At 41.8% G+C, this 231,810-nt stretch overlaps 1 protein-coding gene across 9 annotated transcripts; it reads right to left on the bottom strand.

Annotated features, from left to right (window-relative positions):
• Nucleotides 1-3,509: 3,509 nt before the first annotated feature.
• TNS3 (tensin 3) lies at nt 3,510-205,009 on the bottom strand. Of its 9 annotated transcripts, none has more exons than XM_065665617.1 (33): nt 204,863-205,009; nt 155,183-155,227; nt 142,044-142,155; nt 127,178-127,215; nt 112,881-112,919; nt 105,559-105,600; nt 97,204-97,256; nt 96,213-96,384; nt 93,395-93,445; nt 92,078-92,200; nt 90,502-90,566; nt 86,893-86,976; nt 85,594-85,706; nt 84,144-84,204; nt 83,932-84,007; nt 81,836-81,965; nt 80,806-80,871; nt 77,870-77,974; nt 58,254-59,513; nt 48,809-48,981; nt 48,328-48,445; nt 48,143-48,232; nt 26,353-26,524; nt 24,089-24,732; nt 23,374-23,460; nt 20,247-20,378; nt 18,066-18,161; nt 14,700-14,777; nt 12,633-12,710; nt 8,972-9,140; nt 7,943-8,011; nt 7,790-7,816; nt 3,510-6,822 (listed from the first exon to the last, which is right to left on the bottom strand). In XM_065665617.1, the coding sequence occupies exons 1-33, from the start codon at nt 204,962-204,964 to the stop codon at nt 6,678-6,680; spliced, it is 4,815 nt and encodes a 1,604-aa protein (XP_065521689.1). In that variant the 5' UTR covers nt 204,965-205,009; the 3' UTR covers nt 3,510-6,677. The 9 variants fall into 9 exon arrangements, with proteins under 9 accessions (XP_065521689.1, XP_065521690.1, XP_065521697.1 ...); XM_065665618.1 differs by having other exon boundaries at nt 83,932-84,004; XM_065665625.1 differs by lacking the exon at nt 204,863-205,009 and adding an exon at nt 173,206-173,469.
• Nucleotides 205,010-231,810: the final 26,801 nt, after the last annotated feature.

Genomic DNA, 231,810 nt, shown 5'->3' with positions numbered 1-231,810 from the left:
GCTACACCCCCCCCCCCCCCCCTTCACCCCTGTCTGCCCAGCCTGTCTTTCCTAAAACCCCTATAACCTTTCATTCTAACACTCCAGTCACAGGAACCATCCCATCATGTCTCCACAATGCCAATGGAATCATATCCCAGCAGACATGCACACATCTCTAACTGCTCTTACTTATTCCCCACACTACATGCATTTGTGTATAGGCAACACCACCCCTTTACCTATCTGTTAACATGCCAGACTGAACCAGACATTTAGCTGGCCTCTCCTTTGACCTGGAGGATCCATGAAAAACTATCTGAGCCCCAGAGCCCCTAACTGCCTTTCCCAGGGCGCTGCAGCATTTCTTAATGCTCTCCAGACTGCTGCTGGCGGTATCACCGGCACCCACATGGGTGGGTAACAGGCAGCGGGACTTACGAGACTTGGAAGCACCTCAGCAACATCTCAGATCCAAGCCCCCGCAGGCAACACACCTCCCTCAGGAGCAGGTTGGGCCACCAGACGGGGGTCCCTTTGTACCTTTCAGAGTCACCAACTGCTCTCACCCACCACCACTTCTTGGAAGCACTGCTCGCTATCACTGGTCGCCATTTTCTTTACTGGCGGGGCAACTGGCTGTTCTGTTGTGGTGGGCATCGCCTCCCTAGCCCCCTGCAGAAGCGGTTCTGGGTGGGGATGTCAGGCTTTGGAGGAAGCCCCTGGAATTTATTTGTCCTCTTCCTCCCACTTTTGTTGGGCTTTTTCAGTTACAAGATCTCAACCCCCTGGACAAACGCCGTCTCTCCTTTCCATGTGTTCCAGGGGGACATTTGTGTCCTCTGCACCGTGGCCTGCAGGTCCCCCACTGCCTGGGCTTGGAGCGAGCAACCCCACTCCCTCTCAGCCTCCCTGATGTCCCTCAGGCCTTTAACCACCTCCCGCACCTCAGCCCTCAGCAGCAGCAGATCCTCCCTGGGGCGCACCGCCGGTCCTCAGCTCGTCCCCTTCTCCTCGAGGGCGATATGAGGGCACTTTGTACCCGCTGAGGCCGTTCCACAACCCCTAACCCCCGCCTCAGCCGCGGCCTCGCGCTGAGGTAAACCCCCACCGGCCGCCATTCCTCCTGCCCTGGCCTCTGTTGCTGTGGTAACGCGCAGATCTCGCCAGCTATTCTCGCGAGAGCTGCCGGGGCGTGGCGTGTCCCCCGCCGAAATGGCGGGCCCGTGGTGTGGGTGATGCTGTCCGCGCGGTGAGGAGGGGCCGGCTTTGCTGCCGCTTCCCTCATGTGCTGCATCACTGCTTGCCGTGAAACTCCAGGGCAGGACGGAAAGGCCTTTTGTGCTGTTGCTGCCGGCAGCTGCTGAGCCTCCTGTCCACCAGCACCCCTGGGTCCCTCGCTGCAGGGCTGCTCTACAGTCACTCCTCTCCCCATTCAGACTTGTGCCCGGTGCTGCTCATCCAAGCGCAGAATCCAGCATCTGGATTTGTTTCCAAGACCTCACTGTCACACCAGTGTGATATTCCCAGCTGATGCCTGGAAAGTTGGAATCTCCCATAAAAAAACAGACGTTTATCTAGAAATTTTTGCTAATAACCGATAGGATTACCTGTCAGTGCTTTCATCTTTCCTGGGCGATTGCTAGGAGACACTCACTGCAGCATTTCCTTAAGAATATGGTGCCACGCTCTTTCCAGTGATAGGACCAGAGGCAATGGGCACAACTGAAACACGGGAGGTTCCCTCTGAGCATAAGGAAACCCTTTTTTACTGTGAGGGTGACCGAGCACTGGCACAGGTTGCCCGGGGAGGCTGTGGAGTCTGCATCCTTGGAGATCCTCAAAAGCTGTCTGGACATGGTCCTAGGTAACTGGCTCTAGGTGGCCCTGTTTGAAGAGGGGAGTTGGACCCTGTGACCTCCAGAGGTTCTTTCCAGCCTGAAGCACTGTGATTCTGCAAATACCCAAACACTGGAAGTGGTACAAACATCTGTGCTTTATGCAAGACAGTAAATGTCTTCAAAGGAAGGGAACAGGCCCTGTTTGGTACCCCTTGCACTGACATGCAATGCAGATCCCTTCTCAGTTATTCAGCAAGATCCTCTGAATTCTCTAATAGCTCCCCTTTGCCCTCTTGGTTGTCTGCCAGACTTGCTAAGTCTCCTGCAAGCTTCCTGTTTCTTTCTTTGGCTTCTGAGCACTTCTTCAGCTATTTGCTCTCCTAACTTCCTTTGTAGACACAGTGCCGGATGTAGTTTACACTGTTGTAACCCTTGTGCTAGGTGTCAACAGCAAAAGCAAAGGAGGGGTTCGCTCAGCCTGTGCGGTGGGCCAGGTTTTCTTCTTCCAAGAGTTTTCTATGGATGCATTTTAGAAATCCCAAGGCAGCAGCTCGTGCCCCTTCTGAAGAGTCTGGCTCTTCACTTCATGGTCCCTCCAGAGAAATGATTTCATTGACAAAAAGTTAAAAAACCCAGGCCTATGCACCCTTTCAAAGACAAAAATGTAAGGGCTGAGTGCTGACTTGTTCAGCCTTGCCAATGGAAGGCTGGCGGACACAAGGGGGGGTCGCATAGAATCATAGAATAGTTAGGGTTGAAAACGACCTTAGGATCATCTAGTTCCAACCCTCTTGCTATAAATACCTCAGGGAGAAAACAGTTATTCATGCTAAGAGACAATGGTGGCATAAGCACAACTGCATATAAACCAGCTGTGAGTACATTCAGAATGAATGCTGAAAGCAGATTTTCATCTACTGGAGCAAAGAGCCCCCAGAGCAGCCTTCATAGAGGAGCAATAGCAGCACACGTGCGCGCAGTGGCATCCGAGTTCAAGGAGAAGAGTTTAACAGGAGACTGGACTGTGGCACAGAAAATCCAGTTGTCATCTGTTCCACATTATAATTCATTCCAATAAAGGATGAATACTTGTCATGAATAACTGTCCTGTGTTACGCCCATGCATGAACCTCCCGCTGGCCTGTAGTGATGAATGGCAGTCAAGACACTGAATGAATTCCTGCAGCCTACTCCTCATAGAAGAGGCATCAGCATGACATACTAGAGTTTATCAGTCTCAGAAGTAATCCCAGTAAAGCATGCACATAACTCAACCTTCAATGTGTGGCTGATGCGCAGATTCTGTACTCGGAGAGCTATTTCAGCTACGGATTAGGTTTCTCCCTCTCCCCTCATGCTCCTCTGGGAGTTTTTCCAATGTAGTCACTGTGGAGGCACAGTTAAATGGGTACAGACATCCCAGAGGATGACATCATATATTCTCCCTTCTTACACTGAAATAAGCAATGCAGGCAAAAGGCACTTTCATGTCATTCTAACAGCAAATGAACTAGGAAAATCACAGACTTGAACCACAAACACATACTCATGTGACATCAAGTCCTTGAAAGAAGAAGGAACTAAACTAAACTGCTGTTCCAGCACACAAACTATTTTTATCTCACCAAGGTTTTGGTTATTAGCATTGCCAGAAGGTAACGTTCTTTCCAAGCAGACTGGCCTGTAACATTTGTGTTGTGAAATTTCACATTCATCATTTTATTATAATCTGAACAGAGGCGATATCTGAAGAGCAGAGAAAATGACTATACAAAGAATTTATAGAACATTCATTTACATACTGGAGACCTTCTGATGCTTCTTTACAGTTTCAAGAAAAAGACAAAAATTTGCACTAGTAGGTAAAACCAAGAAGGAAACATGAGATTATTTTTTTTAATGATACTGTTGGATACATGGAAATCATTCAATTAAAAACATGGCTTTCAGCATTTTTGTAGTTTTAACACTGTACGATTATAGTAGTACATTTACTAAGAAGGTTAATAGGAGTCTGGCTAAATACGTATGTCACTTGCTGCCATTAGTTATGAAACTGCATATACACATCTACCAAAAACCTTGAAAGAAAGTGCTGTATTAACTATTTAGTCTTGTATTTGCCATGAACAAGTGTTTCATGAGTATCTTTCTACATACACTACATAATGGTACATACAGAATTATTTTGCTTTGTGCATTTTTTAATTCATTAAAAGCAAAAGCAGGTGGCAATATAACATCCAAAGGAACGCATTATAAAACACCTTCCTTAGAAACAGGGCAACTTCTTTTCTCCCCACTTACCAAGTAGAGCTAAACTCCCAGGAAACACCACCAGGAATGTCAGCGTTCAATTCCTTATGCTCTTGAATCCAGCAGCTTGAGAAAGTACAGGGACTAAAAAAATAAGGCCCTGAATGGAAATGATAAAATTGGGGAAAAAAAGGACACTTTATTTTCAGCCCAAAGGCCAACACATGGTGTCTAACAAGACACGCTGAATTGTGTCATCTACAGAAGCAAAAAAAATGTAGTAAAAATTCCTTCTCATTTCAATGCTCACAACACATTGGATTAAATCTAATTCAGACTTACATGTAATTGAGATGTCAGCGGGAAAAATTCACTGGCCTTCAACTGGCTGAATATTAAAGGGAAACTTGTCCTCACATGTTTCAAAAGGATCAAAACTCCTCAAGAGCTGCATTCCCTTTTGCATGGTACATGAACACTGTTTAAGTAGGATACCTCTGTGTGAGAAGAACAGAAGTATTTGGTACAGATCAGAAGCACTTGCCTTTGTTGCTTCAACGGTAGCTACTATGCTTTGGATTGCTTCACCCTTTTACAGACATCCAGTGCCCACTGCTACTGATTCTCCACTTCCCAGTCCAAATACATTTAACTTCAAGTATTTTTTCTCTCTCCCTCTGTTCCTCACCCTCTGCCTTTTAAAAAGTATCAAGTTATTTATACAGAATTCATAGTTACATCAGTAACTTTGGCTATGGTCAATGAGTAACGTTTCCATGATCCTAATACTTTAGGAAATAGGGAGAGAGCTGTTAATAAAAGACAGATCATAATTTATACAGGACAGACCAAATTGGTGGAAACTTCTTACCATACAGCCCAACCAGAGTTCCCCATTCCATTTAACTATTATTTAGTAAAAGTGAACAAAATGATTAAATCCTCCAAGTAGGTACAGTTACTAGTTGATCCAGTGCCTCATGCATTGGCATGCCAAATTCAGCATGTCATTTTATTTCTCAGTTTGTTGCTATAATGTTGACAGCCACACATCAAATAGAGGCAATAAAGCTTTTCAGCACTGTCACAGGTGAAGCTGTTTTATTACCATCAGTTGTGATACAGGGGTCTAGTACTGCTCTTTTTGAAGTGAATGGTAGTTCCAGAGTAGACTTCAGTGGCTTGCTCTTCTCGTGAAGTTTTCCACTGTAATCTACCTTATCAGCTTTCTGTAAAGGTAACCAGCACTCTGTTATGCATTTAAAATACCAATGTACACATACAGAGATCTGTGCAAGTGTGACAGTTGTAGAAATCATTACATAAATGCTCTCAAGAAGTCAGACAGAGTAACAAAATATATTCCATTCCCTTTAGATTTCCAAACTCAAGGAATTCTTAAAAAAAAGATATTATAAACCAAAAATAGTTCCTAAAGATCAAAGGGGGAAAAAAGCAAAAAAATCCATAAAACTCCAATAAAAATGGGGCTGGAAGAATCCACAAATAGAATTATGTATTAGGTAGGGGAACAAATATTACTACCAAAACAGTACTGCAGAGACAGGAAATGGGAAGTAGCTTATCACTGTTAGACAAAAGTCAAACTATGCGACTCTATTTAGCAAGGCACAGGCTATAAACACTTCTACTTATGCAAAATAGAGCTAAAGAGGCAAAGCCCAACAATGGCTTAGTTTAAGAGTATCTCTATGACATACCAAGATCTGAGATCTACTATAAATAATCTGGCAAAGGTTAAAAAAAGTATAAATTATAAAATTTTCTTCTTTTTTCCCTCATTTTTATCCTGTAATTATTATAATACAGAATCTTCCCTGCTTAGTTCTCTGTATAAAAAAATAATACAAAAACCCCAATTATAGATTTCCACACAACTGTTTTCTGCCACCTCTCCCCTATTTAGAATTTTTCCAACTAAACCAACCCAGCCCTCTTAACACAGAGCAACCTCCCTGAATGCTCCACATTTCCGCTCCTGATCAGAAATCAACTTGCACAAACCTTCTCTTCACGTACATCTTCCCCTTTCTCCATTCAGTTCCCATCACTGATCACATAAGGATGAAGGGAAGAGCAAATAGTCTTCCTCAGACCATCATTCCCTAAAGAGCATGTTTGCAAGGCCTACAGCTACCATTGATGCAACTCTGGCAAGTGTCTTTGGAGGTTATACAAAACATTTTCTGCACAAAAGAAGTAGCACAGCCTAGTGAGTATTTCTGCTCCAACAGATGGTGAGAAACAGCATGTGAAAATATATCAGAAACCCTTCAGGAGAAAAGTTTTCATTTATGCTTCACTCGGGTTTGGGCCTCACGGGTTTGGGCGGCACCCACTTTCTTTTGTTTTGTCTTTTGTTATAAAAACAAAGAATTAATGCTTTGTTAAGTTAGAGGCATCTTCAAAGAAAAGGCAAACACAAGGCTCTTGTGACAGAATGCAGCTAGACCGTCCTCTGCTTTCCTTCTTAGGAATGACAAGGGTCAGGCATTGCTGCTGAATACGCTTTCTCCCTCTCTCACAGTGCTTTCCTTCAGTGGAATCAGTGAAGAGCTCTGAGTCAAGGATGTGAAGGCATCAGATCTTCTTCTGGGATCCGATCATGACCTTTGATACAAAGTTCACAATGGCGCTGGCAGGTTGCTCTGGATCATGCTCTGCAAATAGGTGGCATATGTTGTCCGTGGCACTGCCTTGCTTCCGGGCAACGAACCCAAATACTCTGCAAGGGCAACAGACAGGCATTGCCTCATTTCATAAAGCAGAAACAATACTGCACAAGCCAAAAGCACAAATAAGACTTCATCTCTTCTGATCGACAAGGTCCTGGGAGACTGCTGAACACAGTGGTTGTTCAGGTGCATCAGCCAACTCAAGAGCTCCTAAGTGGCTCAGGACAGACACAATCAGCTAAAGAGACTGTCCCCTTCCTTCTGCTCTGTATTGGATCCCGCACAGTCTGCTGTCAGAGACATGCTGCTGACCTTGGGGAATATACTGGATCTCATTCAGTACTGCTGTTCTTTTACCTGCCTTGGCGGGTATTTGGTGTGATGTGTCAGGAATGGCCTAAAAAGTGGGTTTGAAGGCCATGGATCTCAGCAGACAGAGTACTGGAAATAGGACTAAAGCAATCTATTTCTGTTCCTTTCCAGAAGCCAGTGCTTAAGCTCTCCCTGTTTAGGAGTTTTCTTTTGATAAGGGGGGAACAATGATGCTTGCCTTCAACAGAAAGCGCTTTGCAGTCCACTGGTAAGTATATATTTATGCCACACACTAGTACTGCTGGGAGTGTTTTTATCTATCTGCTGAGTGGGGGGTTTTCTTTTTTAGAGCTATCAGTCTGAGTGGGACAAGTAAGCTTGTGTTAGCGTTGCTGGACAAATGGAACACAAGACTAAGTAGCAAATGGCTGGTTTTATTTCTGAAACTTTACTCAAGTCATAGACCTGCAGCCTTAGTAAACCACACTAACTCGGGCTCCAGACATCCCACTATCACATAATTAGGCCCTGACTTGCAGAGGTGCAGATGAAGTAACTAAAGTCTAATTACAGTGGGCAGAGAGATTTTTGTCTCAGAACAGCTGCTTTCCCTTCTACATCTCTGACAAGGATAATATAGAACACTAAGAAACTGATATTCCTAAAACATTCAGTTAAAAGAGGCTCAGACAGGTGCCCACTTACTTTGCAGAAAGGCCATCTTTCATCCATCTGGTTGTCCATGTAGGAAACAGTAAAGAAAACAAAAAAAGAAATAAAAATGAAATCTATGTTAGTTTTTTTCTTTTAGATCAACAATATAAACAGTACATTAGAAACACTGCTTGTCTTCCTTACTTTCTGTCCTGTGGATCCAAAGCACAGAAAATAACAGTGTTGACTGGATAATGTCGCCGAAAAAAGAGTCTGGGTAGAAAGAAAGAGAGCAAGTTTTAGGACTAGTTAAGATGCTTAAAATATTAAATAATAAACAGATCTGAAAAATAAACTACATTTCATCACAATTTAACCATGACAATATACTCTTTTTGCTATCTACGAATGACTTTGAAAGCCACCTGAACTGCTCCAACCAAATAAGTCCATATTTAGAATAGTAACATCAAGTTTTTGAACCAAAGCAAAACTGACCCTCAAGCTAAGAAAAAGAACTAGAAGTACGAAACGGGGGGGGGTTTACAAAAAAATGGCCATTTAGATACTGTGTCTGTGGGAATACAACTTCTTGGAACTTGTGAATATATTAAGTTTCAAAATACAAGCACTCGTAGGCATTATCATGTAAGGTTTTGTCCCTGATCTGCTGTAAGCACTTGCAGACCCCATGCAATTAAGAAGTCTGGCACTTCTTTTTATTTTAACCTAGAACAAATTCCTGTTGTCCCTCCTTTGTAATTGTCAGTTATCAAAGCTAAAGGCTTTGTGGTAGCCTTAACAGCATTCAGTACAAAGTAAACATAAATTACCTTTGTATCATAGTATTTTATAGGCTATCCGAAGCCCTATTTCAATTACACAGTGATGCTCATTGTCTGCTTAGGCCAACTCTGTTGATACTGGTGAAAGATAGCATGACGATAAATTATGTCAGTGAATAGGCTGAATATCAAATGCTGGCAAAGCCATTACTTTTTCTTTCATTAGAAAAAAAAATGCCATGGCAAAGTGACCTTCCAGATGTAAAAGCTGACATGTGGAACGTAACGTCCACAGCTTCAAACATTCTCCAGTCCTTTGGACAGCTGGCTCTTTCACTGTCATTCCTTAATATATCCTATTATCCTCTGAGACAGAGAGTGCAAAATGTAACTAGGAAAATCAACAGCAGCCAACACACGTAGGGGACAAGCCTGGATATTCTCTTACTTTCTTTGATTATCTGTCAACGTGATTCCCTGCGCAGACACTTTGAAATGGACAATGGTTGAGACAGGAGAAGGGTCTTGCATCAGTGTCAGGCTCAAGGCTTTCTGTACTGCCTGGTAGCCTGTGAGGGACTCCATCTCCACTGAGTTCAGGTACCAGACGTTACATGCTGTAATGAAAGAGGGGAAAGACTTCAAGAGGTCATTACCGAGCAGCAATCAAACAGGTGTCTTTTGAACAAAACCAAACAACATGTAAACTTTCCACCTTTGTAAAGCAAACAGGGAAGACCAGCAGCAAACATTCTGTGTGTGCCTCACCATGTTCCACTGTTGCTTCATAGAATCATAGAATCACAAACTTTTTGGGTTGGAAAGGACCCTGCAATTATCCAGTTCCAATCCCCTGCTATGGGCAGGGACACCTTCCACTAGACCAGGTTGCTCCAAGCCCCATCCAACCTGGCCTTGAACGCTGCTAGGAATGGGGCAGCCGCAGCTTCTCTGGGCACCCTGTGTCAGCGCCTCAGCACCCTCAGGGGGAAGAGTATTTTTCTTCATAGTTCAAGACTAAATTCTGGAGATCACAGGCCTGTCTCAGATTAAATCTGCAGCAAACACTAGGAAAGTAAGTATTCATATTATATAGCGTTATATACTAAATTATAATACTGTATAATACTAGACAGTACTATATGGTAACTACCATATAACAGCATACAGTGTTAATTACTATTATATAGAATTATTCACATGCTTAAATACTTTGGGACTTAAATACTTTGTTATAAAGTAAAATTTGCAAGCAGGTTAAGAGCATTTTTGCTCTTGGAAAGTCCTCTGTCTTACTCTGCAGCACAAGCAAGCAGGATTAAACACATCCATAGTGAAACACAGGTGCTGACAGACTTTGTGTTTTGATAAAATATTTGCGTAGGTATCCAGGACGGAGGTTACAACTCTGGCAGCTGATGCATGCAAATTACCATCTAACATTTCATCTGTTTAGCAGTTTAGTTTGACTTGCCAACCTTAATTAATATGAAAGCAAAGACTAAATTAAATCTAATAGCTTCTCTTCTCATATGGCTATTCTGTAATCTGACTAAAGCTTTCTCCTATGACTAGCTACATAAAATACACAGCTAGGCATTGGCACTTTCAAAACAACTTAGCAGTTGCACAGTTAATGACTGATAAGCATGAGTTAGATCCCAGCATGATGATCAGCCCAATAACTTCAAGCTCTGGTGCCTGTCAGTTGAAGAAGGGATCCAGAGATTTGTTTTATTTGAAAGCATCAAATTTCCCAAATGTACTTGCACATTGGTGTGACTGTTTCAACAACCTTTGTTTGAATCAATTACTATTCAATTACAATTCATGCAGAGAGGCATTTAAGGTGATGAATGGCAAGTTCAATGAGGCCTTCCTCACTGAACAGCTTTCTGTCATGTCTATCCAAAATGGTAAATAACATTCCAAACCATAAGCTCTCCTCACGTCATTACGGTGTATGTTTGGTATAGTTTTAAAGCGCTTCATTATCCTTTCAGCCCTTCCCACCACAGGAAGCTTGCCTTGTTTCACAGTCACACTCCACTTTGGAGACCCAGAGGAAGTGCTTCGCTTCCTCTTCTGTCACACACTGCACTGGTGTCAACAGAATGTGTTCAAAGTTGTGTTTCTAAATGAATCAACCAAGCATTTTGCCTAAATTGCCCTCAGTGTGACAGTTCAAAACACATCACCAAATACTGTGTCTGGCTTTACTTCTGTAGCACAAAAACCAGTAAGTGGAACCTGTTTCAGAAGTATTGGAAAGTGTCAGCTTAAGGAGGAGATTACAGGAAAGGACAGGTAATGAGAAAGGCTGGAGGATACCTTAATTAAGACGGGTAATGTTAGATGGGGAATCTAATGACAGCAATCCCACAGAAATGATACTCAAGGCTAAAGCAAAAGGAATACATGTGTCTTTCGTGCAGTGCAGCTTCCCTGCAGTGTTGCTGCTCTCATTTTCCACAGGATTTCCAAAGGATTTCCAGTCAGCTTCTGCATTCAGATAATGACTGGAAATGCTCATTAGGTTTTCTCAGACAGATATAAAAAAATGATCCTTCAGGAAAATACATCTTAATTTGTTTGCTTGTAAAGCAGGGCAGGGCAAAAGTGAATCTGCTTTGCCTAAACTGCAGGTGCCCACACAGCTCAGAGAGTTGGAAAAGAAACAATTTATGTTTTGGGTCTGCATTTCAGTACTGAATTCCACAACTAGAACGTCTCTATGACTGGAGAAGGACCTCTGAAACATGGAAAATCAGTGGGAAATGATATATCTAGGCAAAAAACCCTCTGAGCATCTCCCCTAGCTAATTCGTCTATTCAGGTCCCAAACCCCTGTCTAAAAACAAAACCACCAGCAACTAAAACCTAAATGTACTGTTTCCCAAATGACTCATGATGTGATAACTGCCATAAGGAGTTACCTGTCTACTGCCCCAGATGAAGCAAGGATTATTTCTTTTTGCTTGAAAAGCACTGCCTGGTCAAGCAAAACCCAACATTTCTCAAAAGACAACACATGCCTCTTTTGCTGGGCTTTCACAGAATTGCCAGGGCTGGAAGAGACCTCTGGATATCACCTGCTCCAACCCCCTGCCAAGGCAGGGCCACCTAGAGCAGGTCACACAGGAATGCGTCCAGGCAGGTTTGGAAGAGGGAAAGTTCTACAAAAATGAGTCCTAGTTTCTCTTCCCCTGTTGGCCACAATAAACCTGTCAGCACCAGCAGACAGAAAGGCCAAGGCCAATGTGTGCTCACTCCTGGCACAGCCTCACAAAGGCTTGCCATTGCCTCAGCCACACATGCCTGCTTGATTACAGCACTTGAAGGGGTACTCAGATCAAAGCAGACTGCTGCACAAGCAAGGAGCAACACTCTCCAGAGCAGCTCAGCTTGGCAAGTGCCCCCTTCAGAAATGCCCTGAACTGGGTGGGGGCAAAGAGGCAGCATTCTCACAAAGGCATGGAGTATGTCAAATGCAGTGTATTCTCCTGCTCTAATGGGACTAATCTGGTGGACAGACAGATCCCGGGGAGAATTCATAGCAGACTGAAAACGAGGGAGCATGGGAGGGCATGGGCAGTATCCCCTGGACACGATATAGGGGAGTAACACAGTGGCTGCATTTCTACTAAGGAAAGCCATAAGATTATAAGGGGGTACTCAGAGCACCATGTCCAACAACAGTGTGTTATGACTGCTACTGAACACACTCTTTAGTTGCCCTTTGCAGACCTCAGACATAGTTCATGAACCTCTGCAACCACAGGTTGAAAATACCTTCTCTAAGTTCATCAGTTATGAAAACAATGTGGCTGCTTAAAAATTGCTGTGCTTGAGCCAACCTATGTGTACTTCAGATTCCCATAGGAGACGTGACTGGAAAGCAAACACAGGGTTGTAGTTTAGGACCTGGTTGGAGAAACCAAAAAGAATTTGGTATATATCCTCACAATGCCCTTTACGCTTCTACACAGCAGTCTAAATTTAACTGCTCCCTTTAAACATCCTCCAGTCTAGTCTAAGCTTCAGCTTCTCCCAGGCTGTAAGACACAAAATTTGGTGCCAGTCAAATGCAAAGTAAAGGTTTAACAGACCTGCACCCTGTTTAAGAAGCTCCGCTGCTGAGTTTGCAGCAGTCTGTGGAGAAGTTTCTGCTGTCTCCTCCAAGGGATCTGCAAACAGAAAACACAGCCCATGTCTTGTTTGGACTTGAATCGACAGATCAACACACTCAGACAAGTATGAATTCAGCTTTTAGAATTGTCATCTCGCCCACTGGCCAAGTGTTGGCCAGAACTCTGAAATAATCTTGTAACTGCAACTACAGTCATTCATGTGGCTTTTGTGCTGCATCACTTCTTTTTGCCTCCAGCATTGCAGGAGGGATGCTCAACCTTTACTTCCTGACAGTAAGACATAACTACATAGCATAAGGGACACACACACCACCACATTAAAACAATATTAATAACTCTATTCCCTTATTATAACCCTCATTTTAAATAGTGCAGTTTTCATTATCTCATTCATTCTGTATTATTTACACTAATTTCATAGAATCATAGAATAGTTAGGGTTGGAAAGGACCTCAAGATCATCTAGTTCCAACCCCCTGCCATAGGCAGGGACACCTCACACTAAACCATCCCACCCAAGGCTTCATCCAACCTGGCCTTGAACACTGCCAGGGATGGAGCATTCACAACCTCCCTAGGCAACCCATTCCAGTGCCTCACCACCCTAACAGGAAAGAACTTCCTCCTTATGTCCAATCTAAACTTCCCCTGTTTAAGTTTTAACCCGTTACCCCTTGTCCTGTCACTATAGTCCCTGACGAATAGTCCCTCCCCAGCATCCCTATAGGAAATTGTGTTTCTACAATGAAATCAATTAATAGTATTTTGATTCAGAACATGACAACATAATCCTCTTTTCTTCATACTCATGTAGAAAACAAACATCTGAACCATTAAGACAGCAGTGGAATATTTGCCTCCCAGTTAAAATCAGTGAGAAAACTGTTCATCAGTATGCTCTTTCAGTTACATATATGCATGTAAACAGATCTCACTGCTTTATTTAACATGATGCATGCTGTCTTTGAATTCATTCAAATGAGGAAGAAAGCAGTAATAAGGTATGTGACAATATTAACATGTTCAGAGTTAGCCATATGCTTTAAATACTCCACACACCATGTCCAGAATCATTAACCACAGAAGATCATCTTGAAGTGTGTGATCAAATTGGATTAAAAAATAAATCCACAATAAAAATTCACTCTGATAATGTTTATCAGGACAAGGCAAATGTTTCGGTCCTGCACTTCTGCTAGAGTGAAGGAGCTTTCCATTTTAGGTGAGCAGGGTAAGAACAAGCCCACCTACCATGCTGCTTTGCCATATAAAGAGATCTCTGGTCACATCTACCATATCATGGTTTTGTGCTAAAATGGTTTCATTAATGTATTTGCATAATTCCAATGCTATGTTTGAACACTGACACATGGCCTTTAACAAACGCTTACAGAGTTCAGTAGAAAACCACAAGAATGTTTAATATTTCAATAATACATGTGGTGTTAACTTCGTGTGGGAGAGTAACAGACAACTGAATTAGGGGAAAGCCAGAACTACATTTTGCTGTTGTCTTAAGAGTGGTTTACGAAATCACCACAACCAGAATTAGAATTACATTCCATGATTTAACACAGGCTTTTTGATCACTTATTTAAACAATATTCAGACCTATGTAAGCTGCTGCTGCCTCCCTGCCAGTGTCATACTCAGGACACTTTGTTTTCTTTACCTACTTGCCTTCCCTTTTGCTACCCAGACCTGAATGAGTGGCTACATCTAACTTTACACAGGTGTAATTTCATGTCTAAGAAGTACATCTGTCTTCCTACATGGCAGATTTACTGTGTGGACTTCCATGACACGTGTGTTTGTAACTGGAGTATCACAGTACTGGTCTGCCCACAGATACACCTTGGGTAAGAGCCATCAGCAGTACTGAAGAACCACTTTCAAAATGCAGCTTCCTTCCCTCTGCATTCTTGCTTAGATCTCAGCTTGTGACATCTTCACCTGCCTTCAGACACTGGCACTTTGAAGCAGAGCTTGGCTGGGTATATCTCTTCTGTACTTTAACAAGCTTACCTCTGTCTGGGATGAGGAGCTTGCAGGGCAATGCCAGTGGGGTGATGGAATGCTGATACACCAGAGCTGTCAAACTCCCTGTGGTCAGAAGAGTAACAAGACATGCACAGTTAACTTGGCAGACAACAAGAATGCTGAACAGTTATGTTGGCTCTCAAGTATTTTATAGATCAAGGGGCCTTCCCCCCTGCCCTTTAAAAAAATATTCTCTTGGCACCTAAGCTGAGACCTTCTTCGGTCAACTTTAATGTATTCATGCTTCCCAGCGCTTTCCCACTTGGATGTACTTGAACTCATAATCACAATCATATGCCCCCTTTTCCCTGCTTAAATCCTAACCTTTGCTTTAACTGGAGAAAGCACAAAAATGACAAAAAAAAAAAAAAGTAACATGAAAGTAAATTCCTTTCAACGCTCTTAACTTCAGCTACCTTAAATGTAGTAGAATTTTATGAAGATGGTAAGAGCACAAGGGTCAAAGCTATGAGGAGTTCTGCCTCTGAGCCACCTAGTCTCCACTGCATAGTGCTTTGTCTACACACACCTATTTTGTGCTTCTGAAAGCATCAAAGATGGTCTAGAGAAATTATTCTTCTTTTCAAAGTCCCTTCTGTCATTTGGACTTGACTTAAAATAATTACACATTAGTTAGCTTTGACATTAGCATGTCTTTAAGAAGTCTGTAAGACTATGAGAAGTCAGATGAAGGAATGATATTCACAGAATCACAGAATCACACAGAATCCCAAGGGTTGGAAGGGACCTAAAAAGATCATCTAGTCCAACCCCCCTGCAAGAGCAGGGTAACCTACAGTACATCACACAGGAACTTGTCCAGGCGGGCCTTGAATATCTCCAGTGTAGGAGACTCCACAACCCCCCTGGGCAACCTGTTCCAGTGCTCTGTCACTCTTACAGTAAAGAAGTTCTTCCTGATGTTAACGTGGAACTTCCTATGCTCCAGTTTACACCCATTGCCCCTTGTCCTATCACTGGATATCACTGAAAAAAGCCTAGCTCCATCATCCTGACACCTACCCTTTACATATTTGTAAACATTGATGAGGTCACCCCTCAGTCTCCTCTTCTCCAAGCTAAAGAGACCCAGCTCCCTCAGCCTCTCCTCATAAGGGAGATGTTCCACTCCCTTAATCATCTTTGTGGCTCTGCGCTGGACTCCTTCAAGCAATTCCCTGTCCTTCTTGAATTGAGGGGCCCAGAACTGGACACAATATTCCAGATGCGGCCTCACCAAGGCTGAGTAGAGGGGGAGGAGAACCTCTCTTGACCTACTAACCACTCCCTTTCTAATGCACCCTAAGATGCCATTTGCCTTCTTGGCCACAAGAGCACATTGCTGGCTCATGGTCATCCTCCTATCCACCAGGACCCCCAGGTCCCTTTCCCCTTCACTACTTTCCAGCAGGTCAACCCCCAACCTGTACTGGTACATGGGGTTGTTCTTCCCCAGATGCAAGACTCTACACTTGCCCTTGTTAAATTTCATCAAGTTTCTCCCCGCCCAACTCTCCAGCCTGTCCAGGTCTCGCTGAATGGCAGCACAGTCCTCTGGTGTGTCAGCCACTCCTCCCAGTTTTGTGTCATCAGCAAACTTGCTGAGGGTGCACTCAGTTCCCTCATCCAGGTCATTGATGAAAATATTAAACAGCACCGGTCCCAGCACCGACCCCTGAGGAACTCCACTAGTCACAGACCTCCAGCTAGATTCTGCGCCATTGACCACAACTCTCTGCCTTCTTCCTTTCAACCAGTTCTCGATCCACCTCACTACTTGATCGTCAAGCCCACACTTCCTTAGCTTATCTATGAGGATGCTGTGGGAGACAGTATCAAATGCCTTACTGAAATCAAGAAAAACTACATCTACCGCTCTACCATCATCCCTCCACCTAGTCACTTCCTCATAGAAGGCTATAAGGTTGGTCATACATGACTTCCCCCTCATAAAACCATGTTGGCTGTTCTTAATGACCCCCTCATCCTTGATATGCCTAGTGATGGAGTCAAGAATAAGTTGTTCCATCACCTTTCCAGGGATGGAGGTAAGGCTGACCGGTCTATAATTACCCGGGTCCTCCTTCTTGCCCTTCTTATAGATTGGTGTGACCTTTGCCATCCGCCAATCCTCAGGCACCTCGCCCGTTTCCCACGACTTACCAAAGATGATGGAAAGTGGCCTAGCAATGACCTCCGCCAGCTCCCTCAGCACCCGTGGGTGCATTCCATCCGGACCCATCGATTTACAGATGTCCAGATTGCATAGCTGATCCCTAACCCAATCCTCATCTACCAAAGCAAACTCCTCCTTTGTCCTGACTCCTTCTGGGGCTATAGAAATCCGGGGCCCTCGGGGAGAGTCTGCAGGAGTAAAGACAGAGGCAAAGAAGGCATTCAGCACCTCTGCCTTCTTTATATCCTCTGTCTCCAGGGTACCCACTTCGTTCATCAGCCTACTTGTACAAAAAGCCATCCTTAGATCCTGTTTACCAACAAACATTGAACATTATAAGCATGCACTTGAGGAAAATTCAATTTTAGGTTCAACCTAAACCAGCCTCATTTTTAGAACCCCCAAAATAAAGGTTCTAAAACCCAACACCTCAACAAGGAAAAAGTGGGAGGACAGGGAGCAGCAGAGAGGAACTGTTCTGTAATGACCATACACCCCTCATCCCCTCCTGCACTGCCTGCAGTGGGCGTAAGGAGTCTGTGGGGAAGAGTGAAGTTGAGCTTGGGAAAAGGGGAAGTGTTACTTCAATGTTTTTTTCTCACTACCTGAATATAGATTTTAACTGGTAAAAAAATAAATTAATTTCCCCCAACTTCAGTCTCTCCCATAGCAGTAACTGGTTAGAAACCTCCTTGTCTTTATCTCAACCCATGACCTTTCTCTATTTTCCCCTCCTGCCCCACTGAGGAGGGCAAGTGAGTGAGCAGCTAGGTAGATGTTTGGCTGTTTGCCACAACAGGTAGTGTGCTTTCATCATGCTACATTAGGTAGGCTGACACAGCATCATGTACTTTGTCGCACTCTGATGCCATTTTAGCCAGCTAATACACAGCATACATACAGCACAGGTCAAATTAAGGTGAAGGTCCTAAATCAGCGAGACCCATAACAGTCATCTAGCTCAGCTGTCTGCAGCTGCATTGGTTTTAGTAGACAAGCTTGCACATATACTTAAGGTAAACATGTACAAGGCTCCTCTAACCTCAGAATGCATTCCTACAGAAACCATCAGGGCTGATGAGAAATGAGTTTGCACTCAACCCAAGTCTATAAAACAGCTCTGGCAAATGCAGACTATTTCCATTTTCTGCGTCCCTGTGATGTACTGTACTTACCAAAATATGGTTCATTTGGGCATCCTTTCAAGCGCACCCCCTTGTGAGTGCATTCAATCAGAAAATGCCTTACAAGTTCATTTGACAAATCTCCAACTGTGTGGAAAAAAGCAAAGAAGGCTCATTAAGAGAAGCAATGAAGAGACAACAGTCACAAATTAGCAGGTCTTTGTGAAGCAGTTTTCCACGTTACCACCAAGCGTTCTATATACAACATGCAAAGAATACACTAGACCTGCCCACTGCAAGGTTACAAGCTGTAGTAAAAAGGCCATTTTGCAAAAAACAAACAAGCAAATAGCTCACTTTAGACAACCAGAGGAAAAGGTTTTGTAACCCTGAGTGACAGCCAAATACACACTGGTTTCCAAGCAGGCTCCCAACTCCAGACAGGAACAGGAATTTGGAAATCTACTGGTTAGAAATTTGCATCAGAATTCTGTGCAGAATTTCTAACCACTGGAAGAACTCGTATCCAATGTGACACGTGAAAGTGTGACAAAACACTCAGATTTCTAGTGATGGATTTGCTCACACAACTTTTCCAGATGAAAGCAATAGACAATTGAGCTACATCAATGTAATGCCAAGTCTCTCAGTGAAGTTTTAAAGTGTTTGCAGTTTTACACTAAGTCTTTGCTCCTGAAAACAATTACATGAAATCCCCAGGTTTCATCAGGTTTTTGAAGTTTTTCTCTCTGGTTTATTGTCCTAGACAAATCAAAAAGGTTTAAGTTGGATGTAATGAGGAGGTTCAAAGTCCAAGAGATACAGAAAAAATTCCCTTGAGCTTTAGTATTCTTTTAAACATACATACGCACACATATAAATAAGAAAACTTCCCTACTTCTTGAAAGGCTGGTTCACAGTATTTCACACCCGACTAGAAACTGATTCTCTCTTCTAGCAATTTAAGGGTTATTTCATAGCGATGGGACAAAGTTATCCAACCATTCAAACCTTAACAAAAGAGCAGCAACACACAAAAGCTCCTTTTAACTCTGATATATCAGCCACAGTCCAGGAAACACAGGACTTCAAGGGCTGACTTTCAAGCTAATACAAATTAACACATTAATCTGGAGAGCAGAAACTTCCATGCAAGCAAATATTGCAAAGACCACCTTTTCAAACAGCTTACTGTTTGCTGTTATGGTCCTAGAATATTAAAACTGAATGACTACACGGGTATGTGAGAAGGGGAAGCCTGGAACAAGAAAATCTGCAGGAAACTGAACAGATTTGTGTCTTCTAGGATGAAAGAGTGGGAATCAAAAGAGTTAAATATCACACAGTGAGAAGTGGAAGAATGCTACAGTCTCAGCTAAGTTTTCTCTTATTACTACTTGTCTGTGGCACAACTAACACAAACTGGCTCTTCAACACGAGTAGAGTTTAAACTTTCATGTGTTGTGGAGTTCATGGGTCTGATGATGGAAAAAATTACTACTAAAATCACCTACAGCCATTCTCCATTTACATCCTTGTTGCCATCACTGCCCCTATGCACTCCTGTCATGGTTTAAGCCACAACACTTATTAAGTAAGACACTGCAGTGGTTCTGCTGATGCTTTTTGGCAATAAAATGAAGGATTACATGGCAAATTTGTGTTAGAAATTGTCTCAAGATACCAGATTAAGTGTACAGAACTTGAAATAACTTGCTTTCTGTACGTTTTCCTCATTTTACCTTTCACAGCTATCAGGCACAAGTTATACATGCAGGCACTGTAGCTGGCAGAGTAGGTGTATTTAATCACTCCTTTTAAACAACTATCATCTTTCCTTAGGGAACCTCCTCAGATTTGTATCTAATGTAGAACTGTCTCAAAACAAAACCTTAGGGCCAAAAATATTCAACCTTCCAAGCTAAAGCTTTACAGAGTGGTATGTGGATCAAAGGCAGATTTCTGATTGCCTGGGAGCACCCACGGTTTTCTAGTAGGTTGCTAAGGTACAACACATGCACAGCTATAGTGAACATACATTTACAAGCCATGGTGAAACTATAAAGTACAACAGACAGTTTATCCAATCTCATTTAACAAGGTACCAAAGGAAGCCTGTAATTCAAGTTGCATTTACTAGAAGAGGGGAGATTCCTCTAGATTGTTACCCTGTAGTAAGAACTTCCAAGTATGTATGGCTTGTTAAATAATAGATAGAAGGGCATGAAGTACCTTTCTTGTTTAACTGCAGCACAGAAGGAGGTGGTGTAGCAACTTTCATTGCTAGTCCATAGGCTCCCCGGAAGGAATGACTGTCTCGAACAATGAATGAGCCAGGTTCCTTGTCCTTGAGAACAGCAATGGCTGCAGGGATTCCAGGAAAGAGAGAGAAAACCAGTTCCAGAACAATGCACATACCCAACAAGTACAGAAGTAAAAATCTGTAATTAATAGGAGACTAAGGGAAGTAAGATCCTTTTCTCTGCCCCCACTGCTGCAGAAGATAATACAGTGAAGCACATTTGGGGGATATGAGTGGAAACATCTTGTGCAAATCTCATAGATACTTATTTCGAGATACGTCTGAAGTATAGATCCTGACTCATTTTTTAAACTGAGGACATGCAGGTCCCACCAGGAGTCTTACAACCAGTCCAAGAGCAAGCTGATTCCTGCTTACATTTAGTCAACTTGTTAGAAGCATGACAGAGAGCACACTCTCATTCCCAGGCTGACTACACAGCACTGTTTTGATTTCCCTATGAAGCTTCACCATACGGAGCAGATCTGTTTTCATCCACTACTCAGTTTCTGTTCCTACTAAGCAGTCTCACTCCATTAATACTTTTGAAACAAGGGAAACGTAAGAGTATTTACTCTTTGACTGTCCAAGCATTGAAATATTTGACATCTGTATTCTGTGAGCCCTGCTGGAAGTGGAAAATGAAGTTCTCCCCAAGAGGAACCATCTGCAGGGAAAATGCTCCTGCTTTGCATGAGTCTGCTGCAGACTTTTAAAATCAAGCAGCCCAAAACCTTAAACTCAACAGGTTCATCTAATGATTGACCTTAATTTGGTCTAAATAAAACATCAGTACTTTGCCTTAGTTTCTTCCCCTTTAAACCTTTTGGAAATACTCGCTTGTTTCCAGAGTTTCTAATGATCAGGAAGCCTTCACAGATACCTTCGAAAAAGCCCAGATTTGACCCTAGAGTCTTTTAGTTGTATACAGAGAACATGGAAATTCTGCACGTGGGGCATGAAGCCATGTTTTGCAAGGCCTGAGCAATGATTATATGATAAACACACACACAGTTTTCTTCAATGAAAAAGAGTAGGAACAGAAAATCAGGAAAATGCAGACATAACTATTTCTCCTGTTGAAGAGATTTATATTCTCTTCTATTAGCTGTCAGATGGTGAAGAAAACAACCATTTTCACAATCACAGAATTCCAGACTGGTTTGGGCTGGAAAGGACCTTAAAGCTCATCCAGTTCCAGCCTCCTGCCATGGGCAGGGACACCTTCCACTAGAGCAGGTTGCTCCAAGCCCCGTCCAGCCTGGCCTTGAACACTGCCAGGAATGGAGCATTCACCACTTCTTTGGGCGCCCTGTGCCAGCACCTTACCACCCTCACAGAGAAGAACTTCTTCCTTATATCTAACCTGAACTGCCTCCTGTTTCAGTTTGAACCCATCACCCCTTGTCCTATTGCCACAGTCCCTGATGAAGATGCCTTCACCAGCATCCTTGTAGGATAATAACCTGTCATGTGTTGAGAGAAGGAAGATGAGTAGGGAAAACCCCACAATTCAGAAGCACTCATGTAACACTTCTAAATCTACAGGGGACAGTAATCATTTGGCACATGAGCAGTCCATTTAGGATGGAAAAAAAGGACAAGTGCTTCCTCTCCTCACCAACAGGATCTTCAAACACTTTTTAAAAGGATTTTTACTTGGTAGGGTGAAAAGATGCATACTGAAAGGTTGGGAAGATTCTCTTATTATGTGTTCAAGCAGCTAGGTTTAAAATTCCTTTACGATCTGCTCCCCTCTTTGGACTCACATCAAGTCACGACATTTTCTTTACATGTTTAAAGTTGTCATTGCGGGCGGAGGAGCAGACACAGGGAACAGGACTAGAGTTAAAGGACCAAAACCCATCATCTAACAACAAATTAATGATCTGTTTTCTATGATCTTTATTACCCTCAACTCAGATTTACCACTATGCTGTAAGGGGCATCCTCACCGTTTGAGAAACTATGAACTAGACAGAGCAATTCATTATTTGCCAGTAGCTGAAGCTCGCACTATTTTGGTTTAGCATGGACTCCCTTCCCAATGTTATTGTTGTAATCCCAATGTTATTTTTAACTTTCTGACAACTACATTTTAAGAATCCCAGTTGAAATCCTGCTATAACTCATTAAATAGAATTCAGTATAGCTGAGTATTACAATACAGACATAAGGACCATTAAACCAATTGCATTTGCAAAGCACCCAGCATGCTTTACTTACACACTGTTGCATGGATGAGGTGTAAGTTTGTATGCATATATTTTCACATATATAGTTACAGCTTTATCTGATTCAGTAATACATCTACATATAGATGTACTATATCTCTATTGCTGTTGCATGGGGGTGTTATTTTGTGACTTTCTAGAAATAATGTTTGTCACCTGCAGCTGGCAGTGAAATTCAGGCTACAGAATGACTGGTAGATGAGGATACCTTTATGGTGACTTCTGGCTAATTAATTCTTCTCTGATGTTTAGCATCTCTCAACCTATTATCTGTGCAGAGAAACACACATGGCTGAGTGTCCTGGGTTTATCAAGAGCAACAATTAAAAACAATCGGTGTTATCAGCTCTCTGCCCAGGCTGGAAGTCAAAACACAGAGCTTGCACCAGTTACTAAGAAGGAGCAAAACGGCTCCTGATAAACCCAGGACACTGAGATCATGCCAGAGCAACACACATGTATTCAAAACATTTCTGAGAGCAGTTCCCTCACACATAATCTGCCATTCCAAAACTTGGAGCTTTCCAGTGAAGCGCATCTGTAGCAGCTACCACCAAAAATTTACATTACTTTGGAGCTCATTCCATTAGGCTAAGAATTTGTCTGGTCAACTGAATGTTTAGAGACTCCTTGACTGCCCTCCACTCTTAAATTCAGCCTTGGATAAAAGAAATTAAGTGAGTTTGTCTGTGGCCCTTCTGGGCTTTGTATTTCTTCCTGTATTTTTTTCACACATCAGGTATCCATCAAAACTCAAGGAGAATTAATTCTCTGACCAGCCTTTCTGTGAATGGATGTGCCAGAATGTGCACAGTTGATATACCTTGTTCTCTTGAAATATCTGGCTTATACCAGAATTTGGATGTGTCCTGGACAAATTTTACAGTCACGTGTTTATCAGTTGTATTTTCTGTAAAATAGAAGGAAAAAGAATGGTCAAGATATTGCTTAAACACAAAAGCATTTTTTTCTGTTCTTATAAATTCCAATCACCTTCATTATTCAAACCACTTGTGATTAGAAGGACAATTCAGAACTCTGGACTGGTTTAGAACCAACAAGTATCACAGTGTCACTGTACACTAAGGTTCTGAAAGCACTCTTGGAAGTTTCATTTTGTAAACCCCATAAAATATTAAAAACTCTTCCGTTTGTAAAGCCATATTAAATGCAAACTTCTCAATGTGAATACACATCCACATTTTTAACTATTCTGACACAGGTCTAGAAGGGTGCAGAAAAGCCAGCCCTTATGGAAAGAAGTTGGACTCCACACTGCTTGCTTGCAGTTCGGCAGTTCAAAAGGCAGGCTGCCCTTGGCTGACATCTAGCGAAGTGCAGAAAGAATTCTGCAGCCTTGCTCTTTGAGAAATACATCCAAACCCACTGAGCTGGTGCCACTTACTACAAACACTCAAGTCCTCTGTGCCATTTTCATTTCATTGCTCCCCTTCCCCACTTCTAAAATCCTCAAACTGCTTTTTTTAGACTCATTTAAAACCTAATGCAGTCTGCATTTCTACAATGCACAAACCTACCTGGCACTGGGGAAGTGCTTAACATTTTTGAGAAATCAGGGAGGACATTTGGGAAGGGGATGCTGATTGTACTCCCACTGTGGGGGCTAGAGAAGCCACTTGAAGAAGGGGACACAGAGGCAAAGGAACGGTCTCCTTCGGAGGACCTCTTTTTCTCTGGAAGAGGTGGTTGAGCATGGAGATTCCCTGCATGGTGCTGCTGGACTGCGCTGTTCTGGCTATTCAGTCCAGAGGCCACTGCAATAAAGTTTTGTGTCAAAACACCATTGTCCTCAGCACTTGCCACTGATGAGCTCACACTTTTAGGAGACATGCTAGTATTGGCTATGAAAGCAGCTTGTTTCTCCTCTTGTGGAGAGCTACTGCCCCTGCTGCCCCCGCTGTAGCTCAGGTAGGCCCGGGCACTGCTGCTGACTGCAGGTTCTTCCTGTGGCTCTGCTGGTGAATTCTCCAGGCTGGTCAGGGTGACAACTTGCAGTCCTGGACTTTGGAAATGAGACAAGAGGGAGACATCTTGCACGGCGTTGGAAAATTCTGAGGGCACACGGTAACCTCCTGGTGGCCTGCTGTTTCCCATTGACAGCTGGAGTGACGGGGAAGCTTTAGGGCTGCTTTCAAGCCAAGGACGTTCTGTTGCAGAAGAGCTATGGAAAAAAAAAAGCCAGAACTTGAACACAAAAGAAGAAACCAACAGCTAAATCACCTCGTTGAAGTGTCACTGTACAATCCATACTGCAGCAGCAATCACTGAAACAAGGAATCGCCTCACCCAGGGCAATACCTGAGGGTGCTCTTTGACACATGCTGGACCTAGTGATGCAGCTGGATCAAGGGATTCCAGCCCCACCCTGATCACTCATTTCTTCAAGTGTAGGTCTTTACCTTCTGCCTCATGTCACCCTCCACCTAGCTATGCTGACGGGGGGCAGGAGGAATGGGGAGAAGGTGTGGGGAAGAAGAATGGAAAAGAGGTGACATGAGATATAAAAAAGAAAGGATTTTTCATTAAAAGGGAATTGTGGAAATGGATACCAGTAGATTTGAACAGATCAAAGCAGAAGGAAAACAGAAGAAATCATTGCAAGGAAAAAAACCCAGAGCTGCAGCTATCTGCTAGATGAAATGAAAAATAGCAGAAAGAGAATGCTTAGAAAGGAACATTTTCTAGATAAAGCTTGAAGGAGGAATGTAAACTTGATAATGACTCCATTGCCCAATAAGCTTTTAATTCATATCTACTTATAATGAACGTTACATTGCCTCCTCTGTCTCCGAAAACACTAACATACTTTGTTCAGTCTTATGATTCAAATTCATAATTACAAAAACATTCCTGCACAGTCCAAGTACTGCCTGAAATGAATTAGACGCGATAAATAAAAGATAAATAGGTATCAGCATACTTGGACTCCTCACTGAGAGTCTGACACACCAACCAACAACATTCCAAATACTTACTGTGAAAAAGGAGCCAATGATCCAAGAACCAGAATAGGATAATTAGCCACAAAGGAATGTTGTTGCAGAGTGATAGAGAAGGAAGGCTAAACAGCTGTAACATAACACCTCATCTAGTAAGTAAATATAGGGTGTAGCTAATGACTGACTATCCATTGTCATGTTCTTCTGAGCCCTCCAACAGTAACCTGGGACTCCTTGTTTGCTTGCTGTGATTCCTGCTGTTTGTCATCTTATGCTGTAAGCTCCTTGGGACAAGAACTGTGTTCTAAATGTATACTATTCAAGCTCTGGTCCAGAGCCTACACGTTTACCATAATACAAATATGAAATAATAAAACCTCGCAGCCTGCTGGGCAGTTGGGAGGGAGTCAGCTCTTCACTACCAAAACCAAATCCTCTGACATTCACTGACTAGAAACACAGGTACTGCAGTGAGGAGAGTGCTCCCTCTCTCTCATCTGCAACTTATTCCAGTGTGAAATTTCATTAACTGCTTTTCAGTAAAGCATTAGAGGAGCTGGTTAAGCACACACGAAAATATGTATGAGCTTGTACTAGCACACAGTGAAGTAACTGAGCTATAAATTCCTATTTATTTTTGTATTCCTATTTATCTTCAAAGCTAACTGTATCCCTGCTATACAAATAACATCTGTGTATGTGGTGAGCTCCTGCTGGTGGACATCATCACTAAACATAACAACCAAACTCAAAGCCTTCGCACAAATGCTCTGCAAGCATAACATCTTGGCTGGAAAGTAGTTATAAGAATTAAACAGTAAGGTAGGAGAATCTTTCCCTACCTTTCTGCCCCTGTGATAGGACTGTTACTTGAAACAGTACACGAAGCTGCAAAACAGTGCTGAAACGAGGGATCCGTCTGCATGTTGGCCCTCAGCAAGGCCGGGTTAGTGCCCACAGTGCTGTCAGACATCACCAGAGAGTGGTTAATGGCTTCTGCGTAACTTCGAGATTCTGCAGCAAAGGAAACAAAGTGCAAGGCAAGTGAAAAAACAACTCACATTTTGATGGTCCTTGTACTGACAGAAGTACTGTTCTTGAATAGACTATAAAGAAGAGTTATTATTTGTTTGAGCAGTAACATTTTATTTCACAACATGATGCTGATTGCTGAAAGTACCTAGCAAGACAAATAGCAGAGGGAGCAATGATTCCAGAATTGCACCACTCAAACTGTCTGGTCAGTTCCCCAGGGTACATTCTCTAGCCCCGAATGAAAACAGTCCTGTCTGTTCCAAGCTGGTTTGCATTCCACAAGCCACAGTGTTGATCAGGTATGTCTAGTCAAGTGTCCTATGTAACTACACACACCATCAGGGTGACTTAAGCACCAAAGTGGCAGAAAACTAGTGTATTAATTCAGCCCACTACTGAATGGGGCAGGGGACCTGAAGGAAAATGACACACTGAGGTATTCAAAACCTTCTTCACCTCAGTCTTTGCCAGTAAGACAGGCCTTTGGGAATCTCAAACCCCTGAGCCCACAGGAAAAATGTGGATCAAGGAAGACTTACCCTCAGTGGAGGAGGACCAAGCAAAAGAGCACCTAAACAAACTGGACGTACCTAGGTCACAGAATCACAGAACAGTTTGGGTTGGAAGGGGCCAGACCTTCCAAGCTCATAGAGATCAAAATCCTGGAATGAGCAAGGACATCTTCAACTAGATCAGGTTGCCCAGAACCACATCCAGCCTGGCCCGAATGTCTCCAGTCATGGTGCATCCACCACCTCTCTGGGCAACCTGTGCCATGTAAAAAATTTCTTCCTCACATCCAGCCTGAATCTCCCTCTTTTAGTTTAGAATCTCCTCACCCTGTCACAACAGACCACACTAAAAAGTCTCTCCCCATCTTTCTTATAGGCCCCTTTTAAGAAGTGAAAGGCCTCAATATGTCCTTTGGGGCCTGACAGACTGCACATGCAGTAACTGAGGGAGGTGGCTGATACCACTGCAAGGTCTCTCCTGATAACCAGGCTTTATACAGGAACAGTTTAATCCCTTCTTTATGGGTGCATTTTCATAACCAGTCAAGCTCTAGTGAGGGTTGTATTTCATTATTGTGTCTAAAGCAATCCAACACCTATTCATAGAAGCCCAGCTTCAACAGCACTGTTTTCTACAATTCCAGTCCTACAAAGAGTTAAGATTGTGCCAGTGTGTCTTTCCCATAAGGAAACCTTTCTAATATAAAGAGGAGGAAGGTTCTCACTGTTTCTGTGAGCAACACTGAAACAAGTCTAAATAAATCTTCTTTTTCCTTCAATTCAGAGTAGAGCCTGGCTCTACTATTATTTGAATGGGGGTGCAAGGTACTTAAAAGAAATGCCTGAGATAAGAAAATCTGCAAATCAGTGTCCTGACTGCAAACCATTTGAATTCCTCACATAGCATACATACTGTACAAAGCAAACATTTAACTGGGTGAAGGAAACAGAAAACTGCAACACTTTTATCTATACCCATTACTTTAACTACAGCCACGCCAGCCGTAAAAGTGAACTTTAAGGAAATAGTGCAGAAATGTGTGTGGTGTGAAAGAGCTAGAGAAATCTCTGTCTTAATAGATCAGATATATTACAGTCATTCTCATATTGGTGCAAACACAGTCAGAAAAAGCTGGCTGCACGAACCCATGATTTAGGCCATATTCCTGCTGAAATCAGTGGTGTTTGTTTTTACAAGTATTACACAGATTGAGTGTTTACCCAAGTATTACAAAGATCGATGCTAAGCCTTGAGCTATGATTTTAATACATAATAAAGTAATATTACTTTATCTAAACTACTATCTGAGAAATAAAAAGATTCACTGAAGATGGACTAGTCAAACTGATGTTGTACATCTGAAAACTACTAGAACCGCCTCAGACACTAGGCTAAAAGCAGATGAACTTACTGATAGTAGCATCTGTAAGAGAAACTATCGTAAATGCAGCAGACTTCCCATCTCCCCTCTGCACATGAACCTGCAGATGCTTCCCAATTACACTGCAGTTTGTGACTCTGCTACTGCACAGAAGAGGTTAATGCCTAACTGTTCCATGATGCTATGATTCCCTAGAGCCACTGGGAATTGTGCTCACAGGCTGAACTCCATATGCTTGCTTGGTTTTGTGCCCCTGATGCTAGGCCATACTGGTGAGTCACTATACTCCAGTAACTAAAAACCTGGGGAAAGGAAGGGCAGTGACACTCCTTCTGAAATAGCTTAAAATCTCCCAGTCTAATGTGATCTCGGCTATGTGCTTAAGAGCTAATCTGAAGCATTCACACAGCAAAGTCCACTCCTTCTCCCAGCAATAACTGCACTTGCTTGAAGAAATGGACCAAGACTTAACTTCTGTTTCAGGCCTTGGACTGTTGCTGTTATCTTCACAGCACCGATTCTTGCGTGCTGTCACACTCAAAGATGCAGCATTTCTTTTCATACCCCTTTTTCACAGGTGTAAAATACTAAACTAAGAGTGAAACGCTACTGGCAGCCAGGCATGTAATGTGCGGAAAGAATGCAAACTCCATACAGCTCTTCCCAGGCTGTACAAGTCTATCTGAAAGGCACTTTCCCACGAAAGCAGCTTTGTTTATATTTCATTTGAAAACAAGCTTGCTCAATATTTCAGCTATGTCTCTATTGTCTGATGCAGAGTCCACACTCACCAGTCAGCTCTTAACCCTTTATGTCATTATCGTTAACTCAATGCAATCCCCATAGCTTCAGCAGTGTTTCTGTATGCATGGTACAGACTCCCCTGGCATGTTTGGTACAAAGCATCAGTGCTTCTTGCTGTAGGTCCTTACTAAATCTATGTCATTATCTCTGTGAGAATGCTGACAGTGTAAAGGTGCAGCTCCCTACTTAAAATTAGTGACATAACAAAACCAGGATCATTCATGTTCATGTGTCTTCATGCACTCAGGTCAGACCTATGTATCTATACTGACCATCCATTTTACAGGCAGAAGCTAATAGATGAACTGGACTCTTTGCATTATACACTACAGTAAAGTGACTTTCTGGAAGAAAACAAATACTATTGTGCCCACATGCAAGGCAGAAAAATATCCAGCTTGCTCTTCTGCTGTTCCACTTGGCAGTAAAAGGCAAATACTTGTGAAAGTTGCAAGCTTCTTTCAGTTGTAAGCACAAACTCCTGTATGTGTCTAGGACACAGCTATATAATGTAAGAAGTTACAGATTAACCTACACTTCACTAAATCTGTTAAAACAAAAAATCCACCAAACACACACCCCACACCCCCCCTCTTTCCCTCCTGAGTGGCTTAACCCATGCCATGGACCAGATAAAAGATGTAAAAACCTTCCTTTTCCTCTTTCTTGTAGGAGCTGAAGGGCAAAATCACCTTACAGCTTTGGAGACAATGGTCCAACAATGGCAGGGAAAGGAAAGAAGTAGCCATTCCACCTTGTATGCTAAAGCAGTTTCTAACACATTCCCATCTTTGCAGCTGTTTTTCTGAGAAGCTGGTACCTAACCTGCATTGGATGAGGTTGGAAACTCCAGTCCTCAGCTGCATTTTTGGGGAAAGAGAACTCTAGAGTCATTGTTCCACCCCCAAACCCCTGAGCTGACCACCCCCGACTTGTCTCAGGCCAGTCTAAAAGCTGAATGGACACAGAAACGCATATTGCTCTAAAGCAAGCCAAAGTAACCGATCCACTGCCAGCCCTGAAGAACAGCAGAAGGGTAAGATGCTTTGTGCAATTTCAGAGTCTATTTTGTGACCCATCCTTTGATGGCTACAGCCTAACAAAAGCCACTTCAGATATGGCTATGAAACATTCCATGTATCAACACTCTGACTCACAGGTCCCTCGGCTTCCACAGAGGCACGCAGTACTCCCAGCATTCCCAAAAACTCCATGGCACTTCACGGCTTGGCATTCAGCTGGCTCCAAATACCTTTTAAAGTTTACATCACTGCCAGTGTAAACTCCACACAGTGCTGAGCTGTTCATCTCTCCTCCCCAGCCAGGGAACTGTAAGAGTTCCTATGACAATAGTCTCTGCTGATACAGCTTTACCTTATCCAGGAGATAAAAGATGGCCACTTCCCTTTTCCAATATTTAAATCTTATTGCTCATCAAGCAAGTTACTCTGCCATTCACATGAATGTCTTGCAAAAGATTAAGATTCAACTCAGCTCTGAGATGTCGCACATGCAAGGAAAGGTAGAGCAAGGATCAGAGACAACCTTAGCCTTTAGTAGGAGGAACAACCTATCTAGAGACACAGTGGATTGCTCCATGGCTTGAAGTGTGTAAGACAAAAAGTACTGGATGAAGATCTTTAAGCACATTTTATGGAAGAGGTTTGTTTAGGTGTGTTTCTTTCCAAACCGTGAAATCTACAAAAGGAAAAAAGTGGAGAAAGCTTTATCAGAGAAACAATCAATGAAAGCAAAAGCACCATGGAAGTATGGAGCAGGCATAATTTTAGTTCTTCTAAGTCATTTTGCCAATATTTCAGTAAAGGAAATGTGGATGGAAAGATAAGCTAGAAAGTCACAGCTTCAAAGCAAACCAAATACTGGAGCAAGGAAGAGAGCTTCAGTGGAAGAGAGGTACTGACATGCAACATCCAGTGACAGCTAATTGTACTGGATGAAGTGAAAAGGAGCACACAATTCCAACTGCACAGTGTGAGCATGGAGAAGCAGAGGCTTGTGCTACTCCAGAGAGCCAAAAACCCTGGAAAAAGTGAATTCATGACAAAAGGATTTGGCTCCCTTGAAAAAGAGTCCCTCTGGCAGCTGACAGAGTGCTAACAACGTAATTGGCACCGGTGAAGCTCCTTCACAAACTCTCTATAGCTCACAGGAAAGGCCAGAGTTAACAATCCCTGCATATGGAGAAAGGAGACAGCAAGTCTCCTGAACCAGTTCACAAAGTGACACCTTTTCAAGTCTTTGGCACTGAAAAGTTCTTATGGGGCAGCCATCTTCACTTTCTCCTCTCTTCCAAACACTCGGGTGCCAAAATTAGTGAGACTGAAATAATGTTGAAACTCTTTTGCTTTCAACTCTGTAACTGTGATCTTTTATACTTGCTATATTCTGCTTTCAATTTCACAAAAATACAGTGATCAGAATTACTCCCTTCTGTAAAACCCACAAACTTTGGCCCCATTGTTCCTTCCTTTCCATAGAATATGTGGAAATCAACAAACAATCCTCAAGCTCTTGTCTTTTATTATTTCACCTGCCAAGGGAATGACTTTGTTACCTCTTTTTGCACAGTACATGCTACCCTTTCCAACACAAGTTGTTCCATCTCTCACTCAGAGCTAACTCTCCCAAGCTGTTGCTGCTAGCCAGCTTCCACCATTACTTCTTAAGTGTTTCAAAAATAAGAGCTCTGAGAACATGTTATTTACTCTATTAGTGTTTCTTTTGGTGGAGAAGAGTTAAAACACAACTATGCTAACCTAAGCCATATGCACTGAAAGAAAACTCCAAGCTACCCCAGGCAGCAACAGAACACCTTCCTGTTCACTGTCCCCGAAAAAGGAGTTCTTCATCAAGGACTGCAGTGATAGGACAAGGGGTGATGGGTTCAAACTGAAACAGGGGAAGTTCAGGTTAGATCTAAGGCAGAAGTTCTTGCCTGTGAGGGTGCTGAGGCGCTGGCACAGGGTGCCCATGGAAGCTGTGGCTGCCCCATCCCTGGGAATGTTCAGGGCCAGGTTGGACGAGGCTTGGAGCAACCTGGTCTAGTGTGAGGTGTCCCTGCCCATGGCAGGGGGTTGGAACTGGATGATCTTAAGGTCCCTTCCAACTCAAACCAGTCTGAGATTCTATGCTCCTCAGATTTCTGATAGGACAGATTTGGAGAGCTTATCGTTTAGAAAACAGGTAATCCGTTGAGAAACGTTCCAAATAATAACTTGTAGCCTGACACAATCACTGTTATTGTTGCCTTATGTTCCAGCAATCTCTCCCCAAAACCTGCAGCAACCAAATGCTGAATCAGCACATTTTGCCCACTCTAGTCACCATGCTATACAAAGTTTCCACTGCCACAGAGGAGCTCTGAGGGCGCCTGAGAAACTGCAACATTTTCTACAAGTACATTTTATAAACAAACTGGATTTTACACTGAAGGTTAGTCAGGTATTTTACTGCCCATAGCCACAGAAATCCTGCCTTCAACAGTATTTCTTCAAAACTCTTATTTATTTAGAAAAAATTAATAATCCTAAAAGACTAACACAGTTTATATCTTGATGTTTTTTGCTTTTCAGTTCACCTAAAGATAGCTAAACCAACCACCGAACAACTGGAGTATGCAGACTCCGTTTTGCTCTGATGAATCCCCTCTCCCACAACTGAACATTACCAAATCACAAGAAAATTTGAAATCCACCTTTTTAATTTGCTTTAGAAAAGCTGAGAACTCTCTTCCAGCCCCAATACCCAGTGCAGCTCCTGACCCTTTTCAGCAGGGCACACACCCTGCTTTGGAGACCACTGACAGGAAAAAAAAGGGCAGTTTAGGGATAAAGAGAGGAGGTTTTAGTTTTTGGGGGGTGGTGTGTTGTTTTTTCTGTTGTTTCTATTTTTATTTATCTATTTTTAATGGATGGAACAGGAGCGGTTTCTCTGCTGGACTGGAATCTGCTGGGGTTTATGCACACCTGTAACATCTTCTTCACAACTGCCTGTGTTATTCCAGAAGGAGACATGTCATGAGCCAAAATCATGCGCTATCGCGGAGGCACCCACAGTTCCCCTTCTTTGCCAAATCCCGCCAACAGCAAACAGATATAACACGGTCTTTTTGAAGCTTGTCAAGGAGAAGACAAAGTAACTAATGCTTGCAGATTCTGCCCAATGCCTGTTTGGGTCAACACTCTGCGAGTAACCAGATCAGCCAGGTTGAACCTGGAGAAGCTATGAAGATGGTGGCTCCATCATCCACATACTAACCCCTCTGCGCCTCAAAGGTCAGCTTCAATTGCTTCATTAAACAGCACTGGGAAGGATCTCAGTGGAATATGTACTATGTGCTTGGCTCTTACAGAAAACACAACAGAGTGGTGGCTGACAACCTGAGAAATAAAACAGCAAATTTGGAGAGGTGGTCAAGTATTTCTCAGTGACATTTATTTGGTGGCAGAAATAACACATTCAACAGAACGCAAACTGTCGGTAATTAAAGCTAAGCAATGCTGCAGGACTGAAGGCTTCTAACTTCATGCTATTATTTACTGTGTACATTTAGAAAGCGTTCACTGTGCTTTGGGAACCTTTCAGATGCATTTATTTAGAATAATAAAAAAGCCCATTCTTGCCTTTTGCCTGAGGAGAGCTGTAAATCAGCCCCATTGCCCCCCAAGGAACTACCCTTGGCACAGCAGCCATCCCCAGCAAGCCCTGGGTGAGCCAGGCTGGAGCTCTGCCACCTCCGAGACTGTGGCCTGCTGGCAAGATGCATGGCAATGGCTGGGTGCACACTGGGACATTCCTGTGTTCCAGCGACTTCCAGCTCCCATAACAGCCCACAGAGGCTTCTGTCAGTAACAAACAAATGTAGGCTCTGAAGCTATGCCAGGGGTCAGCTTATCTCCAGGCAACCCTAGAATAAGGGAATTAATTGCACTTACCCTCTGCCCCTGTCTGCACAGGGATAAGTATCAAAAGGATGATTTACCAGACCCCACTTTCCCCCACCCATAGTCGCTGTCCTCAAGATCTCACTCTCCAGCTTCTTTTCTACTGAGGAAATAGCCTTTCCCTTGACAGAGCCTTCCACCAATTTTCAGATGCTTGGTGTCATACATCCGTTCAAAAATACCAAAATACAAATAACTCGTATTTGCCAAATACAAGTTGCAATTCAGCATCTTGAAAGCAGTAAAATTCTTATCACACCTTTCTGAAGTCCCTTTTTATACTAATTTATTATCTTCCCAAAGAGCAGTAGGGGAAAAAAGAAAAGCAGCTTCCCCAGGGACTACAGCAATCAGTTGCACATGTCCTCTCATGTATTTTAAAAGGTCTTGCAGATGCTCTGCTATTGACTTTAAGCATAGTTTTGCTGCCTTAGGAATGCAAATCAGCTGCGGAGGCATCTCCTCAAGCCATCCGGGTCACATGCAAACAAAAAATGTGACATTTATCAAACCCCTCTTAAAGAGAGCACCACACTCAGCCCGTAACACAGAAACACGAGCACTGCATTCTGCCTTGAAGTGCAGCAGATCATGGTACATGAACAGATCATGACACAGTGATGAACCAAACCAGATCCAACAAAACCACCAGAATCTAATTATTACCATGCCCGCAACTAAGTTTTCACAGCAAATTAGTTTAATTCAGTGGCTTTAGACACAGCCAATACCATTCTTATTGTGGTTTATCTCCTGATGGAATTTCAGATATTCACATTGTGAATATGACAATTTTCATCAAACTGCAAAATTAAATTGCAATAGCTTTAGAAGAGAAAAAACACACTAGGAATCAGAAGTGTGCAAACTGGTACCTTCAGGATAAACAGCAATACTTTCTCAGGCAGAATGCCCTGAAAGACCTTTCAAGAAAGGAGAGTAAAATACCTGCCCTGTCCTCCCAAGTTCATTACCTACTGAAATTGCTTGAGATGTGGGAGATGCAGGTCCAGGTTGTCCGTACTGTTAACTGAAAAACGCAACTCCTGTCTATTGAGAGACCCAGGGCAAAGGGGACAAGGGGAAAGGTAGAGGGGGCAAACTGGAGCAAATACTGAGTGAATGATGAAGGGACTGAGCTTGGGGTTGACTTTCTGGAATTCCTGGAAAGCAAGCACCAAATGACATTTCCAATTGGTGGCATCTAAGGTGAAAAAGAGGGGAAGAGATAGTTTGAATTCTCCTTTTCCTGTCTCAGTCCAGTTCCCTGGTGCTAGCAGGCACCAGATAGGTCCAGGTATGCGGCTTTTGACATCTGAGGCATACTTATTATCACAAAGAGTGGAAGCAATCAAACTGATGTCTGGACGTTCTACCACAAGTCGCACTTTAGTCCTGCTCTTCTACTGCCTTAATGTGCCCCTCTTCAGCCTGTTCATTTTTCTGGAGTCACAAATGGCTAGGCTCAGTTCACTGCAGCCTGAATACCAAAAGTCAGGGCCTTCTTTTCAGTTCTGAAATGGCACACCTAAACAAATTTTCATTTTAGAACCAGAAAAGGAACTGGTTTTTCAGAAGCTGCTTTTAATAATCTGGAACTGAAACAGGTAAAACCAAGCTTAGTTCAGTGTACCTCCAGTATCATGTAAAAGGATGAGAAGTGAAGCTACCAAATGATTACCTGGTCTGCCTCTTCAGGATTATGATTCAGTGGCTCTTTAGAGTTGCAGTTCACACAAGCATCTGCTGCTACTGACTTGCATTAAGGCCAGAAGAATTAGGCTCTTTAAAGCATTCTGGTGCATCCTGCCCATGATACCATGCCATAGTTGGCTGCTTTAGGACTATATTATATTTTGATGGGAAATTTAGATCTGGAGTAAGAAAGTGAGAATATGTTACATGTACTGCCTGAATCAGAAGAATTACTCTGCCAATGCTCGTGGCACAATAAACTGTTTTTCTCATTAAGCAAGAAAGCAGGAAATCTATGTGATATTCCTCGTTAAGGAGAGACTTATGTTTACAAAGTCAGTTCATTTTTCATGCTTTTGAAAGGAAACTTAATGCTGCAGCAACATTACCAGCAATTCCTTGGGGGCGGGAAAAGAATCAGCCTGGACAAACTTATTGTACATAGTCAGCAATTACATATGTTCCAGGCAGGCTCCATTTCTTGTACTTTGAAAAAGAAACAAAACAAAAAGCCACCACCACACAAAGCAGCATAAGTCTTCCTCAGCAAAAAAAATCACTTCCCAAAGCTCATGAACCCTGCCCCATGCCCTCTGTCACTCCATTAGCGACCGCAGGAAAAAACCTCATACTGACAAATCTTGTCTGCAAAGCTTTTCGCTTTCTCTGTGGCCTCCAAACGTTACTACATACCCACACAAGGATAATTCTTACCCCTACTTCTTTCCTCCAGCGTTTGCAGATCACATTTCACGGCCGCCGCGCGGTGCTCGGAACGCGGCCAGCGGAACGCAAGACCCACAGAACGAGTTTTCAGGCCGAGGGAAAGGCACGGCAAAGAGGCAGAGAAAGAAATCAAGAACCTACCTATGGAGGCCATCATGACAGAAGGTCTTTCACGGAGCATGGGATGGGCAAGATCTCTGTTCCCTCCCGCCGAGCCGGTCGCGCCGCTCAAGGAGCGGAGCAGCCGGAGGCTTGGGAAAAGCCATTTCCCGCATTTGATACCATCCGCTTTCCCCCGCGGGTTCAAACTTCTCTGCAAAGAGGACTTCAGTGTCTGCGGCGAAAGAAAGCCAGGCTCCTGCTCTCAATGCAGCCACTCAGCTGAAAACAGCCCGAGTTCGCTCCATCCAGGCGGAAAGTAACTCCGCGGTTGTTGCTGGGCCAGCCCCGCGCTGGGGCGCACACAGCCTGCCCATTCAGTGCATCCCGCCCCGCTGGCTCCACCTCGCTTGCTCTGACTTTGTTCTCCCCCAGCTCTCGCAGTGGCTCACGCCGCCTCCCGCACGCCCAGCGCCGCTCCCTGCGCATCCTCCTCAGCCGGTGCCGGGGGAGGCAGGGGCACGGCGAGGGCGCAGGGCTCAGACTCTCGCTGCTGCACGCACTCCGCAGCGTTTGGTTCGGTTTGGTTGTTTTAAGTAGATGCCCAGTTCCCCCAGCACTTCGTTGGACCTCACAGATTTCTTTCTTTCAGAGAGATGCAGGACATGTAACCAATACCAGTCAGATCATAGAATCACAGACTGCTTTGTGTTAGAAAGGAACTTAAGCTCATCCAGTTCTAACCCCCTGCCATGGGCAAGGACACCTCACACCAAACCAGGTTGCTCCAAGCCCCATCCAGCCTGGCCTTGAACACTGCCAGGGATGGGGCAGCCACAGCTTCTCTGGGCACCCTGTGCCAGCGCCTCAGCACCCTCACAGGGAAGAGCTTCTGCCCAAGAGTTCATCTCAATCTCCCCTCTGTCAGTTCAAAGCCATTCCCCTTGGCCTGTCCCTACAGGCCCTTGTCCAAAGCCCCTCTCCAGGTTTCTTGTAGCCCCTTTAGGCACTGGAGCTGCTCTAAGGTCTCCCCTTCAGGAGCCTTCTCTTCTCCGGGCTGACCCAGCCCAGCTCTCTCAGCCTGGCTCCAGAGCAGAGCTGCTCCAGCCCTCACAGCATCTCCCTGGCCTCCTCTGGCCTCGCTCCAACAGCTCCACATCCCTCTTGTGCTGTTGCCCCAGAGCTGGATCAGGACTGCAGGGGATTTTCCTCAGAGTACAGCAGAGGGGGAGAATCCCCTCCCTTGATCAGTGCTGCTCACGCTCTGGGGGTGCAGCCCAGCACACAAGGGGGTTCTGGGCTCAAGCACACACTGTGGCTGGGTCATCAGGAGCCTCTCCTCACCCAGCACACCCCAAGTCTCTCTCCTCAGGGCTGCTCCATCCAGTCTCCACCCAGCCTGTGTTTGTGCCTGGGATTACCTCAACCCAGTGCCCCAACTTGCACTTGGCACTGTTGAACTTCATGAGGTTCGTACGGTTCCACCTTTCCATCCTGTCAAGGTCCCTCTGGATGGTATTCCTTCCCCCCAGCGTGTCAACCACACCACACAGCTTGGTGTCAGCAGCAGCTTGCTCAGGGTGCATTCAATCCCACTGTCCTTGACAAAGATGTTAATGTGGATCAAAGCCCAGTTGCTCTATGATGCCAAACTAGCTCAATACTCCCCAATAAATTTAGTATCTAGAGCTCTGAATAAAGTTTGACTCACTTCCCAGGATTTCTTTCACAAAACACCACGTGCAACCCTACAGTGTTGCATTCAACGCCACCCCATTATTGTTCAGAGCAGGTTTTATTTACGGGTCAGGAAGATGAGTGGAAGCCCTGCAGTGCTGCAATGGGCAGCACGTTTCCTCCCCAGATTGTTCTTCAGTGGCCCAGGGCACCGGATTTTCTGAAAGGATGACTATAGGAAATTACTTGATATGGACAGAAACAAATATGTCCATTTAAAGCTTTCCTGTACTCAGCTGCTTTCAAACAGCAACATATTCTGAATGTGTGTACTAAACACTTTTGATAGCTTTAAAATACACCTAATCTGGTTGATTATACAGATGAGTACTGGTAAACTAATTAAAATGTTCTCTTCTTCAACAGACCAAAAGGTAAACTAAATGACCCTATATAAGAATACTCACTCCTGCCACTGATTTTCTTCAAAGCAGCTGCTTATATTAAATACTTTCATAATGGTTGCATCCAGGAGATCCAAGTAGCAAGGATGAGTTGTGATATACACCATATTCCCGGTCAAATCATGAGGAACAATCCTTGCCACAGCAGCAGAACAGGTTATTAATGCTGCAGTCCACAACTGCCATCAGTTACTTTGATTAATTTAATAGACAATTACACTCTGTCTTGGATGCTTCCTGGCAGAAGTAAATGCAGTCAAACAGAGGCTTTAAGCTCCTATGAACAATAATTATTAGACAAAATTGCTCTCCATAGAAAGCATTCCTGGCTCTGCATAAAAAAAGCACTGTAATCACAGGAAACCTTTGGATGTCCCATTTCCTTCCCAGTTTTCAAGTCTTGGAATCTTTGCTCAGCTGTTTACACTTGCTGAATTAGAAGAGAACGGAGATAGTAACATTGAACCAAGAAGATAACAGTGGTCCAAGACAGAACTTTGGAAGGCTGGGTGTTCATTTCCAAAGTAAGCTATGAATGTAATCTAAACAGAAACCAGGCAGTTAAAAATCATTCATGTATTTGAGTTTTCTCCACATTGTATCAAATTCACCCTTTGTTAAGATTTTTTTTGCATGGGGCTTTCTAACAGAATCAGACTTTCTTATCCTTAGGGGTCTGTTCATCAGTGACATGAAAACTTAACGATAAATATAAGGTGCTTGACAGGAAAGTTCACCCTTTGTTTGCCCTTCTGTCACAAGTTCAAAGTTTCAACCAGCTGAGGTGAGTTCCAGGGAAGAAAACAACCAGTCTGAAACTATAAAGCCAGGAAACGTAAAGGGCCAAACTGGAATTTTATTGGATAGAAAAGCATAGAAGTAAGAGTTAGGGAGGGGGCTGTTGGATGTTTCCAGTGAGGAACTGGTTAGATTTAGGTGAGTGCAGTTTGTAAAGTAATGCCATCCCAAAAGGAAGACTTACTTGGCAAGGAGAATTGGTTTCCTGACTGTGCCAGACATAGCACAGAGACAAGAATCAGCTCCTCCATCCTCTGCTGGGTGGTAGTATTTACTCACACAGCAAGGCCTGTGTACTTCTCCCAGGTAAAGTGCACAAGATTCTCAGTTTCATCAAAACCATCACACTACAAGATCTATATAAAGTAGCTTTAAATGCAGGGTTTGAATTATAACATACACCTATCTCAACAGGAAACCCTGCAGGAAGGTGGCTAAGCTGTGGCCTTTGACACAAACACAGCAAACCCCATGATTTGTGAAGGAATGGCATGTGTTTCCCTGCTGCTCCTACAGCTGACAGAAATGTGGGAGTCAGTCTCAAGTGACACTGCACTCAGAGTTTGTCTGCTATGTGTCTAAATATGAGCAGCTTTGTAAATTAACATGCCTATCTCAGGCACAGAAAAACACCGACTGATTTCAGTATCTCCTCTTCTGCGAGAGGGAATGAATACGAAGAGAAGTAGCTTAGGGGAGAACAGCATCTTAAAAAACACAGCAGTATGGCCTTTGGACTGTAAACACTGAAGTGGGACTGAACGTGTATTTCCTCACTCAACACTGGCAGGTCTGTGATTCTGAAATTACAGACCACCTTTGACTTGTGACTGCACCAGATCAGACCAGACCTTCCCAGGCACCCAAACAAAGCATCCTCTTTAAGACTTGAGTAGTTTTTAAAAGGTGTGCTCACAGCTGCACTTCAGTTCTTAGAGCTTTCTTGTCTTCTGGCCTTCCTTTAAACTACATGGATGACTCCAGCACATCAGTCATCAAATGCCACGTCATGTAGTACAAGACCTCACCCTGGAAAATCTGTAAAACCTTGTTCCATGTATGGGCTGGTTTCAGCTGGGTTAGAGTTAATTTTCTTTCCAGCAGCTGGTGCAGTGCTGTGTTTTGGCTTGAGTGTGAGAACAGTGCTAATAACACACTGATGGTTTAGTTGTTGCTCAGTAGCACTTACCCTGATCAAGGACTTTTCAGTCTCATGCTCTGCCAGTGAGGAGGGGCACAAGAAGCTGGGAGGGAGCAGAGACAGGACCCCTGACCTACACTAGCCAAAGGGGTATTCCATAACACAGCACATCATGCCCAGTATAGAAACTGGGGGGAGTTACCTGTCCAGACCCAAGTGATCACATATTATGCCAAGGCACTGAAGTCACAATATTTCCTTTGCTTGTTGCAATGCTGATGTCCGCTGAACTCAGTGCCCTCAGCACTGGGCAGTGGGAGCAAGAGGATTCCCCAGACTGTAACGTGCCAGAGCTGCGACCATCAGTGCTAACATGCCCTTGCATTCTCTTCTGATGACCCATGGGCACTTACTTTCTGTCCTGCGTTTTCCTCTTAGAGTAACTTGGCCTGAAGTTTCCAAAATACATCAATTTTCTGAATGCCATATGAAACCAGTTCTTTGACAGAAAGGTACTTACAAGTCTCTTAGGGCATCTACTTGATAAATTCACTCTGATGCTGAGCAATGATCTAAACAGACTGATTGTATCTTATGTTCCCTGAAGAGCAAATATAAACTGGAATGAAATTTCTAGAACAAGTATTGCTTACAAAGGACATATTATGAATGTATTAAGTATTCTCTATTTTCTAATGATTTCTTAAACTTCATCTTCTTTTTCAAACACCCTTTATAATAAATTCATTGCCAAAATGCTTTGGTGATTTAACACAGGTAGGCAGAGGTTTCAAGCTGCTAGGCTGCCACTCAGACACAGAAGTAAATGGTAAGGTAAAAGAAATAAGTTTAAGCACAGCAGAAACCTTTTCATTAACATTGTAGTTCGCTGTTTCATACAGTGTTTGAGCTTGATCTTATAATCCCAAGGTAAGCACATCCTGAGGTCCCTTCTAATTGCACAGGTCTCAGCTTTCATTAAAATGCACAGATTATGCCTGCCTTAGCATGAGGCAGTTTTATCAATTCTGTGTCATCTCCCCACTGGGTATCAAATCCCTTTGCAGATAACTACAACCAACAGACACCTTCCAAAAGCACTGAAAAGTATTAATAACACACTCTTTTGACCAGATATGAAAGCATCAAAACAACATCAATGAAACAAGAAAACCACAACCAATGTGTAATCTCAAGCTGTTTTTAAAACACTCCCACTGTTTTCAAGAACAAAAAATATTTTGCTAATCTTTGGGTAACATTTCATTGTGACCAAGTATGGAATGGATTTAGAATCTAATGCAATCCATTTCAGGAAACTAGGAGCTGCATCTATTCTCCACCATCAGTACAGAGATGGGTTCTTACAATCAATTTTCTTACAAAACTTCAGTAACAAGAATGGCATCTTTTGACAGCTTTAACATATTGGCCATAGAATAACACGTATATTGTTGCCTTGCTTCTTCATCACAACCTATCTTCCATGGACTTGGTACTTCCTAGCTTTTTATATTCAGGTACATATATTTGTATCCCTTACTCCTCTGAATCAATGGTATGTCAGAATTTTTGATGAATGGCTAATATATGTGCAGACTTGGTAAAGTTCTATGTGAAAATATGTAACATGGCTATAAACAAAACCAGTCCATATTTAGCTAGCTAAACGGATTAACCTCTAAAACATTTCATTCTTATCTCTAAGCCAGAGATTAAAGCTCTCCTAAATTATTCAGTTCACTGGGAGAGTACCTCTCATGGAAATCTTAGTCAAATGAGTGGGGAAAAAACCCTCAATTAAATCTGCTTATCAAACAGCTCAGTTGTGAACACTTAAGCTTTAAGTATTTTGGTTAATGTAACTCACTAAAAGCAGGCACAGACTACAAATATTTTGAGTTATTTTCAGTTTCAATTTGGTGGTTTCTTTTACAACACGTTTTCCTCCATTCAGGCTGATGTGACTTAAATGAAACCATTAAACTATTCATCATGTGAGATGGAACATTATTACTTGCTGTGAATTTGAACTGAAACCGCTGCTAATAAGCAGTGCTTCTTACTCTGCAGGCCAGACAAGATGCAGAGTTTCCATGTTTGTATCTGAAGGATATGTTAAGAACTGTATTATAATGAGTAGTGGAAAAGGAAGGAAGCCTGGGACAACAAACAGTTGAAAATACATCAAATCATCTCTAGACTTTGTGCAATAAAAGGTCTGCATAATGACTAAGCTTCTTCAGCTGAATATGCCAACGAAAGTAATCCAGGGAGGAAAAAGTGTGACCCAGATCATAAAGAATTACATTGACTTCAGTGTTTACAACGGCCATAGAGTGCTCTCTGAACATCTATGACCACTTTACAGCATTCCACATGCTTCTTCTGAAAGACCTGATTAAGTTCATGCTGGTAGAATCCAAATAGGAGAACTGATTCCTCTCCTGCTTGCTCCTGAAGCCTATGGAGGCTTCATATGCACTACTAAATGGTATATTCAATCATAACTAAGAAAGATCAGCTGTTTCATTATACATATATTGTGGAGGTGGGCATTCTACTTAATCACAAGATAAACATGTCAAGGCCAACTGCAGGACAACAAAAAACATCACACAGACCTTGCTACCTGCCTTGTAGTAAAAATCATACATTTCTTGCCTCTGCTTGTACTTCTTATTGCTCCTTGATAGCCTCAATGTTTAAAACCAAACAACAAAAAACAGAAAACAGAACTACCCCACAAAAACCCAACCCCAAAATCACAACAGCAAAACCCAAAGTGTACCTTTTGGAGGACAGAGCCTATGGTAACCATGCACTGAAGTGGATGCACTGCTGTTCTGAGCAAATAAACACAGATGTCTGGAAAAAATTCCATATGTTTCTCTAGCTTTGAATTCACATAGCTTATACGAACAGTTAAGGGGAGAGAAGAAGGTAGGTATAAATAAATACTATAGGCAACATTTATGTATTGTGGAGAAAGTTTTTGCACATCATAAACTGGGATTTTTTCCCCTCTCACAAATTAGTATCACTTTTCTTCCCTATGCTACTAACCCTCCCAGGAAATGGAAATGTTTTCAGTTCAGAACCTTGGCTCTTTTATCAACCAACCGAGCAGTGCGTTTCATTTCCCTCGCAACTCAGTGACTCGAAGAAATTGCACTTGTAGGGTAACAGTCTGAAATTCCAACAGTCTAGAATTATAATCAGTAATAGATTTATGCACTAATGAGGGTATCTGCTAGGTTGCAGCTCTGCCTTCAGAGAAGTTTAGGAAATACTCATAATTCTATAGGGTGATGGAACAGACTAAGCCTCGGTTAGTCAATGGGGGGAATTTAGGATTACAATGTCTGTGTTCAGATAAAAACAGAGTCTATATGAGAAAAATTGTGGAATTCCACCAGACTTGAGGAGTTCCGCGAGAGCCTGAGGAAAAAAGCTGATTTTTGGACAATTTTTAGAAAAGATGCAGCTCATACATGTATCAGAAGCTCTGAGTACAGCACCTGGGCTAACTCCATGGTGGGTATGAAAAGGCACATGCTTGAAAGCTCTGAGATTCCTCATACCAGCAGCAGTGTTATCATTCTACCAGATGCACTGCTTGAACTATGCAAGTTTATTTAGGTTGTTCAGAAAAGACGGAAAACAAGACATCATGTCTTTCCGTCAGTACATGGATAAAGGATTAGAGACAATCTGCCCTTGTTCCGCAGACCCCTGCCTTCTGCTGCAACACAGAGCCTGTTTGTGAGGGCACATTTTCTGCAAAGCTCTATCTATGCTTTGGCCAGGGCTGAGGAAGGGGCAGCTCCTCATGTCCAGCCTGAGGGGTGGAGTGGCAGGGGTGGTGAGCCAGAGTTCAGTCCTCTGGCAAAGAGCTTGTTATGGTTTTGTTACTTCTGCATACAAAGGGACTTCAATTAGCTGCATGCTGTCTAAGATAAGAGCGCCTTTATAAGCTTCCAAATGGCCTACGAATAGTGCTTCTGTTCCTCCACTGATGTGTGGGACTCTCCCGCAGGATATACAATAGCTATTGTGTTACTCAGAAAGTTCTATCTGGAGCCTGCTTTTTCATGGGGTATTTATAAATCTAGCCAATTTACAGACTGCTCAAGTTTGCCTTTAGAAACAAGGTGTCTCACAAAAGGTGATTCAGAATGAACTGCATGGGTGCTGCATTACTTGCAAGCTATGTAACGTGAGGAAAAGGGCAGTGAAACCATGGCAGGAAGCAGTCACTAGAGCAGCAGCACTGACACAGAAGGACAGCATGCCTGGACAAAGACTAAAGGAGCTTAAACTTGCTCTCATCTGAGAAAGAACAAGGCTCTGGAAAGGAATCCTGCTCTTTCTAGGGGGCACAGGCAGGATGGCTTAAAAAAACATATGGGGAGTAAGAAGAGGTAGAGCATAGATAATGAAAGGGAGACAGATCAATCATAGAATGGTTTGGGTTGGAAGGGACCATAAAGGCCAACTAGTTCCAACCCCCAGCCACTAGACCAGGTTGCTCCAAACCCTGTCCAACCTGGCCTTGAAACGTAACACTCATACATAACAGCACTGGACTGACTTTTCCTAACAAACTGCTTTCCCCTGGAAAGAAAACTAAGATTTCTAGGGCTAACAGAGCACAATTTTATACAGGGTTTTGTCAGGCTTCAGTGAAGATAGTGCCCTTCACTTCAATAAATAATTTAAGAATTAGAATTAGATGAATTCAAGATACAAAGTACACAGTTTATAACAAGAATTATTTACAAAAGAACAGATAATTTTATCACTTTTGTATACAAAGAACTGGATGTAATTGTAATTCTTAACTACAGAATACACAAAAGCATGTACTATTCTTTTAAAAAATATACTCTTATACTCTTATAAAACCACAGTAGTTCTCCCTTGATATGATATGTGCTAACAACAATGAAATCTATTCTCTCCAAGGAAGTGGGGAGGAAGTAAGATAGTAATATATATAGAAAGTGGGTAGCCAGATGTTACAGCATCCTTGGAACTAACTTAGAATGCAGGCAAGCAGCAAAGCTGAGATGCAGAACAAAACAATTCTGAATTCAAGGGTGAGCTGAACTGAGACAAAAGAGTATCTTAAAGGCAGAAATAAAGAGTCCATGACTCCAAAGTCCTCAATCTGTTGAAAATCTCTGGAGAAGTCAGTATGTTTCCCAACTTCTGCCAAAAGAAAACCCATGAAAGCATTTAAAAGAAAAGTAAAGCTCAAAAGAAAGTACTGAAAATTGGGGCTGTAAGAATTCTTCCAAAGTCTGTTAGAGACACCTTTGTCACATGGCATTAGAGCAGCCTCAACCACAGGAACAGCTGCTTCTGTTCCCTTCAGATTCTTGGCCTCATTCAACACACAAAACACAATGCTCTTGCTCTAGCCATGAATTAGGGATTGATAGCAAAAGCAATGAGAAGACGTCTTCTTCGCTTCTTGCTGAAGTCAGAAGACACAGAAGCAAGTAAATACAGTAAATAGATACTGTAGATGCAGACAATAAATAAAAATAGAATAGTGAAGGGAAAAATAAAAAAAGAAACCCAAATACATAAAGTAGGATTCTAATACTGCCTCTAGCAACAGAAGTTTCTGTGCTCTGGCGGGAAAGTCACCCAACTAACATTTCTTAGAGGTGCTTATTGCATGTTTTCTACTGACCCACCTCATACCCCTTTGACCTTAGTCTCAAAGGACATTGTGTTTGTGCCTAAAAGCAAAGCCATGGACAGCTGAGCACTTAACCTGTAGCATGCAGTACATCTTGAGCATCATTTTTAAAGGGATATTCAAAGAGAGAATAACCTGCTTTGTTCTAAGCTAAAGTAATTATTTTCAGTGTCCCATTAATAGAGTATCTACACCCAGCATTTGAGAGATGACAGCATTTGGAATTTAGCAGAAGAATCAACAAAATAGAGAAATACACTCAAAGCCACACAGTTTTTTCCAGGGCTAATTCTTAGCAACAGCAATGGAAACCATTTAACAACCAAGTGTTCAGTAGATGAACTCAGTGTAAGCAACCTGTAATTGATTTGCTGAAGCAGCCTTCAGAAACAACTCTACTACTAATTATTTAAGAGCTGAGAGAGCAAAGGGCAAAGCCACAGCAAATGAGCCATAAAGACATGTCTTGAACTAGGTAGAAGACTGCTTTATTATTTTATGTTGTGTTGATGTTATTTGCTTTTGACAACTATTAAATGAGGCAAATTAAACAAGAAGTGCTGTATTCCGTAGTTAAAACTACAACAATCACTATTATTGCATCAAAATCCACCATCACATTTACTGGAAACTCTACTGTCAAGATCCTGCCTGGAAAGGCTAAAACTATACTATATAAACTATATAGTACTATAACTGTAAAACTGTAACTACAGAACTACATATATGCATTAACTGTCATCTGAACATCTTCTAAGGCATACCACTTAACTGAATGCCGGTGATTTGTATTCAGGTTTTAAATAAATTATTTTAGCTTCCTTCAATATCCAGCACTTTCTGATACAGGCACCTGAAATACCATTATTATAAGTTGCTGCTTTAGAACAGCATTGCACAGAAAATATGGTGGCTAACAATAGCTTTGCTGCTGTTTTTAGCAGCAAAGAGTTAAGGCCTGAAAGAAAAATCCTTTAATAATAAAACTCATAGCTAAATCCCATTAAATCTCGAACCACATAATCATCTATTGCCAATTACTTTTCCATGCTTGCTCATTTATAAATTTTATTGTAACAAAAACCCCTGCATAACATTCATTCCTTTGATTAATGACTTCCTTGCACAGCTACTACCAAGCACTACTGTCAGCTTTGCTTGCCTGGAAGGACAGCAACATGGGTATCACCCCTCTTCCCTCACATGGAGACAAAGCCTAGTAACAACCATAAAGAACTCAAGTCTCTTGACAGCACCACTTTGATATATCAAACATCAGCAGAGACATTATGGAACACTGACACCATGCAAACACATGCAGACAACAGGAGCAGGATAGCATCAAACACTGAGTAGCATTTCCTCTTATTGCCATGACACAACTGCCTGATTGCTCCATGCCAATTTGTGACACTGAATGTGGGACTCCCTTGGATAATTCTTCATTGTTTACTTCTTTTTTGATGTGATTAAAATAGCACAGCTAAATTCCATTTCTCCAACTTGCACATGTCTAAATTCATCAGGTCTATGTTCTACTTATAATGGAATAACCACAACTGTGTTAGATGCCTTCGTGCACAGTTCAGTTTCAAACTACTTAAGATGTAGGAGTATCTTACCAGGGTTGGTACCGGTTCTGTACACCTCAGAGGGGCTGCTGACCTTATGGCTGGAGAGAATATGCTGGTGGTACAGTGGAGGTGTTTTCACTAGGAGAGAAGGAAAAGCACAATTCCTCCTCAGTAACAGCTAAAATGTTAATAGTGCTATCAGAATAAACAAAAAGAGACAGACATTTCCTTACCATATGGTGTCTCTGGTGACAGGGGAAAAGCTGGTGTGGATGGGACAAGTTCATTTCCATTTTTTGTTGGGGAGAAAATTCCCCCATCTATTTCATCTTGGTAACAAGCAACAGCCATCTAGAAAGGGCACAAAAAAGGCAAAACTACAGTGTGAAAATTCCCACTGAAGCCTACAACACAGTGGGGCATTTTTCATGAGATTACAGGAGGTTTCCTATAATCCGATCTACTGCTCCAGAAGACAGATCTTGGAAAACTGAAAACCATGCATAAAAACTGAAAACAGAGAGGACAAAAGCAGGACATCCTCAAACACTGCAACTGCATTTCTGAGGTAGCTACAGTCATTTGTTCTTATTGCCACAGCACAACTGCCAAATAGTTTCACACAGAATCTGGACATTGAGCATGAACATGGGATTCCCCACTGGACATTTGGTTCAATAATAAGTATTCCTTGAAAAATTCTTCATGGTTTACCTCACTGGTCTCCCCTAAAGGAATCGGTGACCCTGGGTTTACAGCCTGGTCTGTAGCAGGAGACTTCATCCATCCACATCTGGTATACGATGGCTGCCCAGGGACATCATTGTCATACTGCCCAACACTTAACTTTCTCATCCTTCTCCCTGTTGCATCGCCATCTTGTGTCCCTGGTGTTGAAAACAAACAGGTAAACTGATTAATAACCTTTATTTTAATTAGAGCTGTTAAAACAAACTTCAGTGGTTCTGTTCAAGGATGCTCATAAAATAACTGGTTTCATAACTGCTTTACAAAACCACACAGGTGGGGAAACAAAACAATCAGTCGTAGTCAGTCTTGCTGGCACAAGTTAGAACACATTTGCAGTACACCTGGTTCCAGACGAGTAAAGCAGCATGCTGCTTCATTTTTGGAAGAGGTTAATCTCGGTGCCCCCTTTAGGGCCTGCCAGCAGGCGCCGCTATGGGCAGCCAAATGGGAAACCTCATCCCTAACACCAGACAGCAAAACGATTGCTGCTTTCCAGGACTGCATTTCTCCTGGAAAAAACAGCTTCTTTTTAGCTAACACACACTCCGGCCCTTCCTTATAAACACAGCTCACTGTATACCTTGTGTGTCACACATGGCAATCACACTTAATCACAAAGTTAGGTACCAGACACACACAGGAGCTGTACTGTAACCTGCTGGAGCCTGAGGAATGAGCACAGGAGTAAGCTGAGCCAGCAAAACAGTTGAAGATATTCAGGGGCATAAAGCAGTATTTGTTTCCAAAGTCACTAGATTGCCATTAGATGTAGCTTTATGATTAGGAAGACTTTATACAACATCACCCACTCCCACCAACAGACACTCTGAGAATATCACTGCAGCAACTGCCTTTTCCATGCTTCTCAGTAAGTGAACAAAGAAGCATCCAACAGTAGTCTTTCCTGCGTCACAGGACAGTACAAACACAACTGTGTGCCTAGCAACTTCTCAGATACTCATTCCACCTGAAAGGTTCTAGCCAGAGGAAAAGAGACTAAATAATGTTTAAAACACAGAGGCTTAAAAAGTATTTTCATTCTCCAAGTTGTACCATAAAAAAACATCTCAGCTGTGTCTTTTACAGGATGTGCTAGGTATATTTATATTGACTCCATAAAGGAAATAACTGGCTACATTTGGACCCTGAAATTTAACCCTATTGGTGGGATTTTCCAGAGTGACTAGTAGGATTTTATTTAGTTCTTGGCTTTAGTAGTGGTTACTGCCATACTGGCTTTAATGATAGCAGAGATGGATTTCTGAAAGTGTCTAATCCTATAGTTTTGCAAGAGATTTATTAATATTTTTAGGATAAGCCACTACTTACCATCAAGTTACTCAGGTTGATATAGGCCAATGCAGAATCACTGAAGTACCATGGACTTTAGTCTGCAAACCTTGTATTTTAATCTTAAATCTGTTTTCCTATATAGAAACCTATTTGAGCATTGATACCTTATAACTGTGTTATATAACCAAGGTGAAATGTCTGTAATACCTGCACTTATGTTGCATGCCAGGTTTTACACCTTGGCTTCTGTCAGTACTTCAGGATAGGAAATGGGCATGTGTGGAAGATGTCCATATCATCTTTCTCTACCAAAGTAGCTGGTTCAGCCCTCCTGCTGAGTTAGATGAATGGCACACTCTGGACTCCTGCTCCATGATGGGGATGTGTAGATGTGCTTAATCAACACATACTTACAGTTGGAAATGATTTTAAGAGTTTAAATGACACCAAGCAATGAAAGTAAGTTCTTTCAGAAATCCTCTTTTAAGAGAAATAGCTAGTTCTCAAAGATCTTTTTGCATGTATAGACAACAAAAACTCTCAGAGACTTTTACTTAGTTTATTAGTTTTGCTAATGTACTTCAGAGCTGTCTCACTTAATGTTAACAGATGTTTAGAATTACTAATTTAAAAGCTATCTTTTACAGTGTAAAGCATCAGGAACCAAGACTTCCTAGAAGTCACATAATTTGGGTTTGTTCTTCTAGTTTAGCTTTAAGTTTTGGCACAGCTTCATAAATATCCCAGGAGCACATATTTATTTCTCTGAAAGCATTTTGTAAACTCTCATTTCTCTCTTCTTCCCTTGTGAACTACAACAATGGATCTGTTTCCCCTGCAGAACAAATAACAACATTCAAACAGACTGGTACTGGAACAGCATCAGGCCTTTATCTTGTCAGATGGTTATCACCATGCCATTGCTACAGCTAACAGAAGCACAGCCAGTGGTTAAAGGTTAATCTTTGTTTGGTTTCTTTAGCTGCTCAGCTTTCCTGGAGTACTATTGAGAAGTATCTGTAACTACTAGAAAGAAAACACCACTAAGCTCAAAATCTTGTCTGCAGTGGCATGTCAACAGTGCTCCATCTCATGTATTAACTGTTGTCCTGGTTAAACTTCAAAAACTATTCTGTTAAATCCTGATGTATTCTACATGTTTCTACATACTGAGTGCATGAGGCACACCATTAAAAGGTCCATGTCTATTTTCAGTTACCACAACAACTAGTAAGATGAGGCTTACATGTTCCCACTTGATGCACAGGGCTTGTGGGCTAGCCTCAAACTCAGCTTTATGTGAGAGTGGGGCAAGCACAGTCTATGCGGTAGGGCTCTACGGGAAGAGCTTTTCTTGTGGAGGTGGAAACCAAGCTGGACTGATATCCCTTCTTCCCATTATGGAAGTCAACTATCAGTCTTCCCCAAACCCAGCAGAGTCCACTGAACACCTTTCCGTAACTTCTACCTAGTTTATATTGTAGCCAACTGAGCAAATTACAGTCAAACTGGAACCCCCTTACAACAGGTAATTATAAACCAAAGTTAGGCAGAAATATGACAGCTTCAGCATCTTTTTGTTTGCGTATATATAAAGAGGCTCTAAATGAATTTGTGCATTTTTGTGCATGAAGAGGTGCAGTCAACTTTAAAGATCTGGGTATTACTCAGGCCACTCGACTGCCCTTCTATTCCCCTGCATGGTTTTTCTTGATAGAGCCTTTTTATTTTTTTTTCTAAGCAAAACCAGTGTATTAGCTATAAAAAAAGACTTACATAAACGTGTGGAGCCGGGACCAAAGCTGAACACAGTATTCCACGTGTGGCCTGACGAGCACAGAATAGAGTGGGACAATGCATATCTTCATTACATATACTGAAGTGCGTGCAAAGTGATTAAACAAAATAATGGCAGAGTACAACAAGCGATGTGAAGAGTTCTGCCCTTCAGTGTCCTGCTTTACTAAAAATCCCTACTAAGCTGCAGCCAGATTTCAGTGTGAACTCTGCCTCTTTTTAGTTACAGTAGCATAAGAATACTATGCTAAAAAAAAAAACCAAACCAAACCAAAACATCCAAAATATTTAAAAGTCCCATGAAGATGTAAGGTTTGCACATTCTGTTCCATAACCCAGTTGAATCAATCACAATGTGTCTCTGTAGAAACTCCAGCAACTTGGTCACCAAGTAACATTTATCTGTGGCTACATATATTGATACAGCAAACGTGAAATAGTCACAGCTTAGAGTTGTAAAATCAAGATATGGACTAGTTTTCAGATGCTGGCCTCACAACATCTGTACTGGCTATAAAGCTACAGTGAACCCATGTTTTTCTAACTGCTGGCTTTGGTTTAAAAGAGTTTACAAAAAATCCATATCGCTTACAAATGACTAAACATATCCTTGTACAGCCAAAGAAGTTGTAAGGCCTCTTACAATGAATCAAACCAACTTATCTTGCAGTACGGGTGGAAGAAATTCCTACCTGTAGCTACCAAGTGAACTCAGGATTTATAAACCAGCTAACATTACTGTATAGATTTGCACAGTGAGGGGGAATGAAAACTGGCTGAATAGCTTGACCCAGAGATGCCAGGTCTAGCGGGAGGCCAGTAAGCAGTGATGTGCCCTACATGTCCATACTGCAGCCAGTCAGCACAAAGTTGAACATGAGCCAGCAACTATGTGTTTGTGGCAAAGTTTAAAAACTGGAATTTAGTTGAAACTCCAGTTTTGACTTAACAGCTCAAGTTTCAATTCTAGTTTAGCTAAAACCTCTATTTAAACTTCCTGTTAACCCCTGTAAAATTAACTCCAAGTCAGGTACCAACATTTTCCTGTGTGGTGGAAACTACAACAGGTTTTGTAGTGTTGTCAGCACATGCAAATAAGGCATATGAGGATCCGGACAAGCCTCGTTCTCCTGTTAGCTTACAGCTTATTTCAGATGGCCTGCGTTTGCTCTCCCACAGAATATCAGAGAGTGAATGGGAACATCTGTAAAAGCTCAATACTTTTAAAAACTCTTATTTAATAAAGTATGCAAAAAGGGTTACTTCCCCTCTCTTTTGTCTGCAGATACAGTGCAGCATGAGTTATGATACCGTAATCTGGACCATCTTCAAAGATTTCTTTTCGACAGAGAAAAGATCTCTGAAGATGTTCCAGACACTTGCAGTCAGATCACCTCATTTGTATTCATTTTGCATGTTATGATTTTTTTTGAGGGAGGGAAAATGCCTTTGTTTAATGCTCAATTCTTTACTGACCTGATCAACTATATATAAACCCCACGCAAAGTCTAAAGCTGTATGAATTGTATACCTGCATTGTCCCCACCACATTAGGTGACCTAAGGATGTTTTAAGATGTTTTTTTCAAACACTCAATGCATGAAGAGGAATTAGAATTAGCTGAGAGCAACAACATCATTTCAATCTTCTGGAAATTACAGTCCCTCTGTTCCTCATGCTGCCTGATTCAGACAGACATGCATCTCTGTGACAGCAATGGAGACAGGCTGCCTCCAAGCGTTGAATGCAAGTGCCCATGTGCTCTGCCTTAGTTTGATCACATAATCCTTTCACCTGCTTCTAATGTGTTTTTTTTTTTTTAAGATGAAAGTTGTAACATTTTAAGAGTGAAAAGGTAGAGGCAGGGATTAGCCATGGGTGACAGCCTGCAGCCCAGAAAGCCAACCGTATCCTGGGCTGCATCAAAAGGAGCGTGGCCAGCAGGGCGAAGGAGGTGATCCTGCCCCTCGACTCTGCTCTTGTGAGACCTCACCTGGAGCATTGTGTGCAGTTCTGGTGTCCTCAACATAAAAAGGACATGGAGCTGTTGGAACAAGTCCAGAGAAGGGCCATGAGGATGATCAGGGGACTGGAGCAGCTCCCCTATGAAGATAGGCTGAGGAAGTTGGGGCTGTTCATCCTGGAGAAGAGAAGGCTGCGTGGAGACCTCAGAGCAGCCTTCCAGTATCTGAAGGGGGCCTATAGGGATGCTGGGGAGGGACTCTTCATCAGGGACTGTAGTGATAGGACAAGGGGTAATGGGTTAAAACTTAAACAGGGGAAGTTTAGATTGGATATAAGGAAGAAATTCTTTCCTGTTAGGGTGGTGAGGCACTGGAATGGGTTGCCCAGGGAGGTTGTGAGTGCTCCATCCCTGGCAGTGTTCAAGGCCAGGTTGGACGAAGCCTTGTGTTGGATGGTTTAGTGTGAGGTGTCCCTGCCCATGGCAGGGGGGTTGGAACTAGATGATTTTGAGGTCCTTTCCAACCCTAACTGTTCTCTGATTCTATGATTCTATGACAGTAATGGTAAGTTAGCTTTCTAGGTAGAAGCAAAACATAGTTTTGGCTTTCCTTCTCTACCCAGTAAGCATAAGCTTTGTGATAGAAGATGGATGGTCCCAGGAAATAAGTTTTACAAAGGATCTTTAACAGTAAAGTAAGGTCATATGCTATTAGGTATGAAAGAACATATGTAAAGTAAAGGGGGACCATATGGCTGCAGACAAACTGTTACAAACACAAACATTTCCTCAGGCTACAAACTTTGGTGTTATTTAAAATTCAGAACTACTGCAGCACTCTCTTACTAGTAAATGGCACCATCATTTACTACCAGAAACTCATCTCCATGTAACTCAGCTCATGTAAAAGCAAGAAATTGGAAAATCTTAATATACAGTGCACTGTTTGACCTCTAAATAGCAACACACAAAGCACTGAAGGAGAATAGAGACACTGTTCTACATGGTGCATAAAGACACATCCTAGAAAAAGAAATTCAAGGATCACTGCTCCTTCCTGTCCTCAAAAACTCTGAGCACTTAACCCAAGATGGCATTTTGACAGAACCCAGAACTTGGCTACATGGGCAGTCTGTAGTTTGTGACACATTAACATATGTTAAGGGCACATGCATAAAAACCTCTGGGAAGAAGCACAACAGGAGATGTAGCTGCTTATCTGTCAATCAGCGCAGAAACATGCCAGCAAAGAGAGGTAAGAATGCACCACACACATTCCACTCCTAAGCTTATTCTTCCTGGTTTGCAGAGCACTGGAAACATGCACATACTTTCTTAAGGCATACATTTTCTGCACACTCATGCAGGAAACCAGATAACTTGACCATCCTCTTGTAATTCAACCCTCTGGTTAGACACACACACAATGCATCATGTCAGTCCCATTCATCTCCAGTCCTGTTTGCTCCCGCTCATTCACAACACCTCATTCACTCATTCAGCCTCACTCAGAGCCATTCAGCCCTCATCTGCCGACTCCCTCTAGCACAGGCCAATTCATGCTTTTTATATACTTTGTTAGGTCAAGGACTGTTTGAGTCCTGGGGTACAGGGCTCCCCCTAAAACCTGTGTAAGTCCAACTATTACTCATCAGTGAACAACTGCTGGTTTGGTTATGCTTTACTCATACCTATCTCCTCATCCCCATGGCAGCCAGCATTTCCTTGTACTAGTAACTACACCTCCTGTGCTGCAGCAGTTTCAACAGCTAATTAAGTGTCCTGGACAATCTCCTGCTTATCCCGATCCTGTGAGTCTACTCCAAGGTAAGTTAACCATATCCAGCAAGACCTGTGCTCTGCTATCACCAACTGGCAATAAACAATGTATCATTGTTATTTTAAGGAATAATTTAGCTTGTATTATATATTTTTCTTTCTAGTGTAGCATATTTACAGCCTTTCACTGCAAATATGCTGAGTACTTCAGCTTCACTGCATATGTGTGAACGTACAAGAACGGAGCTGGACTTAACTGATGCTTCAGCTGCACACTGTGGAAGGAAAGCAACGTTAAAGTCTGAACAGGAAGTTTTCATGACATTATTCGTTAGTTTATTCATTAGTTTGTTCTCATACATGCAGAAATAGACTTTTGACTTTCACCAAGCACAATGAGTTTTTATCTGTTTGGGTTTTTTTGTTGTTTTAAGTTGTTCAACACACAGGTTGCCCACAGAGGTGGTTGTAGATAGGAAACAATCAAAAGGCATCTGGACATGGTCCTGGGCAGCTGGGTCTAAGTGGCCCTGCCTGAGGAGGGGATCTGATCCACATGATATTCAAAGGTCCTTTCCAAACTCAAACACATCTCAGTTCTGTGACTTCAGTATGAATGTGGGTGTTGCTCTGGAGATAAAGGGTATGGAGTAAAAATTCAGTGTCAAACAGAGCTGCCCTTGATAACAAATAGCTCTTACATACCACGTCCAGTGTACAAATCATACAAACCATCTCACTTTCAGAGACATATATTCTGTGTCTAATGAAATCCTTCAAAGAGGTCTTCTATTGACTTAAACCGGAAGTAGCTTAGGAATCAGTATGTGTAAGGTTATATTTGAAGCTCAGTATGATGCAAATACCCTGTAAGGATGTTCAATATTTCTAAGACACAGGTTTAAAAAACAAATGGAAAAACATTAACCCTCCTTTTCCCTTGCTCAGGCTGATGAAGGAGAGAAAAATGCCTTGACCAAAGGCAAGGACGTAACAAAAAGTAAAGGATCTTCCTGACTCCTACATTCTTTCCTCCTTCCCACTGTGCCCTGTTGCCCCACCAAAATCACCCACAATTCTAAACACTCTCTATATTTTTATATTTAATTCCAAATTCGTCACTATCTTTAAAACAGTCTTCCACAACATGCCCCAAGGACTCGGATTCTCCTCAGTCTTTATTAGGGCAAGAAGTTCATCTGCTTTACCTGACTTTACAAATGGAAGGTAACTGACAGTGACTCCTGTTTCCTTTGGGAAAGGACCAGAATCAGTGAGACAAATCCAAACATTTCAGATTCATACCTTTAAACACAGAATGTAAAAGGTGGCTCATTCCAATGACCCTTTTACCACCTTCCCTAGCTTCACTGTGTACCAACGAGAAGAGTTCTCTCCTGCTAGAAAAATCTCATTTCCAATTTTTCCATCAGCTGATCATTTGGAAAGATTTAAGAAAATTACGAACTGATGAATTCGATCTTTCAAGAGCCACAAAACTCATACTGTGTATTAAAAACAACCATACAGTGAAGCACTTCACATATGTGCATCATGGATTTTGGGCTTCTTTAGTCCTCAATTACCCTTCTAAACACAAAATTGGGTCCTTCCATCACAAGGAAGGATCCATCCTTGGTGATCCATCATATCTGTGATGGTGATCCATCATAATCATGCACATTAATGGAAACCACACACTAGTTAGGCACAGTCATCATCGAATGGTTTGGCATACCCAAGTGGGCTTGAGCTGAAACAGCTCATTTGTGTCCAGTGTGGCCACAGACACACGTTCTGGCATGTTGGCTGATGCTGAATCAAATCCTGGAGACACAAGCAAGTCTTTTATTGCACCAAGACTGGAGGTAGGAAGAGGGAGAAGAGGAAGAGGGAAGGAGAGAAGGGTATATGTTCTGTCAGAGGCATCAGACCACAAAGAACATTCAGACACGACAGTGAGACCAGAAACAGCTTGTTTGCCACAAATTTTAGCTACAGCATCAAAGAAAGGTTTCAGTGGACTGAAGCAGGGACAGACTAGTCATCCTTCTGCAGAGCCGATAGCTCTAGAAACATTACTTAGGCAATACAGTCAGCAAGTGCTGCACATTTAATTCCACCAGATGATTTCTGGAGTCATAGCAGCTACACTAAATTTGAAGGTAAAATAGTTTGAGCTTTTTCTCCTACTTTAAGTGGAAATAATTGAAAAACATCATAATAAAAAGCATATAATCACAAACCATTTCAGTACAGATGCCTTCTAAAAATGTCTCAAAATAGGAACTGTAGAAATTCTGCTCCCTTACTAAAGTTACAGCAGAAAAAATTCCCAACTGATGATCTGTAACAGACAAGAATTTGCTAAACAGTATTTTTTTCAAGCGAAAACTAAGCACCTGCAAAACTCACTTATCTTACATCAGTTTGATTCTTGGATGGTTATGTGAAGAGGGTATCAGGAATCATCCCTTGCTAATCATCATGAAAGTTGTAAGTCACGACCTGAGGTCCTGCTGTATCACATCAAGAACACCCAAGTGCTAGGAAATGCAGTATATTCAGAAAGCTTACCATGCTGGGAGGGATTCCGGTTTGTGACATCTAATTTGTCATGGAAGCCAGGACTCCTGCCAAGCCCTTCCACATCTACATCAAGGCTGGTGAAGCCATTTACTTGATTCCTGTCCCTGGTGACAGTGTTAATGCGGGTTGGGATAGGTTCAAATGTAGGGTCTAACTCCAAGATCAACCTGTTCAGTTGTTCGATGGACTGATCAATATCCAAAGTTGGAGAAGCTGGCAAGTCCCTCGCATTCTGTCCTAGATCCAGGCTATTTGTGTCCCTCTGAGGCACTGGCATTGACTTGAAGCTCTCAGCACTGACATGTTCTGCAGCTTCAGCAGTACCTGGCATGCTTCCTAGCCCCCTCTGTACAGCAGCTCTGCTGCTGGAATTACGTGTTGGGGTGTCCGGGGCTCGGGACTGGCTCTGGACACTGCCTGCATTCTCCACTGTGTTATGAATGCCAACACTAATCTCATTCTCTGGGGCAAAACCATATTGGTGAGCAGTGACCATCTGCTGCTGGCGTACCCAGGTCTGAGTAGAATAGTTACTTGGGCCATAGGCTTGAGGCTGGGGTGAAACAGAAGGATTCCGTTGTAACTGCTGAGTTGACTTTGGCTCAGTGTTTCCAAATGTCCTCTCATAGAGGGGATCAACACCAATTCCCAGGTCTGGAGCAAAAACATTGTGGTGCTCTTCCCCAGCGTTACTTCCAAAGCCATCTGAAAGAAGTGAGTTCTGACTGCTCTTGTGGCAACTGAAGTTCCCTAAGTGGGTGGAGTGCTGCCCTTCTGAGGAAGACAAAGTCCCAATGCTGTCCACACTGTGAAGGTCATGATTAGGCATTTCATCATCCAGAATATCAGTCTCCCTGTCCTTCAGTTTGGTGTCTCCATTCATATGAACTTGAGCTGGCACTATGTGGTGAGTCCCACTGTACTTGCTTCGAACATCAGTCATATCCTTGGTGGTGTTGACAGAATCCTCCAGACCAAAGCCACTGAGTAACTGGTCCAGTTCTGCCTTCTCCTGTGGGCTCAGACCCCGTTTACCTCCAGGCACAAGGCGCTCTTCAGTCTTGTCTGTCCTGGTGGAAGCTGTTGAGTGTCCTGAATCACTGCTGACAGACAGTGTATGATCACTGTGATCAGGACTGCCAGTCACGGGAACACCTTGAGCAACACCACGGATGCTGCTGTCAGAAGAGCTCTTCTTTCTCACTTTGGCATACAGACTGCCATCAATGGGACCCTGGGTATGTAGCACTGTGGAGAGAGAAGTATGAGGCATTATACAAGGGCTTTCACTGGTGTCATACCACAAAACAGAAGTACCAGAACTAACGGTATTGCTTCTGCAAAACTAAATTAGCCTTACAAATACAGCATCGAACAGTGGCATTATCTTCTTTCATTTTGTATTTCAACTTATAACAGTTTTCTTGCTAGAAATAAAACATGCCATTCATAGTTCAAGTACAGTTTTCTTTTTATGCTGTTTTGAATGTATGTTTAAAACTCCACAAACTCTTCACACCCATTTGAAGAATTACCCTGTTACAGTGCTAGAATTTGAGAGGCAGCTTACCATACATTTCATCCAAAGCAAGAATGGTTCAATACTTGCCTTGAATGTATTACGCAATTACCAGTTCATCCATTTCTACCTGATGGTCTAACTACACTACAAAGAATCATTTACTCATTTTCTTGGTGGTGCAAGGAGAAAAACAGGCTTTCAATCAGAGCTTCTGTCCTTGGAATGTATGTTAAGGCCCCTTCACAAAGGCATGTATGAGGAAATGTTAGACAATGAACTGTGCATTTCACAGTTCAACAAGGGCCACGATCCCTTAAAAATGAGAATATAACTCCTTCCTCATCAATGATGGGAAGAACTTAACTTTATTTCTGATCTCTGAGGGACTCCCTCAACTGAAGTTTATTAATAACCATTCATAATAACTTTCTTTTCTGTTTAGAACATGTTTAGAAAATACAACACTTTGCAGGAAAATGCATCTAGTTTACTAAAGCTATGTGTTGAGAACAGAGAAATTCCTGCTTCCAGATGCATGAGCACCACTTAGTACGCTTCTCTGGCACCAGCTATGCACAGAACTAGGTAAGCCAAGTTTTACCTTACAGGTAATTCAAGTGGAGAGCTTCACTGAAATGACTATACTGCTTGTGATCCCTGACCTGTTCCTGGCACCCATGAACCTTGCTGCTTCTTTCTATCTTGAGACATACAGCCTGTATGTTTTTAATCTATTTTCTGTCCTGATGCAGCCACCAGCCCATCTTATGGTTATGATTTCTCTTTAGTCGTCAACAAAAAACCGAACTGAAAACATACAACAGAAGTCAAGAGAATCACAAGTTAGAGATTAGTATCTCAGCCTTAGAATTGCATCCTGTGTACACACCTCTACACGTTATCACATATGTAGTATTTTAGATGTGCTTTACCGCTAACAGGAATCACATAAAATATATAGTCAACAATAACAAATATGAAATACATACAAAATGAGTAAAGTTGTTGAAAACAAAATCTCTTTTTGCTTCCCAGGGGGAAGGGAAATAAAATCAAACCCACAAACTTAGACAGATTTTTAGATAAAATCAGGAAATAAGAAAAAAAAAATAAAAATCCATTTGAGTTCAAAATACTACTGTGAGAATAATCTCTGCTGTGGTATCCCAGTACTACCAACACTGGACATGGTTAAAACCACAGAACACCGAATACAGCAATTAACCTCTGGAACACTTCAAAAGCTCAAGAGTTTATTTGAACCCAGCTTATTTTAGGCAAGCCACTTTTTCTTGCCTCTGCCTATTACGGCTTTTGAAAGCTGTCCTTGACGTGATAGCCCAAGAAGAAGAAATGAAGACAGCGTATAGGAGGCATATTCTTACGATCCTTTACCGAACTTGTTTGTCCAGCTCCCACACACATCACACAGGTCAGAACAACCTGAGGTAGAGTTTGGCTACTGGGGTCTTACCAGGGCTGAAAATGAACACAATTCATTCTGGTTCTTATGAAAAGCTTTAGGAGTAAATATTCCTACTGTTTGCCAAGCCAAGAAAGTGAAGTGAGTGCTTCTATTTTCCAAGGATTTAATGCTCGTTTACCAAAACATTCCTATTAAGCAGAAGTTACTGAATAATTATTCCTACCCATAGTTTGAGAATTGTTTGATGATAAAAATAAATTTGATCATTAGAATCAAGGAACAGGCAGATTTTTGTCAAAGGTAACCACCAGCTTAGTCTCCATCTGTGAGCTCCACAATCAGAAGAGTCCTGGAGAGCCCAGTGCATTTCAACATCAACTCTACCACACATTTTTGAAATACACTTAAAATGGCATTGTGATCATGAAGCTTCCAAACTAGGAAGCTTTTCCAAGCAATCCCATCTTAGAAAAAGGATTCTTCACAAACTGAACCCATGATGGCAATGAATTCATCAGTTTACAATGGCAAGAAAAGTGGTCTGGTTGGAAAAAGCCATCGTTATGGGACACACTGCCAAGTTTCCATCAGTTCAAATACCCACATACTGGAAGTTATGTGATAGGTTTAATAGATTTTAGCTAATAATTAAGGGACAACTTCTTACTTTTTAAGGATTAGGTCCTGTTACTTGTCTGATGTTGATTTTAAAAACAGCACATGCAGAAGACCAAAATGCTCCTTTTCAGAACAAGCCATCAGGCTAGGCAGAAAAGAAAGCAATTCCTCTTGCCATGGAATTTCTCTGTGGGCAAGCTGTTCCAAGTTCACTGAGGTTTATGATGTGTAAATCCCATGGTGAAAAGAGCTGCTGTGCATGAGGCTGAATGTCTCTGCACAGATATTTAAAAGCAGTATTTATGAAAAAATACCATATCTAAGGAAAACACGGCCAGTTGACAGGTTCTCAGCCTCTTTCATGCTGTGATTTCTCATAAGCTCTCACTACTGCTAGGGCAATGAACCATACTTGGTATTTTATGTGGAATTACTTCATACAGTTACCATAAGACATTGCAAGAATAAATTAAAACCAAACAAACAACCAAACCCTCCCCCTAAAACACAGTAACTCTTAAGTGATTTTTTTCTTTTCTGTGTGCTTAGCTTTGAGTTTAAAAACTAGAAAAGAAAACAATACCAAACTGCTTTGTTTTGTATAGTTTAATATCCTGAAACAAAACAGACTTGAAGTTACAGGTCTGAACTGGAATGCAGTTCAGTAAATACAGGACTAGTACACTTGAACCATTAAGAAGTCTTTCTGTTTGACTTTTCTGTTACCCAGCACTAGGCACAGTGCAGTAAATCCTTCAAACCTGCTGGTCTGCTGCAAACACTTCCCACCAGATGAAACATTCCAGCATGCAGGTTTGGTTCACCATACAGAAATTTTAAAGTACAAGATCTCTTCTCCCAAAGAAGAAGGGACAGGACAAGAGTAAACAGCCTCAAGCTGCACCAGGGGATGTTCAGACTGGAGCTGAGGAACAATTCCTGCCCCAGAGGGTGCTCAGGCATTGGAACAGGCTGCCCAGGGCAGGGCTGCAGGCACCATCCCTGCAAGTGTTCACACACCGTATGGATGCGGCCCTCAGTGCCATGGGTTAGTGGTGGCCTTGGCAGTGCTGGGGAATGGTTAGACTGGATGAGCTTAAACATCTTTTCCAGCCCAGATGATTCTATGACCTGTCAAATTCTCAGATACAGCTACGGAAGCAATGTAAAACACTGGTGCATCTCTCTCTGTCAGCCCTCCCTGTACCATCACACAGTGCCATCTAAGCACAGCAACAGTGGTACAGACAAACAACAGAAAACAGAAAATGAAACAGAAACAACAAACCTACAGTCACATAAATTATAAACCTCCATAACTGTTCATCTCTTCTATGTTTCCATTTTAAACATCTGTACAGTATCTCTACACAGAAATTGGGAAATACGTGAAAAATAATTCCTCAGTGTATTTTAATGCTGTTAGAAAGCTTCAGCAGTAGTAACCTTTTTGCTACAGCCTGGTCCCTGTTCAAATTAAAATCTCTGAAATTTGAGATGCTCCTAAGATAACCAGAGGAAGCCATGAGGATCCACAGGGGCTGGAGCACCTCCCATACAAAGACAGGCTGAGAACATCGGGGCTGTTCAGCCTGGAGAAGAGAAGCTGCAAGGAGACCTCAGAGCAGCTTTCAGTGTCTGAAGGGGGCTACAAGGATGCTGAAGAGGGACTCTTCATCAGGGACTGTAGTGATAGGACAAGGGGTGATGGGTTCAAACTGAAACAGGGCAAGTTCAGGTTAGATATAAGGAAGAAGTTCTTTACTATGAGGGTGGTGAGGCACTGGCACAGGGTGCTGTCCTAGGTTCAGCAGTAGCAGTCATGTTTCTCCTTCTTAGTAGCTGGTGCAGTGCTGTGCTTTTTAAGTGAGAAATGGTAAATGCTTCCTGAGAAGTGGTAAATGCTCCATCCCTGGCAGTGCTCAAGGCCAGCTTGGACACAGCCTTGGGTGACATGGTCTAGCGTGATGTGCCCCTCCCCATGGCAGGGGGTTGGAACTGGATGATCTTAAGGTCCTTTCCAATCCAAACCAGTCTATGATTCTATGACTAGAACCACTTTGTACAGCAACCACTGACTGTGAGTTGTCTGGGGTTCCCCATTACTACATATGCTAATGAATCACACAGCCCTGTCCACACTGAACCCACAGCAGAAGGGGTGATATCTGCATACTAGCATCCCTGTGAAATATTCTGACACCATAAAACTGGCATCTACGTTTTGTGGCATTCAGTGTCTCACACCGTTACCTCAATTGCTACTATCTAGAATGCCAGTGGATTAAAAAGCCTGTACAGCTGTGGACTTGAGTAGTATCTTATTCAGCATCAGCCTGTATTCATAATCAAGACAACAAGCCTAGGTAAACCACTTAGTAAGAACTTCACAATGAAAGAAACCAGCAGCTTGAAATATTTTATACACCCTGCATTATTATCTGATAAATTCAGATTATCTAAAATGGAAAGAAATGCAAATACATGAGAGGACAACCAAGAACTCAACTGGACTAAATAAGCAAACAATTTATCAGGATTCCCAGTACTGCACAATCCATTTAAAGTGAGCTCCCAGCTATATAAATAAGTAAGTTTAGATGCATGATCACAGAACCATAGAATGGTTCAGGTTGGAAGGGACCTTAAAGCTCATCCAGTTCCAACCCCCTGCCATGGGCAGGGATACCTTCCACGAGACCAGGTTGCTCAAATGGGAATGTAATCAGTAAAACATCGGATATAGATGCAGATGTCCTACTCAGGTATCCGTATCTGAAAGTCTGGTCCACTCACAAATCCCTAAGGCAATTTCTCAAAGCAGTGGCTCCCCAGTCAGAGGCTGCACCAGTCACAAGAAGGATGGTGAGCCTAAGACCCTACTTCTGATAAATATACTAGAGCTTGAGGAGCTGTGTCTGTGTACAAGTGAAGCAAGAAACAGAAACGTTTGGGACCTGATGACTTTTGGTTGTGAATTTAAAGATGACAATATTGTCAGACTTCATAAGGAAACACCTGCAATTGAGGGATAAAACTATTTATTTGCAACTAGACCATTTGGCTCTAGCGGGCAGCTGTATTTTTAGGAACCTCAAGTAGTCACCAAAATGTTACCAGTTTCCATTATTAGCACATGACAATGAATGAGACTCACAGCTCAACAAAAACTCAGCTGCTTCCAAGGAGTCTGGATAGTTGAACTTGCAGCTCCTGATTATGAAAACACAATGGGTATTGCACATGACAAACAGAAATGATTTTCCAATCATTTGCAGTGTTTTAATCATCTGCGGTGTTGTAAGAAAGCATTCTTAGATTCATTTTGCCTTTTTAAAAACGGAATTATGACAAGCACTTACATGCAATTACCCAGTAATGAATGAAAAATCTGCTGGGTGATGCTGAACAGCATTAGGAATTTAGTTTTACTAACACAGACTCGTGTAACATTTGTCACTACAAGTCCAGTGGAAAGAACACATCTTAGCTGAGGTTAAAAATCAACTCTACCTAGACTTTTTTCTCTCCTAACTCAGTTTAAAAGGAATATGAAATATGAACATGAGGCAAAAATAATAATTTCATATTAAAATATACGCATTTCTGCCAGAGGGGAATTAAATGTACACACTCTGTTGACAGAGTAAGCATTTAGAAAGCACATGCATACACCAGTGGTTTTACCAAATGTTATACTGGGCAGCCTGAGATATGTTTCTAAACCAGAGTAACCCAGAGAATACTTGGATATGACTTACTTTACATTGAAACAACTATCACAAATCTATTTCCAAAGTCTCAATCTCATAGCAGAGAGCATGCAAATAGTCAAAATAAATACTAGACTTTGATTTTTGTTCACGCATTTTATATAAAATGTATATATACAATATTTTTATGTAAGTTCTCTCTATAAACTATATATATATAAATACATGGTTTATATAACTATGTATGTCACTTATTTGTTCATAAACCCAGAACAAATGAACTCCTCAAACACTATAAACCTTTAAATTACAAGGGTTTGAAGGCGTTCTCATAACACCTTCATTTCATATTCTACTTTTTTTCTAAATCATGATTTTGAAATACCTCTGCACTAAGACTTTTGGACTTCTTTTTACTCTGGTATTAATCCATGTGTTCCCCAAAAAAGTGATAACCAACTTAACTGCGTAAATGAAGCTATGCATGTAGACAGGGAAAAAGAAAATGAGAAAATCTTGCAGCAAAGCAAGATTTCGTTCTATCCACCTTGCTAAGCAATGGAACTGCAGAGGCCTCATGCATTCGATACCTCAGCTCAATGCACATCTGTATCCCTGCTCTCAGTTTTTCCAAGGAAGCAACACTCTGTAAAATGTGGGAGTAACACAGCTGTCAAAAACCAAGAGAAGTTCACAACAGAGGAGACCTAAGTACTGCTGGAATTTAGCTAACCAAAATGAAGGGGCCCACTTTCTTTCAGCCTGACCTCTCTTCCAAGGAGCTGTTCCAACTCCCTGAACTGCTCAGGCTGAAGCCTGACAAAATTCCCACACTGACTCTGAATTACACACACACACACCAGTATCGGTGTCTCTCCTATGAATGCAAGCCTCAGAGAAAGGGTATGTGTGTATTTTCACTCTCATACCTAATACACAAAGAGCAACTTATATAAAAATTAGGAGCTGAAATACCAGCACATACCACATTCAGCAGCTTTCTTCCAAGCCTGTGTTTCCTGGCACTTCCCTCCTTGAAATCCAAATATCCAAAGGCAGGCTTGTGAGTTAAAAAGAGGTTTCAGTCTTTCAGCCTTTTGACTTGTCCATTCACCACTTGTGAAAACACATACAAATGCAAGCCAGCTAGGTAAACACACATACCACAAATCCAGCAAGAGCCATTCTGACCCCAACAAAAAGAAGGTTGCAAACACACAAACCTTTGCATGCTGTACCCTCGTTCATGTTGCAGCAGGAAACATTACAGGAGAGCTGGATTATTTTTTTCAACCTCAGAAATAAATAAATCTACCTTCAGGCAAACCTGGACAAGTCCAGAGCTGCATTCCTTCAAAGTTGAATCTTTTTAAGTGTGCTTGTCTTTTCCTTTCTCCCTCCCTAAGAAACACAGGCCGTCATTCCTTCCAAACTCTTCCCATATAACTCCTATAAAATCCATACAGAAATACACGTGGTTTGTATTTCCAGCTCTTGAACCACAACAAAGCTTACCTCTTTACTAGGCACGACCAGGAACTTTCTGCAATAGTCAATCACTGGCTCATTAACATTCTCTAAGCGAAACCCTGCACACAGGAAAGCCAGAGTTAGGGCAAACACCCCAGTTTAAAAAGGCAAGAAATGTCTCTACTCCTGCTGCTTGAGCTGCAGCCGCTGTTCCTGCTCCTGGAGGTAAATGGTCTTGCTAAAGAAGCATGAGACTTGTAGCAGCCAGAAAAAGCAAGTGAAAATGTAAACACAAGGGTGGAGCCTGAGGGGACAATCAGGTTCAATGAAATCTGAACTCCTGGAGCCAAGGAGGAATGGAAACGTGTTGGCTGAAAAGGTAATTCAGTCTAGAAGTTATTTCCTTACAGTGGTTCTTTTCTCTGGCTGTTTCAGTATCCAAATGAAGCCAAGTGAGTTTCAGCTCACAGATCATTTAGCCACAAGCTTATGTTTGCTTGCTTTTGATATCTTTTTTCCTAAACCAAACAGCAGCTCTGCATAAATTAACTCACCCTATGGATAGTTTACCAGCAACAGATTCATTAAGACACATCACCATGCTGCACCACCTTAGTAGTGCTTCACACAATTACTGCAAGAATGCTTTGGGAACTCAAGTGAGCCCTATATAACTACTGCTTAAACCTATCCATGGATGTGTTTACTAAGATGTCGGTGCTCAAGGCCAGGCTGGACAGAGCCTTGGATAGCATGGTTTAGTGGGAGGTGTCCATGCCCATGGCAGGGGGGTTGGAACTAGATGATCTTGAGGACCTTTCCAACACTAACTATTCTATGATTCTATGTTCTCAAACTGCATCACTCAACTGTTTTTGCTGATGCTTCCTCTGTTACCAGCCACAGGCTTTCTGGTACACATCAGCCTTTGCAGTGCTGGGTACTTCCGGTTGTGTGCATGTTCCCACATCTAAGGATACTGGATTACTGGGTGTGCCAGCCTGGTCCAGTTCACATGTAGAACATTTAAATCCTGAAGGCCAGGCTATACCACTCCAGAGTTTTTATGCTGACTGTTGTGAGTACAGATGATACCTGGTCTGGCACAAAGTGGCAAAGAGTCATGCAAATGAACTGGTCACAATGAACTCATCAGAACTTTTCAGGAAAAAGCTATGATCAGCACTATGAATATGTATCATCTCAGACCCCTGCATTGCCCAGTTATGCTTTCTACAGTTTGGAGACCTAAAACTGCATTCAGTGCAACTCTCAAATTGGTATATATAAAGTAGGTCATGATTTAGTAAATTGGTGCAAGGTTGCAAGATCAGTTCCTGGTTCATAAACAGTCATCTGGCAATCCTGTAATACATTTTTAGAGAGTTTTTAGAGAATTATAGTTTGAGAATAATGAAATGGACTGGAAAGGAAGGAAAAACGTATAATGTCATCTTCTACCACTGTTTTTCCCTCCCCTGACTATCCAAGACATGCAAGCAAATGCTGATGTTCATATACACAGTCCATTTTAAAGAACTGGTTTTCCAATATGAAATAGCAGTAGCTAAGTAGTGAGGAATCTGTCTGCTTTGCCGTGCCTCACAAGTCCCTGACTCCAATAAAAAAAAAACAAAGGAGGCTAAAGAAAACAAGGGTTGTATCACAAAAAAAAAGTGACCAAACACTCTGAAAGGAAACAAACTGAAGAGGCTGCTGTTAGCAAAAACAAGCAGGATCCTCAGACTCACATAAGGTTGAATCTTTTGAGAAGCAAAGAAGAGGGCATCCAAGACCCTACAGAATCTTTATGCTATGCAAATGCTAATATATATTTCTCAGCCATTCCAAAGCATCACATTTGTATTTTAATGCTTTTACAAGTACTGTGGAGTAAGAAAAAACTGCTTCACAAAGCACAGCTCGCAGAGCAGGGGGTGGCTGCTGTCCAGCCAGCATGAGGCACAGGCAGAGCCCGCCAGTAGAGACTCACCCTTAGAATACTACTGCAAATACACTGTCCAACTTTTGCCCACCTGGGATCAAAAGAAAATAGTACTTGTACCATGATACAAAGTACAAAGAAGACCAATTTTTACTGCACTCTCATATACAGAAAGCAGTAGCCATTGTGTCATCTTGATTCTCCTTCTGCAAACTTTTCCAGTCATCCATGCAGACTTTAACTTGAAGCAGCTTGTGCTTGGATAACTAGCCAAGGAATAACAAAACATCATGGTACAGTAAGATTGCTATGAGTACAAAACACTAAGTAAGTGAAGTTTAAGGGTATTACAGAGTCACTGAACTATGTGAAACGATTTCCTTGTGTGCATTCCAAAAACAAAGCCCATCTTCAGGAATACTCCATGAATTTACACGTACTCCAAATGTTACGGTTCAGAATTCATGATTATTCTTCCTTACAGCTGGAACAGCACACTCGCCTTGAGTCATGGCTTTTTTCTTACTATATGGTTAGGCTTCCAGCAAAAATCAGTTATAGTCATTACAAGTGAAACAGCAGAAAACCACAGATGACTCTACAGGGTTGCTGAAGGCTGTACAGGACCACAGTAAAAACCAAAGGGCTTAAAAGAGCTGCCTAAAAGGTCAACATAATGAACTTTCTGTTGAGTATGCAACATGTAATTTAACAGTATTATCATTATTAATAAAATTGCTCCACCACTCTATGGTGCTTTCAATAAACTCATCTTTGGGTGTTTCTAAGCAGGTCCACAAACTGTGAAGGGAAGCTAAAGCACAGTTATATTTATCAGAGCTCTTTGATTGCCTAACTTACTAATTAAACTTACAGGGACTCAAGAGACTTCTGGCTTATTTTTAGGTATTGGAGAAACAGTAGAAGTAATATATAGTAACCTTATATGGTAATAATTATAGTATCTGCCTTTCTTGAAACGGGTATTTGAAGATGATCTACATTTGCTCAATACAAGCATATACTAATATAATAAAATATCTAGTTTTGGTGGCAAATTTCTCATGTGTCTCCATGACTGAGAAGCAAAAAGTTCTTCCTACAAAGAATATTTTATGCACATTTACCAAAAGGAGCACAAGGAAGAGCCTGACACCAGGAACGTAAGATGAGCTTTGGGAGTCTAGGAAGTCTCTTAAAACGGGTAATAGATTAGGAGACATTCTTCAACATCCAGAATAAGACTGAGAAACAATACAGAACATGAGGAACCTGGAGACATAGTCTAGCCTGTACTACTTGTGAGACAACAGCTCAGTGAGCAGGGCCACCTTAGAAACTACACAGATGAAGGCATATACCACAGTGCTTCCAACTGTGTTTACTAAGAAAAAAGACCTGCCCTTTCAGCAGGCAACATATTTACAGACTTCAGGAATAGAAAGGTCAAGATAAAAGAGCTTGAGGAATGCAACTTTTGCTTTCACAGTTGAAGATGTCCACGGTAAGAAGTAGACTTGGGTTCTGACAAAAGAGCTTCCCTCTGCGTACTGGAAGTTGCCTCCTTCTGTTCTGACTGGAAGGAATTTGAACTAGCTGCTATTCCTCAGCATCCAGATACTGTCCATGCTTGAAAGCAGAATCTAAGTAGGTATCAATATGCAGGCAGACCTGAAGTTGGCCCCATCTCTCAATTTGCCCTTATTCCTTAGCAGTTTGACCGAAAGCTCTCCAGTGTTCACAGAAATCCTTACAACAGAAGGGATCAAAGATAAACGTTTAACACTCAACAAGTGCAACTGCAGGAGCAGGGGTAGAGATACCCAGGACAGCTTTCTGGGACTGATCCATGAATAACAAGTGTACTATCTTTAGCAAAGCTTCATGCGCAGCTACTAAGAACCACTGAAAGGTGTTTGCACTAAGGGCTGCTACTGTTATTGGTACAGCTAAAATTCTGCTGTTGGTCACTTAAAATTTAGTATCTCATGGCTTGGAGGAACTTATTTGACCACATTGTACTGTCAGAAATGCCTGTGGTTTATAGTGCTAAAAGAACACTTGCAGAGTGGTACGTTTCATTCTGTACAGATTATCAAACGTAACAGCTCTTCAAAATGAGACACGGAAATGCAGAGTTGTGGAACTCAGGAGAGCCAGTGTTTCATTCTGTCTTTTCTGAAGTCAAGAAAAACCCACCAGCACATATATGAAGTGGTTGTACAAGTAGTAACAAGGCTTTGGAAATGCACGCAAGAGGGGAAAAACATATCTTTTGATGGTTCACTAAAGAGAACCACTATGTGTTGAAGATGCAGGCAGAGCCCTCAGTTCTTCAGTACACACTGTATGTCTTCAATGGCAGAAACCAACATGTTTCATTAATCAGTGTGCCAGACTCTCAACTAAATGGACAGTTCTGGATAATCCCAACAGCAATGTATGCTCAATTTGCTGGAAGAGCTCTCCTTTAAAAACCAGTACACATTACAGAGCCAGGCCTTCCTGACCAAAGCACCTCCACAACCAAAACATTTTGCACCAACTGTAAGCAGAAACTCATGCTTCTCCTGTGGTATATTTATGTGGAAGGAAACACTGGTTTGGACATTAGTGTTTAAATTTACAGTATTGACAACCATAGACTGCAGTTGACATGACTAAGAAACAGGCACATGCTAAAAGGTAAATGCAAGCCAGCTCAAGAATACAAATACACTGGGCAAATAAAGACTTGCTGGATGAAGCAGTGTTACATGGCCCCAAGATAACGGCCTTTGGGCAATACATAGAGAATTGGGAAGCAGAAGAGTGAATGCTGTTACCTTCCTCCAGGCTTCTACAGTCTGAATCCTCCTGTGCTGGACAGAGAGGTATTTTATAGAGTCTTATCAAAATAGAACTGCAAAAGATATCTGACTGTGTCACAAACTACCGTAAAATGTATATTAAAACACAATTTGCTGAGCCTCTTTGGTTCTAAAAGCGTAATAATAGCCTTTGACAAAGAGCTACTGAATAACATCCTTGAGATAACGACACTGCCTATTACTGAGGCAAGACAGGCATTAACAGTGATAGGCTCTGCAGTAGTTTTGAAAGTAACTGACATATGCAACCTGTGCTTCAAATCAACCTGTGCACTGTTAAACACACTGATACCCGGGAGGTGTGGGGGCAAGTGTGCCCAGAAAGGGAAGTACAGGCAGTCAGAGACAGGAGGCTAATGGAAAAAAACAGGGGCCTAGGGTAAATGCCGAGGGAACCCTGTTTCTAATCTGCTCTTGTTTTCAGACATAAGACTTTAAATATTTATCTTGGGTATTACCACTCCTCTCTGGCATGCAGCATTCTGGACTGGGGGGGACGGACTGTTCTGGTTTTATTTGAGAAAAGTTTAAACTCAGCAGAACTGACAAATGCAAAAGTCAATGTCCCAGTGCACTAAGTAAAATGCACATGACTCCTCACACATCAGTATGCTTATATGTGGGGGTAAAAGACTGGTTTGCAAAAGAACTTGTCAGGCCAAGTTCTGGAGCTCAGCTTAGCACTTAAGTAAACACTCAAGACTTTCAAAAAGGTGTTCAGTGTATCTTAAGAGATACTCCTTAAAAATGAGCCAAAAAAAGGTCACTTTAAATTGGTAAATCCTTTGAAATTATGGCCCCTGACTGCACTTAACTGTCAGCTCCCCATCCAAAATACTCAAACACTTTTTGGGGGGTTAACAAAAAGCCCCAAACACACCAACGTAAACAAATAACAACAACCACCCCCACCACACAACACACTAAAACCCCCAAAACATGAAAAATAAGAGATTTCGAACCAGAGCAATCTTAGCTAATCAGGCACAATCTTGAAAACACTTCATAAACATGCATTTAGTCTCTAACATATTGAGCTGAAACCCAATATTTAAGACAGAATACTGTTACAATCAATGCTGTATTAAAGGAGGAGAGAACCACTTATTGCTGCACAAGTGGAAATGAAACCTTGTAATCCCATGTTTGCATTCAATATTACAGACATACAAAAGAAACTATTTCATATTAATTTATCTCCAATTCATTGTCAGCCTCATGATTAAAACGACTAAGTGGGTTTAAATTACGTGTGTATATATATATATGTATATATATAAGAGAATTTACAAAACTTCAAGAAACAGAAGGCACAGATTTCCTCAGAGAAAACCAATTAAAGGCATTTCAGATACTATTTCAAGGTGGCAGCATTTTATAGGGTGTTCTTTCTCTATTTTCTAGAGATGTTTCTATTTTCATTGTCAAACATCAAGAGGGGAAATCGCAGGACACCTTTTCATCCCTACCTTCTAACAAATCTCTCTTTGTCTCAAAATAGAGACATCCAGCTGGTGACTAAAAGCTGGAATTACCATTTTCTCGCTACCAATTTATCCTTCAGCTCCACTCACCAGAAATGGCATCAAACCTGCTGTTTTCTTTGGTAGGCATCTGCATTCCTGTTAAGGTACCACGGCCAAGCAGTTTTGCCTCAGACCTTGAGTTTTGCAATACTGAAGGGGCCCTCTGGGAAAACAAGTGTTTAACTACATGAGAGGGCACCTCCCTACTGAATAGCTATTTACTTTGGATTGAAGAGGAGAAAAAAAATTCAATAAAAGTCAAACATCCCATCTAATCACATGACATGGGTGCATACCAGAATGTTGGTTATTGCCTACCTGGAGACGCTCACATCCTTTTCATTTGTGAAAAGAAAAAGACCAGGAGCAAACCAGTTCATAAATATTTGGCAATTTTGGACTGCTTGGTGGTGATTACAGTTACAAAAGACTAGAAAATCTGTAAAGCAACACTCCGGAGATACAGGAATTTGGATTCCCTCAGCCCTACCCTATTTGGCTTGAATGAAAACCATCCTTTTGTTTCCAAAGTGGTTTCTTTTCTAATTATCACTGTTAAGCAAGTAAACCACTTTGCTAGGAAACAAACAGCAAGGTTCTGTGGAGAAAGATACTTAACTTCCTGCCTTGTAAAGACTTGCTGCAAGTCCTTCTCTTGTCATTTTAAACAATTTCTAACACGCGTGCATGTTCTTTTTCCTTCCACGTGTTGCAGAGCTGGCAGACAAGAGTGCAGAGGGATTTAGTGGTTGTTAAAGTAAGTGAAATGTCTTAAAATGGAACACAAAACAAGAACCAGGTTCATTTCTGTTGCCAGTCCACTGAATTCAGTCAAACTAAAACAAATACCTTCATGGTAGGTTCATTCTCTCTCTAGAATAATCTTAGCATTCTATCAGGATATGTAGAATAAACCTGAGATAAAGCAGCCATAGACAGTGCAAAAGGAACAGCAGCATTCATCTTTTCTTCCAGTTATTCACCTTTTCTATCAAAACAAGTTTCTGCTCTGCAGTTATACATTTAATGTTTATTTTAATACCTCTGATTTCATTTGCAGAACACCTCAGAGCTCAGGATTGCACCAAGGATCCCTTGGTGGGTTCCACACAAACTGATGGTTCCTATGCAAAAGAAGGCTTGCATTTTCAGTAGAAGGGGAGTGTTCAACAACAGTATCTCTCACTCAATATGCCAAGTAATAATCCTGAAAATTACCAAGGAGAACTAAAAACCCTCCACAAAAGACAAGTCAAACCTTTTCCATTTACCTCACTTTGGGAGGCGGGAAAGATTTTTTCCCAAACCTATGTGTCATTTGGTATGAGGTAAAGTATTTGGTAAAGCATTTCAGGGAGTGGGAAGGGATTACTTGTTTCTTTCAGCTTTCTGTTCCCATAGAAAATACTTCATCCTCATTTATCACTACTCCCCCTCTCCTGCCCCAAGTGCCAGAATTAAAAGCAGTAATTACTTTTGCTAGGTTTTGATCATAACAGCTACTAAGCCAAACATTAGTTTAGTCCATCACTGCACTTCAAACTACTCCTAAAATATGACCATGAACAGTCCCAATACCCAAATCAGTAGAAATATAAAGGAGATGGATATGACCTTAGCAATCAAAAGGGAAACAGTGCAGTACAGCTGACAGCATGTGAGCTCCAATATCAGTTACAAAGCAGAAAACATGATTATTGAGAGGATTTGATAAATTTAAATGTAGACATAACAGAAGATACTACTCATTTGTGCCCACAGGTGGTGCATCTTTGTGGTCAACTTACTATTTTGCAGGAAATGAGTAACCTTTTGTAAATCCATACACGTCTATTGGCTAGTAATTGATGCCTTGATGACAAAGAGCACTCAGTAAGATCAAAAGTCATTTTTCTTCCCTCTCGCCCACAAAACACACACAAGACTTGATAAATGCTATGACTTTAAAACCACAAGAAAACCAATGATAACTACCTCAGACTTCTACCTGGTAGTAGGAAGCCCTCCTGAGTCTAGTGGTTCCAAATCCTACGTTTAATGCGTACTTTTAAATCAGCATAACAGAAGTCTCTGTGCTAATGTACTGCTTGAGAAGAAGGAAATTTGATACAAACTTAGAAACTTAAAATCTTCAGTCTGTTATGGAGGACCATTCATGCAATATCCAGAAGACACCTCCTAAGGGATCTGAAGAGAAACCATATTTCTGAGAACTTCTTCCAATCATTTATTACTTTCTAATTATCAAAATTCCTATACTGTTAGGAATGAGGTATAAAGCACTAGATCCAGAGAGCAAACTGCCCCAAAACCTGCATATGTTCAACACAACCTTATTATCATCAAAGGGTTCAAGATCATTTAAAAGGCAATTGCTTCTGTCTGCAATACTGTATCATGCCAACAAACCAAGATACTTTGGGTACATTTTTCTTTTATCATGTCCTTTCATCTTTTGTTCTTTTGGTAACAAGGCCAAATAGGTGTTGGATTTCAAAAGAGAAATTGCTTTCTTGTTCTCTTCTGATTTTCCACCTGAAATCGGCATCTCCTCTTGGTCTCTCACCTGTGGCAAAAACTAGGGTTCAATACATCTTTTTAACGCAAAAGCACAATATTGAACCACTGTACAAAGCATAAGAAGTCTGTCCTGGTGTTTATAAATCCTACATAAAAGAAGACCTAAGCAAACTACGCTTACCTCAAACAGCAGAATAATCTTATCTTTATGCTGAGTACAGATCTCATCCTTTAAATCTAGCTGTCCCCTGGGTATGTTTCTTTAGCCCCTTCTGATATTTTGTCGAGACTATGCAGGGACAAATGCTCTGCCCGCAATTTGGTTTTGAGCATCATATGGTAACACCCTGCCTCCTAAATGTTTACTTGAGAAAAGAAGATCTGGACACATCTCCTGTGCTTATGGTATATTGTCTAGCTTCAACTGTAGTGATTTCTCTGCAGATTCACAATGCCTGTGCTAACACATCATACTTATATTGTCTCTCAGGTAAATAAAAATACACCATGCACGCAAATTCCATATAAAAGCCTGTAAAGTGCCACATATAAAACTTATGAACATCAGTCTAACTGTACTTATGAGTGGTCTGCAATCAAGTCTTCTACAGGGCCTAAGTAGCATGCAATTCTGTATCTTTCAGCAGCGTGCTGCCTATATATTCAGCTCTGCTTTCCATTTCCTGTATTGCAATGCAATGCACGAGGATGGGAAGGTCAAATATATCTATTCAATCAATCTGAGCCACTAAAAAAAAGTCCCATCAATGCATTGCTTGCTGAGGGCTAACAGAGGAGGGGAAAAAAGACTTGGGGGTGGGGGGAGAAAATAATATGGAAGCATCTTGGGTAGAAATTAAGACTTCTTCAGACAAAATTCAGTCTCTCTGATGTAACTCCTTCAAAAAGGCACTGCACAGCCTTTCTTATCGAACTACAAAACCTCTCAGGACTCCCTACAGAGCACTCTACCTGCCTCATGTAAGGGTGCCAAGTAACTGTTCTCTTGTCACCGTTTGTTTTCCCCTAGTATTCTGCATATTTGCAAATACTGCTGTACAAGAGTCATGCAGTGGTAAAAAAGTCAAGCTCTCATCATGCCTCTGCCCCTAAACCCCTCACAGATGTAAGTCGTTAGCTAGTCAAATGCTAAACTCAGATTATAAAAATCAATGGAAACTGAGCCTAGAGAGAGCTAATCAAGGATCCTAACTCTGCCTTTCTCTCATTTCATAACAGGAGAGCTGTAAAAACAAGAACTTTGGCATCCATTCAATACCTTCTCTCATGTTTTTACTTGCAAGCATGGCAGGCTTGCTGTGCACTGAGGTGTGCAGCCACAGGTGTGATATTCTGAGTCCTCACAGGAGAACTGTATCCATTAAAAGCACAACATTCACTCAAGGAAAGCGTTCGGAAAGCATCCACACTGGAGTCAGAATCTGAAGGCAGCTACTGGAGGCTTTCATCTGCTACATGTATCGGCAGATTACAGAAGAGAAATCTAGGAATTAAAATGGCAGTTTGGAAATGGGCACATTTATGAGGGGATATATGCAAATACTCATGCACTTTGCTATTTATCTATAACTTTAGAGCCTAGCTCACCTCCTGCAACACTCTAGATAACATAGTAAGTACTGAAGGCTACAAACTCACCACATCACTTAATTGTTCTTAAAATTCTCTATTAGGATTCCAACTAGATGCTTTAGAAAACCACAAAATATAACTTAAGCAAATTTACAACTAGTAAAATAACTTGTATCAACTAGCTGTGGCTCAGAGTCCAACTTGGTGCAGTAACATGAAACTCTCAATTACTGCAGCTTTCTTTCCATTAAAGCTACTGAAGCTAAATAGGGAAGGGTATACAGCGACTTAACATGACGGGGAACTGGCACTAGGTACAAGCAAATGAGGTCTCCTTCCTCTGTCCCAAATGCACAGTTGTGAGAGGTTTTGCCTTGGCCTCATATGACTGAAGTACTCACCTTCCCCATCAGGGCTCATATTTTCATAGGAATCCCAGCGTATCAGTGGGTCTGAGGTATTGTAATCAACTATTACTCCATGGTCATTCTGAAGGTGTTTAAATCCTAAAAAAGAAACATCTGTTTGAGACAAAAAATTATCGTGGCCACATTTGTAGTTACATACATGCATATGGATATGTGGCCTTCCAATTGAAGTTTGATCCCCAGACTGCAGTACTATAGTCTGAAATGTAAGCTAAACAGCAATAGGGGAAGAAAGGTTGTATAAATCAGCTAAGAAAGGCTTAATTTATGTTTTATTACAGAAAGTACAAGCAGACAATATTATCTTGAGCTTCTTGATTATGATGTAGCTCTGATAGTTTGAATCAGACCCTAAGACAACACAGATGATCCACCAGACCTATCAGGCAGGCACGACAAAACAAATAGCTTTCCAGAAGGAAACCACAAGTATCCATAAAGAAATGGTACTAAAGGAATGATAAAATAACACTGTTACATACAGATAACCATTCTGATACCAGAGCAACTTATCACTACAGATGGAGAGTTGAAAAACACCACTCTGTCCCTCCCAGTTTCCCTAACGTGCCAACTATGCTGTTTCACCCATTCTCCAGCCTCCTGGCAGAACCTGAGACCAGGCAGTTTGCTTTCCATGTGTTTGGCTGGCTGAAATACACTGCCAAACATACCTGGAATCCGCAGCAGTAACCCACATTTTTGTGCCCTTAACAAGGCATAACATAATATTCAGCTTTTGAAAGGATGCCATGAGGAATTTAGGTGTGGTCCAGTGATTCAAAAGCAAAGCACAGGCATGAAGCACTCATGACTCTGGACTTGCGCTTTGACACTGATAGAAATCAAATTGCTTTCTGCCTTTTCTCCTCTATCTAGATCAGAGGACAAAAAAAATCCTCAGTTATCAACCTTCAGGCTGTGTCTGGAGAAGCAAGTCCTATTGTAAGTTGTTCTGAAGCAGCAGAGTGTTATGCACATGCTGTGATTTTCAAAACAAGGATAATTAAAATTAGAAGGACAAGAATGCTATGGTTCTATACCTTCATATGCAGGCAGAAAAAAAGCCCTCTCTAGAGAGTTTCTCTGATTACATTTGTCTCATATCTACTAGGCAGATTTATGAAGTTTGTTATCTAAATATTTAGGTGTCTTATCTTGTTGGCATATGCATTCTTTCTTAAAAACCGTATCACAGTCATTTTTTCTAGAACACTGTGTCCAGTTTCGAGTTATACAATACAAGAAAGACATGGCTAAAGGGAAGCAAGTTCAGGGGAGGACAACCAGGATGGTCAGGACTGAAAGACTTGGAAAGGTCAGGACTGAGGAAAGGCTGAGGGACCAGGTTTTCTTCAGTCTGCAGATTAGATGGTCTTTGGGAAGGACCTGACAGCAGCCCCACAAAGGCATGGAGGAGACAGAACCAGTTGGGAGCTAGGTAGGAGAAAAACAAGGAACAGGCATAAATTGAATCTACAGAAGCTTAGAGTGAATATAAGGGAAAAATAAATCCACTGTGAGGACAGTCAGACATTGGAACAGTCTGCCCACTGAGGTTGGGAAGTCCCCATCCTTGAAGGTTTTCAGGATTTGACTGGACAAAGCCCTAGGCAACCTGGTCCAATCTCACAGATGAGCCTGCCTTCCAGTAACTAGGAGCCTGCTAAAACCCCACATCTCTGACTTGCTATCTATGGAAGGGAGACTTGACAAAAATTTGAGCCTTTTTCAGACATGTCAGCTGCCCTCTCTTCAAGCATTTACAACCCACACATGTTTACAGCAAGCTGAACGAATTTGTTTATAAAACTGTTTTTCTTATGTGGCTTTCTAACAGCCTTCACGTTCAGCTGGACAGAATCCAACTTCTTACCAGCTGCTACTACAAGTTTCTAAGTGACCAAACTGGTGGCGGGTAGGAAAGAAGAGGAAAACATGCAGTTCACAGGACAGGGGGAAAATGTATGAGATAGACAGTTAAGAATACCTGGTTTTCATTCAGTCTCAGGCAGAATCCATACTTTTCACGACATCATAAAATGAGTAAGAACATATCCATTAACAGAATTAGACTGCAATCTAAAGCATGATCTTAATTCTTATTGCAGGTTGTAATTATCTTAGACATATTATAATAGAATTCTGGAGGCATACAGGATACACCCTACATGCCAACTTCAGAGCAGAAGCATTTCCACCAAAACTAGAGCTGTACCTCTTTATGCTAAACTGAAGACAGCACAAATTTCACCACAGCAAACATAATCAGTCATGACAACGTCCAAAAAAAGTTACAGGATAGGCAACTGCTGTCACTTCTGCCACTTATGCCAGGCTGAGCTACCTATACTGTGCATGTTTTACACAGATTATAGAATGGTTTGGGATGAAAGCACCTAAAGGTCACCCACTTCCAAGCCCCTGCCATGGGCAGGGACACCTTCCACTGGCGCAGGTTGTTCCAAGCCCCGTCCAACCTGGCTGCGAACACTGCCAGGGATGGGGCAGCCACAGCTTCTCTGGGCACCCTGTGCCAGTGTCTCAGCACCCTCACAGGGAAGAGCTTCTTCCTTATGTTTAACATGAACTTCCCCTGTTTCAGTTTGAACCCATCACCCCTTGTCCTAGCACTACAGTCGCTGTTTCTCCTAGTTGTCAGCAACTGTTCTGGTATAGCTTTAAAACAAAACCTGATCACTCCTATACCAATGTAACTGCACAGTTTTCATTAAAGTTTTCAAATTTAAACCAGCAATTATCACATATTTTAAGAGTAAAGTGGAATTTCAGATTATCTGCAAGAGAAGTGGAATAAAAGAATGAAAAAGGATTATTATTTTTTTTTAATTTACATGTCAGCATGGCTTATTTTCAAAGTAAATACTTTTTTTCTTCTGTAACCTCACCTTGAAGTTTCTCTGGAGTTCCTGAAAACACTAATTCCACTTTGCCATAATCAGGGAAACGGTCATCTGAAAACACAGGACAGTATTTCAGCAAGCTATCTCCCAGGAGAGCAGTTCCAATGCAATCAGAAACCAGGATTCTCTGTAGCTATTAACACACATAACCTTGTCACTTGAAGTTCAGGGACTTGCTTCTGTAAGAGCCACATTCTTTGCTCAACACATTCTCCAGAAAACACAACTTAAGCATCAGTTGGAGCTTTGTTTGCACCCAAGAGCAGTCAAAAGCAGAAGAGATGTTCAGTTCCCAAACCTCTCTCTCAACAGACATGGCTGGCTTTGTTTTTTAAGGAAAACACAGCCAGGAGCAAACTAAAATTGTTCTTTATATCAGCTAAACTGCAATAGTTGAGCACAAATTTTGTGTAGCCATATGCTGCAGGAAAATATGTTTGATTTTAGTTTACTGGTAACGCAGGGTGAGGGAGTTACAACCCTGCAGATAAACCGCAGAGGGAAGCATTAATTTGGGAAATATAAAGGCTAAACCAAAACATTTTCCAATGCATCTGAAAACTTTGCCTCCATTTCTGGAGAGTCTGAAGCACATGAAAAGATCTCTATACTCAAGCAAACGAGGTCACAAACACGGCATCAGACTTTGTGATTGTTTTAATCAGCCAAAAAAGGGACTGGCTTAGCTCATCTTATTTCCTGTCATGGTGACTAACAGAGTCACCACTTTAAACAACTATCTGTTGTTTTTACAAATGTGAGAGGAGGTGATAAGGACTATGTAGGAGTATCTGAATTATTCTGACAAGTTAATTCACTTGAAGAGCTTTTTGTCTCTTTAGGGGTTTACCTGTGTTACATGCTATGAGTTAACTAACACAAAGCATTCTCCCTTTCCCTAAAAATCAGGGTGAGGAAAAAAAACCCAGAATCCTTTTGAAAACAGGTCCTAAAGATGATCATCACATGCACCCCCATACACCTATTCATCCAACCAGCCACAGACTGCAAATACCTTTATTGGCATTGTCCAGATCCTCTTTGCCAAACACCAGTGCATGTCCTTGAATAGCTCCAGTGTGAAACTGAAGGCGAAAAACCACATCACGAGTAGCTGACCGGTATTTTTTATGATAACACTTCAGCTGGAAAGAGAGAGGAACATGTCAGAAAGCAATTTCTTATAAATCTGAACAAATGTGTATATGCCTGAGTTGCTAAGTAAAGCAGCCACAGCGCAATTTACTGCAGGCACCTCTGATGTTGTAACAAGCAGGGTGTGTGTTATTCAATCCTTTAAAATTAGACAAGCCCAAGGCAACATAGTTCTGGATGTGTAAAACTAATAAAGACTATTTTCATCACTATCAGTCACCAGTCAGATAATGATTCAGAATCACAATAGTTCTCAGTAGTACCTTGGAATGCTGACTTGTACCCCTACTACTTCACAGCACCAAATTAATGTAAAACTGAATGACAGCACACCCATTTAAAAATAACTGAGGAATATGTAGCGTTTAAAATTAAGCCTGATTACATTTACTGCAGGACTCTTAAAAACCTACTCTAGTGATGATGGGACCTTGTTTTACATTCCTGTGGGAAGCTGGTAGTAGTTTTGACAGCTTGGCTAGAATACCACAGAACCCTGTACAAATAACATCTAGTATGAATTTCAGCAGCCAAAGGTGAGCACAATACACCTACTTTCTAACACCACCTTCCCTTAGGCTAGACTTACGGATATTTTACCTACTAATTCTCTGAGTCAACTGGAAAACAAAGCCACTCAGATTTAGAGTTTTTTTTAAACCACACACTTCAGGTGGTTAAACCTTTTGGAGCTGGAGGCAGAGCATCCTATAGATTATTCTTTTTCCCAAAACCACTGATGGTTTCACTTAGACATAGTAAAAACAATATTCAAAATGAAGTCTCTGTTTAGGAAATATCATCATGCTGAATAATGGCTGGCTCAGAATTACCTTCAATAAGAGCATGGGATGAATGAAGCTGACCTCTCTGAAAAGGATGCGAGCAGTACTGAAAAGCTGTGTGCTCATTTTTCATTTTAAACACACATACATTGGAGACTCAGTGAATTCGTCTCGCACTAATTTCTTTTGTAATTTATTCCATTTCCTTAGGCACTGACAGTCCTCCAATGAATAACAAATATTCTTGCATTTGAAAGTGTCCCACACCTCCAGGTCATGCCAATTTACAACAGTGTGTTTAAAACTTCTTTCTCCATTTTTCAGGGAAAGAAAGGAAGGACAAAGTACTCAACTGAATAGGGAAGTGAAGTAGGAAAGGGAAGAGGAGGAAGGATAATAAAAAACGTTATTTCAAAAGAAGAAAAAAAGAAGACTCTGTTACCAAGGACCCCTTACACTGAGGTCCAACATTGCTCAAAGTAGTACATAAACGGAAAAAAATAAACCTATTAGCAACAGACCAGGAATCTAGACAATACTTCCCCCCATCATTCATTACACATACTCTTCTGCCTTCTTAGTTTAACAAACTGAAAGGCATGACAACTAACCATCTTTACTTTCTTTGTGCGTAACTGTGTATGACAAGCAAGAGTAGAAAGCAGAGAGATTTAAAATGATAGTGCTGCCATTCAACCATAGTTATGCTTTGCACACTGGCAATTACACACACTGTATTACAGTGCATACGTTTCTTTCTAAATACTGCATGTGCTCACAGAAACAGAAAGCCATTTAGAATGAGGTGTTTTCTTTACAGCATATAGTATTACAATTGTGCATGTTGCCTGCCAAGTTACAGGACAAGGGTGTTTTTAATGCTGAGTTACAAATACTCCCCAAAGCAATTAGGGTTACAGGACTTACTGTGATGCTGTGAAATAGAAAGGCTGAGAGCAGTTGTTTCAGTTCCTAAAAACCTTCTAGTTTGACAGGAATTTTGATTCCTATAAAACTCAAGGATGATGACTAAATTAACTTAGTAACCTATTTTGTAGTGCATCTGCAACCATTTTCTCTATTTATTTTCTTTTGCAAGAATGCAAAACAGGTCAGAGACTGTAAACTAAATGGCACAGGACAAGATGTTCTTTCCATACAATTAACTTACCATAATATCTCCCTTTAAAAGCTGGGCAGGGTCTACAGCAATGCAGATTCGGCTTTGATTCTCTGGCCCTACGCTACTTAACAGGAGAGAAAAGACAAAATATATGGTTTAAAAGAAACAAAAAAACAAGAGAAAAACAAGAAAAAAAGACCATGTAATTGTGCAATTTTGAGAATTAAAACTGGATTCAAAGGAAAATGCTTACAACTTACTAGATTCCAGATGTATAAACTGGTTGCATAGCCTGGTATAACTTCAGAAAAGGCCGGCAAGCTGGAGAGAAGTCAACAGAAAAGACTGGTTTGTAACTATTTTCCTTTACCTACTTTTTCTATTGTTGTAATATTGTTTACCTATTTTTCCTATAGTTGGAATAATATTGTTTTCAGAGTTATAATAGAATCATAGAATAGTTAGGGTTGGAAAGGACCTCTAGATCATCTAGTTCCAACCCCCTTGCAATGGGCAGGGACACCTCACACTAAACCATGCCAACTCAAGGCTTCATCCAGCCTAGCCTTGAACACTGCCAGGGATGGAGCACTCACAACCTCCCTGGGCAACCCATTCCAGTGCCTCACCACCCTAACAGGAAAGAATTTCCTCCTTATATCCAATCTAAACTTCCCCTGTTTAAGTTTTAACCCATTACCCCTTGTCCTATCACTACAGTCCCTGATGAAGAGTCCCTCCCCAGCATCCCTACAGGCCCCCTTCAGATACTGGAAGGCTGCTCTGAGGTCTCCACGCAGCCTTCTCTTCTCCAGGCTGAACAGCCCCAACTTCCTCAGCCTGTCTTCATACAGGAGGTGCTCCAGTCCCCTGATCATCCTCGTGGCCCTCCTCTGGACTTGTTCCTATATTACAACTAGGAAGCTTTATGTACATTCGGATTGAGCAACATGGCACAAAAATGGCACAATTTTGACTGTCAAAATTGGCTTTGACAGATTCATTTTCTTTTTGTCACTTTTTCCTGATCTTCAGTTTATTTCTGAATTAAGGAGGAGTGGATTTCAAAGGATTTTGGTAAGGAAAGAAGGAGAGAACACTCTGCTCCTTATTAAATGTCTGTCTGCCTGGCTTCCCACTTCTTCTGTAGGAAAATAAAACAAAGGGAAGAAAGAGAATGGCAAAAACGAAACAATAACTCTAAAACAAAATAGGAAGCATTTTCAACACTAAAACAAAGTATTTTATCTACAGTTTTGTTTATACTAAGTCCCTTAAATTTGTTACTTCAACAAATAATAACCTGTATTTATTGAAATAGTTACCTGAGAAACAAAAGCAGACTAATAGGTTACACAACAGTGACAACAGAGCATTGCAAATTCATGCTCATGACATTTCAAAAGGCAGGTACTACTTAACTCTTGGATGATAAAATACAGTGTTCTACTTGTTTATTATGCTCTAGCACAATGTCTTTGTTTAACATTTTCATTTTAAAGCCACTTATAGAAGGCCATTTTAGAAGCACACCTCCTTTAAGTTTTACTCTTAGGATCTTTCTCTTTTCCTGGTTCTTTCAGTGGGAATATCTGGGCTGGTATCAAGGAGCATTAATTTACCTGGAGATTTATACAGGCTTTCTAGAAAGCTCCAAAATGAAACAAGACTTTTTGCCTACACTTAGTAAAGAAAAGTTAGATAACGTACCTCCCCCAGCATCGAAGCTTGGGATGCCATGAAGGATAACATAGTGCAGGAAAAGAGGAGTCGCATTCATTTTCACAGATCCAGATAGAAGGCCGCTTAAGAATTGCACATATCTAAAAATATAAAATTGATCTGAATTAAATAAAAACAGTAATGCAACCACATAATGCATTCTTTACACATGAATATTTCTAGGCCATGAGTGGTGAGCAGCACTATGACATTACATACAACTTCACAAAATACCATAAAAAGACAGTTTACTGTTTTATTAAATCCATGGCTGTTACACTGCTATTCTTGGCATCTTTATTTTAATAAGAAAGGAACCAGCAGAGACAGGAAAATCAATCATTTTAGTATACTGTTCTAGTTGCAAATGAAGGTCTCTGCTGGTTTTCACAGCTAACATGAGAGCATCACTCCATTTAACTGTGAAGTGCACTTCAGTAAAACAGGAGGAAGAAGTGTCCTGGTCAGAATTCTTAGCATTAAGGCCAAGGCAGGCAAATAACATCTTCATAATGAGAAGCACCAAGCACAGGAAAACTACCACAGCAATGTTAAAACCATTGTATTTCTGCTGTTTAATGCCTGGTTTGGTCATAAACTCATGAGTAAGTAAATGCAAGTGAACATCACTGCAGTGTGTGTGAAACAAATTCCTCCTATCTCCTTAAATAACCAAAAGGAAACAGTCTCCAACAGTCTCTTGCCAAAATGAGGTAAGTAGTGAGCCCCAGAACTATTCACTTCCCAATCTGCCCACTTTGAGACCTAATTTAACCTTATTGATGCAGACAGACTGAAAAGGTAAGACATCCAGATAGACAGAATGAATAATGCATGCTTTGACAAACATTTACTAGCATGGACACAGGGCAGATGTATAATCCGCAGGTCATCCAAACACATGGCAATAAAATCTGCACTGCACACAAATCGGTACCGAATCCATACACATCACTTGTGCCACAGAAAAATGAGTCCTGGAGCAATCAAGAAATAGATTGTGACATCTCTTTTTGTTAGCAAACAATGCAGTAAGAACATAGTGAGAATATAGTAGATAATAGTGTGGTATAAAAAGACTTTTCTATCTTGGGTTAGGTGCGGGAACTGAAGGAGTTATCAATCTAGGAAGAAATATTAATACAAGACAAAGTGATGGGAGTTCAGGAATCACTGGAGGATCTTGTGGAAATAGCCTTCAAACAGAACGGAAGAGAGTAAGGGAGAGAGGGGCAGAATGCAGGGATGACATTTCTTATTAGTATAAAATAGAAAGCATTTAAATACCTTCTTTGGGATGGCTGCATTAAAGCTGAAACTTTATCATCGAAGAACTTCTTCATAGCAAATCTGTCTAGAGCCTGATCAGCACTGTCAAAACAGAGACACAAATGCTGTGTTATTCCAGTTTGGAGAAATTCAGTAGGTTACAGCTTGAAATATGCCAAAATATTTGGAAAGAAAAACAAGAAAAGTAAAGAGAAAGAAAAGAAAGAAGCACCTAAGTGACCACTCTGGCACAGGTCAGACAAGAATGTTTTTTCCACTGACACCTCTTATTCCACACCTGAAGGCAGTTTCCTTCCCGAGACTAAGCACCTACTCCCTTATTCTATTAAATGGATTTCATATATTTCCAACGTGAATATGTTAAAGTCATAATGCAATAAACTTCAGCAAAGCCAAGCAGCTCAAGCTGCAAAAGAAGGATACTTGCCATAATTGCCTGAGAGTGCACTGGGGAGTTCTCTCTGTGAAACAGAGATCTGTTCTCTTTGTGAAAAAGAAGCAGCAATTTTATGGGGATGGAAACTACTGCCTAGCTCTGACTGTAGTACATGAGGTGCAAAGGATGCCAGGCTAGAGGATCATTTAAGCAGTCACATAATTCATTCAGTCTTTGTTTTGTGTACCATAAGCCACCAAGGGAGAGAATATTTAAAATCAAAGTGTCCATCTTTTGCATCAGACACCCACAAACACTTCAAATACACAATTAAGGAGCAAGATACTCAGAAAACTACATTTTCTTCCGTTCTCTATTCAGAATGGCTCTCATGAGGGGCTTCTGCATCTGTGTGGAAAGCGGCAAGAAAGTATGGAAAAAAGAAGCAGAAGTACCAAAACTCATTAAGGATGCTCTTAACCACATATGCCAAGAAACATGCTATGCTGATTGTGTTGCATCTTCACCAGATAAAAGCCAAAGCGTCTCTTAACATAGGTAGGTGGCAGTGTTAATTAACACAAGGACATTAAAAAGCAGCACAATTTTCAAAATGATTAGGCTCTGAAATCTGGAATGTTAAAAGCCATACCTAATTCAGCCTCAGTGAGTTCAGAGGATCAGAACTGTGCAAAGTGTACATTTGCCTATCAGGCTAAAAATGGAATTTACACCTTTTCCAAAACTTAATCCGAAGTTACAGATTGTCTTGACGTGGTGTTGGATCAGGCTATAAAGTCAAACCTTTTCTTCATGGGTGATAAAGATTACATAGTGTGTGCTTGAGAATATCCTTGACCCAAAAACTCTCTTCTTCACCCAATCCACCATACATCTTCACCTACGCTACTACCCAGAATCTTGGCAACCCACTTGTAACTGGTCGAAGACTGCAAGTGATTTACTTGTTAAAGCAGTTTACCAGCTATTACACAAAGAGCTCTGCTTGCCCTCCTTCAATTTGACAGCACATTATTCCTTACTAAATGAGAAAATCAGGTATTTATAACATCAAACCAAAAGGGGGTTGCATCGTAAGGCTTCTTCCCTAAGCCCAGACTTTTTGGCACAGTCATGCAGATAACTAGGGACTTTATTTGGTGTGAACATTCTCAAAGTCTTCTGAGTACTGTTTCTGACACAGTAGCTGGCACCCTCAAACTGCAGTAATTTCTGCTTCTCTGAGGGTGCTGTGTCCCATTTGGATAATGCTAGGGATACACAAATCCTAGCTGGGAAACATTCCCAACTCCACTCCTACTAGAAAAGTTAGGGTTTGGAAAGGAGCTGACAGACACCCCGAACTTTAAAGGAGGGCTTGCAAACTCACTCCTCCCTTGCAACCTCACTGCAGGAATCCTGCATTTGTTTGGGGTAAAAAAAACACCACGTTTCAATGCTGGGCTTTACAATCACATCCAGGTGTTGCTCTATATAAAAAGTATTTATAGCCAGGTACCACTATTAAGGCTCATACAATACTGCGAAACTGAGATACCAAGAGAGTACTGTATCACCCCCAGTTGACAGATTTTGTTATTCCCAATACTTCTCTACCTATTATTATAATTGTGTGGCAACCACTGTCCCAACTACTACTTGAATATACATGTATTTATTTTTTCAGCACATATTGGTATGTATAAAACACTGAATTTCTGAGTCTACAATTACCTTTGGATCAGGTTACCAGAGTGAAGCCAGGTTATTTTCTGAGATGCTGGTTTTACTAAAATCCAGGAGTAATTTACCAACAGCCTGTAGTGATTAAGGACTTCACTGACTACAGTATTGGATCAAATATATTACTGGCAGGCTGGGGTGTGAATGCAGAACCAAATGTGATTTAACCATGGCCTCTAGAGTGCATTTTTAGTATATTTATAGATGGATGTATAAAAGAGTCCAAAGGAAAACAATAAAAACCAAATAAACCCCCCCAAACAAAACATATTTCATCCTTTTAAGACCATTTATCAAATTTTATCTTTGTTGACATAAATTGTCAATTGTTATTTCGTAAGTTGAGCACTCTAAAAGGAACAATTAAAACCAAGTAACCAGACACCTATTGCTTAAACTGACTGCAAGATAAAGGCTAGATTATTTCTTAAACTGTTTCTTAAACACTTTGATCAATGTCTAGGAATTCTCCACTCAGATACTGATTCCACATTCTAGTAGCTTAAGTTTTCCTTAAGGACTATAGGAATAGCTTCTCACTGATTCAAAAGAGGCAACTTCATGGATGTGGCCAATAGGTGGGTTTAATAGACTGAAGATAATACCATTTGTCCTGGATTCAGCAGCAGCAGTCATTTTTCTCCTTCTCAGTAGCTGGTGCAGGGCTGTGGTTTTGACTTTCAGCCTGGGAACAGCGCTGATAACACCGATGTTTTTAGTTGCTGCTCAGTAATGTTTAGTCTGGCCAAGGACTTTCTGAGTCTCATGCTCTGCCACAAACAAGGGAAAGCCGGGAGGAAGCAGAGGCAGGACACCTGACCCAAACTAACCAAAGAGGTATTCCATACCACAGTATGTCATGCCCATTATATAAACTGGGGGCAGTTACCCAGAAGGGTTAGATCACTGCTCGGTCGGGCTGGGTATCGGTCAGCGGGTGGTGAGTGGTTGTATTCTCTTCCCTTGTTATTTCCCTTATCATCATTATTATTGGTGGTAGCAGCAGTGGTTTGTGTTATACCTTAGTTACTGGACTGTTCTTATCTCAACCCATGGGAGTTACATTCTTTCTGTTCTCTTCCCCATCCCTCTGGGAGTTGGGGGAGGAAGCAGGGGGAAGAGTGAACAGCTGCATGGTACTGAATTACCGGCTGGGTAAACCATGACACCATTATATAAAAATGGTTTCTTGCACATAACTTCATTCATCATTTAGAGAATTTTCCTGCAGAATCACTGAATATCACAGATTAGGAGGGACCTTAGGGTATTACCTAGTCCAATCTGCTGCTGAAAGCAGGACCACAAGAAAGCTCTGTCTTAAAAATGGCCTGTTTTAATACATGCTCCAGGACACTAAGAAGAAAACCTGACAACCCTCAACTGACAACCAGTAAGTACAAAAACAGTGCTAAATTTAAGAGGCATCTTTTTCTGGCATTTCCTTAATTGTATAAAATACACAATATGCATTATTCACAACTTACCTTGCAGAAACATTGGTGAAGTGCATATATGACGATATGACTACACCTATCCTTCCTTTCCCTCCCTGTATTAAGAAAAAGGGAATGATAGCTTAATTAACTTCTTACATTAATGGGCTTTATTTCATTTAAGACCCATACTAACCAAATTTCAAGAGAGAATATTCAGAGAACCCTTTTACTCATGCATCTCCTGTGTAATCAGAAAGGTGGCAGTGATGGGCAGCAGCTTGTTTTTCTATGCAAGCTTGCTGCCAAGTGACATATAAACCACTAAGCAGGATTTCTGCGTGTGTACCTGTCAAGTGTTATTGACTGAGAGGAAATTAGTTATACAAGAAAAATAAATTTGACCAGTAATAGAAACATTGGTTCAACTCTTCTGATTTTATATTACTTTTTTTTTCCAGAGATCATTCACAGCAAGTCTAGACAACGTTGCAATTTCTGGCATGAAATGCTGTAAAGTACCTATTTTGGAAAGCATATGAGTTTCCAACAGGTTTGGGCATTTTTACCTTCCCTGCACCTGAGATTTAACACAACTAGTTTTCTGTGGATAATTTAAAAAACATTACAAATCTTGTTAAATAAAGTACATGACATAAATTCAGTACAATTTACCAAGCAGTAATTCTCACGGATCTGAAAACAATTCCAGTTTCTCAGCCAATATAAGTAGCTGTATCTATCTTCATGGTTGGAAACTTGATAGTCATTACCAAAAGGCATTAATCAACAATATGTACTACCAATCAGTATACAGAATACCCAGGAATACTTTGCCCCCTTTCGTCCCATGTATGGACCATTCTCCTGGCTGCAGTCCTGCAACTGGAAAGAATTCAACAGTTTAATACTATCATGGCATTCTTTCTGCAATTCAGGACTGGGGACTAAACAACCTGACCTGAAGAAAGGTTTAGACCTCATTATCACCTTCATTCTGTTTAAAGTGACATCCGCCAATCATACAGAGACAGATTTGTCTCAAGTGTCACCAGTATACCTACCAACTCAGTTCTGAATTCACTTTATCTGTATTTAATTAAGGCTTTCTTTATTTCTCTTCATTGTGAGCAAGCAAGGAAAAGAAGTAACAGGACACAGTGGCAGCTTTGCTATAAGGCACTACAATGATACTGACAGTTAAAACCTGTCAGAAATATCCAGGAGGTACTTGATGCCCTCACTTCCTATAGCCACACAACAGTCTAAAGGGATGATCTGTGATATGTTGCCTATCCTTATCCCACAGCAAAATCCATGAATGTCACAGAACATGAAGAGCTTCTGAAGAGCTTGACACTGAGCTGCAAATAACTTCAAGCTTCTATATACACTCACAGAAGTAGCAGCGCTAGAACCTCAGTTATCATAACATACAAAGTCAGTGGATTAAAGCTCATTTGAATCAAATGAAGATTGATTCTGTGTTCCCAACACTGAAAACAGATCAAACTTTTTTGTTTTTTTGTTTTTTTTTTTTTTTTTTTAAATAAGTAAGAATTAAGCACAAGGTTTTTGAAAACTAATCCAAACTGATATGTGATGTGCACACGCAAAGCTCACTTACTCTGCAATGGATCACGACCACATGCTGAGGATCATTGTTCAGCCATGATTCCATGGCCTTGCAGATGGTGCACACCTTGTCGAGAGGTGGAGCATGGAGATCAGGCCATCCCACATCCATAATCTGCAATTAAACAAGTAACCGTCACAAGAGACACCTTGATCCTAATACGATATATTAAGATCTGGCTTCAAATAATTATGATGGCTGAGAGACTCCACATTTTTTTAAACCCCATTCAAATGCCACGATGTAAATAAACATGCTTCCAGGTCTCTTCAGGGGAAAAAGGTGATTTAAGATACCAGTACTTCTGTAAAAATAAACAAGCAACTCCCCCTTAAACCCACCAACCACTCACAAGTGACATTTCTGAAGATCTTGATTTCTTAGACAAATTTTCATTTAGAAATGCAAGTATTTTATAACAGTAAAATACTTAGAAAGTCAAAATTAGAACAAAAGAATGTTAACTGGCCTGGTCCAGTGTTTGGGGATTGTTTTTGAGATTTATTCCCTTCAAGTGCAATAGATTTGACATCTCAAAGTTCTATTCATACTTAACATTCAACCTTAGTCACTATAGAATACTGTTTACTCAACCTGTTGTTATTATATACATATTTAACCCAAAGGCTGTAGCCATGAACAACTTAAATTCTTCATGATCAACAAAGCATTCAAAAGGTCAAAATTGAGAGTTCTTTTAATATTTTCCTCAGGTATTGCATATCTCTGTAAATCTACTGCTATAAACAGACATCTGTGCTACTCTGGCCATATGATAGCTGGTGAAGAGTAACTGTGTATCACTTTTTATAACAAATACAATAATCAATAAGGAAGAACAAAAGGCAGACATAATTCTGACATTCCTTATGTCTCTATGGTGAAGAGAAGCAACTATGAAGTGATTGTATAAAAGGGAAGTCTATATTTGAACTGAGCTCACTAGCTTCAGCTATCAGACTGTACATTACAGTATATAACCCCTAGTATCCTGTGACTGCACAAAGAAAGTATACTTGGAGTAAAATTTGTATCACTCAATAGGAATTTTTTAGTGGCCATAACAGGCTTCAGGTCCTGCGTGCGAAGTCTAAGGAAACAACAGGAACAGTATTATAACACATAGGCCTAACAGACACAAAACAAGAACTTGGAAGAAAATAAAAAGGGATGCAAGTGGGTGTGTTTTTATCTTCCAAAAGTTGTTCTCTCAATCTGTGTATCAATGCTTGCACAGCTTCAGGGCTTATGAGGCTATTTCAGCTGTATTTAACACTAGAAAGAGATGTTACAGAAGACAAGCAATACCTTTGGGTTAAGCTTGGCAAGGTCATATCTCTTTTCAGAGAGGTTTAACACCTGTTTAGAAAGAAAGAAAAAAAAGCATCAACCATCAAGACTTCAGAACTGCTGTAGTAAACAGCTGTATGTGAAATACATCATGGTTACAAGAAACTACACTCGCAAGATTTCAGGTTTGCCACTATTTTACAAAACTAAATTAACATTTGAAGTCAAGTAGCGCTAGCAAATGTATTTCAGGTGTTCAGTTATTACAAGTTGAAACTAGATGCACATGTTGAAAAAGGATAATCAGCCTTTTGCTATATTTTATTTATTTCACATGGCTTTAATTGAGTCAGAGCTATGAGAGACCTGGGCACCCTGCGAAATAACTGCATGGCAAAAGAATCAACAAAGAATAGTGGGGGAGGGTGGTACAGTCTTAAATGTCTGAACTGGAGTGCCTGGCAAGAAGATACTGGTCTGTCCGAACTTCAAAGGGAAGATACGGCATAGCTATTTAACTACAGCTCAGCCTGTGAGATCTTCCAACTCTGCTGTTAAACCATTAGACAGTAGTTAACATACACCTAGTGCTTAATAAGGAACAGTTAAAAAGAGAGCCTGCTAAATTAAAAAAAGAAAAAGGAAGAAGTATACAAGTATATTTGACTCATTAAGAAGAACTTTAAAGCAGTATCAATCACTAACAAACCATTCTATGATATGATTCTATGAGAGGGAACAGCCTCAAGTTGCAGCAGGGGAGGTTTAGACTGGGTATTAGGGTTTGGTTTGGGTTTTCTGCTGTTATACATGTGCATCTGGAGCAAACTGAAGGCATCTTTGAAACATGAGAAACAAAAGAGTTTAAAATGAGCTCTCTGGATCTACGTCGCTGTGGTTTGCCAGGTTATCTTGCAAAGTTGTAGAAACATACTTGCAGCAGACAGCATCAAACTTCCTTTTGACCAAGCCAGCCAATTTCCGAAGTGCTCATTAGAATACAAGTAAATAAATAGAACTAAACTAAAATAAACCCAAAACCATCACATCCAAACTCTGCAAGAGAATCAGACTGCAACCCCGCTTAGACAGAGAACACCCTAAACGAGACTTACAATAGATCAGATTTCTGTAATACAACCAGCTATTTTGTAACATTTAACTGACCTGAGACTACAAACTTATTTCACAGATAAGAAAACACTGCTGTTGTACAGAGAAGGCCACTTAGAAGAGCTGAGTTGGAACCAGTAAAAGGCTTACATACAGGTCATCTTCAAACTTACTACCTTGTACCTTACTGGTACCTTGTACCAGTGCCTGATGGACAGGAAGCCCACAGCAAGAAGGTGGCATGCTGAGGCCATCAGACCACACTACAAGTGCATCTTCAGGACAAGAGCTGGTTCATAATGCACCTATGACAGCTCGCTTTGTGAGCAAAAGATAATGTATTTAAACCATTAGGTGGAATCTCACCAGAAACTGATTTCCACTGTGAGTCTAGTTCATGCTCCAGAAGCATGGGTTTGACTATAATAGCTTACACATGCTTTATTCTATTTTCACAGTTTAAACATTTCTTAGTTCACTCTAAGCCAGTAGAAGAAAAAAAATACTGGCCCTGTTTTAAATTCACCTTCATAGCACAAGTGTAGACAATACATGCCATAGGGTTTAGATGCACTAGTGAGAAACAGGACAGATGAACAGTTTGGGTCATTTAAAAACCAAGATACTCTGCATACGGAGCTCATTATAGATCTCCTTACAACTTCCTATAGAAAACCAAGGAGCAGGGAAAAAATACATCTAAATCAAGTTAATGAGAAAGAGCTGGACAGAACACGCAAGCAGCAACCCTGCTTTTATATGTTGTTTCTCAATATATGGTAGAGACAGCCAAGACATGATGGTGAGAGACCATCAGATACAAAGCTGAGGACCCACATGTAGCTGGCTGCTCCACATTTCAGGGTGTGTTCTTTTAAAAGCATGCTTTGAACAATGAAAATGGTCAGTGCAATTATTCTACAGCATTTGACTGTGTGCTATCACAACAGAGACTGGAGTGCCACCAGCAGAAAAGTGCTTTTAATCATAGAATCAAGATCAGTTAAGGTTGGAAAGGACCTCAAGATCATCTAGTTCCAACCCCATGCCATGGCCAGGGGGCAGGGATGCCTCACACTAGACCAGGTTGCCCAAGGCTCTGTTCAAGCTGGCCTTGAACACTGCCAGGGATGAAGCATTCACCACTTCTCCAGGCAATCTGTGCCAGCGCCTCACCACTCTCACAGTGAAGAACTTCTGCCTAATATCTAATCTGAACTTCCCCTGTTTTAGTTTGAACCCATCACCCCTTGTCCTATCTCTACAGTCCCTGATGAAGAGTCCTTCTCCAGCATCCTTGCAGCCCCTTCAGACACTGGAAGCTGCTCTGAGGTCTCCACACAGCTTCTCTTCTCCAGGCTGAACAGCCCCAATGTTCCCAGCCTGCCTTCATACAGGATGTGCTCCAGCCCCTGATCACCCTCATGGCCTCCTCTGGACTTGCTCCAACAGCTCCATGTCCTTCTTATGTTGAGAAGATTTGGCTGCACACAGTGCTGCAAGTGGGGTCTCACAAGAGCAGGGGCAGGATCACCTCGTACGATCTGTCCTTGCCTAACATCTTAACACCCTACTGAAAATCCTACTCTTGCTTGCACAGCTGTAAAAAAAGGTGGACCAAAGAGGTTTTAGATTATTGACTTCTAGTTTATAATGATACAAATGGACCTACAAGTGGTCTTCCTGCAAGACCTGTGTCACAAATGACTGACCCTACACATACCAAGTAATTATCACCGTGTTTGGATTTGAGCATCCGGGTTACATCTTGCAGATTGTGGAGGTAAGTTTCCTCAGAACAGCTAGCAGGAAAGGAGACAGAGATGATCCGTTCTGTGATGTAAGTGAGGTCAAGTTCATAGCCCTCCTCCATAATGTGATCAAAGTCTGCACTTCTGTGAAGAAATTGAATGTGTCAGTTTAGAGCAAAGCAGCCAAGAACAAACATAGCCTATTGATAGAAGGGACTCCAACTTGGACTCATATAGTCAAGCATCTGATGTTTCCAATATTTTCATTACAATTACAACTTATTAAATGCTACAGAGCTCAAATTACTGGGTTCAGTACACAAAAAGAGTTAGCCAAACATCAGAGTTCTTTGCATCAAAACTATAGTGAACAAATCTCTGCAATCAATGATATAAGAAAGGAGTAAAATGAATACAAGCAACTTTGACTAACACTAGTGCAACAGATTCAGAAATTACACAGAAAACATATTGGTATCTAATGTCTGTACAAATGCTTAAAAATAGGTAGATTCACCAGTGACCTGCAAAACACTGAAGATACCATCTTGAGATCTGCTCTGAATAACACCTAAGTGAATCCAAAACCAGTCTCCAAAATGCAACAGACACCAGTGTAATGCAATTATTCTCACAGGTTAGTCTACAGATACTGTTGATCTTCTTTTACAGACTGAAAACAGGCTGAACTTCTTTTACACCCTAACCCTAAGCCTTAACCCTAACTCTAACCTTACCTTGTCCTTCTTAATAATCAGAGGATTCCAGTCATTAAGTTTAAAGTAAGCTCAGCAAATAGGCCCAGTTGTTTTCTCAGACAGGGATTGTAAAAATGGCCTGTGCAGAGCAGGACATGTCTTGCAGGAGACTGATCCCGCAGAAGTTATAACCACAAGTAACAAAACCTAAACCCACCACAGCCCTATGTGACAGTACTACACAAAATAGAAAAGAAATACTTGCCGTGATCCTTTGTCACAACTGAAAGAGGAGCTCTTCGAAGCGCTGCTGGAATTCTGGAAGAAAGAAAGCAGAGCAGTCAACCTAGTACCTTCCTTGCCACCACTGATATCAATCTATGTTCCTACCTTTTTTCTCGTTTCTTATGTCCAAACTGTGTAAAACTTTACAAGTAACAGGATAAGAAAGGATCACTGCCTTATGGTTTGGCTGCAAACACTGTCAGTATGGCCAGGTTAATGTCCAACTCTTCATACAGACTCACTACTACCTTTTCCAACTCAGTACTGCCAGAGAAGGGCTGTTGGACTTTTATGCTCATGTTAACTGCCTTAAGATTAGGGAAAACATTCAACGGACTTCAGAGAAGATGGGGCTTGAATTTCTCTACAAACCTGCAGAATTAAGTTCCTCACAAGTGATTCTTTTATTTCAATACTGAAAAATACTCAATTTATTCCTGTATCAGAGTTCTGGGAGTTTGAATAGAAGCCTGAGCTACAATGATTTTGCTTTATGAGAATTTAGTTTGTCTTCTGTAGCTTCATTTGTTCAGTAACTATGCGTTAAAAAAGTGTCAAAATGTGCTCCCCTATGAACCTTGGCAATAGAATTTTTCTCACTTAAATTCAGCTGTCTCAGAATTAAGCTCCAGTGTGACAGTCACCCAAGCTCTCTGTAGAGAAAGAGAGACATCTAGAGGGGGCAATACCCCTTCCTTCCATGAGAGGTTTCTAGAGTAAGACAGCTATTACTATACTAATAGTAAATATTTACTTTACATTTAGATACATCTTTCCATACAGAAAGCCAGAAGTTCAATTCATGCATCAATAACTCCAGAAGAGGAGTATTCACTCATCTTCCTACCCTTGAAGTTATACTTACTATACAGAAAAACACACAGAAAAGCTTATTTGGATTCCAGAAATTGGCTGTTCTGGAAAATTTCAAATCATAAGGTGCATCTCACCTAGGCGCTGGCCCCAGTTCTGCCAGTTCCCGTCTTAGACAACAGACAGTGAGGAACCTTCATGGTATTTTCAGCTTCTTTTTACTCAATCTTTTCTCAGGATTTTAAAGGCTGTAGGCACTGTGGGTGCCTAACCAAGTAAGTAACTCAGAACTGAAATTCAAAACAAAGCTTTTAGCATGTTTTGGTTTGCTTTTATAGCTAGAAAGCAGTTGGTGGGACATGCCTCTCCCTTCACTCCCTTGGTCTCTGTTGGTCACACAGATGTATTCACAACTTCAGGTTTCCACCATTTATTAATCACATTCATGACTAAACGTCCATGTAACTTGAATAATCAGGCACTTATTTCCTTATTAGAAGAAGCCACTAAGTGATAACATCATTCTCTGTTGCACACTGTTGTAGTACATAAGCTAGCACATCACATAACCTAGTAGCATGCAGTGTGTAAGTATATGAACAATAACATAACATGAACCACTAGCAGCAAAAAGCCCCGTCACTGAGATCTACCATGTTTCATTGCATGGGCTCAAATAGCTGCAATACTCCTCAGTCTGTCGTTATGGGTATGCTTTTATACAAATTCTGAATAGCCCCCAAAATCAACATAAGCCTTCCATCATCTTCAAAAGATACAGATTCAGACCATGAAACTCTCCACTGCCTATCCATGGCGCACCAAACCACTTGATTTTACTTAACTCCTCATCAGGTCAAGATGACCTTGTACATTACACATCGCCTACAGTCAGTGACTTGGCAAACGGACAAGCAGTCAAGACAACTCTGTTTTTCTTCATGTCCTCTCTTTACAATCACTTCCACGTCTTTCCATGGCTTAATTATATTGTAGATAGTGATACATTCTTTTTATTTCAGTGATACGTTCATTTCTCTTTACTATTTGTTAACTGGCAATGGCCACACCACCAACTCTTCTGCTCAGAGCTAAAATATTTAGAAAAATCCAAAAGGATACATGACTCACTACAGAGGCAGAATGGTTACTGTAATAAGGTTTTTCAAGGTTTGATGAAACACATGACATACATGCACACACCTCTACAATGTGTTGTCAAATGCAAGAATAAGCCGCTACAGCATTTCCCACAACAGGCAATCTGTGAGCCAGATTCTGACTGAATTCAGACATAATTCTGTACCACGTCATACACACCTGCCAGCAGAATATGGGTTTCACCAAGCACAGGATTCAACGGCACAGGGCAAACCACCTATAAAGGTAAACCACCACCTGGCATCTCCCAGAAAGGACAATTACACTGAAAATCTTGTAAAACTAGATGGGATTTTAATTTCCTGTCAACCAACAGCAGTAGAAAACATGGAGGGGAACAAAAAATAATGGCTCAAAGTGTGGTGTTCAACTCCACTGGGTTAAAAACCTAAAGTTGTAACCAGGACAGATGTAACTAGTGCTTAACTTGTTGCGATCAGGACAGACTACCCTGAGATTATTCTTCCTTGAGTTTCTTCCCACAGTTCTGTCCCCATACTTCTCCGAGACTGCCTGGCAATACAGACAGCATAACCAGCCACTTTAGAAGCAGAGTTCTGAAGAAAGAAAATGCCTCCCATTTTCCCATTCATTCAGTTTTAAGGATTTTTCATAACCCAAACAAACAGATAAATCTCAAACAATAACACTTAAAAGTTATCCCTATGTAAACAAGTGCAAAGTGGTTTTGGTCAGACAAATTTAGCTGTAGTTGTGGTATGAAAGCCAGCAGGGGGAAGCAATTGCTTCTCAATAGACATCTGTCTTCTCTCCAGCCACAAAATTGTATTAAGAAGCAAACCCACTGCATCCAACATACGGCATCATTGCCCTTTTCTAGGGAATAATCAAGCTGTGCAATTCATTCCTTTGACATCCTCCTTACTGCTTCTTCTACCATCTTTGGCATGGGCATCTAGTCCTGGCCACGTTCTCATCAACGTGATGAAGCTATCCCAGCTTCATCAAAACCCATCCTTAGATGAGGCCATCCCAGAGTCCAGGACTTCTTTAATTCACCTTCCTCCAACACCAAAGACAGTGAACCTCTTTGGTTTATGGATTACCTGGTCTGCCTCAAATAACAAGTTCATACCGTCTCAGGCTGCATCTTACACCTTTACAATCTCTATTGCAGTCCCCCCACAGCTTCAGAGCAAAAACATGACAGAAGTACAGTACAGGCCATCTCGCATGCACTGAGATGGTATTAAGGCACCTTCTGCACTAGTTCAGAAACAGAAGGAATAAGAAATAACCTCTCTGCTAAGTGTGCATCCCCTCATCTCTGCCAAAAAGCTGCCTCTCAAGGAAAGAAATGAGGAACAGCAAGAAAAAGATAATGCAAATCTCTCAGCATGACAATCACCCTCAACCTTTCTGAGAACTGAATAAGGGAAGCTGGGTTACAACTAGCAGGCTTACTCCATAGGCTGAAGTCTTCTGTAGTAGAGCTTCAGAAACCAGAAGGATCATGAAGGGACAAAGGGTGAAGGGAGATGAGTTTTGCACCAGATAAATTCATTCACGTTTTGTCAGTACACTGATTTACTACCTTTTATATGACAGCTCTGGGAAACAATCAAAACCTTACTCTGTAAAACTGCTAGTTTCCAAACCCAAAGTAAAACTAGAAATGTAGGCCACACGTGTGCTTAGAAATAGCAGGTGGGGTAACAACTCATTTTGAGACTATAATCTAAGGCATGCTAAGGAAGCCAAATGCAAAATCATTCACTAGGCTTTCCCAAGGCTATTGAATTATAATACAATCCAATATCTGCTTAAAAGCTATCTCAGCAGAATTTAAGAACTACTGGTTTCAAGGATGAGCTTTTTTTTAAACAGCTGAGACAGCTGTACATCAGCTATCTGCTCCTCCAAGGAACAGTACTACTGAAAACTCACCATTCGGGATCTGACATGCATTCATGCAGCTCATCTATATCTTTCCTGGTCTTCTTCTTGAATGGGAAGATTAACAAGTGTAAGTATCAACAAGTAGAACCTACAAGTATCTGAAATGTAAATCAATGAGTAATCTGTGACTTAATGGTTTCAGAATATATTTTGAAAGGATGACATGGATCTGCTTGGATATAACTATTTTATCTGTGCCTGTTTCTAATGTGGATATAATTATCAGAAAACATGATTAGCAAACCTGCCATAAACTTACATGCATTTTATACAGCTTTTAATTAGCTTATGAGGTTTTTTTCCACACAACTGTTTGCTGTTCAAGCAGTCACAAATAAGACCATGAATAGAAACACTGCTCAGCAGGAGACCTGAACGCATTTTAACATTTTTGATGGTTTTTCAGTCCCCAAGCCATGGGCAGGAATCATAAATTCTCTAACCTATTCTAAGGCATAGTGCAACAGTTCTATCTGCTCCAGGGCACTACAGAAAAGACAGGACAATGAACTACACTGATCACTGGGCTGCTCCACCATCCTAATTCCTACTGACACAGTAGTGGCTTTTAGAAGCTACAGTGAAACACATGTTTGGATGTCTTGGATGAGAACCAAGATTTGCATAATCTTTTGGCCTCTGGCTTTAGAATGATTCCTAATGTAGAAAAAGATTCATGCCTTGTGAATACAAATGTCTCTATGCTATTATGTGTCTATTCCTGCAGTAAATATTAAAAGATTAATGAAAATAAAAATATCTTTTCTGGAGTTGATTCTGCAGAAGTGATTTATCAACATTTCTACTGCAAACAGCTGTTTGTTTGGCTACACACTGTAGTTTTGTTCTGTATACTGTGTTCCATAAAAATAATGAACTGTTCCCCTGTGTAGTATAAGAGCAACAGTCCAGACAGACGTGCCCCTTGCAAGTAGCAAAAGTTACAAATCCCAGCTTGCTCTCTCCCTGCCAAAACCTATCCTGACTCTTAGCTGCTGACAAAGCTGCTCCCAAAGTTCTTCCCTATAATACAAAGCCAAGACAGGCCAGGCTCCCCTAAAAGAGCTGACTGTAGGACATCTTTATCAAGAATGGTTGGGCACTTGGCTGTAGAGTTCTCTCTACCTATCTGCCAGGGCAACAAGGAACTAAGTGGGGCAGGAAACCAGAATCATCAGGGACTGTAGTGATAGGATAAGCAGTGATGGGCTCAAACTGGAACAGCGGAAGCTCAGGTTAGATAGGAGGAAGACATTCTTTACTGTTCTGTCTGTTCTCTCACTACAGTCCCTCTCCAGCATCCTTGTAGCCCCCTTCAGACACTGGAAGCTGCTCTGAAGTCTCCACACAGCTTCTATTTCCCAGGCTGAACAGCCCCAATGTCCTCAGTCTGTCTCCATATGGGAGGTGCTCCAGCCTCTGATCATCCTCATGGCCTCCTCTGGACTTGCTCCAACAGATCCATGTCCTTATGCTGAGGACACCAGAGCTGCACACAATGCTGCAAGTGGGGTCTCACCAGAGCAGAGCAGAGGGGCAGGATCACCTCCCTTGATCTGCTGCTCCCACTGCTTTTGCTGCAGCCCAGCACATGGGGGGTTTCTGGGCTCAAGCGCACACTGAAGCTGCTCATGTTCAGTTTCTCATCAACCAACACCCCCAAGTCCTTCTCCACAGGCTGCTCTGAATCGCTTCTCTAGCCAACCTGTAGCTGTGCCTGGGATTGCCCTGACCCAGATGCAAAGGCTAAGGGCTCTTCAGGAGAGAATACTGAATGCATGTAAAGTCCATATTCAAGTGAGAATGTGGCATAGTTGAAGTTTTACTTATAAAATTTTACAGATGCAATGGCTGCATCTAGCCTCATGATTGGAAACATTACTTTCTGATGAATCACCCAGCCTTGCAACTTTACACCTCTTTTCCAAACAGGAATAGGTGTTCCTACCTCTGAGTTTCAGGTGAGAGCTTTCTTCTCTTTCCAAGTGAACCCCTGCTGCTCATCCCTGTCACCCTTTGCTACTCCATGGAAAATAAGCACCAAAACTCTCAGGAAACCTGCTAATACTCAAATAATAGCCAGTGAAAACCAGAAGAGGACAAAAAGCACAGCTGAAAAAACACTGCTTGCCATTAAGGCTGCCTTTGAAATGGCTCTGCATGAGCTATATATGTACAGAAAAATCGCAGACACGTACGGCTTGGCTTGCATAAAAAAGCAACCAGTACAAATAGAAAGCACTCTGAAGTATTCAGATGTAACACAAAGAAGCTAAAAACTTCCAACTAACAATAGAAAATGATCTGCAATTATTTTCTTCACAGTGTATCTCATTATTTTGGTTCACATTTGTTACACTAGAAGCAGCTGCCAAAACAAATTATTCACATGCAGATAAGTATGAAGTTTGCTCTATTGGGACTCTTTTTTAGTTAATTTGTCTAGTTAAGGAAGAGTGAGGGAAGAAATAATCTTGTCACTAGACATGTTAACTGGTCTCGATATTAAATAAGTTCTTTGATAGTCTATTTCCTGAAGATAGGCTCTTCATCAAGGACAGGCTGGGGAGATGAGGATGAGGTGTCACCTCTATGTCAGTGACCAGCTGGAGTGTGCAGAGCTCTGCCTGGGGATGGTTGAGGAGCTGACTGAGAGCATATGGGTCAGGATTAAATGGAGAACCTACTCAAGATTGTCCAGAGGAAGGCACAAAGATGCTCTGAGGGCTGGAGCACCTCTCCTGTGAAGACAGGATGAGAGATCTGGGATTGTTCAGCCTGGAGAAGAAAATGTTTTAGGGAGACCTTAGAGCACCTCCCAGTACCTAAAGGAGAGAAACTTCTTACAAGGGCACGTAGTGACACGACAAGGGGGAATGGCTTTAAAATGATGGAGGGGAGATTGAGATTAAGGATTAGAAAAATATCTTCCCTGTGAGGGTGGTGAGCCACTGGCACAGGGTGCCCAGAGAAACTGTGGCTGCCCCATCCCTGGAAGTGCTCAAGGCCAGGCTGGATGGGGCTTGGAGCAACCTGGCCTAGTGGAAGATGGCCCTGCCCATGGCATGCAGTTGGAACTAGATGAGCTTTAAGGTCCCTTCCTGCCTAAAACAGTCTGGGATTCCATGAATTTAGAAATAATTTTACTGGAACAATGTGAGTAAGAGCATGGATCCAACCACAGAGATGACCTCAGCTGCACCCCAGGTAAAGAAACTATGCTGCTAATGCAAATGCAATCTCTGTGAAGGTCTCCTGCCTGTACGGGTACTGAAGGATCAGAACTCTTCACACCCTACACTGAATGGCACTAGCAGCACTGAAACACAGATGATACACAAAACAAATGCAACATGCACAAGACTAACACTATGAAATAGATGCTCATTTACTGCAATACACAGCACTGCTCTTGAACTGAACGAGCTGGTAAAGATCATATGCATGCTGCAAGTCTGTCCTGCCCCCTTTTCAATGCTAACTTCATCTTTACAGTGGGGAACCAAATACCTGCCTCACAGTTGCCTACTAACAGATAGTCATCTACAGGCATTTCCCATGATTTAGTTAAAAATCAAAGAAACATGGCAATTCTGATTGTCATGGTTTAACTCCAGCTGGCAAATAAGTACCAGGCAGCCTCTTGCTCACTCACTCCCCACCACAACTGTGGAAAAAGGAAAAACCCATGGGTTGAGATAAAAATAGTTTCTTGAAATAAAGTAAAACATTATATAAAAAAATCATAGTAATAATAATTGAAATAATGAAAAGAGAGATAACAAAAAGAGAGGAATAAGATCCAAGACAGACAAATGATGCACAGTACAATTGCTCACCACCCACCAACCGATGCCCAGCCCATCCCAAGCAGCTGTACTGAACATGTGCAATACTTTCATCTGCAGAAATTTCTACATCACTTACAAGACTGGGTCCTATTGCACTTCAACAAATGTACTTAACAGTGCTTATTATCAGCAGTAACACAGGAATAATGACACAGGTTTGGGAAAGGTCTTTTAATTTGTTTTGTAAATAACCTGGCACAGTAACTTGAACAAATAAAGGCTAAAAGATTGATTGTATATTGACCACAATACAAAGACTAATATCCTTCCTGCTGGAAAAAGAGCCCTCTTGATTTTTTTTAACTCCTGTGAATACAATGAGCCTATGAACATTTAAATATTTCACTTCTCCCATGCTTGATTTAGAAATAAGGAACAGAGAGTTCATTTCATTGTTCCTGGATAAACCCAGCGGCAAAACCCCCACTAATCAAAGGCTAACTTCACACAGCACAGAAACCAGAGTGAGTGCTTTGAAACTGCTAGCAATGAATGCTTTGTGAAGATAGACTAAAAATGAGCAGCCACGAACAGAAGAATACATCAGGGCAAGGAAAGGAAAGATAGATAAAGAAAATGGAATTACTTACAGTTCTGGTTACATGATTTTTAACAGCCTCAGAGTTATTAGTCTGCAAAAGGAGACAACGAAAATTACTTTAATTTTCCAGGTAGTTTAAGCATATTCTCTAATAAATCTCCTAAAATATACATACAACAAAAAAAATGAGTACTTCTGAATGCTTTCTACGTTCTACAGTATTAAGGACAAAACTATCTTTCAAAGAGAGACAGAAGAAATTATTTTACATGATCAGACTGCATATTCAGGTATTGTAAGCCAGCATGCAGTCACTAAGGGTGCTTTCTCCCCATTACAGTATACATGGAGATGTATGTGTTAACCATGTATTCCCTTTTGTATTTTTGCCCAGTCTCTCATTTTATACTTTTAGATGTAAAACAGACACTTGTGTAGGTACTGATCAAGTGAACTGCCCAGGATTTCCTTTAAGCAACACTAAAAATCTCTGTTCAAGGCTTTATAATACGCTAAATTGTATCTAAGGAGGTTTAAAATAAACCGTTTAAAAGAAATGAGCCAATCCATTACTACAAAAATCCAACACACCATCATCAGGAGTACAACCTGCCATCAGTACATGTTTTTTATACTTATAAGTACAATCAGCATGAAATCAAGGTAATGTAATGGGGAAGTTGAGTGGTAAAACCAGGTAAAAAGAACTGCTCAAAATGTTTGCTTAAAACCTCAGTGAAGTTACAATCTGGCATTTCACATGAGAAGAATATCCTAAATTAAGGATTTTACCGTTTGGTATAATAATGGTAATATAATAGAAAATAGAAAATATATAATATATATAATAGATATACTAGAAAATAGAAAATAATTAAATATATTAATAAATTTAATTTAATAAATTAATTAATAAAAATATAATAGAAAATAACAGAAGTATTTAACCTTGAAAAACACTCAAAATGAGAAAACTAAATGACACCAGAACTAAATCAGTGCTGTAGGTCAGGTAAGACTGCATCAAAATTCAGTGTTCCCCGCTCCACAAGTCTGCAAAGCCCATTGTGTACAGAGCAATGCCTCATGTTCAACTGCATAAAAATACTGCTTCAAAAGAGAAGTTCAAGTTCTGTACAAAAATCAACAGGGTTTTGTTCAGAAAGCATTAAAACATTGCAGCTGTAGTAACAGTGTTATCGTTACAGCTAACAAACCATCTGCATCTTTAGCCTGCGGGATGCAAAATCATTTCACAATCTGGAAAATCTTGCATAGAATCACAGAATTATTTGGGTTGGAAAGAACCTAAAGATCATCCAGTTCCAACCCCCTGCCATGGGCAGGGACACCTCACCCTAGACCGTGTCATCCGAGGCTCTGTCCAACCTGGCCTTGAGCACTGCCAGCGATGGGGCAGCCACAGCTTCTCCAGGCACCCTGTGCCAGCACCTCAGCACCCTCACTGTAAAGAACTTCTTCCTTATATCTAACCTGAACTTCCCTTGTTTAAGTGTGAACCCATCACCCCTTGTCCTGTCGCAAATCAAGAAAAGTAGAAGTATTATTGGTTGATGAAGCTGGAAAAAAGGAAGAAAAAAAAGCACAGCTCCAAATTTAATAAAGTAAAACTGAATAGCAAGAAGGAGGTAGTTTTAAAAAGTTTGAAGGCATTTCTGCTTCCTCATCAGTTCAGGAAAGCTGCATGAACCAGAACTGGAGAAACATCTCCACAAAGGTTTCTTCAAAGCTTACGGATTTCCTCACATAGAGACACGGCACTATGGCTCTGCATGGTGACAAAGCAGAAACTGAACAGGCAAATATAAGCCTCCACTGGCTATTCCCACCCTTTGCAAACAAGCTGGAGAATAGCACAGCCCTGTTGTCTTTCCCTTCCCATGATGTGCAGGCACGTTCATGACACAGGCAGCTGCAGTCTGCAGCATTCCCTGGCAGAACTGCTCTGGTGAGACTGAGGGAAGGAGGCAGGAAAGATCACAGCAATAGGGAGGTCTGTCAGATTTGGTGTGCCCTCTGCCTCCACCACATCACGCTTGCTATGTGTGTGTAACACTTGGTTTGTATGCATCTCGTGTGTCCTGTGAGCTAAAGTCTTCTCTACTTCCTACATCCATAAAGACCCTGTAAATAACAGAGCTTGGTATTTTCCTAGTTTGCCATAAGATTTCCATTGTACTGCTTGAAAGAAGAAACAAATTAGCCATTAGTCACAGAAATCCATTTACAAATCAAACCCACTTGGTGCTATTTTCCAGCAAAATTTTCGCTGATTTAAGCCGGAAACCAAAATCATCCCTGGCAGATGCAAAATCGTTGCGTATGTCACTTCCTAATCCAGCTTAGTCACTGCCACCATCCTCCAGGGAATTTGGAGGTCACACCTGATTAACCCAAGTTAACAATCTTCTGTCTTCCAGCACTGAGGTCCCACTTAAAATGAAACTGGAGAATGCAATCCTTCATCTACATGTCCAACAGCACAAACAGTAATTCAGCCTCAGATTCCTCAAGAAGTCTCTGGCAGGCTCACATTAAAACCAGATGGACTGTGCTCCATGGGAACTGACTGCCTCACTTCTTGGGTTTTCTGGGAAGATGTGTTTAAAAAGTAAATGAATACAGTGAGGATAAAAATACATGTTATCCTATCTACTGATCTTTCTCAGACAAAGCACCCGTGGAGCACTCAACAGGCTTCATGGAAAAAGGAATGTGATGGGTTTTGGTAAAAAGGACTAATTTTCTTTCAAACAATATTACAGTATTAGAGTACTGAGTTCTCTTAAGGTTTTCTGGTTTCTTCCCGTCTTTCCCCATACATAATTGGCGATTTTGAGTTTGTATTTCTTTGTATCACAACACACTGTCACAAAAATTCACTTTTAATTTGAGAAATGCTGGCACTGGGGCGGACGCATTAAGGTATGTGTAAACTACCATACCTTTCATGGAAAAATGGGATATGCAATTAGAATGAGGCCTTTACGACTTCACAAGACTCAATTCTGAAGCAATTTTTTCAAGGTATTCTCCCACTCTTCTAATAATTTTTTTTTAAACCCTCAAAAAAACGACCTCACAAAAATAATAGGATCGCAGAATGGTTTGGGTTGGAAAGGACCTTAAGATCATTCAGTTCCAACCCCCTGCCGCGGGCAGGGACACCTCACACTAAACCAGCCTGCTCCAAGTCCCATCCAACCTGGCTTTAAACACTGCCAGGGACAGGGCAGCCACAGCTTCTCTGGGCACCCTCTGCCAGCGCCTCAGCACCCTCACAGGGAAAAGCTTCTGCCTTAGACCTAACCTGAACTTCCCCTGTTGCAGTTTGAACCCATCACCCCTCGTGCTATCGCTACAGACCCTGATGAAGAGTCTCTCTCCAGCAACCTCGTAGCCCCCTTCAGACACTGGAAGGCTGCTATGAGGTCTCCACGCAGCCTTCTCTTCTCCAGGCTGAACAGCCCCAACTTTCTCAGCCTGTCTTCATATGGGAGAAAAAAAAATCCCCCTTTTCTCCCACAGTCAGATACATTCTGTTCCCCTCCTCTTTTGAGACAGGCCAAAGAAGTCTGACTCACTGTTCCAAATCCGTTTCTTGGTTTGTTAGGAGGGGCCTGAATGTGAAAGTCTGATTTTTCCCTTCACAAGCAGAAAAGCAGCTTGCATACTTCAGGAAAACGGAGTTAAGCAAAACAACAAAAGCAGAACCACCTCCCCACCCTTCCCAATTTCTATCAAAATAACTCAACTTCCAGCTCAGAATCAGCAAAATAGGCAAGCTTTAGTCTGAAGTGATGGTACAACAAAATGTGAATAGCTGGGTGTCCACTTAATCTTTCCGCATTAGAACAGCTGGTTATGAAATGTGGTGTTTTAATGGTAACATTCCAGGTTTGCAGAATTCCTTGGTAACACTGGGGGTGAGGTGGGGGGGTGGAATAGAAGGTGGGAGTGTAAGGAAAGAAAAAAGGTTATAAAGGTTAGAGCAGAAAATTCTCTGGTAAAGATCATTACTAAACCGGCCTTATAACTGACAGACAAGTCATGCAGTGATAAAGGCCATTCAACCAATGGAGTAATCTGAAGATAAGAATCCATCTATGCAAGGAGGTTTGGGCCTTCACACCACATTTCGTTACTGCAAGACGTTTGGACGGATGTGTGAGGGGGCCTCTGAGGAATCAAGTTTTTATTTCCTTTATTCTTTTCAACGATACACTATTGTGAAGGAAGGAAAGGAAGAAATACTCAGTAAAGGAGACAAACTTACTGCCCTCTTGAAGCACCTTAAACTGCCCTAGAATACTTCCAGGAATCTAAAAATTACCTCAAAAACAATACCCTTCCACTGGCCTTTTAAAGGAATACATGAAATGAAAAGTATTTGGAGCTTTAAGGCGAGGGCATAAGCCTTCTCTTCCTTTTTTTGCAGCACTAGAAAAAATGACTTCGTTAAGAAAAAGGCCCATACTTGTTAGCAATTTTATCGTTACATTAAAAATGTTGATTTTAAGGAATAAGACCAACTGGGTAATCCACCATCTTTCAAAATAAGACTTAACAATTCCAGAAAAGGCTGTTTAAACACTTACCATCTTTGACTTTTATCAGTTTTAAGAGAACTGTTATAGAGGAGCTATCATAAGTCAACTCTTAGATTAAATAAAGTCTCCATGGCACTTTTACATCACCCTTTTTTTCCCCTTTTTAAAATTTTTGGGTCACGCTACGATGCATCAATGTGCATTGTCACAAATAACCCACTGCCTCTTCATGAAGTGAAATGAAGTATACCACAATAATTCATCTTTGCTAAACATAAGACTTGAATTAACAGAGCTGGAATAACATCATCCCCCTTGCTCTGGTCAGCACAGCAGCTGGTTTATATTTTAGTACCTGAAACTCCTAACAGCTGCATTGGGTTGATATATGAGGGTCCTGATGTCATTACAAAGCTTCAAGACACATATCTCATGAGAAACTGGAAGCAAGGGCCTCTTTGGAAACAGACATCCAAGCTGAAAATAATGAATAAACCCCACATTCTGAAGAAAACAAGCATCTGAGTTTCACCAGGCTTCAACAGTCTCCCAACAAACATGCCACAGAGTTTAACTGCAGTTCCTGCTATAAAACACCTCAAGGAGAGCAACACAGGCAACTATTAACATTGGCTAAAACATGTAGCACTAACTTAGAGTGCGTGTGCATGTAGTTTATCCATGTGAGAACTAAGAGGTTGAAATTCCTTGGCTGCAATGAATGGGAGTAATTTCACAGTTCAGCAACAAACTGTGATTTGGTTAATTTTAATAGAGTTATCTAAAGATCTCAACCACTTATTCTTCATCTTCTCAGTATTTTGTACTCAAAATAGTTGTAGAAGTGCTTACAGCCAATATGGTCACAGATTATCCTCCTTCAGAGCAACAAAACTCTTCACTAAACAATTTATTTGAGCACAAGGCAGACTCCTAATCTAAAAATGAAACCGCTTTTCACATTAGAAGCAAAACAGATTGCTCCATCTCACTCTCAGTAATAACAACTTATTACACACTATACAGTGAAAATATTTCACCTGCAGCTCTTCCTGCAAGAAATTTAAATAGAATTCCACCCTTTTGCCTAAAACTAGTAAATGTTTTATTCAGGGGCTGAACATACACCTGGCTACATCCCTGCTAGTAAACTATAACAGGTTAGGCCACTTTTGCCATCCAGACTGTCAGCAGGTCACAGCGTCACTCAGGCCCACATCACCACCAATGCCCCACATTCACAACGCATATAAACCAAATTAAGCCAGAATCATTAACAGTGATGACTCATAGCAAATCCCCCAGGCTGCTGGATGCTTAGAACTGTTCCCAAATCACAACAAATTTTCTACGTCAGAATCAATATTCAGGTTGTGCGAATAACACAAAGGAAATAGCAACCACAGTTGCTAGTACACATCTAACACTGTGAAGCTACAGACATAAGGAAGGGTTTCTTTTCTATTTATACTTTTAGCAGTAATGCCATACAGGATCCTCAGACTCTGACGTGGGTTAATTCATAAAATTACTGGGTCAAAATTAGGAGATATATCCCATGGGTTGATATCCACATTCCTCATAGTACCGCGAATCACTGATTTAGGTTTCCAGCCTTTCTTTTAAGGGACAATAATTAAGAAAAGCATGAACCAACACTTTTATAGCACTTTCTTACTTTTGTAGTTCATATTAGGCAAGTGCCATTACCACTGTATCTTTCTATCAGGGAAATCAAGACACAAAGACTTGCAAAGTGACTTGGCCAATTCACACAGCAAGCCAGAAGCAGGATGCGGGATTCCTAATTACCAGTGGCTGCATCACATACCTACAATACCCAGAGTTCTTGTCTGACCCTTGGGCATCAGCTGTTGGTTGATGTGTCCTAGTTATGACACTAGCAGGTGGCAACAGTGGTTCAACAAATAACTCTTACACCCCAACCTCCAGGCATCATTCACGCTACTCTTGGAGCTAAAATAACCAAATTCAGTCACACAAGCCAGAAAAGGCTTATCATTTTCCTATCCTGAGCAAGTGTGGGTTAACTTAGTGACATGCAGTGACAGGACAAGGGGAAATGGCTTTAAGCTGATGGAGGGGAGACTGAGATTAGACACTAGGAAAAAAATTCTTCCCTGTGAGGGTGCTGAGGCACTGGCACAGGTTGCCCATAGAAGCTGTGGCTGCCTCATCCCTGGCAGTGTGAAGGCCAGGTTGGACAGGGCTTAGAGCAACCCTGTCTAGCGGAAGGTGTCCCTGCTCGTGGCAGGGCGTTGGAACTGGATGAGCTTTAAGGTCCCTTCCAACCCATACCAGTCTGGGATTCTAGGACTGTAACTTGTCTCTTCCACCATGAACAAAGATAACAGGCCCCAACCAAGCTGTCCACTAGTTGTGCTTTCAAACCAACAGGAGACAGCAGCATGTTGAAACAATTAATGTCTTTTTTCATTTAGAACACACAAACAAAAGCAGATAATGTAATATGGAAAACAGCACGTTTACTACATCACGGGCAGGTCACCCGGCTCAGTTTAAGAAGAATCTTAAAGAGCAGAAAACATTTTGCTCAGGTAACCCTTAGTCTTGCAAAACACTCAATTAAACAAGCAGATTTCTGCATGGGCCAGGACACACTAACAAGCCTCAGGAATAGACCTTTGATTTGCCAAGCCGTCACAGGGAAGGGGATGGCACAGTACTGAAATAACATGAGCTTTTAGGAGGCTACAGGAATAACCTAACCTATAACCTAATAAAACCTGATGGTTATCAGTAATGTCAAAATACTTACCAGTTCGTAGTTACTTGGAAAAAAGCAGGGTGTCACCACCTGGAATACAAAATAATAAAATAAGGAAAAAGGGATAATTCCTTTGGATATGATCCAGTCCCATTGACTGAGCTCCCCCAGGTGGAATCAAAGCAGCACTAACCAGACCAGGTGCAGAACGTGAGTGTTCAGAGCTGCTCTCAAGCTGTATTACTTTCTATGAGCTCACTGAAAAGTTGCCATCAGCTTAGTGCTAACTCAGTGCCCCCCCTCTCATGCCTTCATCTGTGAAACAGGCTGAAGAGTAATGCCTTTCCTCAAGTCACATATTGCAGGGAAACAGGGAGTGCTTTCTCTCCCCCTCCATCCTTTGCAGCATACTTCTAATACCAGTTTTATACTAAGTAAGTATTCTGCTTTTCTAGTAACCTGGAACTTCAGCAATTCCCTATACCTTACCCTTGTTCTGGATTTTTCAATGGGGTGTGGGCTGAGCAGAGTAAGCACAACACATTCTGTGGACTCACAATTTCAGAGGCTTGGCTCCAATTTACAACACTATGAAGAACATGTTCTGTGTAAATCACACCAAAGTCAAAAAAAAAAAACCAAAATCAATACAATACAACCAACCTCATTTGAATATTCAGAACTCCAAGAAAGGAAGGAAGATAATTACTGATTTGGATTAAATTATGATCTAGGGAAAAGCTTCTTTCTAGTCTCATATGGCAAGTACTCTCAGACCTTGCACATACAATCAGGGGACTGTGGTTTATCAACTGACACCACTCAGCTGAGTTTCAGTGACAGTCATCATGCATGTTCACTTTAACAAGCACCTTGAGGTTAACCCCAACAAAAACTGTCGTGGTTGCCCCATCCCTGCCAGTGTTGGATGGAGCTTTGAGCAGAGTTGATTACTGAGCAGAAGCGGCCTGATGTACCATTTATAACCCATAGAATAATAAAAAGATGATGTAGTCCATGCAACAGAGCAAGCTGCAAGAGCAAAGAGAAACTTCAGTCCTGTAGGCAGCGCAAATTAAAAGAGATAGACCTGACTATACCAGGACCGCTCTGGTCTAAACACTCAGGAACAGCTTTTTTAACCACTAGCATGGAACGGATGGTGTTGGACTCCATAATTGCTTGTGAGAACAGATATGTATCTGATTCTCAACACTTCTTAAATCACAAAGTACTTATAGAAAGAGGAAAAAAAATAAAAAGAAGAAGAACATCGATTTTCATCTCCCAGCCTCCTCATAATCTCCACACTATCCCTAAAGAAAACAGGACAGATACGAACCCTTGAGGGTTGTCTGCTGCATCCTCTGATTCCTCAATGGACTTGCAGCTCCTTTCATGACTGCCACTCATGATTCACTAATCTATCCAAGCCAACACCATACTAAACACATGATGATGTTAACTAAGCTGCTATGATAGCATTCCCACTGCTGAGAGCAAAGAGATCTGCCTCTGTGACCTCCTGCCAGACACAGCATGTAAAACTTCCTATTACAAGCACCAATCCTCCTTTCAAGCCAAAGTGGCAAACCACCAGGCAGAGCAGTCAGTGGCAGGAAGAATCCAGTACCATCACCATGAGCAGCAAATACTGCGTCTATGGAGGAAAGACTGTTTCCAGGTGTTCTGACCATGCCATTACCTAGTATTTAACTAAAAATTAGGTTATGCTAGTGCTCTCCTTAGCAAAACCTAAGGTTAAAACAGATGAAACCTGACATTTCAGCAATTACTTTCCTCTCACTGCCTATAATAATAAGAGGGAATTCATGGAAACACCAAAGGAATTTGCAGGCAGAGATGAACTGATATTATATGCTCATATAATTAATGGTAAGAGCCACTGGGGAATAAAATTGTCAGCACTGGAGCACATAATGTCATCCCTGCACTCTCCTTTCCCTCCACTGTTCAAACCCCTGAGGAATCAACCACTTGGACATGCACTGGAAAAGAATTTCAGCAGAGAGTTACAGCTCTTTTTTGGCAGATCTGTGGAATCTTTTTTCAGGCAACTCACAATGTCTCGGGACTGTAAGAAGAGGAGAGCTAATGTTAGTGGCAACACTTGATTTTGACTCCTCTGAGCTTCACAATGCCTACAACAGCTACTCACAGCCACCTGACTTCACAGACAGACTCCATCTTCTCTTGGCTGTGTGTCTTTCGTGCTTGCTTTTTACAAAGACCAACGCTGGTGTCAGACTGTTCTCTTCTAGGACTACCAAGAAGTCACATAATGCCCTTTCTTGCGCGTACAGCAATCCCTATGCACGCTGCCACTTACCACTATGTTTAACTGTCACTCAACTGCAGAGCACTCCAAATGCATTACGCAACCAAAGACTTGGATGCACTGCTAATGTTTCCAAGCTACAAAACTCAATGCAAGACACACTGCACTGACATTTTTTTCCTACTCTATATACACAGCATATTTCTTCCCAGAAGCAGCAAAACAGCCAAGATCTCTATGCATCCCAATTTTAGTTCCATAAGCAGTTGCAGCAAATTCTTCTGCTGTTAATCCCGACACAGGTTAGAAGCAAAATAGCTGACGTGTTCGTAGATAACAGAGGCTATCACGAGGTCTAGGTGACCTAAGCTGAGGATATATGAGTGACTCCAACTCCTTCCTGACTGGAAAGGGTTTCAGATGTACCCAAACAAGATCAGCATTTCAAGAGTACAGAGATGGAAAGCAGCATTTCAGGACTTCAATCCAGTATCAATGCAGAGATAGAAAATGGAGTATAAATGCCTCATTCATTGGTTTAAAAAGTCACACACCCTGTGTACCAACTGCACAAAAACAGACTTCAGAAAGACTTCTGTTCCCCCAACTGAAGCTATAGCTAATCTAAAGAAAGACATTTGCAACCAGCTTTCAATACTACCTTTACTCTGGTAAAAATGAACTAATAGTGCTTAGTCCCACACAAAGTACATTTAGCTTCTGCACATTCACGTATTAAGAAGCAACACCAGAACATGGCAATGCCTTGCCTCATTTTCAGACAGTTACCCGACCAGTGCCCAGCACGTACACACACATGCGTACAGACGCAGCAGTCTGCCCATAGCCAAGCAAATACTGGAAAGACAAACTACCTGTTCTTGCATATACAGTTAATACGGAGACACTTTCCTGGTGCACCACTTCCTGAATCAAGTCTTAGTTTGGAAGAGTCCCACATTGACAGAAGAAGACTGAAAAAAATTACTTTGATGAAGAATTCCAACTCCAGTGAATCTGTGGGTAATTTTCCTTCATACGACTGCAACACCAGTCACATCAGTTAATGAGTAACCAGTCAGCAGGAGATAAATGTTAACTCAAACAAGAAAAAATGTCAACAAATGGCATAATATCTGGCACTAAGGAAATAAAATCTGGCCCCACTTGCTGTAACAGACACTACAGTGCTTCCCCTCTCTCCCCTTCATTGCACAACAGGTGATTTGTTACCTGGCATTTACATTGCAATGCCTTTTTTTCACTCCCAGATGCATCTTTCCTTTTTATCCTCATTACTTTTTATTTTCTTTTTGCAAGAAGGAGGTGTTTTTTCAGAGGAAGAACCATCTTCAAAGCATGTGCCAGTTGCTACCAAAGGTGCATTCAAAGACTACATCTCAAACAGTATCATACTGCTTTTGGAAAAGCATTTGGATATAATTAATCACTTTTTTCCTAATCTACAGTTTCCTCAAGTAAGAAACACTGGCATGCCTGCCTGCCACAGGTTGTGTGTAGCACAAAGGATGTGCAGCAGGAGGAACTTTCATCCAGTATATACACATGAGCTGCTAAAAAGCCTGTTCATTCCAGTTCACTTCTGATCATGTTACAGAATTGATGAGAAGAGGTGAAAAGAGCAGCAAAATGAACCCACTGACATCCTCTAAATAGTGTAAAGTTACAGTGATGTTAGGAAACCTTGACTGTTGTATAAATGATATACACACACATAGAGAAATTTCTCTGCCTAGTTTTATCCTTTTGATATCTGTCAGTTATCCCACCCCCCAAAACACTCTGATTGTAAATCCCCCTCACTAAGGAAACAAACTAAAGGACACTGAGTACACCTTCAAATACCTGTGCTCTCAAGGATACAACTTGTAACATGACAAAATTCAAAACGTAAATCCAAACCGTGAAATAAAAAGGGATGTTATTGGGATCGTAATGTGGGGTTCAAGACCTTCAGTCATATACAACTTCTTTTATTTCCTTTTTAAACAGAGCATCCCCAGTTGTGTGGTTTTAGTATCTAATTCTTTTGTCCTGGAGACATCAAGTATCCTCAACACTCCATGCCAGACAGAACAGCTCCCAAGTGTGCCCAAACCCCCTGAATTTTCTTCTTCAAACCGAGCATTTTTGGGCAGCCTGAAAACAGCAGCCTTAAAGGAAGACCTGCCAAACACAACAGAAACTGAGTAAGCATTTTGGAATCATTACAGTATTTTAATAAATAAGATACAATTCCGTTCTCAAAAAGAAAATAGATACAGCAAAATCAGCATTGAGATTCAGTGCATCTATATGCTATTTCCACTCTCAATTCAGAGAAACAAATTCTTTGGGCCTATGGAAACAACCCTCCTCCTGCATTATCCTAAAGCACTTCTGAAGCTAAGTTTGGAAGAAAGAAGAAAAAAAAAAAAAAAAGCACTGTAAATTGCAAAGACAGGTACAGATGAGAAACTGCTGATGGGCTTGGCTCATGATTATTAATAAAATGCAAAGATTTGATCATATATAGTATGATCATACAGCAAGCATAAGTCAAGTCACATCAGAAAAGCTTGCTAACACATTACATTATTTTTCTCACCTATTTCTGGGATAAAAGCTGCTACGGGGAAAGACAGCACAAACACAGCCAGGAGCTCTCTGAATCCAAACCTGAATTCCAACAGTGATATTTTAGCACCATTTTATTAATCTCTCAGCTTCAGGACTTGTTATTTGCTGAAATCAAGCTAACACTACATGTACCCACTTCATCAAGGTGTAAAGATCAGCTGAAGCTTGATTAACTCTCCATGAGTTTTTGGAACAAACCTGTGACTGAGTACTGTAAGATCTAAGCCATGTTTCTACAGGCCTGACCCCTGCACAACTCCTTTCTGTCCTCTTGGCATTAATGCCTCATGAAACAAAATCTGAAATTAGCGCCTGAAATGGAAAGTCAGATACCTTCAGGAGGTATTTCAGAATTTTGCATATATATTTATATGCAAATCCCTATTTCCCAAGACAAAGCAACAAAGTTGTTTCAAACTAAGTCACTGAAGGAAAAGAAGCCTTTCCCCAGTAACAAGGAATGCAGTTATCCCAAGATGCAAGACTGTATTGTTCACAGATCTTTGCCACCTCTAAATCTGGCTCTCTTCCATGCTGTGACATTTGATCTTGCAAAGTCACAGTCCTGAGCTACATCATGAAAGTTGTTCTTCAGCTCTCTGAAGAACTCCAATTCCAATGAAACAGAAGAATCCTTGAATCAGAAATGGTGAGGTTTTCCTGATAACTATAAACCAGTAACCAGAGATTAAGTTCTTTCCTTTATCACATCACTGGATTTGCTCCAAGAAAGTTTAAAAGCAAAGGCCAAGAATCTCAGGTAGAACTTGGGTGTAGCTAAAAGGGGTTAAACCAGCCAGCAGGAATCAAGATCCTAAAACTCGATTCTTACTGGAATTTGCAGTAGCCCTCTGCACTGTGGTAGAGTCTGACAATCTAAAGTGCAAATGGAGTGCTAGCTACTGTCCCTCCTGAGTTAATCTGTTTAACCACAGGTTTATAAAGTGGGTTGAAATGATGTCATGCTGAAATGAGTGCAAAAACATAATACCTTTGTTCAAAATGCCTCATTTTGCTACTTCCTTAAACAACAGTTACAAAAAAAAAAAAAAAAAAATCCTAATTTTGTCCATTGCATACATCTTTGAGAGACTTTGACTTCTGCATTCTCTGTATCAGATCTGACCTCTCCAAGACTAATTAGATACACATTCCTCAGGGAACTACGTTATCCTTACAGGATTCCAGGCCTATTTATATTGGTATAATCCCTATCTGAAAACATGCTTCATTTGCAAAGTCCAACAAATCTTGTAACATTACCAGACAGGGAGGGCCCAAGCACACAAATGCAATAGAGTCCCACAGATGTTTTCCTCTCCCAGAGGAACAAACTACCAGCATGAATTAGAGGGTTCCTGTACCTGTATAGAAAGGATCAGAGATAGCCAGAAAACAGATGGGACCAGTAAAGAGGTTCTTCCCCAAATCAGCCAAAACAGGACAGGGCATAGGAGGAACAAACAAACAAAAAAATCCAACTCTCCTAACACACTCTAAGATCTTCCAGTGGAAAGTTCCCATCTGTCATGAAAACACAACTTATCCATATTTTGGTGCCGAACAAAGAAAAGCAGAAATCATTACATTTCCTTCCTTCTCTCATATCTTAGCCTCTTTTCCCCTTGACAACAGCTAGATTTATTTTCAGAAGAAAATCAGCAAAGAAACAAATAAATTGCATGTGTCCCAGCTGGGTCTTGCACAACACAGCCAGCTCTCTGAAACAGTATGTCTAAATGAGAATTCTTATCTGAAAACACCAGCATACTTGAAAATACTTTCTCAGTTTTGGAAAGCCCCAACAAATTAACTGCCAAATACACAACACTCCAGCACAGCACTACTTCTATTTAAACAATGCAAGGTTTATGCCCATAAAAAGCAATTTCAAGTCCTCATGTTCCTCGGTAGCTTACAGTTCTGGTTGAATCTGAAGGTTTTATTCATCACACCGCTGAATACAGTGGTATTGTATCTAACTTAGGGCATTTTACAAACAGTAGGATCTCCAAAATCTCTTTTCCTCAACCTTACACAAAAGAAGGAAGGGTCTTTCTTTCTTGCTTCAAAAACATACACAAGAAATTATTATATGCCAGTGCACCACATTTCTCTCATAAAAATCTGTCTCACTGGATATTCATACAGTATCTGCCTTAATGCCCATCCAATGCAAGAGCCAGAGTCCAGCATCAGAACCTCAACAAGGCTGCCCCAAGTAAGTGCATGGTTTATTCACAAAACAGTCCAAGAAGTACCCAAGTGACAAAATCAGTAGAGCCTTTTGAGAGCCAATACAGCCTGTGCTTTAAGTCTCCAAACTGGAAATACCTACCAACATTTGTCTGTCTCTATAACACATATATTTAAATAGGTAGATCAGAAGTTCACAGAATCACAGAATGGTTTGGGTTGGAAAGGACCTTAAGATCATTCAGTTCCAAAACCTCGCCATGGGCAGGGATGCCTCACACTAGATATGTCGCCCAAGGCTCTGTCCAGCCTGGCTTTGAACACTGCCAGGGATGGGGCAGCCACAGCTTCTCTGGGGACCCTGTGCCAGTGCCTCAGCACCCTCACAGGGAAGAGCTTCTGCCTTAGATCTAACCTGAACTTCCCCTATTTCAGTTTGAACCCATCACCCCTTGTCCTATCACTACAGTCCCTGATGAAGAGTCCCTCTCCAGCATCCTTGTAGCCCCCCTCAGAAACTGGGAGCTGCTCTGAGCTTCTCGAGGCTGAACAGCCCCAGCCTGTCTTCACAATCCAAGTTGCACATGCAATCCAGGACCAAAAGCAACACTCATTATTATTTTTTATTGCTGTGATTACTGTCACTCTCACAGAATCACAGAATCACAGAATCACAGAATCCCAAGGGTTGGAAGGGACCTAAAAAGATCATCTAGTCCAACCCCCCTGCAAGAGCAGGGTAACCTACAGTACATCACACAGGAACTCTCCCTTCTATAGTGCTGCTAGTCATGTTTTTTACAGTATTTCATATTTACAGTATTGAGTTTTTTATTTCTATGCATTCTTCTGTAATCATATTTGTATTTCCTAGACTATTAAAGAGACTAAGAAAGAAAAAGATTAGGGTATCACAAGGGACTATGGATTTTGGGGCAATCAGAAGCCTTCTTCTAATCCTCTTCAACCAGTAACAGCTTAACCTAAAGAAAAAGGAAGAGCAGAGTCAAGGGAAGAACTACACTCTCTCAGACGCAAATGCTTAGAAAAAAGAATAGAAAAAATACAGCGTTGAAGAAATGCAGCAGTACGAAGTGTCACAGAAGAGTTTATATCTTCTGTGACTAGAACAACTTTGGTGGCTTTAGAAATTGTAAAATGCTACACGCATGCTGTAAATCTGTTATTTCTCTATAAATAAATGACCAGAATGTGAAAGTAATAAATTGTTTGGTCTAGCTTTACCACCATGCAAGTAGCACACTACAGCTACATGTGCTGAATAAGATCTATACATAAATTCATCTTACTGAACCTGGGAAAAGGCAGAGCCATCTGCCTAGGACACTAGTTTCTTTGAAGCACCATTTCAGACTAGCAAAGAATCAAACTGTATTATGTAAAGAAAATGTCTTTTTGGCGTAAGGATAGCAAAAATATCTCGCAGGTTGAATTAAGGATACATGGACTATTTGCTAGGCAACGGCATAAAGCTGGATCACACCTGACTTGGCTGAAGACTTCAGCAAATACTTATGCTGCTTGATTATAAGAAAATTCAAGCATCTACTTACAAACTTCATAAAATCAGGCTGTTCTCAAGAGGGAGAATTAGCACACAAGAAACAGGTCAGGAAAATATGGTCAAGACATACCCTTTCCTATTTCCAGTCTTCCCACAGAACATGAGATAGAGACTGGTTTTCAAATTCCCAGACTTCAAAGAATGAAGTTTGGCTGGAATCATGAGATGATGCCTTTCAATGTCCCAGCTCTGTACCACATCCTAACTGAAGAGGGAAAGTAAAAGATGGAAAAAACAGGATCCCAGAACAAGAAGCTAACTGAAAGCCTTGTGGTGGGACAAACAAGTATTCCTCCATCATACGCAGAGACATGCCCAGAGACAAAGCTACAAAACAGGGGACATGAGTTCCCAGAGCAAAATCCAGAACAAAGCCCTGGGGCATTGGATGTGTTTAGCTTCAGAAACCTCAAGGAATGCTAAATAGATACGTACATCTGAACAAATAGCCATACAGAAACATTGCCAAGCTAAACACACATCGTCCGAGGCAGTAAAAGACAGCAATTACCTACATCTACTGGGATTTGTACAGCAAAACAAAATTCTTTCAGAATTCATTCTTATGGTGTTTTTCAGAGTGAAAACAAAAATGTTGACTTTTAGAGAGAGTTTTAAAATACAGTACATACACGAATAGCAAATACTTTCCTCTGGAGTGATTTTCTGCCCCCATCACTTCAAAGAAAAAAAGCACAGATGACTAAAGCACAAAAACCCCAAAATATTCAATTGAGATGGTATTACATGCTGGTATAAAACAACTATTTGAAAGGTTTGCCTTAGTTCTAAATGAACTTGCTGCAAAACCAATTATATTACAATAGCTTAATCTATGCAATGTCAATGACAAGTTTGAGGGCCTCCCAAGAAGCATCACTATGGTCCAGCAAGCTAACAACATCCTAGTACCATTCAAGAAGGGCAGCAGTTTCAGGCTCTTTTTTGTATCAACATGAAGGAAGGTATGGTTCATTAGTCCTCCTTGAGAAGTACACCTGTCAGCAGGACAACACCTCACTATGGATGAGTATGTACAGCCAGAGTAGTAGAAAGATCCTATTACAGGTACAACCATGTGTCCTTCTGTTAACATGTAGCAAGTTTCTGAGGCTAGAGCAACACAGCTGTCCTAGCTCAGCACTGACAATGAACACTACACGGAAGGGCGCAGGAGCCCATGGAGCAGTGCACAAGTAGACTGTTTTGGGCTAGGACAGAATGTTCTCCCAGGTAGCTGGTGCAGTGCTGTGCTTGGGCTTTAGTCTGAGAACAGTGCTGATAACACACTGATGGTTTAGTTGTTGCTCAGTAGCACCCTGATCAAGGACTTTTCAGTCTCATGGTCTGCCAGCAAGGAAGGCCACTGAAAGCTGGGAGGAAGCAGAGACAAGACCCCTGACCCAAACTAGCCAAAGGGCTACTCCGTACCACAGGACGTCATACTCAGTATAGAAACTGGGGGAGTTGGCTGGAAAGGACTGATCACTACTTGGGTCAGGCTGCACATCAGTCAAGTGGGTGGTGAGCAATTGTATTGTGCATCACTGCTGTTTGTTGGTTGGTTTGGGTTTGGTTTTTTTTTTTTTTTTTGTAGTTTTCTCCCTCTCACCTTGTTATTTCCCTTTTGATTAGTAATAGTAATATATTGTATTTTATTTTAATTATTCAGCTGTTCTTCTCTCAGTCCATGGGGTTTACTTTTTCCTCCAGATCCTCCTCCCCATGCCACTAGCAGGGGGAAGGGGGTGAGCAGGCGTCTGCACCGTACTTGGTTGCCAGCTGAGGTGACGTAAGAACAGGCAAACCAGCTGTCCTGAGAGACTGCACTGAGAGCAAATGCTTCTACAGACCACAGTGTACACCAAGACCTCTGACACTGCCCTGGCATGGATGCAGCAGACAGCTTCACGAATAGCGTTATAAGAGTTCACCCTACAGGCTACAGGAGTTAAGGGACATCTTCAGAGCAGACTGATCAGCCAGCCCCTTTGTGGCTCATCTCCCAGGACCTGATTAGATCACTTTGGCCCTGCGTAATCTCACTTCTTTTCACCTGAAAAAAAAAAAACCCAAAACCACTTGCCTAGGAGACTTCTTCACATGTTCATTGCCTTCTGCATGAAATACTGCTTCCTGGCATCTGGTCTGAATTTGTGAACCCTTAATTTCCACTGATTCATCCCTGTAGCCACACACCCGCCCTCCCCTTCAGGACTAAATTGCAAACAGTAACCTGACAGAGGTGGGTATCTCTCTAAAGATTTTATATACAGACATCCACTATATTCACTTTTTTGTTTGGTTTTCTTTCCACGGACAATTCCAAGACAGTGAAGTTTGGGCTTTCAGTGCCATTTTGCTGTTGTTGTTGGGTTTTGGGTAACTTTCTTTTACAGTTCATCCAGTTTTCCTGCTGATACCCATCCACACCGTCTAGTAGATTTACACTACGTTATTTAAAATATTATAATCTTCCTGCAACTGATACAATGGCACCAAATGCAAGTGCTTAAATTGGTGCAAACTAAGCTCTGCTTCTTTTCTGAAGTTACAAAACCAAAATATTTTCTTCCAGTGTTTTGAAATACCGTAACACTTGCCTGCATTTGTTATTTTGCATTCATTGTTGTGTCAGATGCAACTGGAAAACCCTCACAGAACCAGTTCAGGGTTCATCCCACAGGGCAGCAGGGCATCCTGAACAATTCCAAAATGTGATTCTTCCTTCATTTGTCTCGTCTGATTACATTCAGAGTTCACTTTGGTTTTGGGTCTACATAAACTTGGTTTTCATGGATAATTTGTATACCAATAGCTTTTTGGGTTTCATTTGCAAGCATAACAGTGGTATTGTCCTGACAACCTGCATTGTAGTGTTGTCAGTGTAAGGACTGAGCTGCTTTTTAAACTTGAACACATTTATGACATACTTTGTTATGACATACTTTGTTATGGTGCTTTATTGCTAGACTTGAACATAATAATGCTTTTATGAACACCCATGACCCCAGTAGTCTTTTGAGTAATGGTTAACCATGCTGATGCATTATTCTTTTCCAAAATGACTACAGGCTCTCAGAAGTGCAATGTTCTTCGTCCTCATTCACACCCCCTCCATGTGACTATCAGCTGACTTAGTGCTTACAGTTCATCTGTGTTTAACTAATGCAAAAATAGTTACGTTCCATAAACTGTGGACAGGGTAGTTCTACAGACAATGCAGGGGGTAATGCTTATCTTGGAGGTAAAATATATTTCAATGAGAAGAGATACTTGCAGATCAGGTGGAGCCCATTAATCTCTTTGCACACACACATGGATCTGAATCAGTGCATATGATTACGGTTACAGGTATTCTCAAGGTTGCCTGCAATATCCTTAGATAGTCTTTAGTACATTCCCAGTCCCACTTAAAAATCACCAGAATCATTCCTGCCTCTAACTAATTACCAAATGAAAATATAGATGCCATTACAGGCAATAAAGGCACATACTCAGATCTGAAATGGGATGAATGACACAAGATTACATACAACTTTGCGGTGAGCCCCATGTAAGTAGTCAAAAAGGACTCATGGAAAAAATGTGAATTTAAGTTACTTACTGGCTTACTAGTTCTCCAAAAAGAAAACATCTTTTTGTAAGAAATAGCTGATTATTACATTTGGTCTTGTTCCCATAACTTATTTTTCTGTCTTCTGCAATACATGCTAATAATTCCTTTTCAATTATTCTAAACTCATAAAATATACCAGTACCTTGATGATAGTTACACCACTATATACTTTTGGCACTCCATATATTAGTCTTTTCAACACTCAACACCCGAATATCTGAGAATATAATACCAGTTGAAATATAGTTTCCTGGTTTTAACACATGGCACACATACAAAATTCTTTGCCTCCAAAACAAGTTTCCCGAATTTTTTACCAGTCTCCAGCATTATTTATGTACCACCACTTCTGGAAACCCTAGATATATGTAGCACTTACCCAAGCAGATCTGCAAGCTACCAATGTTATCAACAAATGAGATATTTTCCTATGGAAGCTGGTAGAATTCCATACTGCAAGTGCTATTTGGAGAACCAAAGCTACTGCACAAAGACAGATCACTTACATCATCTGGTCTCATAAAGTACATCTTTCTGCCAAACTGTTTCCCTTTTACTTCAGGTGAAGTTCAGGTTAGATATAAGGAAGTTCTTTACTGTGAGGGTGCTGAGGTGCTGGCACAGGGTTCCCAGAGAAGCTGTGGCTGCCCCATCCCTGGCAGTGTTCAAGGCCAGGTTGATGGGGCTTGGAGCTATCCAGTCTAATAGGTGTTCCTGCCCATGGCACGGGGTTGGAACTGGGTGATCTTAAGGTCCTCTCCAACCCAAACCATTCTATGATTCTAGATCACCATTACTATAGTAGTATTGCTAATCGTTACTGGAAGTATAGAGTTGATGAAACCCTTCAGAAGGTAATAACTTACTTGCAAGCTTAATTACTACTATATGTACTTTGTACATGTAAAAAATAAAACCTGTATTTATGAAGGCTACCACAACACAGGGATTTTCAAAAGCACAAGCACCATTTTCAGTCCAAATGGCAGATGCTCAGCCAAATGACACTTGTATTTACTAGGATTTCCTCAAGTAGCCTGAAAAATCTCCAAGTCATTTATTAAGTAAAGGTTCTTCTCTTGGATTTAGTTGTATTTTTTGGCAACAGTGGGACAAACAAATCCTTGCACAAGGCAAAATATTAAGTCAACCACACACATAGTAGGACTACATCTGTGATCTCCAGAAGTTCAGTGCTCTAACAACAAAAATGCCACCTTCACAGATAGCAAGTACTAATCAAAAGTTTTAGTTAGAAGCAGGGAATGTTGCCCTTTAGTTGAAAACGGGGACTATTATCCTATGAGGGTGGTTGTTGTAAAATAAAGCCTTCCAAGACTGCTAGATTTAGGCTGCAACACTCTGTAAATGATTTTGATTTACACAAATCTAGGGATGGGGAAATTTTCAGTCAACTGAGACCATGGAAATACTGATCTCACTTTGTGTCAGAGGGACTCAGGTATTCTAAAAACTAACAAAACTTTGGTAATGAAACTGATCTGAATGGAAACTGCCTACAGTAGACACTGAGAATAAGTTAATCATATGCTTACACTTCTCATAATCCAATGCCAGAAGTTTGCCTTTAAACCTCTGTAGCTGTAAAAATTTTATATATATACACACATACATATACACGAGGTATATGTATATATGTACACACACACACACAGTTGTATACATACATATATAGTGATGTGTGTATTCACTCATACGTTTATTTCTTTTCTGGTAAAGCTGTGTGGTTTGTATTGCACCCACTTTAGTTGCTGGTTTCAACTTGAAACAGGTCCTCCTGTGGTAGGAACAAGAAAACTCAACCACTGGTGCAGATGTTTTGACTAGATAGGGACCTGGGTTTTATTAATGGCAAGAACAATACCCTGACAGCTCAGCATCTGATTTAATAAGCATCATCTTCTTAATTAGTTGATACAGCTTTTGTAGTCTCAACCTCAAACGCATGTGGATCAACAGCAAGAAAGGAAGCAAATAAACATGCTTACCTTTTCTTCACATTTCCTGTGGCAGGCATACTTGCAAACTAAAACAAAAGCAAATAAAATATATGAGTACACAGAGTGGGTGCAATCTCCTGTCCATTTCTTTAGATCAGCTTTCTACTAGGGGGCTGACTAAACTCAAGTCTGTATATATAAAGTATTTACATACTTCAAAACAAACAATAAAAACCCTAGAAAGAAATTAATTTATTTTTTACTTCATTCCTGAAAGAGTCATTAATTACAGCAGTCTTATCAGATTTGTGCATACCACCAGCTTAGGGTAACATATGCCTAGTTAAATGTCATGGACTGATTATTTTCACACCTACTTTTACAGGTTCACATGCACAAGAAGTATTACCATCTAAATAACACAGATAGTAAGATCAAAATGTTCCAAATGTAACCTGTGAATCTGAGCCCTATCAGCAGTTCCAGACACCTAAGAAAAGCAGGGTGACTTCAAACTCACAAGTGACCATGACTGTTCATGCTGGAATTTTTGCTTGTGAAACACATCTTACACAGCCTTGCAAACATTACCTCCAAGAGGTAAGCACTTGCTTTCTGTTGAATTCCTGCTGACCTAAGGAAAGGATGAACCACAGCAGCAGGTTTACATTCAGAAAACAGCACATAATTTAAGGAGCAGCCAGATGAGCAGCAATGTAACTATGATGCAACAGTGTAATAGCTAGGATCCGAGACAGGCTGGGTTTAATAGATTTTCCATTTATAGATGCTTCCTTTTTACTCTGAAATTTGCTTTCTTTCCATGCAAAGTCTATCCTTGGAGCTAAACTGTGTTATAAATTCAGGAATAATTTACTTATTCAAGCTCTAAGATCAGTAAAGCAATAGAGAATATGCTGGGTTTGGCTGGAATAGAGTTAACTTTCTTCATGTTTGCTAGTATGGGGCAATGTTTTATATTTGTGCTGGAGACAGTGTTGATAACACAGGAATGTTTTAGTTATTGCTGAGAAGTGCTTACACAAAGTCAAGGCCTTTTCTGCTTCCCCCACCACCCCACCAGTGAGTAGGCCAATGGTGCACAAGAGTTGGGAGGGGACACAGCCAGGACCAACTAAGGAAAGAGATATTCCATACCATATAGTGTCATGCTCAGCATATAGAGCTGGGGGAAGAAGAAGAAATATAGGGAAATTTGAAGTGATGGTGTTTGATCTAACCTTTGCTACTGACTCATGCAAAACCAAATCAGCAATGCCATCAACAATACACAAAACTCTTTATTAAGAGACATAGATACACACTAAATGCAGTCATTGAGTATTTTCAGTTTCCATGTCCATGAAAAGTCAGTTTGCTGCTCTTGTGTAACACAACAGTGTTATCTTTGCTGGAAAGAAACCACTGATGTGAGATAGAAGTTTAGCCTGGAGAGCAACAAGACTGTGTCCTGCAGCAGCATCCCACTGGAACTCATAAGCAACACAGAAATACGGCTTACAAACTCCATACATACTTGAAGGAAGAAGACTTCACAAACAAAACATTGCTGTATTTATGAGATTTAAAGGGAACAGACTAAAGCCTCCAAAAGTAACTAGCCAAATACACATCAGGCAAAGCTGACTGAAATAAACCATTAATTTTTTTAGGTATCTGTAACTCTCTGAGGATCAAGATCTGATACATTCATAAAGACAGCTTCACTCCTCCTCAAGCATCCAGAAATACCCCATTCATATCTAAATCCAGCACTTTCATGGATTAGACTGAATTAAGGCATTACCTTCTCTCCCCTCACTGTACAATAAAGCTGATTATGATAACAAAACCAGGAAGAAATAAGCACTCTGAAATGAGATCACTGACTGTCCAGATGCTGGGAGCACATAAAGCATTCCTTTGTACTCAGAAGCAGAAAGGAGATTCTCCCCCTTCCCTCTTGGGTGAACATCAAACTGCTCATTGCATATGTTGCTCCTAAAAGGCACACCAGCTACATCCAAAACAGAGTTGGAACCCCATCGTAACAGATCCAAACACCAATTCCCTTTTCTTGACAGGCCTGAATACTACTAGTAGACCAAAATCTCAATTCAGAACAACTAAACTTAAATGACTGAACCCATTTTGACTGTTCTTGGCCTTTACTACATGCTGAAGTGTTCAAAGCATTTTGTGTAATCTACGTATGTCCCACTGAGGTACAGCAGATGTCACAAGTTCTCCTTTGCTGACAAGGTCTTTTTACATATATAAAGACCTATGTAAATATATGCATATAAACATTTATAAATATATATACACATGACCCTTTCCAATCCTATTCTATAATTTTATGTGTGAACATATGTACACATAGGCATGCACATGTACACATACGTAAACACACACTCCAAAACCCACAAAAGTCTTGTTTGTAGTAAACATTCAACCACTTACTGAAACAAACTGAAAAATAAAAAGGCACAAAGAAAAAGGCTGTTAGCACAGAACATTGCTTAGGAATTAACAACACCTGATTGGAAGAAAGAAAGTACAACTTGGATCACCAACCCATAGCCAGTTATCAATATCTAGATGGTAATTCCTACCAACAATTCTATTGCAAGTGTGGTCAAGTCATGAGAATAAACTTCAAGGTTTTAAAGTACAGATAGAGATAAGTCAAGAGTGCTTTTCAACTAATTTGCCTCTATTTCCCACACCCATCATTCATTCTCCAGAAGGGAGGGGAAAAAAGTAAAATCTGTATATATACACGGGGGGGGGGGGGGGGGGGGGAATTACCAGCAGCAACTGAAAGAAAGGGAGGTATCCAAAAAATACAATTAATTGAGTATGAGGAAGCATGCAGGCACATAAGAAATGGTGAATGGAACAAGGGCCATTCTGCAGCAGCTACAACTCTCCAAGTATCCAAGCACAGAGGAGTCAGAGGAGAGAAGCACCACTGCCTTTCCAGGCACATCATTTTCCAATGCAATTCATATGGTTTTCTCCACTACAGCCACTATGAACAGCAAGAGATCCCTTCACCCAACACCAACCAGCAAATTCACCACTCGCCCACGGAGAAAAACCTATTTATTTCATATTTCATTACTGTGAATTCATCTTACCACAGCTAATGCTACTGCTTCACAGAACTATCCTGCTTGGATGGTCGCACCCCCTCAGTCCAAGGCTGGTTTTGTCTCTGCCTAACCACTCGCAGTATTGCAAAGAGATGGATTACCTCAATCATTTGATTGTCAGAAACTGAATCACTTTTCAATATGCCAGCTCTTTTTATGGAAAACTTTGAGTAGTAGAGAGATCAGAAACTTTCTAATGCCAAAAAAGCAGTATTCTACCAAAATCATGCAGCCTGTGCCTTTTCAGTGCAACAAACATGTAACGAAAAAAAACAGAGAAACAACTCAACATACTCACAGCACATCAATTACAAAGGAAAATACATGCAACTTACAGTTAAAAGATCTCAACAAGCAGCTTCTACCAAATGTTGGCATTCTTCAGGCAAAGCTTACAAGGGAAATAGCACTCAGCTCTTTTCAGGACTACAGCCCAAGTGGATTTGAATTTAAAAATGCGCCTGAAACAGTCCAGAGGACTTAATCAATGTCACACTCAGCAAGGCTACTTCAGTTCTTCAAGTGAACAGCTGAATGTCTGCATCCCACACATCAGCTCTCGTCAAATACCAGACTTTCCAAATTTGTGTTTAAGGATTCTGGCATCACTTCCAAGAACAACTGTCCCAAGCTGGCTGGTAATGAAATGGAGCCCAGGCCATATTTAGTCAATTTACTACACATCAAAACAGCTCCTAAACAATAGCTCTGAGAATCCAGTTTGTTAAAAGTGGGAGAAAGATGGGAGGAGGGAAAATAAAAATAAAAGATTGCTTTGTATAAATAGGCAGGGGTATTAACTCCTGCAAGTTAACAATACTGCTGCCCGCATACAGGCAGAAGGGTAAGCACAGTAGAATATGTTTCAGACTTCAGCTCGAAAAACTTTTTATGAAAGGAAAGTTCTATTTTTTACATCCATGCTCTTTGAAAACCAGAAGCAATGTATTTACAAAGTAAAGAGACTACTTCTGTAAACCAACCACAGAATGATTCCTGGTTTACCAGAACAAAAAGGTTACGTTCTCCTCTGGGTGATAACAGCTACCCACCTTGTCACATTTTAGCATTTAATGGATGTATGGTATAGCAATATAGGGCATATATTCCAGACAAGCATCCTGCAGTGCATATTAAAACATGCCTAGTTCATAAGGCCAACCTCACACTTAACTATGGTTTTTATCACGTGATTTTCCGTGGTGGGGTGTTGTGTGTTTGTTTTAAACAACTCTGTGTAAGGCACAGGTACAAACAAGATAATTCAGAAATCCTCTTGGGGCAGAAACTGCATTAAATACAGAGTCTAAGGGATGTACCTCAGTTTAATAGCTCACTAATCCTCAAGAAATGTCATTTGTCCCAAAATCATGTATTATACAGCTCTTGATGTTAACTTTTAACTTCTTATGATAAATTATGATACCAAATTGTAATTTATACAATACAGGCCTAACTGCTTGAAAGATCATTTCCTTCCCTCAGCATCTCCAACTCAGGTTCCCCAAAACAGACAAATACAATTACAGCAATTTTTTGACAGGAAGGGAAGAGTCCTTGATGATCGACCACAAAAACTAATCTAAACAAAGCATATAAAGATTTGCATGATCAAGATACAGGCAGTGTGTGTGTATGTAATCATTTTACCTAATCAAACTTCGTTTTTGTGGTTCCCAATTCCAGTCTTTTCTCCAAAGGTGGGTGTCAAAAGTGCCACAGAAGCAGTAAAGCACAGCCATTTTAGTAGTAAGCCTGGTGATGCCCCTACTGAGTAATATCTCCTTCCTGCAGGGAATGTTTTGCACAAAACCCCAGGTCTGTCACTGGCTCTGAAGATGTGTCGGCATGTCAAGGCCACCACAACAGGGCCTTCTGCAGACAGAGCTTGGTACAGAAAGACATCCGTGACCAAAATGTCCCAAATGGAGAGAACTTCGCAGCTTGCTGGCTGTTTATATTTTGACTAGGGTTTTGTAACACTGTGATCAGACTACTCGAGAAAACTCTCACCAACACGCACACGCTTCCCAGCTGAGCTGCTCCTACCAGCTCTGCTACAACTGAAGATAAAGTTCCAAAAATAAAAGCAGGATGAAAAATAAGACACAGGGAAATTATTAACTGCAGCATTAAAAATAAGATGGCACACAGTTCTGCGTAGGGCAGAGATACACAGATACCTTTGGGTGGGGGAAGAGGCCTCCAGCTGGAAATATCAGGCTTTAGCTGCAAAAGTAAACACTTCTATTTTTAAGAAGTTATCAGAGTCCCATGCCAAAGATGTCACAATCGAACAGCCACACTGCAGCCACATCTGCTGCTGCACTTCCTGCGCTCCAACATTTTCCTAGATTTTCCTTTGTTCTTTTTTCCTATTCAGCCAACCATTGTCTCTTCATCTCAGTATTGCTCCCAGCACTTCATGACAGGGACTGCAGACATTGTTTTTGAAGATGAAGGCTAAAAGGCAGTTATGGGAAATGTGTTCAGAACTTCAGCAGTTTTCACTTGGGGTGGCTGTACAGTAGAGTGCTGTGAATGAGCTTTCCCACAGATGAAATATTCCACTTGCTGCTGCTGACAACATCAGTGCTAAATCTTTATTAAGAGAAAAATATGTTGGCCCTACTGCAGCAAAAGTATGTCTATTCTTTTCCTCTACTCCCACCTTCTTCCTGTCCTATAGGAAGCATCTTGACCACCAAGGGGGGGATTTTTGTATGGGTTTTTTTTGACTGGTTGGATTTTGGGTTTGGGTGGTTTGGGGTTTTTTCCCCTCCCGTGGGATTCATAGTCTAACTTTACCACTTTTAACTGCATTCTGAAAACTCTTGGGTGGGTTTTTTGGCTGGTTGGTTGGTTTGTGTTTAATTTCTCACAGATGTTGTTCCAAAGGCAGAACATCAGCACAGTGAAAATAGTTCTGCAGTTTTAAAAAACAAGTACACACAGAGCAATCCTCATCTTTTTAAGCTACACTTGCAAATCAGGTAGGAAATGATTAAACCTTAATCCAGCTTGGAACCAAAGGTTATTTTTAGACCTCCTCCCTCCAGCTAAACAGATAACCCCATGTTGCATAATTTCACCTACAAAATCATTTCAACCAGACTATAGTTTACTGTAGCCAGCAATGCACATGGAACCAAAAAAAGGGCTGGACTGTCTCCGGGCTCTTCTCACAGCTGCAGACAGCACAAGAACTGTAAGATCTCAAAAGCCTGCATGCCTGTGATGGATCTTGAAAACATATCCTGCATAAATTAGGCTAAAAGCAAAGATCAGAGAAAAAGAGGAGACTGGCTTAAAATGGGTGATCTTCAAAATAAGGAATCTGATGTTATTTATTATGTGGATAAGACTTACTGGTGCTGGAAGTTTTGATTCACAGCTGTTCTTAATCTCCTACAGAAAACACAAGTGACAGAGACCTTCACCAGAAGAGAAAATAACACAGGCTATGCAGAGAAGGTCATCGACATCATTCTTCAAGTACTTTAACAGTTGTAGGCATGTTTTCCAAGGGTATTTTTAAAATATCTTTAATGACAACAGATGGGGACTCTGCATAAAATCAGCCAACAACTTCTGCTCTTACCTATTTAGAGAGTTCAGTTCCTGAATGTGTCTAACTGGAGTTATGTCTGTAGCCTGGCTTAGTTTCTTGAAGCTTTCTTCATGTACTAGAACAAACTTTTCAGCATTACTAACCACAGATTTCTTCACCCATCTTGCCTTTATTGAAATTACATCTCCCTATACAATACTTGTGTCTCCCATGCTAGTTCCCCCCCTCAGCCTGGTTTTGAAGCCAATTAGGAGTGTGAGGTTTCAGCCAAATGCACCAAGATTTACTTTGAGGTTCCCTTCCCCACGTGGCATATCAAGTTCATCACACTCCAATTATACACTGGAATGATTCAGATGTTGGGGTTAGAGCAGATAATTCTCACTTAAATTTACCCTTAGGAATTTTGGGTTCTCTTCAAGTGGGCTAAGATTAGAAAACTGCAGGTACACCAGATCACAGAGAATTCACTGGATTTTCTGGGAAAAAAAAGTGTCACAGGGAAGGGAGAAGCACAGGATCACACTGATTTCATGTCTTTTTTCTTTTCTTTTTAATTTACTAGCTGTAATGAGCAGAAACTGCAGCTTTTTATAAACCTTAGTGGCTTGAACTTACTAATTTTATAACCACAGATCATATTCTGGTGTGATTAAGTTGCTCCTTATGAGGTGAATAAATAGGGAATTCCTGTTTTCCCTATAGCTAAAACATCCTCTAATATCTGTGATGCAGCTCAGCCATGATGAACATTAAACATTCCACTAGAGGATTTTGCCTTGTGTATTTTTTAAATTAGGAGGAACTTACCCTAAAGATTCCTGCCAGAATTCCTCTCTCCCTCTCCCAGTTCCCACTGGGATAACAACATGCTATCAACAGATGTCTATTACACAGCTCCTCTCAGATCCAGAGAGGGCTGTGTTCAGCCAGGATGCTTATGTACCACTTGTGTAATGCCTACTAATTACAGTGGCTTCTTGTTTATCTCTGCGAGCTCCAGTAAGTCTTTTTCACCCTTCCCTTTCATGTCTTTGCTGTTGTTATGCACATAGCTTCCATGTTTCACCATCTGAGCTCTGCACTGAAGCCTGAATGCATAGCTTGTACAGCTGTGTTAATTAGAGTACATTTTACTAATCTAGTGGAAGCTGCTATTTATTGTGTGTGCCTTTTGTCTAGAGAAGAGGGACTGACCTTCCCAGGCTTCTGGTGTCACAGATGGGCTACAGTCCACCTTCCTCTTTACAGCTCCCTCCTCCTGAGCACAGTACACTCTGTGTCACTCATGTCCAGGTCAACATCCACCCATTTCTAAGGGGTTCCTAAAAAGACTCTGCTGCCGCTACATCAATTCATGCAGCCTCCCTTGGACATCCTCCAGATGCCCTTCACAGACAAGGCTGACAGTCGAATGAGGTTTTATAGAAAGAGCCTAGGTCCCTATGTAACCCAGCCTTGCTTGGGCATTCCATAATCCCTCCCTCCTTGGAATTTACAGCTCCTTTAAATTATTAATCTGCTCTAAGGACCACCACAGACCACAGTCCTTGGTCCTACAGCCTGCATATCCTGGTTCACATGCAGTTGTCTGTCTATTGATCATCAAATGTTGGTTATAACTGAAAACATACTGTGGTAGCAGAGAGAAATTCCAGGTCTCATTTTCTCTCAAGTTCATGTAACATGTAAATTTGGAGGTAATTAACAGTTAACTGTTTAAGGAACAAAGAGTTGTGGTCAATGGCTCGATGTCTGGCTGGAGACCGGTAACGAGTGGTGTTCCTCAGGGACCGGTGTTGGGACCGGTCTTGTTTAACATCTTCGTCACTGACATGGACAGTGGGATTGAGTGCGCCCTCAGCAAGTTTGCCGATGACACCAAGCTGTGTGGTCCGGTTGATATGCTGGAGGGAAGGGATGCCATCCAGAGGGACCTTGACACGCTTGTAAGGTGGGCTGATGCCAACCTTATGACGTTCAACCACGACAAGTGCAGGGTCCTACACCTGGGTCGGAGCAATCCCAGGCACAGCTACAGGTTGGGCAAAGAAGAGATTCAGAGCGGCCCTGCAGAGAAGGACTTGGGGGTGCTGGTCGATGAGAAAATGAACATGAGCCGGCAGTGTCCGCCCGCAGCCCAGAAAGCCAACCGCATCCTGGGCTGCATCAAAAGGAGCGTGACCAGCAGGGCAAAGGAGGTGATCCTGCCCCTCTACTCTGCTCTTGTGAGACCTCACCTGGAGCATTGCGTGCAGTTCTGGTGTCCTCAACATAAAAAGGACATGGAACTGCTGGAACAAGTCCAGAGGAGGGCCACGAGGGTGATCAGGGGACTGGAGCACCTCCCATATGAAGACAGGCTGAGGAAGTTGGGGCTTTTCAGCCTGGAGAAGAGAAGGTTGAGTGGAGACCTCAGAGCAGCCTTCCAGTACCTGAAGGGGGCCTATAGGGATGCTGGGGAGGGACTCTTTGTCAGGGAATGTAGTGACAGGACAAGGGGTAACGGGTTAAAACTGAAACAGGGGAAGTTTAGATTGGATATAAGGAGGAAATTCTTTCCTGTTAGGGTGGTGAGACACTGGAATGGGTTGCCCAGGGAGGTTGTGAGTGCTCCATCCCTGGCAGTGTTCAAGGCCAGGTTGGATGAAGCCTTGTGTTGGATGGTTTAGTGAGAGGTGTCCCTGTCCATGGCAGGGGGGTTGGAACTAGATGATCTTGAGGTCCTTTCCAACCCTAACCATTCTATGATTCTATGATTCTATGAAACAGTAAGGTTTTCTGGTTTGTTTTCTGCTGTTTCTTGATCAGTCCTAGCCATACATACTAGAGATCCATCATTACAAATCTTAAATGGATCAACTAAAGCAGTTAATCTTAAAACCATTTTAAAACAGTCCCATGGAAAGCAACACAATTTCCTGGGTCACTGCTCAAGAAAACATGTGCATGTGCATACAATCATGAAGAAAGCAAGAGTGATATGATGAAAAACTCTTAACCTTTATGATAGAATAGAATCAGAGTCATAGAATCAGAGAATCGTAGAATGGTTTGGGTTGGCAAGAACCTTAAGTTCATCTAGTTCCACCCACCTGCTGTGGGCTGGGACACCTCACATGAGACCATGTCACCCAAGGCTCTGTCCAACCTGGCTTTGCACACTGCCAGGGATGGGGCATTTACCACTTCTTTTCATTCTCTCAAAGATCTTCCACATTTATAATACTAACATAATCACATGGGTATGCCTATTGCCGTTATTAACCATCTTATGGTTAATTAACCAATAACAATTGCAGTAATTAACCATAAGATGTCTATTTTACACTTAGTTGAAATTAATATATATCTTTATATGTAATGCATTATAAGATCAATAGATGGATATCAATATACCCATAGAAGTGCCTAGTAACACTGGACTTCATTTCATCCATGGACCTTGTATCCTCACATGGATACAAGGGTGACACAAAACACACCTACCCCACAAATACGCACTACATGCTTCAGCATTTAGAGTCAACATAATGCCACTGGCTAAAGCAGGATACAAATTCCTTTGGCATTTCTAGCTCTCTATTTTGTCTCCAGAATTGTACCGCAGACATGCTCTGCACATTATTAAGATACTAATGTTATTACTGAACTTAGCAGATACTGAAACCTAGAGTATATATAAAACCACCTATCATATACGATTAAATATGCATATATTTACATACACAGTATGCACAAACAAGCCTTAAGAACAGTTTGTCAGATCAAGTAAGTTTTAATATAAAAATGTGTTTTGTCTTGCCAGGAGGAATGAACATTTGATTACAGATTAACCTTTCGTATGCTGGGCAGTACCAACTAGCCCAAAATGAGATTTTAAGTGGATTGCTAGCCATGGCTACGATCGCAAACAAGCAGGTGAATTTTAAAACTCTTTAAGTAGAAACACAGCTCCAGTTGTCTGCAAATCCTGATCTATGATCTGTAAGCAGCTGAAAGCTCTTGATTAAACACATACATTGTAATTTGATAAGAAAATATACTTTCTACTATCACTTCATGCTATGCTCAAGCAAATGGTCCACGCCTTCCTTACTATTAGCCAATCAAAACTTGTATGAGACCATACGATAACATGACTGACAAGACAGAAGTTATTACACAGATTAATTCTAAGTAAAGAAGGTGAGCTGTACTCTTTAATACATTCAGTTTGCACACAATACCATGGTAAACACTTCTCTGCTCACAATATAGGTCACAGTACATGCTAATGCAATTTAACACTTCTTTGCCTAGCATTTACGTGGTTCCAAATACCAAGAAGAAAGCAAAGCTCTCATGCAGTCAAACCAGCAAGGAAAAAAAAGCTTTCAGGAAAAATAATCAGGCAAGGAACTAAAATTCTAACAGCACTCCTACAGGGATCACTCCAACATATATTCCCAAAACCAGCACATTCATTAGAATGTTCATTCATTCATCAGGTTAGATTCACAAAAAGATACTCAGTTCATTCAAACTGCCATTAATTACTTTGAGTTCAGAATTGAGTTCCAGGAAACCCTTGTGCTGCATGTAAAGCCTCATTAACAGCACCTAAACAGGTCAACGGGGGGGGGGGGGGGGGGGGGGCGAAGTTTAATCAACAGAAGGGTGTAAAGTGTTTCAATTCTTCATACATACTTCACTCATCAATGCTCTAACAGCTAGGAAATAATACTACATTATTTTCCAAATCTGGTCTCTGATTTTTAAATTGCCAGAAAAGCACTTTCTAGAGGTTGGGAAGACTCAGAGCATCTAAAAAATTCTCTGTTCTACACTACACTAATTCAATCACAGCACCACAAAGATAAAGGATAATTTTAAAGAGCAGAGAAAAGTAATGTAAAATAAAAAACGAAATGTATATTTTGCATATATAAAATATAAAGGAAATAAAGTAGAAATTCACGGGAAATACATGGAAACTACATCATTATGACAGCCTGTTTACAAATCAAGCAAAATACTGAATATTCAATAGGTAGGGTAAGTAGTTTAAAAAAAAAAAAAAAAAAAAGGCTTTTGTAACACTGCAGCCCTTTGGCTAACTATGTACATGTGCACGATTAGGATGTGCATCTGCTTAGCCCTAAAGGAAACTGAACTGTACTGCAGGGAAGGTCAAACCAGAGCAAAAAAGCATTCGAGTCTGAGGGAATGCTGGTGAGACCTGGGGAGTCACACAGCCCTCAGGTTACTGCAGAACATGCAGGTAACGTAGAGCTCAATCAACAGGTGTGTGTCCTTTCTTCACCATGAGAAGCTGCATCAAAGACACAGCCCAGCTACAAACGTGCTTACCAGGCAGGGAGACAGACAGAAGCTTCCCCTTGTTCAAAGCTGCCTTTCCTTTTTTGCCACTGTGTTTTTGTAGAGCTTGTTAAAACCAAATTCACTGTAACTCAGCATGCTTCACTGAGGTGGACTGAAGTATACACAGACAAAGAGCTATCCTCATTCCTCTCACCTTTCAGTCAATCATTCATCTTTCATAGAAAGCTCTTAGGTACCACATTCAGACCTGGTAACTAGCAAAGACACATTATGCAAGACAGGGCTAAACACCACTCCCAAAATGACTGTCACATACTAATGAAAACTTATCTAACCAACACAACACCCAGTTATGGCTTTTTTTTCTTACAACAAGTAGATGATTCATTGCTAGATAAACAGCAACCACTACATACTGACCAATCTGGAGCCTTTCCCCTTCCCTCATTTCTCTTGACACGTAACTTTCCTTTAACTGATAAGATATTATAGTCTGCAAGGAACCTGCAGTCTGTACAAAGAGCTATTATTTTCTGAGGAGAAACTGTTAAAAAGCAAGATTTTCTCATTATTTCACAAAGGAACTTTATTTCTTTTTAACTAAAGGCTTTTCTTCTCCCTCCCCTTCCCCCAATGCCAATTCACTCACTTTCATTCAGCAACATGAGGGAGAATTCACGAGAAGCAGCAGCAGCAGCATGACTTGGCTCTGAAACAGCTAGTTCATTTTGCTTCATATTAATAGAGTTGCACAGTACTAGGGTACATTTCAAGTACTACAGTGCCGGCAATGGAACACACAACTTTCAGTTATAGATTTTCCAAAACTTTGCTTTATAAAGCCAATCCTGTACGTTCAAATACAAATGGGTTCTTATTAAATTGAAAATACCTGGAGTCATCCCTTCACCCTCTGCAACTCCTGTTGCTCCCATCCCACAGGTAAGTATAAACCAAAATGTACCAGCAGCAAAGAAGGGTGGTAGGTCTGCCTGGGACTCCCATCAACAGAACATGTGATACTACTACCAAGGGGCTCCTTCTGAAGATCACACTCAAAACCAGAGATTATCCCAGACTTAGATGTGGATACAGATATAGCATAGCCAAGGATTTATTGGTTTGGGGAGTGTATTGAAGGGATCCCAGTAAAACTGCTTTTAGAATTTTATTCCCTCAGGTTTTTTGTTTTACCTGAAAGCTTTTTTCCTTCATTATTTGAATACATGCAATTTTTGCTTTCTTCCTGATACTTGGAATCATGTATAAACACTAGCCAGAGGTATCAAATTTCATTGGCATGTACTGTTAGCTTCTGTATTTGAACCAAAGCTATTACACGTTGCAGCAAAAGGAAAACTTGCTCAGACTCATTCCAGCCTCTCACCTGTTTACAAGCCATATGGTAAAGCCCTTGGCACCTCTGGCAGGTAAGCACACTGACACAGCTTTTGTGAATCTGAGGCTTCCAGCTCCAGGCTGCAAGAGCTCAAATCCACTGCTAATTGACAAGCAGTTTTTCTACTCCCACCCCCACGGCCTTTCCCTTCAAAGTACTGATTCTCTCCCAGTACAGCGCTTTTTACACTTAACCTGACCAAGAAGGTCTTCAGGCAGTTCCGTCACCAAGCTGGCTTTCTTCCAATAATACTATTTCTGCTAAGTTGAAAACAACTAAAACCAAAGAACTTCAGAACTAACATCCAGAAGGACAGGCAGAAGTAAGGTAAAGAAATACATATGTAACTACCACTCTTATAATAATAACTGTAATGTTGAACAAGTGAGGTATTTTCATTTAGCTGTTCATCTGCAAAGTCTGCAGTTTAGCTCAGGAAACGGCCACATTCCTTCCACATCCAAATCTCTCACCTCCCTCTCAAAGCCTCAGAGGTATCCTAATGTGTCTGGAGAATATAGGAGGGAGGAGGTGGGAGAAAGAGAGCCATCTAGAACTAGGAAGTGGTGCAAACACCTCTAAGTGAAAACAGTGACTATGCTTCAGGTGAGAACAGTGCTTCACTTCACATGAAAAAATAATGGCATTCTTTTACTAGCAGGTGAACTATGCATGCAGCAAAAAAAGACTGGTTTATTAACATGGAATCACAGGAGTTGAACATTAACCAGCCTAAATCAGTACAAGGGATTAAAACCCCTATCCCAGGACAACCTGCATAAAGAAAACTATTGAGTTCTCACAAGATTTAATTCCACCACAGGTATCCCATGGAGAAGAGGCAAGTATGCTCAATTCTACACAGTAAGGGGGAAGAGTGAGGGAAAACAGTAGTAAGGAACAGGCAGCAATGCCAGAGGCAGCTGAGTCTCTGCAGTCTGTGCATCCAGGAGGACAATCTCTCTATTGTTTCTGAAGCGATTAGATGAAGGACTAAGGATTAGACAGAGCATAACGCAACTGGAAAAATTAAAGAAAATAAATAGATGGTTGCTCTTGTGAATTTTTGCAAATTAATGCAGAGAAAATCTTCATGCCTCAGTGAGTGAGGGTCACGCACATTTGGAGGCTGAATGCCAGAGGCATCTGTCACCCACTGTGCACACATCACTCATGCTCCTCAGAGAGCCTCCACAGGCATTGCCTTATTCTGGAACCTGTCTGAATAGCACAGTAATAAAAGCACATCATTAAACAAGCCCAATTACCTACTGCAGCACCCCACTCCCCCACAAAAGCTGGGAACATTATTGTACAAAGGAAGGAAATAAACCAAGGTAAAATTTATACTTAGTCCAGGGGGAATTCCAGAAATATGGATTCCTAGAAACTTCAACATTAATATAAAGTTAATTGCCTTTACACAGCAAGAAAGTAAACAGCACATCATATGTTACTCACCTCTGCAGGAAATGCCCTGGCTATCAATTACTTGTTTGCAGATTCCACAGATTTTGGATTTCTTAAAAGACTTGGTTTTGAAGGTGTGAGACCTTGAAGCGGTTTCTTGAGGCTGGAAGCAAAGGGAGTAACATTAGACCTTCCTTCAGCTTTTGAGTCATACTTTAAAGTGAAATACAGATAATTTAAAATTAAATAGGGTAGTAGTGTGTCAGCAGTATAATAGCAGCATGTCAAAGCACTTTCACTCCCTCTCTCACCCTCTTACTCAGTAACATGAGCTTCCCACTCTCAAATGTGGGAAGCAGTAGTGTGAAGAAACTTGCATATCAGCACACAGACACTGTCAGACATTTTTATATCATAATTTCAGAATTCACTCCATGACCTATCTTTTAAGAGGAAATACAGAATACTCTCTATGATATGACCCAACAACATTCTGACCTTATGTCTTATCTACGCAAAAGCTTGCACTTGTTCAGCTTAAACTGGTTAAACATAATGTGAGTAATGCTCTGTCACAGTCACCAATTTAACTCATCTGGTGCAGAAGACAGCTTGGACTTTTCATTCAACAAATGAAAAGCATCCATGCAAGCTGAGTCTGGCACAGATTGCTAAGTTTAAAATCGCTATCCCTTCTTTCCTGTGTAAGAAAAGTATAGTAGGTTTAAAGTAACATTGTTTCAACAGTATGTCACAGTAACATCATGTTAAAATAAGGCAATAATGGCAAACAGGGAAAGAACTGCAAAAGTCAATACTATATATGCAAAGGGTATTATATGGCTTCTATAACTTAGGAAATATTTAGTTAACATAACAGAGGGGGCTGCCAAAAGATTATGATAGAGTCAGTATTTCCTCTGGTAGGATATAACAACCTTTACTTTTACCACCAGGCTTTTTGGAAATACCCAATTACCTATACAAAAACAAAACTGTCTTTTGCCAGACCACAAAATCCACAAATGACTCTTCACATCCCTCATATTCATTTCACATTGACCCTCAGTGTCCTTATACTCAGCCCTGCAAATGGGCTCGCCTTCGACACTTCAACACCTGCACTGAGCTTTGGCAGCACAAGTGCCTAGAAGCAGAAAGCCGTACCTCTGCATGCAGTCAGGCTGGTCCACCACAGCACCAGGCTTCCATCCATACACTGCATGAGAAACCTTCCCAGTGTGGTGCAACACACACATCTACTCCAATAAAGTAACATGGCACATATCTGTGGCTTTGAGCAATTCAATTCATTTGGCTCAAGGCAAAATGTGATTGTTTCCAAAAGCATCTACAACACAGCTACTCAGCAGGCGCAAGAACAGCCATCAGGCACAAGAACAGCCATCAGGCATAAGAACAGACACAAATCAGTGTCTCCTTCAAGTACTGCATCCACATGGGCCTACCTGAAACCCCAGAGGAGCCCAAATGAACACAAAGGGCAGCAACTGACCACCCAGAGCAGGCCCGGGGTGCTTGGAGGCCATGTTCACCATTGGGGATGCAGTCAGCCTGATCTTAAGAAAAGTTTCAGGAAATGTTGGTCTCACCCACAGTGTAAAGCCAACATAATTAACATGCTTCCATAAACAGCACAGTAACAATTACTGATACTGAAGGAACAAAAGCCAGACTGGACTCTCAAAAAAACCATTCCAGCAGTGAAGTGTATTGACTGGCAGAAATTAGTGAGAGAAATAGTAGAATAGCTCATATTGAGATGAGCTCTTAGGCAGAAATTCTTCCCTGGGAGGGTGCTGAGTCGCTAGCACAGGGTGCCCAGAGAAGCTGTGGCTGCCTCATCCCTGGCAGCGTTCAAGACCAGCTTAGACAGGGCTTGGAGCAACCTGCTCTAGTGGAAGGTGCGCCTATGGCAGGGGTTCGAACTGGATGATCTTAAGGTCCTTTCCAACCCAAACCATTCTGTGATTCTGTATCAGAATTATGATTCATATTAAAAGTCAGCCATAAAGGAAAATAACAGCTGAACTCCAGCACCATGTAGGAACATACTTGACGGCAAACAGATCAGATCTACTATTACTGAAAAATCTCTGTCATGATTGGGGTTTTTGTGTTTGAAAATATGGGAAATGTTTTTGAAGAGACAGAGGTCTAGGAGGAAGGAAAAGCATCACTACACCCAGGAAACTTCACTAATCTGACGCAAGGAGGTTCTACACCTTTATGAGTTCAGCCATTGTGCCCAAAAAAAGCTGAGAGTCCCTCATCTCCACAGCCTTTTGCTGCAGTTTCCCTGCTCTGTACATCCATAGACAAAACCAGAATTGTCATTTTAGATTTTTTCCACTCTTCTTTCATGCAGAGTTCTACTTTGGGCTGAAGTTTACAGGACATGCCTGTGACTCTCTCTGAAAAGGGCAGTTTTGAAGAAATTCGTGGATAAACTCCACCAAGAGATTAAAGAAAAGAAAAGGAAAGCAACCATGGCAGGCAGCAAGCAATGCTACTTCCATGAGGCTCAAGCCCGCACTCTAAATTTATGCAATAAATTTATAAATAAGCAAACGAAACTGGAAAACAGTGCAGAACCACAGGTCACAGACTGAGTTTTTGCCCGAGAAAGAGGCTGTAATTACATCTGGTCTCAATTGCCAGCATTATGAAACTCTTCTTTGTTTACCACACAAGGAAAGATTTTTCGCCATGTTCTGCTCTTTATGGCACACAGAAATCTAATGCAGCTGAAAGTTTATCCCAGACTTGCATCAGTGTAACACAGCAGACTTGGTAAAGATTCATAGGGGCATCCTCAGCTATGATGAATTTCAAACACTCCTTATCACTGAGCATTTTCATTATGCAGCAGTATGTTGATCATCCTCAGATAAAAAACTCCCAGCAACTCTCTCAAAGACTTTTGAGACACGTAATATTTGGAGAAGGGAAAAGCAGTTTACACAAAAACCACTCTCCAGATTTAAATTCAGTCAATACAGATTAAAGCACTCAAGATATACAACTTGTTTCTTCACAATACTGATACAGCATTTCCTCCTTTGCAGAGACTTACGCTGGCTCTTTACACTTATGGAAGCGACATTCACATTATTTCCAAATACCATGATACATCATAACAGTTAAATATTCAATGAAGAACAGAACCAAGTAAGTTTTATTTATTGCAACTTCACCAAGTAAGTTTTATTTATTGCAACTTCATGTTTCCAATGTCTAAACTTCAATCACGGTAACAGTTCATTCTTTAAAAGGAAAGTCAAAGGGCTTTGATTTTTTTGTCAAAGAATCAGTTCCCTCCAAAGTCATCCAGAGAGTGACTAAATTATGAAGAAATAAGTGCCTCAACAAAAATCTGACTTTTAAAATGAAATTCTTAAATCAGACATTATTTTATGCAGAAGGAAAAAAATGTCAAAAACTCTTTGCACATTATTTCTCTATCTCCAAAACTTGCAATGTAATACATTCCAGCTAAGAGAAAATTATAAACACACATGCAAAGCCCCATAAACTTACCCTATGTTAGACTCTACTCCTGCTGAATTTTACACAGCCATAAAACCCCTCTTAGCACAGCAACAGAATCATATAAAGCAAAGATATGCTTTGTTCAATTGCCGTCCCTGGGCATGCAAATACGATCCCTATTCCCTATCCTCTCTCTATATAACTTACCAACCAATACTGCAATTTCCCAGGACTCTCTTTGTGCATTCTTCTACTCTCCAAGGTAGCTTTAAATCCACTGGCTGACATAATGCTTACGAGTACTGTTTTAAATACTTGGAGGGATGGGGTAGAAACGTATTAGCAGAATGGGTATTTCACCACCTTTTACGGCTAGGGGAATGCCCACAGGGGATGTCCGAAAGAAAGTTCAAATAAGGGGTGACTGAAAGCAGAATACATGAAAAGGCTGAGATCCAGTTAAAAAACCTTTGCAAAACGAAGGCATGTGTCTACTGCTGTGAGACTGCTCCGAAACCAGATCACACAACTACAGCAAAAACAGTACATCTACCTGAGGGGAATGCCTCCTTTCAGCCCTTTCTGTTAAGGTTACTCATCACTATTTCTAACACCTCTCTGCTTCCTCTCCTCCCATCTCCTACAGGAAGTTTGCCCAGCAAAAGTCCCATGATTTCTGCACAGTTACTTAGAGCTCCCATAGAGAAATCAAAGAATAAAATCCCATCAGGTTACCTGTATGTCCCTGTATCTAACATTCCTGAAGAGGACACTGATGATACAGGACTGCCCAAAATAAACAGTTGCTATTAATCATAATACAAAATAATTCAGAGGTCTTCCCTTCCCATCCTGCAGCAAACAGCATTTTTAACATTTCTAATCCTGAACCAGTGTCCATGTTTGCTGCAGATTTAATTCCCAGAAAAATATTTAAGAAAGCTTACCATGCACACAGGCCAAGTAATATGATATTCATAGAATGGTTTGGGTTGGGAAGAACCTTAAAGCTCATCCAGTTCCATCCTCCTGCCACATGCAGGGACACCTCACACTACACCAGGTTGCTCCGAGCGCCTGTGTCCAACCTGGCCTTGAGCACTGCCAGGGATGGGGCAGCCACAGCTTCTCTGGGCACCCTGTGCCAGCGCCTCAGCACCCTCACAGGGAAGAGCTTCTGCCTAAGAGCTCATCTAAACCTTTCCTGTGTCAGGTTAAAGCCATTCTCCCTTGTCCTGTTCCTACAGGCCCTTGTAAAAAGTCACAGAATCACAGAATCAGCTAGGTTGGAAAAGACCTTTAAGATCAAGTCTGTCTGTTACCCCAGGACTGCCAAGTCCACCATCAAACCACCTCATTAAGTGCAAACAGATCTTCCTCAAGATCTCCCATCCTGACCTCCACTCACAGAGACCCCCTCAATCCCCCCACATAGTGGCCCACGCTCTATAGCTGCCACCCCTAACCCTAAGACCTCCCTTCATGGCCACCCCTCAGGCACCATGGCCGCCCCTCTCCCCCCTAAAGATCCCCCCTCGTGCCTGCCCTTCCTTTCCCCTCACAATCTCCCCTCACTCTCAAGGCCACCCCTCCCCTCTCTTCATGATATTGCCTCACTCCTCATGGCTGCCCCTCCTCACCCCTCATGGCCGCCCCTCATCTTCCCTCATAATCTCCCCTCACAACCGCTCCTTCTCTCCCATCATGGCCATTGTTCATCTTCCCCCATGATCTCCCCTCACGACTGCTCCTTCTCTCCCATCATGGCCGCCCCTCATCTTCCCTCATGATCTCCCCTCACGACTGCTCCTTCTCTCCCATCATGGCCGTCCCTAATCTTCCCTCATGATCTCCCCTCACGACTGCTCCTTCTCTCCCATCATGGCCGCCCCTCATCTTCCCTCATGATCTCCCCTCATGACCACTCCTTCTCTCCCATCATGGCCGCCCCTCATCTTCCCTCATGATCTCCCGTCATGACGGCTGCTCCCCTGCCCTCGTTATCTCCCCTCACCCCTCATGGCCACCCCTCTCCAGGATTGCTGTAGCCCCTTTAGGCACTGGGAGCTGCTCTAAGATCTCCCCAGAGCCTTCTCTTCTCCAACACAAGCCCAGCTCTCTCAGTATTACCCAGGTACTCCCTAAAACGCCTTTAGAACAACACGTCTGACCACAACTTGGTAACTGTAGGAAGTGATGATGTTAAAAGCCTTGCTCACACCAGGACAAGGTGAATACACAGTGAAACAGCAAACGCCATAACACACGGTTTCTCTGCAGCTCTTCCCTATGAGAATAATGTCTCAGAAAACATACCATTGCCTCAAAAGTAGCGCAGTATTTTAACCACGTGGCATTAACTGAATATATCACACGTTTTTAAGTACATACCCAGCTACCACCAATGAATACATACATTTTGCAGAGCCCATGCTACACGACAAGAATATGGGATGGTGGCCAAAAACTGTGGAACGCCAAAGCATTTTTTATGCAGACTGAAATAAGGCATTTCTGGCTGCTTTATCCACATTCAGAGATTATTTCTACAGTGACAGCCATAGTACATATATTTACACACACTCACACTGAAGTGTACACAAATAGCCAATTATTTTCCTATCACTACGGTTTAGTATTACCAAGTAACTTCAGAGGGATTGCAAAGACAAGAAAGCATTTACACACCCCATTTACTGCTCATTCATTCAAGTCATTTCACAGCAAGACAGTCAAAGCAACCCAAGAGAAGAGAGATGTGACTTAGGATCATGCAGCCTGAGCTGGCGATATCCCTCCCAGTGGAGTCTGCTCCTGACTTGTGACTCAAGTGAAACCACATGGAGATGCTGGTGAGGAAAAAATGTCTCACTGAGCCAGCTGAGTAAAGTTCATGCTGAGAGGAAAAAAAATCCTGTGATTTGGTGGTACAAAATGCCTGGATATAAGGAGACGAAGAGTAATAGAAAGTGACAGAAAAAGAGTACTCCCCATCCCCCTTTAAAATATTTAGTGCTGTAATTTTAAGCAGCAGCAGCAGGCTTTGTAGTTAGTCACACAAAAGAAATAAGGAGTCTGTTGTAGTCAGAAACTGCCCAAGTACCAGGGTTTCCAAAACAAAACTGAAAAAGAAGTTTCCATCCAAATGACCTTATGTAAATTTAAAGAAAGAGGTCAGAGACATGCAGCAGCTTCACTGCTCTCTCCAGCAAGAGACAGGACCTAGGCTTAATGGATTATTCTTTTATGCCACATTCTCATTTGTAGACAGTTCACCTTGGAGGAGGTTCTTCATCTAGACCATCAGCTGCATGTGCTCTTCTCAAAGCTGTAAGTTCTTGAGACAAAGCCACAGCATGTAGAGGTAATGTAAGAGAGTAAAGTGTTTGGAAATGACCAATTATCAGACAAATCTCTCTCCCTACATTAAAGTCTGAGGTTGACCACCTCCAGCTTTAAACAACATACAGGAACTTTTTCGTATCTGCTGCTTCAAATCCTTCCCTTGATGATCTGGCTGAGATTTCAGTTCAGAAAACAATAGGTCCAGGTCTGTCTAGAGATGGCTGACACCCACTGAAGAACGACAGCACCCAAGGGGGTCTGAGCCCCAGCATGTCAGCACACCTGCTGGAGAAAGGCAAGAAAGATGCCTTTCTCCTACCAAATCCTCACTGCTCTCCTTCATCCAAATATCCCTAGAAACCAGTCTCCTTCAAGCAGGAACAGGGAAGCCTGTGGTCACTCCTCCCTCGTAATGTAAAACAACAGCAGCTCTCACATTTTTCCATTTCATCAGTTCTTTATGGTTTTGTTTCAACACCTTTATCTCTCTACTGCATTAATCCGTAATGGTGGAAAAACCAATTAGCAGACAGATGGAAAATCCATTAAGACAACAGTTACTACAGACACTGGAAAACTTGTCTTTTCCATGCTCATCTCATTGGCAAACAGACACTTTGTTCTGCGTGGGAAAAAAAATGTACAAAGGAAATGCCTGAAAGCAGTAAGAGGACTGTGATCATGAAAGCTCAGTGTTTGTCAGTGGCTTTTTGTTTTCCTTCTTCTTTTGTTATATGAACCGGCCTTGGCATCTCTGAGGCTGTAACACTGCTTTTAGTACACAAAGACTGGAACTCCCACATATTCAGAGCTAGACACCTGAAGACTAGAATCCACGTATTGAAGTAGCAGGGGAAAAAAAGTCTATTTCTGCATATACCTGGTTTATCTTCGGCTCCCAGAAAAGAAAATGTTGAAGGGCATAACAAACATTTAGAGAGATCAGGTGTCCCACCTTGAAATGCTGACAGGCTTATTGGGTTTTTAATCATCTTCACCAAGATTCTCTAATCAAATCTCTTCCACTGCAGGTGAATTCTTGTAGGTACACAGAAACATTAAGCAAAGTACATGCTTCCACGAATATTCCTCTGTCTCCATAGTCCCTAACGAACCTGTTCACAAAAGCAGCAAATGCAAGAACTGCAACAATGTACAACCTAACCCTCCTGTGACATGCTGTAGTTAGTTATATGGCCAAATACCAAAGAGCTATGTCTTGTAGTAAACAATTTCTGCTGTGATAAGAACCCCAACCATACCACACAACTAGGTAAGTTACCAAGAGTCTACAAAGTGGGTCGAGAAAAGGACAGCAGAATCATGGAATGGTTTGGGTCAGAAGGAACCTTAAAGCTCATCCAGTTCTAACCTCCTGCCACAGGCAGCAACACCTTCCACTTCAGCAGGTTGCTCCAAGCCCCATCCAACCTGGCCTTGAACAGTGCCAGGGATGGGGCAGCCACAGCTTCTCTGGGCACCCTGTGCCAGTGCCTCAGCACCCTCACAGGGGAAGAACTTCTGCCTAAAAGCTCATCTAAATCTACCCTCTTGTCAACTTAAAGCCATTCCCCTTGTCCTGTCACTCTATATGCCCTTGTAAAAAGTCCCTCTTCAGATTTCTTGTAGCCCCACTTCAGGTCTTCCTGGAGCCTTCTCTTCTCCAGACTGAGCAAGTCCAGCTCTACTCAGCCTGTATTCATAGAAGAGGTGCTCCAGCCCTCAGACCATCTTCATGGCCTCTTCTGAAGGAAGAAGAGAAGAGCCCAGACCCATGCTAGAACCAGGACAGACAACTGCCAGCTGAGAAGGTTGAAGATGCATGTCAATAAGCCAGTCACTGAGAAATGGAAGATACATTATTAACAATAATGCCGTGAACAAATTTAGGAATTCCATACAGGCTCATTTCTGCTGCACAGCTTCAGCATTCCCTCCTACCCTCACAGTCTTGCTTGAGGCAAGCGCGCTACATTAACAGATACTCAACTTGGCACTTTAAATTCATTCAAGTACTGTTGTCAGCACTGTCACCTTTCACATGGACATCCTTCCCCTACCCTCATCCTCCACAGAAAGTCAGCATCCTAGTTAGAAGTTCCCAGTGGTAAGCAAGGCGATAGTTGCACACTTCATACCCACGTGCATTTAGCAGCTGCTGTACTAAGGAAGCATACACACAAAGTGTGTCAGAGAAGTATCAGTCATGTGTCAGGATCTGCCTTCTGTAACATCACTACATTAAATCTTCCACGATGTAGAAAACAACATGCTTTACAAGTCTGCATGAAAATCTCATTAAAGATGACTCAGCAGGATGGAAAAATGGCAACTTCAGTTCGGTTTCCTCCTCTCCCTACACATATCCTTATTTAATTACTTTATTTTGATCCAGGCTATCAGTGGCTCTTGGGACGTACTGACACAGCCAGCCAGCATACTTTGAGAGGCTAGAGTTACACTAAGCGGAGAACAGAGTACGGACCAGCATGTGTGGCCAGAACATCTTCACTCAACACCTATGCTCCCCAATGCAAAGGACATCCTTCCATTTATTCCCCTAGGCCAGAAATAATGGTATTTCGAACACTGATGGCTCAGTATGTGAACAGCTGTAGTTAAACATGCTGTCCCACACAGGTTACCATCTGCACTAATGATAGTAACTCATACAGGAAACAGTACTCTGCGAGTATTTCCTCATTTTATAAAGTTATCTTTCATCGTATGGTGAAGACTGTTCCAATCAGTAATGTAAAGCAGTATCTTTTATACAACCACTTAAAATAGGCACATTTTCTGCACTTCATTAAACCTGAGGACCCCAAGTTTTTGGCTTACAAAATTTCGTATTCAGCAATTTAAGAAGTGAGGCAGAACCCAATCAAGAGCACGAAGATCTCTGTGTACTTTTGGGCAGAACTTCATTTCTTTCAAAACATCTAGTTTCATTTTTTGTTGCTATTTTAGTTAAGCTTTGCCATTTTTTTCATCAAGTTACAATCAACTATTTTTCCGGAAACAGAAACAAAACTAATATTATACAGACTTCTACAATAAATAATGTATAGGATAACGTAAATGCACCTCCAAAACTCAGAAATGTTTACTCAACAGTCCTGCTCCAGGATGTAATCGCATTAATTTCATCAGAGAGCAGACAACTTGTGCTTAGACATTTGGTTTATATTCTTCTTCATGTTCCATTGTGGTCCTGTCGTATGAGTCAATGGGAATACAATCTTATGAAAAACACTCTACTTGCAACTGTGGATCTTGCATCCCTTCTGTTGATTTTCCTCTGCTATTACAAGATTAGTTGTTTTGACCACTCTGAACACACCTCTTTATAGTGTTTATCATGTGATAACAACATACTAAATCAGAAAGTCTCTATCATATTCCCTTACTGCAAGTAACCACAAGCAATATTGTAGAGTCTGTGTTCACCTAACAGGCAAGTCAGCAAACTTTGAGAGAGCAAAGGCTAGTACTAGATAGGTTTGTATTTTTTACTGAAGAACGAGACACACACACAAAACCACCACACAAAGAAAACCACACCACACAAGAAACAGTGTCAAAACTTCCTGGTTGAAATTAGCATTCATACTACACCACCACTTTCATGATGCACAACTATTTAAAAGGAGGAATCAAGGTTAGCCTGATGGCAACAGATACATGTCTCATGGCAAACGGGAAAATAAGGCTCCTATTCTGACCCCCACACTGCTTCCAGCTCCTTCCCTCTTTGGTACCTGAGTCAGTACTACGGAAACCAGGCTGTCCAGCTCTGGTAGACATGCCTAACACAAGATGCAGACTTATTTTGCCATACACAAAGAGAAAGCCCTTGCCATGTTAGATTTAAGCATTGCCATTATTTGAGAGAAGATCTCACAGTAAATGTGTTGAATTATATAATGTTCAGTTCACATTCTGATGTGAACATTTCTTGCAGCAATAAGAGTAAGAATAGCCCGACAGCAAAGCATCCCATGCTATGTTAAAAGAATGCTTCCATAGTAAGCTCAACATTGGAATTATATCCACTTCTGCTGAGCCACAGATTTCATGCCTAAAACACCCTGAATTAAGTTCCCCTTACCTCCATCTTACTATTGTAACCATTTTCAAAGCCACTTCAGTTACAACCTAGAGATAGGTAACACCACTGCCTGCCTATCTCAACAGTCTCCACCTTCCCGATTAGTTATTTCCATTCTAAAGTTAACCTCTACCAGTAACACGATAAAATATCCATCTTGATAAATGCCATCAATTCTGGTCACTGATTAGTGCAGTCTGCTACTAACTGGGAGCTTTATGTGCTCCCACGTAGGCAGGAAAAGATCTGTTGCTACTGGACTGAGGATTGGAACTTCAGCTCCTCTCCTCTGCCATGTGAACGAGCCAGGATAATGTAAAATGGCTTAAGCACAAGGATCACATTCAGCTACAAGATCTTAAGCTCTTGTGGAAATGGAAATAAAACACAACAGGCATTTATAAAGTTATTATACAGTGACTGCTCTGTAGCTGATTAACTTGCTCACTCACCCAAGGACAAATAGTTAAACTATTATGTTGAGAAAAACAATAACATGAAACGCAACTGTTACTTAACTGACCTTCCTTGTAGCTCAAAATAACTATTTACTTTAAATTTCTAAATAACTACCCCAGTTTTTTCAGGGCACTAAAATCAGGATCTCTTATCACGGTGAATAAAGAAAAAAACTTTGAACTTGACCTTCATGACCCTTTTTAAAGGCCCAAAGAATCCATTCAAAACCCCAAGTTCTTCCTTCTAACAACCAGGAAGCTCTGCAAGCCCTTACTCTTCTTACCAAATACTCTCAGATCTCATTAGGGTTCTTCAGTTTCCATTCCTCTGTTCCACCAAGGGTACATTCATATTAGCACACTGCAGAAGTACTCTGTTCTCTCCCCCTTCACTTGAACAACAGTTTCCTTTAAAGCCTTGATAATGTTTATCCTTATGTAGTTTGATCTCTTTTCTTGCACTTTTAGAGGATTTAATTCATTCTTACAACAGTTGCTGCTCCCTCTGCCCCTCAGAATAACACATTCCTAGAGCAGATTATTCAAATAAAACAAAATCCTAGATCACAGCAATCCACAGGACTAACAGTTCCATGATACTCCTGCCAAAAGCTGAAATAATTTCACAAGAATGTACAACAAAATGCAAGCGAGACTAGAGAACACTCATTTCAAAGGCTCATCCTGGTTCTGACATCAAATTGTTCCAGTATGTTCTTCATTATTAGAGAGTACATCATGCAGTACACCAATATTGCTACCCAAATCAAATCAAACGGCTGATCTTCACTGCCTGGACATGTTCATTGGCAGACCTGTTGACAAGGCAGGCCTGTTGACAAGGCAGATCTGTTGGCTGGTATTTTCATAAATGATGTAAAGAGAAAAGACAAACACTGTTTTTCAAGACTTGAGGTTTATCTCTGAACACCTATTAATGAAGAAGATGTAACCTTTCAAAAGGAACCTACGAAGTCTTAGTGTAGCCAAGAGTATTAGTCGGCAGTTAGTCATCACTCAACAGATTTCACTCCTAATGCCAGGACAGTCAGAGGTTTCACTCTTTCAGGATCTTTCATCTGGCAAAGCAGGCTTCTCTAAAAGCAGCAAGCCATTTAATAAAACCAAGGGACTAAGAGCAGTCAGTGATATCACGCCATTGGGCAAATCCAACCCGTAAGCATACAGTAAGCTATTCAAGGTTTGTACATTGGCTTTTTAGTATTATGTGAGTTTCTCCATATAATGCTGTTCAGGGCAGGAAAACCTGTAAAATTTTCAATCTGCTTTTACTGTTCAACCTGACAATATGTATCAATGTAGGCCTTTCCCTCTCCTTTATAGCAAATGTACGATTCCCAAATGAGAACCCGTTTTTCCACAAACACATAAAACCTTACTGACCAAACCGCAGTCTGAACATATGTTGCTCTCCCAAGCAAGAGCATACACAAGAGTAAGGGAAAAAAAGTTGCCTCTTGCTAATGTTTTTCCAGCAACAATTTATAATCCCTTAATTTTGCTGTTCGAATAACCCTGCTGCATCCAGCCATGAAGAGCCCAGTGCCTGTCTGCTTGTGTTATTTGTTAATTTTCATTACACGTAAGGCTTTAAGGCAATAAAACTGTTTATAGAATGCAACCCTCAGCAGCAGAGAAACCACAAGGAATTCACAGATGCGATTACCTTCTTCCAAGTTAAAAGCATTACTTAAGAAACATCAGTATATAAAATGGGTTGAATTGCTGAGGAACGAACATACCTCGGTTTGTCCACCAGCCAACTCTCCAGACGAGCTGTTGTCAGCCTGGTTTAAACAAAGGGTTGCTTTAATTAGTGAAATATTACTAACTGACAGGGCAAATTCCAAAAATACTTCACTACAATTAGAAACCTTCCTCCCCCCCCCTTAAAACAATTCTTAAATAGCATTTAACCCCTCCATGGCCACATGGGTGTGCTCTAAGTATATCAGTTTCTCTTCTGTACATCAAACAGTTAAATAAGCAATAAAAATGGTTGCAAAGCATCTGAAAAAGCTTTCCAATGTTATTAGCAGAGGATCAAGGCAAGATTTCATTTCTGTTTCAGATCCCACTGGGACCGAAGCTCTTCCAGTCTAGCTCTGCATTGAGTTTAACAGGGGGGGGGAGGCACAGAACACATAAAGGAGAGCAAAATGCCCAACTGTTCAAACCAGTTTTCAGTTCAGGTGAAGTTCAACCCACAGTTTATTACTACGGTGACTGTAGCTGTCCTTCCCCTAGCTGTGATTCACTTTCCCATCTTTTCACTTTCTAGACACTCAGCTACTCTTTCACCACCTTGAGCGACCCAACAGGCCACGGTTCACCACGCAGCCATGACACCCCAGACGGTCCCTACACAGCCACTAGCATGTTGTGTTTACATACGATAGCAACTTGAACTGTGGAAATCTAAATCAAAATCTACTGCTGATAGAACAGGGAGGAAGACATCAACACCAGTGCAGATCGTTTTAAGCAAAGAAATACCATTTGCAAGCAAATAAAGGGTGGAGCTTAATATTTTCATTTTCTGTAGAAAAAGTGATGAAATCCTTTAAAGTTAAAGCAAAAAAAAAAAACCCTGGCATTCAGGAACCTGAACCATTGGACTCTATGCACTCAAGCATGACAAATGAATCTTTCTGTGCAAAACACGCACATCTACACAAGATATTAGCCGTACAATACCTGTACAACAACACACAGATGCCCCTTCTGTTGTAGCTGCTTGCATGTGCTGCATGTACAGACAGATGCCTCCAGACTAAACGAAACCTTTTGTCATAATACCATTTTGCAGAAAATTTAAGATCTTTCTATTATTCAGCCTCTTTGGAGGAGGGTTGTGTTTAACTGGCTCTCTGTGACTACATGTGGTCACAGGAGCAGCCTTCATGAAGAGAACTGCTTCTAGACTGCTTGGTTTATGTGAGGTATTCCCCAAAATACAAGGCTCCCTCATTTGAGATTAAGATTTCATCGGTGCAACTTGGTGTTCCAGTGAGCCCGGTCCCGGGCAGGAAGGTGATCCTGAAAGGCCATCTAAATGAACATTTCTAGCAGAACCAGACTACCAGGACTTTAGGCTGACACCTTTAAATTTACACCTTTTCATTTAGCTCATGCCATTGATTTCCAAGCATTACAGGCAACATAAGCTTGTATAGGCTATAACCTACAGCAGTGCTTGCTTACATCATGACCTGTCCTATGATTTCCTCTTCACTGTTGACTGATCTATCTAAATCTAGAAGCAAATATTCCCACATAGACAGCAACACGCAATCATCCCCCAGAGTTTCTTTTAAGAAGGCCTTTGTGAGGTGGATGAGAAGAGTCCTTGTATGCTTTCTTTAGGACCCCACAGCACCCAGAATGAGCCACCAACTACAAAAACACAAAGATAAGGGAATAATAGAATCACAGAATGGTTTGGGTTGGAAAAGAACTTGACATCATCTAGTTCCAACCCTCTGCCATGTGCAGGGAAAATCATAGTCATAGCGAAGTGCTGCAGCTAATAAAAACTGAGGACAGACTGCAATTATTCATCCAGACCCCCTGGTCAATCACATTTATGAACAAAATTCTGTGAAACCTTCAAATAATGTCAGAGAACTGCAACACTCCAAGCCAAAGCAAGCCCCTGAAATCCTTAAATGTAGACATACAAGCAACACAGGGAAAAAATCAACTAAATAAATACTGTAAGCCTATGCCAGGACTCAATGGCTGTTACATGCTGCTATTTTCTATCTTCAACAAGGAATAAAACCTTCACTTGTGGTCACAGAAATGAAAAAGTTCCAAATGACACATGTACACACACAAACCTTTCCAAAGCATCTTCTGGGGTGGGGGAAGAGGCAGGAGATCAAATCTCTCTGCAACCTGACCAGTGCTATCTTACCTGAAGGATAAGCACCCAGGCAGAATCCTGATAAAATCCAGCATGAAGAAAATCCTGCTGCTTTTGGAAAGTTGACTTAAAATTCGAAAGGAGGCAGGGCAACGCGAGTTCAACAGAACACAAGTTTAACAATCCTGAAGAAGTTTGGTTGAGAAACAGAGTGTATTTGATATCACCAAACCCTTGTCTACTTTCAAGTCACTTAAACATATATTAATCATTCCTACTTGTCTTTAAGATGCCTGAAGTTGAAACAAAGAAGAAAATCTGATGAGGAGACCGTTTAATTCTTACACGTTACCGATGAAGAAAACTTTATTCCTAAACTCACTGAAGTTTCTCCACAGTATCCACGTCCTACAGGCATCCACCCCATTATATCTTGAGGCACAAGGAGGGTTGAGAGCACTACTGAGCAATTTTACTTCCCCATCCTGAAGAATACATGGTGTTCTGGATGCAAACACAGACCAGTGGCGATTTCTTCAGGAATCATAGCTCAAAGAAGAGATGTGCAGCCCTGCTTCCCATCACTGTTTTTCTTGCATTCCCTCTATCTAGTCTGGAACTCCAGCTCAGCAGACAGAGAAATGTCTTCCTGCAGGCAAGAATGAACAATCTCTCCCCAATTACAGAGCCATGTGTGGGCTATGAGCAATTTTCCAAACATAAAAGGAAGAAGGGAATTTGCTATCCATATATTAACAAGCTAAAACAAGCCAACCTGCAGATGGAAAGGATCAAAGTGTCTGTCTGAGTCACCTCAAAATTAATCCCCTCCAGGAATGCTCACCACCTCCCCCCCACCACACACACACTCTGTGTCCCCCCAGTCCCTCCCAGAGCAAAAAGTCAAGCTCAAAGAATGCATCTTGCTCCTTCAGATTAATATGATACTCCCCAGAATACACACACCCTCCTTTTCTCTTTGAAACACTATGTTCTCCTCCCTTCCCCCTCAGACACGCACATTCAGACAGCTGAGAGATGATTTTATCCCCATTGTCTATAAAACATTACACTACAGTTCATCAAAAACATTTTGCATGTTCAGGAGGGAAACGGCACCTGCATTGCACAGAGATGAGTGTCCTTTCCAAATGCTAACCCAGCAAAAGTAATACTTATCTGTAGCACACGTTCTTCGAAGCAAATTCACTTTAAAGAGGAAAAAGTGAATGTGAGAAGCTAAAGTTATTAGGAAAAGCCAATAGATGCATTATGTCAAGTAGTTCTTCAAGTACTTTCAGGATACTATTCACATTTGAGCTGGTACTGCTTAACTGTATTTTACACAATACCTTAGTTAGGTGACAATGGGGCATTTGTGATTTCAAACTCTTCAGAGCTTCCCTTGGGTAGTCGGAAAACTTATCACAATTTGGAGAGGGCCTGAAAAAAGATTCCTGTTCTGCTAAACTATGGACAGAAAAAAAGCTACATTCTTCCCCAAAAAAGTCTAAAGCAGCTCAACGTGAGCATAAATGGCCCAGCTTCATTCCTGCAGAAGCACTAAAATTCCCGTTTTTCACAAGTGTTAGTAGCTGATGGGGTTAGTAAAAGCTACAGGAGTACCATGAATCCAGCCAGTTCTCACCACATCAGAAGACTGGCCAGATTAAGGAGGCAATGCTACTGGGAGCTTACAAGCAAATCTATTCTGTTATCACCCACATGACATCCATCAGCTCCACTATACTGAGAAGTGTGAAACTTGAGGAACTGCCACATACAGAATGATGTGGCTGCAACAGCATTCACTCCAACAACTTGTGAAGCAACACAAGTTGTGCCAGGCAGTGTTAACGGTAAGGAAGTGATAGACTGGGAACAGGGGCTTTACTTTCAGATTCCACTTGCTAAATCCATCCATGGGCTTTGAAGTTCTCTCATTTCATTACCACTCACAAGTTTGCCACTGCCACCTTTGTAGTGAGGATATACACAAAATCACATAGAAGGGAGCTAAGACACAAACCATTTCAGCTACATTTGGATCTTGGAACCGTCAAAAGCTCCCTGCCTTACCACAGACCTCTGCTGAACATTAGCAAATGGGTTAGTTTTTCCATCCAGCTGTGCACCATCTCTAAAATGGAGATACTGGGGGTTTGCAAGATCGGGGTGACATGCAGCTAAGAACATGCAGCTGAGTAGCCATCCAGATACCACAGTAATATATAAGGTAACAGAGGGGAAGGAAGTCTAATATATTTGTGCATAAACGTACTCGGTATGTCAGTGGTAACCCAGTTTCACTACAGTTATAAAAGCTAGGAATAAAGGAAGAGGTACTTAGAGGACTGGTTTCTAAAGCTTTATCACGTTTTTTAGAAGCACTGCTGTGTATACAAACACCAGAACTAACTGAAGTAAAGGTTTTCTTCAGTGAGCCAGTACATTCCTCTTCCCCCTTTAGAAAGTCATTTGGTTAGGAAGTAAATTTGTATACAGCTATTCATGATTAGTGAATAATCTTGTTGCTACAAATAGGTACCTAATGGAATACAACAAACCCTAAAACAAACTATTGATTAACAGATAATGGAAAGAAAAGACAAAAAGCATCTTCAAGTACCTTACCACCTCGTAGAGACCTCGTAACCAGATAGTGTTGTTATTCTTCAGAGCATCTTGCTGAAATCTGTATGTGTAAAGCTCATCTGTCATTGCTCCCTCCATCCTGAATTTATTCATTAAAAATACCTCACCCTAAAAATTACATCTTAATTCCTAACAAGAGACAAATAACTAAAAGAGCCAAAGCATAATCAAGAAACACTTTTTAATCCTGAAGTACAGAACCGTCTGTGTTAAACTACACATAACTCAGGATAATTCTTAATCTCTAACAACGCAAAGGCATAACAGCACATGTAGACTCTGTGGCCCCAACACCATCTCAACTGTCGCATCTCCCAGTAACTCTACATTGAACTCTACAGGTTGAAAATATTACCCCAGAAAAGCTCTTTGTCTTTTCTTCTCTAGGCCCTTCTGCTGCTAATGAGGAGTATTTTCATCTTCCCTCTGGCTTTCCCACTGACCACCTTTCCCAAATACCTATTCTCTTGCTGAATGCTGCTCAGTCATAATGACGACAGCTAGGAAACCTCCTGTGCCTCTCGGCAACATGCCTAAACCTGTGAAACCCTCAGGATGTGTTCCTGCAACCTCAGTCATGTGAATTCACATTATTCACAATCATTACATTTCTTCATTAATCAATAGGTCCCACCACACCTGAAATGCTTCCATTATATCAGCCATATCACACTGAAGTTACACTCAACCTTCATGCAAGCATAACATCTGCACTTTCTGGAAGAAACAAGAACTTCAGTTCTGAATACAGTAAATCAGAGTTATTTGAACAGGAACTCCCAAATCTACCAGCACATACAACAAGTTTCACAGCCCTGGTAAAATGTCATTGGTGGCAAGAAATAAAGGGAGCAAGCTCACCGCTCTTCCGAGAGCTGTCAAAAGATGGTTAGTGATTCATGGGAAAACCCTCACTTGCTCTGCACACATGCTTCACTCCCTTCACTACTTCAAGTACAACAAAGTGGAAAATTCTGTCTGCTTGAACACTCCTACTCTATTTTGAAATGTTTTTCTCTTCTCTACAGTCTCCAGAGCACTTACTCATTAGGTAACAACTACAAATAAATGTAAGAACACCTACATGGGTAAGCTAAAGCAAGGAAACTGAACCACACAAACCCCTTCAGACAGGCAATGCTTCCTCACCAAACAAACACTGAAAGCAGTATCCATTTCCTTAAAAGACTTGAGGAGAAAGAAATTGTTTCAGGACACTCAGGAAAGGAATAACACCCATCATACTCAGAATGAAAGCAGGGGAACACGACTCAAAGCTCAGAAGTGCCATCAGGAATAAGAAACCATCATCTCACTGGCAAGGGTCTGGTTCTCAAGGCTGTCCAGTTCTCAGCTCTTCCTAAACTCCAACCTTAAAAGCAACCACGAGGGTTTCCTGCCCATTTGGAGCTTGCTCACCCCATCAGCAGAACTGCCTCTCAGTGGGTAGAGCCCTTCACTTCCCTTTTCTCCCACAGCAGCAACGCCACTGCCCTGTTCTATGCATAGGATTCGCAATTCCACCTGGTTCAGCAACAACAGGCGTCATCGTGCACATGACACCTGAGAACCTGAAGCTGCTTTGCAAGAGGTAAGAACAACTATTGCCTCCAAAAGACAGAAAGTGAGGCTAAATGTCAAACTCTCTCCCTGTATGTGTACCACTTTACGTTTCAAACTGTATTACTGACGGTAGTATCAGCAGGAGCCAGTGATACAGAGAACGCTGTAACAGTGACATCTGTTTTGCTTGAATTTTAGTCCTTTGCTCCAAGCATTGGTCACCATATTCTTTAAAAACAAAATAAAACCCAATCCAAGAACCTATTAAAAGGAGGAAAAGCCATTACATTTCATACCCATACAGCCTACCCATGTTTTCCATTGAGCAGAATAACTGCATTGTCATAAAATCTCACACCTGCAGGGAACACAGTTTCACTTGAAAGCATACAGATGAGGCACTAACCAGCTCAATCGGGAGTTTGTATAAAGTGCTAATGCATTAAACCAAGGCCAACAAAGGTGCTTTCCCCTCCCCACAGGAGCACAAGCCATGAATAAACAATTCTCAAAGATGCTTCTGATTATTTATCAGTTCCTTCTGGCAACACATTTCTTTAACCACACGATCACTGACTATTTTGATACTGTTATCTTCTACTTGACTATGAACCAATGTCTCTGGTTTTCCCCAGAAGTGCTGTTCCGTACTTGCAGATTCAAGATGTCACGGCTGAACACAGCCACTCTTTCCCAATGAGCTCACACATTATCTTCCTTGGTGAGTAGCACACTCTCTCCTGCAAGGCATAACCAAAGCTGGGGTGCCTCATGACCTAGTCTCTAGCCTTCAGGAAAGGTCAGCTTGTTGACACACTTTATGTTCCTAAAGTACAAAAAGAACAGCTATTACCTCGTCAGGACAGAATAAGCATCTACACTGCAAAATAAAACTGTAACAGTGTGCACGTACACAGGAAACAGCCAAAGTGTTTCAGTGATGTAGAAAGAAAAAGTCAGAAAACCCCCATGGTATGGGGTTGGAACTGGATGATCTTAAGGTCCTTTCCAACCCAAACCAGTCTGGGATTATATAAAAGAATACTCACAGCAAAAGCCAACATATTTTTGACATGCTACTCCTGGGTTTCCTGGGGGGTGGAGCTCTAGCTGGCTTCTGGCATAACTCCTCCAGAGATTACTTTTATTGGAGAGTACTACAAACCCCACAATGCACTTCATCAACATAATGACAAAACTTTGTACATCAGGTAATCCACTACCTGGAGAAGTCCAGTACTTATAAGGGGCAGGGGGGGAAGGGAAACAACTACCAAAATAAATCCAAAAGAGACATATCCCCATGAAGCAGCACAGAAGTAAAAGCAAAGAATCAGACTGAAACTGCAAACATTCTAAGCCTCAAAAGGCATGAACAATACGGGAGAAAACTAATTTCCAGCCAGAATCTAACCTATTTCTTCTCCTGCCCCATAATCACGCATCTTGAAACACATATGTAATTTAATAAGGACAGACAAATCTTAGTTTAAGATTCAAGCCTATACACTTAAGAACGCTTCTGTAAAGCGGACAACAAAAGAAGTGGCAGAATAGCTCCAAAATATTTTCATTAACCTTGGTATATGAAACAGAAAGAAATAAGACAAGTAAAGGAATATTGACACCCATAAAAACACTGCAGATCACGAAAAGCTCTCCAGATACTGCAGAACAGCTGGATTTAAGCTGCAGCAAGGCCACTGTTGAGTATCTGTCAAAAAGGAACACCTGCAAGGTTACAAAAGCACAGAACACGGAACTCTTTCTTTGAAAGCGACTGGAGTTATTGTCAGTCACTTCTTTCCAGAGTCTTAGCTTACGACAGGTAATTATTGGCAAGTCTCATACAAGTTATTTATATTTTCGTTATGGATGCACTTCTAAAACAGGTGCATTGCTGGTGTTTGAAATACACTATATTGCACCCATAAAAACCTAGAATAGTTTTGGTTGGAAGGGATCTTAAAGATCCCCTAAATCAACTCCCCTATGGCCTTGAACACTGCCAGGGATGGGGCAGCCACAGCTTCTCTGGGCACCCTGTGCCAGCACCTCAGCACCCTCACAGGGAAGAGCTTCTGCCTATGAGCTCATCTCAATTTCCCCTCTGGCAGGTTAAAGCCATTCCCCTTGGCCTGTCCCTCCAGGCCCTTGTCCAAAGCCCCTCTCCAGGTTTCTTGCAGCCCCTTCAGGCACTGGAGCTGCTCTAAGGTCTGCCTTTAAGGAGCCTTCTCTTCTCCAGGCTGACCCAGCCCAGCTCTCTCAGCCTGGCTCCAGAGCAGAGCTGCTCCAGCCCTCGCAGCATCTCCATGGCCTCCTCTGGACTCACTCCAGCAGCTCCACGTCCCTCTTGTGCTGTTGCCCCAAAGCTGGATCAGGACTGCAGGGGGGTATCCCCAGAGCACAGCAGATGGGGGGAATCCCTTCCCTCAACCACTGCTGCTGAGGCCCTGGGGGTGCAGCCCAGCACACAGGGAGATTCTGGGCTCAGGCGCACACTGAAGCCGGGTCATGGGGAGCTTCTCACCCAACGCCCCCAAGTCCCCCTCCTCAGGGCTGTTCCATCCAGTCTCTGCCCAGCCTGTGTTTGTGCCTGGGACTGCCCCGACCCAGGGGCAGGACCTTGCACTTGGCACTGTTGAACTTCATGAGTTTGGCACTGTTCCACCTGTCGAGCCTGTTCAAGTCCCTCTGGATCCCATCCGTTCCCTCCAGTGAGTCAAGCACACCAAGCCCACAAGCTTGGTGTCATCAGCAACTGCTGTGGGTGCTCAATCCTACTGTCCATGTCACTGACAGTTACGCTAAATAAGGCCAATCCCAATACCAACCCCTGAGGAACACCGCTCACCACTGATCTCCACTTGGACATTGTGCTGTTGACCACAACTCTAAGCGCAACCATCCAGCCAATTCCTTATCCAGCAAGTGGTCCATCCACCAAATCCGTGCCTCTCCAGTTTAGAGACAAGGATGTCAAATGCTTTGCACAAGCACAGGTTGATGACGTCAGTTGCTCTTCCCTTATCCACCAGTGCTGCAGCCCCATCATAGAAGGCCATGAGATTTGTCCAGCACAATTTTCCCTTAGCGAAACCACGCTGGCTGGCACCAATCACCCCCTTATTGTACATGTGCCTTAGCAGAGTTTCCAGGAGGATGTGCTCCATGCTCTTGCTGGGCATTGAGGTGAGACTGACCAGCCTGTAGCTCCCTAGGTCTTCCTCTTTTCCCTTTTTAAAAATGGGAGCTGTGTTTCCCTTTTTCCAGTACCAGAATTCACCCAGAATCCCAGAGGAAATTCACCAGACTGACACAAATACGATGGATAATGGCTCAAATATGATGGATAGTGGATCGGCCATTTCACCTGCCAGTTCTTCAGGACCCACAGATGCATCTCACCAGGTCCCACAGACTTGTGACCTTCAGGTTCCTTACATGATCTCGAATCTGATCTTCTCCTACAGCAGGTTCCTCATTCTCCCAGTCCCAAAGACAGTCCCTACCATTGCCTCCTGTGATCTGGGCAGTGTGGCTGGGTCTGCTGCCAGTGAAGACTGAGGCAAAAAAGTCACTGAGTGCCTCGGCTTTCTCCATGTTCCGGGTGACCAGGTCTAACACTTCTTTCTGGATGGGGCCCATATTCTTCCTTGTCTTCCTTTTATCCCCAGTGTACCTACAGAAGTTTTCCTTGTTGGCACTAATGTCCCCAGCCAGACTGAGTTCTTCCAGGGCTTCAGCTTTCACAACCTGATCCCTGACTGCTCTATATTCCTCTCAGGCTACCTGCCCTTGCTTCCACCCTCTGTAGGCCTCCTTTTTATACTGGAGTTTGCTCAGGAGCTCCTTGTTCACCCACGCAGGCCTCCCACATTTCTTGCCTGACTTCCTCGTTGTCAGAATGCACTGCTTCTGATCTGGAGGAGGTGATCCTTGAATATTAACCAGCTCACTTGGTCCCCTCTTCCCTCCATGGCTTTATCCCATGATACTCCACCAAACAGATCCCTCAAGAGGCCAAAGCCTGCCCTCCTGAAGTCCAGAGCAGCAAGATCTCTGCACACCCTCCTTGCCACCCTAAGGACCTCAAACTCTATCATTTTGTGATCACTGCAGCAAAGGTTGCCCTTGAGCTTCACATTCCCTACGAGTCCCTCCCTGTTGGTGAGGACAAGGTCCAAAAGAGCCTGACTCCTTACTGGATCCTCTATTGCTTGGAGAAGGAAGTTACTGTCAAAGCATTCCAGGAACCTCCTGGATTGCTTGTGCTCTGCTGTGTTGTCCCTCCAACAGATAATGGAATGGTTGAAGCCCCACCATAAGGGCCAGGGCTTGTGAACACGAGGCTGCACCTATCTGTCTCATGCACTTGGTCATCCTGGTCAGGTGGCCTGTAGCACACCTGCACTGCAATGTCCCCTGTCCCTGCCCTCCCTTTAAGCTGACCCATAAGCTCTCAATCAGCTCCTCATCCATCTCCGGGCGGAGTTTTATGCACTCCAGCTGGTCACTGACATAGAGGTGACACCCCATCCTCTCCTCCCCAGCCTGTCCTTAATGAAGCACCTGTGTCCTTCCATTCCAGCACTCCAGTCATAGAAGGAGTCCCACCACATCCCTGTGATGCCAATGAGGTCGCAGCCCTTCAGGCATGCACAGCCTCTAACTCCTCTTGCTTGCTCCCCACACTACAGGCATTGGCATAGAGGTATTTCAGTTGGGACCCAATGATACTGGCTTACTGGCTGAACTACAACCAAAGAGCAAGAGCAGCCAAGACAGAACAGCTTTAAAGGTCAAAAAAAAACCCCTGTATTTCTACTAGATAGGCAAAGCAGAGCTGAACTTTAAGAAATGGGTAACAACAATCTCTACTGAAATCTACTACTAAAAATTTACTACTTAAAATCCAGTCTACTACTCAACACATCCTTCTTCTTGCAGAGGACCATCTTAAATGCCCTATTCAAACTGTCACTATGCCAGGTTTCCCTGAAGCTGCAGTGATAGGGCATAAATTGCACTTGACTTTTCATCTTCCAAATCAAATCCATCTTAACTGAAAACAAAAGTAATTCTGAAGGCTGAGAGCTGCTGATAGCTGCAATAAGTGAATGGCTGAGAAAAAGATAGCACACCTTAGGAAAGGCTTCTTTTTTAATTCGTGAGATACCTTGTGTTCATAAGGAAGTGTTTTCAGAGGTTTTCAAACACAAATTAAATTGATTACGCACTAAATTCAACAGCAATGAGTTTAACCATAGACCTCGCCAGATTCCAAGCTCTCCCTCCTTGACCACAGCAACAGGCTGTGTGTTTATGAACTGCAACCAGATAACAACGCATTCAAACACAAAGGGAAGTTTGTTACTGAAATCCAGGCAGCTGAAGTTGCTTCATGTATATATAATTTAAAAAAAAAGGCAAGTTTTCCATAACCTGGCAAAAGCACAACGTCAACAATTCATTAAAAATCACATTTGGATTGCAAACACTACAGAAAGGCTCAGATAGCCCAGGTAAACAAACTCTGGCACATATGTTCAGGAAATCACATGTTCCCAGACCTACAAGCACACAATACCCACAAAGATATTTTTTGCTCTCATAGTTACTATTTGCAGGACAGTGCCTGCTAGCTAAGGATCCTGTGACAAATCATTATCACCTAGTAATCATTAAAACCAGACAAAACAAAAGCTTGGATGCACACCAGTTGTGTTTCCATGACTAATTCCTTTACAATGTGGGGAAAATGCTGTGGAATACATATAATCTCACTTCACCAGGGATACCCACGATTTGGTGCAGAGCCTAACACTGCTAGAGCTACATGCTACAAACCACCCCACCTCCAGAAGGAACCTCAAATGGAGTAATCCATCAGCTTGCAAATAGCCAGGAATGCTTGAGCTGTGCCTGGCCAGAGGACCTCTCAGTCTCTCCTGGTACAGCAATTCCACTTCATCATAAGGCACCGAAGCAGGAAGGCAAGAGTCTGCATAGCACATGAAGATGGAAGACCACAGGACCTCCACTCCAGTATCCTCTCCTGTGATGCAGCCAGCTCAGGATCAAGCTCCTGCTCTCCTTTGTTTCCACACTGCAGATGAGCACCCCAAACACGGTGCTATTGTACCTGCCTCTTCCTGGCTCTATGAATACTGGATTATTCGCTACAACAGTCTAGTCTCAGATCCCAAAGCCAACTTTCTTCCCTCCCTCCTTCCCAATGGGATGCCCTCAATTTCCCCCACTCTCCCAACTTTTCTGCCCAATAGCAACAAGTCATCTCCACTGGCCACTACAAACCCAGCTGCTGCCCTGGAACAGGATAACTTATGCCAGCCAGCACAGAGGACTGAGCTACTGACACTACAACACCAGAGGACAGTAGGAAAACAAAGTAGAGAAAGGCACTTCTGCAAGGACAAGCACAGCAGCACCCTGACACTGGCCAGCAGCAGGCTACAAGGGGGTGCAGAAGTAGCACACAGCTTCTGGGCTTTCCTCATCCCCTCTAGAGAAAAGGTGGAAGCATCCCCAGGACCATTTCCAACTGCAGCCATCTGCTGAATCACAGAGAGACAAAAACCTGAAGGCAGGAAAAAAGAAGCCTCCAAATTTATTATTTGGGATGCATATGGGTGATTAGGACACAGAAGTTACTAATTTGGCAATCAAGAAGCCTTTTAAAACCCTCAAGTTTGCGTCGAGATGTTTTCGCGCTGAAAGACAGAAGGTGCAATGTGCTGTTTATTTTTATTGGTGCAAAGAAATGCTGCTAGAGAAACATTTCTGCAGAGAGCCTCACATCCAACAGGAGAGTATCTTGCACATGTAAATAGCTCCCCTCCAAGTACGCACCAATGGCTTCTTCTTTCACCTTACCTTCTCAAGTGAATTTTAGTAACGCTAGCTGCAGAAAAAGGGCAAGTGTAAAAAGACCAATGCGAGAAGGAACCCATTTTACTTCAACTAAGGCGGCAGCTGTAACTATACTTCTATTCATTAGTGGGAATGAGCTTACAAAAGATACAGTCTGAGAAATGGTAGGCAAGGGACAAGAGGGCAGGATGGTACATTAGAAGTCTTATATGTGGATTTTTCAACATAAGAAGACCTACAAAGTCCCTTACATTGCAGAATTGCACAGTTTAGCCATTACAGTTATCCCCCTTCCAAAAAAAAATACAGCATTTTAATTGAGAGTAAAAACATATGTCTGCAGGTTAAAGTCATGGTCACTCATTTTTTCCCTCTGTCCAGAAGCATACAGCTTTCAACAAACTGGGAGGAAAAAATATGACACCAACTCTCCATCTTTTGTTCATTTCTGTGGTTAAGGCTTGAAAGATAACCAGCACCACCTTTGTCTTGCAGTAAATCAATGCAAGATTGAGAGATTAAATAAAAAAGATAAGCTCTAGAAGTGTCTCCTGAATATGTAAACCTAATGGATTGCTGTCCAAACACCACGTTCTCTTTCTCATTCCCCAAAATCACAAATAAATACATTCCTAAATGGATTAACATCCTCCTTCTGTCATCCCCAAAGCTAAGGGAGTGTCTATATAGCTTAAGGAACTACAGAGGCCTACAAGCATCTTTCCTTCCTCTGTCTCCAAGGCTGCTTCATCTCCTCAGATCTTTCCCAGTGGAGGTGCACTGGAAGCAGGCTGCATCAACACACCTGCCCATTAGATCACTGCAAATCAATCTGTCACCTTACGCCTCAAGCAATTCATTATCTCCTTTCTGTTATCACACAGGTCTGTACCCGCAGGGTAATTAGATAGTAGCATGGGCAGGAAAAGAAAAGAAGAAGAAAAACGAGAGGTGAACACCTTGTCCCTGTGAAGCAAGGCAGTGTTAATTTCCTATCACTGGCAGATCACTACAACTCATCCTGCAGGCTATGGAAATTCTGCCTCAATACATCAAGCACAGAACAGCTCTACCCCCTTCCTGAACTTCAGCCCTGAGTGTGCAATTCCAGTTGCTATTAAATAAAAGCTATTAAATAAAACAAAAAAGGCAAGTTTAAAAGCAGTTACATGGTGAAATAGATCAATACAGGAGACTACCAAATTAAGTGGGGAGAAGGGGAGAGAAGCCACTTAAATGCATGAAATGCACTGCCATTATCACTGCAGACTCTCCCATACTGCCATAAAGATAATTTAAACATAAGAAAACCTCCTCTCTCATTTATCAGTGGTGGCTTATTATGTTTATTCTGCCATCCCAAGCACTGCACTAAAGGATTCATTTGAAAATCCAGAAGGAACACAATTAAGTACACTCCTGCCAGAGTGCCAGGGGGGTTGCAAGGAGCAGGGTAGCAAGACTTCTCTATCCCCAGGAGTGAAATATCACCTTCCAGGCTGTTCTTCTGAAACTCAGGTTTTCATTCATCATCAAACAGCAGGCCTCATCTGAGGACACTGGCCTGCCAAAACTTTCAGAGCTCTGACACTGCCAGGCTGTTTGCTTCCCCTTATCCTTTACCCAGCACTAAAATCATGTGCTACTCAACACCTGCAAGTACTTACATGTAAATCCCTGCTACAGGCCTGCTGCGTAAGAAACAATTAAGCAGGGACCAAAGTGACTTTCAGAGAGGCTGCAGAGTCACCTGGCTGGCTTCTCACCTTCCAGTCACAGAGGCACAAAAGGTCACATGAAACAAAAAACCAAACTAAAGAAGAACTGGGGAAAGAAGACAAAAAAAAGCCTGAAGCACTCTGTCACTCCCTGTCCCCCACTTCTATCATACATCTTCCTTCACTGCTGGAGAGGCTCCAGCACGAAGGATTTTCCAAGGAAAGGTTCTGTAGCAACAGCTCAGGTCTGTAGGTGATCCATAAAGATTTGGTAACTTCTGGTTACTCTCAGTCCTGTACATGAGCACTCTGAAAGAAAGGCACAGGAGCTGAGCTTAACCTGACCTGCAAAGGTGCTTCTCTTTTAGGCTTCACTTCCTCGTTGCACTGTACTGCTAAAAAGGTCTGACACTGGTAACGGTAAACAACAAGAATTACTCCACAGCACTATTCCACTTAAGCAATACATTTTAATTCTTAAACTGTGGACATGAGCTAAATGAGTACCTTCACATCCGCATAAACACTTCCACTGCAATCTTCCCAACTTTACTCAATGACTTGGTGTCAGAACTAGGGATCAGAATACCCACACAATGTTTTAGGCTGCACTTAGAGGGCAAACGTGTGGCAAAGCTGTTACTTACAGCATTACACAGCAACAAACAGTAATATGCAAGCTCTTTCAGTACTTCCTTTTCTCCACCCTGAAAAATAAAGCCGTGTATTTCTGACAAATTTTGTGAAGCTGATGGATTAGGCACATTCAGGACTTGTCACAATGGTAGGAATTACACACTCTCAACAGGTCCTCAGCAAGGATGAGATCCTTCCAGTGTGTGAATGAGTTCACAATGTGATTCTTCAACTGGCAGCCAGAAACACATCACTAGAAAGTCTCACTAGGAATAAAACAGGACTCTAAGCCCCAAAATTAATGCCTAACCAACCATTACACTTCTTGCAGTATGTTTAGCAACTTCCAGATTCATTTCCTTGTACTGCAAATGTTTGACCACATTTGGTTTTCCTTCATTACACCTGTTCTGCAATTTTAGCACTGCTTGCTGTTCTGGTTACTGTCTCTGTTTTTGTTAAAGAGGATGTTTAGGAGACACACAAGTAATTATACTCATAATGTTTTACTCAAATAAGCCTTACCCATCTCTCCAAATACCACCTCATCCTCTGCCATTTTAGTCATTTCCAGAGAAGGGAAGTCAACAAAAAGGGATGAAGAAACTCTCCACCAGCTTTGTCAGATGCAAAAGAAATTGCTGCATTCTTCCGATCTTCTGCACTATTGTATCACTATCTCAGTGATACCACATCTGCCAGCCATAGAGCTTCTTGTCACAGAGAGAGATAAGGCTGAGCAAGACTCACATGCCACTCTGCAAGCAGCACTGCCAGATTAAAAACCCACAACAGGGATCTTTTCCTATGTTCCATCTATAAACATTTTTTGCCTGACCAGGAAAGAAGAACGGGTAATGCCAACAGTAACTACAAAGGTACTTTGGATTAAGTCAGAGACTGCAAAGAGCACTTATTAAACCACTTGTGGCCACTGTGTTCTCTAAATAACCATTCCCTGTGGCACATATACACCTATGCTGACATGGGCTGTTTAACTCGGAAAACCCTTGGCAATACAGCACTGATTTGGGAGCACCTGTGCTTCCAACAAATTAAATGCCTAATTAAGCTTTCTAATAAACATTATTTTTTAGGAGTAATCAATTTAATGGCAACAAACAAACAAGAAAACCCACCTTTTGGCTATATAGGATGAAAACACCGCTACTTCAGAGCTTCTATCTCACAGCTTCAAAGCCACCAAGAACCTCATTAGGCTCAGCAAAAGCCCCACTTGGCCCTCCATAAAATAAACTTGCCTAAGAAACTGCAGCAGTTCCTTTTAAAAGTTAGCCAGCTTAAGACATCTGTAATCAGTCACGGTGTCGAGCAGTATCCAGAAGTTTCCTATCAAACATCACGTAAATAAGACCCAAAGTCTCACTGATTCAGCTCCAGCCCTTGTGGCTCTTGCCACTGTTTCATTTCCTAGCTAGCAAAATGTAAATGGTGCTGTTAGAAAAGGAATGACTACCACCAGGCACTCCTCAACACACACACAACATAAATACACTGTTTAACCTGTAAACAGCAGCCAAAACCAAAATAAAACTAAAAAAGGGGCATGTCAAATTGCACAAAATGCTGTAACGATCACCTAGTCCTATGCTTGGAAATGAGACACTTGGTTGAGGCACAACTCTTCACTACTCAAAAGACCATTCGAACCTGGAGGACCCTGGTTCTGAAGCTTAAGTCATAGAATCATGGAATGGTTTGGGCTGGAGAAGACCTTAAAGATCATCTAGTTCAAACCCAAACCACCCAGCCTGCACTCCTGGAGAGGGCCGATGCCAAGAGCTGTCACAAGGACCATTTATCTGCGAAAAGCACCAGGAAACACCCGGAGATTGTGACCTTTCTGCAAGGCAGCTGGCAGCTTCAGCCGGCGGTGGCAGAACACTGCCAACAGTTGGGCACCGGGAGCGATGTGGCCGGGCACCCAAGAACACCATTTAGCACAGGCACCGCGCAGCGCTGCGGGGTCCCGCTGCCTGACAACCCCGCCGGTTTAACTGAACTTTCCCGGAGAGAAACCCGTGCCTTGCCCGGCATGGAGGGACCCAGCCCGGCTACGGGAGCGCTTCCCAGCCCCTCAGCCGTGCCTGCGGACGGGGCGGCCTCCGACCCGCCGCCGCCATCCCTCCACCTTTGCCCTCCCTGTATCACGAACGCGGTCCCGGTCCCGGTCCCTCCCACCCGCCCCGCACCGCCGAGGGCAGGCAGCAGGCCCCGGGGCGGGAGCTGGAACGGGGACCGGGCCCGGGGCAGTGCCGGCTGTCCCCACAGCCGCCCCCTCGCCTCAGCAGCCGCCGCGGAGGCAGCACGGCCGCCGAGGGGCCTCCCCCGCCAGACCTCCTCCGCCCCACCGGAACAAAGCACCGGGCGCTCTCCCACTCCCGTGCTTCCTCCGGCCGCGCAAGTTTACCTCGGTTCGCCGGCCCCAGGCAGGGCTGAGCAGCGCTCGCCTGCCCCCCGCGCCGCGCACACTTGTTGATATCTCCTGCGGTCCCTCCCGCCGGGGAGAAGCCCGCAGCGCCCCGATCGAGGCTGGCGAGGAGGCGGGGAAGAGGCGCACACACCGGTCCTTCCCGGCGTGGGGCGGGCCGGGCCCCGCGGTGAGCACGGTGCGGTGGCCGCACCAGCCCCGCCTCGGCCCCGGTACCGGGCGCGATCCTCCCGCGGCCGCGGGACAGGCCTGGCCCCTCGATGGAGGCCGGGGAGGGTGAGGGGTGCCTCTGTCGCCGCCCCGCAAGGCCCCGCGAGGCTGAGCGTTCCAGCCTGTGCCTCGGCGGATTGGAGGAACGGAGCTTAAAATCACCCAGCTCCAACCCCCTGCCACGGGCAGGGACACCTCACACTACACCAGGCTGCTCCAAGCCCCTGTGTCCAACCTGGCCTTGAACACTGCCAGGGATGGGGCAGCCACAGCTTCTCTGGGCACCCTGTGCCAGCGCCTCAGCACCCTCACAGGGAAGAGCTTCTGCCTAAGAGCTCATCTCAGTCTCCCCTCGGGCAGGTTCAAGCCATTCCCCTTGTCCTGTCCCTACAGGCCCTTGTCCAAAGCCCCTCTCCAGGTTTCCTGCAGCCCCTTCAGGCACTGGAGCTGCTCTCAGGTCTCCCCCTTCAGAAGCCTTCTCTTCTCCAGGCTGCCCCAGCCCAGCTCTCTCAGCCTGGCTCCAGAGCAGAACTTGGCACTGTTGAACTTCATACCTGTCCAGCCTGTCCAAGTCCCTCTGGATCCCATCCCTTCCCTCCAGTGTGTCAACCACACCACACAGCTTGGTGACGTACACTTGTCATTCCCCGTGTACACACGTTTGTGCAAGTGCTGTTCTTTACTGCACTGACATTTATGCTATTTACACACCGAGAATTACCTTTCCCTTGAGGTAGCTTAAGAAAGGGCAGCTCCACACCTGGAGTTCCTGCAAGATCCACACACCATGCACTATCTGTACCTGCTACTGCTTGTGTGACATAAAACACAGCCAAAGAGCACAGCAGGGAGGATATGGAGGCACTGCTTGCTGAAAGCAGAGGTGTCACCCCAGCTGCAAGAAGGGAGAGTTTATGTCCTTCCTACAGTGAAGAATTTCATCACCAAAGTTGCCCTGAAACCGAGCTGAAACAGGCACAACCTGAGGCTCATTCCTTGCATTAAAAAAATAATGAAATCAAATATTCACTGAAGCAAAGTGGAATTTCATTAATAGGATTGAGACAGCTAACCCTGATCACACTATCAGCTGATAGCTGGGGCCTCACATGAGGCTTATCACTAGAGACAAAGGAAAGGATTTGAACATCCCTCTTGTGACCAGGACCCCATGTAAATGGGTTGTCCATACTGATGTGACCTCTTTGTAGCTTGATCTGGAAACAAGCTCACAAAGTGATTCCTAAGCAGGATAGATACCTTACTCTGTTACTCTGAGAGGCAAGATTTACAGCCAGCCCTTTCTAGCACTAAGCATTTCCCCCTGGCTGATTTAGACAATACAGTGGTTAATGTTTGCAAATCCTTTGCATCGAGGAGGAAGGATCCCCCAAGAAACAGATCTCCAGAGTTCCCAGAGCTGGACGATCAAATCTAAGGCTGTTCTTTGCAATGCTTCATATTGTAACAGGTAGACAGGTGACAATGACATTCAAAGATAGATATGGTACTTTCTGATAGCAATATAATGAACACAGAGAACAGGAGACAAACTAGGTACCAGACATGCCTAGTGTCTCGCTTGGACAAGACTATATCATGTTGCTAGGAAAGCTCCAGCATATTTAGAAGCCAGACATAATCAAAATCCTGTATTCATCATCACATCTTAAATCTCTTCTCTTCCTTTGTGCCAAGCACAGAAGGAGAACATGTGTTACAAACCTTTCAGATATGTGCATCCCTCTGTTCTCTGAGACACAGTTTCACTTAAACTTCCTGCATGACCCCATCTGTATGGCTCATACTTTAATATTTCATGTGTCCCTAAATCAAGCCAAGCAGCTCTGGGAACAGGATCAAGCTCACAACCAGCACCTTCAAAGCCTCACGATGCTCCACGTTTTTCTTAAAGCCCCATCACATGGTGAAAATTTCACCCACGAAACAGAAAAGAATTCAAATCAGCTTCTAGCTTTCAAGCAAACGTTTCAAAACCTGAACCCCAAGGAAAGAAGGCAGAAATTATTGTGGGGCTTTTAAATTACACTATTATGTGGTTTAGCACTCAGATACATGATTTTGCAGTGCTTGCACTTTGGCAGTACTTCATCTTCATACAGACAGCAGCTCATAGATGCACACATTTCTGCACATAAATGACACTATTAGTTTTTGTATACCACTTGCAGTACAATATGAAGTCTCACTGTTAGGAAGTTCAGTATGTAGGGTTACTACCACAGTGTAACTGCATGTTCTTTCCATTTTCAATACACAGCTTTGGCAAACAATATCTTCTTATATGCTTAGCTCCCTATTTACCACCTTTATATTCTGAATTACCCCCTCCTCGTTTTTTCTAGGAATGGGGAAGAACAGGAAGGGAGAGAGAAAAATCTATGTCAGTGTTTTAAAGAGCTTTAAATGTATTTGAACCTGCCTAGAGGTGTAGTCAATGGCCAAGTTAAACATTCATCTCAGATACACACTTGCTGAATCAAGGAATCTGCTGTGTGCAGGGAGTTGCTAAGCTAACCTGCTAATCAAAATAGCCTTTCTTTCTACCTTAATGAGACCACAAACACTGCTAAAAATTCCAAAGAATGGAGTAAGAGGAGTGATGGTTGTGACTCATACCTCTTACATGCCAGCGGTCACTTGCCCCTGGGTTTGCATGGCGCTTTATTCTTACTGCTTTCTACAGAAGCACCCAAATTTGAGTAATGTATCAAGTAAACAAATAAAGCTTTTAAATCAGAATGAAGGACTGCTTATTCCTGGGTCACTGAGCTGAAACTAACCGTCCACACTTGTTGGCAACCAGGAACTTGGAGAGGGAGCTAGGCAGAAATCGAGGCACAGAGAAACAGGTTTCAGTCCTATCTACCTGTTGCTAGTTTGCTTAAACAACACAAATCCAAATTGAAACAGTATTCTTTCATATATATTTTCATCAAAATATATATAGTGATGACATATGTTTATAACCACTCATAAAGCATGCAGATACACCTTAAATTTGTGTCACGGGTACTCAACAGATACCAAGGTTCCTTCAAACAAGACTTCTAAAACTTGGTACTCTCTTTCAGAGCAGGCCACTTAATACAAGTTTGTCATCTGAGTTCAGTGTCAGAGACCACAAAATAATAGTTTCTTTGGAGCTACCTATAGGCAGGTAACATAAACAGCAGCATAAGGATTTACAGTGTTTCATTAATGTCTCCCCAGCAGCTCTGTATTCTGGCATGAACACCTACCACTAAATCCCAGTTTGTACTACAGGCTCACTGTTCTTCATGCAGTACTTATTTGGCTGCAATATGTTTTTACCTTTCATTGGTAAGGCCCCTTCCCAAGATAAGAAAGGCAGGTAGTAAAGTTCTACCTTTCTACTAGAGTATTTTATAATGGAAGAGTTGTAAAATAACTACTTTATAGAAAGAGCAATATTAAAAACCCTCCAGATGGCAAAGCTCATGTTAAATCTGCTGACTGATCAACCACACCAGTGGTTGTGTTACAGGTGTGGCAAAGAAACATCAATCTACTTTAACCCTCTGAAACATTCAATTGGTACAAAACCAAAAGAGAAACACAAAATCTCTTTAAACCATATGAATAACTTCAGTCCACAGCTACAGTGTGTTGCAGAAAAATCTATCATGAATCTGAGTCCCATTTGGTACTCTGATTCTTTAGGAAGAATGGACAAGGACAAGAACCTTGCACAGTGTTTACAACATTCTCTCCTTGCACTAATTTACCACATTTTCCTATGAAATTACTACATTCCTGCAGGCTATCAGCTCGCAAGGCAGAAGGAAGGGCCTTATCTACATGGCCCACTACAGGGTAGCATGGGCATGCTGAAAATAACCATAAAAATTAGAAGCAGGACCATGCAGTTTTAAGGTAGGCTCATTTATATTATGATACAATGAGCATTTTTGTGTAATTATTCATGTCATCCAATACTTAATGCCCTGTGATACAACAAAAAGTGCCTGGTACTTAATGTTATCCAATAAACATTTTGCTCTTCTCCAGTTTCCTAGAACTGTTCCTCCTTTCTGTTTTTCTTGAAAGAACAAAAAAGCTTTAAGAAGAAACTCGTGAGAACACTGCAATTGTCAAGTTTAAAAGTGAAATTGTGAAGGCTGCAGAAAAGCCTCTAATGCATTGTATAACTGATGCTTTATATAGCACTGCTATAGGCCAGAGAACACTCCCAACTCCAGAAGATGCTTTCAACACAAGTCTGGTGGTACTGAAGGAGGGAAGTGTTACTTGATACAGGGAAAACTGGTAGGAAAGAGAACTAAATGAAAAGTAAAACAGTTGCAGCTTTCTCCTCTTCTCAGAACTCAATGAGTTCCTGTCACAGGACTCGGACAGAAGTTCCACACACAGGGACCAGTTGCACAATTTGTCAGCTCTTGTGATGGGAGGCAATGATGAATCAAGTTCCCTGTATCATACACTCAGTGTAATGTGACTGGAAATTTAGTACAGGGCACACAAAAATTGCTGCAACTGGCTACACAAAGTTCAGGAAAACAGAGAACCAAGAGCATGATGTTGTAACACACCTTATCAAACCTCCATGCATTGCTCCTGGTGTACTCTAAGCACCAACAACTGCCTTTTGTTTTGGTGCCATAGAAGCTTCAAGATGATATATTCCTCCTCCTCCCTTCTTTACACAGTGAAACAAGGCCCAACTCAGAACAATGTAGAGAGGACTTTTTGAGATAAGAGCTCTGAGACAGAACCTGCTGTACCCTTGTGTGCCTATGAACAACTTTTCTGTGTATATGAACTAATTGTTAGTACAGATGGGTGGATTTTCGTAAACCCAACAAGAAAGCAAGCTTTTCCCAAGCCTGTACGTAGCATCCTACCTCCCAGCATGGTCCAGTAGTATCAGTTACCAGCTATCATGAAGCCATGCAATATCTTGTAGAAGAGTAGCCACAAGTTTACGTGTCCCTTTAGACCCTTCACAGGCTGCAGGTCAATCACCACTGTTTTACGCAACACAGAGCCAGAGAACTGGGGTTTCAGGCATTAAAATAAGATTCCTTCAGTAAGTATAGCTAGAGCCACACTCTTTAAATACTATAAACAGGAAATTTATTTAAACAAGGGTTTCTTTATAATCATCCCTTCTTAATCATAGTATGTTATGTCTCTGTAACACATTAATACCAATGGCTCTGCCCCAAGAAGCCTAAATCTCTGTCCAGTGACTCTGCTATTGCCTGGGTTCTTTTTACAGCCCTACATACCATCTCCAGTTGAAGGAGGTTTCCTCAGCTTTCATTAAAATGTCAGCTGTACAAAAGCATGAGGGATTTGAATGGCTCATCTGTCACTCAGATTATAGGGCTGGTAGTTACTTTCTTCAGGGAGTACGATGTCTTCTTTCTAATTCACAATGACATGATTCAAAGAAGAGGTCCCAAGGAGTAGAACCTAACCTGTAAATGTACACTACGAAAGGGAGATGCAACAAGGCCAATCTTTTTATAAAATACTTCCCTGTGAGTTAACAAATGTCTGCCTCTAGGGTCCAGGCACAAAATCCTGTTCCAAACCCCTTTTCCCTCCACACTCTACAGTTTATAAAGCAAAATAGTCCTTTCCTTCTCACTTTGAATCATATGGGGAGAGGGGAAGACAGCAATTTCAAGTCTGGTGTGAGCTTATGTTTTTCCAATGACTTCAGGAGAGCCTTAGGAAAATATCTCCGATTAGCTGTAACAAAATAGAACAGAGGAACAGCATTACTCTGTGGCAACAAGAGACACAAAAAAGCCTGTTGGATCCTCAAGGACTTCCATTGAAAAACAAACCAGAACTATGAGAGTTGAATGAGGAGGATGAAAAAGTTTAGCACAGTAGCAATTACAAAGCACATTAGTTACTTGTGCAATACGCAAGTTATGGTTGGACTTGATGATCTTGAAAGTCTTTTCCAACCTATCTGATTCTATGATTCTAATACCAAATCTCAGTGTAGTACCAGCCAATAAAAAATAAGGATAGAAATCCAACAATTCTCTCATTGAAATCTGTCGCAGGGATGGAATATTTTAATGATTTCATGATAACTTTGGTACTCATATTGTCTCACTGTACTCAACAAAGACAAAAAAACCACCTTCTTACAATTCAGCATTCCTAGTAGAAGTTCCTGCAAAGCTGCTTTCTGCCTTCCTGTTAGATTATCCCACCCTAACACAGGTAAAGACAATTTATAGGTAAAGACAATTTATGCAGGTAAAGACACTATTTACAGTAAGTGGCAGGAAGCACCAGCATGAGCTGCTTCTAGGGCCATTCAAACACCTGGGAAAGACAGTAACTTCTTGGGCAGAGCTTGGGAACCACTAACTGGTGCTACCCCACACCTTCAGCCCATTTGTGCTGATAGAGCTTCCTAGCACAGACTTAGTTGCGCTGACCTCTAGGGTCTGTTCTGCCACTCCAACCCCCTCACCTATTCAGACAACCTGAGCCACACACAGAGAATTGCCCTTCTCACAGGCGGCCTCCATCCCCACTGAGGCTTTGCCAGCAGTGCTCCAACAGTTTAGGAAATGGGATTTTCCCTAAAAGGACTGCCAGTTGACGTGGCTGTACCAGTCCAGCTTTCCAACACAGAGCACAACTAAGTTCTGAGACTAACCCCCCCCTTCATCCACAATAATCTTCATTTTAGTTCCTTTTCTTTGCCATCTGTCTTGTAAACCTGGAGAGTTCACATTTTCAAGCTTTTATCCAGAACCAGAAGCTTTCCTTATAATAAAGTTAACAGATTAATGTATTATTTACCTTCAGAACATGCACTTTATAAACACTGAACTATTGCAAGACTCGTGATAAAATGAACTGTGTGGCTAAGTGCATCCACTTTCTCAAAGCCACAAGCAGAACAAGATGTTGCCTAGAATCACAGAAAGTTGCTATGGGCGAGTCGTATCTACTTGCTTGCCTATCTCAGCAAAATTCATATAGAATAGCTGATGGATGCCAAATTTACAGACTGACAGATCCTCCTGATCTCATTATTCCCAAAGCAGCCCCATTATCTCACACTCCAATTTCTTGTGCAATAAGAGAATTTCTCTTTCAAGCTTTATCAAGCTCATGGCTATTTGGAATCATACCTATGCCCACTGCAATAGCAGACAAATGTACAGTGGTAACTTAAACTGTGTGATTCGAATTTTTGTGATTGCTCTTCCCAAGATTTTCCCCCTTCGCTCTTAACACTCACCACAGCAATGCATTTAGCGGAGGAGAGATGGCCTAGAAAAGGAAACTTGGTAGGCTTCTAAGGTTGTATTTTAAAGAGCCCCCATAAAAAGGTACAAACCTCATCCAACTTGAAACACCAGAGACTGTGTTTTGAGATCACAGAACATCTGAAGCCAAGCTACAGGCCACCATGAGGCATGCTAGGAGTAAGTTACAATAGGAGCAGCAAACATATCTTAAGATATGTTAGTGAGCACCTCAGCAAACTTCAAGAGGACTTTGCAGTCACACTTAACCTGGGTGAACGTAACTAAGAAGGCATACTTCTTTGGCTCCTCAGAAGAGAGCCTCTTACTACTGGCTCAGCAACAAGGCAACTGTTGGCCTTTAAAGTGTGTTCATATTTCTGCCTGGGGTTAAATCTTGGTATATTTTTATACACACGCACACAGACACACACTTGTAATCCTTGTACCATTTAACCAGATTACGCACAAAAATGTTCCCCAAGGGAAACAAGATAAAAAGACAACATTTATTGTTTGCAAATGTGCCTACAGAAACCTCAAGTGTGCACACCATGCAGCCTTAACTGTGGTGCCCTGAGGAATTATACTAACTACTGCTCTGTAATTTATAGGTTAACAGAATGGAGGGGAGAGCTCATGTGCAACACTGGGTAATAATACATCCGAAACTAAACAGAAGTAAAGAAAGGGAATGCCCTTGTCCAAAGGAAGACCACTTTCTTGTTTTAGATCCCAGAGCCAGGTTTAATCAGCAGTGGAAGTACTCTGCTGCTGTTCTGCCCAGGTACTTCCAGCAGCAGAGGTTACTGAATGGAGACTCAGCCTGTTCAACCTCACTTGACCATTTTGATGAAATTTCAGCATTTTGATGAAGTAGCTGAAATGCCAAAAACGCTGAATAAGCACCATTTCAGTTTGGGTTTTCAAAAATCACTGAAACCAAATCTGTCTTCAGTAAGAGCTCTATTAAGTTCACAGTTTATTTTGCATAGATCACAGAACAGCACTGATCAGAGAACAGCATTTTCTTCAAGCTTCATTAGAAGGGTGTCTAACAGTTAATCACAATACCAGTGACTTGAAGCAGAATTAAATCCATGTCTTTATTCTTAAATTCAAAACATTTTGCCATTTTTCAGTGAATTATCATGGAAACTGATATACAGTGAAGTAGACTGACTTTACAACTACAAACAACAAATTTTCATAGTGTAATATTAACCATGCCCAGGTCTTGTAGACTCCATCCTGTCAGCCACTGCCTTGTCCATACAAAGGGTAAGAGGAACTTCTCTATATATTTATTTTAGGATTAAAATACTTCCTAAAATTTTGGAGATAGGATTTGTTTTTTGTCCCTTTTTCAGAACAGACTTGATATGGATGGAGAAAACAGGGAATCAGACTGGGTTGGGCTGGAAGGGACCTTAAAGCTTATCCAGTTCCAACCCCATGTCATGGGCAGGGACACCTTCCACTAGAGCAAGTTGCTCCAAGCCTCTGGCTCGTGTTATTTACATGATTTACAAATGCTATGTTACCATGTTACTTACTTGATTCTCAAATCATGTAAATAACTGCTACAGAGTGACTGATTGATTTTGAAGAGTGCTGTGGTTTGAAATAAGGTTTAGCCAACAGTGACTCTTTCATTTCTAATGGAATTACACTGTTTGTCTTTTCAACTATGAACACTCTTTGAGATCAATACCAATCTTATTTCTTCTGTATTTACTATGCTTTCTTTCTTTAAGGCGCCTTTTTATTATCTGCAGCTTTTATAACCATGTATGTAGCTGTAGTTAGAGCTGATGCATATGGTGCAAGCTGGTGTCCACCTTTTTGTCAGTTATGGATGTGCCCACGCTTTATTTGATCAGCACAGTTTAACCTAACTGGGATCCACTCCTAGCTCCCTCGTGCCCTGCAAGGCCAGGAGCCTGCAGAACCTTTCTGCCACCATAGTATTTGCACATTAACTCTGGGTAGGACATAAAGCAGAATTACAGAAGTTCCTGTCCATTTTCTGCTCTTTTACTTAGCTCAAGGCTTCATATTTCCATAAATGCCTGTAACGTGCACAGTCATTTTACATCACACTCTTTCCTAAGTTTGTCATCTTCTTCTCTTTGTTCTATTTTTAAGACTGTTTTCATATTATTTCATATTTAATTTAGATTTATCTAAATTAATATTTAATGCCAATTAACTTATTAACTATTAATTAAATAATACGTTACTAAAACTTGTTGGCAGTGTTTAGAAGAAAGAATCTAGCAAAAGCAGCAAAGGCACAGGTTAGAAACTTCCCTGAACACTAACACATTTCTTCAGTACAAGTCTTTACAATGGTTTAAATAACTTGCACACATTTTGATGATATTTTGGTCTTGAAGCATTTATGCCAACTCTCTTCAGACTTCAGCCTCCATAGTCTGCAGACACTGCCAGCAGGTCTGGGTGTCCCAGGGGTAGCTTGTGACACCTTCTGCAGTGCCATAAGCACCTATTAAATGTATGTGATTTGTGTATCTTAAGATGCACCTCTGCATATCTTAAACCACCTATTTCCATTCAGCTCATGCTATACTCTCACATACACCATTACTCCCCCTTAGTCACCAGGGAAAAACATACTCCAGACAAATGTGCTTACTGCTTCCCTGTGCTATAGGGCAACAAAATCACTGTGAATAAAGACTGAGAGGAAGGAGAAAAATTAAAGTTACCCAGAAAGATAAAACATCAATCATTTTCTGATTCAATTCACTCAAATATCTTTTTCACCCAGGAAGCTTGGAGATATAAATAACAAAATAAAGAAAGGAGCACCAACTAGTAATAAAAAAGAAAGATACTTGCAACGTGGATTTCGCCACTGACATCTGGAATATACCATGAGCCTGACTAGTTCTGTCTCAGATGATTACATGGGAAACCATGGGCTGTAAGATGAGTTACCAGTGGCTGTAAGATGAAGGATACAACCAACAGTGTATTGTGTCAGTGTTCACTTTCTTAGTACAGTGGAAAGGCACATAACGATGGCTGACACACAAGTAAAGAATCTCCTTGAAAAGATTCATTGCAGTCACGCTGGCCCTTCTCTTCCAGTAAGGTCAGTCAGATGTTTAACCCAGTCCCCGTTTAATCCAATCCCCATTTCTGAGGCTGTACTGAGCATTCTGATGTGAGACTTCTCAACTCCTGTCTCAAGCTTGCCAACAGCTTTCTTCTTCCTAAAGTCCAACACTCCCTGCCTCAACAGGAGAGTCTTTTAGTGTCTCTAGTAATTATTTATGACAATTAAAATCAGAGTAAAATTACTTAAAGTTTTATATGAGATAAAGATTTGTCTAACCCCTATATCCTTTCTAAAAGATGTTTAACAGTAATAAAGGTTTAATTATCATGAAAGAGGATGTAAATGTGTTGAATTTGTACATATTCCACTTAAGAAGTACCTCTCAGTGGCATCAGAACTGCCTGAGGTTTTTGAACATGCCTATTACAGAGCATCCTCATGCAAGCATGCCAGATTTTTCTGACTCAGCTTTGGCTGGAGCTGTTAATTCATTCCCAGAAGCCTTCCAGCTTACTATAAAACATGTGCTTGTTTCATGCTTGTGACAAGCTGAAAGTTCACAGCAAGCTGTAGTGTGAGAGGCAGCAGATCCCAAACATCGAACTGGAAGAAAGCACACCGTGGTGGCCTCGCACAATACACTGGGTTTGCTTTTTCGTTTTAGCTCAGTTTCCTAACTATTATTTCAGAGTAAAAAAAATACGACCTGGTTTTAGATCTCTGCCTTTAGTGTCTTCCCTAGCAGTTTTTAAACTTAGCAACTTAAATCCTGTCCAGTTCCTTCAGGTTTCCTGAAAACAGAAGTTAGCTGAAGGATGCAACTATACTAATGCCTCCATCATAAGAATACCGTCATGAGAGGACATCCCTGCTCACCAAAGAGCCCACTCAGGAGAATGAATGACCTCAAGACAGTAAAGCACAGGAAAACAGATTTAATTAACTTTGCTGCTGGTTTAAATGCACCAAAACCAAACCGAACGGCATTCACTTCATTGCCTCTCCACAACGCAAAGCACAATAAAGAAACACAAGCTTTGGCATCTAGAGCACCAAAAAGTATTTGCCAGAACTGGATTCAAACTTAACATGGTTCTTAAGTGATAAGAGTGACACATGTCAACAGAACAGTTCTGCCTCTCACAAACCTGCCAAAAACATGGCCTCTGCCTTCCCCCTCCCTCCTGCTACTTTTCCTGTACCTATTAATTACACCAGGCTCTATTAATCACCCTTGCTCCTTCCCCCTTGCTACCTCTCCCTTCAGACGCATGAAGGTAAACTGGGTGACAACGAGGGACAGTATTTTTAAGACAGCTGAAGTCCTCTGATTGAACTCTGTGCTAGGGAAAATCCCCCCATTCTCATTTTCTTCATGTTCCAAGCATGCTAAACAGAGACCTCTGAAGGGAATCTTCACTGCCTATGTTTGCGTGTTGCACTGACCAAGACCCACATCAACATTCTCTTCCTGAGGGAAGAGAAGCTTTTTTGCCTCTCATTCATTTCCTCTGGATTATGAAAATACAATGACACTTGAGACAGGATTCTCCCTGTCAGTGGTGAATATGCCATCTCTAATGTTCTGCTGTTCCTTTTCTAGCGCCAGGGAATGAAGGACCAGTCAAACTCGGAGTCACAAAGTGAACCACAGCAGAGATGTACAGAAACCAGCAGCTGGAGACTAACCTGTTTAGGGTCAAGTGATGTCCATGGTAGCCCAAGGGAGGGGATGCAAGGAGCCGTGAGGTTAATGCAGTGTGCAACAGCTCCTTCAGACTGCAGAACAAAGGCTTGGGCAATGCCACACTGACTGTGTAACAGAGTTGACAGCTGACACAGCTTATTTGGTGGAGATAGCTTGCCTACAAGTTAGAAACAGCAGGAAAGCAAGCTGGAAGGAGTAATAAAGCAGGCATGTAATGCTGAATACCTCTGTGCTCGCAAGGCATTCAGAGTCACTGCCCTGCCTTTCAGCAGTGCTGCAGTACCGCTCAAAATGGCTCCGGCTTTGACACAAATGAAAGCCAGGCTCTTTGGCGTGGGGCACCTGGCCCAGGGCAGCAGCTTTCAGCACACGTGAAGAACAGAGCACTCGGTATAACCAAAAGCAGGGTATGTTACCAGGGCTAGAATTACCACAAATGTCTCTGTTTCTGGAAACATTTGTGAGGTTTCTCCTCAGGCTGCAATCCCATAGATCCCCTCTTTTAAGCACTTCCATTTCCAGCAGAGAAATTACCAGGTTAAACAGGTATATGATTTTCGGGTTACAAACTTATTTAGGATCGCTACAGGTCTCAGAGAAGCTATTTATAAGCCTAAAGCAAATATATTTGCATTTGTTGATAATGAGTTTGGGGGTTGTTTTGCTTTCTTTTGGGTTCTTTGCACAAGCATCCTTAATAGTGCCGTTTTCTGATTTACATATCTGATTTTACCTATTCTGATTACGAATTTACATATTCTGATTTACACTCTCTTAAATATAGGTGGTTTGTATAGGATGCCGTTATGGTTTTATTCTTTTGGTTGCAATAAATAAAAGCATACACAGTGACCTTGGAAAGGAGTGATAGAAAGGGATGTAAAAGCATACAGAGGGAAGCAAGGGGCAGTGATAGCTGATAGGGTCAGTAATGCACGCTTCCTCCTGAAGCTTCAGAACTCTTTCCAGAAGCGAGGCCGTGCTGGGAATTGCCCGCGGAGCGGAGGACAGCAGTGCCCTCCCGCGGCGGCAGGCTGGGGGCTGCTGCCCGACTGTCAGAGCCTCTCCTGCCGCCTCTGAAGCCCGGTCATGGGGAGCTTCTCACCCAACACCCCCAAGTCCTTCTCCTCAGGGCTGTTCTCAAACCAGTCTCCCCCAGCCTGTGTTTGTGCCTGGAATGGCCCCGACGCAGGGGCCGGACATTAACTGGTTGATTTTTCCTCCCTCCAGCATCAGGTCAGAGTGTTGACACCTCACAGATGCTCGTACAAGGTGACACTATCCTGAGCAACAAATCCTGCCACAGCTTCGGTCAGCATGAGGGGCTGGCTGTGGAGGTGGGACACACAGGGCAAGAGGTGTGAGAGCATGCTGCAGGAGTGCCCTGAGAAATGGTTCAGCATGGAGCATCCAGCACACACAAATGCATTTAACTTTTTACAGACTTCCTAACAAAACCAGGCCTGGAATCATACAGGAAACACAGGAAAGGCTTTTGGCTCATCTGTGTCAGGATGTCTGCTAGGCTGTACTGCACTAATTGCATTTGTGTGGTTCAGTGTTCAGAGATGTAGAGAGGAATATGAAACATTTAATCCTGAGGCCATATATACCAGTAAGTAATTTTGCTTTCCTAGGCAAAATTTTGTTTGTCTACTTAATCCTTTCATTTCCCATGGAAATACCCTAAATCCTTCTACTTTTTTGGTGTCTTAATCTTTCACATACACACAGTAACCACATCGCCTTTTTGTCTTAGCACAGCCAAGGCAAACATCACCATATACTTCTGGCTTTCCAAGTGAGAAGGTGCACGAACAGAGCCAATTGAACCTAAACCCTGCCTAAGCATTTCAGCAGAATTATTTATGCTCAGACATTGTCTAGTGGGTCCCTACTCAGAGGCACAAGACTTATTCAGGGAAGCAAAAGTTCCTAATACTTTGCTTTGAAACAGGGACAGAGAAACACCTACATAGACACACATTTAAATGTGACAGGAGCTCATGTGTGTGTGAAGAAGTCTTCATTTCTCCCCTCCAAAGCAATGCTTTTTCCCTAAGCATCCCAGATTAACACAACAAAATTCAAAGCAATGCTCGCCCCTTCTGGACGGGAGACAAGCACATAGCTTCCGTGCTGCTAGGTGAGTAACTAGAAGTCAGATGGCAAAGAAACATACTAAAACCCTTAAATCATGTTGAAGAACAGCAACTAAGATTCATATTCTGAGTCATGGGAATTGAAGTTTGGGAGATCATAGTTGCAAGTGTGGAGACTGTGACAGCCTAATAATAAACCTTAATTAATAAGATTTAAGTTTCTTATGTAAATCCCAACTTTTGTTGTTGAAATCTCCATTCTAAGGTGCTGTGCTCAGACACCTTCCCTATACTTGTATTTACACCCTCACAACTGGGCAAGATCTCTAAAGAGCTATTACAGTTGATACTTTAGTGATATAAAACACAGAAACCAAACTTTCATATTGCTCACACAAAGGTGAAATGCAAGTGTAAGCATCAAGCTAGATTATTTTGACCTAAACAACCTTTCCTTCCCAGCAATAAGGGTGCTGACCTACCGTTCCACCCTGGTCCTACAATAAATACCAAGATCTCTCCAGAAAGTCACATCTTTTACAGTTTTTAAACCAGAAATATCTAATACAGCAAGGAGAAAGTGTTTTACCAATCTTTAGCCAGCTAAAAGCAGTCCTTCAAGTTTGAACTGTCTGAGCTCCCTCTGCAGTCAGCAAACAGCAGTAGGCAATCTTAGCATGGGTTGAATAAATCATCCTCTGGGATACTTACTGAGGAAGACTAGATTCTTAGTGGCCTAGATGCATAACTTTTAGATAAACATTCCTGTAAGCCAACACATACATATTACAGGAATTTATGCAGCTTGTGGTAAGTTATCTCTCCTTGGATTTTCATCTTTTGCTCCCTCCCTCTCTCTTTCTCTTCCCCAGCCCATCTCTGATTTCCTGAGCTATTTTTGTTTCACTTCTTATCCACTTCTCTTTGCAGCCCTTGCTTTTGTAGCCAACGTCTGGTCCTTCCTGCTCACGATCTCCTCTGCTCTCTCGCTTCCTTTTTGAGTCTCCACATACAAATAATTCACTCCCTGGCTCCTGCTTCAGAGTCGCCCCGACTTTCCCCTCTCCCTTTATTCCTCTCTCCCAGTCGCTGAAGGTTTAAGGTCAAGAGAGTGATCAAGCAGCAGCTTTGTTACACAGATGGGGTAGGAAGAAAGCAGAGGGAACAGTAGGATCTGTGAAAGATCAGTTTCTCCCTCTGCTGAGAGCTGAAAAGAGCTCTGAGGACCAAGCCTGCTTGCAGAGCTACCAATCAGTAATTTAATCAGTAAAACCTCTTGTTTGGCAAAATGGAATCCTTCACCAAATCTAATAGAGGTGCAATTAAAGAAGACACGTGGCTTTGGATGTGTTAAGTTTGTTCTCTAATTCCTGATGCCAAAAGACCCTGAGCAAATAGAAAACATCTGTTCCTCTGGCATCTTTAGATGTATAAGCCTTGTTTACTTATGTATGGCCGGGTGGACCAGCAATCCAAACCGTGTGTTTCAGGAGGGCAGCAGATATCAGCTTGCAGGCAGATCAGGAAGTCGGGAATAAGATATTCTTCCTGTAGTAACTCACAGAGTACGGTTACAACAACCGAAAAGGAAGGAAATTGTTAAATATTTTTCTTTCAGTAAAAACTCACGTCTGCTGGTGCGAGATGTAATTTGAAAGAAAAGAAACTCATAACCATTAGTTAGAAACAGAATAGATTTTGGTTTTCTTTCCTCAATACAAATTAAATTCTTAACACAGGAACAGCCGATCTTTGAGTAAATGGTCACAGTTCCAGTGAAGCTTTTCTCAGCATCTCCAGAATCAGCTTCAGAGAGGTACCTTCTAACTTCCCATAGCAACTCATCTGTGCATCACAACTAGCAATCCCATAGTAAACAATGTGTGCATTGCAGGGAGGAAGAGAAAAGCTGAATAGGAGGAAGCCAGTAGCAATGAGACTTGTTTTCCTTTGATTTTCTCTGATAAAACTGTCCTGGCCAGGTATTAGACCTAATTAAATCATACAGAAGACTTTTGTATTTCTTTCCTAATACAGTCTTCAGTGGCGCTATACCAGTGTAACCCTGATGTTCCCTTTTCTTGTTTTGGCAATTAGACTTAATGATGGTAGATTAATCCTGAGCTGAAGTGTTGGACAACACATTGTGGAACCCTTCTTAGGATTCATTTGCCTTCACCTGTTTGTCCAGAAGCCAGTCCTTCTCAGACTCTATTTACTCTGTTTTCACCTGGCCCTTTCTAGTACAACCAAAGAGATGGCCATTGAACTATCTCTTAACCCACCAACCCCCCGTTAGATCCATCTGGAATTGGAGGGGATAAGGAGAGCAAACAAATAAAACATGATTCCTGTATCACATAGTGAGAGGCCACAGCATTATGAGTGTCCTAAGTGCAAGTATGCATGGTAATTCCAAATGGCCCCATGTTTGGTTGTGGGGCTTCCCCCTCTGTCCTAGTGCTGGACCCATGCTGGTCAGAACTGCCAGCTGCTGCCACTGCCTCTTGTTTTCATAAGGAAACCCACACCTCCCTCCCAGCACTAGAAAGCTTTCACCACCAGCCATGCATGCTGCAAACAGATGCCACAGCTATTCAGGGATACCCAGATCAGCAGCAGTGGTAACAAATCAGAAGGGCAAGGACCAATTATAGAGAGGCCTTTCTTAATGAAAGGTCTGGGAATGATGTTCTGGCTCTAGCAACCCAAGCAGAGATTTGCAGGGGAGTCAGGATTTCCCTCCCTTCAACTTTGTACTTTCTTCTTTTAGACAGAGGATAAAAAACAAAATAATAATCATATCCTTGGAAAGTATTTTTGACCCTTTACAAACACCTGCCCCTTCAGATGGTTGTAAAACTGAACCTCAGAGCAGCTTCCAGTGTCTGAAGGGGGCTACAAGGATGCTGGACAGGGACTCTTCATCAGGGACTGTAGCGATAGGACAAGGGGTGATGGGCTCAAACTAAGACAGGGGAAGTTCAGGTTAGATCTAAGGCAGAAGTTCTTCCCTGTGCGGGTGCTGAGGCACTGGCACAGGGTACCCAGAGAAGCTGTGGCTGCCCCATCCCTGGCAGTGTTCAAGGCCAGGTTGGATGGGACTTGGAGCAACCTGGTCTAGTGTGAGGTGTCCCTGCCCATGGCAGGGGGTTGGAACTGGATGATCTTAAGGTCCTTTCCAACCCAAACCAGTCTGGGATTCTATGATCCTGTGTGTGTAATACACTGAGACAGAAAATGCCAAGGGCAAAAGCCAGAGCACTTGATTGCTGACACTAACTGTTCAGCTCCCCAGGACAGTGTTTCCAGAACATAGAACAAATGCAGCAAATAACATTAAACTGCTCCGTGGATTTTTTTTTTTTTCTCAAATGTGACAGGAAGTGAGACATTATGTTGCCTTTTGCACTGTTTTGCAATGGACAGTACCAGATAATCTCAAAAGTCTGAACTCTTCCTGCTTAACACTGCAGCTAAACCTGGTTAGCCTCATGCTGTCTGTAAGGAATGAAAATATGTCCCTGTGAGCTTACTTCTGGGTGCACTCTGCCAGCTATGTTTGGAAGCTATGATTTCTCCTATGTCCTGAGAGTTGTATGTATCCAATGCTGTAATTATCAACTCTTTCCTCCTCTTACACTTTAATCTGAGATCTTGGATGTCATCCTTTTGGCTCAGAAGATGCCTCTTCATAGCAAGGTTCCCATTTTTCCCACACTCTGAATGGTATTCAACTGTGAGAACCGAGCTCATACATATTCCACTGCTCACAATGTTATGTCCCAGCTTTTCATACAAGATTTAAAAGCAAAACAGAACAGGTTATAATCCCTTATGTAGATTTGTACCTTGTCCTAATGTCATTTGCTCCTCTGGCAGAGGTTTTTGCATGACACCTTTCCAGTCAATAAAAAGAGGTCAGTCAGTGCAAGTCAGAATGTGTGCCTCAAAATAGCCATAGTCCAGCAGCCCATGAGACTGTATTATAATCAGTACTTTGAGGTGTAATCAGTACTTCGAGGTGCTCTTCCAGTCACCATAATATCATGGCCAGTACACACAGTTACACTGGATACTGTATTGTTCCTCAAACCCCCAACTTCTGTGTGCCTCTGAGGTACAGCATGAGTTCAGCCAAAGGAAGAAAGCTCCTTCTTAGGCAAAAGAATGTAAGAACTCCTACCCCATGTAAGCAAAGACGATACCCAGAGACATTCCACTAGTGATTTAGACACTGCCAGATCTATTTGGTCTGGCCACTGCTAAAACTGGACATACTGCAAAAACTGAAGGAAGCACTCAGTGAGTCCAGGCCCCTCCATCAGCAATGAAGCCTTTTAGCAGGATTTTGGATGCATGGTTGGATGTTGGCATCACAGCTTCTGAAGCTGAATACCTGAAAAATCAGCTGAGAAGTCTCTCCAAAAGAGTAAGAAAGGCGGACAGATGTAGTATTAACTGATGCTGCAGGTATCATTTTCATCTTCAGGTCACACACGTACAAAACCTTTTTCTTACCTGATGGGTCCAGAAGATGGATAGATGGGTTTCAAAATTATTGTTATTATCAACAATGGCAACAACAATAGGAACAAGAACTCTCCACGTAAAAGGTACTTGGATTTCTAATCCATTGCATCCCCAATACCAACACGTACACTCGGACAGTCAGAATAGGGTTCTCCTATTTTTTCATTTAAGAATAAAATAGAAAATCCAACATTCTGATGGTGGAGGTTGATGCTGAGGTTTCTGATTTGTAAGTAAGTCTGGTATTCGCTATAGACATCTTAAACCATACTACTTAGCATATATTCTAGAAAACAAATAGCGAAGCTAAATCTAGGACACATGTAAAGAAGCATATGAGCTCCGTGCAAAGACCTTCCTTTACCACTGAGTGATACATCTCTTTTTTGCCACCTCCAAAACATACAATCATGACTGCAGTCAACCTCTGCCTTTTCTCATGCAAAAGACAGCACAGAAAAGCACCACAATATGGGGCTCACCCTGGTCCCTATAAGGATTCTATTATTCTTCAGTTGTCCTTCTCTATATTGACTCTCTGAACCATCACAGTGTTTCCATTTATTTAGAGTATCCAGGGGGAAAAAACCTGAGGACAAAAGCCAGTAACCCATCTTACTAACAAAGCAGTAACACTTCACTGGCCCTTCTTTCCTAAGTCGTTTGATTTTTATAGCCATTTTATAGCCATCAAGAACTTATATTCAGTGGAAGCACGATGAAGTAAATAGTCACTCTGTGTCTTGCTGAATGAACACACTGCAGCTCCTACACTCTGTTAGAACTGTTCTTATTTAGTCTACAAGAAAGAGCATACATGAAAAATAGCTTACAAAGAGCAGGCAAAAAGTCATGTGGAGGGCAAAAATGCACAGCCTTTAAAAACTATTAGAATTACTTATATATTAAATAGGGGAGGTTTGTATTTTCTTTTTAAAATGTAGCTTACAGCAAAGTTATCTCCCTTAAAATAAGAGAACAGTATTAATGTTTGGATCAAGGGCAGTTCAACTATAAATTGCCCTGCATTCCAGAATCCCATTATCCCCTCAGCTCAAAGGGGTGAAATGGGGGTGGGAAATCACTTGCGTAATAGGATTTCCGAATTTTACCTTATATAGCAAGGGCAGTCAGGTTTCTTACCATCTAGAAGACCATGATCCACAGCTCAGTGCCCAGCCTGCAAGTTTAGGGGGGTTTTAGATCTGCAAGAAGAATGCTTTCAACGCATCCTGATTTCCACAGAGTTTAAGGCCACGGTATAAAAGTAATGAGAAGTGTAAGTGTTCCAGTGACACCAGTAATATTTTTCAGCTTTCTATTTTTAGGATTTCTTGGCAAGGTTTCCTCTCTAACCCTGGCTCCCAGTTTCTGTCTAAGGGCCCAAGCTGCCAACAGGGGTTTAGAGGAGGAATGCCTTGTGGCAAGTTTTTCTGACTTATTACAGGAAGGGCAAAATGTGATTCTCCCCCCACCCTTAGCCAAAAATGGAGGTTCAAAGAATCTTCAGGAATCCAGCAGCCAGCAGTCCATTCATCTGTGTCAAATCCCTGTGAACTGATGCTTATTCAAGTCAGGATCCCAGCTTCATACCACAAACTCCCAACTCCAATCTTCCTTCTCAGTAAACATAGAGTGAAAATGCACTTTTCATATTCGCCCTCTCGGTGTTTGACAGGTATAAGCCAGCTTTTATTTTGCAATCACATCCAAGATACAGGAGTGATGAAGGCCATAATTCAGTTAAGATCTTTGGCTGCAAAAAATTATGGTGATGACTGATCAAAACACTGCAGATAACACTGAAATACAACCGGGGGAATATTAACAGGGATTCTGGCTAGTTATTGATTCCTCGCTTTTATTTGTCTGTGACAAGGTATAATACATACATTTCTTAATGAAAATTTCCACAGTATGTGGAAGCAACAGAGAGAAACTGAGTATTTAAAAGGAAATTATTAAATCCACAATGAATTTCAGAACAGCTCCCACTTTAAAGTATTCCATGTGCAATCCTGGAGCAATGTTAATCATTCTCATCCTGTTTTCTCATTCTTAGAGAGTTAAGGTTATATTTTTAAAATCCTTTGAGCCAGTTCTTTGCAGCTAAAGTAGTCTGAGTTGGAATGAAAAGGAGTTTAAAACAATTCAAATGCTGGCGAGTTCCACCTAATTCATTTTTCCATCTAATGCCCTCCAACACTGCTGAAACCTGTTCAGGTTTGCTGAGTTTTTGAATGACATTCCAATGCTGTTACACTGACAACTTCAATAGAGCTGCAAAGCTCAAGAAGAAGCAAGCATGGCTGGAATCTCAGTCAGAGCTGCCTAAGGCTCAGCTTCCACCCTTCCAGAAGAGCCTTTGCCTCTGAACATGGGGGCCATCCACAATGAAACCAAGCACTTGGTTCTGGTCAATTAGTTCTACATTTTAATGAATATCAATGGCCTTTCAGGAGGGATTGCAAGGCAGAAATAAGATGAATAAGGAAAACAGCTTTTTACCCTCAAAGCAGTGTTCATCCATTTCTCCTTTTATGAGTGTTTAGTGCAGTCATTGATCACAGCTGATACATTAAAAACATTCTCCTTTTTCTGTGAGGAAAACAGCCAAGTGCCATGGTTTGGGGACACAGAGGCTATCCCTTCACTCTTTTGAGAGTTCTGACAGTGTTCCTTTTGTCTAGACCCTCACATCTTAAAGCCTTCATGCTACATGGGTAAAGGCATTCCTAAACAGGAATTCTTTCCAAATGAAGGCTGAGGAAAGAAAAGCCATCCCCATGCTGTTTTGACATGGTTCCACAGTGAAGAACACTATAGCTTTTGCCTTCAGATCACTGGTTTTAAAACACCGGAATCCAAGAACCCTAAAATCCTTCAAGTTTTGTTCAGTTTGAGCCAACAGATTCTCTTATTTTCCCAGGTGGGGACACACTTGATGCACCTACAACTACCCAGATCTCAATGGGAAATAAGTTAGGACTGACCCATGGAAAAGTTATGGGTCAAATGTCTCATAACAGTTAACAGAAGACACTTTTGTGTCAGAGTAACTGCAAACCTCAGCATCCTTCTACTTAGGCAAGTTCCAACCACAGGACAAGAGACTGGCCACCAGACATCCCCTGATGGTCCACCATGACCCATCATGATTTCAGCTCTCCACAAGTTACCACTGCCACTGGTGACTTGGTGCTGGCAGAGCTGAGTGCAGAGTGTCCATCTGCATGTGAAGATAGTTCTTCTCACAGTGCCCATCAACAACACCCATGCACAAAGCAGCACTTCTCCTGCTCAAGCACAAAGGCAAGAAGGAACTGTTCCAAATACCTTAAAGACAGGCTAAAAATACAACCCTTAGTTTAGCCACCCACCAAAATTACAGCTGTGTGAAATCCAGGTCAGAATCCTCAGGTTGAACTCACTCATCTTCTGTCTGATGGATCTTTCTCTCTCACACATACATGAGTGCACACAAACCCACATGTAGTCCTGTTGCCACTGTGCACAGGCTTAAATGCGTCTACTGCATTCAAGACCACAACACCATCAGCCTATCACTGAAACCCCATGAGCTGCCACTGCAATAAATCTAGAGAGCCTTCGTAAATCCTATGGAGAGCCTTCAAGGACAAAGACCCAAATGGTTTTAATTTCCCTCTAAGTGATAGCCATAGTTAATACCAGATTTGGCAGGAAGCAGGCATTCCATGCCCATTGGGCTTATACGGACATGAAAAAGAGTTTATGTTTGACATTTGCTTTAAAAACATAATGAAAACCTTTTGCTCTTTCAAGTCCCAAACTTGCATTAGTTTCTGAGAGTCTATTACTTTGAAAAAAAAGCATTTGTTGGCTCTGATTGCTTGGATAGCCAACAAAAAAGCGTTAGGAATAGGCTCTTTTTTAGCGCTCTGTAGCTGGATGACAGAGATCAAGGAGCAACAGAAACAAGATGCTGAACAGCACATTCCCTCTCTGTCCCCCTTACAACTGCTTTTGATAAATAAAAAGTGGCTTACGACATCAAGCTCTGATTCATCACTGGCAGCTCTCCACCAGCTAACAGAAAGAAAACGACATGTAGTATTTCCACATACTGTCCCAACTCTCTTCATGTGTTTTGTCCCTTAATATCACACACAGCATTTGCCTGATGCCCTGGTGGCACAGCCGAACCATACGGGAAACACGGATAACAGTGGCGATCGAAAAGCAACTTTCCATCAGCTGTGCTCCAGATTCCTGCCAGATATGGAACGGAGGGCTAATGCTTCCAGTGTTACATGCACTGGGGTAGGACAGGGCTGGGAAGGTTTACAGAATCACGGAATGGTTTGGATTGGAAGGGACCTTCAAAGCTCATCCAGTCCAAGCCCCCAGCAATGAGCAGGGACATCTTCAACCAGATCAGGTTGCCCAGAACCACATCCAGCCTGGCCTAGAATGTCTCCAGTGATGTTGCATCCATCACTTCTCTGGGCAACCTGTGCCAGGGTTTTACCACCCCCATCATTCAGAATTTCTTCCTCGCATCCAGCCTGAATCTCCCTCTTTTAGTTTCAAACCATCACCCCTCGTCCTGTTGCAACAGGGCTAAGAAGCCTCCCATCTTTCTTATAGGCCTCTTTTAAGAACTAACAAGCTGCAACAAAGTCTCACTGGAATCTTCTCTTCTCCAGGCTGAACAACCCATTTGGGGATGAGAGTCCTCTCAGGGCAGAAAGTAAGAAAGGGGCAAGGCCAGGTAGCTCTGAGAGCTTGAAGCAGCAGTTCATAGAGCTCTTGCAAGTCCCACAGTCAAAAAATAACCAATCTTGTCCTTCCATCCTGAAATCTACATGGGAACCAAAAAGATCAGTCTTACTCTTATGTGTCACAGCTCCTGACTTCACACTATGTGTAAGGCAGCAAATATAAAAGCATAATTCAAATATTAAAAATTGTGACTTAAGGAACAGTTCTGTGCTGTGTCCTAGATCCATCATGATCACGACTTACTGTTTTATGTTGCATTACTACAACAACTTCACTTTACCCTATCACCCTAAAGACTTCCTCCTTTAGCTTTATGCATGTTATAAAATGAAACAGGCCACGAGTGAATGAGAGCACCTATTCACTTCAGTTAGCTCTGCCATCCTTTAGCTTTTTCTGCCCTGCTATAGAAGAACAGCTCCGATAAACAACAGTGGTTTGAGAGTTGACTCTCTAAAACGTTTCACATCTCTGTTATTTATGACAGCTGAAACAGGTATTTATGCACTTAACCCAAAAGGGGCGATCCACAAGGCAGTGGTATTTGGCTTTAACTGCAAAGACCTTATAAGAATAAAACACATAGCCAGGAACCATTACTACAGAAAGCAGTACTGACTGATGGCTAACGCACAGATAAACTGAAGTGAAAAGATCTATTACAGGCTGCCCTACCAAGTTTTTTTGTTAAATGTCTTCATCATTCCATTAATTTCATTAGCGTCAAGATGGAAAAGTGCTGCATTATGAGAGACACAATGGAAAATCTGCAAAACGATGACTTTAAAATTTCCATACAAGTAACATGCAAGGTTGTCGCTTGTTTCACTTGAAAAACAACCTCTAGGACTTCACGTACAAGTTTTACCTTGGGTATGCTACTCATTTTGAAGGTAGAGGTGTTCTCAATGATCATCTGAACAGATTTCAAACAGAGCTTTTAATTAAAATAACTGTTCAGACATAAAGCACCAAGATATACATGTTCATTTCAGGTTATTCTCCTCCCTGCTGTCCTCCTATGGCAATAAAATTCGCCCTTTGCCTTCTAGGTGAAATTTCCTTTCCCATTCAATCTTACAACTAGCAGGTCATTGAATGAGAAAACAGTTTCATAAACACACCTCACAGTAATTCTCCAAGAAAAATGAGCTACCAGTTAAGCAGAATAGTAATTTCTGACCCAGAAAGTGGTGAGTCAGTAGGGCAGAGACTGCACAGAATGCTAGACAGCAAATGCAAGAAATCCTGGATGGGTTTAATGCTTTTTCTAAAGACAAAACACATTATACAAGACCTAAATGGGTGCACTGTCAAACAGCATCTTGTAAATGCCTTCGGCAGTCACAAAGCAGCGTCATACTCCTCTTCCCATCTTGCAAGGAATTGGAGAGGGCATAAACTATGACAAGAATAACCTCAGCCCTCACACACACTGAGAGGCACCTAGTGCACACTCAGCATCGGGCACAGGCTTACTTTTTACATTCCCATTGCATGCACTTGAGTTGGCATGGCACAACCACGTCTAGCTGGAAAATCTAGTCCCATTTACTTTGGCTCTTTATGTATTAAAACCAGAGGAGGCTGGAAGGAGGGAAGAAAGAAAACTGCTGTTTTCTCTTCACCTGTTTTCAAGAGAAGGCCACTTCGCATCTGAGGGGGGGTTCGCATGGGGAAGGGAAAGGCTTTTCCCAGAAGTGATCAATTCTAGAAAGTGGAAGGTCACATAAAATGAAGTCACAACATGAAGGTAGCTGCAACATCCAGCCACTGGACCCAGTGGTATCGTGTACCATGTACCGCAGCCTCTTTTCTACTGGCCAAACCTAAATAGTGGGAGTTCACCTAACTAAAGCAGGAGTACAGCATATGAGCTTACAGAGTTTCTTGCAAGCTGTTTAGCTGGCTTCTAACTTAGATCTCCTTTTCCTCCCTTGGTCCCTCTCGCATATGTCTTCCCAACCCAGCCCATACATAAGGTGGCTAACATGAAGAATACTGTTAACTACCACCCATGCTAAAGATTAAAAAGCCCCCCAAAATCTGAGTAGAATTTCCTGTAGGGTATTTGTACTTGAACTGCCAGGACCCTAGACCCTTTATAAGTTATTTTCAGGGTAAGAGGTATCTTCACTCACCAGGAGTTTTTAAGCAGTCATCAGCTTTGTATGAGACTTAATCAGGATTCTTAGATGTTACTAATGTGGGTTAGTCGCACGAGTAGTCTCTTATAATGCTGTAAGTGATTCATGAGGATCTGGGTACAGCACTGAAAGTGTTATGGCTGTAAGAGCCATAGAATCAGACCCCACCTCAGTAACTGCAGCTATGTAAACCAGGGCCTATATTATAACATAACAACTAAGTATGTTAAAGTATAAAATATCAGGGTTAAACAAGTGAAAATCTATACCAGGATACATCACAGAGTTTCATACCCAAGCATCCCGTGATCCATACTAGGGCAAAAAGGAGGGCAGTGGGCAAGAAAGCTGGTTTTGTAAGGGTACCTGAAAGGATGCAACAAAGCAAAAGGAAATATCAAGTAGTTATCTCTTCAGAGGAAAACAGAAGAGAGCATAATGCTAAGTGTTGTTATATTTGGGGAGGAGAGGGAAATTCATCATGACCAGCACCATATGTGAATCACCAGGGGATGAAACATTCCTGAGCTTTAATTCAGTAAAATATCTTAAGTCACCCTTAAAATTCATTTTCAATTTCTAGAGAGTCAAGACCACATGAACCTTTAAGTATTTTATTGTATAGGAACAGGCTTAAGAAACTGCTTATGTTCAAGCGCTTTGCTGAATAAAGAACCCTGCTGATGGAGCTTAGTACATATTCAACCATGGCGTGATTCCTCAACCTCTAACAGAAGTAAAGCAGAGTGGAGGGGGAAGAGAAATGCTGCTAGCATTTTACTTTCTTATGAGGGAGGCTGGGATTGCTGAGGTATCAGCACCAGTGCTGCTTGAGTATGTGTTACAACCTGCAGGAGCTCTCTCTGCTGTTGGAAAGCCATGGGACCTGCATCAAGCCCCAGGGTCAGAAGGAAGGACAAGCTAGAATGAAGGAGATGTAGGAAAGGGAGTATGAGTCTCATTCCACATATCATAAAAGAACTCACATGTTTTGAATAACAATTTTGACAATTTAATTGTTGGTTTGGATGATTAAACAATGTGTATCAGGGATGGAATTGTGATCTGAACCATCTGTGCAAAGAAATGGCTTTATGGAATGGTGGGGTGACTGAAACTATTCAACCTCCTTGCTTGTAACCAGCTAGATTTGAAGCATGTTGTACCTACTTATAGACAACACATTCATTTCTGCCTCAGCGTTATCCGAGATGGCTACTTTATCAGTTTTCTGGACAACCAAAGACCTTCCAAGATCCAAGAAACTTCCCTATTTAGATTAAAAACCAGAACCAACAGCGATTTTTCCTTTATAATGATACAATTTACCATTCATAGTCAGTAGGAAGAAACAATTCTGAAATTACAAAGCAAAAGCAATGCTCAAAGTAACCCACAAACTATAAAAAAGAAAAAAAGAAGATGTTTTCTATTTTAAGTTTCATGGGAAAGTTGTTCATCTTTCCGGACACCACTTGAGGGCTGTAACTGAGCCATTTGGGAGCCTTTCACATTCCTCCTATACCCTTAATATTCTTCTGGAAGGAAAAAAGAGTTTTAAATCCTTCCTTGCTTCTGAGTTCCTCTCAGGAATTATTTTTGTTATAACTTGAAGCTGCCTTTATCTTTCAGAGAAGAAAAACTATCTTTACTTCCCTCTTGTTGAAAATCACTTTAATCCAGCCTGTTTTCCACAGGACATATCACAGCTGTCAGACAGAAGGCAGGATACCGAGGTGAAAATGCGATTCTTTCCAGTAACAGCCATTATGTCCCAGTGTGCTTCACCTGTCTGAGACCCCTTGGAAACCTAACTGACGCAGTAGCTACAACTGCTTGAGGTTTTTGAAAGGCTTTTTCCTTTCCTTGGTTATTAAAAACATGACAACTTGCATTGAAGGAACCAGGTATGGTACTGAAGACCTTAGAAAGAACTCCAGTTGCATACTGTGCAGTCTCTAGTAAGCTGGCTTCCCCAAGATTCTCATGTACTAAATAACCTTAGCAACAGGGCTATCATTACATGAATTAACCGGACTGGTTAAGTAATAGTAATGCAGTGGGAACAAGATGCATAGTCAAAGGGATTTCCCATCTTTATACAATAATAAACATAATGCAGCTTTCACCCAGAATGTATTTGTTAGACGAAAGGACACATTTGTTAACAAAAGGGTGACTGGCCTACAGGATTCATAGAATCATATAGAATCACTGAATGGTTTGGGTTGGAAAGGACCTTAAAATCATCCAGTTCCAACCCCGTGCTGTGGGCAGGGACGCCTCACACTAGACCATGTTGCCCAAGGCTCTGTCCATCCTGGCCTTGAACGCTGCCAGGGATGGAGCATTCTTGCACACAGTTTGACTATCAGTGCCCCAAGCTGGGTCTTCTATGGTTGCCATCACCTTGGCCTGCACTGGTAAAAAGATATAAATTATTAAAGATTCTTGTTGTTTTATTCTGACTTCTATGTTTTATAACACAATACAAGGAAATGATGCTAAAGACTTCTGAACCTGTGGGCATTTTGGGCCAGTGCTGCTATTTGCTTAGTAATCAATCCAAACCCCCTTTAAAATCTTTCTTCCTGGAAGAAATATTTTGCTTCCAATTGTTTCCATCTGTACAAATAAATCATCAGTAGCAGAAGCCAGAATATTCCTGCAGGGACATTATGGACTGAGTGATACTGGTGATTACCCTCTGATGTAGCATAGCATCCTCACGTTTGCACACTCACCCAGTCAGAGATACCAAGATATAACATAGAAGCCTACTGTATGGAGAAGAAAGTACAGAGATCCATTGGACTGTTCCTTTTCCTTGCTTTGCACAAGTGATAACTCATTACTCCAAAAGTAATATGTTTCAGTGGAAAAGCATTTCAATGAGGCTCAGACCTGAAGTCTGTTATGCATTCACTGAGCAAGTCTGAAAAAGTTACTTGATTTACTTTACTTTGTGCTTCAGTTTCCACTCTTGGTTCTTGCTGATGTAAGACAGCAGGACTGGTACAAACTTTTTCCCTTTTCCCTTACAATATTATACACAAAGAAAAAGGAAATTTAAAGAAGTGGGTAAAAAGTAAAGATTCAGACAATGAGTTTTCAGGTAACGCTGGGATCTGCTCAGGAAGGTTCACCTACAGCATCTGAGCCAGAGCTGGTGCTTGCATTCAGTCCTGACTCCAGTCTGTGCTGAACAGGGAATTCAGTAGTCACTACCACAGCAGCCCCTCGCAGAAAGCTGATAAATCACCCAAGGATGAGGCCTAACCAAGAAACATGATGTCAATTATGTGCCAATTTTAAGTTAGCCTAATTCCATTGATTGAAAGAGGAAAATACTTGCCTAGTGTAACCCTACTAGAAAAATATACCCCTCCCTTGAAAATGCAAAACAAACAAATCCCCTCGGTCTTTAAAACACCTTCCTGGGGTCAAATTTATGCTATTTTACCCTCAACTTTATATTAAGACCTTTTGCCATATTCTGAGGCAGAATGTCTAATATTACAACTGTTTCAAGCCCCCAGTGGTAGCAATTCAGATGGCGTATTGTATAATTATGTATCGTCCTGTTGGAGGAGAAAGATCAATAGAAATTCAACAATAGAGAAAGCTCATATTTTAAGCTGTTCCCAGTTGCCTCCTTGTTCATGTTCCAGATGTAAAATAAAGGCACTGATGTTAATACATCCTGCCCACATGTTTTCTGTTCCCTAATAGCAGCATAAATTGGAGCCTATGCCAGCTTTTGTAGACTACTCCATCATTTGAACTCATTTTATAACCAATATTTTGAGAATTACTGGCCCAGCTTCCCCCATCACTCATACTAATTTAAAACTGATTAAATGCAATTGGTTTCAGAGAAGAAACTCTTGATTTATACTAATATATAATAATAGAAGAACGCAAACCATCCATTTCATGGAAGTTGGTATGAGGGTGGTGAAGCTCTGCTTAGCCACAGCAGCCCCTGCTAAATCGATATGGACTGCTGCTAAGGAAACCACCAGACTTCTTTATCTTGTTGCTTGGTATTAGCATCTCCCCTTTTAAGTGCCGCAGAGAGAGGAGGTTAACATTAGTTTGTTCTCTTGGCCCTGGGTTTAAAGCTCAGGTTTTCTTGACCCTTCAGGATATCTTAACAAGGAAAGGAAGAATCCTGAAGAAACATCGTTGTAAAATCTAGCTTAAAAGGAGTTACTTCTAAGCAATATTAGTAACATCAGTTAGCTGGAGAGCCCTCTGAGTAGCAGACTCTCAATCAGCAGCCCCAAAGAACAGCAGGAACCAAAGTGAGGTGGGGCAAAGCTGCCATGGGGAACAGGTAACACAGCAGTGGGATGCTGTTTTGGAGCAATAGGGTTACCCTAAGTCCTTGTAATATAACAACTAACATGAAAAAGAGAACAAGCATGGCTCTTGAAATATGTTCTTAATGTGTTTCAAGAGCATTCAGTAAAATTGGGGTTACCAGGTGCCAACTGAGTTGGTGTGCAATAACCAGTTAGCAACCTTCCCTCTAGTAAAACAGGCACCATTAACAGTCTAACATCAGACTCCTGATCCTTGATCTAAGAGTTAGTAGAAAATTCATACTTATCAATCTGGGTAGGGGGCGTGGGGGGGAAGGAGTCTGCTACAGTAATTTTTCTTTCCAATGTAACATTACAATTTTCAGGTTTAATACGGTGCATAAGGTTACAGGCTAATATTTCTTTGGCAAGAGATCACTGGAGATCACTGTATATGCTTTCAAATGGAATAAAGCTCCTTCTTTTAATTCTGAGAGAAGGCAAAATATTTCAGCCCTTTAAATGAGCCACTTGTCTACAACTGAACGCCGGCCATCTTACACCTCAGAAGAGAGCAATTCTGGCACCAACACATACACTCTGCTATTTCTTTGGCAGCTTTGTGGGTTGAAATGTTAGACACAAGAGTGATGGAGATCGTCCCAAAGACAGAGTACCGATGAGATGCTCAAGGGTAGCTTGAAACCAGTACAGATTATTTAGTGCGTGTTTACCACTTGTGCGGTATATTCTGTATGAATTTCTGGGAAACTAATCCTAAAAGGTTTCATCAGAACTGGTATGTTTTCAGAAGGGATTTGAAATGAAAGCGGTTCCTCAGTTAAGCATGCAAAAGGAGAGGGAGACTGCTAGAGTGTGCTGAACCCGAGTCAGCAAAAACATTTACACATATGCTTAAAATGAATTTAATCCAGTGTTGAACCAAACTTTCAGAGGTAACCCAGGAGGAAGTGCATGAAACTTCAAAGGTCCAGAGGTTTGCTTAGCAAACCAGAAACAGAGATGCTTGAATGAGCCTCTGGAATGAGTTACATGGAGCTGAGAGACTCTGACAATGCTCTGGAAAGGTTTCTGGTACCTCCTGTTTGCAGCTTTGCCGAGAGGCTGCTATTTTGGCAATTCCCCTGGTTTTGTCCACAGCCATAAACTCAAAGACAGACCAAATCACTGAGACCAAATGGGTTTAAAACCATAAGCTGATCAAAACCTTTCATACCCGCCCACGGTCATGAACTCGAAGGGAACCCATCACTGGGACCAGATGGGTCTAAAAACGTAAGTTGATCCAAAACTTTCCTACCCGTGACAAGTTAACATGCGTACTTCAGGATTATCAACCCATCCCTATTTTTGGCCACTCCATTTCCATAACTACCCCCAAAACAAGCCTATTCGGAGGTAGCCGACACCCGCCCCGCCTCCCCTCTCCGCGCCGGGGCCGGGGCAGCGCATCCCGCGTACCTGAATCATGGTCTCGGCTCCTCCTTGCGCCGAGCGGCGGCGGGGCCGGGGCCGGCACCGGGTCTCGGTGCCGCGGCTCGCCAGGCTCGCCCGGCCGCCCATGGGCTCCCCGGGGCTCACCCGCCGCCAGCGCTCATGAGCCCCCCCCGGCTGCCACCCGCGCTCCCGTTCTCCCAGCTCCTTCCCGCTCCGCTTTCGCCTTTTGTTACCGTGCTCCCGAGCTGACCACACCGTGCCCCCTCCGGAGCCCGGACGACAAATCAGAGAGCCGGTGCCGAAAGCTCTGTGCTCCAGCTGGGAAAATACAGCCTTCCCTTATCCTGGTGGGAGGGTTTTTGGATCACTGAGCCGTGCGGATACAGTAACGGCGAAATTAGGAACTCGCAAAACAGTCTTCGCTGCTTTTGTGCAGAAGGAAAGCGAGCTTTCCAGCGACCTGTCACTAAAGTAAGCCGATAGTACCCGAGTAACTTGAGAGAGAAAAATAGGTATTTAAAGTTGACACCAAGAATGACTTTGAAAACAGTTTCAGAACCGGGGAACCTACAGGAATTTCCTGCTTCTTTGTGTAATCTGTCTGCATGCGTCCATGAATTCATTCCCTTGAGTTTGTAACAGAACTTCTTTTCCCTGCCTGCAAAAGCATGCATAGTGCTAAATAGAGGAAGAATAACCATGTAATGAAAGCACAGCACTGTAACCTTAGAGACGGTCATTTGCTATTCCATGCAATACAAGTCTGCAGAAATGTGCTGTGATTTTGCCTGGTTTAATTCTTCAATCTCCATCTCTATGGGAAGTACAGCTGCTTTACAAAACAGTGCTGAGAATCTGTAGCTCCCACCACAACCTAAGGGTGTAACACTGGGTAACTCTTGCTACTATATAATGAAGGGATCATGGGCAAAAAGTTTCAGTTCTCTTTGAGTTTCCAAGTTTCCTCCTCTGCTAAAATGGACATGGAATAAATCAGTGTTTCCCAGATCCTGACGCCTCCTGAGGAATTCAAGACGCATTTACTCGACATCCTGTAAAAGATGTCTATAACTGAACAGCAGAGAGGGTTTATTACCCATTTCCAAACATTTAAACTGCAGTGTTCTACCATCTTAAAAAAGATCTGGAGGCACTGGGTCAATGGGGTTTGGTTTTCCTCAAGGAATTATTACCAAATAATTTCTGCACATTATTGTTGCAATAACATCCATCATGCTATGATTTAAGTCAAAACAATGTCTTTTATACAGCTAAAAAGGAAAAGTAATTAGACCGGTTTTAACACTATTCTGGTTTGGTTTTACCGTTGTTACTTTGACAGTATAGGAATGGCCATTGACAGGTTTGAAATCCCTCTGCAGAAAGGAATGAAATGGCATAAATGTGGAAATGTCAATCCTTTCTGAAGACCTTTTCATTGTTCTACCTCACTGGAATGATCACTTACATTGCTTCAGTGGTTTGACCCTGCTTTTAACTACTGTCATCTTCTAAATACGGCTTGGTATGTGTTAAAAGGTTTGTAAAGCTGAACTAATCAAGCCAATGTTTCATATGGCTCTGCTGCTCGTTCTAGTATTAAAACACCCAACCCCAAACAACAACAGTATTTGTTTTCTCAACACCAAAGTAGAATCAAGAATCAGGAGGGGTAAAGCCATGCTGCTTGCAGATGACCCAGGTTATAGCTTTCTTGGCTAAAGCTGTCACTTCCCCTTGCATATAGACTCTTCAAATGCAACTGGGCAGCTTTTGAAGTAAACTTGCAAAAGAGATCACGGAACTTCATTACAACTTTCTATATCAGAGGTAACCAAGAGCGTTTTGGGACTCAAATGCCAAGTTCCCCTCTGGATTACTCCTTGACTCTGGCACCTGTATGCAAAAACACAGGGTTTTTTATCTGTGGGTTCCACAACGTGGTGACTCTATCCTTGACATGTCAAATGCTCTCAAATTCCATTCATGGGTAATTCAGGGAACTTATTCCCCCAAACCCAGTCCAGTGCAATGTTTGCAATGCAAAAGGTGTCCTTTAAAAGAAACTAGTAAACGTGTCTGTATTTATAGGAGAGGCTGGCAAGCATTAATGACCCATCATTATTTAGGTAAACAGGAACAGGAGGAAGACTTTCCTCAACTATTGAGCCATGCTCCTACTTCCTCCACCATTGTCAGCAGTTAGAAAAGGTGGGCTTCAGCCTTGTTGCTATCAAAAACAGACAGAGGTTGGGGAACACCAAGAAGTGTGGGGCAAGAAGTAATAACAAATGCACAGATGTGTAGTAAGTTCAAATTAAGTAACTGTGGCTAAGACGTAGATCGCTTCCTAGAGGATAATGACCACAGCCCAAGGCAAAGCTGTCTTAGCATCGAGCCTGCCATTAGCACTCCAGGAAATGCAGCAGTCTGAAGTCATTAATGAAATTATAGCCAGTTATTTGGTGGGAGAGGGATTAGTCAGGCAAAAGGAACATTTTCCTTGTGGTGCCATTATTTTTACAGAGCAGCACAGAAGTTGTATTCATTTCATGACCCCGCTTCTGTGTTGGAACATCTACAGAGGTAAAAAATGGATTGCACAGAAGTTATTAGAAATTCTTTCAAAAGCTCTGGGAATTTTTAGCATTGTTGCAGTGGGAACAGGAGGAGCTCCTAAATTTTGCACATATTGTCAGGGTTGTGCAATTCTCAGCCTTCTGGTCTTCAAATACTTTGCTTCCCTCTGTACTGACCGGTTTTGTTATTCCAACGTATGAGTGCCAAAAAGACTCCCATTCGCCTTAGCAGTATGTGTTAACTGGCTGTTTCTTATTATTCAGATTATCTGGACGTAACAAAAATGATGTTTTTAGAAGAAAAATGGGCAGCCAGCTCATTCTGCTTGGGCTGCCAAAAAAACAGTAAGTATGAAATACGATAGATCAACCTATGCCAGTTTTGAGCAGAGCTCAATCAACAGTGTTTTGGGAGAGCAGTAACACATTGCATTTTATGCAGAGTGCTTTTAAATGGCACAGTCCAAGAGCCAAGGAAAAATAAGAAGGAATGTGCTCTTCTGTATCACTTCACATTTTTCCAGGTCTGCACAAACAGTGCTGCTTTTTGGTAAGGAGGTTAGAGGGAGCATCCAGTTCTAAAGACTGGAGAAAATAAGTACTCTCTTTTGGAGGAGGTGAAATGGTACCTCAGCTACGCAGGGCAGTACCTACACCCAGTGACACCAGTGGAATGACAGAGTGATGCATTGGTGTCAGTCACAAGCCCTAAGTCTGGCAACTAGAGCAGCACTGTTATGAATAGTTTTTCCAAAATACTGTCTTTTTTCTCCTGAGAAGGAACCTACGTATGCAGAGTTGGGGGGGAGGGAAATAGGTTTATCAGGTCTAATATTTCCAGAGTGAATTCCAGACTCAGTATAATAATCATTAAATATTAACTTATCACAGAATCACAGAGTGATTGAGATTGGAAAGAACCTCGGGAGGTCATCTGGTCCAACCTCCTTGATCAAGCACAGCCACCTAGAACTAGTTTCCCAGGACCATGTCCAGACAGCTTTTGAGTATCTCCAAGGATGCAGACTCCACAGCCTCCCCGGGCAACCTGTGCCAGTGCTTGGTCACCCTCACAGTAAAAAAGGGTTTCCTTATGCTCAGAGGGAACCTCCTGTGTTTCAGTTTATGCCTGTTGCCTCTGGTCCTGTCACTGGGCATCACTGGAAAGAGCCTGGCTCCCTCTTCTTTGCACCCTCCCTTCAGGTATTAACAGATATTGATGAGATCCCCCTGAGCCTTCTCCAGACTGAACAGTCCCAGCTCTCTTAGCCTTTCCTCATAGTACCCATGCTGCAGTCCCTTCATCATCTTCATGGCCCCTCACTGGACTCTCTCCAGTATGTCCATGTCTCTCTTGTAGTGAAGAGCCCAGAACTGGACCCAGCGCTCCAGGTGTAGACCAGTGCTGGGTAGAGGGGAAGGATCACCTCCCTCAGCCTGCTGGCAATACTTTGCCTAATGCAGACCAGGATACTGATAGCCGCCTTTGCCACAAATGCACATTGCTGGATTACGTCCAACTTGATGTCCAGCAGAACCCCCAGGTCCTTTTCTGCAAAGCTGCTTTCCATCTTGGTGCCCCTAGCACATACTGATGTGTGGGGTTGTTCTTCAACAGCTGCAGGACTTTGCACTTCTTGCTGACCTTCCTGAGGTTTCTACCAACCCATTTCTCCAGCTGGTCAAGGTGGCCTATGAGCCTCTCCTTCCAGCTTTGTGTCATTGGCAAACTTGCTGCCCCATGATGCAGATCACTAACAAAGATATTAAACAGGACTGGACCAGTGGTGGACTTCTGGGGTCCACCACTACTTAGCAGCCTCCAACTAGACTTCATGCCACCAACTAGACTTCGTGCCACCAACTAGACTTTGTGTCACCAACTAGACTTTCTGTCACCAATCACCATCCTTGGGGCCCAACTATTCAGGCAGTTTTCAACCCACCTCATGTCTGCTCATCCAGCCCCTACAGCAACAGCTTCAGGGGCTGAGGCTGTTATGGGAGATGGTGTCAGTGGCCTCACTGAAGGCCCAGTAGACACTAACCACTGTTCTCCCTCCCTTACCAGATACGTCAGTTCATTACCAGGTTGGTCAAGCATGACTTCCTCTTGGTGAAGCCATGCTTATTACTCCTGAGGAGTTTCTTGTCCTTCACGTGCCTGGAAATGGTTTCCAGGATGAGCTGCTCCATCACCATCCTAGGGATTCAGATGAGGGTGACCAGCTTCTAGTTCTCTGGCTCCTCCTTCTTGCCTGTCTTGAAGTCAGAAAGGACATTTTCTTTCCTCCAGTCACACAGCCACCATGACTGAGCAAAGATTATTGACAGTGGCCTTGCAATGACATCTGCCAGCTCCCTCAGCACTTGTGGGTGCTTCCCATCAGGGCCCACGGCTTTATCTCAGCAAAAGTTACTATACATTACACTGGTTGGCTCTGGTACCAGCAGCATTTTATGCCAATAAGCAGTAACAGCTTTGCCATGGTGAGGCTAACACCCTTATCCTAATCAGGTTCCAGATATTCTAATCGGATATCCTAACTAATATCCTAATCAGATTCCATATCTGACTACAACATGAGTATGAGGGAGGTGTAATAAAATAAACCTGAATCTCATTTCAACACACCTATGTGAGAACTGGATATTAGAGACAGAAATGAAAAGTTCCCCAAGACAAGCAGAGCCTCCTTACATTGTCAAAATTCCTCCAATTCCTCTGTTCCTCTAATAAGTAACATTATTATTGAGATACTTTTAAAAGTTGTTCTAAGCTTTGTTTAGAAAAAAAACCCTGTGTGAACATAATTCCCATCAAGAACTGTGAACTGAACTCCATGACCCACCACTTATCCAAGACCTGTAACCTCCCTGAGACCAGCATATACACATAATCCTATTCCTGTGGATTGTTTTGGAGAAAGAACTGAGCAAACTTCATATGTCAAAAAGAAACACTCTGCCCGTTCTCTTATCTCTATGCACTACCTCCATTAACCTCTCCTTTTGATACCCCCAAAACAGAACCTAACCAAAAGAATTTTTTCATCTACAGGGGCCAGTGTTTGAAAGGCCTCAGAAAAGATGTCATTTATCATGCTCTGCTAACTCGGAGCTGCAGGAACACCCCCTTTCCTGCTCTGCCATCCATTATGGGGGAAACACTGCTCTTTCACCCCAAGCCAAAAATGTGGGAGGTCGAGAAAGGACAGACAGATGTGGCAGACTTAACAACTTCACTATGTCTGGGAAACATAATGGAAAGACATGTGTGTTATAATCCCAGTGTATGTGCCTGGAAAGATTAGAAAGAAAAGGGGGTTATGCTAAACCATTTAAACTGCTCCCTGTATAGTTATGTCCTTAACTCTCCCACCCCAAATAAAGCCTCACCCTGAAAGTAAATAAGCTGAAAAGCATCGTCTTTTGTCGAAAGCTGCCTTGCAGTGCGACTCACACAGCAGAAAGGCAAACCTGTGCATAAATGCAGATGTGAATGAGAATAGTTCAGGTTTTGTGTTTGTTCTCCAAACAGCTTAGCTACTCATAAGAAGTAAGGACGCAGACTTAAAACTTACTTTATGATAATGATGAAAACATTAGCCAAAAGCTTTGGTGGTACCTTGAAAAGAAAGGAAAGTTTCAAAAGCCCAAACACGTTACATAACTGTGCTGGATTTCCAAGAAAAACACACAGCCAATGTCTGCAGAATTCCAGAGTCTTTTTTTTTAAATGCCCTCTGGGGCCAATTTAATATTTTCCAGACCCGCTAAAAACCAGCAATGAAATACCAGGAAATGGTCCTCAGCTGCAGTCATGTTTTCATTTGTGCTGTGTCCCAGTGTTTGAACTGTTCCCCAGCCCCTCTGCCCCAGCCTTCTGGTGCTTTTGGCATTCCGGGAGCAGGCAGGTGACTTGGGCTTGCTCTCTGCAGCCAAATTTGGCTCTTTAGGCTGCCTTCTGAAGAAAAAAAAGTAAAACAAACCCCCAAAGCCCCCAAAATACCAAACCAACACATTCAAATAGTGGCACTGCAGTATGGGGGACAGTTTATACATGCTGCTCCCTCCAAGTACCCAATAAACTTTCCCCTTTCCAGGCTGTCTCCTCACTCCTAAACAGATCATCAAAGCCACCCTTTCTCCTCAGCATATGATCAAAAACACCCTTTCCAAAGACATTTCCTTGCTTTCACCAAAGGAAAAAAAGCAAAGCTGTGTTTGATATGTTTATCCTGTTATTTTGAAAGAAAAAATGAGTTGGTTCTGCGCAAAGAACTTTAGCTTTGATGGTGTCCCATGGGTTGTTACAGGTGGTAAGATATGCAGGTCCAGAGCAGCACCGCTAATGAAGTCTTACAAATGTATGAGAATAAATACACAAGAGGAGGAAAGGGAGAAAAGTGAGATTTCAAAGGAAAACAAAAGCAGCTTTTAATGGAGCAAGTATATGCACTACACTGCAGGCCCCAAGCTGCAAGCATGTACACATGTGAGTAATACTACTCTTTAGGTAGGTTCCAGTGTGAGCAATTTAATTTGTGTGTGTATTTGTGTGTCTCTTTTGTAAAGCAGGCAGGCTCCTCGACGTGGACAGCTCGTGAAAAGCCACGAACAATGGGGTCTGATCAACTGCGAAGGCTGCAGCCTGCACCTCTGAAAGTCACTATTCCTCTGCTTTCAGTAACCCTGGAGTTTGTGTTACACTTCCCTTGCCACTAACCCCCTCTCAAGAGTGACAACTGAAGAGGCTACAAGAGCCATTGCGCTCTCTACACTTGCCATCTTCAGCTGAATCCCAGCTTGATGCCAAGTCTTTACCTCTGTCTTTCATTCCCCCAGAAAAACAGACGGAGGAAAGAGATCCTCATCTATGTCAGGCCAAAGGCTGCACACTCATCGCCTTCACCAGCTGGTTCTGGGGCCTTGAGCCACACACCACTCTACCTGTGTAAACTGCCTAGTTTTTATGTGAAGGCACATGTGCTGGCTCAAGGGATAACACTTCTGCCCACTCACAGAATCACAGAATCAACGAGGTTGGAAAAGACCTGTAAGATCATCAAGTTCAACCACTCCAATTTTCATAGAATCACAGAATCATTTGGGTTGGAAAGGACCTTAAGATCACTCAGTTTCAACCCACTGCCATTGGCAGGGACACCTTCCAGCAGACCAGGTTGCTGCAACCTGGCCTTGAGCACTGCCAGGGATGGGGCAGCCACAGCTTCTCTGGGCACCCTGTGCCAGCGCCTCAGCACCCTCACAGGGAAGAGCTTCTGCCTTAGATCTAACCTGAACTTCCCGTGTTTCAGTTCAAACCCATCACCTCTTGTCCTATTTTACCTTTGTTTTCCATCTTTGTAGTTTTGCAGCTAAGCCCCTTTGACTCATGCAATCCAATGTGGTTGTACTGTTTGTTCCTATAATCTATATGCTCCCAGCTTCTCCCAGAAATCTTCCCTGTCAAATCCAAGGTAAAAAGCTTTCATTGCAGAGAAAAAAACTCAAAGGCAGTTGTCTAAGGGTGTCAAGAAAGACTATGGAACGCTAGGTTGAGATGGATGTACAAAGACAAAAGCAGTCTTTTAGCAGCTTCAACTTTATAAATTCCTAGTGCAGCTAATATGGTAGAAAGTTAGTATGTTAGAAAACATATTTCCTAATATGTTAGGAAAACAAATGGGGATATGCTTCAAAGTCATATAAAGAAGTACCCCCATAATCCCAGGACTGCAAAATCTCAGAACTGATCTGACTCTCTTAACTGCAGCCTGAGGCATTTACTTACCACTACCGTAACAGCAATGCCAACATTTATTTAGTTACCTTTTTTCCCAACTATTCCATTGCAACTCATATTCAAATTCATTAATTCACAATCATTATTTCCTCAACCTGGGCACTGTGAAATAGCCAAAAGTTTAGGCTTTTTGTTCACAGTATATGAATAACTAATCAGCCTATGTCAAGAAGGAGTTTTCAATCTCATGCAGTGTATCCTAGCCTATTCCTGAATCTGCCTGAATTCCAAATATAAACCCTAGCCTGCCATGCTCAAAAATCTCCATTAAAAAAGCCCCTATATTTTAATATATACATCTTGGGGATGGGTCTCAGAGTACGGGCGGTTTTATAGCAGAAACAAACACTGTCTATTGGGTTTGATTTTTTTAATACCCAGTGATGAAGTCAATGAAAATGAAAAGTCTCTCCAAAACGATGAAGTTAAAATGCGGAACTAAAAAAAGCCCCAAGTCAGAACTGTAAACATTCCGAAGAAAATTACCTCCTTTTATTAAGCCTTTCATTTAAAATGTAACCACGTGTCCTCACACAGCAGGACTCTGTCAACGTTTTACCTCCTAACTTTGTCAGGATATGTGATTGTCTTAAAATGTGAAGGGTAAAAAGACTGATTAAAAAACATCAATTACAGAGAAATGAAGTTTTTGCAGCAAGACTGTGTCTAGCTTTGAAACAAATAATAATGATTTTGAAAGACTTAAAGGTTTTTTTCCTCAGCTGGTCTAAGACACAGAGACTAATTCTATTGAATGCCACTGGGATCTGAGAAGAAGTATAGTTGCAAGTGTCCCTACAAATTCCTTAATGCATCTAATTTTAGCCTGGCAAGCTTCACATTAGGGGGTCACATCCTGCATCCCTGGTGCCCCCAGAGCTCATTGAAGTTTCCCTGCAATGCTGAATGACCAGATTCTCAGAATGTTTAGATATCTGCTTGAGTGCAAATAGTGAGCAACATATGGAAGTGAGTTTGTATTTCTTTGTTCAGTTGTCATCAAAGACAGATTGGGGTCAACCACCTAAGACTTACGTTCATTCCGATGGTTAATACAGACTATGTTTTTCCTGCATGCCTGTATTTACACAAAGTAAGAAGACTTCAAGAAGGTAATAAAGCCACTAAGTCTGCAGCAAATAGCCTTGCTGCATCTCTTCTTACAGTATCTTCTGGAAATGTGTTTGGAAAGTAGTGAAATAATTCTAGTAACCAAAAAGATTAATCACAGAAGATGAGAAGAATGCATTTAAGTAGCTGGTTTCCGTTACAATAGTTGCCCAATTCAGCTTTATTAGTGGCCATAAGTAGATACCTGTAAAACGTGTACCACTAAGGAGGGCTTAGACCTTCTGAAAACTGGACCACTTGATGTCTAGCTTTAATCATCCCCCATTTTGTGTTGAACCCATCTAGTCTCGTTTCCTCTTTTGTGAAGCTGGCATCTTTCACACAGGAAATACAGTTAAATTGAATTAATCTGAGTTTTTACAGCACTTTACAATTCCAAATGAAAAAAATACTCTGCAAAACCAAGAACTAGTTATTCTTGCAAGTTATTAGTTATGCTTAAGATGTATCCCTATGGATCTGAATGTAGTTTTTAGACCTGTGTGGCCCAAGTGCAGAGGACAGAAGATGAGGGGAAGTAGGTTCAAAGAGTTTATCTTTCTGCTAGTTTCGGATTCCTTAAGTCCTCAGTCCTCCTACCATCAGTGTGTGTAAACATCAGTGTACATACTCATGAACTAAAGCTTCTTTGAGCACATCAGAAGAGGATGCTAGCTAGTGTACAGTTCAGCAGTGTAAAGAGCAATCTAGTTCACGTGGCTACACGCCTTCAGTGTAGCTTCTGCTGTTTTCCATGATGTGTGCATTTACAGTTTAGGGCAGGGGGCACAAGCATTTTTAAACACAAACACAGCTGATGACAAAGGACATTTTGCATGTCCCTAGTGGGTGACAACAAAGAATAAATGGGATTAAGCACAGGCAATGTAAATTAGTGTCAGTTGTTAGGATAAATCCTCTACTGATAAAGATACCCTGGACTGGACTAGATTGTCAGGGAATAAGGTAGATACTGGAAGTCTGTAGAAACACATCAGATCAACATCTGCTAGAAGCATGGCCCGGCTGTTCCTGCTTGGAGGCAGAAGCTGACCTACAGAGAGGAGCTCAGTCTCTGCCACATTATTTCCTACTGCAGGTTTTTTCACTAAATGCTCTTTCAAGGAGTACTAGAAAAACGGGATACATGAAGCATTCCCTCCCATCCTTGTTTATGTAAAGGTAACATAATTCAGTTCTCCCACATAAAAGGACAGAGTTTTGTTCTCCATAAAACACAAACATGAGACATGCAGTTAGACTACGAACATTCATTAGTTCAGTCATCACAGGATAGACTGGGCATCATTCATTATTGTTTATGGGGTAATTTGGCTGAGCATTCCACCTAACCCACACTCCAAACCACTGAACCAAAAAGCAGAAGGTGAATGTTCTGTTACAAAATATACTCCTATTAGAGCATGCCACACTTAGACTTTCCCCCACTGGGTAAGTAATATATTACTGCTGATAATTTCATCTTGGTTCTTGTCCTACAAGCTGTTCTAAATAGCCTTTAACATTCACTGTGCAATTTTCTCTTGGTGGTTTTAGAATCAGAGAAGAGATTTCTGGCACATCAGTACAGAATGTATGTAAATATAGTAGGATATTGAACAATCCACGAGCATTTGGGGGCAACTATGATACAGCACCCCAGGGGAATGGTAAATGCAACCAAAGGGTGCCAGAAGAGAACAACTCAAAGAGAATATAACCTGTGTGATTTTCTTTCCTTCCCTTCCTCTTTGTCCTTAGGGACTTGCAGTTAGTGCTGGAGAAGCAAGGGGGGCATCTGGCCACCAGTGGAAAGTCACCACCATCTCTGTGCAATAGTAAAGGTTCTTTTGGAACCCGGATGATAGCAATTTCGGCTGTTGCCTGTACTGTAACACACATCACAATATTCCCTCTCCTGCTGTGTCTTCAGCTGAGGTTAAATCCATTCCAGTGTGAAGGAAATAAAGCAGAGAGCAGAGGCTTGAAGAACCCATCTGCCAACACTCAAGACGCACCTACGCAAAATGTGAGACCTCCTGGTTTATAAAAATGACTACATCATCTGGTCTTCTGCTGGAATGCAGTTCCCAGCAGGTCAAAAGGAGAATTTCATTCAGCAGACGCATGGCTGTACTGGATCTATGTTGCAATACTACCATCAACAAAATCTACTTGCAGACCTTTTGTTCTATCCAAAGAGCTAAGATGCATGGCTCATGCTCTGGACCACACACATGTGGTACCACCAAGGAGATTCCTGTCCTTGCTCCCGGAACCAGAATGAGCAAAAACAAGTTATAAAAGATTCATGTGGTGAAACATGGCAATGATTTCAGAGAGGAAAAAATACACAAGATTATAACAATTCACAACAGAATGATGCACTTTTGCAAGAATACCTTGGAGCCCAATGAAAGAACCAGTGTTATTATTTTGTTGGGTTCTTCAGGCATAACTAAAGCTGTCACTTTTGCCTTTTTAGTACACAAAAACAAAGGCCTGAATGTTAAACATAGAAAGTTTTAATAATAAATGACATACTCGTGTTCATCTGTGTAAACACTTTGTAAAGTCAAATCTCAAAGGAAGCAAGTAAAGAGTATGTACTATAATAAAAACACAGTGTATAAGAACAATGGTCATCAAACTGTGAAAATCCATTATTGGCTTTTAAATAACTTGGGGGGGGGGAGGGCGGGGGGGGGGGGGAGTTAAGGCCAGGCCAGGCCCTTACACTTTAAAGCATCTGTTCCTAATCTGCAAGAAACTGTAAACAGTTTTCAATGTCCTTAGCAAAACAAGAAGCAGTGAGGGTTAAAGTACTCACACCAGTGTCTGTTCTTGCCTTCCACCTCATGTTTAGGTTTTTTTTTTCCTAAACGAAACCATCAACCTTTTCTATCCTAAGTGAAAACTCCATGGGATTCTCTAGCAAGAACTAAGCTCTGCCACTGAACGGTAGACCTGAACGTCCTTCTGGGCATTCCCTGCAGTCTAAGGTGGGATTAGATCTGGAAGTTAGATAGAAGCAAACAGGGAGCAGGCCAGAACACATAATTCCCCTACCATACAGAAGTTAAAGATGGAAAAATACAGCATCCTATGGCTTGAATGAAAGTCAAGGGACTGTGGTCATAGGGAATACTTAAAGAGGCTTTATTCTTCTAAATAGTAAGGAGAAAAGAAACAAAGTCCCCCCAGGCTATATATTTTATGAAGGGCAACACCCAGAACTCCTCCCTGAGCATTCATTTAACATACCAACTATGCAGAGCTGCATTCAGCACCAGCCATGGACAGCTTACCTTGACTTTTGTTACACACAGTTTTCCCCTGTAGATGAAATTGGAATTTAGACTTTCATAATGTTTCCGCAAGAAATACCAGGAGCTGATGATACCTGCCATGCTTTTGCTAGCACAGATGAATGGAAAATGAAGTTAACTACGGCATAGATGCTTGCTGCAAGAAACTCAGTTTATATGATACTACTGATGCCTGAAAAAGTCATGTTATCAGGTTAACATGAAGAACATGAAGGTGGAATCCATCCTTTTATTAGTGTTAAGCTACAGGCAATGCAAGGCATACATAAGAACCTAAACAGAATGGTGACAAATCTAAATATAGTAAAATGTGCTCAAGAGACACTCTCCTCAACCACACATTATTAATCCTGTGTATCAAATTGATGTCCAAGCAACAAGTCAAAGGCTGATAATGCAAGGTGCTGGACAAACCCTGCAAAGGAGCTAGCCCTCAAAATCTTACAATACAAATCAACAAAGAGAGGAGGCGTAGGGTAAAGGATGTGATAAAAACATGATTATGGCAGCAAAACTTGTGTTTTAAAGTGTTTATTTAAGAAGGATTTTGTTAGTAGGTTAAAGTTCAATCAAAATAACTGCATAAACGACAGTATGTTTTCCCACTCTCAAACCTAACTAAATTAACCACTACATTTCTCCATCCACATTTCTTTTTTATACTTGAATAAATACATCCCAAATTGTTGCAAAATGCTATTTCAAGAGCATTTTAAATAAAAGACCATATCAAAATTTGGCACAGCAAACCCAACGCTGTCACAATGGAAAAACAAACTTTTGTACATCTGGAAGTTTAGTTTGGGTGGGTTTGGGGATTTTTGATGGGGGGTAAGACAAACCTGCATTTGAAATGAGATTCCCTTTGAGTCCTCTGATGAGAAAACTACTAAGCACATAGAGTTTGGCTCAGCCCATCTATCCAGCCTGTCCCTCAAGCAGACCAACACTCCCACCCTACCTGATATCATCTGCAAACTTACTGAGGGTGCACTTGATCCCCTCATCCACATCACTGATATTAAACAGAACTGGCCCCAATATCAAGCCCTGGGGAACTGGATTTAACCCCATGCGCTCTTTAGGCCCAGCCATTCAGCCAGTTTTTACCCAGCAAAATCCCATCTCTAAAACAGGGATGTTTTTGTTACCTATTTACCTTTATGAATCAGCCTGTTTCTTGCTTTCAGTTAAGCACTTTGGTTTTTAAATGTTTATTAATATTATATCCAGTTTAATGATTTACTACTGGCAGAATCTGCACCTGTGTCTGAGCTTTTAGCCCTCTAAACACTGAGTCTCAGTTTAATGTGTTTGCTTTGCACTTGTCATTGATCAAAAAGCATGCAAAGTCAGTTATCCCAGCTCAGCCAAAAGGTAATGCTTTGGTACAACCAACATATTGCCATTGTACGTCTCAGTCCTAAGTAAATGTGTAGCTGGCAGTATGGGCTTGACCTGGACAACGAAGGCTGCCAGGCAATGTATCCTAGAGTTTCTTATGTGAAGAACAAACAGATTGCTCCTGAAATCTTCAGAACAAGTTCCAAGCCTGGGAGCCAGCCAAGTAACCAAAGGACTGTGAGATCCAGTTTTCTTTTCACCCATGGCTAACAAAACTGGGCAGGGATTATTAGCAGAGGAACCAGATCAATCAAGATAGGCTTGGAACAGGAAATACATACAAATACTTATATAAGAAGGATGTAAATAGGATCTTACATTATGCCTCCGTGCCAGCATTAAGAATTCTGGCAGGCACCTGCAAAACCACTGGAAAACCAGCACAAAATATACCTGTGCTGGAGTCTCCAATGTGATTCTGTGTGTTCTGGAATTCATGTGCCCCACTGAGGGAAATGAACTCCATCTCCACGCCATGGAGGTGTGAGCTTGCTCTTCTCCTTTTACCAGAAGAAGGGAAAAGGTATGGGGCATATCCATCTCTCATTTTCAAATGAAATTTCTGCTTTTGGTTTTGGGGAGGAGCACATCTTAACTAAATAGGCATATGAACTGCTCCCCTAGAAGCTGTCACAGTTCCATATCAGCCCTTAAGGCCCACTGCGGAGCTGGACTGTATCCTGTTTTCCACATCTCATTTCACAAAGAGGGCAGTTCCTGCAGGTTATAATCCACTATTCTGAAACTTTTCACATTCTGATTTACTTAGCCAATGCATCTGCTCAATTTAAGTACCAAACTAAAAACTAGTTTAAAAGGGTTTAGGTATTTCTATGTATGTACGTACTTAGAATCTAATGTTCATCAGAAAGACTGTCATTTCCTTATGTATAAATAAGTTGCAAAGCACAGTGACCTTTCACTGGAACCTTTAAGTCTTTTTAGGATCTAAGAGTACAAAAGAAGTAAATAGATACTACTACAAATTATTCCAGTTTATGTATTACATGTAGATAAGGCCCTATGTGACATGGGTTCGTGGACTTGGCAGCCCTGGGATAAAGGTTAGACTTGATGATCTTAAAGGACTTTTCCAACGTAGCTGATTCTGTGATTCTACAATTTGCAATGGGGTCCTTGGGTATAATATTGATTTTGCACAAGTGTGAAGTTGAACTATTTCCACTGGTTTTACTGCACTCTGGATTGCCATTGATGGCAGCACAATCTCACCCGTGCTTTTTCAAGATCAACATTCTGAATAGAAATGTTTCTATTTATGTTAAATTGTTTATTTATTGAATTTATCTAATCAGTTAGTAACGATACCCTTTTGAAACAGAGTATTTCTGCTCTCATGGAAGGCCTATGCAGCAGGCCATGATCTTTTCAGTAATTTGGTTTTGTGCCTGGTATTATTTGGCTTCTTTTACCTACACAAGTGGAAAAATACTGAAAAGATGTCCCAAAACTACAGCTAAAAGTCTTTTACCCAGTTGTCTACAGAAAGAAATCATTTCAGGGAGGATAAGGTAAGTCCTATATAATCAGGGTCTACTTTATAACACAAAACTGTAGTTTTTTAAGCTATATAGACTACACTTAAAAGTCAATCTGACATTTAATAAGAAGCCATAAATAGCTAATTAATGTCAGGACTTGATGGTTTTCCTCAACACTTTGGTCTTTTAAGAAGAACAAGACCACCCATCCAGGCAGCACTTAAGCACTTGAAAGAATAGTTGCAGTTTCTTTAGTACAAATGAATAGGAAGAACATGAAAGTTAATTCAGAAAAGGATAGTTTAATGATTAAAAGCAGGTCTAAGCTTCTATACAACAATACTGAAAGGGTTGAGGGCCAGGAAGCTTTTCCAAAGAAGTGGTTGATAAAACTGCACTGAAAACAGAATCTTGATCCAAATCTTGCAGAATTTTCCCATTTAATTGCTTCTACTAATGCCAGTGATAAAGCAGAAATCTGATCAGAACTCTTAATCTCCTGCTTCCCCTTCCTGCATGTTAATTGGAAACAAAGTCCACTTCCAGTTACATATTTCATGGGATTTACCTGGTTTTTATTTTTCCTGCACTGCGAACTATGAAGCTTTTCAGAAACTTGTAAAAACATGTCACATAGAGGTTAAGACTCCAACCTGTATGGAGTCAGATGAATCTAAGCTTTCACATCCTGTTTCCTATGTTTACTTAACAAACAATGGCCTATGGAAAAACAGGGTAAACCCAGGAGTGGTGCCATCTGTCTTCTACTGGAAGAAAATATGCTTCAGTGCCATGTGCCCTCTCCTGCCTTGAGGACTGTCACGGTCACCTCATGCATGGCTGGGAAACTACAACTGGGGTGAACTGACTTGCTCTAACCACTGCCGGACAAGAAGCGAGATGCGAACAGGATTTCTTTAACTCCTTGTAAGCACAGGGCTGAGCTTTAAAACATTCCAAAGTCCCCTCCCAAGTGGTTACAAATCTTTCCTGTGAGTTCTCAGTATCCTAACACATGAAGAACAGGTTTTACATAGGGTAGGAATACTGATACAAGAGAGACGGGAGATCTGAAATTCTCTACCAGATTATTTCTTGATAGGAAAAGTGTATGTAACTTTGCTGATTTTAGGCAGTATTATGTAGCTTGGAATAAAGTATTTTACCTTAGACTGATCTGGCCAAAAGTGAAATATTGCTGATTGATAACCATTTTGTTTCATGCCGTTTCAGTGTTTAACAGCATTATTTTACAGTAATGCATTGCACACTTCAGCTGCCCACCGCTTCAGTCCTCTCTTGGCGTGGGCACTGGTGTCCAGTAAGAATCCCCTATGAGCTGCAGGACTTCAGCCATAGGTTCACTCCCATCCAGAACATTTTACTGCTTGGAGTTTTCTAAGGTCATCTCCAACTTGTCAGTCTTGTCCAGAATTCTGCACTGAGATTTTGTGGTTGGAAATACATTCTACAAAACCAACTGGGAAGCCAAGATCACAAATGTGTTCTCTCTTTAAACCAGTGAATTTTTAGGAGGTTTGCCCCTGTTTTCTCTAGTTCATGGTTCAGCAAAGCTAATAAACTTCTTGCAAAAAAAAAGTGCAATCAAACTTATCAGCTTTCATCTATTATTCATTAACAATATTTTCAAGACAATTCTTTCCACAAGCATTTAGTATTGCTCTATCTCTGATCCACATGAAGTCAACAGCAGATTTTACTACTGATTCCGCAACAGCAGAGTTATGCCAACAAGGAATACTTTTGACTACTCATCTGTTACAAAAATAAGCTATTAATTTTTAAGAATCTGTGTCTAAAGATTAGAAAGAACTGAACACATTGCATTTTATAAATGGGCTGGTTTGCCTCAAGCATGGCTATTTCAGGCTATGAAATGCCATTTCTTATTAGTCATCAGTGATAAATATTCTTTTGGCGAGAGGGTTGTATGCCATACAAGGTACCATTGCTAGAGTTCATGTCTATCCACTTAGAAATGATCTGGAAGAATAAATCTTCTGACCAAACTGTTTATAAATTCCACTGGAGACAGTCAGACTTGTAGACTAAAGAGAGGGCTGAACACTCAGCAGAACAGCCTGAGACGTCAAAGAGCTGGGTTCAGAGTAATCCCTTGGGCTTTTTTGTGTATCTCATGCCTAAGAAGGACAAAAGGAACTCACCATTAAGAACTGTGGCATAAAGCAGAGCAAGGCACAATTCTCATCCTGTACTGTATGTGTTTTAAAGCAACAGATGAAATATGGCAGGTCTCTTCTGGACAGCTATTGCCTTCCATATGCACATTAAAGGATCCTATGTCAGTGTATCGCTTGCATATTAAAACAAATCCATATTTTCCCTGGTTTTAAAAGTTGTGAAAATTCCACTCTATTTGAATCTAAATATTACTAACATGTACAGGCAGTTACTCTTATTCAGCTCTTCTAAAAAAGAATATGTAGGAAAACTACTTGAATTTCAACCATAAAAGAAAAATTGAAACAGAAGGCTTTGGAAACCACTGAAAGGCACAACCCTGTTTGAATCTGGGGTTTTATTCAAGTGAAATGTTACACTTTTATCAGCTTTTCCTTGGACTTAAGGGACTTTGAAAAAGAGACAGGTATTAGGGTTTTTTCCTTTTTTTTTTAAATACCTCCAATATATCCCCCTACTACTGCCCTCCCAAAAACATCTGCCCCCTTCCTCTGCTTTCACAGATAAGCCACACTTTCGACACACTAGACTTGGAATGATCTATCCAAAAGCTGTCTGTAAATACTTCAGAACAGAATAGGAAATGCTGAAGAGCAACATGAAAAGTCAAAACATTGACACCCAAAATGTAATTTTACTTCCCAGTCACCTTACATACAGATGAACTAAAAAGTTGAAGTGCATTTTGGCTACAGAGCAAAATCTTACAGCTGTGCGTCAAGCAAAGTATGTATGACTTTTAATGCCAACTGTAATCAAAGGTGGTGCTTATCTATTTCGAGGAGCTCTGATGACAACTCACACTGTCACACTGCTGCTCCTGCTGCTGTGATCTCCTCCTTGATGGAAGGTCTCAGTTTAGGTAGTCACCATGTGGGTAGGGCAGCCACTCAGCAAATACTCACTGTTACGTGCGGTCGGAGATGTTTGCTTGGAAGGCAGACACACTTGAAGGCCACGCTCTGGCAAGGCCTCTGTTTAAGAGATTCACTTAAAGAGCCTGCCTAGGGCTGTGACTAAATAAGCACTGGAAATGACCTGCCAGCCCACCAAATACTGCCTTGTTTTAATGATTTCATTATTTTAATGCCAAACATAGGAAGGAGATGACCTGGGTAAGAGATAAAAGTTTCCACTGCTGCAAAGGAAGCTCAGAAAAAAAACCCTAGTCCTCCCTGGCATCAAGTAGGAATTAGGGCTGTTTCTCACTAAACCCTCTCAGAAATGCTCTCCAAGAGCACAGAAAAGAGCTTTACTGCTGCCCCAACCCTCTGTAAGGTTGCCAAGCACAATCTTCCACCATGGTAAAGTACAGAACTCTTGGATATCATGCTATCATATGAAATAATAATTAAAAGCTCTCATTAGGAGTTTATTACATGTATGCACTAAACCAAAACCAACAGGAGTGAAATATAATGGGATACAACCAGATCTCTTCGTGCAGGTGTTATTAAAATGGATTTGTTAAGGAAAGCAAAGTAAGACAGAAATCTTTAGTCATGTCAGTGACTATGACATGAAAGTGTCATAGTTTCTATCCAGACTACTCTTCAAATGAGAGAAAGAGTGAAGCAAGTAGGGTTGTGAATGTGAACTGCAGATGTGAATGTGGGTGCGGATGAAGTAAATTACATGCATGGATCAGAAAATAATTGAATTCAGTGGAGGAAAGGATGCAAAGAATACTCATTATCCCATTCAACAGAAGATGATCTAAAGCCCAACACGGATGAGAACCTTCTTCAAGAAGACACAGGAAGTCTCTTATGGAGCCAGAGTACAATCCCACAGTGTGTAATTACCAGCACTTGAACCACAGGCTCATTCTTCATCACTGAGGAATCTTTACTTCCAAGACTTCAGCTGTTCCTATTACATACACCCCAGTTAAGCCATAAACTTGAATACAGCAACATGGTTTGAATTTCTGTTCCTTCACCATAAATCTGAACAGTTTTATGGCAGGCTCCAGATTGATATAACTGCCCATGGTCAGGCTTTGCCTCAGGTTCAGGCCTATGGTAGACAAAAGAACTCATTCTTCACCAGAAAAACCACTCCTTTTTCCTACAGGAAGAGCCTGTATTTAAAACACTTTCACAAGACGGAGGGGGCTTCTCTGTGACAGAATTTGTTCAAATTTAACTAAAATAAAAGTATCAGTTTTGTCAAATATTCAATATTTTTGTGACCAGACTTGTAGGGTAATTTTTAGTAAAGAAAATACGTTAATGGCATTTTCATTACGTGCTAACACTATGGAAAAAGAGAAATGTGGAAATATCGAGGGGGAAAAAAAGGGGGTTTCTTCCTCTTTAAATGTCTTATAAAATATTTGTGGGGGTTGTGGCTTGGTTTTCTATTTTTCCACAAATAAAACCCCCTCTACTCATTTACTTGGGTGAGTTGATTTTAACAGATTTCTTCATTTCCTCCAGACACTACCATCTTTCTTTTCGGGCATTTTAAGTTAGGAAATAATTTACTTCTTTCAAGGTGTTTAGTGGCATTTCCTCCAGAAAGCTCTAACTGGGTGCTTGATCTGCAAGTGTTTTTCATATACACTATGCTGAAAGGCTAGATTATGTAGAAATGTAATGTATAGCTCAGCAAGGCCCAGTTGCATACATTAGTTGTACATAAAGGCATCTCTCACATACTCCTGATCCTACACGTGCTATCACTGAGTACAGGAAGAAAAGGGAGTTTGTAAAGATTAAAAATCAGTTTTTCATAGGAGCAAATCAAATTTTATTGATTTGTATTAAACTTTCTGAAAGAGAACTGTAAAGATGCTGTTGGGCAGTAAGAAACAAGGAACTCTTCCAAATACAAGGGCTGAAGCACAACTGGAAATTAAAGCCTACAGCAAGCAACAGAAATCAGAATATAGAATCATAGAATAGTTAGGGTTGGAAAGGACCTTAAGATCATCTAGTTCCAAGCCCCTGAAATGGGCAGGGACATGTCACACTAAACCATGTCACCCAAGACTCCAACCAGCCTGGCCTTGAACACTGCCAGGGATGGAGCATCCACAACTTCCATTATTCAGGGAAGAGTGCAGAGAAAAGATTACAGAACAATATAAAGGCTACGGGGGGCAAAAGTGGGGGTTTTGGATGGAGAATTGGTTTTGTGCCATTTTGACAATAACAGTTTATAGAAAGAAAGTGGTATTTAACCAAATCAGAAACAAGAAAGGATTTAATGGTGACATATAATAGACAAAAAGGTCAACTGTGGACAAAGAACAACTGAGCAGAAACCTGGCTCCGGGATACAAAGACGCTGTCCCTGGGGTCTTCATGAGCAGTATCACACCATCTCCAATACGGGCAAGAGGCTCAAACACAGCTGGGCCCCTCTGCTTGCAAACACAGCTTGGCAGTACTGGTGGCATCACCATGAACACTGCTGGTGGCCCCCTGCCTGGGAAAGTACCACATGCCCAGCCCCTTGACTATTTTACTTACATAAAAGTATACTCAGCATTTTATAAGCTTGACATTACTGAGCAAAGAGGATTCGGAAAAAAACACCAGGGCAAATATGTTCAAAAGACTCCTCTCCACATGGAGTCAGGCTCCCAGGAAAAATGCTTCAGGGCCCCATCATGCAGAGCAGAAGATTGCCCTGGCTGGCCTTCTGCTGACAGATAGAGACTCCATGAAGCAGTTTCCTTTTCATCTTAGGAAGATCTAAAGCATTTTGCCAACTAATGATGATAAAACACTGCAGGGGATCGTTTAGGGCAAGACACTGGAGCAGCTAATTCTGATGGGGATTATCGTACTCTGAGAGATAAAATGGTAGGATCTAATAAGTGGCAAGATTAATCAAACCTGCTGGACATGGAAAGGGCAAGAATGCACAGTAAGGTACAAGTCCACTAGGAAGAGTATAATTTTGGAGCAGCAGGACACTGGGCACTCCCTATTTGTAGTCCCATGTTTCCTAATACTGCTATTTATGTGCAGGAGAGTACTGCCTGGGGAATCCTTCACTGGCAGCGGAAGCGAGAAGTGCAAGTCTGAAGCCAACCTGATGCCTTATTTATCTTCCAGGACTGTGGAATGCCTGGAAACACTGACTAGCGACACTAAGCAGAATGGTCAAGATTCATTAATCCCTTACTTTCAATTTTTCCTTAACTCCGCAGTGAGTGTTTAAACACAACCTGATTATTTTGTGTTGTAAAATACTTGCTTTTCATTCTAGCTTCCAAACCTTTGGCTGCTTTATGAATACTCACTTCTTAGACAATTTTGTATCTATCAAAGTTTATAAAATAGAGATAGAAAAGATCTATTTGCTCATGGCTAGTGAGCTTTGCTAATAGCAGTACAATGACTTTCTTTCATTAGCTCTCTTTTAGAGCTGTGGTAAGTTCTCTAGTCTTGTTGCTGAAGACTTTATAAGGTCTTACAGTTATAAGGCTTAAAACAACAGATTTTAAAAATATTACCCTACATCTATACCACCATTCTAAACGTCAGAGAAATCTGTGTCTTCTTTTAGCTGTGTATTCACATAAGGCCCAGTAAGGTATCTGCTTCAGTAGATATTTAAATCATGGGAAGCAAACTGCGAAAGCAGAAACCCCTGCGGCTATAAGCTGTATGTCTTCTTTTTCCTGAGGTCATACACAGTTTTGGACAAGGCAGACCTTCCTCGAAGGGAACTTGTACAGATCTCTAAGACAACCGATTCTGCGCTTGCTCTATAAAGTGCTATTTAAACTGAGGTGTCACTGAATTTCATCAAATTGCCTTAACACCATCCTGTGCCTGGCTTGCACAATTCCCTAACAGATGTTTCAAACACACTCAAAGAGAGGTCTCCGGAAAAACACTCAACATGTTTGTAGTCCTGACTACCGGGAGCTGTGATAAACCTGTTAAGAAAATACAAGCAAACAGATCTTTCCATTTCCTTACAAATATGCATACAGAATACCTTATCCTGGCTGATATGTCAAAGCAGAAGCAGTTTTTGCTTGGAAGGAAGCAGGTGTACCTGTGTGCATGCGTGGGGAAGGGGTGTCCTGCTTCAAAATAACTGGGAATGATGATTCTACATCAGGTCTTGGCACTCTAAAAGGATGTGTTCAGTCTGATAGAAAGATGCTGCTCACATGTTATGCAATGAAGCAAAAATGATATTTAGCTTATGCAGCTTAAAAATCAGATTTGGTAAAATGTGTTGTCCTTCCTCTGGTGCATTAGGATTTAATTTCTATTATTATTTCACAATTATATTTCCATAAGGTCTTTTAATAGAAGCTGGATCATCCCTTTTTCACTGTACTCGCAGTATCTATGGTAAGTCCATGGGTATGCGTCCCTCCCTCATATAATTAAATGGTAAAAACATCTCAAGCTCATGGTTATAGGCCTGTAAGGCTTTAAAGAAGATGCCTGATTACTTCAAAGTCAATGATTTATTATAATGCTGCTTCATGCTGCCATATCTCTTCAGCTTGGTTGGGTTTTGGGGGGAAGGGAGTTGGTTTGGGGGTGGTTTTACTTTTGTTGGGGTTTTTTTTGCTTTCAACTTCTGCCTGTGCTGACTTATCTCTATAAAAGGAGACCCATGAGAAACACTTAAATAGCTCTGCAGTGCCTCATGGCTTGGTAACACTTCCAGAACTTCCTGAAATGTAATACTTTCCAGATTGCCTGTTTGGTTTGTTTAAGCTCAGCATTCATTAAGCCCTGAAAAGGAAGTCATTGAAAGCAAAGTGTCTCCTCCCTCCTCCCAGGTGCTGCATAGAGTGATCAAGGAACAAGTTTTTAATATATAAGCATGCATTTTAACTTCTGTATTTCTTTTATGTGACAACAGCCAGTGAAAACATCCAATCAACAAATTACAGGTATCGGCAATGCTACATTGCACAGCTTCAGGGTGGAGTGGGGGACAGCTGGATTAATATATGCAGTTGGAGAGACTTCTATGGCAAGATTTCCATCTACAGAGTAACCTGACTGTACAACAGCAAGGCCTCCCCACTCTTCCTCCAATATTCATGCTCCATGCAATTTTCAGCACTGTTTTCCTGAATTTGATTTCTAAGCAAGGAAAATTAGATCAGAGCTCCTTAATCTAATGAAATCTGTATCTTCCTCTTACATTGGCATAAGCAGAGGAAGAGCAACAACTTGTTCTTTTAATTCATTCTCCTGTTACAACGTAAACATCTTCTGCCTTGTCCTCCATGTATCTGAATCATTATCCATCATCAACTGCCCTTCCCTGTCCTCTCCAGATTCCTTTCATGCTAAATGAAACCGGAAGCATTTTTCAAGCCTGAAAACTGGACCTCTGCCTTAACCAAACAGTCTCTTTATTAGCTGAGGTTTCTGATTTATGTCTTTGGGCCATTCATTACATGTGACCTTTGGGGAACTCCAGTGCATAAACTATATCTCTTTATAATAGCAGCCAGCTGAAAAGCTGACATTCTCCCAGTGTCTCTGCACTGTTTCTTCCACTGTTTCTCCCTTACCTTTAGAAATTTGAACACATAACGAAATCTGGAAGAAAAGAGCCCTTGTGGTAGAGGAAGCACACAAGGAACTGAATTTGAAATGCTCTTTCTAATGATAAAAGGTATTTCTGATTTACTTTCCTCTTTCCAGTCCTATTTTACTTTAATCATCCTGCCCTGGAATCAAACCCCTGAATTATAATACAGACGTGTTTTAATTCCTGGGCAAAGCGTTCACTAAGGTGACTCAAGGACAGTTAAATCTGAGAGAGAAAAATTTAGTCCTTTAGCCTGACTGGATCAAATAGAAGATATAGGTAAACAGTAAGGGAGCAACTATGGTCTAAACTCTAATTGCTACCTTAATCAGGAAAATTAATTAGGAGAATCATAGAATGGCTTCAGCTAGAAAGAACCTTAAGCTCATCCAGTTCCAACCCCCAGCCACTACACCAGGTTGCCCCAAGCCCAGTCCAACCTGCCCTTGAACACTGCCAGGGATACTCCATCCAGAGATACTCCAACCCTGGCAGTGTTCAAGGCCAGGTTGGACTGGGCTTGGAGCATGCCTGGATAAGCATCCCTGGCAGGGTTCAAGGCCAGGCTGGATGGGGCTTGGAGCAACCTGGTCTAGTGGCTGTGGGTTGGAACTGGATGAGCTTAAGCCATCCTATGACTCCATGATTCTATACCAGATGTATACCACGTAAGAAGAAAATAAGTAAACTGATTTAAGAAAAAAATTAAGTCCAAAACATTATTACTGTCACTTATTATTAAAATAGCATCTTAAATTCACTAAGGAACCAAAGAGTTACTCACTGTACATCCACAGATGAAAACCAGGCCTTGCTCTTTGCAACATACAGACTAAGGAGACTTTAAAAAAGCCAACACAGTGAGTGGCACAAACAAGATTACTGGAAGGACAGGTATGGAATAAAATGCATTACAGATGTTGTTTTCTGCTGTGTTGCAGGCATTTTCCACCAGTCACATTGAAGCTTGCAAAAGAGGAGACTGAGGGGTGACCTCATCAATGTTTACAAATATGTGAAGGGTAGGTGTCAGGATGATGGAGCTAGGCTTTTTTCAGTGATATCCAGTGATAGGACAAGGGGCAATGGGTGTAAACTGGAACATAGGAAGTTCCACGTTAACATCAGGAAGAACTTCTTTACTGTAAGAGTGACAGAGCACTGGAACAGGCTGCCCAGGGGGGTTGTGGAGTCTCCTACACTGGAGATATTCAAGGCCCGCCTGGACAAGTTCCTGTGTGATGTACTGTAGGTTACCCTGCTCTTGCAGGGGGGTTGGACTAGATGATCTTTTTAGGTCCCTTCCAACCCTTGGGATTCTGTGATTCTGTGAAAAGAAATTGTGTCAGCATTCTGTTTAATCAAGCAGCCACCAAACAACGAATGATTAATGGGTGTTTCATTCCATAAGCAAAAAAAAAAAAGAGGTTACACTGGCATTAACTCAGCATAAAAATACTTTTCTGCCTTCTACAGAAACATTTCTCAAGACTTTAGCTTCATTTTTTTCACTCTGCTTTTGGTATCAATCTTGTGATAACTGTTCCTCATTTTCCTCTCTCTAAAAACCTCAGAATTTAATAGAAAGTGATATCTTTTTATAGAGTTTTATTCACCATGTGTACGATTTAATACATAATTTGATCCCTGCTCTCAAATTCAATAGGCTGCTTCAAAAATCCCAACACAAAACACACAGGCTTTATGCTTATGTTTATAAAACCCTACTGGTTCTATCTATCACTGTTACTTTGTTAAGGCTTTGTTCATATATTCTGGATGAAGGTCTTCCAAGACCTCTCAGAATCCATTTGGGAAAGGCTTAATCTATATTTTGCTTTTGTTGTGCTGGATTCAATAACATCCCCATCACAAAGAGTGAAAAAGAAACAAAATCACAGAAAAATATACAACTGATGTGACTGAGAACCCATTTTTTTCACTCTACTCCCATTGTACTATGGCTGGAAAATACTAATCAAGGAATTTATGGAAGTTTTTAATGGACATCAGCCATGTAACCATGATTTGTTAGTGTTACACATATGGGAAAATATTAAAATCAATGATGGCTTAACTGAAGATTATGAATTGTGCTCTACACAACTGAGATTACAGACTGACGGCAATCACTCTGCTTTACACACAGAAGCCTGTAGTAGGGCATCAAACTCCTGGGAAAGAAAAAAGCCACAAGAAAAGAGGATTACGGACGTAGTTTTGGAAAGACACATAGAGAGGAAGTTGTGGATAACATCAGAGGCACAGGGAATAGAGCTGGGCTGCCAGAATGGGTGAGGAGGTGCAGGAGGTAGCTGCTTTTCTTGGTAAAGCCTTGTGCAGTCCAGGAATTTCATTCAGGATCCTCCTTCAGGCCCCAACAAACAAACAGGCAGCAGTTCAAAGCCATGCATCAGATACAGATTTAACAGACATGTGATGAATAAAATGCAAAGGACATTCAAATGAGGTGTACTGAACA

Source organism: Lathamus discolor, chromosome 2 (assembly GCF_037157495.1).
Source record: "Lathamus discolor isolate bLatDis1 chromosome 2, bLatDis1.hap1, whole genome shotgun sequence".
In the NCBI taxonomy this organism is placed as follows: domain Eukaryota; kingdom Metazoa; phylum Chordata; class Aves; order Psittaciformes; family Psittacidae; genus Lathamus; species Lathamus discolor.
Note: the sequence above shows the minus strand (reverse complement) of the source record. Positions and strands in the feature narration are given on the sequence as shown.

What these genes read in the sequence shown, in the direction of transcription:
- TNS3 (XM_065665617.1), bottom strand. Translation starts at nt 204,964, where the DNA reads ATGGGCGGCCGGGCGAGCCTGGCGAGCCGCGGCACCGAGACCCGGTGC. An exon ending in TGGTCGTGATCCATTGCAGA is followed by an intron (nt 90,567 to 92,077) that starts GTAAGTGAGCTT and finishes TTCTTAATACAG; the next exon opens with GGAGGGAAAGGAAGGATAGG. An exon ending in TTCACCAATGTTTCTGCAAG is followed by an intron (nt 86,977 to 90,501) that starts GTAAGTTGTGAA and finishes CTGTTTTGACAG; the next exon opens with TGCTGATCAGGCTCTAGACA.